This window comes from Falco biarmicus, chromosome Z (genome assembly GCF_023638135.1).
Source record: "Falco biarmicus isolate bFalBia1 chromosome Z, bFalBia1.pri, whole genome shotgun sequence".
Taxonomy (NCBI): Eukaryota; Metazoa; Chordata; class Aves; order Falconiformes; family Falconidae; genus Falco; species Falco biarmicus.
Window position 1 is genome coordinate 68,741,575 of NC_079311.1, and position 288,358 is coordinate 69,029,932.

Consider the following 288,358-nt stretch of genomic DNA (forward strand, 5'->3'; position numbering starts at 1 on the left):
TTTTACATTGGACCATGAACAGCATTTATCTGCATGCTAGCAAGAGTGACTTCTCTTGCGTTCTGTAAGATATGAATGGACTACCCTGAAACTACTTTAAAAAGACTCTTGTCATAGTATGACAACTCTACGCCAACAGTTTGATGTTGTTGCTCACTGAAAACAGAATAAAAAAGAAGCTTCAGTCAAAGATGTGTTTTGCCAGAAGCTATGCAGCAGTTACTTTAAACCAGTGAATCAAGAAACAAAATTTGCAAGAGTATTACTTCCTTCTCCTGCCTGTAGTGTTGTTGATGCTCGTTTAGTAACATATTAATCCCAGAGTATCCTTCAAACACAACTCATATGCTAAAAGAGTGAAAAGGAGATTTTTCTTATTAATTTTTGCATGGCATTTATCTGGGTAGCTTCTAAACTCCTGAAGTACAGCAAGTATTGTCTGCATCCACATGTTCACTTTGGAAACAAAGGAAGGTTTTACCTTTATTTCCCCCTTCTTGTTATCCAGAGCTGAGCACTGCATACATCACATGAATAAAACATTCCTTCCCTCATTTCTTATGTGCTGCTTAGAAGTTATCCAATACAGGAATCCAATAATTTGATTTATTTATACAGCATTTCCATAGCAGCTGAATTACAGTACTTACTGTTACTGTGGAGTGGTTCTTTATCTACTGGTCCTCTCTTTAAAAGCATTTTCTATTTTAAAAAATATGCTAAGAACTTCAAACTCCATTAAGAATTTTAATTTTTCTTTCCATGGATTTATGAGTTTACAGTTTAGAGAGAGTTTGTACTTTACACATGTCAGCATCTTGATGCAGTCGTAAATACAACTTTGAAGCACTCCAGCATTTTGGAAAAAGGAAAAACAATAATAGAGCCATGCTACCCGGTTCCACAGTAGCAGTGGGTCTCCACCACAGGTCATTCTGGAGGTCTATTAACTAAGCATAGGATTATGTCATAACTAGTTATCATGATTTTAATTTAAGGGCTTTTTATTCCCCTGCTAACAGGTTTATAATATGATTTATCTTCATAGTTGAGATGAACCATTACAGTTCCACATGTGAGCAACAGCTGTCAAACTGTACTGGGGTACTTCAACTCTGTCATTTATCTCACCCACGTTGCAACAAGGCCTGTGAATCTGTTTGAAAAAGCCTTCAGAAATAGCTGGATTTGGAAAGAAGCTTTAATGTGGATGCTGAGTAACCACCATGTAAAACAGACTCATTTACCACTCATTATCACCTTGACACAAAAATCCAGCAGGGTAACATGGTGAACAGAGAGAGATGAAAATTCTACTTAAATAGTTGATCATGCTGGGAAAGCATGCGAATGCCAGTTTACGTCATTCCCAAACATCTGCAGGTTTAAAGCGTGCATACCCTTATCAAAAAAAAAGGGGGTGGAGAGGGGAAAAATCTCCAACACATCAGTTTCATCTAACTCTGAATGCTTATCCCCATGTTCAAAATCAAAGTCTTTATCCATTGGAAAGTACATTTAGCTATAAATGTGAAGTGAGGCCTCATCCCTCCTCATCTTTGCTGTCTACACAGCAGTGATGTAGTGTAAGCTAGTTACCCAGACTGCCCGCCTGCCTGCAGTCCCTAGGAGAGGTACCTCCAGGGACCAATGCCACCTGTTTTGGAATGTGAACCATAACAGACCACTGACAGAGCCCAGGCAACTCACAAACCAGATGCCCCAACCAGTCACACCACGGTTTCTGAGATCTCTCTTGATTGCCCTCAGACTTCTTGTCGTTTGGACTTCATCATTGCCCACTTGGAAGCCCAGTAATGGGCAGCAATCAGAGGGCCGTACCAGACAAGGGAATATTCTAGTAACATCCCTTACCTGGTCCAAGGGAGGCAGCAGGCTTCCCCGTGGGTTGGGTCTGGCTGGTGTGTCAGCCTCTCTGTTCCTCTCAGCACAGAGGGATTCACTACATGTTGTTGTTTCCAAAAGAAAGGTCACAAACAGTCTGAGTGTTCCCAAAACATATGTAGTGCCTGAGCACGCTTCTACTTGCACCTGAGCCACAGAAGGCCCTGGAAATTGGAGAGGCTGTCAGGTGCTTTGCTGCTTGTGCTCAGGGCCAGTGGTACCACGCACCTGTGTAACGGCGGATAACACTGCTGCGAGACATGTCAGAAACTGCCCACACCACACGCCTCTTTGCTCAGGGGCTGCATTTAAGCTAAGGCATGTCCCCTCAGTCCTTGCCTGGGCTGTCCCCTGGTGTGCATTGGTCTGAACAGAGCCTGACTGAACATGTGAGTCAGTGACCTGACCTTGGACATCCGCCATCACTTGCCCAGCAGTCTGGGCTCTCAGATGCTCCCAGACAGGTCCTGCTCGCTGTGTTTGGGTACTGGGGGACTGGGCCCTGCCTGGTGAGGCTCTGCCAGATGAATTGCTGGGGGTGGTCCCTGTCCCTTCTGGAGCGAGCAGCCCTTGGTGCTCCCTGATGGTAGCCTTGGGAGCGATTGGGACTCTGCTTGTCCTCTCAAGGAAAGGACAGAGGGAAAGTTGATTTAAGGAGCTGACTGTGTATGAAATACATTAGCATTTTATTTCAGGTCAGGTATAATGAAGCAATCTGCCAGTCATCCTGCCTGCTGTCTGCATTACAGAGCAACCTTTGAGGGGAAAAACTGAATTGTTCTCAGGGCAGAGGGTGCTAAGCAATAAGTGCTGAGTGTCTATGGGACAGTCTAGAGTGTGCTCACTATGTTGCTTACTATGTAATGTGCCTTTTTATATGGCAGGGGATACACGCACCTAAAACATTTTAATAAACATGAAATTGTTTAATACCCCAGCAATGGATATGTAAACTACATCTATAAAATTAGTTTGGTAGAAGCCAAAAGTTGCAAGCATATTTCTGACATTTTTATTTATAAGTAAATCTACACAAATAACAGCTGTTGCAGAATTATACATGTTAGGAGTCCAGAAGGAAACTTTGGAAGAAATCTCACTGCAGAAGTCTTCTCAGGTTTTCTGCCATGTTAGAAAATGTAATATTCATCCTCCAGCAAATGATCACAAGTTGTCAGGAACTTAGCAGTACTCTGTGGCATATGTAAATTGAGCTGAATGGCACCACTGACATTCTCAATGGACACACAAATCATCATTTTCAGTGGTACTAATTTGTAACCTTATTGGCAGCATTAGAAGACTGGAGACATTACGTGTTGGGTAATGTTTACTAAAAGGCAAAAGCCTTAACCCGACCCTGGCATACAAAATATGAATAAAAAAATTAATTTCAGCCACAAGGAATTAACTCCGTTATTGTCTAGAGGTAATCATCCTAGATTTTCTGAATGACTCCTTGGCTGTGGGACCTGGATGAGGTGTATTTCAGCATCTGCTTTTACTTTTCTAGAAAGGTGCAAAGAGAATTCTACATCTGTCAAATTATGCTTCCCATTTGTATTTATCCTTCTAGTGATACATAGCTATCATGCACATGCGATATTTAAAGGATTTTTCCTTTTGGAGCATTTCCAATCTGTTCATTAAATTTTGGTTCAAATATTTTAGTGAGGTTTTGAGGATGTAATTACTTTTCTAACAAAGCAGGAAAGATGTTTTGCTGTGAATCACACAGGAATCTCAAGGAAGTAAGTACTCAAAATAATAATCTAGTCATTTAGCTATTAATGAGAAACACATGCAACAAGCAAACAGACACTAAAGTAGTAAATTAGCCCAAAAGTTCACGCTATTTTTTTTTAAAGCATTGGGAAATTATATTTGAGACACAATAAATTTTCAGGACTTGGTACAATTTTCTAAATTCACAGAAAAATGAAGATTCTTTTACAAGTCAGCTAAGAAGTAGGAGCCTAATTCAGCTGCTATGAAATAAAAGCAAAGGCTTACTATTAAGAAATAGAATTGTGCTCTCAAGAATCAGTATAGAAATATAATGACATTACTTTGGAAATTGTCTAGCAGCTGTTTTCAATATCCTTGTTTTTTCCATATTTTTTTGTGATATTGCAAACAGCTGCTTTTCTAGTACACAGTATGTCTGTCGTCTATCAAATGATTTCATTTCAGCATAAACAAAGAACAGTTTGGCCTCAAAAATAGGACATAGCAGTCAATAGGAGAGGATTCGGGGGAGCTATTCTCTGAAAAGAAGGATTCATTATTTCTAGTTCATCTGCTTGTAAATCTCTTTCTTGCAGTACCTGTGTTTTGTGTTCACATTTGGAATGACGTATTCCCCATTGAAATTTGTAGTTGCAGATTGTTGAAATTATATGTTACATACAAGGTGGGGCTTTCAGCTGAGGTGTGAGTGAATTAGCTGTCTTTAATTGTGACTGACAGTTACTTGCAAAGGTCTCACCAAAGGGCAGCGCTGATTAAGGAAAGGGCTTACTGGCCGTAAGTGCTCTGTACTGTTGGAGTGCCCTGAGCTTCACTGCCCCATTGATATCCAACTCTGACTCTATCATTTCCCTTGCCAGCCCTCTTTTGCAGGGATGAGTTCTAACAGTCTCCCTATTAGCAGCATGCTAAGATGGTCAGTCTAGTAAATAAGTGTATCACTGCCAGTGACAGAGTTTCTAAAAAGTAATGTGAGCCATAGCATTGATTGGGAAGCTAGGGTATGACACTTCGGTTGATTTATAAGCTAGCTGCTACCACTCAGAAATTTTAAACTATAAAAGGTTCATGAGAAAGTAATTTTAAGAAAAAGTTGATAAAGATGTCAGCTTAGTGTGCAACACTGAAAAGCAAATAAAATGTTAGGAATAATTGGGGAAGGAATAGAAAATAGAGTAGAGAGCACCATTAGGGTGCCATATAAATCTCCATAGTGCAAACAGCACCTGTGATTTGGTGGTTCTGTCTCAAGATTACAGCAGAACTGGAAAAAAGAAGAGAGACAGGCAAAAAGGATGATTGAAGACAATCTTCTGTAAATGAAATGACTAAACAAAATAGGTCTTCACGGCCTAGATTGGGAAGGGGAAGGAAGATGTCATGAGAAGTCTATAAAATAATGACTGGCAAAAGAGGAGGCGAATTAATCTTGACTCAGCAGGGACACTGCATAGACAGTCATCTCGTGTCGCAACCATTGTCTCAGTGCTTGACTGGAGACTTTGAACAAGAATCCCAATGAGTGGTCATCTAAGTGTAGAAAATCAACATGTCAGCAAAGGAAAGGAAATACGGTACAAAAGATGGTTAGTATTGGGGTTCTAAACTGCCTGCAGGCTGTATTTCTAAGGCATGCTATAAATGATTTACACCTTTCTCCAATTTGTGCCTCAGCAGAAAAGAATCCCATCAGTCTTAACACCTTTCCTCTTTATTAGTATGATGTATTTCAGGGAAAGGTTATTTCCAACTACAAGTTAATGCATTTCTTAACAGATGTATGCTATTTGATACTACTTCCACTTTTTAGCATTTCAATATCTATCAGTCTCAAACTAAAAAATATTCTAATTCTTTAAAAACATTATCATCAAATGCAATGTGAACACTGATTTAAAACTCAAAAATTAAAACAACAAGTTACTTCAAGTGATTTGTGTTCATTTGCATGACTCATGGTTTCATGTTGTTTCATTTAAATTGTTGTGACAGTCAGCTCTGTAGCTACACTGAAATAGAGAGGAGGATCTAATAAGGATAAAATAAATATTTGTATGTCATTACCAGTGCAAGAGCAGAGTGATGACAATCACTTGCAGCTGTTTCCTCTGTATTCACCTCCGCTCCACCCCCCCCGCAAAAAAAACCCACAAACAAAAAAAAAAAAAAGTAGAAAAGAATTGTATTTTAAATTTACTTATTTTAACTTGTTCCATTAAGGGATAACGACAGGGACAATTACACTGGAGGATGAGAGAAGAATATCTAGCTTTGTGTCAAGGCAGAATAAAAATGGGGAGATGTACTTGGAGAAATAAAAGTTACTTCAAAGATAAAGAAATGCTGAAGATCCAAATACCTTCCTCTACCAAAGTAAGAGAATCTATAGTTTTAGAAACTAAAAAAAACTTAAATTTTACAATGATTTTACATAATTAAGAATCCAAATAAGTGACAAAATATAGTACTAAGGGTAAATTAATTAATCCCATATTTAAATGTATTAATGCCAGCTGCACGTCTCTACTCTGATTTAGAATTACAGATTTAAAAACCAACTTATAGAAATTTTAAACCCTAAACCTTTAAATCTAGATTCCAAAAATAAATCTTAAGATTTATCAGATGTCCTCATTTCGAAATTCACCTCTAAGTCATATTTGCAACTTTGGATTTTGTAGTATTTCACCAACTTACACTAATCTTTGGGTCCTCATTAGGACCATGTTCAACAACTTTCACAGTGGCGTGCTAGAGATAAAGACCAAGCTTGCTTTTTCAGAAGATAATGTGCTCCCAACAGACTGGCCCATGATGATGGAGGAGAGAACCATAGGAACTATGGACTGTCAAAGACCTCACCATTTCCAGCTCTGACTGCAAGATGTGTTTCCGCACTCGGGCTTTATATCAGATAGACTGACATACACATCAGTCAGACTGATATATCTATTTGTGCATATCAACAGTACATAAAAATACAGAAGACTTTCTAACTGCATGTGCTTCCCTCTCAGGGGACAAAAAATGAAAGAAACAGAATGTAAGAGATGGTAATCAATTTGCTTAATGCATTACTTGAGGGCATTCAAGTGATAAGAATAGCAAGACTGGATGAAGCCTATATTAGCAGAGTAGGATATCAAAGCAAATAATTGGTAGAGGTGTTACCGTCCTACTAACACTTTCTCATTAATAAATTAATTAATATTCATTTCTGTGAAATTACCATTCTATGCTTAAGCAGTAAAAATGTCTGTTGGTTTGTTTTCCCTTAAGTTAATTTGGATTTTTTTTGTGAGTTATTTCACTAACAGGATTTGCTTGCATCAATGAAGTTCTGGACAGCTGTTACGTAAACAATTAAACACATGCATCAGTTCTAAGGTTCAATGCTCTATACTTTAATTTGCTTATTATTGTAGCCTACCTTAATAGTTTTTATGATTTGAGAATGGTTTTATCCTCAAGTTATGAAATGCTGACTTGTCAGGTGCTATTATTTGCTATTTATTAATGATGTGTTAGGAATACTATTGTCATGCATAATACTTTCGAAGCGCAGAAGGCTGACTAGGCTTTCCCTCTGGAAATTTGGATAAGCAAGTTCAGAAATTGTAAAAGTCTGGGTGGTAGACAGGGAGGAAGTATTACAACAGAAATATACAATCACAATTCACAATATTCTGTTGTATTTGATGAATAACCATTAAATTAAAGGAGACATTTACATATGTAATTTACATATCTCACATGCAGCTTTAGTACAGAGAAAGGTGATAGAAGGTGAGCATACCTACATTCACCCTCTGGTGTTTTCAGGACTGCAGCATGGGCCTGAAAAAATCAGAACACACTATTTTATGCTTATTTATGTAATGTTGTACTTCTTATTTTTAGCCTTTTGAACATCAGGCAGAGACGCACCATGAAATATTTAGTGTAAGTATTGTGAAGAAAATGGTCAGAACAAGCAGGAATAACTTCTTTTTATTATTAAGTTATTTTTATTAATTATTGTTATTATTAAGTAGTCTTGCAGTTCATTTCACCTGAAGAACTAAGCTGTTATCTTACTGTAATAATGGTACCAAACTGAGGTTGTCTGTGGCAGTTCTAAATTGTATCTCTTAATCTGAAATGGTTTTGTAGCCTCCTGGACAAAAAAAAGGACAAAAATAAATTAAAAAAGCAGTGGGGCCCAAACCTTAACCCAAAGCCACATTGAACCTTGTCGGGCAATAACTTTCTCAAACCAAAGGTGGAAAATAAAGGGACATTAAGAAGGAAGTATGGCATCTGAAGTATTGCACAACAGAAGTAATTTGTCACTGTATCTCAAAGAATCATTTCAACTAAGCTAAATCCGGCCTGTTTAGTATTCAGGAAGTTGACAGCAAAAGCAAAGTGGAATTTTGTTTATCCACAGTAACAATAGATGCATTATTCCTATGCTAAAATAATCAGCTATGTGAGACAGGCTTGTTTATGCAATATTATATGCTATCACTAGGAATTTACTTGATGCTGGGAAATCTTTCTGGGTATCTAGCAATTGCATTTCAATATTACTGAACATCTAAGTTTCAACAGCATATTCACATTGAACATGGGCATTTCTGTTTATTTATAAATCACTACAACTGTTGCTTGCTGCATCTGGATACGCAGTTTCCACTGTGGCAACGTAAATGGCAAACACACCTTGGTAAACATCTCAATCCTACCCATGACTCTGAATACCTTCCTATAATTTATGAGAAACCTAGAAGAGACGGACCTTCAAGTACCTTCCAGCAATTACAAGAGCCATGATCTTGTAATGATCCCAGACTCATTCAGGCATTGAAATCCCAGTGATTTCAGCAGAGGTTGAAAAGCATGCAAATATCTAAGCCAGGCTGCAAAATGTTAGTGTTTAATTTTCAGGCAATCTTCATTAACCAAATGGCAGTAGAGAAGTTGCCTTTAGTTAGTTGCCTTTCTGGTCTTTTTTAACAGACAGAAATGTTGAATTTGTACTGAAATATCTTGTTATAAAGAAGAATTCCCACCCCCATATCTTTGTCTGGTCTATTACAGCAAACATAAAACCAGTGTTTTTTTAATATTATCAAGTTCAAATAATTTGTTAGCCTTTGTTTTCAAGTATAGCTTAAAGTCAATGCTCATAAGTGGGACAATTCCCATCCCTAACCACTGGGAGGTAGCAGATGTACTTTGCATTCATTATTTAGAGCTCTAGAATTGTGCTTCGTACATCACCCAATATATGACCCTGGTATCCATGCTGCCTAAGAATGTTTCTGTTTTCTTTGGGTTTACCTAGATGTGTTGAAAAAGGTCGATTAGATGCAGTACAATTAAAAAAGACCCTCAGATATTACATATATAAAACCTTAGATATGGTAGCCAACATTTCTGCAAGAAAGCTTTGAACATGTACTACTGAAAATGTTAGCAAATAAAATGCTTTTTGAAATTTGCAACATCTGTTGGGAAAATAATTCAATGGTTTGGATTCCACATAGGCTTATCTCTACAATATGGTAGATGTTCTCTTTTCTTTCTCTTGTTTTGTATGAATATCACTTCAGATCACAGAGAATTTTTTAGGCACTAGAGATCTTGCCATTTTACTTAATGAAATGTACACAAACAATAATAGAAAAAAAATCACCAAATCAAACTCTATCCTGTTAAAATATTTTTCTTTCTATTTAAGTTTTCTAGAGAATAAAAACCTCAATACTGCTGTAACATTAAATAATCAGTGTTTACTGGGTGACTAAACACCTTAATCAGAGAAATTCATCTAAACATATCACAAGAAAGGCCTACTGTAAACATTTAAACACTTCTTTGTTCTGCAAATATCATGAGAATAGCTCTTTCTTTCATATTGTTTATTAAAATGTTAAAAAGCCCACTTGCACACATGAATTATGGATGAGAATGGAAAAAATGTATCATACTAAAAATGTAGCTGGATTTTGTTATCCTTTGAATAAGGTCATGTGAGCAACTTCACTGACTTAATTTACTCTGTTCAGTAAGGAAGGCAAGATGGACGAGATTCTAAAACTAGACAGTAATTTAGGGTTACACCCTGAGCTGGTGATGCCCAAGACTTGAATTACATAATAATGTATGGGAGTAAGGGGAAATTACAAATAAGAATGTGCAATTCTCTTTCAACATGCAAATTTTTATCAACTTATAACAGCAACATAGCCTGTCTTCGTATTTCCCCTTTACCTTAAGAAAACCTGTAATTATTTTCCCTAATCAATGTATTTATTAAATAAATCTACAGTTAATAATATGGCATATGTTACTATCCCTAACTTGTCCACAATACATATTGCTTCCTATTCAAAACAAGTCTGGAAAACAGCTGAGTAAAGTGAAAGATCACAGAAAAATTTTAGGACATTCCTTCCCACTCTGTTTAATATATATTCTTTAATATCAAACTGAGTTTAAAACAAACTGGAGTTTTCTTCAAAAAAATACTTTGACATTGTTTTCCTCCTTCTACCAAGGCTTTGGTGTGCTTCATGTTGCGCTTTGAGATACTACACACTGTCAGTGGTTTAAGTATTATCATTATTATGAAACTATGTTTTTATTGTATGCAATTTTGCCTATCTACAAACTAATGATTTTAAGTTAAAATCTCCTTCATTTATGCTCATATTCAGTAATAAAGACTGCAAAAAAAGCCAAATACCTAGTCTGCATTTTAGACTAGTTTAATTTGATTTCTGATACTACTGCTTACAAATTTTATGTTTTATTATTGCTCAAAAAGGTATAAAATTATTGTTCAACATAAACAAATGTTTTTAGAACAATATTACTTTTATCAGCTAGATGCTTATGCACAATTTATTTAAATTTATCTAAAATGTTTTAGTGATGAGCTAGAACTAGAATTACAGAATAATTTCAGAACTTCCTGAGTTCACAGAGAAATAAAACATAATATAGATCCAAATTAGTTTATGGATTTAATCTTCCAAATTCCATTTTCAATTCTAGGTGAAACTGGGACACAAATAAACGAAAAATCTTTAAGAGCTTTAGCTTAGAAGCTTGGTCATTATTTTTAGTCTCATAATTCTAGTTTAATCAGATTAAAAATTCAAAGTCTTGCTGTTTAATGGATTCCAGCATTGGGTAATGATCTGGAAAATCTTTCTACTTCTGTAATTTGGCTCTCCCTTACCTATTATTTTCCCTTGATGTTCTATTTTAAAGTTTTGAACCTAAGTAAAACCTCAAAGATGTGCACTATTCCTGGTGAAAATCAGTCCTGCTATTATATCAGCCAAAACACACAGCTATGCAATACAGTAAACCCCTTTATTTATTTTAATAATATTTCTAAATTTTTACCTATTTATTTATTTATTTTAGGGCTGTGGAAATGTCAATGGGAACACTGCTCAATACTGTCAAATTCTAAAAGTCCAGAAATGTCAAATAATTTTTTTTAGAATTTACTCCAAATCAAGAGCTTCAACAGACTATATTCATTCTTGAAAAACAACAAATTTTCATCAACCTTTTTTTTTTTCTAAGTATGGCTGCATTGGAATGTTTATAACAAAATGAGATCTGAGTCAAATTATTTTTTCAGTGTGATGAGGTTTGTAACCCCTTAAGCTCTGCTACCTGCCTGGAAAGTAGGATAGCAACATGTATTTAAAAATAAATAAATAAATTTTTTAAAAATTATTTAAGATGGATCAAGCCACAAAGAAGGAATCTGGAGTCAGTGATTAGGACTGTCATTCCTAAGAGAGAAAAAAAAAATGTTGTGTTTTATTATCATTCACAGAATTACCGCTTTGTTTCATTCATTGACCTTCTAGTATTATACTTCCAAGAAAACCTGGCCAATTTTCCGTTGAAGTGAAGGTAAAGGGTGGAAGCTCAAGCCTCTCTTTTTTCATTTAGTCTCCATATTGTCAACTGTTTTATTACTAGCTTGCCTGTTGATTTTTGCAACTCAATTAATTTCATATCTAGGAAATCCAAAAAGCCTTCATGACATCAGTGCCAGATCTGCACAGAAATCACTTCATCGTTGAAGATCTCATCACTTGGAGTTGCCTTCAGTGAGGTTCTTCTAAGGATAAAATCGTAATTAGGGGAATGATAGAGGAAAAGACTATTTGATTTGGGAAAAAGTAAGTCTTACTTTTTCTAGTGAAGGGCTATGATGGTGAATTTAGCCCCTTCTGCAAAGGAATTTGTGGTGGAATGCATATGACATTGCAATTTTACTATGTTTCAAAAACATTTTTAGTAATTATGTGATCAATATTAAAAACCTCGTGCCATAAGGAGAGGGCATGTTGTACCGGAAAATAGTATGTCTATAAATAACTTTTTTTCTGTACTTAGATTTTATAAGGGTGCTGACATTCACTTCCTCTCAATGTTATGATTTGCTTAAGATTTAGAAAGTAGTTATGGCAAAAAGGCTTTGAAAACAAACATCAGCATTATTTCTTATTAGTATAAACTTCAAATAGGAAATACTAGCAAGAGACAGCAAAGCAAGTAATTGAATAATTACTGTTAAATGGTGGACTTTTCTTACAGAGTTCTAGTGCTGAATTTGATTGGTAATGTATTTTTGTTTGGATCTATGAGACACCAAAACCATTCACTCTGATCGACTGATTTTTCAAATGGTATGTTACATTATTTAGCCTAATATGCAGTATTTGAAAGAATTTTTGTCTTGGCTGTTTATAGAATGTGACACACTAATTTGAAATATTTGCTAGCAGTTGATAAAACAGACTTGAAGATGTAACAAATACCAGGTAGTGTTTTATTTATTTCAGAAACTCAGTGCCAACTGGCACATCAACTTTCATTTATACTGAAGAAAATGCTTTGCAAAAGAGGCCCAGGAAAAACTGAATGATTTATTCAGTCTATGAGAGTGTCAGTCCTTTTCAGAGTTCCTTCTTAAGCCAAAGTCCTCAGCTACATCCATTTTTATTAGCATGAGAAAGAGAAAGTTTGTGGAACATACAAAAAGTACTTTAAGGCTATGAACTCCGTACCATGAGCCATTTACTGTTCCTGTAGCAATGATGCATATTCTGCTATCACCAATGTGAGGACAAGACACAAACAGAGCTGTGATTGGAGGTTTACCAAATAGGACAGAAGAAATATTTTAGGAGCATTTCTTCATCTTTTGGCATAGTCTTACTTGAGTAGGAGTGAAAGTTATACTCTTTTTTGTTATAGCAGGAAACTTCCATGTGGCAACCCTAAAATGAAGACCTATCAATGTTATCATTACCCCTAACTCAAAAAATTCAGTGACATTTAAATTATTTCCCCGGGGCAGGGAGTTGGGGAGGGGAAAGCTTTGAATCTTATTAGTAAAGACTGAAACTCAAAGACTAATATTTCTGTAGATAACTTTTGGCAATACTGTTCTGCCTAGATAGAATTCAATCTGCATCCAAGAGTATTAGCTCAGATTTTCATCCTCATAGTTTATCTATAGAATTTAGCACATAGAATTTACTATCTGTTTGAATTTGATTCTCTACTTTGTAAAATTTAAGATGCATGCCTCAGAGACACAATGAAAATGTGTATCAGAATTAGATTATCCTGCCACTTGTATAGAAATGAGGCCATTAATTCCATTGATTTCAGTACAGTAATTTCTAATACATATATTTACATTTAAGACAAAAAATTTCAGTTTTTATATTACAGTTAGTGAAGGAGAAACCTCTGTATTTGCACTTTAAATATTTAGCACAATCATAAAATTACACTTTACAGTACATAATTGTATGCAACTTTCAGATTAGCCAGTGGGATGTTGTGATTATCTGAGAAAGTGAAATTTTTAAATCTGAACACTGAATTGATTATTTGATTGTTATCAGCAGCTTTGGCAGCTTATTAGCTGCCTTTGATAAGGTTACATGAGACAGGATATGTAAGTGACATAGGTAACTCCAATCAGCAAAGGGAATATGCAATTCTGATTTTCAAATATTTCTATCAGTCCTCTTAAAAGACGGGTGGAATTTTCATTTATGTTAAAGTGCAACTTAGCACAGTTCAAAGAAAAGTTTGGAGCGAATATAAAATTAGAAGACTGAAGAGATGTCCATACAATGGGCATCAGGGTCTACAAAGATGGTCACTATGATGAAAAGGCAAAGGACTGTATGTTGATCTGAATTAACACTGAGATGCTGATCTGAAATAACACTGAGATGTTGATCTGAAATAACACTGAAATTAAACTCAGAAAACTATAGCTCGCTTATACTGGAAATTAGTTCTACAGAGAGTGGGATGTTTTTCCACTCATCATCCTACCTCTGAGTCTTCAGAAAAAACAGTCTGAGGAACTGGGATGACTTGATGAATCTTCTGAACAATCGGAAAGGACTGACAGGTATTGGATAACCTGCTTAGATTTCACCATGTCCTGATGTGTCTCTGATTTACTGAAAAAGAGTTCCTGAAAAAAAGTTTTGGTTTGGTTTTCCTTCCTTTCTTGAACAAAAATTCTTAAACTGTCACCTTTTTGTATAATCTTTCTAAGATTAGTTCTGTGGGTAAAAACATGCCAAAGTGTCTGTACTCAGAAGCCTAACCCAAACCCAAGATATATCTGGATAGATGCAATACTAGAAGATTAATATTTGGATCTCAGTTTCCCAAGTTATTGAGGTGTATATTGAAACCCAAGGAAGTGGATGCTCTCCATGAAATCAACAAGATACATAAGCTTTATCATTTTGCTCAATTTGCTTAATCATTTGTAAATTACTATAGGTAGGCAAAATTAAGTACGTGATAGTCACCTAAAATTTTCAGGGAACTGCTTACCGGTGCACATAGATTATGCTTTAATTATTTATTAGGTTGTAAAAATATATTTTGAAATAACATGGCTAAAAAGGGCTTTATTGCTTATTTCTAAAAGTTACTGAAATAATCCTGCAAGCTCTGCAGTGTTACATGTTCCTGCTAGACGTCAGTATAATATCCTTAAAAGTATGACCACAGTGACCTCCCTCTGAGGTTTGAATTGATTATCCTGTATAAGCAAGATAAATAATCTTGTGCAGTATGAGATTTTTTTTTTTATTTTTGCCATAGAATGCTTTATTTGATTTATGACTGAAAGCGAGGTGACCTGCAGGGCTGCATTCTCTTTCAGAGTTTTGCAAGCCCCCCCTCCCCCCTACTTCTTATCTCAATGACCACAGATCAAGGCATCATATGTTAAAAGCTGAAGAACGTTTACAGTGTAAAAAGCACTACTAAACAGGTCAGTGGTCAAACAGTTGATTTGATGCCCATCTCACCTCACAAAGGTGATTTACTTTCTCATGTGTTTGTCCTGTTGGACCCTCAGCATCAGGGAACCACACAGATTTGCTTAGGAAATATTAGCACATGTGGCATGCATGTAGGATTTAGACACGGCCTGTCCTACAGAACTGAAACTAGTGGAATCTCGCTTAAACAACAGAGATATATATGAATGGCTATGATAATTCTTAAAGATGGTTGAAAGTGTTGCCAGGTTGTTTTCCTTCATAAGATGACAGCCAGACCAGCTCTAACTTTTACAGTCAACCAGTTTCCAGTGATAACTGGATCCCACAGGTAATACAGTCCAGTATCAGCACTCAGTGCTTACACAACAGAGCCTGCATGACTTCTGTATTAATAACATTCATCCTTAAGGATCATCAGTAGTCCATTTATCCATATATCCAAGTTAAAATAATGAATTTCTACTGTTTTCTGAGATACTAGCTATTCACTCAGCATTTCTATATATGTAGTCTCAAACCAGTATCATATTTCAAAATAAAAGCAGCATAGATGATTCACTGTAAGCACAAGTATCCAAATCTCTTCATGCACATGTTTAAAGTCCTACTATTTTAAAGACAGCATTATATAAAATCCTTTAGTATGATTAACAGTAGAAGTTCTGACCTGTTAGATTGCTTCTCTAGATTAAAATTCAGGCTGTGTATTTAACATCTGAACTCTAAAAGTCAGAAGAGAATTTTAATTAATGTTTTTTCCCTGTGATAGATTTTCTCCACAGCCCTATGGGTATTGCTAGAATCCCACCATTGCTATTTGTATTTTCTCTTACAGTCTCCTTCTAAAAGTGTATGTTCCATGTTTTTCCTCCTCCTGTTTCCATCTAGTAGGCAAAGATATTCCATGACTCAAACAGCATTAGCAACTGAATAAGCCTTTGAGTGTACTGAGAAAAATGGAGGGATGGCAACAGCCACATTTCACAACAGTAGAAAAAGTGCTTGTGTAGCATTCGCTGGCATAGCTGAGCATATGCTCTCCATGGTTCCTTAGTCATCTGCTTGGAGTGGGCAGCAGTGCTGAGGAAAAGACAATCTGTCTCTCTTTTAATGAAAAAGTATCTCAATAAAGTAGAGTTGATTCGTATAGGGGTAAACTGTTCAGTGACTAAGAAACATGAAAAAAAGGCATGATCACTGTAAAAAAAATATTACCTATTCTGCTTGAGCAGCTCAGATATTTATAGTATATGAAACCCAAATACAGTAAAGCTTGTAGTACTTGAATACCTGAAGACAGAATGCAAGAAATATACGATATTTTAAAATAAATACATCTGGAAAATTTAGCAAGTTATAACTTATTTAATTTCCTTTTAAGTATAATAACATCTCCTTTTAAAATACGCCTGTGTTTCAGTGCAAGGATGCACAAAACAGCTTTAAAAAAGATAGCAGAAGCAATGAATAGGTCTAAAAGTGTTAGCACGTAAGCTAATCAGCTCTCATTTCTCACCTGAATATGTTGACTCACATAGGACTCCATGCTGCTGCTACCAGATTGCTTCATATAAACAAGCTCAACTGTGCAGATAGCTTGACTATCTCTGTACTTTTCTGTTGGCTGCAGGGCAGGCATACTCCTTATATAGAATTGAAACGGCAGGTGGCTGAGCAAATAAAAGTGAAGGTCCAATTCAGCAGTGTTACCATGTTCTTTCTTACTTTTTCTCTCACCACAAACTTGCTGCAGACATTTTATTAGACAACAATTGTGACAAGGTAATCACACTGTAGACAGAGCTAATACCTCCTTTTACTAAGATCGTCCAACAGTGAAATCCATTTGAATCACTGAAAAAAAGGGGGCAGAAATTTTGCCAGTGCACAAACTCACAGATTCTAAATTTTGTATTTTTCCTGTGCCAGGAATTTGCCTTAGGCTGAATTTTAGCAGATGGACAAAACAGCTCAGATATTTTTTTCCAAAAAGGGTTAGACAAAACAAAGTATATTTCTCTTATATCCAGTTGTGGTAACCCTTTTTTCAGAATTTCCAGAATATCCAAGTTTTTAAGAAAAATCACACATTTGCTGAAGTGTCTCTTGTACAGGTAATAGGCCCTGGTCTTTTTTCCAAATAGGATTCAGGTTTTTCCAGTTGGAGTCCAGAGTCAGGAATGGAACCCACTGAAGCTACTGTTCTCCTGTTGCCAGCAAATATATATTAAATCCATCAGCAGAATGTGTCTCCTCCCTGTCTAGCACCAGCTCCACAGATGACAGCAAGCTGGGTAGGAGTGTTCATCTGCTCGTGGACAGGAAGGCTCTGCAGGGGGTCTGGGCAGGCTGGAGCGATGGGCCCAGGCCAGTTGTGTGAGGTTCAACCAGGCTCAGTGCCGGGTCCTGCCCGTGGGTCACACCAGCCCCCGCAGCGCTGCGGGCTGGGGGCAGGGGGCTGGGAAGTGCCTGGGGGGAAAGGGCCTGGGGGGGCTGGTCGGCGGCCAGCTGGGCATGAGCCCCCCGTGTGCCCAGGTGGCCAAGGAGGCCAGCAGCATCCTGGCTGGTGCTGGGAACAGCGTGGCCAGCAGGGCCAGGGCAGTGCTGTCCCGCTGCACTGGGCACTGGCGAGGCCGCCCCTCGACTCCTGTGTTCAGCCTCGGGCCCTCACTGCAAGAAAGACATTGAGGTGGTGGGGCGTGTCCAGAGAAGGGCAGTGCAGCTGGTGAAGGGTCCAGAGCACAAGTCTTATGAGGAGCGGCTGAGGGAACGGGGGTTGTTTAGCCTGGAGAAAAGGAGGCTGAGGGGAGAAAGACCTTATTGCTCTCCACAGCTACCTGAAAGGACGCAGCAGTGAGGCGAGTGTCTGTCTCTTCTCCCAAGGAACAAGAGAAAGGACGAGAGGAAACGGCCTCAGGTTGTGTCAGGGGAGGTTTAGACTGGGGATTAGGTCATGGAAAGTCTTGTCAGGCAGTGGAACAGGCTGCCCAGGGAAATGGTGGAGTCACCATCCCCGGAGGTATTTAAAACATGTGTAGATGTGGCACTTAGGGACATGGTTTAGTGATGGACTTGGCCGTGTTGGTTTAACAGTTGGACTTGATGATCTTAAAGGTCTTTTCCAACCTAAATGATTCTATTATTCTATGATTCTAACTCTATGTAGGAGTTACCTGCCCTCTCTCAGCTGGAGAGGTTTGGTGATGGACCCAGAGTTACAGATGAACATAACTGTGAAGTATTTGACTGGGGTAAAAAAACCCCCAAAACTAAGGAATACATACTAATGCAAAAGAGCTTGCATTGCCAATTGTGATCTTTCAAAATGAGGGAGCGCCTAAAGTAATGTCTCTCATCCTCCTGTGTTTTTGTTAGGGGGATGTTTGCCACAGTTTTCAAAGTACAAAGGAGTACAGAGTACCCAAGTCCATCATTCTCAAAGAAATCCTCGCTGACTAATTTTTAGTAGTAAATTTATATTGTTTTAAGATGTTAACTTGCGTACTTGGATCACAGGCAATTTTTGAATTGTATATATATGAATAAACTCATGTCTACACTAAACACACCTCTCACAATGTGCAACATACAAAGCCTAGATAAAATCCTAGATTTTGCTTATAATGATGACATTTTAAAGAATTCAGACTGCTTACTATGATTTTCAGAAGCCATAGTTCTTGCAAACTGCATGATGCTCTACGAGGCTTCTCTCATGCAAGCATAGATAAGCATATCAATGATACATGGATTTAAAAAAATTGATTTAGCTTATAATACTTATAAGAATGAAACTGTGAATGTAAAATATAAATCACAATAAAGTTTTCACTGCAGTGTTTCAATGCATAGAAGGGATCCATCAAAAAGGTCTAATAATTTTTGGATGAAGACAGACAGACATGTGTGGCACTTCTGGGACTTTCTTATTCACGTTAAAAAGAAAGTGCTCAGATACAGTAGTACTGAACAGCAGCAGTGAAGTAAAAGCATGGTTAGTGAATAGCCAATATGAATGAAGATATAGATTACAAATCTATCCAGGTTGCTCAAAATATAGAATCCAAGAATAAAATCTACAAAGATACTAAGAGAACTTCAACAGGAAGGTGAATGTTCACACTAGTAACATTCAGAGAATGTACTACTAGATCACCTACAAGATGATAAAAAGTGCAAGGATTCTCATTTGATTAGAAATATTCAACGTCATTAGGTTTTGAATCATACTAGAGTAAAAGCCTTGCTCTTTTGTGGACACAAAATGAGAAGAGCACAAGAAGAGTCTATTACAGTCCCTGCCCAGGGAAGCTATACTTTTTAAAGACAAGAGAAAAGGTGAACCAAAAAACCAAACCCAAGTTTAGGACAGAACAGCTCATCAGCAAAATCATTCATATCCTTTGCAGCTTGCCACCTCATGTATAAAGACAGCTACTAAAGCATTTCAGAAGCAAGTTTTCGATACAGAGCTTTCCAGACCTTTTTTCTATTGCTACCACTACCTAGTTTCAGGTTGTATTACAGTCTTCTACTTATCAGATATGACTTTCCAGCTTGCAATATTATACTCTGAAATTTGACGTGTTTCTTACAAAAGGAATTTAGATAACATTGTATCATCAAAGATTACATCATCTACCATCTGTGGTACATTACTGTCAGAGAAGGCTGTTGTGCTTTTGAATGCCATTGCAAACAAGAAAGATAGGAGAACTCTCTCTCTATTAATAAAGTGCCAGAAACCTGTTTCCTGTGTTTGTGGTTGCTGCACATGGCATGTATTTTCTCACAAGCTTTGAAAGTTTTTGAGGCTATTCTTCACCTTCAATTTATGCTCCTTCTATGTCGAGTAGTATCTTGTCGCAACTACTTTGAAAGATCACATCTTGCATAGACTGCTATCCCAATTTCTCTGAAGACATTTTCATTATTTGTATCCGTTCTACAATATCTTGTTTCCCCTGATGCTTAACTTTAGCTGATAGATCTGAAAAAGTTCTTTTCAGTTTCTAAGTAAGATCCACAGTTTTGCAGCTAAGGTTTGAAGGCAAATACACATCCTTTCCTATCTTCCCCTTTTCTGTCTGCTACTTCATCTGATTTTCAAATCAAGATTGCTCATTGTTGAAGATGTGCCCTCTCCTTTCCCTAGAAATCAACACAGCCCACCTGTCCTGTTTTCAGCTGGGATAGAGTTGATTTTCTTCTTAGTAGCTGCTGCAGTGCTGTGTTTTGTATTTGGTGTGAGAACCATATTGATAAGGTGCAGATGTTTTTAGTTGTTGCTGGGTAGTTTTGTACTAAGTCAACGACTTTTTATTTTCTCGGGCCCTGCCAGTGAGAGGGCTGAAGGGGCACAAGAAACTGGGAGGGGACACAGCCAGGACAGCTGATCTGAACTAGCTGGAGGGTTATTCCATACCATGGGGTATCATGCTGAGTATACGTAAGCTGGAGTAAGCTGGAGGAAGAAGAAGGAGGGGGGGGCGGCATTTGGCATTATAGCTTTTTTGTTCCCAAATAACTGCTACGCGTGACAGAGCCCTGCTTTCCTGGAGATGGCTGAACATCAGCCTGCCTATGGGAAGCAGCGAATGAATTCCTTGTTTTGCTTGCTTACACACGCAGCTTTTGCTTTACTTTACTGTCTTTATCTCACCCTATGAATTTTCCCGTTTACTCTTCCAATCCTCTCCCCCATCCCCCTGTGGGGGGACTGAGTGAGCAGCAGTATGGTGCTTGGTTGCCAGCCAGGCTTAAACAATGTCACCACCAAAAAAAAAAAATAAATTATATTACAATGTCCTCTGAGTTTTGCTAAAATAAATTAAATACTGTAGAAAGATTGCCTATGTAGTGTTTTTGTTTTTCCCCTGCTTAACCTCTGAGTCCAGTTCTTCTATCACTCACACAGATGAACAAAGACACTTGTACATGCACAGTGTTCTCCACTGTTCTGTGCATCAAATAAACACATTTTCATATTTCCATGTATGCACAGGCACAAACATGAATGGTTGTCTGGCAATTCCATCCTTAAGTGTTTGTGTCTCCCTAACTTCTGTGCAAAGCAGTCTTTAGCAGTAATTTTTACTGGACTGAAAGTCACTTGGGAGAATACAGTAATTAAAAAAAAATTAATTCTAAAATTAAAGAATAACTATATAGACAAGGCTAGAGGAAATAAATATTGAAAGTGCCTTCATTTACTGAAGCTTTATGAATACTTATCTTTACTGTTGAGGTTACCTACTGCATATATCCTTTCATAGAACTTACGTTTCCCACTTACTTTCCCTTGAAAATGGCAAACTATTCATACCTTTTTCTGATATTCTGATATTTCACTTAGAGGGAATGTTTGTAATACTCTTACCCTTAATTTTCCACAGTTGCCACCACTAGTTCAGCAATAGTTTGGTTTCAAGTACATTGATAATTATTGCTAGCATTAAACTTTTAATTCCTCTGAACTGGCTTGGATGTTATAGTGGTTAAGAGTCTCCTCACACTTCATGTTCCTAAGCCTTTCACTGTGACAGCCCTGAGGAAGCAACTAACTTAGATCATTTGGTTCATAATGTTTGGGTTTTCTATCAAGTCTTACTTTTTCAGAAGATCTGAACCTGCTACAGACACACATAGCCCCTTATAGTTCTGTCTTGCGTGTAAGAGTCACACAGGCATGGAATTCACATCCAATAGTTCATTTACAGAGCAGCACAGAGGCTGCCCATGTTCCCTCTTCACATTTACTGTCTATACAGCCATCTGTTACCAACTGTCGTAGTTCCACTTTTGTCAACTTCCCGTCAGCTATCAAATCATCTTAGAGTGCATTATCTAAGGTCATACCTGTTTTCTCCCAGCACTGGCCTAGGGAAAGAAAAGAGCAACTACTTCTTATTTTTTGTTCTTGCTGCTAATGTTTAGATTCTTATTTTATTCATGTTTCTCTTTAATGAATGGGCACTATGCCTGTAACAGGCAAGTCTCCATTATGGTAGTTAACATTTACTCATATATTGATACCATAGCTGGAAAGCGGAAAAATCATCTTAGAAGTGGAACTTCTTTACATTCACTAACTCATCTGCTTTCCAAGTAGGAGAAGTCAGAGTATGGGAATCTGCTTTCAAACATAAACAGCCAGTGTGTTTAGCAGCAGTACTTACCTCCAAGTACTCATGGCAATTCAGGATGTTAATTTTTTCAGCTCTGCTCATTGTACTGTTTGCTTCTACCAGTTGCAATAGCTTATTCCCCTCCCCAGAGGCACAGATGCCTTTAGCTGCAAGGAAGTTGTTGCTGTGAACTGGGGAATAGAAAGTCTGACAGCAAAAACTGGGACAACCCTTCTGGAGTTTTGTGTTCAATGTCACCATTTATACTGCATCTCTGAGGCAGTGCAATCAACAGGGAATAGTGCTGTGTGTTCTTCTAATCACACATGCTAGTAATGAAATGCATCTACCACCAGCACAACTAGTTTGGAGTGATAACGAAGTACCACTGAAAAATGCTTACATAAATATCTCAAAGAAAACAAGTGAGATTCAGGTCTGGATTAGTGCTGGGACCATCTCTGGACTCTTCTGGACTCCTTTTTAGTTGCTGGTAAAACTGAAGTTTTAAATCAACGTTGAAAAGATTTATGCATTCATACTGTTTTCCCCAAAGTACTCATTAAAAATCAAACACTTTTCCACATTTTGACTGTGAAAAATAATTCTGTAAAGTTGTAAAAAGCAGTGTAGGTTTAAGGAATTGTTTTGAAAGTCTTCAGTTTTGCAGTTTTTTTGCCATTGTTGGATTAATAGCTGAAATTCCTTGATTTTAGTAACTTGAAGATCTACCTACAACTTAGAAACAACTGGAGGAGGCCTTCTTTTTTATAAGCACTTAGCAACCATCAGCTTTAAAGATTACTCCTTTAAGAAATATTCCAAGAATCTTTTTAAAAGCAGTATATTTAATTTACTGAATATTACACTGAAGACAGGTATTAGTCCTGCAAGACATTGCTCTATTATGAGGAAATGGATACAAGATAAAACTTATGCATATTGCTTGCCTCTAATGTCTACATGCATTAAAATATGATGGTGAAGTGATGGATCTTAAGTACTTCAACTAAGTCAATCAACACACAAGAGTAGCTTGCAGGATTAAAGTTGACAACTATTAAAACCTGAACTAATGAACCTAAAATTCAACAAGATGGCACTTTCTAGCTATCCCTAAAAGCACCCTACAAGTTCTGATAATCTGAGCAAAGTTAGGTTAAGAACATGAGCAAGATTGTTGATTTCTGGAAAATCAGGACTATGGAAATAAAATAATTTAAAAGGTAGTGTAGCATCTGGCATAATACATGCATATCACAGCCATATTTGGAATTTTCTGTGCTTCAATTTCATCCTGGGACAAAGGCAACAATAAAACCTTCCTGTTCCACCTTTCAGTTGTTGTTCTGAAGCACCATACTCAGATACTGTAGTAGGGCTCCCAGTATTCAGTACCAGGCCAGAGCTCAACAAGTTTTTCCAAGAGGTAAAAGATGGCTATGGCATGTCAAAAATAAACAAACAAACATATATTTCTGTAGAGTGAGTATCACTGAGTAGACAGTTTAGCAGATCTCAGTGCATTGTAATTATCCTTAGCTACCAGCACTTCATTATGACCCAGCAGATTATCCATAGGAAGACTATGCTTCTGTTCACACATACCATGGTGGGTTCCTATCTGTACACATGAGCATGTCTTGCACCCTAGGTCATGCCTCAGAGCCATTTCCTGTTCTCAGTAGTGTTTATCCTAGTTTTTGTTCTACAGAACATATACCACTGTCTAGGATTTCTTCTATATCATGCTTTTAACTCTCTCTCCAAGAAATATATTCCCCACAAAACATGTTTCTGGAAAACATCACATCATTGCTTTTGAGAACAAGCAACAGGGAAGAAGGTGCTTTTCAGTTTGCAGCAGATTTAGCTATCAATTACCTGCTCAGGCAAATTTAGGACTTAAACCTTCCACAGACTGAGCACATATGCTTTTGTTGATCTTCACAGAAATCACCAAGATTATATTTACATCAGTGTTCACTGTGGATATTCAAACTGTACAACATAGTAAAAATCACATAAATACACAGACAGTTACCACCTAACATTTAAATTTGAAGGTGGACTTGCTTTGTGATAGTTTTCTTCAAGGGATATTAATGATTGTAAAAGCAAGATCCTTCTCTCTTCATAAACACTATGCAATATTAATATAAATTTATCAGCAAATATTTGTTACCAGTAAATATATATGACTGAATAATCATGGAAAGTAATGTAAGTAGGGTGAGACCAAATCAAAATTATTTTATTGTAACTTCAAGTGACCAGGCACAGAAAACAGGACACATTATGAATTTGGATTAATCCTCAATTTAACTTGCACAGATAGGCCTATAATTATAAATATTATACTCATTCTTTGCTAATTGTCCGTAGCATTTGGCTTGATGGTGATCTTCTGTTGAGATGTAATCTTCAAAAACCTCACAAGGCATGAAAAAAACCGTTGAGAGACAAAAACTTTGTTCTGCAGCCAGGCACATCTTACTGGGTCATCTCATAGAAGTCCTGTTACTTCACTATGCCCCAGTTTCTTCACTGAACAAACTACATATTGCTTAAATATATAGACTGTTGGTTTTGTGGTGGCTTTTTTGTTGTTGGGTTTTTTGTTTGCGTTTTTTTTTTTTTCTTTTCTACAGCTGAGCTGTTCTGGATATGTTCAGGTTCTATCAAAAGGAGAAAATACGAGAAAATAAAGAGAAATGGGACTGTATTTACCAGCGGCATAAAAATCTACTATGTTTGGCAGAATAGAAGCAATTTAATTTTGAGGTATACATTAGTATTACAGTTATAGAGTCATATAAAGCACTGGAATTAATGATGTTATAATAGTTTGATGGAGTCCAGTAACTAATGAAAATAATTCAATACAAACAAATAAAAAAGACTACTAAATTCTTAGTAGTCATCCATTATCCTAGGACACAGCAAACAGAATCACAAGAAAATATTTTCTTTTCTCCTTGTTCTACTAACACTGATTTCTTGGAAATTTCCTTTATCCATTTTACTTTTTCCAGTGTCTCTGCTGACATAGTCATAAAATCCAAATTAAACTAGACAGGAAATAAGCTATAAATTTACCAAGACCGCATCTGTGACCTTTCTATCCTATGTAGCTCTGGTGCGGTCTGCAGAACTATTCACACACATCACGCCCCATTACTTTTCCTTTTGTTGAAACCAGAACTCTTTTGTCTAAACTAACATGTTGGTCTGGGCCTTAGGAGAGTTCAATTTCCTGGCAGAAAACAACCTAAGTTATTCTGACCTGGAGAGGAATACATTCTCCCACACAAAAACTACAGATCATGAAAATCCTTTCTCATCCTTACAGTCTCAGGATCACTATTAAAAATGGCAAGATGCTGAGATGTTAAGGCCATTTAGGCTGTGCAAATACTTAAGACAAACAGTGCTCACACATGCACAAATAAGTATACCCTTCTACACAAAACAAAAATTACAAATGTCTAATATTTCATCACAGGAAGCACAAAATATCAATTTTACAAGGAGATTTGTACCTGTGTAGTTTATACATACACTGTGTTTGAAAATCATGCTGAGTATGTATTACATATAATGCAGGTTATTTTCTCTCATTAACAAGCTCTCTTATATCGTATTACATTTTGATGTAATAAACCAGTTTTGGATCTATATAATGCCACCAAAGGAAATTGAATATTTCTAGATTTTTGCACTTGAGAAAAAGGGGGAAGCTAGGCAGGGCTAGTCATTCTGGTAGTTCTGTAGTCCATGCTAAGTGATAAGGATAGATAAACATTGGCAAATGAGATGTTAAATACAAGCAAAAGCAGTTTAATAAAATAAGAAATAGGATGTTCTTGTGTGCCCACACTTCTAATCATCCAGAAATGAAGAATCGTTACCATTAATACAATGTTTCACTGGTTCTCCGATTAAACAGTGTACATAAGAATCTGCTTACTGCAGTTGTAAATGTCTCCATTTCACTGTTCTGATTTACTCCATTACAAGCCTATTTTCTCCTGTACATAACTAGTTGTTTAGCTTATGCTGGACGGCACCATTCAGGTCAAGGGCTGCATGGAAAAGTCCTCTGAATTAAGGAGTGAAGAGGCAGGAAAATTGCTTGCCCTCAGAAAGGAAAGTTAAGGTTGCAACGTATACACAACTGAAGTGTGAAAACTGTGAGTTCCACTGATGCTGATGTGGTAAACTGTGTGAGTACATGGAACAGCACAGCATGACAGCCTTTTCATCCCTTGCCTTCGTGGGTTTCTGTCAAATATGATGCGAGCTAATTCTTTTACAAAGCTGCAAAACAATAATAATTTCTTACTTTTTAATTATTATTTGGTGACAGACATTGGCTGAGGGAAGGAGGAGGACATCATCTGGGGATAAACCAGTAATAGGGTTTTGTCTGTCAGCAGCTGTGTATGAGCTGTGCAGCTGGGCACACACTCTTCATTGGTTTAGGATAAAATCATACAGAAAAGTATCACTCCAGATGGGGAAGGTTTATGTATGTCAGCCCTCAACCAATCACACTGTGAGCATATTCCTTCCTATGCCGGTCACGGCCCAGCCTCCAGCAATCCATCCCAGTGCATCTACACTTAGCATCCTCTTCCACACTAATAGCATGTTAATGCTAACATCTTCCACACTTAACATACTAACGTCATCCGAACCTTGTGTGTTTGATTGCAATAGGCATAGAAGTTCTATTAGGGCTGGAATTGCTGAAAAATGCCCTCAGATACAGCTTCGAAACAGAGCTTCTCAATGCACCTGATCTGCACTGTGCAAACTGTGCTGTGCAGATTTGCGCATCTGTTTCTCATCAGTTTTTTTTTAAGCATCTGTTTTGTAAAGGACAAAGTGGGTAACAATGAAGTGACAAATACCATTGAAAATACTGAAGCCAAGCTGGGGAGACCTTACTAATTCTTTCTTACTATATTTTAAATGCGCAAAATGAAAACTGTGTTGAGAGTGTGTGAGAAACAAACCTATGTCAAGCCAAATGGACCTATGCATATGTGCTGTAATGTGCTTTTATGCTTTTGCAGGTATGCATAATACTACAGGTTCTGTGATATAATCTGCAGGTATTGATTCTCCATCATTCTGTAACCCAACCAACTCACCCCCTTTAGGGGAAACATCAGCATCCTTCAGTTTTCAGAGCAGAGACTGAGGCCCTTCTCCTTGCTCATGGCTTGTAAACAGCTGCTTACCATTGGCAGAACTGCTCTCTCAGATCCTATCTCACCCCACACCTCCCCAAACACTATATACAATTGTTAGGGCAATGGGTGTACAGATACCCCAAGGCAATACATATCCTATTTCCTTTGACTGTATTTATGAGTATCGGGAGCTAGAAATACCTCCTGCTTCCTTTCTGTCCAACTGCCTTTTCTCTGTCTCGTGGAGGCTTCTTACCTATAAATGATGCACTTCAGTGCCAGGTGGAGCGAGCTGCAGACCCCTGTTAACACACAAACAAAAACAAAACTACCTCTTGGCATATGTGAAAAGCTTGTCTCTGCACTTGGGCACACCTGCCATTTTATGCCTTACAGTGGGACAGGCGGGCGCCTGTGGTGGCACAGCCCTCTACTGGGAATTGCGCCCCGGCATGCTACAGCTGCACGCGCACGGCAGCCCATGTCATGCGCCTCAGCCCGTGTTTTCGGTCAGCATAAGGTGCAGGAACGAGGAAACAGCTGCTCAGAGACAGTGAGGTGCCATCTAACCGGAGTGAACTGTTTTGTGTGTGAAAATGAATGTCACTGAATCACAGAATGGTTTGGGTTGGAAGGGACCTTCCAAGATCATCTTGTCCACTGCCCCTTCCACAAAACTCATCCCTGAAAAGCCAAAACCCAGCCTTTCCTCCTTGCTCAACACCCTCCTCCTTCCTTGCTGTCACACTTGCCCCGTGCCAGCAAAGCGCAGGTTCTGACCTCATTTTCAGCAGTATGAACCCCAAACGCCTCTACTACCCCCAGTGCCATCACTTGGCTCCACCACCTGGCAGACCCCCGCCTCCCGCCGTCTGGATTCCAGTCAGCCTCCTCCCCGAGGAGCACCACAGAGGTTCCCAGGTGACAGGCAGGCCTGCGGGCCCTCTCCACAGCTTCCTCCGCAGCCACCATTTCCCGCTCCGGGTGTGGAGCCACCCTACCCACCCCACGCCTCGCCCGTCGCTTCGCCAAGGGGTCACGCGAACCCACTCGTGTTACAGTATTTTTGTGGAAAGCGCCGGCAGGGCGGCTGGGGAGCCCCTCTTCTCCTCTTCGCACCGCGGCGGCCGCCTCAGGCCGCCCCGCGCAACACCCGCCACCGCCATGTGGCGGCCGGGCCGGGCTCCCCGCCTCCCCGCCCCCGGGGCACCGCACTCGCGCCCACGCGTCGAGCCGCAGTCGGGCCCACGCGCGTCTCCGCCCCGAGGGCAGCCGAGCCCACCCCCCGCTCCTCCCCTCCCTCCCTCCCTCCCTCCCCTCGGCCCGGGCGCTCAGCCCCTCAAGGACTCCGGGGCTCTCAATGTCAGGCGGGCGGCGCGGCCGCCGGCAGGGGGCGGGCGAGGGGAAGCGGCGCCAGCCCTGCGCGGAGCGCGGCTCAGAGTCGGCAGCGCTGGCTGTGCCGGGCGGCGCGGCGGCGCGGAGCTGAGCCCAGCCCTGCCCAGCCCAGCCCAGCCCAGCCCTGCCCAGCCCCGCCCCGGGCGGCCGAGCCCAGCCGCGCCGCTGAAGGGCACCGGCGGCGGCGGCGGCGGCGAGGCTTCCCCGCGCTCTCCCGCGGCTGGGGCGCGCCCGCCCCGCAGCATGGAGGCTGGGAAGCGCAGCTCCTCTGCCGGCAGCCGGGACGATGGCAGCGCTAACTCCTTCCCAGCCAAGCCGGCGGCTCCGGTGGAGAAAGCCCAGAGCAGCCCCGGCGGCGGGGGCAGCGGTGGCGGCGTGAAGGAGCATGGCAACTCGGTGTGCTTCAAAGTGGACGGTGGCGGGGGCGAGGAGCCCGTGGTGGGCTTCGAGGATGCCGAGGGGCCCCGGCGGCAGTACGGCTTCATGCAGCGGCAGTTCACCTCCATGCTGCAGCCGGGGGTCAACAAATTCTCCCTCCGCATGTTCGGCAGCCAGAAGGCGGTGGAGAAGGAGCAGGAAAGGGTTAAAACTGCGGGGTTCTGGATCATCCACCCCTACAGCGACTTCAGGTGAGCGCGGGGCTCCCGCCGCCGCTCGGGGGTGGCTCCGCCGCGGGGGGCAGGGTGGCGCTCCCGCCGCCTCGCACCTCGCCCGGCGCCAACTTCGGCGGGCTGCGGCCCCGGGCCGGCGGACGCGCTCCGCGGAGATGCGGGTCTCCCCCGGCGGGCGCGCACGGGCGCGCCCCTTCCCTCCCGCGGGCAGCCTCACCGCCCCGCTCGGCCCCTAAAGCTCAGCCTCCGCGTCCCCCGCCCGGGCGGCGGGGAGGGGGCTGGAAAGCCGGCGCGGGGCGGCTGCTCTGCCTGTGTCTGCCGTCCGTGCGCCGCCGCTGGTGCGGCCGCGGGGCTCGGCCCGGCCCGGCGCTCTCCAGCGTGCTGCACCCGGGCGGGCCCCGCAGGCCCCGCGTCGGCCGGGCGCTGCCGACGCGGGGCCTGCGGGGCCGTCCCGGGCTGGCCGCTCCGCTGGGGCCGCCGTACTGGCCGCGGGCGGGATGCGCCTCCGGAGCGGGGCACGGCACGGCATGGCACGGCACGGCACAGCGCCGGGGTGGGAGAGCGCGGCGGGGCGCCGGCAGCGGCAGCAGCACAAATAGAACCCGGGGGTCCGCGCTGGGCGCACGCCGGCCCCTGCCTCAGCACCCGGCGTAAGCACTTGTTCAAGGGGTGGCGAGAAGGGAGCACGTCGCGGTCCGAGCTGCAGCAAAATAACTTTACCCAGGCTAACGCCGTGTGGCGAACGGTTTTCCTAGGTAGACGGGGAAATGTGATGTTAAATTAGTGTTGCTTACACAGTAAGTTGAATGTATGCCGAACTGGAATATTCCTATAAAACCCGGTGCAAATGCATTGCCAGGAAGAGATACTTCTCTTTAAAATTACATTTTAAGTGCAGGATTATTTCATTGTATTCTCATGCCAGCTGGCTGTATTCCTTTGTAAATTTAACGCTGTCTATGATATTTGCCAAAGAACTATCGGTGTCATTAAGCGTATTTAATCAATGCCTTGAATTGAACAGCCTGCATCTATACAGTAAATGGATTGCACCTGAGACCATGTTTAAAAAAGGAAAATCCAGAACGTTCAATAGTTACATGATCTCCTAAGGAAAAGTAGGTTACATAGAACATACTTCCAGTGGGAACAAGAGGAGATACTTCCTATGTCCAAGTTTCTGTGGGACTACTCAGAGTGAGGTGTTACGCAGTGAGCTGTGCTAGTACCTTGCAGCTGAGCCCAAGAGCGGTACAGCTACAGGAGTGGTGGAACAGGGCAGCACTCAGTTAGGACTCAAAATCAGGCTTCCAATCCCTGCTTTTTTCCTGGCTCCCTGGAGGGAATAAGCTGCACTGATTCTTTTCCTGGAGTACCTTTTCCCCCTCACATGCCAGCTGAGCTGCACTAGCAGGTGCATTAAGGGGGGAAAGAGCCAAGAGTCCACGCACTGCCTCTCTGCCAGCTGGAGAGGGATGTAGCAGGTCACATGTGGTGCTGTGGTACCCTGCATAGGGGGCTCTGATAGTCTCTTACTTACCCGTGTGTGTGCATGAGTAACTTTATTCACGTGAGGATTCCATTAAAATGAATGAGATTATTCTTGCAAGTAAATTCCCTTGTTTTGTTGTAAGCTTGGAGTAAACAACACTGCATCCTTTTCGGACCAGTTGCCTGATTATTCTTAAATTAACTGTATTTTTCTGGGGCTTTTATTATGTTTTTATTTTATTGGAATGGAGGTGTTTGTTTTCTAAATAAAGTCCATAGCCTTTCATTAGTTTTGGGATGATGTGGCCTGATCTGGATGCAATTTTTTAGCCAGTAGGACTGTTTGGGTGAGCAATATGGGATGTTTGTGTTGTTTCTCCTGAAATAATTGTGACTGTGTAATGGTACTACTCTTCTTGGGTGGCGGTGTTCACGTAAATGGGTGAAGAAGTTGTACTATATAGTAAATTCATCTTCCTATATGGGAATCATAACAATGCTAGTAAGTGCCTCCTAGCAGTGTCTCTGTTCCAGAATAAATGTGTTTGTAAGGATGGAGTTGTTTTGATTTTTTTTTGCATGTGATTTTATAACAATGTAGCGCTTATACATAGACAAGCCTTAAAGCATCCAAAGATACAGGGGTATTCTAATTTCACTGTGTTAATGTTGATACCACCAAGGGAAAGAATTAAATTTTTTACCAAAATAGCAAGAAAAAGATAAAAGGCTGAATATTTTGCAGTATCCAAGTGGGAAGTTTTAGAGTAAATTTATAAATGTAGCTATTATTAATATAAAGATGGACATTACAGTAATTTTTAAAAGTATTTAGAAGAATATTGGGTTAATCATGTAAAACATGGGAAATTTCTAGTACATGTTCCTGTGGACTGTGATTTATTTTTGTTTTTCTAGCTCTGGATGCTTGTATGCATTTGCTGAGATACTTTGATACATTTGATTACATTTCTTGACCACATTCTCATGATTTTCATACAACATTGTATGTTTATCTATAGTGAACAATATTTTGCTGTGTTGTTTTGGGGGTGGGCAGTGTTCCTGTGGCCTTCTGCCCCCCTATTTTGATATGAACAGAGTGTGGAAGCTTTGTCTGTAAACTCAGTGGTCTCTGAATCTGTTACTTGCATCCTTGTGGGCCTTGGTCTCTAGTTTTATGGCTTGCTGTCTTGCCTGTGTTTCAGGGAAAAACTGACTTTTCGTCAGGCGTATACACCCTTGGAGAATTAAATTCAATGAGTATTACATAATTTTTCCACAAGGGGACCATTTTGTTCGTGGTTGTCTTTTCCCAGTCTTCTGAGGTTAATTTCTAATTTGGAAGTTATGTAAACTGAGCACCTAATGCACGTCAAAGCCAGCACAAGACCTCTGTTTATCTCTTTGCAGCTATGATTACTGCATCTCTAAACTTGGATGATGATTCTGTGTAGCTGCATGACTCACAGAAGTGAATTTATCGTGAGTGTTTTGGTTAGAGTTTATTGAAGTCCAGCATGATTTCTGTGAAATACTGAGCACCTCTGGCTGTCCCTGCTCATGTATGGAAGAATGAGCCTGCAGGAGAGCATCACCAGTCTGGCCCCATGGCTTTGCAGCTGCCAGATGAGAGCAGCATGAAGCCAATGGGAGATGAGAGCAACTGCACATGGTTCGGCTGCTGCCATACGTGTTTCGCTCATTTCATAGGAGAGCTGTGGTGGACATGGGCTTTGGGTGACTTACATGTTATGGCCTTCTGCTGTTAGTGGAAATGTACGTGGGTGATTTTTCAGGCAACTAATCACTCAGTGCCCTTTGGCATGTCAAGAGTTTCTTTAATGCTCAGAGGTCTTGCTTGCACGTGCCCAGGCCGTTGGTCTGGCCCTGTAGCATCTCCCCCTCTCCCTGTCTATGGGCACACAGAGAAACTCACACTGTTGTGGAAATCTTGGTTTTACCACATCAGCTAGGGCATCAGTAGTCAGCAATCTAAAAAGAAAACAGCTACTACCTCCAGAGTCACACAGAGAGGCATCTTTTGACCACAAATAGCAATGTATGAGAAAGAGTGAGCAGGAATAATACACGTATAAGTAAATGTAACCTTCGCACTCTAATGGTTACATTTCTCAGTTTGATATTTGGGAGCAGTCTTTGACTGGAAGTGGGGGACAAAAATTTGAATTGGCTTCAAGATGAAGTGAAGTAAGACTGATGTGGAGTTGTCTGACAGAGTACTGGGTAAGGAGGAGCAGTGCAGGCAGTGCTGAAGGTCTTTTTCCTGTGTAGATGATACAAAGTATGAACTGCTTTGCAACAATAGCAAAAACTATTGACATTTTATGTCCAGAGTATCTCTCTGGGTAATCTCAACTATTCAAGGAACATAAAGCCTTATTTTAGTGATAACGGAAAAGGAAAAGCAGAGTTAATTCTAAAACTTGAACAGAAATTTCAGAGCATAGTAAATAGTAAAGGTATACCAGATTTTTTTTTAACATGTGGCATTCCGGTTTCAAAGCCTTTTTGTATACATATTTGAGGGTTATCATGTAAACATATGCAGCCTGTCTAAATCTTCATAAATCATAGAAAGCTCTATTGATGCTACTGTGTATATAGGTTTTGATGCATTTTATTCAGTATGAAAGATGATAACATTTGCTTGTATACATCTGGGAACTTAAGCCACAATATTTTTGTGTCTGTTGCTATTAAAACAACATTTGTTATTTCGTGCAGTTTCATGGAACTCATCCATGTTGTTGTGCACACGTGCAGCTTAATTTTTCGATCAGGTATGTGCGAAACTTTAAGTCATAATTGCAACATGTTAGTGTGCCTCATGTTTTTTATTATACTTCCCTCCATTTTGAACCTTTATTTGCCTTATTAATCAATTTTCTTTTTAATTTGCACCTATTCTTCGGACCTATCTTTGACCACCAGCAGTCACCCCAGCACAGTAGACTGTGCACGTTATATGTGCAGCTCACATAGATATTTCTAAAATTTGTGCATGCATTGGTTTGAAACCTGTTTGTCTTTGGGACTGGTCTTTACATGTTCTACCTATCATTTATATTGTAGGAAGCTTAGGTTGAGTACTTTGTCCCTGTTTTTTGTCACATGTCTGTAATGTCTCAGTGGAAGCTAATGAGATTTACCTTTTTGTTAGCTGTTACATACTTAGGTTAATATAGAGCAGTAGAGTTGGAAAGTATTGCTATATGCGATGAAGACAAAATGTGTTATAGCATACTTAGTAGTATCAGATTCAAATGAGTGTGGGTTTCAGTGGATACATTATGTCACTGATAGGGTAGGAGTATGAAATGTCTGTAGTTTTGGATTCTAAAGGTAGTAATTTCAGTCTTGTTGCTCAGGATTTGTCATAAGGTTCTCTTACAGTATTGAGATTTTTGAATTACTTCCTGATAAACTGATAATCAGGGATTTATAATTATACCTCATACAATCCTTGCACAAACAGATTCTTTTTTCCCTCTGCTTTTTTTAAAAGAATATTTATATTTTTGTGAGAAGGATAGTTTTAGCTAGGACTAGCTTTCATGTACGGTTTTCAAATACTGTTGTGGCAATGATAATTTTTATTTCTATTAAAGAAAAACTTTGTACAGTTAAACTGTTCCTATTTCTTGAACATTCACTCTTTGTATGTGACCAAGCATAGAGAAACATTTGGTATTAAAAAGACAATTAGTATTGCTTGGCTTTTTATTTGCTGCATTCCCACAATTTTTGCACTTCTGTAGATGCCCCAAAGGATAAAATGACAAATTTTTAACGTTACTCTAAATTATGCATTTATAATGTCTGAAAATTCTTTTGGACAGTAAGTTGTATATTAAGCTTTATCATAGTTCCCCGGGTAAAATGCAACTCCCATAAACGTAAGCTGAAGAGAAATAACGATAATGCTCCTCAAATGCATAAATGGATGCCACAAGGAGGAAAGAAATTACATAGAAGTAATAGGGTGAAATTTAAGCAACAAATATCTAAATTAAACTTTTAGGAAGCAGGACCAAAAATAAGCCACAAAATATTCTATTGAAAGTGCTTTGATGTGGAATATGAGGCAGGAATGCATTAGGTTGTTTTTCATCTTCAGTTCCTAGTATTTTTAATATTGAATAATGTCTCATCATTGCCTGTCACTGATTGATTTGCTATGAAATCTAGTTGATTAAAGCTTGCTACTGGCATTTCTTTTTATACCAGTTGTAAGCATGCATGAGTTAAAATGGATATGTGAAGGTGTACATTGTGCTTTTGGGCTCTTGAGGGCATGTGCTCTTGTCCTCCTTGAGGTTTACTTCAAGAACCACAAAAGCAATTGAGCCAAGTCCACCTGAGGTTAGTGCAGCAGCCACTCACCTTCCGGACTTCTAGAACCTGTGCGAAGGATTATGCTTTTGTTTGTTCAAGGAAAGCAGTTCATTTTATTGACAAGACATCCTTCTGTCTTTACATAATGTAGAATATTAATGGATAGTTTGAGCTCACGTATATTTTGAAAATTTCCCAGTTTTCATTATGTCCATTCTAGTCCTGCCATAACAGTCTATTCATTGCATTTTCTTTCACACTTAATGACGTTACATACTTGGACATGGAATACAGTTTTCAGCAGAGAAAGAGCTCAGTAAGGGTAACTGAAATGATTTTCAGTTCTCTGAGGTACATTTCATTTAACTTGGGATGTTTTGAAGATCGCTGGCAGCATGTGTGAAGAAGTACACAAGTACATTATTTTTTTTTTCCCCACAAGATGCTTAATTTTAGAATATTCACCTTCTTCATAATCTAAATAAAGACAAATACGTTCATCACAACTTTGAGATGTTTAAAGAAAAAGCAAAAAAAACCCAGACCAAAATGTTACAGAATTTCTGTGAGTATTCCAAAAGATGATGTTTTAGAAAAGCTGTATGTGGGTCTTTTAAATGTTGACCTGGGATGCTCAATATCATGAGGCTTCCTCTTCAGTTTTCTGATTTTTTTGTTTTGACTGCAGTGAGAAAAAAGCACTTGATTAATATTATCTACATATATACTTACCAAAACTCATAAGATCAGCATCATGCTTAGGCCCATTGGGAAAAGTTCTGATTCTGTTATTCCCATTGATTATTTTTAGCAAGACTACACATTTTTGAATGTTTACTGGCAATTTATTTGCTAGCTCATCAAAATAACCAGTGCTTGTAATTGAGTCCATAAAAGATTTTTCTTGATATTAGGTTTCTTGTGCTTGAGTATATGGATGGAACTGTGAATTGAAATACTATGTAAAAGCATGTAATAGTAAATAAAGGTCTAGATTTAGGATTTGGTTTGGGGGTTCTGGTGGCTACAAAGCTAAATAAAAAATGTGTAATGTTTGTTAAGTTGCTTAGGCTTTTTTATGGTTATATAATCAAGTTAAAATTTAAGTGGCTTAGTTTCTGATCACTCAGCCTGGAGTAGCAGAAATACGGACATATGAAATCAGAGGTCACTGAAAAAGTATGAATCTTTGCTTCTGCATTTCTGCCCACCTGTCTAAGTTCAGTGACATTGTGACATTTAATTAATCTTTGTCAGCTTTTTTGATAGGCTCGGTTTGAAGGTACTAGAAAGCAAAATTCTGTTTTTAGAAGGGTAGAATATGAAAATTAATAGAGAAATTTACTTCAATTGGTTGTAAATAGGAAGTATCCATTCTCACCTCTGTCTTCACTCAGCAGCATGCCGGAGAACTGTCTTCTATGTCAAAATACAATTTTTGAGAGAGAGGAAACTTTTAACCTACTTTGCAATGTTTAATTTTTAACCTGACAGTACAGTTCTTGTTAATTGCTTGAAAGTCCTTTAGCTGTCTATTCCCTGATTCTTTCCCAGAGGCATGATTTAATTTTAAAAATCATAGTGTATTCAGCTCTAATTATTGGAGGGCTCGTTCTAGACACATAGCAAGGTATGTTAATGACCAAAAACTGTATCAGCTCGAGTCAATGTCAGTACTACCTCAAGGACACTGTCATTTAGCTTTCATAAAATCTCTGCTAATATCTTTTAATCTGGTGATAGTCAGATTCAGGGAAACTGCATGATATTTTGCAATAATCTTATTGCCTTGGGTTGCAGTGTGACTGGAGTAAGTCTGGAGTAAACTTGTGTTCGGAAAATGTTCATTTGATTACAAAGGAAATGCAGTCTTTTTCCAATATATATATATATATATATATATATATATATATATATATATATATAAACCCAGAGAAGCCCCTTTTTTATTTATGCCAGTGAAGTTTCCAGAAGCGAATTTGCATCATGTAGCTAAGAATAGGATTTTGTTCCTATTTTATTAACTTCTGTGTTTTTTATGAGGATATCTTATCTACTGAAGCATGTTATTTACAAATAATTTGATAAACTACTGGAATTTAGCATGCTGCTGATATTAATAAGTTTTCTACCCCTAAATATGTCATATTTATTAAAAATTCTTATTAAGATATTTTATTTTCAACTGGAAAAGCACAGGTTGCTTTATGCTCACAGTCAAAGCTAGGTTTGGTTTGTTTTTTTTTATTTTATAAATGATGTTATTTAAAATATAATAAGATAATAATATAAAAGAAATGTAAAATAAATAATAAAACCATAAAAATGTTTTGACTGTAGGGTTTTTTTTTTTAGGTAGTGTTACTCTTTGTCATCCAATTCTCAGTCTGAAATTCAATGAAGCTTACACTTGTGCTAAAGCTCCAGTATATAGAGACCCACAGAAATAAAATGTGCCCTCATGATATCAAATCTTCCAATTCTATAAGTAGCGTAGTTTGGTTGCCTCCAGTTTTTTTCTTTCCTGTCAGCAAACTATGGAAGTATTGATGTTTCCTTGGTGGGTCCTGTTGTATCTTACAATAACTTACCAGATCCTCCCAGAAGCACCTCTGTGGCATGACTGCATGATGCAGACAGTGTGGTTCTGATCTGATCTGACATTATGTAAATCTGTAGATTGCAGTAAATTTAGGGTGATATATCATAGGATCCTAATGATGATTATTCTAACTTGCTCTAGGTCAAAGCTATGGAAAATGTACAGAATTCTATTAAGCTACACAGAGTAAGATCTATACAACTCTACCCGGGAGATGGGATAAATGTATGGCTGGAAAATGATGGGAATGCAGTCAAGTTTTCATGTGACAACGGAGAGGTTTTCCAGCAGGCTTTTGACTGGATTCCATCTATCTGTTAATTCCAGGAGGACTTATGATTTGTGTCTGGTAGAGAAATTACTGTAAAACTACTAGTAGATAATATTACCCCCAAAAACATTTTATTACTGTTGAACAGTGCACACTTGCAAGGCTCTGGGTTCCCCAAACACATCTTTAGGCTACAATTTTCTTGGGGTGGCTGCACATGGACTTGTTTCCACTTGATTTCTCAGTGAAGGTAAGAGCCAAGCTTGTCTGTCGCTCTGGTTCACCTTGTCTTTAGTGGCAGACAAGCTCAGTACTAACACAGAGATTTCCTTTTCCAACTGGGGATTAGTCTGTTAGACACAAACTTGGAAACAAAACATAAGTAGTAAAATAAATCAAGCGTATACCTCAAGCTTCAGTTAATAATTGGGTACCTTGCTTTTGTCCCTCAGTTTACCAAGTTGAAATACTTCAGAGATGTTCTGTTTTTCAAAGCTGTGTGTCCAACGTTCATGGAAACTGTTATCTAGGTGACTCCCTAAATACTGAAACCTTTTTCTGTCTTTTATTTATAGCATTTCTTATGGTCTAATTTTCTGATAGTGAAATCCTGCTATAGGCAACTTGTAGTTCTCCTTTGAAAGTTACTAAAAGCATGGTGATGTAGTCCCCAACAGATTTATTTTTTTTTTAAACTTCCTTTTCCCTCACGCTGTTTTTCTTTCTCTCTCCTACATCTCTTCCTGAAAATATAATGGTTTACTTTGTATAAATGGAAATGATGAACGGATTTTTTTTCTTTTAATTTCTTAGCTCTGCTACATAGTTTTCCATTGTTACTGAGTCTCTTAGCTAGGGGATACTGAGATTTTTGTTCAAAACAGCGAGAAATTAGCCTAGTTAGTCTTCATAGTGTCTTGGAGTTTGTTAATAAAACCCTCTTAATAATTTTAAAAAAATGTAGTTGTATGCCCATTTTCTATTTCCCATGACTTGGGCAGGTTGGCAGCTTTCTGTTGACAATTGCAACCTGATGCAACTGAACATGCTGTTACCATAGACTTAGTAACAGGATACTTTGCCCAAATTGTCCCCTCAGCCCATTTATTGCCAGCTTGGGAATTCTAGTGTTGCATACATCTAGTACATTAAAAATAAAATGATAAGAAACACACTTCTGTAATGCAAAGGGAGTGTGGTATCAAAAGTAAGCACTGTCAGATGTTAGGCAATCTAACAGAGCATTTTAAAATGGGTCAAAATAAAAGACGTCTGAAGTCTGATGGGTTATTAAGCAATAGACATGGTGTGTGTGGGAGAAATGAGCTATCAGTAACCTAGTTTAGGTGCTCCCATGACCAAAATTGACTTTTAATTACATGCATTCTGTCAGTAAATATCTGAAATACATGTTTTTACTAACTTAAAGGTGTTTCTTTGAAATTTTGAACAGAATATTAAATACAGTGATATACTGCTGGGTGTTGAAATGTTGAGTAGGACTTGTACATGTTCTTATTGTTTATTTATTGAAGTAGTGAATTTATTGTGGTGGCTGATCTCTCTGAAATGGAAGAAAAAGTCTTTAAAACAATTTCAAGGTTTTTGATGTTGAAAATTAAATGCTAATAAATGTATTATTTCATATGCATATTACTTAGCTAGATGTGAACTAAATACAACACAAATGATGACTGAATCCAATTAAATGTGTTTGGTTTTAGTTTGCTATTTAAAGATATTAGTTATGAGTTTAAAATATCTTGCTTCGCTTTAAACTGTCCTGTGTTCTTGTTTCCTAAAGGTAGATTTTCCTGTATGCTGAGCTCTGTTATTCACATGTGTGCTAGAGATGATTCTTTTGAAGACAGATCTCAGGAATAGTCCTTCAGTATTACGCAACCTGTCAGTGTTATTCATTTCCACCCCCTCCCCCCCTCCTCATTCCCCAGGACTGTTATGAACATTGCTTGATGTGACCATGGTTGTTTCTATGATTCCTAACCTGCATCCAGCTTTTACATTCTCTACAGCCTAGACCAAATATATCCTTCTGTGGAAGGGATGGGAGAGCTGCAGTGAACTTCCACTCCTACACTTGTTCCTCACAGTGCGATAAGAATTCAGACTTGCTTCGGGGAAGAAGAGCTAGCTTTATAGCCCAGGAAGGCAGGTACCATGAATCTGCATAAAATGGTAGCAGATGTTTCTGCTGGGGCTACTGGCTTGTAATTCCGTGAAGTGTCAGTGAATAGCAGCTCATCTTAACATTGAATGTACATACTGCTTTTATGCCATTGGCAAAATGAGCAAATGGAATATGATATTTAACTTGGCTTCATGTTTCCAGTACAAACTTTTCCATTTCTGGAATGGGTTTGAAAATGTCAGTTTTACCCAGTGTTCTGCACAGAGTGTGCAAGTCTATTGGATGTTAGATGAAGATCCGAGATGAAGTCAGGAGCCTATCTATCTTTGGATTTCAGAACAAGTTAGGGACCTAGATACTTGTAAGCATCTGGACTCTGTGCCTGAACATCTTTCAGAATTCTGGCTATAAGGAGCCATAAATGGTAAAACTTAAATTTTGAAAAAAATGTTACCCGTGTGTGCTGTGCATTTGCAAAATAAGTATATCAGAATAATTTGAATATGCTTCACGTTCCATTTCTGTCATACTATATATTTTGATTTGTAGTTTACACATCAATCTCTTTCCTAAGATTATAATGAAAAGTTCTATAATCATTTTTCACCCTCAATTTCTTGCTGTTCTCTACCTATGAATTATTACCATCTATTTGGCTGTTCTAATTATTACACATCGTTAGCTTAAACATGTTTGAATAGTTCATAACTCATAGTCCTCCAAAAATGAAACAAATATTTGGCTAAATTAATTTTTTTCTTTCTGAAGATTATTGGCTTGTGGCTAAAAGCTCTTCTGAGATCTCCAAAGTAAAATGTTTTCATTTGCTGAAAACCAGAAACCTCTTTGTTATATTTAGACAACTTCATTTTGAGTGAATTTGGATGGAAGGCAAAGATGGGTATCTGATGTTTTATTCACCATGGTAAGGGGAAGCTTTTTTGTTTTGCTGTATCAAAGCAAAAGTCATCTATCTGTCTGTATGGGAGTAAATGGCTTTCTTGTAACTTTTGCTGTTGTTTATAGTTCAGGTCATAGGTCCCTGATCAAAATTTTTTTGAGTGCTTATTTTAGAGCTGCTTATCAGTGGCTATTATAGGCGACTTTACTTGCAAGCAAACACTTCCCTCTGTCACCCTTAACCTGTACAGTGTGGCTAATCTCGAGAGCAGCACAGGGGCTGTGCTGTCGCTAAGGAATATGGACTACTTCATTTGAATGCCCAAAGATCAGAGAATTTTTGTACCAAGAGACTTCAAAGTCAACTGTGACAACCAGAACACTCTACCAAAATATAAAGTGAAGTAGATTATTAAATAATTCCCTTTTATATTTTTTCTGATAAATTTTTATAAGTAAAGCATGTAACAAAGCCTGTGGTTAAGTTGGAATAAATTTTCAGATCTTAGTGTCTTTATTTTTTTTTTCAGGCTGAAAAGTGACATGTTTTTCTGAAACTTAAAATGACTTCCTTTCTTCCCCTTCACTGCACGCGCCCCCCCCCAAAAAAAAAAACAAAAAAACCCAACAAAAAAACAACCAACCAAAAAACCAACTGTGGAGAAAAAAAAAGTTAATGTAATCTACATATTTCGCATAACTCCTCTGCTTTAGATGGTCCTGTCTCAATGCAGATAGAATAGAATTTAAAATTGATCTGTAATGGTAAGAAATAATCTTCCAGTGGCTCAACGACCATTGCATATGACTACATTAAACCAAATTAAGAAATGAATTTCAAGCCCATAATCTGTTACAATTAATAAATACTTACAACACATAGTTTGTAAACTGAATACATACTGGTTTTAGAAATGGATCTTGACCATCTATTTTAATGTTGTATATATGTGTGACAAAATGTAATGGAACCTCATTTTTTAATTACACCCAGGCTATGGATATGACCTGTGGTACTGCTTCTGGCAGAGGTGTACTGGAAGGAGAAAAGATCTCATTGCATGTAAGGGCAATTTCTTGGAGTGCTTGATATTGCAGGTTATCTCCTGTTTTTGAGATCAAAAACCCATTTAATAAAGAAGTATACATAGGTTGTTTTGTGGTGGTGGTTTTTTTTTTCTTTTCTTTTTTTGTAAGGCATTTGATTGTTTACTTTTTTAAGAATAATCAAAACCATTTCACTGAAAAAAACTTGTTTCCTTATATTGAATTAATTTGCAGAAGGGCCATTCAGCAATCACATTCCATTACACTGACCAACTTTCATTAAAAAAAAAAGGCAGATTTTACATCCCCAGAAAATTGTTTTGTATTCCAAACCACCATGCTTCGCTGAGCTGCTCATGACGGCAGTACATGAGGTTTTGCTCCGGCCTGCTTGTGCGGGGCTTGCTGGAGCATTAAAGGGTAAATAGCATAAAAAGACAGTGAGAGGAGCAGAGGTGAAACTAACAAGATCATGGTTCCTTGGGCCAGTAACTAGAACATCTTTTAACATCATATACTGTCTTTCTTGTTTGCTTTGTTTGCTTTTCTGGGTTTTCCTTTTTGTTTTAAACAAGTGAATATCAGGTCTAGCTGATCACTGCTCTGTCTGGTGGCATAATTAGCTGATTTGTTTTGGCAGTGCAGGCAGAGTGCTATGCTGTTAGAAGGATGGTAAGACTGGAATGTGCAGTATGTAAATTGGGAAATTTTAAAGAAATGTTTAAATTACTTTGCATCTGCTTAAGTACTCTGGAAGTCAAATGGCTAGCAGAGAGATTTGGATAGAAGTTGAATAATGAAAAAAATGTAGATTTCTGAATGTAGTTGGTGGAGCAAGAAACCCACAAGAGCTGCGTTTTATTTCTGGTAGGGACAGGTGTTTTAGTTTATGAAGTATAAAATTATGTTTTGAAAGATAATGGTAAAACTGAATATTGAACTTCCTAGCTAAGCATTCTTTTTCCTACCAGCTCATTAGTGCAGAGCTTCTAAGGTCTATCACTCTGTAAAAAGGGGCTTATATTAACTACACATTGGGAAAGGTATAAGCAAGCTTGTGGAAGGTTACTTCTTTCATTTCTTACAATATTTTGTGTTGTGTGCATTTTGTTTTCAACGATATTGATATTTTAGGTAAATTGAGATGATGAATTCAGTTAATAAAATTAACTTCATTGAATAACAATTCAAAACAATTCAATAACCATGATAATACACTGAAAATTGTGTATATTTGAATGCATACTTGAATGTCTTCTGTATCTCCTCGCCAGTCAAACTGGTTCAGCCCTTATGTTGAAAGTGCAGAGTAATTTCCACCCTCTGCTGGAGAGGATTGGAATCTGTACATTTACTTTGTATAGCACCTCTGGCATGGATACTTTCAATAACAGTATCGCCTCTCAGAATTGTGCTTTCACAGAGCAAAACAGTGAGGATGTCTCTCCACACTAATGGTTGCCTTCTGTGGGAAGAAGGTTTTTGTTCCTGGTTTAGTTTACATTTGTTTAGAGAAAGAGAACATGTCAGCAGGGCACCTCGCTTCAGGAAACGCAGTATGGCTTGGAAGTGATGAATCTTCCTGAGACGTATGAGATCCTGGTCTCAGCTGCCCACAGATAGATGGGGGAAACCGAATGGATTTTCCTAGGTGTTGGTGAGAGCTCTGGGTGTAGCTGTTTTGCAAAAGGGGTTTGTGTGTTACATGACCCTAACTACTTGTCATGTTGCTCAGTTGTGAATTTGATCTTCCTTTTTTTTTTGCTTTTCTAAAAAGTGCCTGAAATACATTTTAATCCTTTTACATCAAAGTATAAGTAAAAATGAAGACAATTATAATTTTGATTTGAAAACCTATTCCTCCTATTCCTCAGTTTCTCATTTTACTTTTGGAACAAACACAAGTTAATAATATATTTTTAAAATGCATATGTATTTTAATTACCTTGTGAAGCAAATGATTTATTGCAACAAGTGATTTTCATAGATTAAAATAAAACTACTTACTGATTCTTAAAAAGGTACTTATATTTACTTTAAAGCATTGAAATATCAGTACTTATTTTTATTTTTGAAGAAAAATTGGTTTTGGAGCTAAAGATCAGCCATAAACAGTTGTAAAAAGGAATATTAATTCAGCTTGATATATTTATGCTATCTTGATTACTTGTTCTTGCATTAGAATTTCATACATCTGTGTAGATATGAGGTGTATAAATATTCAGTCATGTGTATTTGTTTTCATGATGGTGTAGGAGTACAAAGTCTGCATGTATAATCAATCAACCGGTTTCATACCTACCTATAGTTCTTCTATGCTTTTTCACATCTCTGATTTTTTGCTTAATGAATTTGAAGACTAATCTCCTTTTTTTCTAATTTTAACATAGTGCCTAGTCTTGCCTTCAGTGAACTTTTTCAAGAAATGATCCACCAGTTCCTCATAAATGGAAATTTGTGTTTGAAGCTGCTTGTCTGAATGTACCGTGTGTACAGTTATATGCATAAAGTCAGTTTTACCTTTATCAGAATGAAATCAGTAGCAGTAGTATGTATGTCAAATACCATAAATGTTGGTGTCTTACATGAACCAAGTTGATGGTCCTGGTTTTGTTTTGTTGAATTTTTTTTTTTGTCAGAGGTATTCACCTCAAAAATTAATTGTCCTAACTCAGTGGTCACGGGCTGGTCTCCTCCCAAAATCTCATGACGGAGGTGTATCAATAGCTACTGAGTAATGTCTTCCCCATCATCGCCTTCTCTGAAGATAAGTAGAGAAAATAGACTTTTTCACATTAGCAGAAATGTAAAAGATTACACATAATTGAGAGATTTATTTGGTTAAAAAGGAATCTGTTAAAGAAGACTATTAGGTGATACTGTCAGGCTTTCTTGGTTCTGTGTGGCGGTATGGGTTGTTACCTTCCTTTTCACATGATGATTTGTAAAGAGGCATGGTTTAGTGTTGGACTTGGCAGTCCTGGGTTAATGGTTGGACTTGAACTTAAAGGTCTTTTCCAACCTAAATGATTCTATGGTTCTATGATTTTAAGAATTACAGAAGGCTTTTCCCAATTTAAGCCTCTGAATTTTTACTTAGGATGGAGGCATCCTAAATGTCACATCTCTAAATGACACTTTTAAAATTACTGTCACTAAAAAATTTCTAATCAATGCAAGTGTTCCAACATGAAATATGAGATTATTTTGCAGCTGAAATATTTTTAGATCTGTCTCTAAGCTTTTTTCACACCTGTAAAGTGGTCATTTCTAATTTGAGAATGTGAACATGTATTTTACAGTGATTCTCTATAGAAATTTGCTGACACTTAAAAGAACCAGTATTTGGCAATTTGCATTTGGTTTCAGGGTTCATAATATGAAAGTGAATCAAGTCAGTTGGAGTCCCTACACAAAATGTTGCCTGGTACCAAAAGGCTATGGTCTAACTGTTTGAACAAGGAGGGTAAATCTGAGGAAGATTTGGTACTGTGACATGTGTTGATGCAGAAGCAATCTTGATGATCTGAAATACATTTGTTTTGATCAGTGTACAGGTTAGCACAGACAGATTCAACTTTTTCCAGGAGAAAACTAATTTGTGAGTCCTGACTCTTAATCAGCACTTTTTCCTAGCTGGAAGCTATCTGGACAGGAGCACTACTGTGCTTTTTCATTGAGGAATGGGGCCGAATAAAGGAGAAACTGGGTAAAGACGGGGGAGTGCAAAAGCAGTATCAGTGCTCCACTGACAGTGGTGCACTGTTCCTGCCCAAGGTTAAGTGGAAGTCAGGCTTTAATTCTTTCCACTGTAGTCTAATAAATTTATCTGGAGGAAAACCAACTGCAAATATCAGATGCATTCAAGCACTTTGTGATAGGGGTTTATTGGCTAAAACCAAAAAGACTCATTATTAAATAATATCGCCATATTACATAAATTTCTCTTTGTCCTCTCCCTCTCTTTTCCATATACAATGAGGGTGACATTGGTCCTGTACCTTTATTCCTCAGAAATCTGAAACTTATTTGTCAATGCATGTAAAATACTATAAAAAATGTAGACAGAGGCTATTGCATGCATACCAAGAATTAAAAATGTTTTGATGAAATGTCCACTGCTTAAATAGTAGTTGGATTTACTGAAAATATACATATATATTAGTATTTTGTCAATTAATTAATTTTATAGTCACTTTCCATGATCAGTAGTGTGATTTTCTTTTCTAGTAATTGAGTGTTTGAAGCATTCCAGCTTAAAACCTAACCAAATGCTGTAACCAAAGCCTTTTGAAAGTAGTTTTGCTGTTTATTGGCTTCACTGGGCTCTGCTCAGGTCCCCTGAGAGCTGCATTTATCTAATCATCTGCCTTGTGCATAGAATCACAACTGAGCAACAAATTGCAAATCTCCATTGCTAAGTGTGTTTAGTTGTCAGATAAAACTCATGAAATCTGCTTGAAATTGTGCAAGTTTGTAATTTTTAGATATGTTCTGTGGCTATATAAAAGACTCAATATTGCTGAATTTTGTGAATCTCTCTTTGAATTCCTTTTCTGCTACCCGATAGGAAGCTGCATCAGTATCTAAAAAATAACAGCAGGGCACATAAATTGTATGTCTAAGTATAAATGGCTAAACTTGAAGAACCTCACTATTTGTTTGAAATCAAATGAAGATTTCTGGTGGTCTTAAAAATTCATTAATATTTTATTTTTTTAAAAGCTTTTAGTCTGAATCAGAATGAAACCATTAACACAGAAAATCCACAGGTGCGGCACTGCTCATAATTCAGGCAGGGAAAATGAGTTTTCAGAACATCAGGCTCTGCCTCATCCCACAGACCAGTCTTAGGCAGGTAGAGAAAACCTTTCTGCTGCTTCAGCAGGTTACCTAGCTAAATCAATGAAAGTTCTTCAAGCTTAGTATGTTTTAAATTGAAAAAGAATAGCAAATATTGATGAAATATTCACCTGAGAAAGTGTCACAGGCTTCTACTTAATATTTCTGCCCTTCAATCTTAGTGCTTGAGGTGTAGGAGATGCTATTAGTACTCTACTATAGCATGTGTGAAAGGGACTCCATTTCAGCCTTGCAAGATTCCTCACTTTGTATTTACTTAACATAAGCTAAAATTTTTCAGAGTGGAAATAGAGGACAATAAAGAATATAATTTTTTTTTTCAATTTCAATTTCAAAAAAGAAATATAAAAGAAATAAATTTCAGGAGAATAGTTTATCTTTTAAAAACAAAGCAAAAATCCCAAACCAACCTTTTGTCTTCCTTTGCAAAATTAAGTACATTCAGATGAGGAGTGTTTTATCCATACAGGACAACAAAATTGCAGAAGAAAGGTGACAGCATCCTGGCTTGTATCCAAAACAGTGTGGCCAGCAGGACTAGGGAAGCGATTGTCGCCCTGCACTGGGCGCTGGTGAGGCCGCACCTCGACTCCTGTGTTCAGCCTCGGGCCCTCACTGCAAGAAAGACATTGAGGTGCTGGAGCGTGTCCAGAGAAGGGCAGTGCAGCTGGTGAAGGGTCCAGAGCACAAGTCTTATGAGGAGCGGCTGAGGGAACGGGGGTTCTTTTGCCTGGAGAAAAGGAGGCTCAGGGGGCACATTATTGCTTACAACTGTCTGACAGGAGGTTGTAGGCAAGTGGCGGTAGGTCTCTTCTCCCAGAAAACTGGCAACAGGACAATTGGAAATGGCCTCAAGTTACACCAGGGGAGGTTTAGATTGGATATTAGGAAACATTTTTTCACGGAAAGGCTTGTCAAGCAGTGGAACAGGCTGCCCAGGGAAGTAGTGGAGTCACTGTCCCTGGAGGTGTATAAAAACCAAATAGATGTGGTACTTACGGACAGGGTTTAGTGGTGGACTTGGCAGTCCTGGGTTAATGGTTGGACTTGATAATCTCAAAGGTCTTTTCCAACCTAAATGATTTTATGATTCTATGATCATAACCTGTTCGCTAGTGCAAGACTAGCCAATGTAAAGAAGTGCCATATCACTAGTCATTTTAATGCATTTGTATTTATGTAATCACAGATAGGTTACAGTAAATTCTAAGTTTGGAAATTTTAAAATAAGAAAATTGCTGCTGAGCCAAAATAACAGAAGAACTCCACAAGAGGTTTGCAATATTTAAACAGAATCTGTTCCATGGAGGATGTTGAATGCAATATTTCTTGTTAAAATATAAGAAATTTCATATCTAATTTTATGTGTTTTTTCCCAGAAGTAGCATGTTTTCCTCTAGGTGTGTGTATGTGTAAAAGACACACAGATGGGCAGTATGAAAATCGATAGCTGGGCAGAAGGGGATATCCTCACTTTCAGGTTGTGGGGAAAAAAAAAAGGTGATGATTTTTCAGAAAATATTCAAGCACAGTCACCTGTGCAATCATGAAAAGAATTTGGGTTCCCTCAAGAAAACTCTTCCTTTTTTATTCTCCTGTCCGTTCCAACACATCCTAGTAATTAATTATCTGCAAGTTGCAGATGTTTTCAGGCATTTCTGCCATTGCTTTCTGTTACTAAAAGAATAATATAGTTGCAGAGCAAGAGAAAGATGGCATGTCCTATGAGAATCGAATTCTGATGGATAATACCATGTTTATTGCTTGTTACAGTACATAAAGTTTTAAATTACTGTTACTTCTACTAAGATTGTTTTTTTTCTGTATAGGACATTGATTTTTCTGCTAGGTGAACTGATGATCCACAAAAGCAAAAGAAACAAATCTGTGTTTGAAGGTGAGATGAAAAAAAGTTGGTGCTCATTTCACTGAGCATCTGCTAGTCAATCAAAATATTTAACTAAAGAGGAGGCAAGTTTTCCATGGAAAGCTTGTGAAAATTTTTTACAGTTCTTCATTCTCTGAATGTGTAGAGTGAAATCATGTCTCATATGGATCAGGTTTAGTTTGAATGTTATTTTACAAGCAATTTGAATGAGTTTCTTTTTTAAAGACTTTCCACTTTATATGTGGTTAAGTATTTGTGACTGAATTTTATGAAGTTTTACTGATACATTTTGCTTTTTTTTAATTAGATAATCACACTTTTATGATTTTTCTGGCAACTTGGAAAACTTAATCTTAAACCAAGCTCTGTCTGCTCCGTAGCATCTGACTGCTCAATGCTCAGTGCCTTAGAGATGCTGTTCAGTCTGCTGTATGGTTTGTGAGACCACTGTCAACTTCTACTGGGTCAGTTTGGGTGTATCATAAGGACAATCATATATAAGACTGGACCGATTTGAGACTTGAATCAATGGACAGCAATGAGGAAATAATAAATCAAGAAAATCCGAATGACTTTCTACACCGTTGTATATACAGCAAATTAACTAATTTAGAGCTGAAATTTCCTTCTTCAAGACTCAGGTTTTTTCTGGGTGGATATATAAAGTGGAAAATAGAATGCCTGTTAGAATTCATAGTGCCTTACATTATTAAGCTTAGTACAAACATTGAGTAATTAATACTAAGTAGTTCTTTATCTCTGCTTGGGTAGGCACTCATTTTGAACAGACTATTCATCCTATCCAGGTTAGCCTGTGGCAATAAATAAACCAGCAAAGCTTCAGCACCATGTTCCAGAGCTGTAAAAAACAGCGTGTTATTACCATAAGTTTTGAAAGTATAGTAGATAAGTTATGAGTTATATAGATAAGTTGTATCACTGAAAGAGGGCTATGAATCCAGTTAGTTTTATTTAGGAATATAAAAGTAATAATCAGAATGATTTTTTTTTTATTTCTTTATAAAATATTTCTTTTCAATTTAGAAAAATATGCCTTAAACCTGTTTTTTAATATTTTTTTTAGTACTTGAAGACTTTTTTCACCTAGAGATATTAAACCTCTGAGTGATTTAGAAGCATTTCAAAAGTTTCAGGAGTAGTTCAGTGCAGCGCAGTGCTGACCTCTGTACCTTTAGTTAATGGCAACTAGTAGTAGCTGTACTGAGTTAGCTTCAGGGGAACAGTAAGCTCTACAGATGTTTGCTATGGGGCTAAGGTCAGTTTTTGTTTCTTATTACGAGCTCTGAAAGATCTCATTAGCCCCAGGCTCTTATTTCTTTTCCTTTATTCTCAAAAATTGTGTCATAGGCCTATCTCTTTCTTGCCTTTTGTCAACATTTTATAATACCTTACCTAGATCTGGAACTCTGAGATTGTAAGTTTTAAATTTATAACCATCATCGCTGTTGGGGAGAGTAGCACAAAAAAAAAAAAAGAAAAAAAAAAGAAAAGCTAGAAATACTCTGAAATAAAGGGCTAGCTCTGTGTCTCAATAGCAGGTCCTTGCACCGTCTTGTGAAGCTTTTCAGCTCACTCTTGGTTACATGAATAGTAGGATGTTCTGAACCAGTAGGCAAGGAACGCATTGTATTACTTTCTCTGCAGAGGTCACGGAAGGGCAATACAGGGAGTTGCATCTAGTTTTTCTCACCTGAAAGAAAAATATCGTGTAACATGGCCAACATATTGGCATTTGCAAACATTTTCCTAAAATAAATGTTTGATTAATTTCTAAATTAAAAATAGATCATAATTATAGGAGTTTTTCTTACTAACTGATCAGCTTACTATGTTGTGGGCTAAAATCAAAATACAAAACTGGTACAATCTCATAGTCATTTGCGTTCAATCTTATTTTATTGCTGAAGCCCTAATACTACCACTTTTACTGACATTCAACATTAGGAACTCCAGTGTGTTTTGCATAATCACAGTACGTAACAATCTTTTAAACCGCAGATTACTGTGGGATAAAAACACATGTTTCTGTATTACATTTTATGTTGGCTGGGTGGCTGGTTGTGTGACTTTGGTTAGCCTTCGTTGCATAACTGCTCCCTGTGCTGGTGAAATGAAAAGGTCAATCTGAAATCCAGCAATGCTTTGCTTAGGAGTGAGCCACAGATGCAAGTATGCCTCTCAGGGTTACGGGTTACTTTCTAGGTTTTTTCCACTCATTTTCAGGATTCCTTGGAGACATTTATTTTCCCAGAACAGTTTTGTGAAATATTTTGGTTGATGGCGCTGTAGAAGTGTTTGTGGTAATTGTACCTGTAGATCATAGTAGCAGTGATATATGAATCACTGTTCCTTCTGTATGGGATTTGTAGATTATTGAAAAGAATAGCACAGCAAGACACCAATTACATGAAATTTAAAAGATAAGAGAAATCAGGAAATTTTTTCTAGATATGGTACAGAAATGGTGAAACCCATCATGTGCTGAGCAAAAATACATACAGCCTGGATAAATCTGTATATTTATAGCACTTGGTATTCACATTTATTGTAAGATTGAAAATGTGTAAGACAAATCATATTGTAGTACACAGGGAATTACTTGTAAAGTCTATTTCATGTAATTTCTGAGTACCAGTTAAAGGTGCTTTGCCATGTAATCTCTCAAATTATAGTCAAACCTCATCTCTGCAGGTTTATCTTGGAATAAAGAATTTAAAAGGGGAATTCTCGTGCCATTCAATCCTATGCTATTCTTTCTTTAGTGTGTTTTAGTTACAGTTAATTATTTATATTCTCAGTTCAGCAATTTGTAGTCTCAGAAGTATTTTCATGGATAAACCTGAAACAAAGGGAATTCATAAACCTGGATCATTTGGCGAATACAAGAAGCAATCTCTGAAATCTATTGTAATCCATATGCTCTATGCAAGTCTAGCAAAAACTGAACTTGTGGTTCTGAAATGTTTTGTGGTCAGTTAAACTATTGTTATTGTTGATGGCCATGTACCTTTACCAAGATGAAGGTGTTTGTTACTTGCCAGGAGGCCGGTGCTAGTATGGTGGAAGTGGCCTGGAGGTCAGTGCTGGAGTGATGTACTGGTGGCACATCCATCATGTGTCCACCGTGCAGGGCCCCACTGCAATGGAGGGCTGGAGCAGGGAGAGAGTTGTGGAGCTATTGCTGTTTCTAGTCTTCAAGGCAGTCTAAAGAGTCTGTGGGGGAACTGTTTGTGACTCGTTTCTGTGCCTCTCTAAATCAAGTGTAGTTGAACAGATCATGTTCTCAAGCAGAACTAGAGGTCAGGTGTTGGATTCAGGCTTTCTCAAATTCAGTTTCTGTTCTTCTATTGACCAAGAATAACTTGCTTTGATGATTTAACATTTAGGTGTTATCATAGTTTTCTTAAAATCTGCAAGGTATATACTCCCATCTCCTGGAAATCTTCCATCAGGATAGATGTATAGTCTATGTAACAGGTGGATTTACTCACCATTTCTGTAATTGATACTAAAGTTATGAGTCTGTCTCTCTACCATCTGTATCAAGCACTCTTAGCAGCATTCTAACAGTGTTAGAGAGGAGCCTTTAGATACTTCCAGAGCAAAATGGTGAAACGCAATACTCATTTTATACTATGCAAGTTGCAGCTATTATTGTCCAGACTTCTTAGCTAGCTCTGAAGGAAGATAGACTAAGAGGTTGTAAAAATGCATGAAAGTTCAATTCAGGTTGTAAAAGTGGGTGAAGGTTTTGGTGTTACCTAGCTTTTGTTTCTATTGGTTGCTTTAGTACTTTTTTTTCTGTTCCTGTAATTTTATTCCAGCACTGTAATGGTATGAGTACCTTTGCAAAGAGGTACTTATATTTGATATGTTATCTGTTTAGTTATTTGGGTTTTCATTTAGGTATAAGCCTTAAAAAATACCGCATTGCTAAAGCACTCCTGACTGGCACCAGACACCCCTTTTCATTATCTAAACTCACTAACAGGTTTTGACAGGAGTCTGAGTAAGTATACTCAGTGCTGCACACGCACACCTTTCAGGTATGCCATGGAGTGATAAGCCATAGTACTGTCTTTATCCTAGATATGCATTCTTGAGAAGGAAGGTACATAATAAAATGTATTAATTACCTTGTCTGCTCTACTGACCATGAATATATTGAATGACTTAAAGCAATGAGAGTTTTTGTAGCATTAACAAAATGTTTTCAGTATCTTGAGGTGAAGTTGATGGCATGATAGAGGCCATTTTTCTAAGTGTGTTTTACCACATACATCAACCATTTTGTTTCTTCCTTTCTTTTTAGGTTTTACTGGGACTTAATCATGCTCATAATGATGGTTGGAAATCTTGTCATTATACCAGTTGGAATCACATTCTTCACAGAGCAAACAACAACACCATGGATTATTTTCAATGTGGCATCAGACACTGTTTTTCTATTGGACTTGATCATGAATTTTAGAACGGGGACTGTAAATGAAGACAGCTCTGAAATAATACTGGACCCTAAAATCATTAAGATGAATTACTTAAAAAGCTGGTTTGTAGTTGACTTCATCTCGTCAATACCAGTGGATTATATCTTTCTCATTGTAGAAAAAGGAATGGATTCAGAGGTTTACAAGACAGCAAGAGCACTTCGTATTGTGAGATTTACAAAAATCCTCAGCCTGTTACGTTTATTACGCCTTTCAAGACTGATTAGATACATACACCAGTGGGAAGAGGTAAGATTTACGTGGTTATAACATAATTGGCTGAGAACTTATTCCTACAAAGAGCTAGACAGGTCTCTCTGAAGAGCTACACAAGAACCAGAAAGCAATAAAGAGTTTTTACTCACTAATTAGTATAATTAGATACAGGTGGTAGTAGAAGAGACTTTTTTTTTTTTTTTTTTTTTTAGGAAAAAAAAAAAGGCACAAAATAACCATCTTCTCTCTACTAACAACAAAGACCAGAAATTTGTTTGGGGCTATCAGTACAATAAGCATGGATGGGCTCCTGTTGAGAATATTAGAAATTTTAGCAACAACCTAAATCTACATATCACTTTAGTGACTAGCACTTAAATTTATGAAGTTAATACTCTTGTCATCACAAAGAACTTGAAATACATGTTCATATTTTTCTATTTCAGGAGAAATTGAAACTCTTTGTAATTCAGTAGATTTCTTAGAATGCTCATTGTTTGAAGACTGTATGTGGGCTGAATATATCAAATACTGATCTTTATAAAAAATGGGTAGTTCAAATTTTGAGTCATTTCCATCTAAACTGTCAACTCCACTATTTCCAGACGTCAATTTGGCATGATGGCATTTCCAGGAAATTACAGCTTTCCATAGTTTGGCATGCTCATGGTTAGGAAGTGTTTAATACTTTGGCACGTAGCACCATGATTCAGTCATTTCATTTCTTGCCTGTCCCCATTCCTGTAGTTCTAAATATGATAATGTATTTTAAAAGGAGATACTAAAAATGTGAGAAAAATAATTGCTGCTTTCTAAACCTTTCTTGCAGCAAGTATAATGATAATTATTTTGTAAAACATTTTTGTAGAAGCACTATTAAAATAGATTTGCATATATTTATTTAGCTATTTTAATAAAGATTTATTTAACTAAATGAATATTAAAGGATGATTTGGTACCATTTCTTATGCTTTTTCTGCTGGTTATCTCCAGTATTATATGCACTTTCTGGTTTAACAGAAACCTAAATGCAAAGCCATCTCACAAGTAAAGTCAGGTTGTATTTAAAAGTGGCATGATGTTGCATGATAGTAAGTATCAAAAGTCTAATAAATTTATAGTTGTTTCTCAAAAAAGCTCCTGAAATAGGACATTAATTTTATTATTGTATGTTGTAGATTGTACTTCTATTTACCTCCCTCTAATGCAGTGTAACTATGTTTTTGACACAGAAATAGAGCACTGTGATTTTATATGCAATTTAACTAAGGCAAATGATTAAGCTATTTTGCAGTTCTACCATAAAGCTGTGCTTTTGTCTCCTCTGTGTTTTATAGAGACAACCTTCTGAAATGTGTTCAATGACATTATTTTCTGGCAGCCTGAGTTAATAGCTTGCCACTATAAAGGCCTACTAAGCAGAGAAATTAATACCTTTTTGCCCCCCTGCCCTTTCCATCTGTTGTCAAAGATAAATCAGGTATTCTAAATCAGAAACAGTTGAGTAGTCCACTAAATGGGACTAGAAGTGACCTGAGGATGTGGTCCAAACCAGCAATAGCTGGTGTTTGGTCCATTTAATTTTTAGCTAATGGCTGGCTGATTGCAACTTCACCATTGATTCCACTAGTAACATTTGTGAAATATTTTTTGTATAATACTTTATTTGACAAGTATTGGAAAATAAATGGAATCTATGTGTTTGATAACACATTGTAGTGCTCCCTGCATGTTCTTGGTAAGGTGAAAGTGGGTCTGAAGGTGGGTTTTTTTTGTTGTTGGGATTTTTTAGCCTGCCATAAAGCAGCAAGAAGTTCATTGGCAGCTTTTTAAAGATTTCTGATGACTGTGAGAACATGCAGGAACAGTGATAAATATGTAGACTAAATCAGGTTCTGATAAGTCCCAAAATGAAATATTTGCAAGAAAAAAAATGTTCTTTTTTATTTGTTTAGAATTTTACAGATTTGAGAAATGAAGGTGGTCATGGATTTTTTTATTTGGCTTGTGTTATCACAGTAGTTGATTACCACTTTGGATGTAGCTTGTGAAACTGTGCTACAACAGTGATCCAACACTACTTTGGAGAAATTGTGTGTTATAGCACTGTAATGTTTTAAACAAACAAACAAACCCCCCCCCAACTGGGTAAGGTTTAACTTTGCTGAACTAGGAAACAATAGTGGGATGACCCCATAGGGGTAGTCAGTGAGACCTTTGCTGCTGATACTAATCTTTTCTGTATTGTGTGTGTTTGTACATGGACAGCAGGGAGTAACTGTTAAATAATTTTTACGACACAGAACTGGAGCCTGTTTATGTGTGCTTAAAATAATTTAATAATTTTTGCCTATTGGCTGACATGTTGGTTTTAAATGTGGTGCTGACAAATCTGAAATACTGTGTATCTGAGTCTAGAATAATGAGCACTATGTCAAACATATTGATAGGACAGACAGAAAATTCATTCTTCATAACCTGTTAAGAGGATACTTCATGGAAAACTGATTGATGAACAAACCAGGTTGTATAATACTGTTGTTACCCCATTGCAGTATTTATACGTCCTTTAACAGAAAAGACAGGTTGAAATTGTTTGAGCTTTTCCTTTTTTCCTATCACATACCTGGATTGCAGTTGCTCAGTATCCTGAACTTTAAGATGAGTAGGCAAAAATTTAAAATATTTTTGTATCATACTGGTGAAACACGGTTCTTTATTTCCACAACATTTAAATAATTTACATCAAGATCAAGCTGCTAACAGCCACAAAGAGTAATACAGAGTGAAATAAATACATGCATTGCAGACACTTTCTGCTTAACTGGTATGGCAGAACAGTGCTATAGCCTGTGGTGCAATATAGATGAAATTTGGTTGATAATTTCATATATCAGTCTGATATTAATAGCTTATCCAAATGAATGACACAGTGGAAATGGGAGGAAACAAAGGGGCAGGAGTTAATCTACTGAATTTTCAAATTTACACTTTTGTAAAACTGCTTTTTATTTATAATATCAAATATTACAGTCATTTACAAATCAGATGTTGACAAATAGTTTTTTTATTTAAATTGATGATTGTAGAAATTATACTTTCAGGGTAATTTCTGACAGTGGGTTTGTTTTGGATTTTATTTTAATTTTTTTTAGCTTAGGTTCCTAAAAATACCAAACAGGACATACTGGACCTAACTTATTTGCTTAAGCTTATTTTATGGGACTGCCTAAGCTGCTGACCCCTGAATGTTTTACATAGGTTTGCGTGCAACTAGTAAGTAACTAATAAGTTATTCTTAGTTAAATGGGCTCATAGATAACTACAATTAAAATTGAAAGATATGAACAATTAGGGAAAGATACATTGTTATGTGTCAAATGATATGCCACTTTGCTTTACATTTTTCTCTGATATAAATTTACTGATTCTTTCAAATAACAGTATTTTTCAAAAGCTGCTTAAAAACCAGACTAATAACTTTGCTTACAGCTGTTCTAATCACAAGAAAGGACCTAGTAGATGTATAAGGAAACAGAAGTGGTACTTCTGAAACTGTACCCTAAGTCTTACTTGTTCTGAGATGCCTGAATATGTGGAATTAGAACCAATTTATAAAGTGACTGAATGCTTATTGCAAGTTGTGCAATAAAGGCTATGTTTGCAAAAAATCATCTAGTAAAATATGTGCTAATTTTGAATTGTAGCCATGTCTTATTTTGGTTTGACTTGTACTGAAATGTAGTTTTCAACTTGCCAAGCCTTTTCAAGGTTCAGGCACCTACGTAAGTGTTGATACCCATTCTAGCAGTTGCTAAAGCTCAGGCATTTAATGAAACATATTTCTGAGCATACCACACAGACATTCTACTTTTTACTGTGTCATTTCTAACAATCACAGTAATGCCGATCGATAAAAGCTCATAAATACAAGCTTGCTTGAAAGCTAAGTCTTACTGAAGTGCTGAAAAATTAAAGTGTCTAAGCTTTGCCAAATCATGTCCTGCATTAGCAAGTTCATGTTGCTTTCACGCTACCAACCCTAATTATCACAGATCGCCACTAGGTGTCCTCTCCTTGTGCTGCTTGCTGCCAACAGTACAGGAATACATACTATGTCTATGTGATGTTGAGTCATTGTTGTTGACTAAATAAAAAAGTTGTAAAAGAGCATGTGTTATCCAGACAACAGAAGACAACTCTTACATCAGTAGCCTGCTGTTTCTATGGTAAGCATAGAGGTGACTTTTGTCCCCTACAGAAAACCAAACCACTTTTTCTTTCCTCTACAGCCAGGTGAGAAGTTGTCTCCTTTTGATCACTGAATGGGGAATTGTGTGAGAAGGGGGAGATGATGAGTTAGGTGGGTACTTGGTAGTGTTGGATGAAAACACATATCCATACTGATTGGATTAATAATTTTATTTTATTTTAACAGGACTATGTCTACAAGGCATAGGGTTTTCCAGTTAATGAGGGTGTTACATGGTTTAACTTACTTTTTAATTAATGGTCTCATGGAAATGGGAGGTGGCTTAATATTTTTTTCTTTCTTATCATCCAGTTTTAATTCCTGTCCTCCAAGGAGATAATTTCAAATATATTTTCTCGGCCCTATAAAGTTGTATCCATTAGTGAGGTACTGCAAATGACCATATCAGTACAGGTTGCATGGCAATTTTGAAGTAAATTAGCTTTAACTAGGACACACTTTTTTATTGCCTATTACAGATACATCAATCAAATACGAGTTGTCGAGCTCATAGAGAGTGAGTGGAGGAAATTTGTTAAATAACTTTGGGGGAAAGAAGATGTAGGAGAGTGTACCTTCTGTTACTGCCACAGAATCTTTGAATGCTGCAACAAAACCTCTGTATTGATGTCTTTTACCTTTCTACCATTAAGAAGATGGAGGCAGAAAAAATCCCGATTTCCTGCCAGTTTTTATGGGAGGGAAAAAGAAAAGCAAGTTTTGCATTCTTTTGGAAAGTCATGCTTGGGAAATGCCTTGTATGTATAAATTAGTGAACTTGTGTCCTCCCATATAAAGCCTGTGCCTGCGGTCGGGTTGTGGATCAACGAAAAATATCAAAAGACCAAGCTGTTTGTCTCTTCCATGCCCGCCCCCCCACCCCCCACCCCCCACCCCCAATGTTCCCTAACAGGACTAAGTAAATACGCAAACAGTGATGAATTATTCATTGTTGTTTAGTGTGCAGATACTTGTTGGCATATGTACATCTTACACAGCTGACTTCCATTTTGTGCTGGGCTGTATCTCAGATACCTGTGAGTATCTGTGGCTTCCTCCTTGTTCTGCAGTCTCCCCTACCAGATGAAGCTGTTGTCAGGTGTGCTTGACATTTGCTGACCAGCTCCACCTCTTATGTAATCTAAAGGGAAAAACCCCCATGCTGTCTGCTTGCGGTTTGAATTACAGAAGTTAAGAGTGCTCTTTGCTCAACATAGCTATAGCAGGACTCTAGTTTCAGCAAAGCAGAGAGATGCTCAGCCCAGTTCCCCAGAGATGTGTTCCTTTTGCACCTGGGAGTTGTGCTGGCTGTCAGTTCTTTACTGGGTAGGACTCGGAGTGCTGGTATTCCTCCCTAATTCAGTTGGGATGTTGGCTAACGGATAGTATGTCTCTATGACAGCAGTTGAGTGCAATGTACTTTATCTGCAGGCTCTGATCCTGTAGAGCTAGGACCCAAAGTGTAGAGACGGTTTCTTTGGTACTGTTGAGGCTGTCAGTATTCTGTCTTGATAGTGTAGTTCTAGTTTATTAATATAATTTGCTTACATGGCTAGAACTGAAACAATAGATAAAGTACCTAAATAATACCTAAATTCCAAAATAAAGCATTATAGAATATGAAAGAACATGTGAATCAAAACGTTTTTATAATAGCAAAAATCAGTCTCATAATATATAGATAGGTAAACTGCAGTGCTGTTAATTTTTTCTTCTCTGTCAGGTAACTTACAAGCCTATTGTCTGTGTTTTGCTAAACAGAGAACCTGACACAATCTTTACCAAACTGTAGTGTTCCAAATGAGGAATTATAATTTATCTAATTTCACGTAAACCTTCTTCTTTAGATGGAACCATCCATGTTTTAACATTAGATGGGTAAATTGTGCTTGCTTGTGCCAGTGCTTTTTCATTTATTTCAATGCAAATGATTTATTTGAGAAAGGTATCTTTCATTGCAGCTAAAGCATACATCCATGAAATATCACTGACATAGATAATGGAGCATACCCTCAAGTTTTTAATCTTCGTTCTTTTAAATTCTGTACAACAGTAGGAAAATGCACATAACTGATAGAAACAATTAGAAGACATTATGATCCATGGTCTCCTAATAAGAGAATACTAACTGCTGAAAAAGAACAGCACATTTGTAGAGCAGGCAGTTATTAAGTAGAAGCAAGACATTCTTATTATTAAAAAAAAAAGCAAGTATTCAGTTTTCTAATTTCCCACTTTATGGGCTGCATGTAATCACTTTCACAGAAAGAATAATCCATCCACCTACAGAGTAAATAGGAAGTGTTACAAGTGTAAAGTTTCTTGCTTCATCTTTTTACCCCCTTTTTAAGACTGTTTAAACTGAGCTGCCTTTCTTGTGTGCCTACACCAAGAGAGTGATTGTGTAGCAATGATTTTTTCCCTGGGAGATAAACCACATAAAACATACCTTGAGATAAATTTTCCTGAACTCAAATGTTGGAAGATAATGTTTTATTCTTCATAGGAGTTTAATCTGGCTTCTGTATAATGGGCCTGTTGCTGGGGGTCTTGGCAGTAGACCCAAGAAAAGGTGGGTTCATCCCTGCAGTTGCATGCCTAGGTGATGCCAGTCAGTCAGTTTTGAAAATGATCAGAACGGCTTCAGCCTGACTTCAACACTGAAATGTAACACAGTTTCATTAGAAGATTTTTTAAAAAGTTTTATTTGCTGTTCATTATTTTTTGAGCTATTCTGGAGATAATTCATTGCTTTGCACTTGCTAGAGCTTGCACGCATTACTTCTGGCTGCAGATTTGGAAAAAAGCCTCTTGTTCTTCCATCCTAAGCTTTTAACACAAGCAGAAAGCCTGCTTAGCTTTCACAGGGTAATAGCCTGATGGATACACCCCATGCAGGCAAGCGGTGAGGGTGGTGATGTTCAGTCCCCTTGTTAGCCAGAGCTGCTGCCTGATCAGCTCAGCATGTCACCCTGCTCCCTCCCTGGGGCTGCAGAGCCATCAGAGAACGTGGTGACAGCCAAAGAGCTGTTTGAGCAGCCCCTGGTTTGGATTGTGGTTCACCATTTGGGCACTGCGGTACTGCACAGTCCTTCCCATGGTGAGCACACGTGTTACGAGCTGTCTTTGGTTCTTGCAGTGATGAAACAGGGAAGCTGTGAATAGGATTTGGATTTTCACTTTTTCCCCAATGTATTTTAACAGGAATGACAAACTTAGGGTTTGTTCTTTACAGGCTAAACAATCCATTCTGGTATCTCAGCATTTTCAGCTTTGTATTAATAGCGACCAGTTCAGAATGGCTGTTTACACTTCCAAATTACTCAGCAAGAGTAATATAGCCAAAAGGTATTCTCAGCTTGTCACTAATGCCTTGTAAGATCCTTCCCCTCTGTGTTTGTTTTCATAATACTGATGGATCTTTGTGTGTAAAGAAATAATTAGAATAAATACCTTAGATTTGTGCACAGATTTTAATTTGTCTTGGTATTCTTTTTGTGTAGCTGCTAGGGTAAGCAATCTTTAGCGATTGTTAGGTTTACATTCTTGCCATTTTATGATGTCTCAAGTAGACTTCTAAAATAAATTTTTAGAAGACAGATTTGAAGGTGGTTTGCCAGCCTACATGGTAAAATATGCCCAGTTATCAGTTGAAATGGAAGACTTATAATTCATTGTAATAATATTAAACACATTGTTAATTAATTAATTTATTTATTAAAGAAAGCAGCAAGATTTTCTTAACCGGCGTCATTACTAATTGAGAGCTGAGGAGCAAGTTACACAGGAAAAATAAATCAGAAAATTGTATGAGTAGAAGCTAGGTATGAACGTTTTTAACCTTTTCTTAACATTTGGCTACAATGGACATTTAGTTTTTTTAATTAAGTAATCAGGTATTAAAGGGTGGAAAGATGATTAATTAGATTTCAAGTTGAGGTAATTCTGTTCTACTTTAAAGAGAAAGTTGTCAGTTGCTCTGAACAGCTTTTTAAATAAATAAAAAAAAAACCCCAAAAATGCCAGCACTCTATTCTCTCATTCTTTTATTTGGAGACCAGTGTAATGGTTAATTTTATAGGATTTTGTGGGAGAGTATTGCCTTGGTTGTGTCAGAAAGGTCAGAGAGGTAGAAAAGGGAGATATCTGAAGAACTTGTGCTGAGCTGTGCTAGGTAGACCATCTGTGTATTGTTTGTTGCCTTTATTCATTCTCTCAGTCTGCCATGTTCCTTAGCTTACCTGGGCATTTCATTGAACAAGACCAGGACTGAAATGATACAGAATTCACTGCATGTCAAAGGGTTGAGGATCATGTTCTGATTTTGATAAAATTTGACTACCTTCTAATACAATAAAATACCTGGGACACTGCTTGTTTAAGTAGGTTTCTGTTATGGCTCCCATTGAAGACAATGGAATAGTGGTTTAATAGTTAATTAGGAACAAGGTTGTGCTTTGTAAGGATAAAATGGTCTGAATTAACCACTTAGGGAAAAAGATGCAATTGTATATACCTTTTTAGAGAGGGCTGAGGAACTGAGATGCAGTGTGGAAATGGCTTTTTCAGCTGCAATTTATATTTAATGAGTTATTTCTAACCTGAATGTAATTTATTTTATTATTATATGAGTTTATTCCAAATAACCATGACATTATCCCACATGTGTAATGTGTGATTTAAATATAGTTGTGACCTGGAAAGAACAGGAAAATAACCTAATTCAGAGACTGTCAGAGCTGTGCTCCTTGACTCCAAGCAGAAATGAAGGCTGTGATTGAACTATTAGGCTCTCCTCGCCGTACTGCACTGGAACATGCTTTTATTTCTCACTATTTTCACCTCTCTCAACAAAGACTTTGCTATAGCCTTTCCATGTGTCTAGGCTCACAGTATTTTCCTTTTAGTTACTTACCATCTTCTTAAAACTGCTCTTTTTTCCCATCCTCTCTGCTTCCAGAACCAATAGCAATAAGCTTAACCATTTATCCGCTTACCTTGTTAGGGTGCCTTGTAGTTGCACCACCTTTCCAGTAAATGTTGCCATTTATTGATCTGGCAGGAACTGCTGCCATTCAATGTATTTGTTGTCATGGTTTTGTTGACAAAATGCTATGCAACATTGGAGATCTGCTTTGCATCCAAGTGGGCATTCGTAGGTGAGGAGCTGTGACAGTAGAGACCTCTATAGGACATGTATATTCTCCCAAAATATGCATGGGAGAAGCCACCTGTAAGAAAACAAAGTGGCTGCATGGCTTTTTATGATGTAACTGCCATAATCTTTGTCAGAGCCATGCACCTTGTAAAGCTGGGCTGCCTGTAGAGGAGAGGAAAGAAGTGATTGACATAAAAAAAAAAAAAAAGTGAGAAAATAATGCTAATTCAAAGAAATATACACGCACATATTTATGCGAATATATCTCCAAGTGTGAAGGTTCCTAACAACATCTCTATACCACTGAATAGAAACCAAAGGAAATGGTCCTATATACAATTTTTATCTCTCCAGATTAATTCTCCTTGCATCATATGCTCAGTTTACCTTAAGTGACTGGCAATATTCAAAGGCTCATGACAAACTATCTTTTATCTCCACTAAAAACTGTAAGTTTTGCTGCTGAGTTGATGCTTCTGTTCATACTTTTAAGATAATGGCATACAAGATTTACGGCCAAAACCTGAACCTAGAGAATGAAATTGCTGTGTGTAACTTAAAATGAACCTGTTTTTTAAGAGTACCTTCCTGTGGGATTTCCAAAGCACATGATTGAAAAAGATGTGGTAGTTCTCTTCAGGATGATCAATTCATCCCTCAACCAAAGACATGAATTACGTCTTCATCTGTCACAAAAATGACTGGGCATCCCACAGGAGAACTGTGTTCCAGCTGGGAAGATTTAATGTCAGATAAGTTTTAACAAGGAAATGAAAAAAAAAACCCAAAAAAAACCAACCCAACAACCAACTAAAATGTAATTTTAGTAGGCAAGGCGTAATTCTGGAACTGCCGCATTGTTTTAATCTCCAAGAAGCTTTAAGATATTAAATCCAAACAAGTTACTTGCCTTTTTCTCGCAGAGATTTTCTGATGAACTAGGTGAAACACTGTTTTTTCTTCAGCATCATTCATATGAACCTCTTTTTTCCCATCACTTATTTAGTTTGCCATGGCAAAACCAACCTTACCATAAATGTGTTTTTCTCTTTGTCCTTTTTATTATGTGACAATTTTGGTAACAATACACAGCTTAGTTCTATGTGGATTTTTATTTATATTTTTGTTAAAGTTTGCATATCACAAATATTTATGTTTATTGATCTTCTAAAAATAATTTTAAAAAAAATCAGTCTGTTTATTGGGACTCTTAATTGGCATAGTAACTGCCAGGCATTGGAAATGAGTGTCAATTGTATAGAACTGCTGTCAACACTGTAACATTTTTGTCAAAGCAAATCCATAAAGGTAGCTTATGTTAAAAAAATTATAAAACAAATACCAGTAGAACTTTACATGCTATCATCTTTTTCATTTAACCTACTTACTGTTATTCCCATGAAAGCTAGAGAAAATAAAATTAATCAACACCAAAATTTTTACGTATACTGTTTATCTGGTTTTTGACATCATTGATTGACTCACTAGCTATTGTCAACTCTTGCTTAACAGTTAAGTTAGTTTATATTTGAGGTAGAAGCACTTTTTTTTTTTTTTTTTTTTTTTTTTTTACCTCAGTAGGGTGTTTAGAAGTGGTAGCATCTGACAGCAGCTATGCTGGATGCTGTCCTTGTGACACAGCAATTCCTATGGTGTCTGCTTCAGCCAATTACTAGTACTCTTTAGAATCAAAAAGTAATTTTGACAACTGGATTTTGCCTTTGGGAAACTCCTTCTCCTCCTTTTTAGATGTATATAGAGCCTTTGTGTAAAGTGAACATGTTCTGTAAACTAGCTGAAGACATGATTCTTCACCTACATCATAATTTTAAAACCACATGTGTCTGTGTTGAACAACTTAAAGCTAAGAATTGAAAATCATTACATTACACTAGCATAAATTTTGGGCATTATTTGTTATAGAATTAGGTGAACTTGTCTATTTGTTTGACACCTCAGCTATTTTAAGATGCTTCATCTAGGGAATCAGTTAATTTCTTGTATCTTTGAACAAACAATGAAAAAAAATTCGTCAGTTAAATCTTTGGTTTATGAATTGTGCACTGAAATGCAAAAGGAAGAGTGTAAATTTAAATTATTTAGTTCTTTGTTAGTTATGAGTACAGAATATTGTTTCTTCCCTCATTTAAACAATTTTGAAATTTAGTCTCACATGAATCATGACCATGCTCCCATGGGTTTCCTTCTACCTTCTTTAAAAGTTTTTCTCTGAGGTGAAGAATATAATGATGCTCTTTAGAAGCAATGACTACCTCATTCAGGATTACAAAATTTAGCCCAATAGGGGACTGCCATCTGAGCAGGGCAAAATAATTCCCCACCAATAAAAAACTGTATGTTTTTGCTAGGTCAGGAAAGAGGTATAGCTTGGGCTATTTAAAGCTTGGATTTAAGGATTATTATACATGCTTGAGGAGTCTCATTTTCCTTTAGTTCTCTTTTTTTTTTTTTTATTTTTTGACAGTAAGGTTTTTGGAGCAGCAGTGCACCTCTAGCTCTATGTTCTAGTGCTAAATATACTAAAAAATTGTGATACTATGTTAATTATTAAGCATAATAAACCTATGGAAGAGGAGAGGAGGGAAAAAAAAATCTGGCAATAGAAGGGGCAAGCAACCTCATGCCCATATATTACCAAATAATTACTTTTTTCTTTATAACTGGTGCTTCTTCTTAGCTGTGGCTGTCTAGAAAATCAGTATCAAAAAATTTGTCTGTGATATTTTCCTTGACTTCCATCTTTTATTTAAGCTATGTGAAAATTATACAAGCCGTATGGCTGTTGGTAACACAGTCCGGTTTGAATCGCACCCACTACTCTGAAGTCCAGTTTGTGGCTGGAAGCTGAAAACTCAGTTTGTTTCTCTCCTCACTGTGTTCTTGTCATTGCAAATACTCATCAGAATCACTCCAATGAAAAAGAAACAAGACTGGTGGCACCTCACAAGAAAATGTTTCTCTGAATTCATAAGAGAGAAGGTATATTTGTTATAACTTTTACTTAATCTGCTAATTAGTGCTTTTATTAATTTTTTGTGTTTATATAATATAATAATATTTTCATATTTGTTATTATGGAAGAAATGGCTGATCTTCACTGAAAACTTAACTATGGTCAGTTTAGAACACTGAGGGAACTTACACTGGAAATTATGGTATCTGGTATTTTCTGTCAAGACTTGTTGAAGACTCACTAGACTTAAGCTACCCATAGTTTTGTTTTTATTCCACTTTCCTTAACAGCCATCATCCTTTAATCTGTCTTTATGTTTTGGGACTCCAGTTTTGACTGGCATCACCAGGTTTGCAGTTATATAATGATCATGTAATAATTGAATTCGTTAGTAAATCAGAAAGGAAAATTCTTGTTGGTTGTCAAGTGAGGTCAATTGCTCTGTTCTAATTCTTGGGTGTCTATGAATCTTTCTTTGTCTGGGATGCTTCAGACAGCTTGGGGAAGGTATAGAAGCAGGTTTCTAGCTACCTAGAGGACTTAAGTAGGGTCAGATACACACAGACCCTGTTGGGGTAGGCAGCAGCGGAGCTGGACTGTTGTGATCGCTATAGTTGGGACTGAAGTGTTGCAAATGCAGTATTTGCACGATTCCCCCCCTCTCTTTGCATGCATGTAATATTTTGCATGTTCAGTATTCCAGTTGGCTGGCAGAGTAGGTAGATACTATTTTGGGGCCTGATGTTCTTTTCACTGAATGGTTAATGCTTGGAAATCTGATTTAGGAATACAGAGATATAAATCTGTTAAATATTTCATAGTATTTTCAAATTTCTGATGTTTTACACGGATAGTTTATCAAACTAGTTTATTTTTAAGTTGACCTACAAATGTACTCGAGTGACTTCCAGCTGTTTTTTCACACTGAGAAATACGCCCCCAGACATTTGTCCTCCAACATCTTTTCAGTCCCCCACCTCTTTCTTTATGTCATGTAAGTATCTAAGTAAGACAGAAAGCAGGTGCTCTGTGCTTGGTGCTCACAGGCAGTGGCAGTGGCAGTGGCAGGTCAGAGCTTGTTACTGAATTTGTAGCTCTGAGTCCCTGGTCTGTTTCCATAGCTGAAGATGCAAAACATGAGAGGTTTTAGTGCCAGTTTTTTCTTAGAGGAGTGCAAATAAGCATACCAAGAAGACATATGCTTCAGTTTCTTTTCTTGCAGTTGGAAACAAAAGAGAGAAAACCAGTTTTCTAAACTTGTCATATTTGCTGGGTTAAACAGAGTATTTTTGTAAGCCATCCCAGATGATAGCTACAGAATATTCTCTGTTAAAATATACAGGTTTATTCTCTGTTAAAAATTTTGCCCTGTAGTAGCAGTGCTTTATTTTATAAAAGGAAACAAACCCATATTGTCTGTCCACAAATGTTTTGAAGAAAGGAAGCAGGAGATCAGGAATTGCTTCCCTGCTTGGTCTGAAAGGGTTTCAGGCAGGCTTGGCATGGGACAATGTCTGCACTGGTACACTGCCCTACCTGACCTGACACGATTCCTTGTGCTGGACTGAGTGCCTAATGGAGCACGTGGCTGTGAGAGCACTCATACCAACAGGCAGCAGGGGTATATGCAGGTTTTGTGGAATGACTGTCTCACAACACACACACAGAAAGGGCAACGTCTCAGCCCTGACATTTCCCATCGACTAGCTGTCAGCAGATCTGTGCTCCTTGTTATGACTCTTAGCAGCACCATCAGAAGTGTCCATCTCTCTCAAAAAATTGGGCAGTGAGCCCAGACACACATTAAGCATTGGAGAGCAAACACTTCAAAATAGAGGTCGTCTTAGCCTTGGTTATTAGCACTACTCTCAAGCTCCTACCCAGTGACAGCATCAAGAATTTACATGTGTACAGAAGAAATAAGATGTATGACTGGAGAGAATGAAAAGGTGAAGCTTGTTTAATTTTACCATGTAATGTTTTGAATACAGTGATCCAGTCTGTTCATCAACTGAATTTAGTGGAACTGGTGAACACTGGAGAATTTTCCATTTTACTGTGTAGAAACTGGAGCGTCCTCAAGACTTACCTTGCTGACCTGTCTCATTCGTTTGCAAGAGGGAAAATAGACTCTAGGTCAGGAGTTAGAGAGAACTTTGCACTAGATCTGAAGGGAAACCAAAATGATTCTATGACTCTATCATGTCTGCTGAAAAGCTCTTTTAAATGTGGAACATAAAAAAAAGAGGAAAAAATCTAATGTTTGTTAGATCACCATCCCTGGAAGTGTTTAAAAAATGTATAGATGTGGTACTTAGAGGCATGGTTTAGTATTGGTCTTGGCTGTCCTGGGTTAACGGTTGGACTTGATGAGCTTAAATGTCTTCTCCAAACCTAAATGATGTTATGATCCTATGATTTTTGAATTTTTCTTTTTAAATTGCTCTTCAGTTTAAGATTAAAGCCTGTAATTGGCATAGTCTCTTTCAGTTCTCAAGACCGCCAGAACTATGCAGGGATATTGCTAGCATTCAGTTACTTTAGATGATGTTCTCAGATTATTTCTAAAGTATCAGGCAAAGAGTGATTAAATAAGATTCTACCTTTTCACAATGTGTTCCATGGCAGATCAAGTATTTGTACTTGAAAAACAGAGTTATGTATTCTGTGTTATGCACTTTGAAAGAATTATCATAGGTTTCTTGGCTGTGGGGAGAAGAGTTCATCAGCTCACTCATGTTAGTTGATGAACACTACTATGTAGGTAGAATAAAATCAATTATAATAACTCTTAAATGGGTAGAGACATTCCAAAATTATTTGGCCCAATCAATTTTCTGCTTACTGTGTCTATTTTAGAAAAAAGATTTTTTTTCTCCTAGTGAAAAACATTTTAATAAGCCTTTTATTCTTAAGGGCTCAGTGTGAAGTTTTATGACAATACAAAAAAGCATGTCTCTGTAGGAGCTTGGTGACTTAATCTACCTCCTGGTTGAAAGTGTGATGAGAGAAACTGTTGGTAATTGAAAAATGATAAAAAGTGGTCTAACATTGACATAGATCTGCTGCCCTGATAACTATTCAGTATAAGATGAAACAGTAAGCCACAATGGCTCAGAAAAATGGAGTATTATATTAAAAAGGCTTAAGGTAAAAATCTGCATACCTTCAGAGCAATGCCTGACATGGTGTCTTTTATTTTATACCGTTATTCAGTATATATTTCTACCCTAAATAACAGCTTAGTAATACATAGTAGTGTTTTTGCTAGCATGTAAAAATATTGTACTCTGCCTTTTTTCATCACGCTAAGTGCACCAGCAACAGTAAAGGCTGCTCTTCTATCTGTTGGGATAGTTTCTTTCACTCTTTACAGTTTCTTTCAGTTTCAAATGCAGTTTCTATTGCATTGTGATTTTGCACTTCTGTGACCTTGGGTGATTTTGCCTGTACCATACACTGTCAGCAACTTTTAAGGTTTTTCTTTTCCCAAAGATGACATCTGTTAAGGCTTCCTGATTTGCCACATCTTTCCTTCATTCCTTGAAGGAGTAAAGTATGAATTATCTTGAAGTTATCTTCCAAATCTGAGATTCCTAAAATCAGTATGCAACTGAAGGTTCCCCTTCCTTCACAGTTGCTTGTTTACTATGGTGTCCTTGTCATATAAAAGGCATTGTAAGGTACAAGGTTATATCGTCTTGTCTTAGCCAATTCCTAGACAGTCAGCACTTTTAAAATTGGGAACCAGTGGAGTCTGGAATTCTTGTGGAATGCAAATTGGCTTATAACCTTGACATAGTTGACAACAATCCATAATGATATTTAATATATACTAATGCTTACTTTTAATTGTTGTCAGTGATTTCCCTGGTGCTATAGCACCATCCTTCAACCAATTATTGCAAATTCACTTTGTTCTATGTCTTTTAGGTATGCCATCGATAAGAGGTTGTGAGACTCAGCAGTTGCCAAAAAGGATCACTAAAATGTTCTTTGTAGTGCAAATTAACTATCACAGATCCTTGATCCATCAGTATTCACACAGCTGTATACTTTTATGATGTTTATTCCTGTAAGATCAATGGGGTTAAACAATCTCTATACCTAACAGGGAGCAGGTCTTTAATAACTTCAATAGGCTTCTGGAAACAAGCCCTTTTTGACGCTTTGCTGGTCTTTCTCCCTTGTGCCCATGCGAAGCCCCGTGTTAAATGTACCCTGCATCTACTATGTATTTAAAGCTGCTGCAGTTCTTAGGCAAGTATATTTATACCCTGTTGCATTTGAGTGTAGGTGATAGGGAACTGCTCTATGCCTTGCAGATCACTTATTCCTTTCTATTATTTCTGTGAGCACTGTCTAATGCCAGTCAATTCAATATTGTTTCTTATTTCCCAAGCTATGCAGAACTGATTTCATTGATTGTTTTTTTTTCCTCCAGAACTAGTATGTACCATTAATTATCTTATTTTAGTATGGTTTCTTATTATTTGTTAAAGACCTTTGAAAGAAATGCAACTTTATTGATGTTGTGAAATATTCAGTTCTGCTGGGGAGCATTGTTGTTCTACAGTTTGCATTTTGGAGCATTTGACAGACAGCTTTTCAGGGCTTAAACTCTGAAGACACTTTGAAGGCTTGAATTTGAATATAGCATAGTCTAAAGAGAAGGTAGGCTTCATGTGCTTTTAATAACCTGTATCTCTGAGGAACATATCACCTGCCATGTACTATTTAAAAAAGAGCTGTTTGAGAGTTTTCCAGCAAAAGTAAAGTTTTGTTGAGTCTGAGTTCTTTTTTTCTTCATAATGTCTTAAATCCAGTGATTCTCTATGCTCAAGACACAATTATGAGAGAATCCCGTGAATAATGCATGGGGCGGGAGAGGATACTGGAAAAATCCCAGGGGGTCTATCTGCTGTAACAACTCCTACTAAAGTGGCTGAACTCCAGGACTTCCTTGAAGATGCTTCATGATAGGAATTTTTATTTTCAATTCCATGAGTGATACAAAAATAATGAAAAATGCAATTGTGTTGGGTAGCTGTAAGGCCAGTGAGCTTCTGATTCTTGGAAAGTATAGTTAAATTAATAATATTTTTAGTTTGTTATGAATGACATATTCCAAGTATATAACTTGGAATTATGTAACAAGTATATAGTTTAGGCCTGGACGTTATTTTGTCTACCTTTTTTATATCCTTTGGGAGAAGGCAGTAGCGAGGTTACTGTAATCAATGAAAGGAAAATTCCAATGTTAGACTATTATATATTCCTTATCCATTAGTAAGGATTTTCTTTTCTTGTTTTGCTATTTTTACATACTGCAGAAAATTCCAGTAACAGCAGTAGCAATGTCTGACCTGGTGTTGTAACATACCCAAGTGGTATGCCAGTCTTGACTTAATTTTGGTAGTGATGAGTTAAGGCTCTAGGGTAATTAGAGCTGCCATTTTCTGCAAATATGAGCTTTCAACAGAGGATGGCAATTCAAGTTTGCCAAAAAAAAAAAAAAAAAAGAAAGTGTGATGCTACTGATGACAGCTCTTTAGCGAGGATAAAACCTTAGATCTAAATATTTTTCATCCAAGCAGGAAGAGGGAAGAGAGAGAGAGAAGCCCAAAAGAATAATGTTCAGTAAATGAGATAAGTCATTTATAGTGCAGGAGAATCAGATAAAGTCCCTGCCTGGCTATGCTTCTGTACTCCCTAGTGAGTGGTCCCAATTATCAGATCACTATCTACTCCCTTTTTGATCTGTTACTACTTAGGAAATAACTCATCTATTCCTTATCTCAGATAAGCACTCTGGCCTCCAGCCTGAGCAGTGAGAAATGCCTTCCTGTTTGTTTTTTTTTACATTGTAAAAATGTCTTGGACCTGTTACAGCGCACATAGAAATGACTGTGTTTTGTTTGAAGTTGTAGAGGCTTCTGAGATGAGGAGATCCTTTCTTGCTCATTCCCAAAGATAAGCAGATGTTATGTCTGCATCTTATTCCAAAATTTCAGTATCAGATTGAAACTAGTATGTTTAATAATTTTTCTGCAGTAGTGTTTCCATCTTATTTACATCGACAATTAACTTTTCTCCATTTTCCTTCCTAAGCCTTGCCAGTTGTCACGTTACTGTAGAGTGTTTATAACCACCTGTGACAGGAGGGGTAGATGCAGTTGCTTTTAAAGTGTCAGTGATGGCAGCTCATGAAAAGATAATGTTAGCAGTGCTAAAAACCAGCTGCTCATTGCTGAGAAAATGGTCGGTGCCAATGCACTGTAATAATTCTGTTCCTCTCTATTAGTGAATTCTGTAAAGTTACCAGGCTTTTTGGTATATGTTGTAATGGAACGTTTGCTTATTTTAACCCTTCATATCTAAACAAATTGATGTCCAGATAAATTTAGTCATTGTATTTTCAGTAATGTTCTCAGTCCCGTTAAGCTTGATACTGTTTGATTGCTGGTAAAAAAAAAAAGAAATAGAGTATAAGTATATTTGTAACTTTGAACAAAGTCAGGAAAGAGTCCATCTGCTTTCTTAAGCCTTCAGCTAGAAAAAAAGAATAGACTTGCTTGAACTGCTGTTACTGGGAAATATGTCTTTTGTCATAAAAATAACAGGACACAGAACCACTACCTTTACAGCAGCTCAGCAGCTTTGACTGTTCTGTTTCACTTTATCTCCCCACTGCTCAACTTCCCATTTATTGCCTTCCTCCCTACTTCCCCCCCGACCCGCAGCCCCGAATAGGAGGAAATGTTATTTTGCTATCTCAGTGCTCATTTGTATAATTTATGAGCTCAAAGGTAATGTTGTTAACTTGGAAAAAAAATAGTGGAATTTTTTTTGTCTTTATTTATCTACAGGTAAGAGGCTTACACATATGTTGTGTGTGTGTGTTCATGTAGAACTAGAGTGCAATTTAACCATAAGGAAAGACAATATAGGAACAATTTAATTATGACTCTTTAATATTGATTGATTTCCCAATGTGGATTTGTGATTATTTTTTAGTTCAGTACACTCTGAATGAAGTTACTTACTTCCACTTTTCAAAGCCATGTTTGGTTTTTTTATTTAGAGGGTAATGATAAAGAAACATCAGTGAATGTAGGACCACAATTTTTTATTTCAGGATGTGACTTTAAGAGAGAGCAGCTACAGTTGCATGACGATCTCTTGTTCAGCAATTCTGTTTTGTGAAGGAGTTTATGATTTTGACATCTTTCCTTCACTAAAGAACAAAATATGGTATTGTCAAGTTTACTAATAGGAAAAATCAAGAATATTCTTCACTTAAGCTAGAATATTTTAGCTTGACAAAATCAAAACATTTGATTTCACCTTTATTTTTCATTAGCGTCATTACATATACAGTTGTTACAATTTTAGTTTTAATTGAGAGACAGGGTATTTCAACATGGTCAACTCCTTAACTTCCTCCTTGATTCTTCTCCTGAAAACATTGGAAGAAATGGTATTTTCTTATTTCCAAAGAAATGTGTTTCCCAGTATGAAATAGTTTTAAATTTTTTTATCAGATCTACTACTGAGTCACATAAACCTATAACGGATTTTTATTCAGACTAATATTGGTGACCATGTGTCTGCTGAAATACAACTCATTTTCAGGAACATATAAAACCATTACACTGCCTGGAACACTTTTGATGCTTGACTGGATTTACTTTTCAATTACAGCATACATTATTTAATACTTTTCTCATCTTAAGGTCCATATAACTTCTCTTTGCAACAGTAAAAAGCTAATAATACAGAAAGAACAAAAATTACCATGGAAATTATATTTAGGGAGAAATCGTAATACCTGGTATTTTGCCATTAACTGGGCCAAAGAGTTTGTTCAGAAGAGGATTGAAAACCATCCTAAAAGCTGTGTGTTCAAATGCCTGCATTGACCTTGACCCAGATGTGGCTGGGTAAATAATATAAAACACAGAGGCCAGAGTAGTGTAGGATTCTGCCATTCAATACAGTCTGTACCGTGGTGGTTCAGGCATCCATGGGTCAGAGGCAGCTCTTTCAGCCTGAAAACGGGTCCCGTTCTATCATCATGAAGCAGTCAATTTACTAAACTTTGATATAAAAGCTAATCATGTTGTTATAAAAACTAGTTCCACTAATAGTCCCTTATTAATTTGGTGAGATGCCAACTCTTGATGGTTTGTATTAAGCTTCTTTGAGAAGATCTACCAATGTGGCTTTCAAAGAATTAGAAGAAATAGATAGCTTTTATTTAAGATACTCAAACTGTTTCGTGTTGAAAGTCAGCATTAAGCTGTATGTAGTATCGCAAAACCTTACATATCTTGACATTCTATTATCACCTTCAAAGAACCTAAAGAAATAGGCAGCAGCTTCAGGGGGACTATCCGTCATAGATTTATACAGCAGTTTAGGTTTTATATGATGTCCATAACCACATTGAATTTTACTTCATGTAAAGTGACAACAACCCTGCCATCACATGACTGTGTGGTATTTCTGAAGCATGCTAGATCGTGTTCTCTGCCCTGTTGTTCATTTTGACTTGATTGCAAATAATACTGAAAATGGTGTAAAGTTGGAAAATTATATGTTTAGTTAAGGTTAAATGATGGACTTACTATCTCACCGTGCTTTAAATTCAGTCAGTTTCTACTTCCCTGTATTCTGTTTGGCATTACATATTATAATTTAGGTATTCTTTTAGATCGTCCTTTAAATTGCATTTAATTGCATTTGCATACACATAATCTGCATGGAACAGGAGGTCACACTATTGTGTGAGCAGTGTGGTTGCATTGGAAAAACATACATTGCTTGGAAAAAAAAAAACCCTCAGGAAACAAATAGTACTTCAGAGATGTACATACATAACCAGAGGATTCCACAGGATCCTGTCCTGGGTCTATCCAGGTCAGGTAAATGCTGTAGGTGGAGGTAATCCTACCTGCAGACAGTGTGACCTCTTGGAATGCTTCCAGCCCATGCTTCCAGGGGCATAACGAAAATGGTGACCTCAGCCTGTGCTTTCATGTTCTCTCTTATTCTCTTTTTGCTGTTAATATGAGATCGGTTTTGAATCATCGTGCTTTTACTGTTTTGTATTTTATTGTTTCATTATTATAGCAGGAATAAGTATTTTATGTTGTTATGCCATGCTGTTTTTTCCCCCCATTTTTCTTTCTTTACTCCCTCATTCATGTTCACTGGGATGTCCATTGCAGTGGAAGGTAGAAGCTACCGTTGGCTCACCTTTTGGCTACATTTTGCACAAGTTCCACTAATGTGACATCTCTCTTTGCTGTGAGGCTTTGGGACGGGGTGGAAGCATATGAACTTTGGCTTACAACAGACAAGAGGCAGTGAGAGAGGGTAAGCCTATTTGACTGCATCTGTAAAGAGTTTTTCCAAAATGTACCAGTTACTGGCTGTAAGATATATTTTTTTAGTAGTTCAATATTTATTTAACATTGTGTTCCTTATTAAGCTGCTAAACTAATCTTGAAATGCAGTATTAAAAATTGATATTTTCTAATTATTAAAGTGGAAGCTGATCATGAAGATAGCAACATGAAAGCTTTGGGGGAAAATGTCCTGATTTCTCCACAGTAAGCAATTTGGTATTGTTAGTTATTTAACGTATAAGGCCAATTTTTCTCTCATCCATTACTCAAGTTGGGAGTTTCATCATTCATCAGTTTTCCAATAAATGACATAAAATCTGGTGTTTTGATCTTGTGGAGGAGCAAGTGAAATGGTGAGGAATAAACTGAACATACTCATCAGTATTTTCATAGAAGTAGCTAAAAAAGTTACATTAGCTCATTAAGAGACATTGGAGAGAATAGTATATAATTTTCGTAATGTCTGATTCAAATTGTTAAACAAATTCTAAGCCCCCAAATGGTGATATTCTAGTCTAATAATGGATTTAAATACAGTATCACAAGACTGCAAGATGAAAAAAAGCTAATATCACAAGCAGTACAGTTAAACTGCAAGAGCAGGGAACAAAGCCTTGCTTCAGTTCAGTATTATAACAGATAATGCAATTATGCCCTTGTCTCAGCTAAGTAGGACAATGACATTCGCATCTTATACAATCCATTGACAAGTTGTTAAGAAATCTTGCATCAAATGGTGTTCTATATTTGTTCATTAATTGCACTATAGTGCTACCTGAAATACTGTATTTGATGTTCTAAGTCACATTGTTTCAGATGCAGCAGGAGTCTGCCCAAGGTTGTTAGCTTCTAGAGAGGCAGATGGAGGGTATCCTATTGGCCTATTTAGGTCACTGTAAAGGAGTTTTTCAATACATCCAAATGCTTCCTCTAAGATACTTATGATATTTCTATTTATATACAGTATTGCAAGCTAGACTGAATGTATTGGGTCTAATAAAAATTACTAATTACAAGCAAAACTAAATAAACCAAGTATAATTATAAAGCAGTACAGAACAATTAACAGAAAACATATCCCGGTGTGCCAGCAGCTGAAATATATGCTTCCTGGTAATTTTACTTGTAGAGTCATTGGAATGGCACAGATAAGGCTTACTGCCTCAGTGGAAATAGAGAAATTATGTACTAATGGCATGCACATATTTAATAAGGAATAAGAAACACAAGGTCAGGTTCCGGCAACAGCTATGAAGGAACAGTGCCAGTCATTTACTCTGTGTCAGCTATTTTTTTCCACTAATATTCTGCTCCACCAGCATGTCACAAAATTGTAGACTTGTTTTTCTAGGCTAACAACAAAAGAAACATAAGGAGAATGACTACAACTGTTCACTTATTTTCAAGCCAGGAACTATTGAGGTTTTCTTAGGAGAGAGGGGGGTATCATTCTGTAGGCAAAAGAATTTTGTTAGATCGGTCTTTCTAACACATACGTATTCTATGGCACACTGGAATTTACAAAATTGAGCTGCTTTTATTTTTGTAACTATTCAGATAATATAGGCTCAATTTGGAATGCATAAATGCATAAATTTTATCTCAGATTTTTGCTGAACTCTCCCATTCTTTTTAGTGTGTGTGCTGACTTTGCTTTTATTAATATTTCAGATCACATGGGAACTTATACTATTGATGTTTCTTTTATACTTATTACTTGCAAAGTTTATGAACAAAATACTTGACTCTAAAATGTACACTATTTTGTTCTGAGAAAGAAATTTTTATGATTTTGAAAGCAGCCATAGTTAATTTCCTAAGCAATGCCGAGTTTATAATTAAAAAAGAAAAGGAATATGCTTATATGTCTCATAGAAAAAAGCTGTGCAAGATGTAGAATGAGGCTTGTGGGGTGTCCATCTGCTTTCTTCTGCCTGAGACAAGCCAGAACTCGTCTTCCAGCCATACCTGTGGCTTTCACAGTACCTTAGTAGCAGCAGTGTAGGCTTCCAGGTTACAGACCTATAAATTCCTTTTCATCCCTACCGTTGTGTTGTTATATCATAGTCTGTTGCTACCTCAGATACATTTTATTAAAAACTCTTTTGTCATAGGGAATAATTTATCAGTTCATTATTGCTTTATTGCTACGTTTACTTGCTCCTCAAGTAAATGTAGCCAATTTTAGAAATGCTAATTTTCTCATCTATAAATGATTCCAGAAGTGCTAGTTTCCTTATTTAATGCCTGACTGTGCTTAGTTACACTACAGTGCAAATTTGGAATTACAGAAAATCACATCTAGTAGACAAGATAGGACCTGCTGCTATTTGAAGAACAGTCTTGTTACAGTGTAAGCATATCTGCTTAATGATTGTGACACAGAGATTAGTCAATTTTTCCTCTAGATTAATATTAAGCAGTCAGAACTAATTTCCCCTGTTCAGTATTTATGTGGCATTTTTCCAGATTTATTGAGTAGAAACTGTTTGCTGGATTATTTCTGAAAGCAATTATTCATCTGCTGGAATGGAAAGTGAATCTGGTCTTCAAATTTCAGCTGATTTTGACTGAACAAATGGGTCACGTGCTCTTGTGTTCCCTGGCCAGAAGAAAAATCAGTCATATTTCTGGTACAAGTATTCCCAGCTATAAATAACAATTCTGTTTTCTGGTGTTCTCTAGTACGAGTATAAAATGCCCTGCTTTGGCAAATCAATACAGGAATGTAAAGAGATGGCTGTGAATAGAAGTGAAATGTATTTGATGGAAAAGCAATGTTAATGTTCCCTGAAATTATTCGTTAATATTCACCTACTTATAGACATAATGTTATTCCTACAGCCATTCATTTGTACTTTTTAATCCCTTTGACACCACGTTGATGTAGTCACTTCACTATCCTTTTCAGAACCACTTCAGTTTTTGAAATCATGAATAAAAAACCCTTAAAAACTGCTTCCAATATTCCTACTCTGATGCCTCCTTCCCAAGGCATTCTTTTAGGAGGATACTTAGAGGGATGCTATGCTCTTGCTGAAGCATCATACCCTGAAAGCATGCAGGCTGTGGTGCTGAGAAGGATATTGCAAGGATGTCATGAGGCAGTTGGGGAAAAAAAAAAAGTGCATCAAAGACTACTGGCACTACTGGTGGGTGCCCAGATTTTAAGGAACAGGGTAATTCCTGTCTTTTGTCCTTTTTTGACTCCATTTCCCTGAAAGTTTTTCTTTTATTTCTAATTAGCTTATGCAAGTGGAAACCCAAGTTCTCGGCTCTTCTAAACTTTGTGTTTTATTGCTGACTTACCATTCTGGCTCACCTTTGATCCAGCAAGTCTAGTTTGGCTATTTATCCTGCCTTATCTAAGTTTTGGATCTTGCATTCTATGGAGCAGAGACTGTTTTCTTGTGCTGTCTGTAAAAAAACAGCATAGCTGTGTACTGGTTTTCAGCTCAGATTTGCAGGGACTACCTCAATGTAATTAATAACTGCTATTAAAAACTTGATCTGCATTCCAATAGCTCACTCACTGAGATACCACTGTAACCTCCAAGGTTAATAATTGTTATTATTTTTTTTCCTGTACCTCTTAGCGCTTAGAGATTCAAGCCAAGATCAAAGCTGTATGGACACATGGGATAAAACTCATCTGATGAAATGTGGATGGCTACTGAGAAACCTTCAGCCTTCTACAAAATTATCATAGTAAAATGATTGAGAATTTGCCATTTGACCCTTTTCATACTGTTCATCTACAGGTCTTTTTTTTTTGTTTGTTTGTTTTAAAGTGTAACTGCTGTCTGGTTTTCACAAGATCATTTGCTTTAATTTAGTTATTTCTGTAAGAAAACTAATGCAGTTGCTATTTGAAATGGAAATGTGAGTAGTGTAATCACTGAATTTTCAAGGTAAAGATACTCTGTTTCAAAGCAATTTTTCATTGAGATACTATTTTTTTATTAGTAATGCAGTGTTTTGTTTAGCAAGTCTGACTTCTGATTATGAATAATAGCAGACAACAGATGTTAGAAAGTAACTCTTGCTGAGTGCTGGGTACTCTGTCTCCAATTTAGGCAAAAATACCAGTTAGAGATGCAAGAAAACGGTAGGTTATGCCACAGCACGGTAATCTTTATTTTGGTCTCTATTTCTTTCTCAGTAACTTCCAATGTATGAATTAAATTTTTGACCTGAACAGAGCATTAAGCTGTCTTTTTAAGGAGACTATCATCACCCAAGACCTTGCTCCTGATATAATAGTTAGCTCAGTGCTTCTCATCTTGGATACTTGGATATGAAGTTAAGGTTTGGTTTTTTTTTTTTAACTCTGTGTGTGTGTGACTTTATGGTGAAATAGAAAATTTTATGTCATATTACTGCTCATTTCTATAATGTCTTTCTGCAGTTCTTCTCAACTGGTCCTTTCCCTCATTACTCTAACTAATTATTATCAGCAAGCATTCCTAACCCCTTTCCCAGGCTGTTCATGAGTATGGGGATGAGCTCAATCCCAGCAGAGGCAGTGGCCCTTCTTGGGGACTGAGCATTTCTCACTAGAAGGGGTTGGTGGGGTGGGCAGCCCCCTCCTGACTCAGGACTGTATTTAAAATTAAGTACATGTATTAGTTCCATTCATCTTCAAGGCACTGAAGCAAAAGCTGGGCATGCATGTTAAGTATTGGGTTACTTAGGTTTGAGTTTGATCATGCAAAAACTTGTGTATTGTTGACTATATAGCACTTTGCAGAACAGAGCTAAATGTTAAAAGCATGGTGTAAATCGTCATCTTGGTTTTCATACCAGTATGCTTTTTTCCTATTGAAAGACGTTAAACACATAAACTGCAGAAATAATCTGCACTAGAATTTAGCAAGTACATATTGCTTTGCATAAGCAGATCTTCAGTGTTGCTTAATTTTGATCTTATCTGTTCAGTGCACATTTAGATTTAGCCAATAGCAGTTAGATTAAGTCCTTGTTTATCTTTTAACATTGCCTCAGGATTTATGAAGAACATAATACTGTAGTTACATATGTCTTAATGTTTTAGGAGACAAACCATTAATGGCATACTTACAAATGTGCACTTTAAACCATAACCAGTATTTTTACAGGCCAAGTAAAGAGATTTGTTTAATCTGCCCTATTTTTAAAGTGATATTGCCATGTGACATGGGGTATTAGTGTTAAGAGAACTAGATAAACACATTAGAGTAATTAACCTTCCTGGAAAGAGGGAGCTTCTGAAACTTAAACATACTGTTCTGAAAAATAGTCACTGTTGAATTATCAACATCTGCTGGGTAAAGACTAATGATCTCATTATCATTTCTTTTAAGAATGTTGGACTGATTTCATTTGGAGGCAAGTGAATTGAAATAAAATGAAATCAAGGAATCTGCGTCAGTCTGTTTACACCAGGACTGAATTTGGAACATTTTTTCCTGTACTTTTTATTGGCTTCCATGATGAAACAATAAGGTGCATATACCTAAGCATCAGAATTCAGTCTCAAAACAATTAGCAAAAGGAGAACATTGTGCAGTTGTTTAAGTTGTGATATTGCACATGTGACATTTCTGCTTTGTTATTTAACATAATAGTATAGCTCTGTACAGCTTTTCTGACTCAAAAATACCATGACATATATTGACGTTTTCAAATGGCTTCCTGGTCAAAACTTTTTCAACATCATCATACTGACAAACTAGCTGAAGTCTTGTTTTAGTATGTTGACATACAACTGCAAAATATTTAAAATTACTTGCTTTTCTTTACCCATTTACTCTATCCCTTCATTCATTTCCCCTTTTTCTAAGACTGAAAATACTTAAAGCTCTCTTGCTGCTTTTATAATTGTTCCAGTGTCACCTTTCCCCAAAGCAAATGATTTGAAGCAATGTTCTAGATGCACATCAAAAGAATAATTATTCTTCTGCATACAAATGTGTTTTATTTGGAATGTGGCTCTGTAACAAGTATTTCAATAACTAGACTGAAGCATTTTCCTGTGATTTTTTGACCCTACTGTATTTTAATGCAGAGGTACTAGTCAGAGAGAGGTTAAAGTATGCTCAGCAAACTCTCCAGTTCCTTAGAAAGTTGCTTAGTGGCTGCAGAGATTTTCCAGCTTTAGCGTCTCATTAATGTGCATCTACATGAAGGCTAAGTGAACTTCTGAGGAAAACTGAAGTTGAAACTTGCTAATGTGACCACACTGCTGCTTGTCTGAGTGTGAGTGCCACTCTTCTGTTGAAACAGTGCCTGCAAAACCGAGCTGAGTGGGAAATAACCCAGTGAAAAGTAAAAGAAGAGCTCAGCATGAGGTTGCATATGATGGAATGATAGGCATTTTTTCAAAAGAAAAAAATATATTAAATTCATGTTTATTAATTCAGTTTTGGAGGGTTGTTTGGTGATTTTTTTAAGATGAAGAATAATATGACATTCTAAGCTTGAGGAGCTGCTGTAGATTTTATAGAGGTGAAATATAATTTTGATATATTTGAAATATAATATTGATAAGCTAAAAGAACTTTTAATAAGCTGTCAGCACAGCAAGGCAGCTAGGTACTTTTTGAAATGCATGAATATTAATTGCTAAAATTGCTAATACTTGGTGTGATATTCTGGGGGTTTTTGGTCTTGGAAGCACCTGATAAAACGTGTCATCATGAAACTGAAAGTCACCCAGGGTATACACAGTCTCTTTCCTTACCTCAGATTTAAGTGGAAAATAGACTCAAAAGGAATAGATAAATAAAAAATGGTAACTCTTCCTTCCTAAATCATATGGCTAGAGACTTTTTTCATATTTTATTTTTCATATGCAAATATATTGAAAAAGATGAATGAAGATTTTAATCATCCTTACTCTGAATCTGTCAAATGAATGCCTTCATTTGCAAATGACTTCAAGAATTTAATTCAAATGGAAATGATGCAAGAATTTAATTGAAATTATTTCAGTTTTGGCTACATGACTTAAAATACAGTAATAACAAACATGAGAAAGATCCTACATATGAGCTCATATGTTTCTCAGCAATGTGCTAAGGATGTCACAGTTAAACTTAAAGCACATTCCAGGTGGTGATTACAGCTGATTCCTTTTTGGCAATGAGTTGATATTAGACTCAGGCTTGACAGGAAAATATTTAAGGCTTTTGACCTTACATGTAGTAGACTCTGTTCTGTCTACATTACCATGGAGAAATGAAATGCAAAAAGTAAACATTACTTCAGGCATATTTGGAAGTCATTTTGCCATCCTTTGGCTCAAAAATATTTCTAGAACTTTTTATCTGAGTAAAGGGAGGATGTGACTGGAGTGTTCCTTGGGCATGGGCAAGAGGAAGGCTTTTCTACTTCTAGTTCAAACTTAAAATTAAGACAAATTTTGTCCCCAGTCCAATTCAAGGAGTCACTGTAAATGTATGGCAAACCATTCCTCTCTAGCTGTCTGGCAGTTTGCCTCTGAACATGATCTTGGAGACACACAGCAAGCTCCAGAGGGTCATTTGCCTGCTGGGTCTCATAACAGCTGGTACATTCTGAATAGTTAACATGCAAGTGTTTTACAAATGTAAAAGTAAAGAATGCCAGGAATAAAGGATGTACTCCCTCGAAGTGTTCATTGCACCAAACAAACCTGGAAAGCTATAAGCCCTCAGCCATTCTGCTGAGTCTCTTGCTGGTCAGGTTTTTCTCCCAACTCACAGCTGAGGACCTCCACTGGCAGTCATAGCTTCAAGAAGAGTGTTCTCTACAAAGGGGGTTAATTGAGCACAAATGTTTGCTCTGTTTTACTCTTGGCTCTTGCTTTGTCAGCTTGTAAGAGTAAATATTTGCTCTTCCCATTTATTGAACTTTGCTTCACTTCTTTCCAAAAATACCTTCCTTTTCAGTTGGGTCTGTTCATAAGCTATGGTTTCACCTCTAATCTTTTTAGTTGCCAGTGTTGATACAGTTCTTATCTTTCAACTGCTGAATCTGTTAATTTTGAAATGTGGTGCTTCTCTGTTGGCAGAGTCTTTATGCATTTTGAGATGTACTTAAATGTCTCCCTCAGCTGTTCAGTCTTGCCATTTACAAGACACAGGTTAGTGCAATGGTATCTAATTTTTCTCTGGTATTGCTAGGAAAAGTTGATGCTGGGCACTGCCTGCCTGGGTAGCAGTTCTGCAGAAATGACCTTGAGGGACTGCAAGCTGCCCAGGAGCCACCCTGGGGGTGGCAGTAGTGAAAGCCAGCAGCATCTGGCACTCTAGGAGCAGGGGCACAACTAGAACATGGAGGGAAGCAGTCCTTCTCCTCTCTTTGACAGCTGTAAAAATGAATCTGGGGTGCTGCATCCAGTTTTAGGCTCCCCAGTCCCAGACAGACATTGACATAGCTGGAGCAACGGCAGAGGATGGCCGTCAAGGTGCTTGAGGATCTGGAACACAAGATGTAAAAGAAGCAGTTGACAAGACCAGGGCTTATTTAAGCATTTGAGGGAACTTATTACTGTATACAACTGCCTGACTTTAGGTGGTCTTTGGTAGGATGGAGCTAGACCTTTCTCAGAGGTGCCAAATAAGAGGAGATTTAGTGGACACATATTATGATAACAAACTTGGATTGAGTCATTTAGGTTGGAAGAGACCCTTAAGATCATCAAGTCCAGCCACAAACCATAAACATTGCTTTAAGTGCAGGATTACATAAACCTTACAGATTCCTCCATGGAGGAAAAAGACATTGCTTTCAAAGGTACAAAACAGATGCTTACACAAAGCATGATATCCTGACATTAAAACAAAGAAGGATATCTAGGTGCTTTGATCTCCTGTATCTGATTCCCAAGGTAACAAAATATTAATATTTACACTGTAGAGAGACTCATAGCAAGAAGATCCACAACAGAATGGAGGTACTTCTCAGAGGTGACATGCTTGATGTATCTGATTTATTACCATAAGACTGGTGAAATACCGGAACAGGGGCCCAGGGAACTTGTGACATCTCCATCCCTGGAGGCATTCAGAAATTCACTGGACATGGACCTGAGCAACTTGATGGAAGGTGACCTTCTTTGAGCAACGACTTGGACCAAATGGCTTCTAAAGATACCTTCCAACTGGTGTGATTTTAGTTGTTTTATTTTTCTGTTTTATTTTTCTATTTTATTTTTCATTTATATGCCATTAATACATTCCCACAGTTTCACTTATTTACTCTCTTAATATCCAGTTAAATCTGTCGCGGCAAGGTATTTGCTTATGCATCTTTGTCCCATTTAAAAGAAAAAAATGTTTTGTGCTGTCAGGCTGATAGCAATTTATCTTCACTAATGCAACAGGAGACATTATAGCAGATGATGTAATTTGGACTTCTTGTCCCTGCTTGCAAATTCACCAAGCAATATTATTTATTCTGTTTCTTGCCTCTTTTCCTGTGAAGATAAGCATCATGTTTTCATACTGCATTGGTTGCCACAACTGTGTTGTTTTGTGTAGGTTTCCATTCTGGATTCCAGAGGACTTTCTCTTATATTTTTGGATTCTTTAAAATACCTATTTATGTCAGAACACTGCCCACACATCATAAATCTCTTCTCCCCCACTCCTTCAAAAACATGCTGGACTTCTTCAGGAATTAACCATTCATAAACTCCTTTATGTTCACATTCTTTTTTTGCATTCTCTTTTAAAGAAGTATATAGATCACATTTCATTTTTAAGCTGAGTGCAGCGTATCTGAAATGTCTCCTGTACAGCTTTGTATTGGTCTTTTCTTCCTGAGTTAACTTAAAAAGCATTATCATACTCAGAAATGGCTTCTGAGAAATACGTTTAAGCATGTGTTACCTTCTTCTGGTATCTGTCGTGGTTAGCTGTACTTTTAAAGAAAAATTATTTAAATAATTCGCTGAAGTCAGTATTGAAGATGGATGCAGCTCGAAATGGCTAACTCACATCACAGTATCTACTTGCGTGTAGGTTTCTTGAGCTGTGTGGACTCAATTATTTGTCATCACACAACAGATACAAGAAGGGCAATACTAGGGTAATTAAACATTTCCTCAATATGCAGAAACATGAGACAATGAAGAACAGTATAGTAAAAGTAAAGTATACTTAAATATAACTGTAAAAGAAAGATGATGAAAACTTATTTTGGTTTGCAAGCTTCAGTTCAAAACCGATCTTTCATATGCCAATTGAGTAGCCTGATACTGGGCTGTTAATATTCCAGCCTCAGCTACTCTCTCTGGTTTTATTTTCCATTCCATGTTCATTTTGGTTTCTTTTTTTTTTCTACACAGGGTATAATTTTTCTTTCAATATTAAATGAAAGTATTTTTTCAAATCTTAATATATTTCATTAAATCTAATATTCTTGGTCATTGTTTCTGGCCAGACCAGACCTTTACTAGTCCCATTGTATTCCTTGTATTCAAAAATGAATCACTTTAACAATAATACATTTTCTTCAGGCTTCCTATTTCTGAGAGGATCATACAAGGTCTGAGTTCATGTACAGGTTCATGTCCAGTGAATAATAAACTTTTTTTTGCATGCTTTTCCCACTTCTTGTAGAGATTTCATTGTAGAAACGTTGAGTTCAGTAGTCTGACATAGCTTACAAATTTTAGTTCTGTTAAGTTCAGTTCTGTTACGTTATGGAGTAGTGTCCATTCATAGAAATGATAGTTGTGACATTGTTGATGTTATTTCACAGTAGGCTACAAAACCTTCTCAAAATACATCAAGTCAATAAACATCCATTGGGAAACAAAAGGTCTTTAGCACCTGGGTGCATTTTCTCTTTCCAGACTTCATGCTTCTATTTGAAGGTGTTAACATCATGACAGAAAGGAAGCTTGAAACTTGGATGAAAGTTATTAATATGCAGTAAAGTGAATTAAAGATAAGATTTTTTCCCCCTTTCAATGATAAAAAATTTATATATGTCAGATTCATGTTGCGATAAAGGATATACAACTATAAATAACTAGTAACTTGAGACGAGAACATGTGTAGCAAAGAAAAGAGTGTATGGTAGATGATATGTCACTTTTGCACATTTCCAGTGTTTGGATACCTTCATTATGTTTCATTTTAAGTTGTGGCAAAAGAGAACCATTGTAAAGTGATACCTAAGATATTTCCACAACAGTAATTTAGCACTGGTATGAACTCCCTGAATTCAACCTTTCATACAAGTGGGACTTTGTTACTGTAGTGATGCCACAGCATTGTTTTTGACTAAAAGCAGAACTGGTTAGACTGCATTATATTACCTATTCATATTTTATGACCACTGAGCAATGTATTTCTTGAATTTCAGCTGCCACAAATCTTGATATTTGATGTGACAAGTTCTTTATAAAGGTTGGTGGCACAAAAAAAGAAACCAGTCTGTGTTTTTCTTTGCTTTTTAATTTGTGCTCATTCAGTGCATTTTGAACTGATGCTTTTCTAAAATAATTCCATATTGCATGTTTGTTGTTAATTTCCACTGTTGAAATAGATGTGCAGTTTTCACCCATATTAACAGTTTTTCTGCCCTTTGTCTCATTCCCTGTTCTATATTTCTCCACTGTGTTACCTTACTCAAGTCATAGCAGTTAAGAATTACCTTGCATTCATCGAGTACGTCTAAGTGCCCACCCACTCCATGTCCTTTCTATAGCAAGATACTGTAAGGGACCCTTATGCCATCAATGCCTTCAATGCCTCATTTGATCAGCCTGTGGCTCTGCATTTCTTAAGTATGGTGACACAGGGCTTCAGCAAAGTAACAATCTGCTGAATTTAGGTTTTCTACAGCAAAATACAGACCTGTTAAAGCTATTTCATTACACTCTAAACAGTGTTTGTTCTTTAAGGCCATTTTCCACCACTTTAACTAAACAAGATAGAATTTTAACTTAATTATGATAACAAATATAAAATACTGGGTCCAGATGTAAACTGGAGAATATAAGAATGGAAAATAAACTGCAGTCAAGATAATATTGTTCTAATAATGGATTGATACAAATACTATGATTTAAAAAAAATGTTTTTGAGTGTTATTTCATTGCAGTTCTTCACAGTGTAATGTTTTGAGTGCATATAAGCATTATTTGTTTCAGAGACACTATGTTTACTTTCTCTCTGTTAATGTTCAGCTGCATTCTTTCATGATTTTTATTTTTTATTTTATTTCACCATTTCAGAGTTTTAGTTTCTTTAGAAAAACAGCCATTGCACGTTTTTCTAAAATGGATTCCCTTTTTGTCAGTTATCATATAAAAAGTTCATGAAGTCTTCTGACACTACTTTGACCATTTTAAATTAAATATATTTAAATATATTTCAAAATCTGAAATAACACTTTAAGTTGACAGTGGAGGGAAACATCTAAGCACTGGAGTTTTGAGATGGGACTGCAATTATAGAATCAGCTTTTCATACTGTAATAGATGACTGCATATAGTAGAATCACTAAAATCAATTCAGTATTTTCCTCCCTAATAAGAAGGTTTCCTGAGTCTGAAAAGCTCTGTCTGTGTCATAAAAACCACATAAATATATAGAACAAATGTGCTGGGAAATGGAGGATGATGATGGTCTCAGTGTTCATGAAGAATAATTACTTGACAGTTATTCTTTCAGTTTTGATGCTATGAGAAAAGACAATGTGTTAGCCTACCTGAGCTAAGCTTGGAGAATAATTTTAGGGCTTTTCTATGTTGCTGCCACAAGTAACTGACTTAAAAAACAGGTGAGCAGAATGTTGTATTTGCTTCTGGAAAGAAGAACAACTGCCTTCTCAACATGTGAACTTTAGCTTTGAGTATCAGGATGAGATAGCACTTCTCGTAAAATCCATGCTGTTGTTAAACAAGAGTGCCCAGCCTTACTTAGGTACAGGCATTGTATGTTTGGTGGAGGACCAGTGCCAAACGAAGTATCAAATAGAAATATCTGCCTTCAGCAGGATTTTTCAGACCTATAAAATTCCTCTTCCCTCATCTGCTGTTCTAGGAAAGAAAGAGCAGAGGGAATGGCAAGGCAATCCGCAAGTAGTTCCCTTGCCTCTTATGAGTAGTTACTTCAGAGATTTCTAATTCAGGATGCCTTTCTCCCCATTACTTCCCTCTGCATTTGAGGGGTAGCAGAGACAGGAAGTCATCCACGAAGAGCCAGCTTGTACAGCTTAGAAATTAATTTATATGAGCTCAAAATTTCCCTTTGAATTTTCAGGGGTGTTCCCAGATGGGCTCTCATATTGTCATAACAGTCATGGATCTATATGTCCTTTCAGATTTTATTAAGCTTGAAGAAAACATCAATGAATTAGGGGCATTTTTTGTCCTTCATGACTCTTGTAACTTGCATTTCACTTTTCTACACACCATTTTTACACATTCAGCTTTCTTCAATGTAAAATGTTGCTTAAGGGAAGGAGGGGTGCTGTGCATGTGAACTAATGCCTGAAGCTCCTGGCTGTGTTATGATACTGCCATTAAGATGCCAAAGCATAGTTTCACAATCTTAGTAATGCCTAATCACCATTTAAATTTCAAATACTTATCTTAAAATATTAATCTATGTATTGGTGCATTTAAAAAAATGTAATTAATTAAAGATTTGCATAAATAAAGGGTAGATTTAAATTATATATTAGGAAAAAATTCTATGCAGTGAAGGTGGTGAGACACTGGCACAGGCTGCCCAGAGCAGCTGTGGATGCCCCATCCCTGGCAGTGTTCAAGGCCAGGCTGGATGGGGCTTTGAGCAACCTGGGCTGGTGGAAGGTGTCCCTAGGGGCCCATGGCAGGGGGTTGGAAGTAGATGATCTTTAAGGTCCCTGCCAACCCAAACCGTGCTATGATTCCATGATTCAGACTTACTGCTGATGAACTTCACTAGACTATGTTCTTTACCTGAACTCTCAAAACAAAATAACCAAAGTAATTTATTCAAGAAAGAAGAGAAAATAGCACACATACAGTATAAAGAATATTAAGCATTTTTCTTATTTTTATTATGATTTTATGACTTCTAAATTTGCATTTCAAGTAAAATTGTGTGTAAAATACCTCTTAACTGCAGTGCACATTGAAGTTAACAAAAGCTGGATGGTTGATTTTAATGGACCCAGAAGCAAACTGTATTGTTGAGTGAAGGTTAGTCAGAGCAGAAGATTATTGGTTAGTCTGACAGTAGGGCACCTGCTGCTTTGTTTGTACTTAAACATTTTCTGTCTAGATCAGTTACAGAATAAACAAATTTGAATAAATTAGACTAATTGGGGTATGGAATAATCCCTCCTTGGTATGTGAAACCACAGAGAAGACATAAGACATGAATCAAATTAGTGGACTGAATGGCATATTCTGATGAAAAATAGATGTAAATTAGAAAGCAAGCTATATTTCCATACAGCAACAATTAGCAGACAATGTGTGTCCAAAATCTGTGTACTGTAAATAGTAAGTGCCTGTATTGTGAATGTAAAATGTTAAAAGAAATTGTATTTTTGTTAATACTGTATTTTAACAATGAATGCTGTTGGTTTGAAATTTCCTAATGAATGTAGTAAAAGGATTTTAGTATTCTTCCAGAGTTCAGGATGGAAGCTGTTTCCTTCAAAATAAGAATAGGACTCACTATGTTCTTTTAATCTGAGGCCAGAGGAGACTGCAGTGCCAGTATTTTTGAGCAATCGCCTGGTGGTTGGAGATCTCACCTGGGATCAAGAAGATGTAACTTGAGGTCTGAAGAGATTAATGTTTATGGGTATCACTTCTCCAAACAGTATTCTCATGACCTATTGATGACTTGGGCATGAAGTATGGAGGAGGTATCAATTCTGCCTAATGCTACATTTGATTTATTTTTTGTTAGGTGGTTAGCTTTTGCAATTCAAATCTGAAAATAATGATCATCACAATTTCTGTGCCTGTCGCTCTCTGCTGGATAGTACAGGAAAACTGTAAGTTTTAATTACAAAAAATTTGTTAAGTTGTCTGAGACTGCATCTGGATTTTTATATCATCCTCATTACCAAAGTATTTAAGAGCTGTGTCTTCATATACATAGATGGGGCTGATTTGGGTTGGTCTTTTTCCTCCCCAAGAATCAATTAATCCCTTCCATCACTATTTCTCTTTTAAATAAAGTAATTCAAGTTAATTAACTTTTCATTTTGTGAACACTTATATTAGGAGTGAGCGTATGTCAAAATGCTATGAAGAAGTTCTCCATCCTCTGAGTATCACTCTTGCAGTTGGAGCTGATCCAGAATTGCAAAGCACTAAAATTTCAATTTTCTTGCTGCTTGTACACTGTTTTCCAGCCATGAGTAACAGCAACATATTGTGCTATTGAAATCCTCAGCGGTGCTGCAAAATTTATCCTTTGATTGCTCAGTTCTTTGGTTAGGCAGTATAAAAAGGTACGTATTTAGGATATTTGAGTACTTAAAAACTTCTAGATGCAGTATATAAACGATTTGAAATGAAGGGTAAAAGTGATAAGCAAAATGGTTCTGAACTAGGGATAGGAAAAGTTATTAGGAAATAATTAGCAAACAGTAGAATAACTGTTAAAGTGCCTTTTTATCTCTGCCTTGGTATTTCCACAGGATCTAACATTTGTGCTAATTGGCAGATCAAATATCTTTGTAAAGTAGAGATGATTCTGGTCGGGATAATACCTTTTACCAGCTTCCGTTCCCATATTGCCCCCAGATACCTCAAAGCCCATTGGTAATTACTTACTTTTTTCCGGTGTACAGTATTATTTTAAGCTCTTCTTATAAAAAGCTTTAAAAAGCATCCTCTTTTGAAAATACATCATAAATAAGATGGGATTGAAAGAGTAGCTGATCCTTGCTGATCCGATACAGATGCTGAAATACGTGAAAGTAGAGCTGACTTAAAACACTATTTGTTATAAAATGTGAACTAATTTGTTAGTTGCATCCTTGCTAGGCTGCCCTCTGTAATCTTTCTTCCATTTTTATCTTCTGCTCTGCACTGTTAGAGCTTCCTTGGCACAAATATTCACAGGAGCTGCTAAAAATAGTAATTTGTCATTGGTATTAATTTTTCTGAAGTTGATCTTGTTGCAAGATAGATGTTTTTTTGCTATTCAGCATCTGAACTGCCACCCTTGTCTGCACAGAGACAGCTTCTCCCTAGCAACCTGGAAAACCTTGTCCTCAGTCATTCTTTCTGGTACTGTTCCCTCTGACTGGTGCAACAGACTTCGATCATATAAAGGAGCACACAACTTCAGTTTCTTTGATCAGCAAGCACAGCTGTGCTCTTAAATGCATATCAGCCATATGCCAATGCCTGGTTCTTTGTAGTTTGAATGCTACTTTTTCCACTAGTAGAGCCTTCTTTTAAATAGAAGCATCCTGTAGTTATGTCTTCATTTTTTTCAGCTGTCAAGGGAAAAATATAAAAACTTAAAAATTCCGCAACTACAAAATGTCCTTGAATACTGGGAATGCTTCCCCCCACCTGAACTTGAGGTCTGGTTACTGTTTTGTAGAAGTCCATTAAAAAAACCCCACAACCGTCCTCTGATTTGTGAAAACTTTATGTGCTAGGTGATCTGATAGGGTTGACCTCATCAGTGACAATTTTTAAATGTGTTGAGAAATTATTTTTTTTCATATATTCATATTTACAATGGTGATACAAGAGCTTTTTTTTAATATAATGTCATTTCTCAATAATTTGACAGAGTATGCATATGCATGTGCATGGCACAGAAGAGGTGAAACCCCTTCACCTAATTACTTGCCTAACAGAGTTTTCTTTTATTTTCGGTCAGTTTTTCTAGCTGGATTGTAACATGCTGTTTAAAATAGAAATCACTAAATATATTTTGGTTTTAGAAACTAATGTCTTAAAAACAAAGGTAATTTTCCTCCTTTCTGCCATTGCATAAAAAATCATTTCAAAATGAGAAGAAAATATTCAAGGTTATTACTTTTTAACCTGTACTGCTTATCTAAATGCAATAGAATGGAGGTAAGATTGCAATAGAACATAACTCCTTTAGACTTGTTGCAGTCAGTTAATGTATTTGTTTTTATATACTGCCTTGCAATGAAGATTAAACTTGAAGATGACTACTATTGCATATAACATTAAAGTGTCAATCACTGCATCTGAGAGAGTGAAAGCAGGAGCAGACAGAATAAATGACTTGCTGAACCCAAAACAGAAAATGGTCTCAGAAAGTCCCCACTGGTCTCTCAGTTACAACAGAATACTTGTTCAAAATCACAAGAATTAGGATAGTTATGGTATTGTATGTATACATTGGACAAAGTATTATACATAATTGTATTGAAATGTAGTTCTACTGGAAGACTGAGGAGAGCAGTTTGCAGATGAAAAGATACAAATCCCCCTGCAGCTTTCAGCTCTTTGAAGAAATTCTACAGTTCTTCCATATTCTTAAAACAAAAATAAGTTGTTGGGTTTTTTGGGGGTTTAGATTTTTTATTTTAATAGTATGATGGAAAGGGTTCAAATGACTGCTTTGTAATTCAAAACTCTTTCAACGCCAAAGATGCAAATCTGGAAGACATAACTGAAGATATTTTAGCAAGCAGTCTAGCATAAACCAGAGATCATTCAAAAGTGTCAGTGGAAATGAACAGTATTGCAGCAGTGATAGTATTTCATAATTAGTTGAGATGAAAGAAAATGTAATATAACTTGGATTGGAAATTGAACTGATATAAGCTTTAATGAAATTTAGCTTTGTATGAGAATCCTGATCGGAAAAAATGCAACACATCCCCAGCCTGCATTTAGACTGACCCTCAGGTATTGCTGGAAAATGAGACTTCACAACTAGGACAGAGTCTGATACTACATAAGCTAATTTTGTGATAGGATCACCCCTAAAAGAAGGAAGTTTTTACTATGCATTATATCTTACTTGATGTGGTCACTCCATCTGCACAGGGAACACCACTATCTAATATTCAGCTGCCTTTTGATATGCTATTTCCATCCCTTGTAATGTCAGTAGTGTCTTCAAGGGACAAACTGGACTGCTTTTTGATCAATATCTGGGCCAGGCAGGAAAGCATACTGACAGAAAAATTACTCAGGGCCATATTGTAGGAGGTATTTAACAGTTTCTTTTACGTAGGAGAAAAAACAAAAGTAGTTATAAAGGTAGTTTTAAAAGTCCTCTAGTCCTCCCAAACCCATACAAGTTTCTCCATTGTCCTTTGATTTTTCAAGACAGCCTAATAGCAGCTTTAAGTGAACCTTCCATCTGTCCCAAGTTTATTCAACACCAGATCATCCTTTATTTCTTCTCTTGTGTTTCTTGCCTTAGATTAAATAACATGTCCCGTGTGTCTCATTTTAAAAGCAGGCTGGCTTTTGTGCCCTTAGTACTTTTCAGGATTTTGAGAATGCACATCAGTTTTCCTTATTCTTTGTGCAGCGTACCATACATATACTGATTTTATGAGAACAAAAAAAGATCAATCGATTTTGATTCATTTTGAGATGGTCACTCAGTCTTGCAGACTGTCGTTTTATGACACATACAAAGCATATCACTGTAATCTGATAATAAATTTTTGGGTTTTCTTTTAATTTAAAATATTTATTTGTCTTTGTGTAAATTGCGGTGATTGTTTTAGATTTGGGCTTTTTTTGTCCAGTAGTTCTGGATTTAGGCATACGCATGCACATAAAGTAAAAATAACATTTTCTAGTAACAACTGTTTGTTTGAAACTCATTCTGTTTAAAAAGCTCTACTTTATAAAGGCTTCATAGTGGGATTAATGAATTCCTAACCATTTCTTACCCTGTGCTGACAGAATATCATCAGGTACCTGAAGTTCAAGCTGTGTGAATCACTTGGCTTATTTGTTGTTTTTTTTTTTTTAGTGTGAGATATTTACATCCTAAACCGAAGAATGCCACTGTTTTCCTCCTCACTTGAATGCCCTTGTTACACTTCTCACCTCAGTTTTAAATCTGTGTTCTTGTGGTGAAATTCTGGTCCTGCTGGACTCAGTAGGTTTTCTGCTAATGGCTTTGATAGAGCCATGATAGAGCGTGTTTTCTCCTGGACCAGTATTCCATCCCCTCTCAAGCCCCTGAAGCTATAAAGTGACCTAGCGTTAATTACTTTTACATTCCCTTACACAATGTCAACATAAATCCAGTTTCTAAGCATGCAACTGTATAAAGATTTTTATAACTAATTATTAGTTGAAAAAAACAATTCTCAACTGACATATGCATTTTCATTTTAAGGAATATTTATGGAAATATCTTCAACAGTCAGTGCTTGCATCAAATGCTAGTTTGACATCAAACACTGTAGTCTAGCAATTCTGTTAATGATCTTTAAAAATATATTTACACTCCTTCCTAATGCCAAGTATTTGTTTGGATTTACTTTATGATAGCTGTCAAAATTAGTTAATACAAAGAAATTTTGACAGGGGAATAAGTTGCATAGTTACAACTGCCAGGTCTAAGGCCCATTGATCCTGTCAGACTGGGACAGGTACCACTTGAGTATGCATTTGTCTTCTTTCAGGTCCATGCTTTTCATTTCTAATAGAGAAAATAAGAGCGGCAGCTTAGTGCTGAAGGTAAGAAATTGTCCCAAACTCTTCCACAAATGAAACGTATGTCTCCTAGTGGATTTAATGGAGCTTAACATGCAAACAAACTTAACAATTTAGCACTGACAACTAAACATGAAGAATAAAATCACAGCTCTACAGATGTTGCTAGCAACTTTGCTAATGATTTCAGTGAGGTCAGAATATAATTCAAGATTGAAAATGCAAGTGAAATAAGCACCATTTGACAACAGATTTGCAGAGTGAAAACGTGCTTAGGCAAGAGTAAGGAAAGTTTATAGCCTATATTCCTCAGAAGCTCAAAGATAAGAAGTCAGCATACAAAAAATGCTGAAGTATCTAAAATATTTTCAGACTGAGAAACGGTGTCATCACCTTACATATCTGCTCATTTTTTTCGTGCATGAATCATCTATAGTCACTAACTTTCTCTTCTAGAGTACTGTCTCTACTAGACAGTAGAAAAGTGTAGGAGCCATCTTGTGATTCATATCAGAAGAGGAAAAGCAAAACCAGCACTTTGTCCTGCTCTGCATTAGAAGAGCAGTGGCATGGTGTCATGCAGTTCTTGTCATTCTCATTCTTTCATGGTTTGCTTATCCAAAGATGAATTATGCAAGAATTAGAAATTATGCATGCCTTGAAGAAAGAAAATGGAATAATCCTTGTTAGTCAGCTTCAAATCCTTACTTTAGACTCCCTAAAAACATGAAGATTTGGAACAACAGGAGTTAAGGTGGATTTTTTTCACCCAGCTGACCAATTTAAATCAAGTCTGAAGTTAGCATTCAAGTTTCTCAAGCTTTGAGATTGTCATAGCTAGAATTTGTTCTGAGTGCAGTGTATATGTGGCAATAAGCTATTGGTTTCATGATTTACAGGAAGGTAGCTGAGGAGCATTTCCAAAATGTAATTGATATGGAATTAATAACGTTTAAAGAGGATTTGTAGGTGTCAATAATTACTAGTGTGCCATTGTCATGACTTGAGTATAGTGGTGAAGATAAAATGATTCAGTATTTCAATGATAAAAAATGTTCCACGACAGAATTATACATAATTTCAATTATTGTTGGAATGCATTCCAATACAGATTCAAAATCTTTTAGAAAATGCTGTAGCTGTGCTGATGAGCTATCATGATAGGTATCTTTTGGCTGAGAATTTAGGGGAAGGGGTTTGTGTTTGTTTTCTTGTTTGTTTATTTTTGTTTGCTTATTTGTTTGGGTTTTTTTAAGTTGCATATTGTTTAATATGTATATCCCCAGCTATTGAATTCTGATTTCTTGTATGCTGTCTTTATCCAGCCTCAAACAAACAATTTTTCAGTGGTTTAAACTTTTTTGTGTTTTTCAAATACAAATACCTCGAGACTAGGAATTTTCTCACCACTTTACTCTGGACTGAACCACACTGGTTAAATCTCCAAAAATGTACCACTCCTTTTTTTGAAAGGTAGAATCTCCAAAAATGTACCACTCCTTGGTTTGAAACATTGTACAAAAATGTAGAATGTTTCAAACCAAAAGTTTAAAACATGCAAAGTACTCTGCATCACTCCAAGAGTAAATTTGGGTAACTTTGAAACAAACGTAGTATAGTACAGAGAAGTTAGCCAAATGGGACTGTCACTGACAGAAGTTGAAAAGTGAGATTGAAACAAGTTTGTGCCAAAACTGAATGTACAAAATGGTTATTAAAAAGAAGTATTAAAAGGGGTAGTAAGAGCAACATAAGATCACATCTCTGGGCTCTGTTCTATGTTAATATCTTGAGTTTTTGAGATTGTGAACTTGCGTATCAATGACAACTTTTCCAGTGTTTTGTATTACTGTTGATAAATTTTGTCATCATAACAGCAGTGCATAACCATGCCAGTCTAAGAGATATGCCACTGGTTGACAAATAGTGGGGAAGACTGTCTAACACTACTGACTTTGCAGTCTACAAATTAAAAATGAAAAATAGAGGAGAGAGACTAAAATGTTTCTGTACACTAAGCAGCATCTTAAATGTTGCTGAAAGCACTACTCATAAAATAAAAATTCAGACAATTGGCTGTTAACTAGATTTTGTCGCCTAAAGGATATGTGGCCTGACTGTGCTGCTCCTTGCCAATGTGAGATACCGTAGGCAACTTCTGTAGGAAGGGATAAAGCACAGAGAAGAAAAGAAGTGAAGATTATAATTTTAGCCCAGTGTCTGTACAACAGCGAGTAACAGAAGAGATGCAGTCAGTAAAACTGAAAAAAAAAACCCAAACCTTTTTGCTGACACAGGGGCCAAATGTCAGGTTCTATCTCTGGCTAAGCTGTGTGCTGATCTATACATTGTAGTAAAGCTTTTATCAACTTGGGATTCTAGGTCAGCCCAAGTCTCCTGGAGAAACTGACCAACACAGATAATAAAACCATGAAAGATTAAAGGAGGATGGAAGTTTTAAACTTTAATTTCAGTCCAAAGCATCTGTTCACTGCAAGAGGATCTGACTACTTAAGAAGTCTGTAGTTTCTTTTTTTATGCTACAGAACAGGACAAACAATTACTTCTGTGTGTGTAATGCCAGCATAATTATATAAACATCTTTTTTTCTCTGCTTTGTTCACAGAAAGACAGGCAGTAAGTCAAGGTCAGTTTAGAAAGCAAATCACTGTTCCTTCAATGCAGGCCTATGTATTTGAAACCACTATTTTTTCTGTACATATTGGTAACAATATGGCTAAATATATATATATATATATATATGAATATGTATTTTGCTGAATAATATGGAAATGCAGAGGAATTTGTCAGTACATGCTGATGAATAAATCCCTCCTAAAATCAGACTCTGAAGTGGTAAATAATGGAACTGTGCTTTATATATCTTGTGTATATAGAGAAATATGTTTGTTTACAAATACTTGGACCAGCTTAGCTACTTTAATGATGATGCCAAGAAAGTAGATGGGTTTTCTATACCTGTGCTTTGTCCTTTCTGCTGACAGTTGTAGACTGTTAAAATGCAAATCAATAAGAACAATGCTATGGAGAGCTGTTAGCATTGAATTCTGGTCTCAAAATATAAAGATTGCACATCATAGTTATGAACAGAGGCATGTGACAAGATGGATGCTTTCTGCTTCTGCTTCTGTCTGGGTAGCATAAGAGCAGTGAAAAAAAACACCTTGATCCTCTGTTCCTTTCCTGAAGAGCATGGTGTTTGTGGGGTGAGAATACAGATTTCCTCCCATACCGCTAAATAACTTCTGCCTTGAGACTGGAGAAGGGAAATCCTGTGGGCAGCATTCCTCTTCTGAAATCTGTCATGAATCCAAATAATGCAGCATGGGTTGTGATTTGGAGACCCCTGTTTATGGTAATGTTGCAAGTGGTCTCTAAATATATAGCTCTGTTGTGAAACATGAGGCCGTGTTCATTATTCTTACTAGAGCTAATAGACATCTGCAGAGACACAAATGAGCTTGATGAGTGAGGGCTCAAGGAAAAAGGAAAGTTCTGTGAAAAATTTAAGAGCCGATACAGAGAGGAATCGGTAACTGAGTCATAACCTAATGGACTTTTAGGGCAATGCCTGAAGTGATGGGCCATCTTCTTGGTAAACTGTAGTAATGCCTACAGCTTTAGGATCCATGGAAGACAAATTTGAGAGGGCTGAGTAATTGTAACTGCAAGTATTTTGTGCACTTTGGAAAGACTGGAACAGGGGAGAATTTGCTGATTTTTTTTGGCTGCTTGAAAAACTAACAGTGTTCAATGGAGCACTTGGTACAAAGTACTTTCTGATGCTTTCTGATGCTCAGGACATAGCCGTATGTGGAAGTAAAGTGGAAAGATAATTTACTGATGCAGACTATTTTTATTACTGGTTTGATGTCATGTATAGTAGTCTGTTCTTTTGCAGACATAAAATAAAAATAGAGTATTCCTTTTCCATTTCTTTGAAGTAGACTTAAAGAGACAATAATATTCCATTTTAGAAGAAGTCCTTATTAATTTCTGCTTCTGCTTAGCACTGTTATACATTCTTCATGGAGGGAAAGTAAGAAATAAAGTAAGCAACACCATATTTGAAGTGTGCAGCACAGAAGAATGTAGGACAATAAAGACTGGTAACATAGCTAAATTTATAAACTGGTGAACAGAAGTAAAATATATATTTAAAAAATTACTGCAGATAAACTGGCCCTAAAGCACACAGGACAGCTGGCTACCTTAATGTGAGCAAAGCAGCATTCTGATTTTAGAAACAGCAACAAAATTTTACAGCTGGTTACCTTGCCTGAAACGGAGAATATTTGGGGCAGTAATAACTGGTCTATATTTCACTTTTTCTGTCTTATATACTTGTCATGGGGGGCTTAGTTTACAAATCCATCTATATCCCATGAAAATACCTCATGGAAGCCAGAATGACTGCACGGCTTAACATACAGAAGTATTGCCAGGAGTTCAAAATTCAGAAGTTATGTCCCTCAGAGATCATGATATTGTACTGGAGAAAAAATGGTTCTGTTTAGATTTTGAGCCTCTGGGACCAGTCTTTTCCAAGGTTTTCCTGATCCCTATAGAAATTTAGACACTAAAAATAAGACACTTCCAGGATTTGCGGTTAGGATATGAGGTTTAAAAGGTCAGGAACCAGTCAACTCAAAATGACTTTGTGACTCATTGCAATGCGAAGGTTCCTCAGGAGAAGGTCTGCAGAATCAGGCCCTAAACAAGCTTTATAAGCTTCACGAGTCTTCTCTTGTTTTACAATGCATCTTCATCTACTGAAGAGCAGTAAACTGATGAAGTAGCATGTTAGCATTAATAATATAATCAAATTTAAACTTTATTTGAAAAAAAAAATCATCCTTTTCTTAAAACAAAGCCTATTGTGCTGGAGATCTAGGGTTTGTGAAGCCCAGGATACTCATATACAATCTGTTATAGCTGTTGAATCTAGCTTAAGAGTATTCCTTTAAGTATCTCATAGGGAACACCAGCCATCCACAGCTGCAGCATTGTGTTGCCTGCAAGGTAAAGTAGCAGATCTCAGACAGAAGAGAGGTATTGTGCCACAGCTGGATATAATGGGGGTGTCAGGTTTAATAATTTGACTTTTCAGGCTGAGAATGTGATAGATTTGTGGAGGTTATTTATAGAATCCAGTGTCACTGATGCAGAGTTGGGAGAGTTGCAAACATATTTTCCTCAGCAAGCAAGTTTTCTTTTGCATAGGAAGACTGCTAAGACTGTGAGCCTCAAGAAAGACAAACTACATTTAGGAAAAATGTCAAAGAAAGGGAATTAAACTCATAATGAGTGTCTTCTTATTTGATTTGGTAATTGGTTTTCCCTTCTAGCAACGTCACCTGCTTTATGTTTAAATGCTGTCCTTTTAATAGTGTCAAATTTGGGAAAAAGCTTGGGGAAAAGATAAATTTAGCAAGTCTCCACATTAAATATTGGCTGCTTTATGATTTGTTTTCCATTTGAAATCTGAAAGACAAACATCTGTTCACAAGCTTTTCAGAGAAAGCCTGAAGAGACTTTTGTTACAGCTTAAATCTGTAGTAGCCAGCTTTCCTAATCGTCTTTGAGTTACTGAATGGTACCAAAAGAAAATATAATTGTCAATAGTGTATATTATGGGAGAGAAATATGTCATCAGAGAAACAGGACTGTTCTTTAGCAATCAGACCTAATGTTTCCTCATTTTGAGAATACAAATAATATTAATATTCTTTTAACGAAGAAGAGTTAGGAGGCCTAGTTACACTTTTAAGGAAGGAGGTTTTAGTTTCTTGTTCTAATGGAAAAAAAAACAACAGTGGTTTCTGAAGCCTTGTAGGAAAGACATACTTCACTACTGCCTGTTCTGGATGGTTGAGGGTACAAAGCCTTAAACCTGAACACCCTGATGAAACAATTTCAACACCGAAGTCTAGAACTTGATTTTTACAGGCAATTGCAATTCCAGTTTACGTACCAAGCATTATTGTTAAACTGAGTAGGTAGGGTTGAGTTATTTTTCAGAACTGTGGTTCTGATAGCCGTTTATAAACTCAGAGGAAAAGCAGCTTGACTTTGTGTTCTCAGCCAAATTTTCATTTGGATTTATCAGACCCACCTCATGTGGGTTGGTGTTGGCTGGACTGAAGTTCCACATCCTCTTAGGCTTCAAACTGTTAAATTTTTTTTGGTTGGATTTTTGTTTCTAAAGATCTGCCTTACACTACTCTCTTCAAGATACCAAATTAAAATCTATCAGAAAATAAATTTCTTCTATCTCAGTCTTAGCAATAGAAAAGGAAGGCTCCATGCACAGGTGAGTGCTGTGGAGATTCATACTGCAGTAACTAAATAATCCAAATAGAGCATGTTACTCCAGAGTAAATAGAATATATTAGTCTGTAATTAGTCAATGATGTTAATCTGTAATCACTATACAGGTTGCCCAGAGAGGCAATGACATCTCGTCATTGAAGATATTAAAAACCCGACTGGACACAGTCCTGAGCAACCTGCTGTAGGTGACCCTACTTCAAGCCAGGGGTTGAACTAGGTGATCTCCAGAAGTGCCATCCCACCTCAGTGATTCTCTGATTAATACATAACCCAAGAAAAGCTTCTCAGAAGTCAGAATAACTGTCTCAGACCACAAAGTCCTGTGTAAAAAAAAACAGGCCAAACCCAATACTGGACATTGTTTTGAACAGTGAATTATGGAAGCTGAAAAACAGTCACTGTGCAGATTGCAGTGGTTATCATTTAGCTGTATTTTCCATATTCAAATGAGATGATCAGAATTTAGGCCTGTATGAGAATAGTCTTCAAAAACAATCAGTCACTCTACTGAGCAGAACTATGTGTTTAAGTTAGGCTCTTAAGAAAACACCAAAAACCTGTTGAAGGACATCCTCTTGAATGCCTAGAAAACCATGGATCCACATTTATTCATATCTGGATTGGTCAGAAACTATCCAGGTCAAAAGGAGATATGAAATCAGTGATACATGTATATTTCTAATAGGTATGTAAATGAAAGGAAAACGAGAAGGCATTGAATAAATATGTCAAGGCAGGTAGCTGACAACTGATAAGAAGGGCTAAAGAAACCAAGGGTTATAGAGTTAAATGTATTGAAAACACACTGAAAAAACCAATATAACTCAGAAAATTATCAGGCTATTCCAAGAAACTGCTCATTGTCCAGTGCATGTTGATTAGCAACATGAATAAAAATGTAAAACTTTTACTTAATAAAACTTGATCTTGAAACAATACTGATCAGTCATTTTAATCCAGCAGTAAGAAACACACGGACAAAGAGCACAGGCTACACCTCTGCATTATGGAAGAGCTCTTTCTCAAAAGTTGTAGCTGACAGTGTAGATCAGAGAATATGCTTTGTTAGAAAATCTAGTTTGAAGTGCCTGCCTTGACCTCTTTTACCTGAATTTACCCCTTTGGTTGCATGAGTGTGGGCGTTTGTCAGGTCACTGTGTAAAGCAGATCAGGGAGAAGATCTAAGCTCAAAACCAAAATAGACTTTTTATTATTCTTTCTAAACCAATCTTTTCCCCAATTCATTTTATGGCAATGCCTACCAGTTCTCTTGAAAAAAAAACCAAAAACAACAGCAACATCTGAGTTCTTTAAAAAGAACACCACTTACTGTGAACAGTAAGTACAACCCAGGACAGGAAAGTATGGGAAGACTCCTTGAGCTGTTGGGAAGTCTTTGGTTGATAGTGTTTTTACTTAAATAAAAAGTGAATAAAAAAGTACATGGGTCTCTAGTATGTCTTTCTGCCATATTTTTTTCTGACCCTGGGCAGAAAACAGCTGAGTCAAAAGGAGATATGAAATCAGTGATACATGTATATTAATGATAAGAAATGTCAAGTCAAATAGCTGGGAACTGATAAGAAGGTCTAAAGAAATCAAGTTAGATATTGTAGATGGGTATTTTTGTGATATCAACCTTATTTGTAGATAGTTGAATCATCTGTAATTTTTGTCTTATCCCATTATTTATGAACCACATTTATTTCAGGACTCTAGGATCAGTTTCTCATTTTATTATTATTATTTTGCCTCACATTTGGGAGTTTAGTACAGTGTGATCATGAGTTTCTTTGTGTATATGTATACAATAACACAGAAATTATTTATAAGTAGAACAATCACAATGGAAGCAATTTGTGTGAGTCAAAAGTACAAGCAAACCTCAGAACAGAAACATGATGCCACAGCCGTTTTCTAGTAGTATGTGAAACTGCTGCCAATTAGTCTAACAAGGGAATATTTGTAATTATCAGTATGGAAAAATTATGAATGAAATTTACACAAGTTATACATTGTGCACAAAAAGGGAAAAAGCACAACTGCCCCCCCCCCCCCCGCCCCCCCCCCCCCCCGTCTGTTAATGCACTTTTTTTCCTGGCATAATGGAAGGCTATATATGTTTTGTATTCTTCTGGAGAGATTTCTGTATGTGCGTGGACACTTAGTTCTGCTTGAGTGCAAGTCAGCAAGCTGTCTCAGCAGTTTGTATTTCAGTCTAGCCTCAAAGTGGAACCAGGCTACAGCTTCCCCACACTCTTGCTGTTTAAATTTTTTACACTTCAGCTTTTTGTGCTTACATAAAGCATGTCCTGCATCTCAGTAATACTTCTTTCCTTACAGCAGGGGGAAAGTATCCCTGGCACACTTGAACTCAGAATAAGAAATCAGAGTGTTTCAAGGAGCAGTAGGATCTGAGGTTGCAGAAGGTCCCTTGCCCTTTATGGAGCTGACCATTACAGCATGAATCCAGTGAACAGGAGCAGATTTATTTGCTGCCACAGATGCCTGGTTTTCTCCCCCATTCATTCATTCACAATGCAGTTGCATCCAACTTTTAACCATTCCTTTAATGTGTCTTTGAGGTATAATACTTTTCTGAGTTCTTAATGCAAACCGCCAAATCAGGGTTACAAGGTCACAACACAGCTTTTTTCTGCTGCTGTCACCTAAGTGACATTCATCCCAAAACACCTCCATACAAGAGCAGCAGTGTCCATGCTAGTTACCAGCTTAAAACAAAATGGCTTCACTCCTGAACCTTTTCCTTTTTCTTAGTTTACAAGTCTTGTTTATTGCAAAGGCATTGAGTGAGCTTGTGATAGGGAAAACAAATGTTACAACAAACTTGCTTCAACATATAAATATATACTGTGAAAAAAAGAAGGCCCCACAATATTCATGACTTATGGTCAGGGAGAAAGAAACAATTTTGGTACCAGCATCTCCCTGAAGGAGGGAGAGGAGTGATGAGGGATACTCATCAAAGCTCCTGAAGAGCAAAGGCATATGCAGAGTGCTGCAGTGCCCCTGTTGCTGTGGTTTAGGAGTGGTTCTTTAGGAACTAAAGGGAGTTGGTAATTTCTGTGCTGAGAAAGTTTGCATGTACAAACTTAAACATGAAAGTTCTTGCTGTGAGCTCCTCGCTGGGCAGCTATTTTCATACCTGTCTTACCTATCCTGATTGCAAGGCTATCAGATAGCACAGAGCCATGCTAGAATTAGATTTGCTGAGAACAGTGACACAGAGGTGCCTGAGCTAGCTTTTCCCCTGCATTCCATCAAGTATCCCATGTCCCCTAGGCAGCCACCTCCCTCAGTCAAAAGCTGTGGTAGAGTTGACTTGGCTTGATGGGTTTCATGCCTGCAGTCCTTGGGAGCAGCCTGGCAAACTATTATCTGGACTTCCCCACTCCCCGCCACCCCCACCCCGCCTCTCCCTACCCTTAAGTCCTTAAGTGGCTGTGCTCCTTGAAGTTGTGCAGCTTTTATGTAACTTAACAAATAATCCTTACAGGAATGTATGGTATGAGATTGGGTGCAGCATCCCACCAACCTGTGTTACTTCCAAATGCAAACGTCTGTATTTGCATAACACAGCTCAGCACTGTATGAATTCACTGGCTTGAGTCAATGCTACTGTGGAAATCTTTGCCATTGTGCATTTATTAAGGTCTGTAAACTGGTACCCTTTAAGAAACAGAAACTTTAAGGAGAGCAGTTTGCATCACAGTATATAATCTTTGTGGTTTCTAAAGAAAAACTTGTCATTTTCTGTGAAACAATGATGTTCTTCCTCTGTCCCATGCACATAAAATTTTTGTGTGGTCTCTTAATTCCCAACGATTACGATGCTTAAAAATGAATTTCATGCCTCTTGTCCATGCAACTTATACTTTTATTTTTTTTCTTGAAACTGTCTAGTTTTGTTGAATAAAGGGGCAAATTCCTTGCAGTTCAGCAAAGTGCATTTGCAACCTGCTGTTATTAAACAGCTAAAGCTGAATCATGATGGGGACTTTGTTGTCCTGGTCCCTGTCACTCTTCTCTTATTTTGCAGCTACAAAGAACATGTTGTTACATAACTAATAAAATTTTTAGTGTCACAGCAGGCAGCTAGTGAAATGCAACTGAGAACTGGGTTATTTTAGTTAGGAAGAACATGAATATATGAGATTATTCAGATCCGCTTTATTTACAAATAGAAAAATTCCATATTTTAAAGAGCTCTGGAGAAGTTTTTCTTGGCAGCAAAAGTCTCACCAGCTCCCTTTGGGCAATAGGTGTCACATGTCACAGCTCAGGTGTCTCTGTTTAAACTCATGCTGCTATGAGTTCATTTGCAGATTACAATCTTTATCTAAAAACTCTGTAGCAGAACTTTTGGCTATTGCTTTTAAACACAAGTGCTCAAAGTGGTTCTGGTATATTCACAAGCCCGTGCCTAAATAGAAATGGCCTGATTTGCAGAGGTGTGATCAGTTCTAGGTCCTATTGAAATCAATGGGAACTGATGAGTGCTCAATTCTTTTGAAAACCAGGCCATTTATATATAGTTGCCTAAATATGGCACCCAATTTTGAAGAGCTTGGCTTTAAGATCATATACCATCTTCCTGCTTTTGATATCTGGGTCCCTGCTGCAAGAAAGGGTAAGAACGGTAATGAAGAAACAACTGTAATGAAGAGACTTGCCAGAGCACCCAGGAATATTCCCGTGTAGTTGATACCCTGTGACTATAAAAATATTTTTTTAAAATCACTAAAAGCAAGTTTCCACTGGGGTAAAATTTCCTCTCATATATTTCTTCTGTTTTGTATTGAGAAGACAAAGCAAAGTGAATGGCTACTTCTGAGCATAATTTATGTTTATTATGTTTGTAAGAAAATAAATCTTAGATGGAAGATACAGACACAAAAAAAAACCCTGATGCCAGAACAATCCCTCTGTACAGATCTATTTTTTTATCTTTCTTATTTCCAAACTAAAAAAAAATGGTGAAATGCATTGGTGTACAAACACTCACTTGCTGACCCACCCACTTCCCATAATGTCATAAAAGCAACTTTTATTAAAAGCAACTATTTTATTTAAAAATAGTTCAATTTTCCACCATTTTTTACAGAATGTATAACATTCTTACATTTTTCACTTAATATGCTGCAAAAGAGAAAAGAATTATGATCTGTTATCACAACTAAAGCTTTGCCAGATAATATGGTTGGAGGCTTTAGTAATGGTCACAGAATTCTGAGGAACTAATTTCTGCCATGCCATTAGCATCCTCCCAAGGAAAGCATTCAGAGCCTTCAGGATAGATTTTACTCATGGTTACACAACTGGATGAAGGCGTGTATAACTGATTCAAGAAACTGAGTACAAGCATAAGCATTAGAAACAATTATTTTTCATGTTGTGGTCATAAGATTACAAAAAGAAACCAACTGTGTGTTGTGTTTTTTTCTTTTTTCTTCAGTTTTATGAGCTCCCAGAAGCTTCATTTCTGAGCTTTTCAGGCCAATCATGAGAGTGACTGACTTGTATTTTTCAGGTTGTAGATTGGGAAATGGTAGTATTTATCAACCACTTTTCCTCTGGCTTTGTTCCATGTGGATCCTCCTACATGTAATAAGGTGTAACCTCTGAATGTCTTTTGGGGCGAGGACTTCGCCTTTATGGATTTGCTAGGATCTAATAATGTTTAAGCTGACTTGTGGCCTTCCACTTGGATAAGGAAGAGAAACACGAGAGAAAAGGTGAATGCTTTTCTCTTTCCAGCTAGCTGTTTTCCTGAAAGTTGTAGAAAAGGGGTGTACTAAAGCCTGCCCTTTTGTTCCCTCCTGCTGGATTTCGTTTAAAAGTGCAGTGACAAAGGGGCACTATGAGATTCACAGAAAAAAATGCTTCTTTTTTTTCCTTTAAGAGACCAAGCTAAAGTGTAATTTGATTATCACACAGTTCTAGAGTTGATGTTTTGAGAAAAAATGTTACAAGTGGATGAAGTTTTGAACAAGGACAGAGAATGTTCCTTCAAAGGCAGAAGTAATTTTTCTTTGCCCCTTTTTGGCCTGAAGCCAATTTTGAAACTGAATAGCAAATTCTTTCTGGGTAGAATCAGTACTACTTATTTAAAGCTGACCCTATCTGTAGGTGAGGTTACTATGGGCTTAATTGTAACTTGTTGGATCATTTAATTATTGCCTCTGAAGTGCACTCAGATTTGAAACAAAACTTCTTCTCAATTTAAGCAGCCCTTTGCAGTAGGGTCTAAAAGACAACAATGAGGATCACCATGGTTTAAGATGACAAATATGTTGTCAGCAGTTGTGTCATGTTCAATAATGTAAATGCATTTTAACTATGGCATCTCTTCTTTGACTGGTATGTATTTATGAATTATATGTATTAATAAAGTAAATGAAATTCTATAGTTTAGAAGTAGAGACATGGTTTGTTGTCCTTCAGTATACTTAGGGGACTGGGAATATTCAGACACTATTTTAGGTATTTTTAATGGGTTGCATGTTTTAATGGGTAAAATACAGAATACTTTCTGGAGAAAGTAAAGCCAAAAGGGATACTTAATTTAAATTATGAATAATGAAAAAATTAGGCAATAAATTTCACATAACCTACCTAGACTGTATTCAAAGACCTCAGCATCTCTGAAGACTTTGTTATTCCCACTACCTGAGGCCCCTTCCTGTAAGGTGATGTGTCGTTATGCAATAAACGGAGTAGGTATCTAAACTGGTGTGAGACATATATTCCCGTCCTCCTCCCCAGATCTTGTTCGGAGCAAATGCTCCCTTGCTTATCCAGAGCAGTAAGTAACCTTGTCCCTTCTGTGACAAGAGGTGCTGATCTCGGTACAGACCCACTAAGCAGATCTGGGTGGGTGGCAGGATATTGCTGCTTAAGCTCCACTTGGAGGGAGCAGCCTGGGGGATGCTACCTCGGGAAGGTGACAGCAGGCAGCCTGGAAAATGGAGCAATTGCCTTTGGAGAGGCCAGGTGGAGCTTAGAAATGCAATTGATTCAAGAACTGTCAGCCGCACCGCTTCCATAATAAGATCCTTTGGTTGGTGATTTTACTTATCTGTTCGGATTTATCTTTTATGCACTAAGGTCAAGCAGGAGACCCACTGGCATAACAAAAACTGGAATCGGGATAGAGACATCGGTACTTTAATCTCACTTATCTGCTGTGATACACCTTGGGATGTTAGTCATGTAAAAGCAAAGTTAAAGTACTGGCATCCCAAATCCTTTTTTTGTGTGGTTAACTGAAAGGGGAGTATCTGCACAGTTGAGAGGCCTTAGCAGTGTAGATTAATCTTAGGACATGGGTAACCATTTTTAGATTTAGAGATATTTAATGGGGATTTATTGTCATTCCATAAAATCCTTCCAGACCACACAGATACTTTGTTCCTCTGGCTTTCAGAAAATCTGTTCTCTGTTCTTAGCCTTCCTAAGCCTCTTTATTGCTGCTGTTGTCTTCAGCTGTGATAGTGGCCTCCAAACGCAATTAGTTTCTGTGTCACATTGTCAGCTTTACACATTTATGGTATGTATTACCTGGAGAATAAGTTTCTTTGCACAGATAATATTGTTCTTTTAGGAATTACAAAAATACATAATGACAGAACTGCGTGTCCAAAAGGTTGTCACCTTCCCAGCTGCATCAGCTTGTATCATCATATATTCTTGCACAGCTACAGCAACAGACAAAATAAGCTCAATTGGACTAGTGCCGAATACTGTTTTGAGAGTCTGTATTTCTGTCAGTGGTGTTTCTTAGAAGATGCCAAATCTGGTAGCCCAAAAAAGTCAAGGCTATTGCAGCTCCATATGCCCAGGTCCAGCCAGTAGCAAGACTGAATATGTATTCCCAGTAGGTTACACATGCACACAGTAGATATACAGATACATACACATACAGCCAGCCAAACAGGCAAAACCATTGTATTCACGCAAACAGCCCATTCCCATCTCTTACAAAACATACATTGCAAAAGTATACACATACACAATGTGGATCCCACCAGCAGCTGGGCTCAGACACTCAGTATGCCCAGTAGCTGCCCCTGGGTCCTTGGTCTCCCCACTCACTGACACCTAGACATGCAAACCCTGGGTCCCACAGCCCTACACACCCACACACAGACAAAACACATGCATGCACCCACAATGGTTCCCTCCAAGAACTGGGTTTAGAAACTCAGTCTGCCCAGTAGCTGCCCTTGGATTTCTGTCTTCTGGTTACCTTGTACACAAACACACATACACAGGCATACGTTTGCCCAGTACCTGATCCACCTTAGCACTAGCCAAAACCCAGACCTCATATGCTGTCCAGGCTTGGACCCCTGGCACCTCCAGGACCCAACTCACAGACCCTTTGGTCTCCCCAGTATCCAGCCTAGACTTACAGCCCCATTCTTAAGGGTCTTTTCCAACCTGAATGATTCTATGATTTGACGATACTTGGCTCCCTGGCCTCTTATCCTGCTTACCAGCTGTTCCACCTTGGTGTTTGCTAGCAATTTTACACTGACTTACACACTCATGTGCTATACATACATGCTAGTTCTCCTATTGCCAGTACCGTGTACCTGTGCTCCCACTCCAGTTCCTGGCAGTTAGACCTGCATGCAGACACAGGCACGCGTCTCTGAAGGCACAAAATGTTAGACGTGTAGTTTAAAGAAATTAGTAGCTAGTTAGCTATAGTGGAAGATTTATTCTTTCATAACACTGCCACTGCTCTCTAAAAAATTATTTGGCATTCCCAACGGTAGTGGGAGAATCTTTACCTGCTTTCTGTGTTGGTCTGTTGGGAAGAGAAGACACTGGGAAATTGCAAGAGTGAAGCGGCTTTCCTTACCCTGTTCACTTACCCTAATAGTCACTAAGCTGTGAGGATGCTGCTTCCTTTCTCTCACTTTACTCTCACAGTTAAGTTTTCTACAAATACTCAAATCCAAATGAAATGTGCCTGCATGTGTCCTCATTGTCACTGTGTCCTCTGCAGCTTTCCCAAGGATGGCAATGAATGGGGTGTCAAGAGGAATCCTCTTATCCTCTGCTCTGATGACTGAACAGAGGAAGCAGGAGGTTGTGTTATTGAACTGAAAAATGCCAAATAGCCACATGGAAAAAAACCACCTTGGAACACTCAATTAATGATAATGTAAATATATTCAAAACTGGATTTTAGTAAATAATACTTAAGATGAATGATTGCAATATTATTCATATGGTTGTTCCTGAGAAATTGGACTCCATTAGTTAATACCTTAACATCAGGCATGAATAACTTACAGTCAAGTTTTAGTCTTTTTTCTTCAGTCAAGAAAAATTATCTCTCTATCACAGAAAGATGATAGTGATGTAACCATTTCAGTACCTTGAGCTGACTGTGAGTTCAGAATAATGAGACATCATAAAAAGTGTCATTTTCAAGTTCTGGAGGAGATTTAGAGAACAGCAGAACATAAAATGTCAGGCAATGGTTGTTCAAGTGAAATTAATGGTATATTGGTTTTGAATGCCATATAAACATTAGCAAAATTTAGTATATTTTACAAATCTTTTAAAAATCTAGATTCCATTTTCCTGCAGTCTTAATTGCTGTAGATTGGAAGGCATCTTCTCCTATCCTAGAATGAGCTTTACCCTGTAACTACAACTTCTAATGTGAAAAATATAAAAAGTCTAAGAAGTATCAGCAGATGTGAAGGCATGTTTTATTCCAATCCCTTCTCAAATCAGTTTGCTGTGCTGTCAGACATGAATTTGCTTAAAAGCCATTAAGCTATTTTATAGCACCACAGTTAGGAAAGGTAAGAAATAGGTCTAAAGGTCATTTTGTGCTTTTCCCTGCCTGAAAACCATTTGCTAGTGTCTCGCAGTTGTAGTACATTGTGTGGGAAGACACAGGCATGCACACCCTCCGTTATGAGCTCTGCAGTCTTTCAGGGTGTGTGTTGTGCTCCTGTAGCTGAGCATACACTGTGAGCAGGAGTGACCTAACATTTCCTGTAGGTCTCTCTGCTGCCTCCCCCAGCTTGCTCTTCTCTCCTCCCCTTGGTTTTGTTTGCTCGCAAGAGAGCAGTGAACAGCACTACTGCCTGCATGAGTTGGCTGAGGATAATTTGAAGGATTCTCTTGCTGTTGCCTATTTCCTTGCATGATAAGAAAAGTCCTATATTTGTCTCTGTTCTCCGCTCTAAAGATATTATTTGTCCTGTCAGAGGGTAAACCTTCTGGATCAGGAATTTATTCTGATTAGTGTACCACCGTGGGGTTCTGTGAGAATACATATTTCAATAGCATCATGTTTCAGTGAAACAGGCTGCTGATATCTTTTTTTTTCCATATTACCAAAGGGAAATTGAGGGGTGAATGAAGTATGTGACAACCAACTTAGTAAGGTAATTTAGAGTCTTATTGCATTCTGTGTAAAACTGATACGTTTCCAAGTGCAAACTAAAAGTCTGTTTGAAAGATTTATGCTGGGGTCACAGTTGAGAAATACCCTTTTCTTTTTAGCTATGTGTCTTGCAGCTGGGTTTTGAATTGCTTGGAGTCTGCTAATCGGCTTTACTGGTAGACCTGCTGAGAAAGCATTGCAGTCATCCAGGCGAAGCACAGGAAACGTACGGATTAGATTTCTGAGTAATTTTTGGACATAGGCAGTATGAATCAGTGAGGAACGTTTCATAAGCATTGACAGGCCAATTTAACAGTGGCAGTAATGAGCTCAAAACCAAAAGAAGTAAATTATTTTTCCTTTCCCATTTATTCTGAGATTTGTACTTTGTTAATTTTCTTAGACCTTGATAGGAGGATGGATTCGATACCATCTTCCACTATATAAATTCTATATGCATTTAGCTGTTTTGTACTTTCATGTGAAAACCTGCCAAAGTCTGCACAGGGTAAGTTCATCTCTGCATGTTCACGTAAGTGTGTGCAAGACTGGTCCATTAAAACCCTCAGGTGACCTTTGTGTCCAAGTTCAAGTGTCAAAGCTGTGTTAAATACTTTATTTGAACTATAACTGATGCTAATGCATTTGCCCCGGCTTTGAAAATGAAACCAAGAATTGCAGTTCACTGCGTATTTCAGATGTGCAAGGGTCTTCTGCACAGTAGCATGGAGGTGAAGTGCTGGTGTGCAGTCCTCTCCATCTGCTCATGGATGAACCGGTGGTGGGAAAAGGGGAGCTGGCTTCAGGAGCCTGGGACTGTGCAAAAGGATGGGAATCTTTGTACCTTGCCAAGAGTGTACGAAGTCCTTATTCTGTGTTGTGGCTGGTCAAGGACAGCCTGGATCTCTAGATGAGATGTAGAAAAGCAACATTTGGCTGAAACTTGGTGCTAGAGCTGTCATCTTGGACAGACATTCCTAAAATTGTTAAAGCTGGCTTCATGAAATAGCAAAATAGGCCTTTAGTCACATATGAAACATCAAGGGTCTTGTTCTGCCGTTATGTCTCAGCAGATTACTAGGTACCTCCAAAGCAGTGAATCCAGATCTGGGATGCTGGCTGGTGCTCAGGCAGGACAACTCGCTCACTAACTCTCATGTGCTCTGCAGGAAGAACTCAGAAAACCTGTGTTTATTTCTGTCCTCCAATACTCCCTTTCCCAATCAGAAAGTGGACTGATATTGCTAAATACCCCTAACTACTACCAAAAATCCTTCAAAATCTTATTTGGAGGGTCTTATTTTGACTCCTCACATGTTTTAACCCATCCTGTCTTACTGTACTGATGTTTACTGATGTTTTTACTAGGCTCCCCACAGTTATTTATAGGCATTTGTTGTTTAGTTCCTGATGATTTATAAGATTCATGTGCTAATTTGCATTTCCTTCTGTTAGTTCTCAGTTTGGTCTGAGTATGGATCCACTTGAGAGAGATAAGTGTTCATATATAAGAAAGCCCACAAAGCATATAGCAAGGGTTGGGTGGTTTGTTTTTCCTTGCTTTCTGTTTTTATGCAGAAAGAGAAATTCCAGTTTGAATTTCTGGTGTGAACAGTGCCATATGGTCTTACTAAACATATCAGTGCATAAAATGTCTCAAATAATAGTAAAAATAATAGTCAAAAGGGAAGGAGAGGTGGCTAAAAGCACCCCTTCAGAAACCATTATTCCGCATGCATGTTGCCTGTACAGAGCAGAAGGGGCAAACAGTCTACTACCACACTACCACTACCACAGAACATGGGATTTAACTGGGACCATTGTATAACTTTCTGGGAAAACAAAAATTTGACAGGTTGGGAATGTGGTGGAGATAGACTAGCCTAGATGGTCTAGTAAGGGAAAACACCCAACAACCTCTAAACACTTTTTGTAAGAACAAGAGAGTCAGTAAGGAGTGTATCAGAGGTACTTGTTTTGTATTTTTAGGCCTTTCTGTTACTCAGAGGGTCAGCTCAACAGACTTTTAGTTATTGAGCATAATTTCAGGTGTAGTTTTTCCTTTATCACTTAGACTATTTTTAATTGTCCATAACTGTTCTCTTTCCATGCAGGGCAAAAGTAGCCTAAGACAATGCAGTAGGGAGGGGTTATTTCCAAACAGACGATTAAACCATTCCACTAGAAAATTACATTAGACTGGAATGAATTGCAGCTATGGAAATGCTATTACTTTGGTGAGTTATATGCAACGACCCTTACAGAAGGGTGTAATAAGGTTTGCAAAATCTAGATGCAGAAGTACCAACTTCAGGGAAAAGAAATAATGTAATTGAGGAGGCTCTTGGGTCTGGTAGATGATTTGAAGCAGGGTGTCCTCCACTAGAATGTAACAGAGTGAGCTAAAATCAGAATGGATCTATGTTTTGACAGGTGACAAGATAACTTTCCAGTGATGCCAACCCAACTACACAAAGCTAAAATGACTGACAGACCCCTATTTGGTTGGCTTTGGGTTTTTTCCTGTTGAGTCAAGACAACTGCTAATATGTTTAGAATAAACTACTTGCTAAGTGCTTTCCTGGATTGGGACCAGGGAATGCACCCAGCATTTTTCAGGATTCATCTCCCATATAGCCTATGAAAAACCCGATATAGCCAGGGACTATCAGTTGAGTAGACCCCCCCCCCCCCTTTTTTTTTTTAACCTTTTAAAAACTGTCATAATTAATAGAATTTTATTGTGCTAATGTTGTATGATCTGAATGCTTAATAAGACAATATGAAGATTCCACAGTCCACATTTGCACTGACATCGGTTCTTTAAGAAATAAATCCTCTCTGTTGTGCTTATGTTTCTAGTTCTTGTAGATTTCTAAGGGAAATGTGGAACAACTTTTTTTGAAAAATCCTTTACAATACAGTGTTTCTGAACAGTGCTTTCTAAATAATCTATACAATTTCACAGATTCTTCAAACCTCGCAGACGTTCTGGTAACATCTTTGAATTACTCGAGTGTGGAGATGAGTGGGTGTACTCGATAGAGAGGAGGAAACCATGAAAATAACCATGCTATGTGAAACAGAGATCGTGTGTTAAATTTGTCTGGCTTTGGGTTTTTTTGTGGTTTTTTTTTGTTTGTTTTAATTTGTACTGAATAGGCTCTCTCACTTCTGCACTTAAGTGTGGGGTTTTTTTTAGGCTATATCCAGTAAAACTGAATGCTTACTATGACACGATGATCCGATATGATGGAAAAATCAGGCAGACTGAAAGTCGATGATAAATTAATTCAGAATATAAAACTAGACTTTCTGGCTCCTGTGGTATCTATGAAAGTGACAGAGTATTTCATAGGGGCAGTGCCAGATTGGACCAGCAGTGGCACTGCTCTGTTTGGTGTCTGACGTAAGAGGCAGGGTCAAGAGACACCAATAACTGCATTGTTATTAATTAATACATTAAAATGGTGGACAGACCTGTTTGCTTGTTTGTTTGTTTCTTTTTTCCCCCACTGATTCAAGACACCTGGTTATGTGCTTAAAATGTTACTTGCTAAGTGCTCTACTGGGTTAGGCAGAAAAAGCTCACGCTGCAAATGCCTATTTTGTTACTGAACAAGTTAATTTACAAAGTTCTGGCTTGGTGGAGAGCTAGGGTACTGTTGTGGACTGGGTATTCACGGAAGGTGGCGAGGCATTTCCATTGCTAAGGCAGACCAAGTTAAGAGTTTTCATGAGTGTGGTCAGTTTGGTCATTCTGACTTTTCTGTGAAAAACAATAGCAAGGATTAGTCTTGTGCATATATTATATTTGCTGTAGAATTTTCTGTACAAAATCTGCTTGAAAAGATGAAGCAATCCTTATCTGTAATAAGTATGGTACATTCAAGGCTCCTTTTGCTAGTAGTGCATTTTTGATCAATTAAGTATGTCTGAAACTGGTCTATAGTAGGTTAATCCACTTTTCTATCTACAGTCTTTCCAGAATAATAACAGTATATCCCTCATTAAAAAAAGCTAACAAGCAAGGGGAAAACCAAAATATTCCAAGAAATAAAAACTGAAGTGAGTAAGTAGATGCTGTGCCTGACTTCCCCTTCAGCTTCACGCCACTGCTGAGGAATCCTCCCATCTGGTCCATCTTTTGATGCACTGGAGGAAATAAAATGCAAACTCAGGCATGTGAAATGGAATTTCACACATCCAATATAGCCAGTTAATGTGATTCTTAGTTTTCCACTGTTTTGGTAAGGTTGGAGTTTTGTGGCAGGAGAAGAAGGGTTTTTTTCCCCAATTATTTATTTCCTTCTACTATACAGATTACTTATTTTGTAATTTTCTGTGAGAGCCAGTTAATTTAGAGATACTGGCTGAAAGAGAGAAAAAACTTAGTTTCACAGTGTTTCTGAAATTAGCATATGCTCTACTGTCAGGGTAGCAAACCTAAATCACATAGACCTCCTTAAATACATATTTTTATTCCTAGGAATGCAGTTATGAAAAAAACCCACCATAATTCAGAATATTTGAGCTGTCAAAAATTCAAATTCATAAGTTTATGAATACCCCTAGATGGCACTACATGCTTTATTTGTTCAAAAATAAACAAATACTATATATGTAAATAAAAACAATATCATAACATCTAATGATGGTCTCTAAAATGTCAGTTATATAATAGATTCCATATTTTCTCTAATAAAGGTGTCTAACGAGTTTTTTTATAACATTCTTGTGTGAGGATTGTCTGATATTATACCAGAGTTTTTTTTGAATTTTGTTGTGAAAAATTTATACAAGGAAGTACTTGAATACAATTTTTCTTTTAAAAAGTATAAATATTTCACTAAAGTATGTTTGCATTTTTTATTTAGATTGTAACATGTTTTAAAACTTCCCTAGTAAAGCCATGCCAACAGTGAGAGAAGGGACAAACAGGAGTGGACTGGGTCTGAGTGGTTGACTTGTTTGTTAACAGTAAAGGCTTTTACAATAAAATTTAGGTATAATGAATCAAAACCATTATGAAGAAATAATGGGGTTTCTCCTACATCAGGTGACAGCCATGTTTCTTAAGATAGTGAGTTAACACATTCAGCAGAATTTAAAGAGTAGACTTTTTAAAGGTAGGTAACAGGCGTTACGTAAGACAAGGTTAATCATACTATATTGAAATTAATAGGAAACTGGCAAACCAATAGACTATTAACCTAGAAGAAATTATCCTAGTTTGGGTTTTATTTGCTTATATATTTCTTTCCATGTGTGGATTAATCCTTCCTGGTGACCAGTTAGGTTTGCAGTATGTTATTATGTTCTTCTTTTTCACCTGTTGATTACTTTTATTGAGGAACTACCCTAGAATACAAAATCTGGGCAAGACTACCCCATAGGTTTGTGTGGGGATAGATGACCTCCACGAGCCTGCATCAGCTTTTCACGCAGTGCAAACACAGGGCAGTGCAGCACCAGGGCATCTCTGTGTGAGTACCCAGGCTGGCTCATCATTCACATCCTTGCTTCATGGGGTCTAGGTGCCAAAAGAGTCTGTCAAGAGAGCAGAGGAGCTACGTTTTTTGTTTCCTACCCTCTCCATCCCCCCAAACCAGGGAAAAATGCCCTTGCACATTTGTGCAGCACTCTCTCAGGTTTCTTTCTGGAAGGAACAAAGATCTTGCTGGCCCTTAGAGAGGGCAGTAAACCCAACTATTGCAGTAACATAACAGAGAAAAACCTCTGTAAGGGTTTTTAGGTGCTAAAACAAGAATGTGAGTCTTCCCAGGTGTCTTTTAAATTCAGTGGAACAAAAAGATTCTTGCAGAGGGCAGTATCCATCACGCAGGTTTCCTGCTCCAGCAGGAGGATTTTTCCATTGAGGGTGCCCAGCTGACTCATTTAGTGAGAAAGGCAGAAGTCTTAGGGCTGGTCTGTGTTTGTGCTATTAGAGAAGAAACAGGTGAGAGAAGTCTTCTCTGGTTCTTTTTGTTGGCTTTTTATACAGAAGCGTCTGCCATATGAATTACTGTTACTGTTGTGCTCCAGTTGGTATGCTATATATCCAGGTATAAGTCTATGTATATTTATGTGTAGGCATTTCAGTGTGATCACAAGTATCAACAGTGTTAATAAGCTTCAGTTTCAAAAGGTAAAGGATGACAGCTGAGCTGCTAGTGATATCCAAGAGGAATCTGTGATAGCATTTCTTAGTAGTCATTGCTAGTGGTGACACCTGGACCATTGCTGGAGTAGCACTGGGGAAGGTGGCTTCAGTCCTGTTGGCTTGGGCATAATTGTTTCTGCGACATCTGGTGGTGCAGAAGAACTGAAGTAAGCAAAGATGAAAACCACAAAAATCTTTAACTGTGTTCTAAAATGGTTAATAATCGTCAGAAGACACTTCTACTATTAATGCAGTGTTTCAAAATGGTGTTTGTGGCACCTTTGTCACACCAAATGCTGTAATGGAAAAATAAGGCTGAAAGCTGAAGTGATGGGGGTTGGGGGGAGGCACCCAAAAGCCTACTGGATTAAAATGAAATAGGCTATGTGTTGGACAAGAGCAAAATATTCAGACATCCTGGGTGTTCATTTTATGCATTAATCTGCAAGGTTATTTTTCTGAATCCTTAATTAGCCAGGTCTAGGTGATGTTGCAAGTTGCTTAGTAGGGAATTTTTTGTACTTTTTTTAAAGTTGGTGTTCAATAAGTAAGAATAAAATTAACAGGAATAGCAAGGAAACCTTGTAATGGGGTTGTGCATGCTCTTTATGCTGGTTTTCAGTGCTTGGTGATTTGGGCTGTTGTTTAACTGTATTTCTATACACAAATTTAACAGACAGTGATGTCCTTTTCCTCTCAGTTTCCTACTAAATAGTGTTCAAGTTCACAGCACATATAAAAGTGTATCCATGTATTTTCTCTTAGGTCATCAGGCAAAGATAGAAGAGTAGTAAATAGCCACATGACAGTAGTTTTCAGTTGGTTAGATAGATCCAATCTCCATGTGAATCCTGTGTAAACTACAAAAGATGCAAAATCTACTAATTTGTCTCTAGCTCTCTTTTCAGAAAAGGGTATGTTCATCATCATGATTAATTTTACTGCTACAGATAAATGCCAGAACATGAAATACAGACTGGCATAATGTTGCTGTTTGCTGGTAGCAGAGACATGTATGTTCTCAATGCCAGGAGTACAGACACACAAATAAAACTTGAACTAACATTTATTTTGATGTATAAGATATGTAAGGAACTGTTAATGGATCCTTTTGCTGTTTCAGACATAAAACCAAAGTGTGCAATAAACCAGGGAATAATATTTGAAATTAACTAAATTCCATATGAACCAAGGCTTTCCTGTTTCTGCTATCTTTACCACACAGTTATCTCTCCCTCTTGGCTGTCTGTTGGATTCAGGCCTCCCAAATCTTTTCTCTTCTTACAGCTGGGACACAGTAACTGCCACTGAATTTAATTCAGCCACAAAAGGACAGGGAAAATTAAGTGAAATTCTCAAACCAGAGAAGGCAATACCAAACTCCTACTTCTGCAAGACAAGGATTTCCCTAGGATACCTGTAGGTATCCTCCAAAGGAGCTCTGTATATTCTCTAAGTAAAGAGCTTTATGAAAGTAAAGAAGAAACGGGCCAGGTGGAAAAGAATTGTGTGTTGAGAGTGGTGTTTGGTGCTGTGTTTATAACCAGAAACAGTGCATTTGGTGGTGAAACACTGTTGAGGAGTGTGTGCCTAAGGTTAGAAGACGGGGTTTGACTGCATAAGAGCTCCAGGCACATATCAAAACCCCGGTGATACTTACACATACAACAGTGTCATATGTCATCTGTACATATATTTATGTATGCATAAATATACACACGCTTACACAGATGTTATCACATATATGTTAGTACATTATATCCAGCATCACAAAACAAATTGTTCATGCTTTTTCCATTTTAACAGTTGTACTTGAATGAAGAGGAAAGATCTAACAGTACACTAATAGAATAATGTTCTGCTTGTTGCTGAAAGGGAAATACTGAGAAAGCAGATAATTGTTTTATAATTGTGCTCCTTCAGAAAGGAAGAATCAGTAATTACTGAAGTGCAAAGGGAAGACAAATCAATTGAGAGGAAAACTGAAAAGTTTGAAAGGAAGATGTTGGAGATACCTGACTGTGATTTAAAGACGATTTAGTCTGTGATTACGAAATCTTTTCCATTTTTAAAAAATAATGATAAACTTGATTAGTTGTTTTGTTTTCACTTTCAGAGCTAACATTCACTTCATTGTTGCCATGATGCAATGAACTTGGTTCTTGAAAAAAAGAGCGTAATTAATTATTTTAGATTTTTATTTTAGATTATTTAGATTTTTAAAATATAAATAATATTTATCACTGTTTCTCCTCATGTAAAGACACTGAGCATCCTTACTTCATAATCTTAGGGGAGTAAAGGGAATGAGCATTGCATGTGGAAAACTGTATGTGGGAAATATATGTGACCTCCTTGTGCTGGGTGCACAAGAAAGGGTGTAGCAACCCCAGAGGCATCCTCTGTCTGCTGTGCAGACGCTCTTTGTCCAGACAGCTGGTAGGGAGCCAGGGACGAGCTGTGGTGTCTGTGTCTGCTGCTTCTCAACAATAAGCCATCCTGCAGTTAGTATTGTAAAGACGCATAAGTGCACAGAGTAAGTGTGGTCTTGTGCAGAAAGCACAGTCTGAATATGTATCACGAGGCATGTTGAAACAGTAAGACAACCGCTTTATTTATTTTTAATGTGTTTATTCCAGAAATAGAAGTCAGATGGTTGCCGGTCAAACTGTAAAGGATTTCGCAGAATGATCGTGCTTGTGGGTTGTGTTTGTTTTTTTTTTTCTCTTCTTCTATTTAATGATGAAAATCATGGCATTTTAATGTCTGGAAAACATGTGGGTGACCCAGGAATTACTATTATTTGTTCTGGCTATCAGACAGGGAAGAAAAAACTATATTTGGCAGGTTGATTTATAAAAAATGGCAGTTGTTTATTGCTGCTTCTGGGGCTGGGAATATTAGAGCACGTTCGAGGCAGATGGACGAGCCAAGTCACAGGGTCATTTGGGCAGGTGATAAATTGTCCAGAGTAATTTCAAAATTGTACTTCAGGGAATACTGCCTCGTAGAGAATTGAGTAAGTGCTGCTCCACATTCAGCAGTCTTTTAGAAAACTGCCCGCAGCCTGTTTTCATTGCTTACAGCTGGACTGCAGGGCAAGGACTGGGGCAGACAAATAGTTTTCACAGCTCTGTAAAACCATGGCTTCTCCTTCCTTCTCTCCTGCCCTTTTCCCTTCCTTGAGTGTTGCCACACACACACACACCCCGCCACACACACCCCACAGGCACACAACAGCTGGAACACATGCAGCTGGAAAAGTATTCAGAGATAAAACAGTATCTGGCTTGCAGGATGAGTTTGCCTGGGAGCTCCTTGTATTTTACGTTCATATTTTCACCACCTCATTAGAAATAAGAGGGCCCATCACCTTCCCCACAGAAATGTTTCAAGACACCTCAGCTCTGTGTAAAGGGCTCAGTTTACCTGCCCCAATCATGACACGCGGGCAAAGCTGTCAAATGGAAAAAATGACAAAACCCTAATGTCCTGGCACTGTTACCATAGTAGACGACGTCATAAGAGGTTAGTGGGGAAGGGCCAGCCTGCAGTCCCAATGGTGGTGGTCCAGTGCTCCTCCCAGCACTCACCACCTTTGTTGTTCAGGAACGCGCTTCAGCATGGATCTTGCTGACCATGTATGAGACACTGTCACTCAGTGCTCCTGGTGGTACCACCTGAACACTGTGCAGTCTTACTGAGCCCATTTCACACATACTGAGTTGTTTTTTGCATATACTGGTTACAATTGACCTCCTCTCTCCTGCCACCTCTGCATTTTTTATCGTTCTCTTCCTGAGTTATTAGCTCTACCATGTGCAGACCAGGTCTTCTGAGACACCTGAAGCACCTAGTGCTTGGCTGTTGCTGCCAAAGCATACTGTAAAATTAATCTCAAGTTTTGTGGGTCACCTAAATCACAGTAATATTGGCTTGGATTTGGAAATATTGTCTCAGTGCGGTAGTTGAAATGTTAGTCTTTTGATGGCCACCATTGGATACAAACACTCTGAGAAAGGATGGATAGAGTTACTTGCTCTAAATTGGAGAACCTTTTCTGGATGTTTTTTGGATGTAATGTTCATCTTCTCTGTGGGAGTGTATGAAAAAAAGAAGGAAATCAAAAGAAAATACTGCACAGGCACACGGTATAGACAAATTAGAACATTTGGAATGGATGGACTGAAAATGTACTGCAGGGATGCTCTGGGGAGCAAGAATAAGAGAAAGCACAGAAACCAGAGGGAAATTCTGGTCTACTTACTGAAAGTAAATCCTTGTCCTCCAGATGTTTGGTAACAGAAAAGCTTGCCTTTAAAAATGCAAGTGTGTCAAAATCTCAACACCAATTTGGTATTGCTTATAATACACAAAGAGAAAGTATGGATACTCTTTTTGTTAAAAAATTTACATGGTATTGCTTCGGCAAGAGCTGCAATAGGGAAACAGAGCCAGCCTTTGCAAAGTGCAACCTAGTGAGTATTTTGTACTTGGAAAATGGGGCAAAATATTCTGCAGCAAAGTTTAAACAATTTATAGCCAAAGGACAATTTGAAAACAAGGCATGTTGAGCATATCCACTAGAAAACAATAGAAAGCCACTGCTAAGACAGCCAAGGAAGTAAAGGGAGATAACACATATCTGTGTCTGGAAAGGCTGAGTCCTCGCATTACGCCCTCAACAGGAATAAATCTGACGTGGTGACTGCTGAGCTAGGGGCAGCCTTCCCAGGGAGACAGCGTGCTGTGACAGCAGAGGCACTGGGCAAGGCTGGCGTGGGGCAGCTTGCCCTGCAAATGGGCTGGGAGAAGAGCACGCAGGGCCGTTAAGCAGCGCAGAAAGCGGTGACAAAATGAACGTGCAGGAGGGTGCAAGGCGAGGGAAAGGGAGTCATGTTGGGGTGGCCAGGGTCTTGGTGCATATCCTGCAGTTCTCCTACTGGAGTCCCAGAAACAGTGCAAGAATGATAGAAAAGAAAGTCAAGAAATAGGGGGTGGGGGTATAGGAACCTTAATTTAGAGTAAAAAGAAATTACATGGTATTGTTATTTTTCAGTGGAGCCTTCTGACTAGACTTATCACTTCTTTGTGTAGTTCATGATTTGTTGTTGATTAGTTTTAGTAAATAATAATTTAGTAAATAATAATGTATGACATTTTTGTGCACGTTTCAAATTCATAGGCTGACATGTTGTGTCATTTATAAAGTAAACAGTCTTGTTGCATTATTCATATGGTGAACTACAGCTAGACATTGTGTTTATCGAGGTACTAAAAAAAAAATATTAAAAAATTACTAAATGTAAACTCTTCCTGGAGAGACTATGTAATAGTAAGTACCATGAGAGGTACAATGGTTTTACATATTAGGCTTGCTGTGTACTAACAGTTTTCTTTTTCAAAATACCTTTGATATTTTGTGTATTTTATTTTGTGATATTTTTTTAGGATTCACATTGCTTGCTCTGCTGCCCCTTTCAGCACTGTGGGAGTGATGTAATGTAGTGAATAAAATGCTAAAACAGAATTAACTATGTTAAAAAAACAGAATTAATTATTTAGATAATTTATTTAAAAAAAAAAAAAAGTGAAAAAATCAGTCCAGGCACAATATCCCCTTATCAGCATGTCATTGTTATAGCACTAAAACACAAAATCTAAGTTGATCATGCATTTATTCCGGAAAAATTTTACTCATCAGAAGCAAGTGTTATTTTAAATAATATTTTGGAAATAGGCAAAAATCAAAGAACCCAAATAGGACTGTAAAAGAATGCTTCTTCCTGTAGTTCCTCTTTTCTGATACAACTTGTATGTCTTTTCTGTAGGTTTTTTGTTTTCAATCTCTCACTTTTTCATAGGCTATCCTTATGAGAGCTTTTGAGTATTCAGAACTGTGTGCATGCATGAACTCGCTTTTCATAATAATGATAGCCATGTATTTACCAAATGTTGAACTTGGTTGCAAAAATAGAATAATTCAGCATATGAAATGTCTGCTCAAGACAGTTTTTTGTACTAAACCAAGTAAACACAATATTTTATAAAAGAGTGCTATGTGCAAATTTCCGTAATAATTTCTTTAAACTGGTAATATTTTTCAGACTACATGAAGTTTTTATCAGGCAACTGAATTTTTAATTTCTGCTCGCAATTTTGAGGCAAATTATTAAGACTATGATTCTGGTGTGTTCTTCCTACCTGGACAGGTATCAGTTCTTTTTTGGTATTTAACTTTTAAAACCCCAAAAAAGATCCCCTATGTAATTTTGAGTGACAGTAAGATTTTTAACTGTAAGCTTTGTTTGCACTTCTCAGAAAAAAGGTTTTCTATAGTGCAGTTCAATTAGCCTTGTAATTTTTAAAATAATATGTCCATATTGTGAAGCATTCACTTAGGCCTCAAATGATTGATAAGCAATTAGCACAATAATTTATTTACATATATACTTCTAGAAATTATTTGATTTTTATGTGTGTGTGTGATTATGATATATGAGTGATGTGATCATATTTGCTATACCAAGATTTTCAAAGGAATAAGTGGATTTTGTGCATTTTGGGCTTTAAGGATCCAGCTGATAAAGACTTCTGACTTTTGCATAGTACTATGCACTAATCAACCACCTTGACTTCTATTGATAGTCTTTTTTTTTTTTTTTTTTTTTTTTTTGATAAGGATTGGCCTATGAACTCTTCTTTTTGATTACTATAGAAAGCAAATTTAGATTCTAATATACTATGGAATTTTACATATTTTATTCACCACTTATTTAATCTTAACTCAAATATATAAGCATTAAAGTGTAACAATTGCCTCAAAACCCAGCATTTTGGGGCTTTTTAAAATGAAGTTATTACTTGCTATTAAAAGAAAGCCTTGTGAATCAATGTGGTCTCAGGACCACATTGATTCACATCTCCCAGTCCACAGGAAATTTAACATAGCAACTTTAATTTTAAATTCCTTGCCCATTATTTCCATGTTTGGAAGAATATCCTCAACAGCTTCAGTAAGACACCAACTTAAACTCCTCAGGTGAAATATTCCGCATTATTTCAGTGCTTTGCTATTAGATCATTATGTCACTGTATTATAATTAGGACTTATTATTATATATAATTCAAAATTATATTTTGAAATTCAAAATTATAATTATTTTGAAGTTCAGATATGTGGCAGCATGACTTTGGGGGAAGGCATCCTGTAAAAAGAACTGGTAATTGAATAATGTTAATGAACCATCCCCTTAAATCTCAAGCTGTTTGGGTTTTTCTTTTTTGGGGGGGGCGGGGCGGGGTTAGGATGATGTAAAAGAAAACTTTATTTTCCTTTTATTCACACACTTTCATTGACTTCCCAAGCCTGGTTCTGGCTGAGACAAGGGAAGCTCCTTGAAGTACTTGCAGCGTGTCATGACATACAGATTTAGTGAAAAGAAAAAACATAGAGAGTTGTTTTATAGAAACAATAGTTTCAGATACAATTTTTTTAAACACGCAAACTTTGAAGTTTCTGTGTACATCTAATCTTCTGGTGCTTTTCCTACTATCAGAAAGTATCTGATTTCATTTCATATTCAGAGTTAGGAAGTTAAAACACAACTACCTTTTAAAAAAATAAACAACAACGAATGATGCTTAGGAAAATACTGAGGTTGAAAGAGGTTGGTTACCTGTGTGCCATTTTTACAATGTTGTTTATAAAAATATGTTGTTCTGGGAAATGCCGTGTCTTTCTATGTATTTATAAATACTGCCTGCAGTGTATTCACTTTGTGTTTATCCATTTTTATTGAATCTTACTGTTGGATTTGGGAGTATGGGAATCTGAATTGTGTCCTGCTGGTTTTGATGGCAGGTTCAGGCAGGGCAGTGCCCTGTTCCTCTCTTTAAAATGTGTGGCTCAGAGGAAAAGACCTAGCCTGCTGGGGGTAGACTGTAATTATCTCCAGAGTTGTGCTTTAAAAATGGAAATCAGAAGGGTTCACAGGGTTTGTGAGACCTGAGTGATCAATAATGTCGTAAACCAATTTTATTAGTCATGGCACTTTTTCTGAAAACTTTGGTAATTCCTAAGGTTCTCCCTAAATTGTCTCAGCATTTTTGGCACAATTTATAGTAGATTGCTTTATAAACACATATATGGTATTTATCATTTTATTTCACATTCATTAAGGATGAAAACTGCTTGTGTAAGTAATTACAACTGGGGAACATAGGCTTCAGAAGCTGATACTGATCCCTAAAGCTGCTATTAGGTACCTGACTTAGAAACATATAGAATGACAGAACCATAGAATCATCTAGATTGAAAAAGGCCTTTGAGATCATCAAATCCAGCTGTTAACTTCATGCCCTTATATTTTATATGTTGTAGTCAGTGATAATTTTTTAGGATTCACATTGCTTGCCCTGCTGCCCCTTTCAGCACTGTGGGAATCCCTGCCTTGGCCTTTCTGTGGGCAGATGAGTGATGATGAATAACTTGTTTTTTTTCTCTTGTTGCTGCCAAAGTACATCAGCACATGAATATGAGAAACTCTTGCTCAGCTAGTAAAAAAAATAATAAAATCATAAATAATATTTCAGGCCATTTAGGTACTAACTGTATCTCCAAGCTGCCTCCTTTGTAGGATATAAAAAAAAATATAAATTATAATAAATGAAATGCTCTCTCTAGCTCAGCTCCGTTCACAGAGGTCTCCAGCTTGAGTTCAGTGATGCTATCACTTGAGATACTTGGCCCGTCAAGAAGCTTGAGCTGAAGGTCAGGTGATGTTGCTTGAAATAATGCTGAAAAAGGAACAGAGCTATACTTCCGGATGACAAAACTCTCAATCTCTGTGCTTATGTGTGTAGTTCAAGTATTTTTTGCCATATGATCACTCTCAGTTTAGTACTATGACTTGAGAAGAGCTTCAACTAAATTTTGTCCCAGAGGCAGGCTGTTAATATTGCATGTTTGTGTCTTTCTGATAGCTGTGAACTGGGTTTTGTTTGTTTATTTTTACTTTGCTTCAGTTAATGGACATAAATTCTTTCTGTCATCAATATAAGTGATGAATGAGAGAGAACTCCACTCTGTAAAAACACAGCAAAAATTAGCACTGTATCTTTTATTTCAGGATCCTGAGTTTTGTCATTCCTGGCCTGTTTTCTTCATTGTAGAACTAAAGTGACTGTTCCTCTCTATTTGGATGTAAAGACAGGTCACACACATATAACAGGATAATAAACCCACACGTTTTAGCAGTGAAGTCATGCCCTCTGTCTGAGAGGTAATATAATAGTATGGCATTGGCCAATTCACAGTAGAAAATATATATTGCAGAATTTGTATTTATAAATAGATTTTGCTTCCTGGTTATATGTGACCTTTCCAAGACTTGCCTAAGTCTTTCTTCAGCAAAGCAGTTTTATTAATGCTTTCAGGTTTAACCTGGATATGGCACACTGTCACATTTATATGTTGTTGTGCTGTACTTTTTGCTCCCTGTACAGAAACTGGCTTCCATTTGTACATGCCTTGAATTGGAATAAATGGAACTTCTGTTATAAAATCCAATGTCAGATTGGCTCCATCTAGAAAATAACAATTTTTAAAGGTCACATAAAATAGGCTTTTTTCCAGATATGTTTGATTAAAAATAGTTTGTTCTGTTTATTAAATCACTGGTGTTTTCCCTTCAGGGTGAACTAAAGCAGAAGCAGATCTTTGTGTTTGTCATCAGCTTAAGGTCACAAATAAATATAGATTAAATAGTGTTGTATATATTTTCTACTACTGAATTATCAATTATGAATTATATGTCATAAAATTAGGCACACACACATCAGGAGTCACTGAGTATGAAATGTTACTCTGAGGGCATGGCCAGGCATTTCAATCAGTGCATGTTTACATCTGCTTACACAAATGTGTTTCCAGTGTGGAATGTAGCAACCTGCAACTCCCAAAGAAACTGGCTTTGATAGGAGTTGGATCAGACCCGTAGTATGCCAAGTGGTATTTACAAAGAACGTCTTTTGAAATCAATTGGTGGAATATGAAATGGCTAAATAAAAAGTGATGATTGCCTTTCATTGTTTAAAGCGGATTGAGAGATGGATACTTAAAAAGAGGCGTTGTACTCTCCCTTGTATTCTTTTATTTCCTGGTGAGCTTTGTTACAACCAGTAGCTTAGAAGTGATCATTTAGCTCAGGTAGGAAAATTTGGATCCTGTGGTTTATAATCTCAGTCTAGTTGGTGCTCTGAGGGATAAACCTAATAATACTGGACTAACCCAGAGATCAAACCAAAAACCCCATCATTTTTCTAACTCTTATTTTGCCCTGCAGTCTATCCTGAGGTTCCAGCACTGCCCTTGGTACATACAGCTTTCAGCATTCTTTCCAGAGCCTCCATGCATGTGTGCAGCTCTTTCTGGCTCTCTGCTGTGGCTATTTAATATTCCAGGCTCCACACAGCTCACTTAATATGACTGTCATTTCCTATTGCTCAAGGCATGATGTAAATCCTAATTTGAAGATTAAATCCAAGCTAGCCTTTAGTATTTCTGAGGGGTGGAAGAGGTGTCTGGATGAACTCAGTATTGTGAGATTTGAATAAATTTTCTAGGAAGTCCTAAGACTTACTTTGTCTTTCTTTCTTTTTTTTAATCAGAATTCGGATAATTTAAATGCATCAATTTTGATAATAAACTGAACCTAAAAATCAAACTGAACTAAAAACCACACTAAAAATATTACATGCCAATTATCAGAAGGCAGAAGAGGTAACCTGTGCGTTCCATGACAGCAGTTCAACATATTTTGTGTTCCTTTAGTTAAACTAAATGTGTACCATTAACTTAATATGACAGCCCTTAAACACTTTTAAGCAAGTGGGTTGATAAGACTCAGTTTTTCTGTCTCAGGCTCAGAAATCAGAGTTAGGAGGACCAATTCAAAGTATATGTTCCACTGTAAATGTGAGGAAGGAATAGTCTGCTTCCTGTTTCACATGTGGGAATAAAAAGTCATCAATAAAGTGTGAATAAAAACTGAAATAAAACATGTGAACTCTGGATTTCTTGAACAATTTCTCACTCCTCTGTGACCAATGTTTTGCCAAAATATTAGAACTGTTAGTCTGTGGTTATGTTTCAGCCACTGTCAGAGGCATTGCCAACTCTAGGCAAACGTTTAAGGTTTCCAGGGTATTGAGAAAAAATACGATAATAATATGGGAAGAAATGAGTTCTCAGAAGTTCATAAATTAAATTTATTATTAATCATGATTTTGTAGTTTAGGGAAACTATGAAAAATTACAGTATTATAGCAACCCCACCCCACCAAACATGATAATAATAAAAAGTATCATGCATAATTGGAATGAAACTAAGTAGTAAGCAAAAAGGAGAGCTATCTATTAAATCTTTCCTATTATGTGAAATAAAAATATGGAAAGAACTAGTTCTCAAGGGAACTTTAACTTTTTCTGAGTTGCAGTAATCTCATGTCACTCCAGTATTTTTTTGAAATGTGTTGTCGAAAATTTGCACCTAGTGCTGGTTAAGCTGAATATTTAGGTATGAAATTAGAAGTCTATATAATATAAAGTGGCCAGATTTTCAGAAGTGTTTTATAGCTGCAATTCCTGCTTATTTGAATGGCATTTGTGAGTGGTGAGTGTTCAATGATAATCAGGCTGTTTATATTTAACTACCTGAGTAATGGGGTTTAGGAGCCTAACTTTAGTTGCATGTGTTTGAGGGTTTTTTTGTTATGAATACTATCTTGATAGGACATCTATTCAAACAGAGAGATTTAACCACACATCTGTACTGCAAAATCAGGGTAAATCAATTTGTGGTCTTCCTAGATTTCTTTCTATCCCACTAGAGGACCAGCTGATGAGCCAGCCACCATCTGCTAAAATGAGTAGCATTAGCTTTCTGTCCTCTGGTTCCTCCCTAACAAACTACACTTCAAACATCTCCCAGGAGTTTTAATAAGGTTTATTTCATTAATACAGGAACTGTGCTTTGTGATTACAAAAAGAAAATGTTATAAAAATAGGACTTCTCTCACTACTCTTATTTAAATGAATCACAATCAGTTTCTGAATAAGATGAAATATTAAACATGCAATATATGACTTAAATCCACAAAATAGTGTGGCTATTATTGTTTTAAAAAACAACACATGCACCCCCATCCAAATGAAATTATGTCAATACATTACCATGACTCAATATTACTGTTCACTTACAATGCATGCTTTGGGTATTTAAATATTTTTTTTCAACCAAGCACACATTTCCATAAGACGTTACTTTTAGGAAAAAGTAACTCAGTTTTTCTCTGCTGGAGAGAGAATATGCAGAGATGTTTTAAAGGTTTTTTAAACATTTGCTTAAGATTTTTCTTATGAAGTTATTTTATTTAATACAGAGTGATCACATTTATTAGAACAGGCTACACAAATAGACTATATAAACAAAAGATGAGCAATAAAAATATATTATAGTTGAAATGCTGATAGAATATTCCCATGTTAAGCAATCCAGATAATATCCAGAGTATGTTCATGCATTTAATAATACTGACCCTGAACGCTAAGCTTCACAGGAGCTATTTCTAGAGTGAAAAGTTTCAGAAATGATGGAAGGTTCCAGTGTTGTATACAGACTGTTGCAGTAATTTCCTTTGCTGGATTTGGTTTCACATAAAATTTTTAGTATGTTATTGTTCTTGCAGCAAATGAACGTTTCTGCAGAGGTACACTACTAATGAAAAGGCTTTGAATAAAAACATACATTACACAGTCATGCCACTGTGGCAAGATAGAATAGTTCTTGCAGAGCCCAAACCCAGTGGCAGACCTCTTCAGTTCAGCAAGGCCCTTTAGTCTGAACTCATTGCTCCAGATATTTGGTTTGAATTTTAGTCCCCCTTTGTAATATCTCTTTCTGTGTCCTGGTTCTACTGGCTCATTTGGGAAGGCTTACTGAGCTATTGCAGTCTTATGGGGTAGGCAGGGAGTGATACATCCGTAAAAGCCAGGCAGAGCTTGGAAATCCTGAAGTAAATACCTTGGCAAATCTATCCACCTGCTTTTTCTTTTTCTTTCCCTCCCTCCCCTCTTTTTTTTTTTCCCCCAGTGCACATTACCCTACTGTACAACTTTAAAATGTTAAATTAAAATGTACCAGCACAAAAAAAATAAATCTTGGAAACTCTATATCAAGATACAAGCTTTGCAGACTATCTCTGCAGTGTGAACTGATGCCCAAAAGTGGGCTCCATGCAAGTGAAAAAACTGTAGATCATCATTTTTATGCAGCTGCGATCACAGGATAGATGCACAGTCTGTTGTGGTGCCTAAGCCTGTAATTACAGAGGCAAGATAAAGATTCAGGAGCCTTGGGTATGTGCAAGTGCTGCTTTTTGAACTCTGGCGGGTTTTAGAGAACCAGATCTTCCCCTGTTTATCACATACACCTAGGTGCATGATTTCAGAAACATTCCCTGTAGAAATGAAGACGTTTGTGCTCGGTTTGGCTCTGATGTTTGTGACCCATTTTTTAAAAAACACACAGGATCCAATACATGAATTATTCTTCACATCTGGTCTTATGGTAAAGCCTAATGGGAAGCTGGAGGCAGTATGAAAACAATGTGGGTGGGAACTTTGATTTTTGTCCAGCCATAGTGTAGAGGTATGATAACTTGCTTTTCTGGAGCAATAGAAGATTCCTGGGGAAGTTGTGATCTCTGTGTAAAATATGTGTTGTTTCTGTCTGACATGCTGCACTTTTTCAAACAAATATTCTGGGGCAAATCCTGCTTTCTCTGACAGAACTTCTGCAACTTTTCATGTGATCAGGAATATATCTGCACTTTGCAGTTGTGGTATAATAACCATGTAGAGAAGGTGTAATCTGAATAAGTGATAGTGTTCCAAAAGAGTAGTTGTCCTTACTATTTTTTCCAGTTCTTAAAAGTAAAATTATTTCAGTTCAGACATCTATTGTCTCAGTTCATATCATGCTGCTAAAACTGTAGCTATTGAAATAGCTGAGTGTAAATACATTTCTTAACAAGACAAATGTGTAATGGTAACACTTTTCTGTTTGTTTCCATTTACAGTATCTCCTAAATATCAATGTCATGTTTTCAATTTTGACAGGAGCTATATGATATTTGTATAAGACATGACATTTTGAATAATGTTACAAACATCTGTTTCCAATGTCTTCTCAAACTGGGATTTGGAATATATTCTCTTAAAATGCCCTAGACTGAAAAAAATTTTTGAACATGAAGTTAATGTCTAAGGCATGTTACCACTGTGCAGGCTTTGCATTTTGGAACTCAAAACATACACCATCATTTTCAAACAAGGATGAACTCCCACTAACAGAAAATGACGTTGAAAGGTACTATAACATGCTCTCTATATTTGCACTTGCACTCATCTACAGTATGGGTACTTAATCTTTGCTTTTAGTTTAGATGTTTAAACATTAGGATACAAACATTGTCTCTGTCATACGTGAATTCTTATATTTACAAATGCAAAATGTGATGTGCCAATATGCCTGTATACCTCTAGCAATCTGATGGTTTCAGCACTAAAGCCTCTGATTTCTATGTCTGTCTGTAAAATTAAATATTTTCTACTTAAAATTCCATGAAATACCAACTGGACATTCTTAATTTTCTAAATGGAACTCCTGCTGAGAGATAATTATGCATATTAGAACATAACATATTTGTCTTGAGTTCACGGAGTTGAGTAGTAACTAAAGGATATGCCTGTATTAGTAGTTTGGAAGTTCTTTAAAACCACTATAGGAGAAAAATGCTAAATACAGTGTTTTACCCCAGACTATTTGGAAGCTGACTGCTGCTGTCCATGCTACAAATTAGCCCACGACAAACCTGAAAATGTCTGTGCTGTTTCTAAGCATATCTGTATAATCTGCTGTAAGACACTTTTCAGATACAGTTTTGGGCCACTCACTTTAAGAGGGACGCAGAGGTGCTGGAGCGTGTCCAGAGAAGGGCAGTGCAGCTGGTGAAGGGTCTGGAGCACAACTCTTATGAGGAGCGGCTGAGGGAACCAGGGGTGTTTGGCCTGGAGAGGAGGAGGCTCAGGGGGATCTTACCGCTCTCTACAACTGCTGGACAAGAATTTGGGGGCAGGGCTCTTCTTCCACATAACAAGCAGCAGGACAAGAGGAAATGGCCTCAAGTTGTGCCAGGGGAGATTTAGATTAGATATTAGGAAAAATTTATTCACTGAAAGGGTTGTCAAACATTAGAAGAGGCTGCCCAGGGAGGTGGTGGAGTCAGCATCCCTGGAGGTGTTTAAAAAATGCATTGATGCAGTGCATAGGGACATGGGTTTAAGTATTGGACTTGGTGCTCCTGGCTTAACAGTTGGACTCGATGATCTCAAAGGTCATTTCCAACCTAAATGATTCCATGATTCTATGATTATTCGTCTAACAAAAGGGGAATATATTGAAATCCAAATGATTATATTAATTTGATATAACCTTAACTACTACATGTGTAGTAGCCACAGGATTCTCAGTATTTTAAGAAAACTGGTAATGATTAAGAGTGATGAACTACTTTTTTGTCATTTTGCTTGGTGAACTGGTACATGCAAATTGGATAGTGTAGCAGTCCAGAAATATGTAAATCTACTTATATTGCTTCTTCATGCAGATTTTTGTGCTTTTAAGGAGGTAAGAAATGCAAAGGTAAATCTTTTCTGAACAGGTCATTGAATTTGCATCTCCCACAGCTTTCTGAGTGTTTAGACACTAAGATCACAGACAAGTAAAGTTATCACTACCTTTATAAGCTTTTTTAATTTCTGAGAATTTCTTCAACTGAAAGGAGTTTTAGGCTTTAAGAAAACTTTTCAGTTGGTGAATTTGTATCCAAAATATGCTTTTTTTCAGTAGCTTATATAGCACTTATATATGCAGCAAAGTGTCAGGTGTGTCAGCACAGTCCAAATTAATGTGCCCAAATTAATGGTCCTTGCTGAGAAATCTCAGCTTTTTTAGAAGTTCAGGATGATACTTCTTCCCCTTTAAACTGCCGAATGAGAATTAAATTATTTGCATCTTGTACATCACCTGTAATTTGTTCCCACAGATTTTCCACATGACGTACGATCTGGCCAGTGCTGTGGTGAGAATCTTTAATCTGATTGGAATGATGCTGCTGCTGTGCCACTGGGATGGCTGTCTGCAGTTTTTAGTACCATTACTCCAGGATTTCCCACCAGATTGCTGGGTGTCCCTAAACGGTATGGTTGTAAGTATTGTTCATTTTTCATTGTGCTTTCTAAACATTATTTTTCTAAACAGTTAGCTTCAGAATTAAGAGTAAAAATACATGCAAATTAATACACTGCCCTGCAATTTATTCAAGGTTACTTTTATGTTTTGTTGGCCGGCTTGCTAATGACTTAGTTTGTTTTGTAGCCTCATCACTGATACAGTGATATTGACTCATTGGCAGTAAACGAGCCAGAAAATACTTTCAGTTTTAAGGTAACCCTGTCATTGGGCATCTGAAAACATGTGTCTCTCCAGTTTTTGCCATTTTAGTATCCATAAGACAGCACCTTTACTGCAGATTAGCATCTTGCTAAGTGCCACATATTTCTATTGTAGAAACATAACTATTTATTCCTTTAAGAACATGATAATACACATTACTGTGGAAGCTCATTGACTGAGGTTGTCAGTCATACAGACAAGTATTTGCAGTCATCAAGCAACAACTTTAATGACAAGCAGCATGTTTGCTGACACCTCATTGTGCAGCTTTCCTAAAAAAATAGTGACATCTCTTCAAAAATGGGATTGCTACAATAAAAAGTAGGTCACCAGGATGCTGACTGGCACATCTTTGCATTCTGCTGCATTCTGGGTTCTGCTTTGTAATATCTTCCATTTACATTTACAAAGGGTATTTTGCTACCACCATGTTAAAGATCTGAATGAAAACCATGCTAACAAGTGAAAGGAAACCTTGGATTACACTTAATTGAAGTATTTCACTTTTAAAGAGCACTGAACTAGGAAATTCTCTCTTTCATAAGAAGAGCTACATCTAATCTAGAAGGCTGTGAACATGCTCAGGGACACCCTTCTTTTCTTTCTGCCTGCCCACAGTGAGGTTTTCTTATGGAAACAGTACTTTATCCTTAATGGCCACATAGGCTTGGAAAGATCCTTTCCAAAAGTTGCACCATTTTTTTTTTTCTTTTTTTCTTTTTTCTAGCAACTGAATCTGTTACTGTTTAATCAAGACTGTAGGGAGATATCAAAACTGAGCAAGATTATGTTCACAGCATCGGCAGATAGGCAGTATTTTAGTCCTATGGCAAGAGAAAGGTTTGTGGACTGCCAGCCTGGAATCAGGAGGATATCTCAGGCTACTGCTGGGGGAAACAGCTAGATCATTTTCTGCCCCCATCCTGATGTTACAAGACATTTCCTGATTGCTTTTCAGGCTCTGAAATTGAATTCTAATTCTTTAGCACTGAATACAGACAGAGAAGCTGTCATGGAGTATCAGTCCTCTGAAATGATGGAAGGAATAGAAGCATGATGGTGATGATGGTTATATACTTTGCTGGTGTATTCAAAGTCTAACCAACAGCTGACTTTGGAATCTGTGGGGGCTTCATGTTCATGATATTGCAAGAGCTTTGGGAAGAGGGGTGCCTTACTCCCCTGGTATACTGTACCATGCAACAATTTAATCTACTCTGAATTTTAAAACATTTGTTACTGAAATGACTGTACCTAATACTAGGATTTGGACTCAAATGCTGTTGAGACAGAAGGTCAGATAAGAATCTTATTTCTTCTGCCTTTGAGTTCTTTGTCTGTGAACTGATAGTGATGGCCATAGCCAAAGGCCAGTATTGTCAGGAAGAGATCTTGCCCTAGCCCCAGCTCATGCACCTCTCCGTCAAAGTATTCCCTTCTACTCAGATTTTAGTTAGTGACTTTAGTAAATTAGTAGGTAAAGATAAGTCCTTGCACCTCCATACATTTGGAGTTTTGTTCAGATTTGAGTCAAATAATTCTGAAATACATCTACCCAAAGGCAAAATTGTCCCTCCTGAATTTCAGTCTTTTTTTGAGTAAGGGGTGTGTGTGTGTGTGCGTGTTGTATGAGCATTTCCCGTGTTGCGGATGGTGGCTCTAATGTACAAACCTCAAAATGACATTGTTACAAGGACTAACCTCAGGCTAATACACCAATTTTTCTCTGAAGCAGAATTTTAACACTTATTCATTGTGATCATTTGCTTGAAGACTTACTTAAGCCAATGTATGCTCAACGACAAAAAGTTAGTTTTCCAATATGCAAGGCAGTTGCAAGCCAAAGCATTTGCAGATAACCTGATGCTAAAGGAATTAGGATGCCATGAGGATGACATGCTGTCTCCTCAACTGACAGCCCAGCATACCCTTCCAGCCCATAGTTCCCTTCTGCCTTGTACATTAGTTGCGTCAGGTTGCAGAGTACAAGAACTTCTAAAAGCTTTCTAGTGAAAGCTGTTTCTTCTGTCAAGCTGATATGTGAAAGTAATCAAATTCCACAGGCATGATCATAATTTTAAATTATAAATACAGTTAAGAAAAGTAACAGCTTAAATTTAATGTCACAAAGGAATAGGATAATTAAACCAAGCTGCATTTTTGCTTACTGTCTCTCTAAACAATGCAACTGAATGCAATTAAAGCAAAACAAATTGGTTGGATCTTCATCTTTGAAAGGATGATTAAAATGTCATAGTGCATCATGAAGTAGACTATGAAATGAAATAGAAAGCCTTCTCTGTGGAAAGGAGTGAGAACACCACTGGTTAATACTGCACCAACCTACAGCCTAAGTAGTTCAACAGAAGTGTTCAGATGACATTTGGAGCCTATCTTCAATAATAATACTAATAATGATGATGAACCCATATTGTGTCTGTAATCTCAGACCGGCCTTCTTGACCGGTTCTGAACATTGGCCTTCATATTCCCATGAAATGAAAACCAGAGATGGCATCTTCCTTTAAGTTTTCTAAATGTGATCACACTTGCCCAGTATCTTTACTGCCATTTGATTGAACCAACTTTATTAATGCTGAGTTTCTGTTGACAGGCAAGATCTTGTGCTTTTCCAGAATATTGAGGCACTTCTCTTCAAAAATAAGAAAACCAGTAAATACAATATAAAAGTAAGCAGCAGTTTTTTCCCTGCTCACTTTTAGTCATGTTCCAACCAATCCATTACAAAGTTCAGTCAATTACTTCTGCAAGGGTATATGGCTCTCTGATGCCATTCCTAGGGTTGTTCTTTTTAACACTAGGATTCTGAGTTTCATTCCTCAAAAAAGTCTTTTATGAACAAGTTTCACAGACTTTCCTAATGAGTCTGCCTAATTACTCCTTGGCTCAGAAAGGCTGTTATCCACAGCTCCTTGATGATTTATCCTCAGCTTTCTGATCTATATTGCTTCAGACTGTGCTTCCATAATGACTCATAGACCAAACATCTTTATCATACCTCAGTGTTTGAGCCAATAGTTCTTATAAAAATTAGGAGCAAAACTTGCAGCTGAAACCAGGTTAGGCACAAGAACAGAAAAGCACAGTGCTCCTCTCCTACAGTCGGTCTGTGCAAACTGAGATTCTGCATTTTGCATTTGCTTTCACGTGCAGTGAATTACAAAAACACAGCATGTAAGTCCCAGCTGATGAACAGTTATAGCCAGGTCTTATATGGGACAGAGTTTTGAGTCAAGTAATGATGAGAGATGACATTTTTGCCACTGATGCCATATGGCCATCTAAGCACGACTGCCTGCAATGAAATACCCTTTGCAGTAGATGATTAGTTTTTGTCGTATTGGAAGTTTGCTCTAGCTTTTTGTATCACCTATGGCGAAGACTCAAAGGCATGTTAGTCCTTGAAGTAACAGTATCTGAGGCTCTCCAACCTATATTTTCCTGTCTATATTTGCAATAATTGATGTATGTTTAAAAAAACATATAGTCCTTTAAGGAGCATATATGCTTGGTATTTCCAGATTATTCTCATATAATGTTCCATTAGTGGGATCAAAATGTAGCAGAGGAGTACAGAATTTAACTAGAAGGGTGAGCGTTTTAGAAGTCAAAAGGGAATTTAAAGCTTTTGGAGAGGGCTTGCTTTGCTGGTATTTCTCATGGCAGTCAACCGACATTTGCTCAGCAAGAGCCCTTCAGGTACTCTGGTTTCTTTGTTTTGGCTTTTCCTTACTGCCCTTGTGGATGGATTGTTTGCAGTTCTTGGGGGATTTTATGGTTTGGATTTGGTGAAGTGGAATTTTGCATTATATTAACTCCCTGTCGTGTTGTATCGTTTCCTCAGTGGCAAAGGAAATCAGATGTTAGACTTCAGATCTTCATGTCTGGCAGCATCAGCATTGCTAGGAAAAGAATTTGGGAAGTTCTGCTGTAGAGCCTGAAAGTTCTCTCCTTGTAAAACAAATGACTTCAATGAATACCTGATATTTAGAAATTTAGAAATGCAGAAGATGGGAGGATTTTTAATGGTCTAAGAACTATGCTAACATATGTATAATATGCACAAAACCTATTTAGTAATATCACACAGAACTTTAATTCTCAACATTTCTTAGTAATGAACACCATTTTCAATTACACAATCACTTTTTTTTTTAATAAGATCTCTGCTTTACTTAAAGGAGCTCAAAGAATACATTTTAGTCATTTGATGTATCATTCAGCATTGGATTTTCTGCTTTTTGATAATGCTTCTGCTTAGCACCTTCTTCCCTAGAGCCGGCCATTAGGGATCATTTGCATTTAATCATTATGTGATAATCATCATTTAGAGCTTCACAAGTGTTTTTGAGTACCTTCTTATTATATTGCAAGATACCGTAGAGCCACATTTAAAGCATTAGATTCCTCTGACTTCATTTGCAGTGCTGAGCAATAAATGCTTACGGAAATCAAATCCCACAGTCTTAAATTGGGTGCTTAGAAAATATGGAACATACGGGAATCATCTGATTACTAGAGACACTGAGGATCTCATGAGGTATTCTACTACTGTAATGTATTTTACACTCATGTATTTATATTTACGTAAGTCTATGTAGTTATAGAATGCTTCTATGAACAGATAAAAGATTGAAATGAGCTGTCAGAGATGGACTATGATGAAAATCAGGGGAATTGCCCAACTAAGATGTGCTGTATTTACAACACAATTTGAAAATATGATCATACTAATAACAAGAATATGTAACTAACATCCTTAGGACTAAGGTACCCATATTTTGGGAATCTACAGCAAATAATAATATCCATTCTAGTGTGTGCAGCTGTTCTGAATTCAGTTATTGCTCTGTATTGCACAATTCACTGACCTGGTCACTGCGTCTGTCCATTTCTCCCTGCATCAAGATGATGAAGGAATGACCTGTTTCACTGGGTTGGGATCAAGTGTTAAGCCTAAAAGTATATTAGTTCAGGCGAATACATTAGTTCATGTGATTTGACACTGTAGGAAACTGTAGAGGAAATTTTTGTAGATGTGCAGTGCTAAATGACAAGGTAGTTTAATGCAGACTGAGGGCATGTGTTAACTGCAATACCGAAGTTTTATGCCAAGCTAGCAAGGAGCAGAGAAATGGGGTAGCTGAGGACACTGTTGATTTAACTTAGCTTGTCATGGTCAATGAAAAAGAAAACAAGTCAAGTTCTCATTTCTACAACAATTGCTGAGGCTTTAGGAAGACCCCATAGATTTTGGCTCACGCTTTTTTCTGTTCTCTGACAGGTTAGCAGGTCATCTGCTTTTGCAAGGATAAAAAAGGAAGTAACGATAACTTTGCCTTCCTACTTTCTTGTCTTTGATATAGTATTTTATATAATTTTGCTGATGTCTCCTGTACTTTTGAAATGTGTATTTCACAGTAGATTTCTAATGTTCCTAAGTAAAAACAGTTATTAGATTTCCTGTGCCTCATATTTTTTGAAAATGTCATTATTTATATTTTTTTCTGTGTATTGATTTCTGCCAACAGGAAACTGATTCTAAATACTAAGGAAGTTCCTCTGATCAAGCCCAGCATCTATACAGTGTGCTTTAAAAGTTATGTCCATCATGGCTGCTTGCTCTTGTCCTAGAAAGTGTATCCATTTGTTCCATACTATTTTCTTACTGTTTTTTTATGTTTTCTGGTTGAGATTGTATTTTTCTTTTTCAAGCCATGAAACACTGGTGCAAAGTAGTGGGTTTTGTCTTCTTTTTAAAAATCTGACATACAGCATAAACAGTTTTAGATCCTGTGAAAGGCAGACCTCACTGGTTACCTAACCTAGAATTATGACAAATGCATTCTTCTTCATGACTTACCACCATTGATGTGTTCCTGGGTTATGATTTTGAGCTCATTGTGCTAATACCATGAACTAATTGAGTATTAGAACCTTCAAAGCTGAAAAATAAAGGTGCAAAATCATTTACAGGGAGGTTTAAAACTTCAAAAAAGTTTAACATTAGTATAAATACATTATCCATGAATATCTGGATGACAACTGAGACAAAGGTGAAAACAACGTTTCAAAGAAGCTATTCCCAGTTGTAATCCCACAACTGCACCAACTCTGGAAATTGTTTAGTGTTATGAACTTAACTATTATCATAAGCCCTGCTGCCTTTACACTCACTAAAATACTTTAAACTCAGTGTTGTAGTATTGATACAATTATTTAATGCTGATGGTGATAGTTGTTTTAGCAGATATTGGTGCTCAGGTCTACAGAGAAAGGATCTAAATTAGGACACGTGTCTGTAAGTGTTGATTGTAGCGCTTTGTTACTGGTGTGATAATAGGTGGTAAAGAGGATGACTTCTGTAATGAATTAGTTGGCTGCCTTGCATGCTTCTGTCTCTTTCAGATAGAAAGCTGGTCTTCCTTATATGGGGTAAGAGTAATGAAACAATTAAAGGACGCATGCAAAAGCAAATTGATGTACTTAGTAAATACTAACATTGCCACACTTTTTCTTTGTTATCATAAGAGCTAGTAGGAAGTTACCAAAATGTGGATGCAAGGTGGGAATTGCCTGATTATCACCAAAATTTAATTTCCATGTTTCCCCCTCAAAAACCAACCCAACTCATAAATGCTTATACTGCAGTATTTTGAAAGGATTTCTGGGAATTGTACTAAGTATTTTTTGTAAGCCTTAAACTTGAAAGAATACAAGAAACTAAACATAATATGGTTAAGTCTAATGTCGTGTTTGATAGACATTCTGGGGAAAAATAATAGACATCACAAAGCATGCCTTCAAGCATTTCTTTAATTAAAAAATGTGAACTAAAGCACAAATGTAAGTTGGAACTGTCATATTTTAGAAGTTTGTATCCTTCATTTGCCTGAAAATGAATATTCAGGAGGAGCTGTAAGCACCTCATGGCCAAACGCAGCTTCTCTGTTGTAGAAGAGGGTGTTCCCTTTGTTCCGGGGGAGCTGGATCAGTCTACTTTGCTCTGCCTCTATAAATCTGACAGTAAGGTTTATCTGCATGTGTTGGTATTCCAGGTTGAACTGGGATATCAACCTGGAACAGTTATTCTGAAGCAGCTCTGCATGGGTGACCTTTTCTGCTGTGACTGGAATATCCAAAAACAGAACCCTTGGAAATTTTATGTGAGGACAGGTTTCCCAGAATGAATCCAGATGTAAATAGATCCAGAAGAATACCATTCATATACAGCTGTTCTTCAGCAAATCTTTCTCTTTATAATTGCAAACCTGTATTAATATGCACAGTCTAATTCATGTTGTGTTTGCTCTAAGACTATATAAAGTTGCTTTGCACAAACTGCATATTATTGCTAAGGGATCATTATCAGTTGTATCACAATCAGGTTTTCTCAAGAACACTGATTTTACTGCTTTTAGCTGAGGGGTTCTGACATATCAAATTTGATATTTATACACATGGCTATTCAGCACCTGACTCATCCCAAACCATGTCTGGAGAGAAGTCTCTGTTGCAGTGCAGTTAGATGTAAAAAATATCCACCTGAAATTGTGCATTTAGAATGCTTACATTTCACAGTAGAAAAAATCAAAGAAAGATACTTCGTTGTGAGCTATGTAATTCTGAACCGAGGCACTTTCATAGATACTCGAGATATTTTTGTTTCTACTGACCTGTGTCCACCAGACCTGCATCAGTAGTCTACAGGATCCATAATATGGATTCCCAAAATCCCATAGGGAGGCAAGAGGGTATTGCAACAGTGTTTTTAAATGTGGTTATTTATGAACTTCTCAATCCATGAAAATCTTAATAGTTCATATTTTCACTTTAATTCAGAGTGAGGCTAAAGCTAAACAAGAGTAAGTCCCTGTTGAACTGGAAGTCTTGGTTTGCATCAAGTTCTGGTTACCAAAATACAAGAAAAGCAGGAAATATTTGGCATTATCATTTTCTTTCATTAGTTTTATTCTACTGATTTTCCCTAATGTCTGAACTGGTTTTACATATAAGCCAGGGATATTCACAACATATTCAGATTTATGCTACATATATTTTCCCTGTTTTAAAAAACCAAGATAATTTTCTTTAACATTACTCCCTTCTCTTTTCTGCTGTCACTACTTTCTGCACATACACTCATTTAAGCAGACTCAAACTGAAATAATTCAAATAGAGGTATAAAACTTCCAGAAAATAATGTGATTTAATAGAAATGATGGAAAGGATGTAGGAGAAATAGAGTAATATTCCACAAATTTTACAATATCTAAAATGTGCAGCATCTTATTTAATATTATTATTCATGAGTAAACTTTGAAGAATATCTTCTAGATGGTCTGTATACCGATGCTTGCATATTACTTGTATGAGCAAGCAGTGAGCACTTTCTTGTATCAATTACTTTAAATATTAAATGCCTCTTAAATTTTGTTTTCTTTCTGCTATCTGTATTTCTGTGTCTGTTTCATTTACTGTTTAGAAGATTCTATTGATAATACAAGAAGAAAGGCCTGTGGTGAGACTCTGATCCATACATCACTGTTACTAATTTGTGGTGGGGTTTTGTTTTGTTTTGGTTTATTTTTTTTTTTTCCCCCGTGTGGGAAGAATCACAATCTTAGCAGAAAGAAACCTGCTATAAATCATTTACTAATCAATTTAATATACCTGTAAAAACAAAAATAGTTTTCCCTAAATGTCAAAAAAACATTATTGACATTACCTTAATATATTTTTTCCTCTTTGTTTTGAATGGCTGGGGTTCATGACAATCGCATATGAATAGGATTGGATCAGAGAGAGATGTACACTCTCAGGTCTAGTTCAATAACACAATTTTACCTGTATTTTGCACTACTGCTAATACAATGAGAGGTCTGCTTTGAAACAATCTCTTTGAAAATCACCAATTGGCATTTTGAATGAAACAAGAAAATAGTTCCCAGATGACTTGTACTTTTCCCAGTACATCTCATGTATCATTTTAGTCCTCCCAAGGTGGCTTAATCTGTAATAAAATATGATAATGTAGTTTCTTTTGGATTTCCATAAAATATTTTTGTCCTTTTCTGGTTTTTGGTTTTTTTTTTTTTTTTTCCGTCAACAGTTCATTAGAATGTAGTCACTGTATTTGAGCTTTTATGTTTGGAAGAGGATGGAGCTAGCTTGCATCTGAGGGTAGCCTAGCACTTTGGCAATAGTTCATATAATCAAAAAGCAGATTATCTGCATTGATACAGATAGGGAGGGATTTACATGACTTTTTGAACATCATTCTGCTTAGAAGTGATATTTTCAAGCAGAATCTACCTAGACTGTTAGTTCAGTTTTACAGAGAGTAACTAAACAGTGGTCAGGGATAAAGGTATAGCAACAATCATTTGTCACTCTTTGCAATAATATGCAATATTCCTACGCTAATCTCTAATGGTAAAAAAAACTTTGAAAATTATGGTAAATACCACTAGAAAAGTTATGCCAAACCTAAACTAAGTTAAATGTTGTTGAAACAACACTGACAGAAAAATATTTGAGGGAGTTTTCTATTTATTTTGAATAACTTTCAGATGTTCAGAAATAGTTTATGAAGCATAGAAAAAAACTTTGGTGGGAGCAAATACAAATTTAACTCAGGGTTTTTTTTTTAAATGCAAGAGCTCGACCTGGAAAGTTACACTGAAGGGCAGTGGGTAGGCATGCTGCGTTTCCAGTAGATGAGGGCAGATTTGGCTCTGGAATTTTTTGACCTATGTAGATGTCTCTTTATAAGCTGTCATAACCCATAACTCACCTAAAGGCTGCCTGTCCCTTACCTTCATCTCTGTATGTTAAATGCAAATACAATATAGAGTATCTAAAATGTGCCTTTACTTCCTTATTTTCTAACACTGTTTCTCATGGCTTTACTCTTGCAGCAAGACCTTCCTGCTGTTACATACTCTTGTGCCTAAACAGAGTATTATAAATATATATATAAATATAAATAAAAATTATTTTTATATTTATATATTATATGTAAAAATATTAAAAAATTATAAAACTCATGCATTATAAAAAACATGCTAAAATAAATGTGTTTATTTGTGAGTTGTATGAATATGCAAGGATGATGTTCCCTTAGGCTTCTGCAGTATCTTTACAAAGCAGCTGTTTATAGAAAGCATAACATATAAATGCTGACAGGAAGCGCAACCAAGAAATGCCACACGCCCTCAGAAATAATGGTATAACTGCACGGCTCCTAACCAAGTGTGTTTTGCAGGTCGATAAATGTATTAACTCTAAACCAGCTGAGGTGAATTGTGAAGGCAAAATACATGCACAAAAAAACCCCAAAACCAAGGCAGGGAAGAGAAAGAAGGAATGAGGTAGTTTACATAGAAATGTAACATCTGTAACATCTGGAGCAGATGTCTCTTTTTTCAAAAAACAGTATGAGCCAGTGCAGTCATCCATCTCAACATGATCTGAGGAAACATGAAGTTGGCATGTCTACAAATGAATAAAAGATAAAGGTTTTCTAGGGTTAACAAAACTTGTTGGTTTTATTGTTTTGCTTTTAAAATCATTCGGACTTGATATAAGAAAGTGCTCACTGCTTGGTTATACCAATAATATATAGATCTTTATACACAGACTATCCAGAAGATATTCTTCAAAATCTACTCATGAATAATAATTTTTAAGACAGAAAAAATAACTCTTAAATTATTCACTTACGGTGGTGACACTGAAGGCATAATCTGAGTTAACAACTATATATATATGGTATTAATTAAAAAATCACCTAAATGCCTAAATATAACCTGTGTTTCTAGCCAATAATGACTCTCAATTTCATTATGAAAAATATGTCATTTTTCTGTTTTGAAGAATGAAAGCTGCTTTGATATGTCCTCTGATGAATTTTTGCCCATTTTGTTCCTTTTCACAGGTTTGATTCTAAAAAATGCTTATATATATATAAATATAAACAAGAATTGTGGGATTTTGAATGAAAACATCAGAAGGACAAAATACCCATGAAATTAGATTTGATTCAAGACCACTTTAAACCTAATTTCAGTGGTGGGAACTTTGGTCTCTAACTTTTTGGTGGGAATTATGATAATTTTTTTGTTTGTAAGACAGCTAAAACTTATCTGTTCCTGTGTGCTTGGAGGATGCAAAACATGGTTGCAATAAAAATAAACGATTGTTGTTTATCACTATTCGTACTTACTTTATGCTTTACGTAATGCTGTGGGTGGCTATATTTATTCACATAATCAAATGCTGACATGGTACTAGTTTGCCTTGACTGGGTTTGATGACTTTGTTTCAATGGACCAGCTAATAGTAAAAAAAGACTATTCTTTTGATTGTACTTAACATATAATAGATATGCAGTGGATTATCAGATTTTTAAGATCAGTTTTGTCATTTAGCAAGTGTCCAGTAAATACGAAGCTTCCAGTTGAGGAAGATTTCCAACCATTTGCAAGATAGATAACAAGTTTTTGGGGTAACTATATGCTATTTTCATTAGAATCTGTGTCCTTTAAGATGCTTGCAATTTAGCATCCTTCTATTCAAATATATGCCCTGAATCCAAGAACTCTTACTGTCATTGCGTGCTCTCTGCTGTATAACATCATCCATATAAGTCAGTAATTATGAAGTTTGCATTCTAAGCATTTCTCTGTTCTCATTAGGTATCTTTTTCCGTGTCTCTGTTCTCCTACCTGTGGTTTATGATACCATCTCACTGTAGTATGCTTACATAAAAGCCACTGTAGTGGAACTCTATTTACCTAGCCAGCACCTAGTTCAGCACCTCTTACAGAGCCCCACTGACTTCTCTCAACCTTTGCAAGGGCAAACCCATTTCCTGATCTGAAGGTCAAATTCAATTGCGAGAGTAAACCCATGGCTCATAAAATAAAACTATAGCTTAAGAAAAGAGACTGTTCTTAGAAATTTGTTTTCTCCACTGCATTGGAGCAAGGAAGAAATGGGGAGGAGTGTCCATCCATGAAAACAGAGACACCATCAGCAGGGGACCTCAGGAAGCTAATGGGGGCAGCTGTAGCTAAATAGGATCCTGCTGCATCTGATGAAGAGAGAAACTCTCCCCTGGAGGTGATACACAGACCTGCACTAATCTTCCTTGTAGGGAGCCTAAGGAGACACACCAACTTACTTAGCCATCAAAATGAAGTACCTGAAGTCAGCTGATGTGAAATTTTATTATGCCTTCCTCCCTTATCGCCCATTCTTGCAAACAAAACCTAGGACAATTTGGACCACTGGTCATCGTAGACACTCATGCGCAAACAATACAAAATGCAATGTGCAGTTACTATTCCCATCCTCTCTTGTTCAGGATCGTGGTCTTCTTCCTGTTCCTCTCTCCCTCAGATGCCCATCCTAGACCTCCCATGACTGGCCTCTTCCCCAGGGTTTGTCCTCTTGTCTGGGCCATCTGCTTCAGGCTTACCTATTTCAGTAAGAGCATTTTCATCCTTGGTATCTAGAACCAGAAACCAGAATTCCTTTAAACTACTCAGCAGGTGGATGTTATAGTTGCTCTGCAGGATAATTTTGTGGATCAAAGCATGCAGTTTAATTTTTAATTGCAGCGAGAGGCTTTCTTATGTTTTATGTTGCAGCTATGAAGGTATCCCATATGTTTTCCAAGCATTTCTGTACAGTTAAATGGTATTATCATTGCTGTGTCGATGGAATTTGTGTCTCATAAATACTTACTGTGAAGCTGTGAGAAGGCAAGGTGGTTCAAGAAAAGTTAGACCCATGAAAAGTAGATAATTTGTGACTTAATCCTTTTCTGTATTCACTGATCTGTGGGGACAAAGTATATAACAATGAAGCCTATTTATGACTTGGTCACAGCTGTTTCCAAATTTCTTTATCCAAAGTATGATTTCCCATCTCTTCTTTAGATAATACAAATCTGAGCGGAGGTAGATAGTTTAGAACAAGGAATGAATATCTTTGAACTGCTTTTTCTCTAGTAAGCAAAAAATAATCTATTTTAAAAGTACACGTGACAGTAAGAGAGGTTATATCCCACATGATCACTAATCAGGTAAAAATAATGCAATAAAACAGTCTATATGGAAGACTGAAAATGAAATGTGAATTATGTGTCAATGGCTTTAGTGCATGTCACTTTCAGGTGAGGAATACAAGAGATTTTTTGGACTGATAGGAAAGTGGGTAGAGAAAAGAGAAGAATAAACTAAAGACAAATTGAGTGTACGGCCACATCCAGGTTAGTGTCTTGGCTGTTGGGAGTTCATTCAGGTGGGACCACAGAAGTGATGAAGTGGCTGTGTGAGGCCTGCCCCATTCTGTGTCTAGCCTTTTCCAAGGGTGGCGAAGAGCAGGTGCCCAGGGCAGATCAAACCACAGCAAGCATGGAGTAAGGTTTGCTTTAGCATATCTTATAAACTTTCAGAAATTTGCAGCTGAGGGACTTCTGGATCCAGAGCTGGTATCCATGTGCTTAATAACCATCGCTGTGTGTTTCTTCCGGTAGTTTGTCCAATCACTTTTTGAGTGCATGTGAATTTTGCTATTGGGCCAGAGGCATGGGCACGGTGTCACAGTGTTGTAACTTTGCTGTACTGTCATGGTCTCGAGCTGGCCTTGCAGGCTGTCCTTGGCGCTGCACCCCATGCTGGGGTGACTTTACCAGAGAGGGCCCAGAGTGACTGAGTGGGCATGGGCTGCTGGTTGTACAGGGTTGTCCCTGTGTTTAGAGCTGGGACTGGGACCTGGGTGCTCCTCGCCTCTTAGCTGAATGCTACAGGGTCGCTTGGGTGGTCTGCCAGCTCCCTCAAGGGTGCTCAAAGAGAAAAGCCCCATGTTCCCCTTCTTTCCCCTCAAAACATGAACTTGGTACCCCAAAAGTTAGGGCATTCTTCTATGATTTAGGTTAATGTTCCTCTGGTAGAGGAAGGAAATGATTATTTATTTTTTCTTAATGCCTAGACATCATTTTGTGGGCAGCATTTAGGCTGCTGAATCTTTTTTTTTCTTAATGTTATTTTATTACCTTGAAAGTCTTGCAGATTCTGGTAAGTACCTGCAGTTTTAGGGCATCTGGATTTAAGAAAAAGTCATCAGCAAAATTCAGATGAGTTATCAGAAAAAGAAAAGCCTCTGACCTAGATCCAGCCTACTTGCTTTGACACAGAGGTTTGTTCTGTTTGTACAGCCAGAACAGAATTTCACCTGCAAAACTTTTTTTTTTACCTGCTGTCACTGCCTAATAAAATAATGCACAACTTTTTGTAGGGTATAGTATTTGGTGAAGGACTGGGATTTACCAAAAAAACAGACCAGCCTCCTGAGGGCTTAAGTATTTAGTAAGTTAATTTCTTGAAGAACTGTAAACAAACCAGATGTAGCCTGAAGTCTCAAAGGCATCAGGTTAGGAATTAGATCAAAAAACTTGCCTTCATTACCAGCTAAGTGAAGAATGCTTAACACCAGCACTGAACCTCTGCCTTTAAAACTACACTACTTGAAGAGAAAATAAAACACAGTAAAAATAATATCTTTAGACTAATAAGAAATATATTTGAATTTGCCTGTGTAGCACTAAGCATCACCTTACTAGGATGCTCTTTTTTAAAGCACTGGAACTCCTGAATCCTAGTCCCAATTCTTACAATTATTATCTGTGTGAAAGTAGCATTGTTTCCCCTTTATTCATTTTAAAGCAGATTAAAACATACTCAGACCCTATGTACACGCATTTGTCTTCATGAGTGGATTATATTAAAATGCTATAATCTACTGTGATCCATAATTTATTTTGTTTTTCCTAAGTACATGTTGAAACAAATACTTAAAAAAATATTTTGGTAGAGTATGTAAGTATATAGAACAAGGATGAAAATATGTCTTGGAAAATCAGGCTTTGAACGTTTTGAGATGTTCTTAGTGAGAAACTATTGCGATACTATGATTTAGTGCATGTCTATGTACCTTTCAAGTTATGTATTGTTTCCCTAGCCTTTTCCTAATAATAGCCTTTTCTGCCACTTGCTAAGTTAGTTTTTCCCCTTCTGTTTTTTTATATAGCTTCAAAATCACTTTGATTCAAAGAGAATGTTGATAGCACTCAGAAAGCTAAACGTCCAGTGCCAAAACCATATACTTTCCATTTGTCATTTTATGTGGGATTTTATGTCAGATGCTTCATGTAATTTGCTGTCTAGACTGAATTGTTCACAGAATAGAGAGATGCAGTTCCTTCTGTTGAGTTCCCTTTTCTAAATTGGTTGCAAATATTGTCTATGATGGTGGAGATTTGTCATAACAGTTTGCAGTAAAGCAGTACGCTCTGGAGTCAAGAATCAGGTTTATGTCACTTCACTCCTTCAGCCACCTCCCAGAACTGTGCTATATTAAGCCCATATTATCATCTGCCTGTTCTTGACTATCGGATAGCTACTGTTGAAAATTCAAAGCTTTTCTTAGTGATTGCATTATAAAAGCATTTCATAAATGGTTTGTTTCAATGCTTGAGGCTTGTTACACTGTTTTGCATCATACCCAGCTCATTTCACCAACTGAAAAGAGAAGAAAAAAGATAGGGTATCTTTAATGCACTCTGATTTTTTACCTCTCCTGAGCAGTGCTATTTCATGACCTTCAGTTTTTCATTAAAAATGCTTTCTTGCAGGGTTTATGTAATTTTTTATTACACAGGGCATTGTTTTAATTTTTTTTTTCTTCTTTTGTAAGAAAGTGGTTTTCTCTGGAATGCATTGTTTGTCCAGTGAAATTACGTTTACTAAAAACCTGTAGATGAACTTGTTGTACACAGTTATTGTGACCACACGATACTTATTGTGATTACAACGTGCTTTCCCTTTGGCAGGCAATGTGTATCTGTTCCAGTCAGTCCCTTGTAAACAATGGTACTTAAGTTTATTTTAGGATCAAAAACCAGTGTGATTTGAACTTCATGAAACTGTGTGTGCTGTGAGAGAGGAGAACAAAAAGCTGAATGTCTTCATCAGACTTATATTATTTGATAAATTTCAGTAAAAGGATCTCAAAGAACAAAGTTCAGTAAGGAATGGCATGGTAACATCTGCACTTTCAGTGATATAATTTTTTTAAAAAATATTTTTATATATATATTTCTATAATGAAATTGATTTCAAAGAAGAGAAGAAATGCTCTCCAGTGGTAGTAGTTGTTACTAAAGATGATGCCACCTATTAAGTTTAAAAACAGATGTATAAAAAAATAGTCACAACTCGGTGCAATATTTGGTAAGAAACACATTTTTTTTTCTAGTTCTGAGAGACATACCAATTAGAAATGTCATTAATACACAGGTATAGACTTTTCTTAGCATGCCTTTCTCATTTCTTAAATAGTATTTTAAATAATTCTTAAATTTAAGAAGTCTTTAAGAAACTATTGGAAATAATGGCTTGCAATTATATGCAAATAACTCATAGTATGGCTATATAAGACACAAATGCAGTTTAATTGAATTCCATTGGAAAAGACTGTATTTTTTACAGTACCTTTGGCCAGCAGTGGTCATGTCCTCCAGATTTTAGCCAGATGTTTCCTTGGGGCCACTACTGCATTACAGTATGTGCTGCCATGCGAGCAAGGATGCTTCTTTGTGCTTTCTTCAGCCTTTGAAGCCCCATCCTGAACTTTACATTTTTTTAATGCAATAACTTCCTGTGACAATGCTAAAACCAGAGGGCTTACTTATGGACTGTCTAGCTTCCTCCATGCTCATAAATTAAAGGTGCCCACTTTTAATGGGCACCTAGTTAGGAGTAAGATGGGAGCTGCCTACTGTATCCATAGTATTAATCTTGTCTGGGTTTCAGCACAGGACAAGCTCATGCCAGCTGCCTAGAAGTAATGGTTCCTCACCCACACCTGCTCCAAAGCAGACCTGCTATTACTTGGGAGAGTGCTACGCAGCCAGTGCCACACCAGGGGCGTTTGTAACAGTATACCCATGTGAACCAAGTTCCAGAACTTGGGAAGGCTTTCTGATACTTTTTAATTTGCTAGGATAGACACAAACCATCTATATCCTGTCAAGGTTTGCATCCATCTTACCTCCTTCAGATATTGACAACTTTCAGAAGAACCCATAGGCAGTGGTGAGCATGAATGCATGTGTGTGAGTGATTACAAGGCAAGCTGTTTGGGGTAGGGACAGGCTACTTTCCCACTCTTTTCTTTGAAATGGAGAATCATGAGAGTGAGTTGAAGATCCTTGTAGAAATCATCTCAATTCCTAAGTCAAGCTCTGTGATTGTAAAGCATGCCCTTATAAACGGAGAGGACCATTTATGTGACACATACAGCGACTGATGTGAAAGGAAAAAGGAACTGAGTCAAAAATGTGGAAACCACTACTGTCTGTGCAATGGTCTGCTTGTTAGAGATTTCTAAATCAATTTATATCTCAATGCAAGGATATGGCTGAGGGAAGATAAGCTGTGCCTGAGGAAATGAGTGGAATATGGGGGTGGAATTGATTTGTCTGATGACTACAAAAACTCCTGGTGAAAACCTCCATAGATTCCATAGTAAATCCATAGTTCAATAGAAACCCTTTCTTAATCCACTGAGAAAAATAATTTGCCTTTTATTGTGGTCTCTTAGAAGGTGCCCTGTGACTTTTCTTTGATTTATTTCTTATGAGCTGAAAAGCTAATATTACAAAAAGATATTTGTAGCAGGTTTGTGAAATGATGAGACCATCCTGTGGTGTAGTTAGAGGCTTGGAAAGAGACTTCTAAAAATCAGAAGTGCTTTGTGATTAATGTATTCTTTAGAATAACTACTAAGTTAATGTATATACTTACAGAACTAACTGCAAGTGATCAGTGTATCATTCCTTCCACAAATGTGAGGATTTCCTAATGTCATCAAGATGGATTATGTAATCAATCCTTGGATAAACAGCTTCAGTATTTCTCACAATTACAGTCTTTAATAGTGTTTCCAAATTCATTTAAAATGTTTTAAACCGATTACTGCTAATCTGGAAACATTGGTCAACCCACTGTCAAATAAGAAATTAAATGCCCTTTTTTACTGATTGGTAGGAGATTTTTGCAGCTCATATTGGTTTGTGTTTTTAAGTTTTTTAAAAATCTATATATTAAAAACAGGATATGACTGTTTAGTGAAAAATTCAAAATGTATTTATAGAAGTATTAATATTTTAAAATTGTGTTAAAAGAAAAGCTGACTATGTAAACACAGGATTCTTTACTTCATAGAATAAGGCTTTTTATCTCAGGGATATTATCTGTGAATGTGTTATATAAAAATCTTTTTATGATGCAAGTGCAATAAAGCTTCACATTAAAGAAAAATCTCTGTAGGCTACTAGCAGGACAATGGCCACTCCTCACTTGTACAGTGAAGAGCAGCACGTCGTAATGGAGTTGTGGAAATTTTCTATCTGTCACATTGAAACAAAGTTAGAGTTGCTTCTGTCAAACCTTAGGTTATACAACACAAGTAGAAAAATCACTAAATAATAATAATTATTATTCTTTTATATAGCAACATTGGTAGTAGCATATATGATTTAAAGGATTTGACATTAGAACCAATGTTATTTCTAAGGTGTTTATATATGGGATATATCATTGGACAAAACCAGTAACTGTACTGAAATTTGTACCCTTCATAATGGTATTTGCTCAGTATCATCTTACAAAAAATCCCCATAGAAACTGAAAAGACCAATGTTTGCAACTGATGGTATGAAACCTGGTTGATTATTAAGGAGAAGAAACAAATCAAAAAGCATTGGCAAGTATTTTCAGCAACAAAATTCTCAGGCAAATCCAATTTGAATTAAAATGTTTTGTCAGGCTTCTTCACCAGGTCTTTTTCTCATTCTGCTAAACCCTTTCTACCCATCTGAGGTCCTGCTGCTCAGGACCATCCCTTCACAAATGTCTGAAATGTGTCTAGCCTGTAACAGGGTCTGCCACAAGCTATGTGGTAGTATCTTATGCAATTTGTGTAACAAAAAGGCCATTTGAGATGGCCTTGACCTCCAGTTTGGATTCAGATGCAGTTCTGACTGAGGTGTTGAATCCTACTTTGGCTTACATATAAATGTAGATACGTGGTTAAACATACATTTGTTTACTTTGTTGTACATTTTGAGTTATTTCTTTATTGTCATTACAGCTCACTTATTCCATCATGGTACTACTTCTCAAGCAGTATTTAATTTATTTTTCACTCACCCTATTACATACTTAGTAGAAAGACCTCCCTGTATCTTTCTTCTTGCTTCTCCTCACTTCCATTTTCTTGTTCTTTCTTATAGACAATGGTATTTTACTTAACACTGTAATTCACAGACTTGGAAATTATCTCAGTCAGGAAATAAAATCAACCAGCATTTGGATTGACTCAAAGACTTTGATGTAAAAATACCATTTTACTGAAAGAATTTTAATTGAGATTCATCACACCAAGGCTATGATAAAAAAAAAATAATCCATAGGCAATATATTTTTCTTTAATATTTTTAATAGTTGTGCTAAAAAATACAGTTTAGGAGTAAGATCCATGGTATGGAGCCCTGCAAGAACTGATGTTTTGATATTGCAATCCCTTGAATACTGTGGCTTTAATAGTGCTACTTGTAGCTGTAAAAAACAGATATATTTTTTAAGCAAGCGATTTACTGTTTGCCTAATACAGCCTATATAAAGCTGCAACTGCTAAAGAATTTAGTGTGGGTTTCTAAAAATTCCCTTATAAATTATTTCTACCCAAAGGAGATTGATACTAGTTGGAAGGAATGTCTTTCAAAACTGATTGCTGTAAGTTGCTTTCCTGAGAGACAGGGAACTTGCATTAAAATAACTGCACTGACCCAATCATCGAGGAGTTTCTGTACTGGGGCTGAGTATTTGAATTCTGAACCAGAGATTTTTCAGGGAAACTTCTTTAGTTCTTTCAGTTTTTGAGTTATTTTAAAGCCCCAAAACAAAAGGAAGTGTATTTCCTCATTACAACAGTGAAACCAACCTAATTCCCAGCAGTCTAATTATCTTTTTAAGTAAAAACATTGAAAACTTGTTCCTTAGCAGTATTTACAACACAAAATTTTCACTTGTGAAGACAGAAACAGCGCACAAATCTGAAAAGCTTTAACTTATAAAATGAAACAAGTTTAAATATAGAGGAAAAATCAATGTCTAAATTATTATATTAATGAATAAATAGTAACTTTGTCATCTGCAATCCAAGAATTGGATGAATTACCAGTTACTTTAGCTAATAAGGGTTCTGGAAAAAGCATTTTAATAGATGAAAAGCACAAGAGTAGTTAGTAACCTTGGTATTTAAATGGCAACAAAGCAAGCCTGAAGCTATTTGAGAAAAAAGAGCATTTGAGCAATCCTTATATGGGTGGAAAAGAGACAAAAATATTGATATTTCATATGTAAATTTTATATATAAATGCTACTGCTGGTTTCAAGATTTGTTTATGTTAACGTTTATTATTTTTGATCCTGTTTATTAGACACTATACTGGATAGCTGCCTAATCTTACTAATGTCATCCCAGTTCTGTCTTCATTCCCTCATTTCTGAAATTGTTCTCAGTTCTTTGTGGTAAATACTGTGTTTTCCCATGTATGCTGTGTGCCTCCAAGCACAATTTGTTTTCCTGTTCTGGTCTCATTCCTTTGGCAAGGAAAATAGAAAAATCTGACAAGGAGTCCCAGAGCTTGTTGGAATGTCTTAAAATGTCTGCTTTTCTCTGGGAACAGCCCCTTTGACTGTCACTATGTAAAGCTAAAGGGAGGATGCTGACACCACCTTTGCAATTCTAAAAGCTTGTTAGTGAGCTGTCCGGTCCTTCTAATCTCCTAGAGAGAATGTGAAGGGATAGCTACAAGTTAGAAATGCAGGACCATGGTATTCACCTTTTCTTTTGAGCTGTGTTTCATAGACCGTGGCCATAACAGACTTTTGAGTTGAGATGCTTCTGGTATGAACCATATATTACAAGAAAAAAACAGGATAAGCAGACATTAAAAAGAACACTCTTCCCCCCTGTCCTTAGAAAGTGAAACAGCTGATAAAATGAAATGTGGTTGTGTATCACTATGGACAATGCTGAAAAGAAAGAAATCAGGCCATAGAAGTATGTTCATGCCTGTTAAAATATTACTTTCTTGCTCTTGATAAGTCTGCTTGGTCAGCTCTTTCTAATCCATCTGCCATGGACTGTGAAATAAAATTGACCTTTAGTCTCCTTGTAATTAGGTTAACACTCACGTTTAAGAATACAATCATGTATTAAAAATAGTCAATTTTATTTCATCTCACTGTGCTAAGTATTATCTGGCAGAATCTCCGATGCTTTATCTAACAATCAATTTAGAAGGAATATCTCCTTATGCACAGAGTTACCAGAGTGCTCTGTCAGAGCCAGTAATGATCCCATTACACAGGTACGAATACATTTTTTCCCTTCAGTTGCTTGCTGGCTCAGTCACTTGTCTTTTTTCTTGCAGAACGATTCCTGGGGAAAGCAGTACTCATACGCACTCTTCAAAGCCATGAGCCATATGCTCTGCATTGGTTATGGAGCCCGCGCCCCCGTCAGCATGTCTGACCTCTGGATAACCATGTTGAGTATGATTGTGGGGGCAACTTGTTATGCGATGTTTGTTGGTCATGCCACTGCCCTCATTCAGTCTCTGGATTCATCACGGCGACAATATCAAGAGAAGGTAACTCATTTTAATGTAACTCCTTAACTTTTAAAACAGATCTTTTAACCGTGCAAAAGGCTGTATGAGCTTACATGATATAAGCTAGCAGCATCTGAATCATGCTCCATGAGCTCAACGTATTCCTGCATGAACCCACTTTCCTTAAGGAGCTGATGGTTCTTCATGTCACATGCATTGAATGAAATCTTGGTTGTGAAATATACTTTAAACTCTTCTATGAAAACTTCATCCCCTCATTCAGACCGTGCTTTGTACCCCTGTGCTACATTCTGTAGGTACTTGATCTAGGTAGCTTCAACAAGGGCCTTGATCTCAGTAGCCTAGGCATGTCTGTACAATTTCCCATCATTCCTTTGGATTGCAGTTTAGAGATAACCTGAAACGTGTCAAAAGAATGGCCTTTAAATGAGGACCAGACTAAATCAATTAGTTTGGGTTGTTTTTGGGTTTTTTGTTTGTTTTTTTTTTTTTTTTTCTTAACTACCTCAGAGAAGTGCTCAGAAGAAGTCTTTGTTTGCTTTATAATGGAACTGTTTACATGCTGATCCATGACTTGTTAGGTCCTTTCAAAGGACAAAAAGAATGGTGACCAAAGGGTAGAAGAAAAGAGTTTTGTGGAAGAAAGAGTCCTTTATAAAACGAAAGAAAAAGGTTGTTGGATCCCTTGTAGGTATTATTTGAATTAAAAAGAAATACATGTGTACAGGGTGATAACTTTCTGGAATGAGTGCTAATTAACACTGTCAGTTGTGTAATACAAGTTGGAGGCAATTTTGGGTGAAGCCACAAAACCAAGAGATGAGGTTATGTATGGTGGCATAAGGAAAAAGGATCAGAATGAACACCAGCAAGGGACAGTAAGGATGTGCAGAGTTACTGAGGTGCTTAAAAGAAGCCAAAATAGGTTATTATAGTAAATGGGCAACCAGAGGGGACATGCCAGGAGACAGGTCGGCTGAGCAAAGTAGTGAAATCAGTTCATGTCAGCAAAACAGAAACAGCCAGAGCAACAGTATTTGGCATATGTCCATAAGAAAGTCCAGGAAGGCAAACTGGGCAGAAATCCTAGTATGAGGTAACACAAGCCCTGGGGGAGAAACCTGGCAGAGAGTAAGCAGAGGAGAGGATGACCCTGGCATCTACTGTAGATGAAGAGGACTGGCCTGAGTTTGTTGAGCAAGAAAAAAGTCCAGAAAACATTTGAGTAGGAAGGATTGGAGCTTTTCCTTTACAAGTAGACAATGAGGGAGGAAATGAGAGTGTGTGGGAGAAAAAGAGTTTACATTCAGTTTTGTTAAGCCTGAGTTGCAACAAGACCATGGGGTCAATATATCAGAGACAGGGAGCAGTAAGGGATGAGCTATAAATCCAATAACACAAAAATTAGCCAGTGGCTGACGCATTAATCTCACAGTTGTTTAAAACAGAAATTTGCAATCAAGAAAGCCCACACAGTGTTATCAAGAAACATAAGTGAGAATGAGAGGTTTAGAAGGAGAGGATGAGTGAGCATTAAAACCTCTAAAAATCTGAGCTCTGACAGTGACTATGTGAAACCCCCTAATCCATCTCTGTATAAAGTCATGGGGCTAATCCTGGTAGGTTGTGTAACCCAGACTAACTGGCTTGCTGGGTCCGTTCTGCCACCTGAAAGGGAAATAATTGTATCAAAATGGGACATTAGTAGGGAGCTGTGGGGCAGAAACATCTTTAACCATGGAGAAGGATACCCTAAAACTAGTGTAACTGCAGTTTCATTAGAGGTTAGGCTCAACATACACAGGTGTATGAAATCAGCAGAAAAGTCACCATCCACCTGAATCATCTTAATCATTATCCTCAAACCTTGCTGGCTGCAGCATATTAGAATGTTTTGAGCATCAGAAATATAATACATGTGTAAAGATATTAATATATTTTAAACTGTGTTGAGTAAAGCCAGTTTCATGGTGATTTTGGTGTAAAGTAATACCCAGCAGCAGTCAAGTGGTATTGCATTTCTCATGTTTTCACATAACAGCAAAGTGTTGGGGTTTTTTTTTGTTTCTTTGTTTGTTTTCCCCTCTGTTTTTTATGCACACACTTTATTAAACATTAGCATAGAAATGTCTGGCATTTTTCAGTTCCTGCAGTGCTCAACATTTTCATTCTTCTTTTTGGTTTTGGTTCTTATCTGTTTCCCGACATCAGAGACAATCAGGAATGAAAGAAATAAGCTAGAAATTGCATGTTTCTATGCTTTAGAAAAATGTTTCTCTTTTTCTGGCAGCCATTTGTGTGCCCGTTATTATGAACTAGAGCTAAAGTATGTCTTAATTAAATATTTTTTTTCTTCTGGTTTCTGAGACCCCGAAATCTTATGTATATCATTAGCTATAAAAACTGTACTGAATTTTTTGTATAGTCTTGCTCATTGCTTTATCATAGTTTAATCATATAATTTGAAATAAGTATTTGATTATAGCCTAATAATTATAAGCCATTCTATATAATGCTAATGAATACTGTATATTTTTCATTACTTGCAAATTAGATAAATGGATATTTCAAAGACTAGTTTGTGCTACACATTTTGTCAGCATATTTTCTAGATTATTGCAGATAAAAATAGCTTATATTTCACTTAACTGAGACTTGAGAAAAAGGCAAATTGAATCTCAAACCACAGGTTTCAGCGTTTTAATGTATATACTGCAATATCTATTTTTGCCTAGTGCATTGCTTTTTGTTTGTTCTCCTGGAATTAAAAAAAATTGAAAAATCAGGAGATTGTGACTTGTTTTGATTTGTTGGGCTTAAATGCTAGGCTCAACTACATTTTTAGTCTTATATATATAGGATTATGCATTTTTTGGCTCTGTTGTTTTCTTTGTAAGAGTACAGAAAATAGTGTAATTAACATGAATTGCTAGGCAACATAGAATGATAATGGACATGAAGAAAGTGGTTGTTTTTTGGTTCTCCTCTGATTAGCACCATGCAAAAATCTTATCCCTCTTTTACTTTCAACTGGTTTTTTTTCCTGCTGTAGTTACAACGGTATTTCATGCATATATCTGTGGAATGCAACTAATGGAAAGAGTTCTGGTCCTTCTTACATTGAAAGCAGCTAGAAATGACATATTTGCTGAAGTCACAGTATCTTCCTCATTCAGATCCTCCCAAAGCTCAGTATATACAAAACTGGAACAGGCATAATTCAAAATGGAGGAAATAAACACAGGAAGACAAGAGAGAGCTTTCATTAAGCCAAATATGTCAAACACTATCTAAGTGCACCAGCTAAAAGTTTGACCTGTGCAAAGCATTGCATGCTGAGAGAAATCAAAGTATGGTAAGAAAGCAAATATTGCCTCGTGTGTTTACTGTTACGGGCCAAAGACATAACTTATCAGAGGAAATTAACAGCAATTATAAGATATAAAATGTAGAAGGTAGACAATAAAATCACATATCAAGAAATGGTACAGAAAAAGGACATATTGCTACATTCTGGTCACTTTGAGGAAGTTCAGATGTTTTTCTGCTGCAGTGACTGAATTGTTCTCAGAGAAATAATAGCTCTCAGATTGAATACATACAGATTGAACATACATATATCAGATCTTGGTAGCAAAGACTGAAGGGCCAATACCTGAAAAAGGAGAAAGATGTGTCCAAGCCAGGTAAACTCGATCAATATTCCCTTTTCAGTAAAAAAACTTGACAGACACTCCCCCTTACGAAAGGACAGAAAAAATCAACAGATCAATAGCATCTTGGCACTCTCCTTCCCATCTTTGGTATAAGTCAAAGATGAATAAAGTAGTAAATTAAAGTAATATTTTAAGTAATAACGCCTTCGACATTTTCTAATATTTAGGAAGTCACGACATTGCAAAGACATTTGCTTTTGCAAAGGCAATATTTATTTGAAAGAACCAGAAATGTGTATGCAGAACTTGTTAACAAACTAGTGTGAAACAAAGCAGCCAAATGAACAGTCACTTGACAAGGAGGTAAAGACCATTAGTTAAATATTTATTCCTTTATATGCTGGCAGTTTGTAATAGGAAGATGTTCACCTAATGCTGTGGATGTCATTGATTCATCTCAATTGAAGACAGGTTAGTATTTTTTCTGTTCCCATCTGTTGTGGGCATAAAATATCCAGAAACAAAGTCACAACAAGCTAATAGAGGCAAGATTTGTAGCAGCATACAGATTGTCTCATAGCATAAAGATTTTTGAATCGGTTTGTTAAAATGACACCTATTAGATACGTCTTCATTATGTTATCATTTGGATACTTTGCTTTTTCTCTGTTGGTAAGCAACTCAACCAACTACACAAGGTTTCAAAAATAGAAAAAAATATCAAAGTGATTTTACCCATCGCAAGTAGTAGAGAGTCATAAAATATATTTAATTCAACCTCTGCATTTTTCTTAAGAAGAATAGGAGAGAGCTCTCCTAAGTTTTCCTAGGTTTCAAGCACTTCATGGTTAAACTGAAGGTGGATACAAAGTTATCGGCATGCTTGTTAGTACTGCTTTGATGCCTAGGGGACTTTTCTGGAAAGTAGTAAATATTTGTAAGTATCTCATCAGTATTTAGGGATTTGCATATTTCTGCAGGATTCTAGGAAATAGCTATTCTGGTCATGATGCAAATGTGTAGGAAAGGAAGCGGCAAACTCAGGACCACATCACTGTTTAACTAGGCTTGTGCCAGCTTTTGGTATTTTTTGTATTAAACTAAATATAAATATCCATATACATGTAAATATAAACACAATTTTTTGTCAGCTAGCCCTTGCTGGAATACAGTCAGATGAAAGAAAATGAAACATTTTCCATTGACTACATATTACATGTAACATTCACAAGAATCTTTGAAAATCTTATTTGTTCTGGCTTTTATTCTTAAACTGGACAGATATTAAAAATACAAATTGCAGAACTTGTATTTTACACACCCAGCTGAACTTGCAATACTGGAATAGCATGTAATTTCTGGATCTGGTCTGATCTGAGCAGCAAAGTTTCTCATGAAATGCTGATTTCTAAATTCAGTAGCTTTTCATGGTGTTCACATTTTTTTTTTTAAATGGATCTCCTGCTTTTCTGATGCTGCTAGTGGGTGTTGAAAAGCCTGAAGACAGAGTAACACAAAGCTTTTCTGTGACTGATCTCAACTCCTTCTCTTTACTTAATAGTCCACTTTCATTTATACGGCATAATTTTAGCAATAGGTCATGTCATGTTCAGATTGCTGGAGAAGGTGAGCCACTTGGCAGATAAATCTTTTCTTTTCTGTGCAGTTGTGCTACCTTATACATGACACACCAAAGGAATGACTTCTTTTGGAGAATGAGGGATGGTTTGCCTTATTCTGTAGCTATATCCACTTGCAAGGGAAAAAGAAAAGGAAAATAAAGCAAAATCTTGTCACTGACTATCAGCCTGTAGTTTTGCAAGATTTTATAAAAATTTCATCAGCCTGCAGAGGTATATATCCTATTTAGCTTTGCCACAGCTCAGTATTTCAAATAATAAAAAAAAAATTGAAGTGTATTACAAATGATCAGGTATAAGAGCTGCTAAAAGTTTTGTATGGTCTTGGACCTTCAAGACTGGGTATTGACTGTGCCAAAAGCATTATAGTCATTGTAGCATTGCAAAGTAGAAAATTCATTATTCTCTAAATATTTAGGCATAACTGAAAGTCTTTGCCCTTAGACGGTATCTGTAGATTGTTTTTGGTAGGTTTAATTCTTGGTTTTGTGATTTTATTTGGAAGTCCAGAGTGTCTTATAGTTTCTCTGTAAATCTGTAAGGCTTGGCTTTCGGATTATTTCTGAATCATCATTTTATGCTGTTTTGGCAAATATCAGGTGACAAGCTGCTAAATGGGTAGATGTGCTATTCCTGTCTTCTGTAAGCCACATTGATCTTTGTAGAAAGCACCGAAATTTCTTAGAATAGTGCAAGTTATTAAAAGATATTTGGTATAGCAGAATTATAAAACATTCTGAAACAGAAAAAGCACATGGCTGCACTTAGAAAAAAACTTTCCAATACTCTGTTTAAAAGGGTGCATACTGTGATTTAGAAGAAAATGCACATCAAAGAACTTGTAGATGTATTAATTCTGTTGTGTGCATTTAAAAAAAATATTTTGATGTGTAATTAAGACTATCATGAACTCAACCCTCTGACATATAAATTAGTATGTAAATACAGCCACAAGAACCAGTATGGTTTGCACAGACAGATTTATCCATTGAACAAGAAAATAATTTTTTGTCAGGTTAGGGCCTTTACTGGCATTACTTGCTTTCTCTTTATGTAGGGTCATCTTTATCAGTTTGAATTTATTATAATTACCTGATTTTTTGCTGCACATAATTGTGATGTTTAATTTGACCTTCATCTTCCCAAGTTTTGAAATGGGAAAGAACAGATGCTACTGCAACAAGTAAATACAGTTACTGTTCCCCCTCTCCTCTTAATCAAAAATCAGAAGTTATTCACTTTTAATAATACAGCAATAAAAAAATAAACATGTTTCTTTTCAAGTGAAACTGAATAGTACACTTGGGTTTAGGGTAAGACTTTAGGAGAGGAATATGAATCAGTCAGAACATTCTCACTTGACTGCTGTCCTCTTTTGTCCTGCTACTTCGTTACTGTACTGCAGCTTCTCATTATGGTCAGTCTTACTGGGGTACTTGGGCTCGTTATTTTTGCCTTGCATTTCTAAAAAGGCAATTGGTTTCTCCCAGTAGCAGGTACTGTGCAAGACAGCTGCTATCCACCCAGCTGCATCATACCTGTGCCAAACTGTAATAGACTCCCACTGCTTCTAAAATGACAGATACTTTGATTTATTGCTGTGTTGTGGGTAATTTACTTACAAAATGTGCTGCTGTCTTGCATTATGGATTAGGTTTCTAACAGTTTTCTATATGAAATTGTAGAGCAAGCTCATTACAATTTCAGCCATGTTCATGATGTCTTTTTAAAATTAGCTGTGAAGGCATGAAGTTATACCAAAGCCAATTTTTTTCACACAATCTGCTGTCTTTTCACATAATTATCAAAGGGTTACACGTTAAATAGATATTTAAAAAAAAAAAAAAGGGAAACAACAAATAATTAATTTTTGTTTTTCAAAGTCTTTGTTCAAATAGAACACAAGTTACTTTTTAGCAAGAGAAAACTCTTGTTTAAAGAGAGTTAAACAAGAAAAAATCTTGTTTAACAAGAGAAAACTGTGTGATTCACACCCCATAGATATAACTGGTAGTAATTATCCCAGCTACACTAGAATGACTATGCTTGTGTCCTGTATGTGTAGAAGGAAATGGCACTCAATATTATCTAATATAATATTGTAAGTGAGAAAGTAATCAATGCTGTGCAAATTCTTTTTTTTCCTTTGCCTTGTTAGGGAGGAAGGGAAGAAAGAAGGATTAATTATTTTTATCTTGACTTTTAAATAATAATTATCTCCTGACCTCACCCTGTTTCTTGAAGCGTGAGTAATTAAAGCATGTCTGCTTTGAAAACATAATAATTTCAATAGCTAAGACATGCAATATTTATAAATGCTTTGGAATGCAGAGGATAAGAGTAGAACTGAAACCTTTTCTCTGGAAAGAATGTTTTAAACAGTCCTTCGTATTCTATTGTATGCTAAATTAACGGTTTTGTACAAGTGGTTACTAACCTCACAAATATATTGTAACACTAATTCAAGAAAACTCTGGTAAAGACTCAGTAATGAATATAGAAGTAAAATATTTTAATCTCCACGTGTTTTTATAAAATGCACTAGATTTGCCTTTTCCAGAAGATTTCTGCAATAAACTCAAAAAAATATTCAAAACCTTTAGAACATGTTTCTAAACACTAAATATTTGCTAAAAGTATAATGAAAGCAGATCTTTTCATGAAAATGCACAATGCTATAGCTTCACATTGTACAGTTTGAGTTTAGGGAAATGTCATTTTCATATGATCTCCTTCCAGAAAAATTATTTGCTCATCAGTTGTCTTTTATTATGGGTAGTGCTTGATGCCTCTTTATATTCAGGCAGAGCTGGCCGAACATATTTTTTCACTGCAGAATGTAATGTAAACGTAAAAATAATTTTATGAAGTTTTTAAGAAAACACTGAGCGATTTTAAAAAGATAAGTGAAGGCAAGTCTTTGGATGTTTATTATTAGACATTTGATAGGAGCTGATAACCAGAGTTTAATGGAGTTAATGAGTTAATTCCCCTGATTAAGACACCTGCCTATATTTGTTTATTATTTTTTTTTTTGGCATAGGACTTTCTGTTTTCCCTGACATTGCTGAGAAGGTAAGCAAGTGAAAGGAGCAGGCAATCACCTGGCAGAAGAGTTTAGATCTCTTTGTTGCTGCTTCACTGCTGCACAGCCTCAGAAGTTTTTCAGTCCTTGTTTGGGCAGCATCAGGCAGCATCAGAGGATGGACATGGCCTCACCTCAGCCAGGAACACCATCAGAGGCAGCTCAAAAGGCTAACATAAGAGAAAATTGAGATGGAGACCCCCAAAAGATGACTGATCAGGGTAACAGAGGTAGTGGAAAGGCATCTGTGACTTTTTCCTATGCAGTGCCTATGAGGAAAAAAGCAGCTGGAAGTAGCAGGAGCCAAAGGATATGTGAAGTTTGAAGCAGGGAGGCATGAAGGAGAGGAAAGAACTGGGGCTGCATCAGGTGGAGAGACTGTTGTCTTATTTTATAGAAGAACTGGGATCGGCATAAGACCTCATAATGAGGGATTTGTTGATGGCCCTTGAATTAATCTGCTGAGAAGAGCCTGCCATTGCACAGTACATGACCTTGTCTGGAAGAAATTTGGAAGCGATTTATCATGCCCTCTGATTTTGGGGCAAAGGGATACAGTCGAGCCTTTTATTTCCACATGCATTTCCCCCACTTACTTGGAGCATGAGTAGCTTTTGTAAGTGGACAGTGCAAATAAAGTAACAGAAGAGACTCAAAGTGAAAATAATCAGTGGTAATAATTACCTGGACACAATCTCACATCACCTGGTCAGCTGGTTGCATGACTTTGGGTTTCATGGGCAGAGACCAGATCAGTTAATAATCCCTGCTCTATCAGGTGCACCTGCAAGTCAAACAGTATTTAGTGTTCAAACAGTTTCTCTATTAAAAAATACTGAAAGGAAGTAAATGAACTACTATAGAAAGGGGAAAAGAGATTAAAAATGCTAGTGGACTATATTGGGCCATTGATTTTAAAGCAAAACTGTAAAAATCAGTGAGTGACTAAAAAGCAATGGCACGATAAAACCACTGGTATATGTAACTCAGTAAATTAAAACATAAGTCTTTGCTGCTGAAAGATTGTGTTTTAAATTCCTGTTTGCAAAATATTTTAGAAGCTGGCTCTTACTCTGTAAGAGTGCGTGATTTGGGGAAGGTAGCAAACAAGAACGTAACCTTGCCAAACAGTGCCAACCCCAGAAATTATTTGGGACTGCTATAAAACTTAACTCTCTTGTTTTTACCTCAGCTTTATTTTCTTTCACAGCTTCTCAGTCTACCAGTCTTCCCCCCTATCCCTATGCCTGTGTCCAAGGCAGTATCTGCGTCTGACAGAGAATATTTGTTCTCTTTTTCCTCAAAACCCTTCTCAGAAACCATCTGTTTTGTTGGATTTAGAGAAGACCATCTAAACCTTCCACCACTCTTGCCATGGCAGGAAAAGAAAGCTTTCATTTTCTGAAGGATGCTGTGCCACTTATGCCAATGAAGTGAGAGCTTCCTGAGGGAGGGTGCAGCAGTGTAATTACATAGAACAATGTGACAAAGCAGGGAAAAGGAGAAAAAAGTGGATAATGAAAGCATTGTACTGTGGCATATCCATTAATATTAGGTGTATGCCCCATTGCATATGACATTTAAATCTGCAGTACAGTTGTGAACAGAGTAAGGAACAATCCCGTGGCAGGCAAAGAAAATGAGCTGTCTCTTATCTGCAGTGGCTGAAGACAGTTCCTCAGTGGGTTGGCCTGGGTTTCTATGTCATACCAGGGCTAAAGGCACAGAATTGCTCAAAACAGAGTTTAACTTCATAACTTACATAGCATGTAACTTATACTTTCCCTGGGTGGCAGAGAGGGCTTCTGTGTTGACTATCAGTTTGAGAAAATGACAGTATCAGATGTGAAAACCAGAAGGAAATGCCACCTTATACTTGACACGGCTGTTGCTTTAGCCCTTAAGATCATTAGGTTACCACAGGCAGCATTTATAGCAAGGTTATTACATAATACTGAAGCTTTAACTGAAGCATTTGGCATCATAATGCTCATGTGCTAGATTTGATTACGACTACTCAAAATGGTATTTCGCTATCTATGCAGCTTTAAAATATATTTGTTGTGAAGAAATTAAAAATTCTTCTAGCTCTGTTTTCACAGTCAGTTGAGAAACAAAATACAAACAAAAAGCATTTCCTTGCCTTAGCAGCTTGTTATCTGTGTTTTTCACATAGCCTGTGTTGCTTTCTCTATAGGGCATGCACTACTGTCTTCTTGGGAAGGTTGCCATACAGTTTCATGGTCATTGCACAAAATTTGCCTTTTGATGTCTCTAGGAGACTGAAAAGGGCCCTGGTGAACTTTTATGTATTTATTGCATGCTTATTAAAAAAAAAAAAAAAAAAAAGCCCTTCTCAAAACAAAACAAAATCTCTTTTAAACAAAACTGAACACTTTGCATTGCCCACCTGGAAAGACCCTTCTCAACAGGGCTGCACAGGTGTCAGGTTGGCTTCACCAGGGGTCCTGCACTGAAGCCTTTCAATGGGATGCCACTGTCAGTGCCTGTAATGATGTTTGCAGTACTAGTTCAGAATAAAAGTGGACTTAGATTATCAGTTGCACATGTGAAACAATAGCTGTTGGAGTCTATCAAACCCACAGCCAGTGGTACTAGTGCAAATTGCTTCTCTTGCAGTGGAAACAAAGGCTCTTTATTGTCCTCTAAAACGAAGGTAAATTTTGCTAAGATTTCAGATGCTGAGCAGATTGCTCCTAAAAATACTTAAGATGGGAAGAAATAGATATGTATTTTGTACATCTGATTTCTCTTAAGTCAAAGGAAGTATAAGTAAGCCTTAGGTCTCTCATTTAGGATTGTTTGTAGAATTTTTTATTTGCTTGCCTTTTACTACTTTCATATTTTTTCATAACCTTTTTTAGATGTTTTGTCTGCTTCTCCAAAGCTCTCTCTGTTTTCTATATTTCTCCTTCTCATTATGGAAGAAGGAAACAAAGAAAGTAAGGGCATTATTTGACAGAACTTCCATTATTACTGTAGCATTTAAAGCTTTATGACTTCACCTTTAGATGAACCTGGCTATATTGAATAAAACACTTTCCCTGAGTGTTTCTGCAGAAGTGATCAGCAAGGAAATACAGTATCATCATTTGCTTGAGAGTTAAATCTCCATAGAGATGTGGGAAGTAATCCACTATTACTAACATCTTTTTGTCTGTCTTATTGGAGAATAATAAATAAGACTTACCCTTTATGTAAGATTTGGTGCATTTGGATGATTGAATGGTTGATGAATTAAACTATTCCTTCACAACCAGTAATATCACAAAAATTGTTAGTCTGTTTTAAGAAAGTCAGAAATTGTCTTAAAATTTGTTCTTTGCAGAATGTGCTTCATTAGCTTTTCTATCCTTGACAGGCTCTCTAGCTCTCTTATTCCTCATTTTTATTGTAATTAAAGGATTAACTTCAAGTCTTGTTAAAACTTAGTAATTTTTTTCTGTACCTAGTAAGTTCCACAATTCTGGAATAGAAGAGGATAGATCCTGTCACTCAAAGGTATTCCTCCAAAACCATCAGGTCTATAATGCTTTTCAAGGTAGTACAAAAGGCTGGTTGGAGTATTCTTTACTGCCATGGCTGTCATTTATCAGAGAAGCCTCCAGCTGCCATAAATTCAGTTCCCTGAGGATGTCTCTGAAGTGTTTACACTTCAAGACTAGGTAAAGATTAGGTAAGGAGAAGATAAGAAGATTACAGATATTTTCTAAGAATGAATGAAACACAGCACCTGGGAACATGAAGAAGAAGAGCAGTTTGTGGCAGAAGGTTGAGACTCGTGAATATTGTGTGATGTTGTGTGTTAACCTCAGTGATTCAGGTGAAGCTGCAGATTTAACAGTCTGACAAACAATTATACATTATCTAAAAAATAAATTATAATATCTAGATCTCCTTGAGATCATCATGCAGTAACAAGGTGTATGCTCAAATAAAATATGAAAGAAGGTTTCAGACTGTATATGTTAAACAAGAAATCATAAAGTAATAATAGTATTTATGAGGTTAACTGCTCAAAGCAGAGGTTTTCTGGTCTCCTCTAAGCTTCCATGGTTCTTTAAAAAAGTCTTTGTACTGCAGCTGTCTGACACTGACTCAGGTGTTTTCACATGAAATGCCTGCAAGGAGGCTGATTAATTGACTTTTATTCCCCACGATGGCATCTGCGTGGGATGAGACTTTGTCAGTGTTTCACACCACCTTGCTTCTGTGTAAGAGGTTATTCTTTATTGGAAAAACAAGGTGAAATGTGATCATCTGCATTGCTGTTTCTACCCCTATGAAGAATAAGAGAACTTTCTGTCTTGATACATGCTTATTAGGCAAAGCAAAAAAAGACGCTGAGATATGCCCAGCCTAGAAGAACCATTTCTTCATCATTAGGACACTGCTGTGAAATGAGGGCAGGCCAGTTCTCTGATCAGAGGTCAAGAAAAGTAATACATCCTATAACTGAGCAACTGGACCATCTTTGTTTACTGAAGAAACTCTGTCTCTCCCTGTAGTTTTGGACAGACCTTCCTATGCACAATAAACTTAATTACATGCAAGTCCATTTAAAAGGAAATTATTTTTGATGAATTGGCATTTTCCACTAGTTAATACAAAAAGAACTGTTTTTTGAACTCAAGACAGATTTTTGGTCTTATTAGGTCTTATTAGAGCCAGACTTTCCAGGATCAGCAGTTGTATTGTGCCAGTGTTTCTGTCTTGCTTGTGCTGATGCTGCTAGTAGCGTAGCTGTTGGCACAACACCAAGCTGATGTAACAACTATGCTGCTAATAACATTACTTATTTTCATTACAGCTATTAAGCAATAGATACAAAGTTACATGAATTCAACCTAATTATACCTTTTTCTATATTCCTTTTCTAAATATTGTTTCTAAATTGTTACTTCAAATTGCTTCTTGAAATAACTGGATTTCCTGTGGGTGAGACGCTAACAACTAAGCATACCCATTTAGCTAAAGGCATTGTAGCACATACCAAAATTAGCATTATGCTGTGTTTCTGTATTGCAGGATCAATGGGGAGAGGTGAAGCTCGTGCCACAGCAAACCACTGCTTCTGATAGGCACTCCCAAAATGCATCTCTCAAAAATATTCATTCAAATGAAAACAAGGAATTGACAATTGTCACCCTGTGTTCAGAGTCAGTATCAAATGTAGCTGCAGCATGTATTCAATGCCTAGGGACAATCGTCCCTGCCACAGGGCCTTGAGCTGTGCAGACTGCTGCTCCTGCTCAGAAATGAACTGAAGAAGTGTCTGAGCACAGATGAGCTGATCTTCCTCACTCTCCGCTTCCCCCAGAGTGCATGTGGGGGAATAACTCCTTCTGCCTCCTTTCTCTTCACTCCAGGCACTTCTTTTAATGTATATTCTCTTTTACTGGCACAGGTAAATTGAAAGGAAAAAAATGGAATCCAAAGCATTCAAACGATAAGGAAAATTGTACAAAATGATTGGATAGGTACTAAATTTCACCTTGAAACTGGAAACTTTAAGAAGACCATTACAGCATATCTGATATTTTTAAATAAACTGTCATCTATACAGTATTTTTCTCATTAAGAGAAAAAAATCAACCTGCCATAGACTCAATACAGTTTCACCTATAGTAGCATGAAGATACACTTTTCAAGCCTTGGGGCTTTGATAGTCATTTAATTAAATCAGATTTCTGTCATAACCTCTATGAAGAGAAGAACTGAGCATGGTTTTCATGATCGTTCTCTCTCCTTCCCCTTTTAACACAATAAAAAGTAAATTTGTGCAAGATGAATAACAGACTAAGAAAACAAATCCTATTCAGAAAATTCACTATAACTTAATTAATTTCTTAATTACACTAATTGAAAAGAACAATAATGTGGCAATTGAAAGGAAATGTTTAATTACTGCATGTAAGTAAAATGACAGCTTAAAGCATTCTTGCATGCAACAATACTCTTTGGGGGGTAATTAGTGAAAAATAGATAAACAGATGATAGCTTTTAGGCTAAACAAATCACTTCAAGTCCATCTGATGATGAAGACCTATAAAAGTGAACATATTATAACATTCAGCATGAACCTTACTTTTTACTTTGATCTGTGTTTGATTATAGACTTTTTTTCTTTCTGTGAAAATACCTGTATGCTAAGCAGAGTAGCAGTGTAGAAAGCAGATTGTAGAAATGTCTCTGGATTCATAGTGTATTCAGCCATTCAGTGACTGTGGGATGAACAGGTGAGCTTATTACTTTGCCACTACTGAAATAAGATAGCCAGATGGTTGATTGCAAGTTCACTGTTTGGTGTCTATTTGGAATACAATCAGATCTCTGGTCATTTCAGAACCACCTGTGCTTACTCAGTTTTGGTATATACAGCTATGGATAATCATCCTATGAGTAAATGTTAACGTTAGTGCTAACTTCAAGTTTGACCAAATACTCGGTTAAAGACTGTCCTTCGGTGCCTCAACAGTCATATCAAAAGTTCAGCTGGCTCATGAAATAACCTGCCGACGTAGGCCAGAGGACTGCACATAAAAGAGAGGTGTTTTTTGGAATGGAAGTTGTTCCTTTCTTCAGTGTGGTTGAGGGAATACATAAAAGAGGGTGACAGGGATTTGAGTCTTGTCCCCATTTGAAAGATGGAAGTATTTCAACATGCAAAACCTTTCTTTTCCTAATAGTCCCAGTTAAGGCTAGGATGAGAAGGATTTTAAAAGGATGAACTGTACAAATACCAGATGTACAGTAACTCTTACAAGGGATACAGCAATGTTTCTTGATCCCTGGCTGAATTCCCAGTGAAGAACGAGAGTCGCCTTTGGCCAAGTGCATGGAAACCAGCTGCATCCCTCTACTGAGTATAAAGCAGGAGCCTAGAGAGATTATTTTTAATATTAGGACAGAATCAGTGAGTCCACTCTTACATAGAAGAAAAAGCTGTTTTCATATGGAAGAGAACAAGCACTGCAAATAGCAGTGGCAGCTACTGAAGATAATCCTTTTAAATGTTCAGTGAAACTGAATAGAACTTGAGCTTAAACACATTAGGAATATTTATCCCGAATTCTTTATAGCTTGGGAGGGTGGTTTTGACCTTTCTTTCCTTTCTGTCCTTCAGTAATCTAAGAACCATTCAGGTGTTTAGCCAAGGGTAGTAGGCAAGAGCTTAGGCCTGTGCTGTCTTTGCATAATATGAGGGCTTTGCATTAATGAGGAATCCTTGTTAGGGAGGTAGGGTTGCCTTCCTGTGGAAGACAGCTGGCCAGCGATCATGTTCTCCTCTGTATTCTGGCAGCTGGTAGCTGCAGCTCCAGGCTAGAGGTATCAGCATGGCTCATACAGAGCAGCAAACCCAGTATATTATTGTTGGGTTCTCTAACTGTGAATCAAGGCAAAGAAACAGTTGGTGAATGGATTTTATGACTGACAACGACTGCAGAGAAGAGATAATAACTTGGGAGACCTTTTATCACCCAGCTGACAGATTCATTCTGTAGCACCATTTGTAGTCTGAGATGGGAAAGATATGTGTAACAGCATCCTGCAAATCGATGTGCCCTGTCCAGACTCTCACAGTCAAACAATGGCTGGGCCAAAAATAGGGGTTCCCCATCTATTGTGAGCAGAAATTCTGGTTTTACCTCATTTAAACCACTGTGTGTCAGGAGTAATGCTTGCAGCTGGTGACATGTTAAGGAGTTAAAGAAGAGAAAAATACCAGGTTCTCAGAATAAATGTGACAAGAGAAAATTGAATCGAAAATCTGTTAAATAGCCATTAATAAATATAAGCTATACAATTCTTCTCATTCCTTTCCCATTAATCTGTAACTTAATGTCTTTTATTATTATTTTAACAAATAACCCACTGACAAAGTTAGGCTGGAAGTTCTTGCCAAGGGAAAAAAGTATAGCCTGCTGTTGCTTTCTGTGTCTCATGTTATTAAAATTCTTCCTGGGAGGATCAAGCCTCAGGGATTTTTTTCAGGCATGATTTTTATTTATACAGATTAGATTATTCATTCCACAAGCAGAAGAAATATAATGTTGTGTTTAGACATACAACCATTCAGCTCAGCTAGTGAGTTAGAACTATGGGATACTGGCTTAAGAGATAATTTTAAAAACTTGTAAAGAATCTATTATCCAATTTCTCAAGTGATTGAGTGAAAAAAGCTGAATAATTTATTTCCTATGAGAGAAAAATAGATATCACAAAAAAGGAGTAAATGTGCCATACAAAATTACACATTCTTTTTTTGGGGGGTGGACACAACATGCCATTTGTACATACCATTTTCATAGCATTGCATAATAGATTATATGGAATTTAATTGAAACAGCTAGTAAAGTGTTTTAGAAAAGTGGCTTCTTTAAAATACACAATGTTTTCATTCAAAATAGTATCTTTAAATGGAAGTTAGGAATTTTCATTATGTGGTCTTTGCACAGAATTTTGCAAATCTTATCTCTTTAACTTCAACAGTTTATTTTGCTGAAAGAGTATTTTTAAAAAGTGATGTTATTCTTTTTTCATAAGAAGAAAAACTGTTCCCCTTTATATTCTTTCAGCACTTATTCATTGCACATGGGGTTACCCTGCAGATGCTGCAGAATGGAATCTGAACAAATGAAATATATTGCTTAAAAATGAAATGCCTGTGAATTTTTGCTCAGATGAAACTTCAGTTTGCATTTTTTAAATTCCTTTGTCAATGTAATATGAGTTACAAGTGAACATTCTGTTGAATACCACATTTAAGCATAGTAGACATTACAGATATTTCGTGAATTGTAAACCAGAATGTTATTTTGATATGTTTCATTTTTAACTAGGAATTGAAGTTTCTGGCATATTTAATAATTTGTGTAATTCCATTATTATCGGTTTTCCAAGTCCACTTATGCATTTGAGTAATTTTGAGAAAGAGGCAATAAAACCACTCAGGTAGTTAATATGGCAAAGCCCCTCCCCAGCTGCGATTCTTTCCAAATGCATGCTCATTGTTCAGTTCTGTCTGTGTCCATACAGCTCTCATTATCTCCAGAGCTATGTGTTAGTGCTGCTTGAGCGGGATGTGGATATTTTTAATACAAAACACACTTTCCACAAAGCAAAATTTTCCACCAAAGCCATTAACCTTTCCACAATCCAAGAAAATTATATCCATTTTCCACAAAAAAACCCCCACCCAAACAACCAAAATGCATAATTTTGCTTTAGCTTAAAATATTTTACATTTTGTTTTGGATAACTTCTGTATTAAACTGTGTTTGCTTTAAAAAAAAAATTGCAAATGCCACCCCTCCTGTTCTTTATCTTGTGATCTCTGTTGAATCTTCCCTCTTTTCCTGAAAGGTGGTCTGCCTGGTACCACCTGTGGAGAGGTGAGGTGCCTAAAATTCCATGAATAAGAAAATTCATGTCAGACTGAGACAACGTTAAGTGTTCAGAAGGTTTGAAACGTTTCCCTCTCCCCTCACCATCCCCACCCTCACCCTCTCCACCCCGCTCTCACCACAAACCACTTCAGAAGGTTTTTCACCCTTTTCTTCACTGGAAAGAAAAAAAAATAATCTGTAAACAGTAAATAAAATCATGTTCCCAGCAAGGTAAAGGACAAGAGAAGAGGCAAAGCTACTTGATTCCTTCAGCTCATTTGAAGGCTTTACAGCACAATAGCACAGAGAAAAGGGATTTTGAAATCAATGCTGCCTGCTTATATTTTGTGGAAAGTGCAGGAATTACATTTGAACTTTGGATGTGTAAAACCACTGAACTTTCACAGGGATTAGAAAATACTGGAAAATTGTTTTGTTACGTTGTAAACTGTGTGTTTATAGAAACATTCTACTAAGAAAAAGGTATTTGAGTAATATGAAAATATTTGGGATGTGCCTTTTTATTCAACACTTACTTGAAAACCTAAGATGAGCTGGTTTTTGAAATGTCATATGCTCTTCCAGGTAAGATAACTGACAGTCACCTCAATCATGGGTCTAGTCAATATTAAAAAGTTAGACAGAGGAGAAATTTTCTAATTATATTGCCTTATTAGAATTTTATACGTCAGACAGTTCTGTTACTTTATAGTGCATTTTTCCAGTTGGTATTCTATGATGTGTTGGCATACTAACTACTTTCCCTTACCTTGATTCAACGAGAGCATCATGTATTGCCCTTCCAATGCAGAGTTCCCATCTACTTTTTTCCATAAGGAATCTGAAACACAATTATAAAATCCTTACCTGGCATTTGATAACTAAGAGTTGTCAGTGCCTCCCTGTAGCATTCATTTTCTTATTCTGATAACCAAAGTTTTTAAATTTCTTCATTACTTAGAAAGGCTTCACCTTGATCAGATTGCTTCCTCTCACCTTTCTGCTCCTTCTCAGTGAGTTAAATGTCCTACAAATTATAATACTGCTCAGATTCTTCTTTTATACATGGCAGGCAAGCATTTTCAAACCATTTTAAGAATACTGAGGAGTTTATTGTATCTAAATTCTGGGACACAATTTACAGAAGAATTTTACAAATGATCTCTGTTTTCTTTTTACGTTTGTCATTAGTATATAGGATATTTTTTTTTTTGACACACCTCATTGAAAAGTTTGTATTTGTGAGGCTGTGCTCTTGACTGGATATAAACATCCAGTAAAGTGCTCTTTCCTCTTTTTTTTTTTTTTTGGTTTTTTTTCCCGAGCCTATCTATATGTGATTCATTTTATATTAATATCTTATACAGTATTTAAAAAATAACATAAAATACTTTATTAATGTACTTTAAGGGTCAGGATTACATTTGTGATAAAACAAAAGAGAACCTGAACATAAAAATATTTGCTATTTATTATAGGTTTTTGGGAGGAAATTTCCTAGAAGTGAGGCTCTACTGCCAAGGACAAAATCATTGTCCAAAGTGCAAAAGGCATATCATTTGAAATGGATTTTCAAAAGAAGGTTCAGGGACCAGGGTTCTTTGAAAAACTAGTCAGTTATTGAAGTTCTTGAGTGTTGGTAATTTGGAAAAATCTGACTGGCATTTTTTGCTGAAAGGTGTTCAGGTAATTTGGGTGTGACCAGGTTCAGGTACTGTATGTTAATGTCATTGGTTTCGTGTTTTTTAACTGATATTATTAATGTATTTCATATGTTTGCATGTTTTATTGGGTCAAGGATTAAATGTTGACCTGTAAAGATTATTAGGACTATCAGAAATTTTTAAGTTAAAAGGGGCAACTTACTAGTTATGAAACACTATAAGGAAAGGACCTGGTAGGCTCAACACATGTACCAAAATATCTTGTTCACTGTTCAGGTTTCCATATAGCTGGTTTCGTTGGGATATTGCCTGTATTGGGATACTTTAAAATAAGTTCCCTGATTCAGATACAAATCATTATGAGAAAGACCTGACTCCTCTCCTTTGCCTTTTGCCATACTTATTTTTTAAAGGATGACTGCAGTTTTCCTAACCAACTCTACTAAGGACCTCATATGATCCATGTCATACTACTCACGTTTTGCTGGAGGGGCACAGTAGGAAAATTTTGCTACATATAAGGAGCCCATGAATAAGATTATGGTTGAAACAATAGGAAAAAGTCATTACTTGATGGTGCTTTGCAGTAAAAATCTGTGAAATATTACTTTGAAATTCACTTAGCTCTTGCCTATTTCAGCAATTTTGTTTATTTGTGTAGCATTTACAGGCATTTTCATATCAGTAATGAATATAACACACTAGGATAGAAATTACTGACATTATGGTAATGCCATATATAAATCACATTAGTATACATACTCATTTTAGGATAAACAATTCAATATTTACCTTAAAAAAGAGGTGAGGAATTGTCAGCAGCACAGTATTTCTTCCATTCAGGGAGATTCTGAAAAGGCCAGGAACACACAGCTGTAACAGGTTTGAAAAACAGCATCAGCATTCAAAAATACTGTTTACTTCTATGAAAACATAACACAACTTATGATGATTTTGAGAGACAGAAAAATTAAAGTGGAAAAATAAAATAATCTTTGTACAGGCCAAAACCAGTGTAGATTATATAGAAGCACAGTGGGACACAAAAATAGCTATTTGTATGGATAATAAAAGCATTTAAAATACCATCAAGTAGGATCAGAAGGCTTGTGATGCCCATATTTCAGAGTATAAGCCAGCTGATCCAGGAAAAGATGACAATCTTTTTAATTATTTGCAGTCAGTTACATCATTATGCATTAAGAAGTTTTTTTTTTAAGCAGTCTGAAACCATTTGATTACCAGAAAACATATTGAGGTTAATTGGTACGTATTTAGGGTTTTATGGAAACAAACTCATACTTGGGAGTAATAACATTAGACAAAACAATGATGTTCTCATTTTAAAAAGTTTATCTTAGCTTTCCTTTGTCTTGCTGTGTCTTCATCCAGTGCAGGCTTTGCTGAATAGCCTGTATTCCTCTTATTTCTCTCCTCAGAACCCTGGAATTTGATTTAGTTTGCTGTTGCCTTTAGAGGCTTCTGACATTCCTTTAGATGTGCACGCATGGAGTCCTTTATTAAGTAGTCCTCCCTGGAAAATCAAGTGCTCCTTGGTGTCATTCAGAAGCAAGGATGGAAAGGCAATTTGAAACCAAAAAAGAAAGTTTTAATACAGTAATTTATATTTTGAATGTAGTCTGATGCTACTCATGTGGCATAAGAAAGCTAAAAAAAAAAAAAGAAAAGTCAGGTTTGAGGGAACTTGCTATCTCTGAAAGTTATTTCACACAGATGTAAGAAAAGCACCAGAGGAGCTTTTGTGAATGTGGAATTAAGACATCTCTTTTCTGAATAAGCAATACAAAAGACAAACAAACCAAACAAAACCACATAAAACCTCTAAAGCAAACCAAAATTTTCAGTCTAGAATGGAAAAGACACAGGATACAGTGTGGCGAGAACAGTCATTAGAAATAAATTATTCCACTCACATACGAAAATGCAGGTTCAAGTGTCAGGTCTGATGAATAACTTAGGATCAGTTACAGCTCTTTTAAATATTGTTAAAATACAGTTTTGAGAAAACTTCACTGACAGTTTGATCAACTTCATATGTAAAATGACACTTAGAAAAATCAGAGGAAGAAGCCATTCAATTTTCATATTTATTCAAGGGATTCACAGTGCTAATGAGAATCTTTAAACCTTTTTGACATGTAATCTTTTCCCAGAAAATATTTCAGTTCTTTTTATTAGCCTTCTTTTTTATGAGTAAAGAAAACAAAACCAACCAACAACCAATAACAAAAATCAGTATGGTTATTTAAAAGTGAAAAATTTATCAGTTTCCAGCCTTTATTGATATCTGTGGTACCCACAGAGAAAATATTCTTTACGTGACATGAAGAATACTTCATATTCTTCACTGGCATGTGACACACCACAGTGACAACTAATCTGGGAAACCCTCAAAATTCCCAGTAACACATAGCAGGTTGAAAAATGAAGTCACTTTTCTGAGAAACAAAAAACCCAATTATTACTTTGACTGAGTTAGTGAAACACATTAGTTGGTGAAACAATAATAAGAAGTTTTGAGGAAGTACTTCACATGAATGTTCTGACAGAATGTCAAGAAGGGAGCAGTAACATAAATGATACAGAATATGAGTCAAAATCACACTGAGAAAGGTTAGGAGAAGCTTTGTTACAGGGTATATTAACGGGATAGCGACCACTCACAGAGTCAGATATTATGAAATGGAAAGAGACCTTGACAACATTTCAGATGGTTAAATATTTCTGGGAATTGTGGGAGACTTTAACTTCCTTGCTGAATTTTTTTACAAAATGTTGCTGATATGCAGCTGTCCCTATTATTCTATGTGTTATTAATTTGGAAACATTTTGAGACAAACCAGTAATAAGCACTACATTCCTACTAGTTTTATTTTTTCTGTTTCCCTAAAATTTCTTATGTGTAAGCATAAACCCTGGTAGATAAGAGAACTCACTTGTGTGGGAGAAAGCACCTAGTAATAGCACTAATGAAAGGGAGCAGTGTAAACTGCTGGCAAAGCAAATTGCTTTTAGCATGAATACACTTCTTCATGGTCATTCTGGTATACAAGTGCTTTGCAGCTCACTAGCATTATCTATCTCAATGAATGTAGTATATTTTTTATTACCAAGGATTACTCCATATTTGTGTTGCTCAGGCATATTTGTATGCAAGTAAGATCGAGCAAAGTGGTGCAGCCCCTACGCTAGGGAGCATAGTAAAGTCTTTTCCCTGCCTATGTGTGCTATGACACACACCTGCTACACATCTTTACATGAAGCCACAGCAGTGAAGGGCTGGACACAGACATGAAGAGGACATTGCACAGTGCAGCATCTTCTCCTTGGCTTTGCTGCAGGGAAGCTGAAGCACTGCACAGCAGCTGGGACTATGTGACCACCTTGGTGAGATATATAGAGCACTGGGTAGTCTCGCGTCCCTTCCCTCTAAGTAAATGGGTGCCTAGATTAGCTGTAACTGATTAGTAGGCTAATTTTAGAAGCAACACTTTGTTTATGCTAGAGCATATCTGTCTTCTGGTGACCTAGAACTCTGATTCAATCCTACAATATATGGATAAATTTCTCCATATCAGAAACAAATGATGAGCATGCAAATATAAATCTTACTTCTGAAGGATGGGAGTGAAGAGGTCTTGCTTTGGAGATGCAAAATATCTATACAAAGGTTAAATCACGCCTACATATTCATGGTACATTTTTGAATAGTCCTGTGCAAAATTACCTCATATTTGTGGAATGTGTATTGTACATGTGGTCTCATCTAATATTTTGCCACTTTGCAAAGCAGAACCTAATTTCAATTCCAGAGGATGGAGCAGTCTTCAATTATATAAGTTAAAGAATATGTGCTGCATTTTGTAGGGAGTGTAATGTGTATTATAAATTCATTTAATTGCTTTACAGAAATTCTGATCCTAATTAAGACTTCATTGGCTTTTTCGTGGAAAAGAGTTAAAAGTGCCTAATTAAGCATGAAAAAATTAATGAAAAAAATTTAAATTAAGATGTTGTACATATGTAAACCAAATTTCTGCCAAGTTTTAACTCACCTATAAGCCTGGGATGAGTTTTATCCTCTGTGTCTTAGTGCCTTATCCTTGCCTTAGAGACAAGGATGGAGGGTCTGAGGGGCAAAAGTCTTGCTCAGGCACTAGTTGTCCATTTGCAGTTTGGGCATCTTCTCCATTTTGTGGGTCTCAGATATATCATGCAGTGTAGTACAGTAGAACTCCGAGTATGTTAGTTCTAGACTTTCTTTTCTGAAAACCCTACCCAAAAAGGCTTCTGAAGAAGAGAAGCAAACAAAGCAGAAGACATGACAGAGGATTAGTAGAAACAAGGAAACCAAATGCACATGGTAAATGAAGTGAGGTCCTCTGAGTCTCCTGGGTCATGGAATTTCTCTTCTCCCACTTTCTATTTCCTGATACCATACCTATTTTCCCAGTTCACTTCTCTCTTTTCATCATTGCTCCTGAGGAATTCTTTCTAGTTCATTATCTCCACAGCTTTTACCTTTGTTCTTCAACTACTTTGTAAGCATACACAACATTAATGTTACATATTGATACAACATATCCAGTTTCTGAAATTTCAGACCTTAAACTCTCTGTGGATGTAGCACTAGAGACATAGAGAAACACTGTGTACAGTTTCCCTGTCTGTTGCATGGAATGAGCTAAAAATGGTGTTGGTGTACTTTCGCAACTTATGTATAGCTGGGAATTTAGGGAACACATGACATGTGTGAAGGTTTGGCTTCTAAAACTTATATATTCATGTGGATATCAGCATGCATCACGACTAAAGGCAGTTTCTGCAATTGGTAGTTGTGATGTCACGTAAGTAATACTAAATTAATATTTCTGTGAAGGTTCTCTGACATAAATAAAATGCGATCTTTATAACATATGTAAAGCTTAATTTGCTACGTGAATGAATTTTCATTTTGCTGGTGCCTTCTTTAGGTAGTAAAAAAGTGGGTTTTTTCTGATTCTTCCTTTAATTGTCTTGACAGTACAAACAAGTGGAACAGTACATGTCATTCCACAAGTTACCTGCTGAAATGCGCCAGAAAATCCATGATTACTATGAGCACCGCTACCAAGGCAAGATCTTTGATGAAGAAAACATTTTGAATGAGCTCAACGATCCCCTCAGGGAGGTAAGATTAAAGCATTTGAGGAGTTTTTCATGCTATGGAAATTTTTCATGCCTTTGCTGTTTCTGTGTTGAAATGCTCTTTCTGATTCTATTCTGTAACATTTCATCTCATTTGACCTTGTCAATGAATGACCAGGATAATGAATTTAATATTAGTTTGACACAAAGACATAAGCAGATTTACATCTAGTCTGAACCAGTCTGTCAGAATCATGGCCACACAAGGATGTCAAAGAGTAAAATCCTGTTCTTAATTGTTGAGTGAAACTCATGGGTTTCTGCAATTCTTTAAAATAGAGAGGGGCTGTACTAGAATGGTCCTGGGTGAAAGGTTTTTTCTGCTCTCCCTGACTGCTGACCATGCACCCGTGCTGATGAAACCACTGGAAGTCACCAGTGAAGAGAGAGTTGCTGTTTTTCACTGTGTGAAGTAGCATCCTTGGTTAGGGTGGTCTCTACTGGAGATGAGGAAGCTGGAGTATGATACACAAGCCACTACAAAATCTCTTTTCTTAAAACTCCAGTCTGTATTCCCATTTCAGGGGGTTTATAATATTGTGTTGTGCTGTGCTGTGCTGTGCTGTGTTGTGTTGTTATGTAACGCTATGTTACATTTGTTGTGTGGAAACAGCTGGAATATTCTTTGGCAAGGTGCTTGTGTGGGGGGAAAGCAGCATTCATCTTGCTGTAACAGAAATAGCTGCTTAATGGGAATATAAATCTGACTGTCTTTTGTTGGGTAGTGCTCATGTCTGACCTACTCAAGGATGTTTGTGTTACCAGTTGGCTGATACCCTCTACTGAAAGGAGGAAAAAAAACTCAGAGAATAACGAAGTTGAAAAATTCAGGGAGAAGAAAGCATAAACAGGGAAAAGAGAAAAGAAGCAAGAAAAAGCGAGAATAAAGGAGGAGCAATCTGATATGTGATGAAACCTGTACATTTTTTCAGTGATAGCAAGTAATGCTTTTTAGTATCTTCTGCCATGGGGTGAGAGGTGCTGAATGTATATTTGCATGTGTATATATATATATAAAAATAACGTATACATATTACCAAACAGAGCGCAGGATGACACCTGTAGTTTTAGAAATATACATGAAGGTTGTTTGGATTTTTTTTTTAATAAGTTCTGTGGCATAAGAAGAGGATAGGTCTGTGATGGATTGTCTGTACCATTGAATATTTCTCTTTGTTATGAAGGGGAAACATGGCAATCCATTGCCAAGATCAATCAAGTTCTATAGTTAAAATAGTTATAAGAAACTAACTGCCCTGCCTGTTCATGGGCTCTGAGGGCAGCTGGCACAGTTTTGCCACATCCATGTTATGAAACTCCAGTAGTGGCCTCCCTCCTCACAAAGTGCCGACTGGGAATGGTGAATGCTGCCCAAAATTGCTGGGTCATTGCTAGATGGTTCAAGTCAAAATCAGGCCAAACCGTGATTGTTCTAAAAAATTAACACTATAGATGACAGAATTCCAGTGCCTGGGCCCATTAGATTCCCTAAGACAGATGTAGCCTGAGTCCTTTTGTTATATTGTGAATTTCTAAGTGTTTTGGAGGGCAAAGGGAGATCTCTGGCTTTTGCACTGCCTGTGCCAGTTTACCCTTTGGCTTCCCTTGGTAGCTTTTGAAATGTTAGGATGAGAATGTACTGTAAAAATCTATCATGTAAGACAGGAAAATATGGGAATTATCCCTAGAGTACAGTGACAGTCAAAACATGAATCTTGGCCAGTATGGAACCTTTTTTTTGTTAAAAGAACAGAAGCATGTACAGATGCATCAATCACTGACATCAGAAACAGTTTCATCTGTTTCCACTTTTACGGAAAGTTTTTCTCCATAAATCAAGTCTAATACACTTCCATTGCAAAATCTTCTTTTATTAACAAACAGTTTGCTGTTATGGCACTCTAATTACCTGTCTTTTCCTCCCTTCATTCCTCCCTGCCTTAGTCCTGTCACCTTACCTTCCTTTTTTCTTATCGCCTAAGAGCAGCATGGAAAATTTGGTCAAGCATAAAACCCAAAAAGCACTTCTGAGGAGAGATGAAGTATGGAAACTTTCAAAAATTAATGAGCCACTAAAAACATGGAGTAAGAATAGAATTTCACAGAAAAGGTGGCTTCTGTTTTTGCTGTGGTCGTGCTGCACTTAGGATGTCTTCTTTGTTCCCTGTATTATATACGAAAAATACATTTACTCATCTACAATCAGGTTGCACACTGCTCTGATGACAACATAGTAGTTGTTCAGAAGAAGATAAAAAAAAATAAAGAAAAAAAAAATAAGTAAGAACTGGACAATGGCAATGCCAGAAGACTTTTGCCAATGAATCTGTCCAAATTGTGGCAGCAGCTTACGCACAGTGCTTTAAAAACACCACTTTTTTACTTGCTGAAATTAACAGTTTGAAATTCTGTTTTAGCTACCAATTCAGTATGTGCAGTTTGGTAGTGCAGGTAGAGGTTTTTTGATGTTACTAATGAATAATAAAGTAGAGCCTTTTAAAGGCAGAACACAATTGTTCACATATTGGACAGGATATACCATCTTCTGTACCAGTATCTGCACAAGGCTATAATGTTGAGGTGACAACACAGGTAGTGTAGCTGCATCATTCAAGAATAAGTATTTACTGCATTTCTTAAGTTTTTAATGAATCCTGCATTTTGTGGTACTTTGAGTTTAGCATTGGGTAAGAATTAAACATTCAGTCTCCACAGGGTATACTTACCTTGATCAAAGTATCTTCTGGTTAAGACTTTGCACGGAAATCATTATTTCCTCACAGTAAGTAGAACAAAAGAAACCACACAAACTACTGCATAATTATAACATGGATATTATAAAATGTTATAAAAAAGGTTGCAGTGTCTTCTAGTTCTCCTTGTTCTCAACCGTTCAAGTTTATTGTATGGACTGAAATTTTCCATGGCTAGGCTCTCTTTACTGATTATGACCCTTTTTTGGCCCATGTTGGAAAAAAAGTTGTCTCACTCTTTTTTAGCAGAGAAGTAATTATGCATGCTATAAATACGATCATTCAATCATTAAAAATACCTAAAGGACATAGAATTAGCAGTAAAAATCTGGTGTAAAATTAATTCTTATGTGATCAATACTCCTAATAAAGCTGTATATGCTTATAGTAGAGGTAAAAGATCTTCTGGTAAAAAAGGATGGATGTTCATTTTACTGAGCTTCTGAAAATTATGTATGAAACATTCATACTTGATTGTATGATGAAAATAAGGAAAAGCTAAGAAAAGGTCTGGTGCACATGTGTGAGTGGCTAACATTGGGTAACAGCAACAGAGTCATGTTTATTGTGGGGAATTAACTACAGCTTCATAAAATACGAAGAAAAGAATACTGAACATTTTCAAATTTTACAAGGCTTTCTTTAGGTGCTTCATAGCTGTGTTAAGCTGGTAGTTGACCTGTATCATTCAAGGGTAAACTTGCATTAATGAAGAGATTCCCTTCAATGACTGGGAACTAAGGTAGACACTTATTAGAAAATGGGACTTAAAAACTTTATCTTCTCCCCAGTTAAATTGGTTGCACAGTTTGGGTATATTAGTCCCATGGTAATGTAGTTAATTGGATATCCTCAGCTCTACGCACTCAAACGGTAATAACTATGCATTGCCATATGCGGTGTGCTGCACCCTGCTCTTAAGGGAAGGTGCTCTCTGATGAAAATAAAGAATTAAAGGTTTCTTTTCATTAAATTCAGAAATTTCACTCTTACTTGAAAGCATATCCCCTTTTTCACAGTTACATTTCTCTGATAATAACTGTCCAGCCTTGTTGAGAATCAGTTAGTCAGAGGTCTTCTAGCAGTTAAAATTTCAGTAGATATAGAAGATTTTAAATTGCTTCTGCCAGGCCATGCAAGGTTGGATTTGTCAAACCTATCTGTAGCTCCATACAAGCTCTGCAAAAAGTCTGAGCTAATCGTCAGGCTTTCTCTGCACATACCTCTCCCCATACACTCTAGTGGTAAAAATCTAGCTGACTAGCTTAGAAAACAGGCTACATCTTCAAATAGCAGTTGATGTATGAAATAAATGCTACCTTTAATAATATTTGCAATTAACTACCTACCTACCTCATTTCTTGAGGTAGTAATTAGCAATTGGTAGCAATTAGCATGTTTGCCTTATATAAATATCATCTCTGGTTCTTCAGCAGACATAGATACTTGTGAAGTTTCTAAGGTTCCTATCTTTTAACTTGGAGTTCTTGTCACCTACATCCTTGAACATCATTTGGCATCAGAAAGCCCCTAATCCTAAAAGTTGTCTTTATGGCTGTCATGACATGAAATGGTGATGGTACAGACAACAAGAAAGAAAAAAAAAAAAAAAGCAACAGCTCAAAAAAACCCACAACTGAGGGAAAGCTATTCCAGAAGGACACCTGAACTTCAAAAGTTTAAAGACATACATAAGCAGTTTCATCTAAGAAAAGAGTGTAAGAAATGTTTAAGTGACTCAGCTCTGGTATTTGTCTAAGCTACCAGCTTCGCCAGCAGTGGCTGTAGGTGGAAGCCTACCTATAAGAACAGGGCAAGTATGGTATTTCCCTTAATGACCTTCCTAGACTACCAATATTCTAGTTCAAGGGATTCTCTGAGACTGATATGACTTGTATACTGGGTAATCTTTAATACATATCTCTTCCAATTACTTATTTACACTCCTCTTGAATCCATGTACTCTGCACCCACACCATCCCTTGGCAAGGAGCACAGACTTGTACCCTGTTGCATGAGAAACAACCTCGGTTTGGGATTGAACCTAGCTCCCACTCTTTTTTTGGGTTTGGTGGCCATTAATTCTTGTAGAAAAAGTGATAGTACAGTCAGTCCTACCCACCCTTTGCATGCCAGTTATGATTTTTTAGACTTATATGATATCTGTAAACTGTATTTTTTTGAAGGTAAAGAGACCTATTCTACTTCTTCCTTGCATGGAAGATAGCTCATCCCCATGGTAATCCTTTTCGCCATTCTCAATTTTTCCCTTCTCTACTATAGAGATGAGAGCACCAGTTCTGCAGCCAGCATACTGATGTTATAATAATGTGAATAATTCCTTTCCTAATAATTTCTAATATTAATTTGCTTTTTTAATCACTGTCAATTACTGAGTTTTAAAATCATAACTGTAGGAGCTAATTCTTAAGAGGTAATGGATACATTATTATATGTTTTTGTCTAGGTGTATCAGTTAACATTGCTTTCCTTTCATAATTTTCAATCAGCCTGTAATAAGCTGCTTTTAGTTTCTTTTTAACAAGCTTCTTCATCTTTACATGGTGCTATTTCCAAAATTGAACATAACTGTGTGAAGTGCTTGGCAAGGACAGCAAATGTAAGTAAGTTATGGTACCTATTACAGCCTAATGAGTCAGGTGTAAGATTCTGGAAAAGATCCTGCACACTGCTCAGTGTAACATCCAGGGTGGCATTTTGTGAGAGTTCTTGTAAGAAAGGTACTCTCCAAGCTTCCATGGATTTATAATTGATAATAGTAATTGTAACTATGTCAAAACAGGACTAAAAGCAGATTAATTTGATACATATAGAAAATTAATTATATTTTTAGAGAAAGTATTTGGTCTTTTCAAAATCAATTTTCAAATCATCGATTTGGTAACGTCACCATTTTTCCCCCCAGTTGTTAACCTGCTCTTTTTCTCCATTAAAATTTACTTACTTTTGTAATTTCTTCCCTTCTATTTATCTTCATAAATCACAAAACATTATATTCTCATTTAGACTGTAATATAATCCTATGCACAAAGGATGATACATCTCCAGAGTTAATTGTATGAGCCCAAAATATGGTGTGATTAGATCATAGTATGCTTCAGTCCTCTTTGATAGTGTAGTCATTATGTTTTTTGGATTCAGGCCACCAAATATTAAAATAATGGTAGAAAATCAAATGAGCTTATTAAAAAAATAAAGTATCAGAGTCAATATTTAATTATTGGAGATTCCAAATATTTTGCTTCCATAGCAACTTATATCTGTAGCTCATAGACAGAGAGGTAATTTTTCCATCATAAACCACTGTATTTTTATTAATTTTTATATGCAGTGAACCTTGGTATGAAGCTTAAAGAAGAAAACTAGGAAAAATGTGGCAGAGTTATAAATGTAGTCATACTGGAACTCATTTAAGTATGTCATTATACAGCTGTATGGAGAGAGTGAATACCTCTTTAGTGCATTAGTTTTTTCAGATAGACACAGATTTGATGTAACTTTAGTTCATACTTTGGAGTACTGAAGTCATAAATGAATTATGCAGCATGTTGGTGTTGCAGAATAAATCCTTATATACCACAGCATTATTTATTTGACAAATGCTGAAAAACAGAAGTATTTGTATTTTTCAGTGATCTGTGTAGGATGTGCCTAAATCTAAGCATACAAGGCTTAAAAAAAAAACAACCCTGAAAACCTCTTAGAAAGGATTATAGTTAAGTTTTTAAGATTAAAAATAGTAACCAATACTACATGTTGGAAATGAACAATCACCAGGTGATTGGATTATTATGTTTCAAGATGTTTTTCTTTGGCTGGTATGACATGGTAACAAGCTGTGTGCATCCTCAGATCCGTTTTCTGGGGACCTAAGACAATGTAGGTTGATTTCCTGAACTGTGGGGAGTGTGTTGCTCCTGGATGTATGCATATACACAAGTGTACATGCTGCCGCTGAGGCACAGCTTTTGAATTGTCAACAACTTTTGTTGCTGTTACACATATTCAAGAAACTTTGATCGCAGTCCCTTCTGTTTCACATGCTTTGTTAGCAAATCCATCCTCAGCTGAGACATGCTTTGGCAAGTCCAAGTTCTAACAGCTTTCAATATTACAGATAATAATACACCAACAGTTCTCAGTAGTTACGGTTTCGAAGTTTTGTTACTGCACCTACGAGATTCCTTTGTCATAATTGTTCAATAAATATTTCAGGCATGACAGTTCTTTCATGAGCTCTTCAAATATACTCATCCAAATCAAATTCCCATATCTTCCTGCAGAAGTTGTCTTTCACAGAAAGATAAGTTGTTTGAGAAAAGTACCAGACTATTTAGATGGAAACTAGATGCTGTGAGAGATGTCAAATTCCCTTACAGAAAAGTAAATCCACTCTGTGCCTGCTACCGCAGGAACTGCAGTTCCAGTCTGAACTGCTATTCAGGCATCTGAAGAGCAGAATCAGAAAGGTTTATGAGGGCCAGGTCCAGTGCACTGAGAGAACAGCAGCCAATGCAATGAATGCTTTCCCGCAGAGGAAAATTTCACACCATTGCCTTATTCAGTCCAAGATCATGCTTCCAAGTGTCTTTCATGTCTCAGTTCTTAATGAACTGAAGAATTTGTTCAGCTAGTTGAAACCCAGGTGGTGCTAGGGGCAGTGGATGGAAAGAGTCAAGCACTTTTTTTCTTTTTTCCTTTATGCAGTTTCTGCTGAAAGCCAGGAAAGGTTATTACATATTAGACAATGCTTACCACAGCATGTTCATTCCTACTAGGTCTGAATATGTTATTGCAATTATAGATGGCATTGCTGATTTTAAGGAGGTTAAAAATAATAAAGTATTTCAGATGACTTATTAGTTAGTTCCCCTTCTGTAAACCTGTTCTTTTGACACTGTGCTTACTTTGGCTTGGTTAGTGTCCTCTCTAGTAGGATTTGGAAAGTTTTGGGTTATTTAGCTAAAACCAAATGATCTTTTGCCCTAATCCCTGAATTGTGACTGCAAATCCATTATGTTAAAATAGCAGTTCACACATGTTCCTTTGAACCCTTTAAAGAATAATTCAAGATAAATGAAAAAAATAAATAAATGAAAATTTATGATGCAGGATTGGAAATTGCATGACTCATTTTATTCAAAATTAGGAGATTCAGGTCATGGCTACAGGAAAGAAATCTGGTACCTACCAAAGTTCTCCGTTTTCCCCCTCATGGGCTTCTGCAGTAAAAAGTCATGGCACTTGAAGAAGAGAAGTGTGGGAAAGGGAAGGAGGAAAGCAGAAGACAGGATACAGCCCTGATCCTAGTAGAAAACGTGGTACAAACAAGACAGGGATGCACAGTATGGGCATGCCCATGTCCCTTTCATGTAAATTTCATTCTTAGAGCTGGTGAAAGGGAACATCTTTTCCTTCAGTTTTCACTGTTGAATTTAAAGTCTAGATCCAGAAGCCAGCTAAGGTCTTTTGAAGCATATTTTTCTGGAATCTTAAAACTGCTGTGGGAGTCATGTGATACAAAAGTTTCTGTGTTGAGTGGGCAGCATTTAAACATGCCAGTGTCCATGAAAGTCAACACAAATAATATATTAGATTTGTGACCCACAACCACCAAGACGAGATAAATATCCCATGACCTGCCTGATGCAGAAGCAAATGCATGTGCCTATTTTTATGCACTGTTGCCTGTTATGATTATGGTAGTAACAGCATACAGAAGGGTACAGAGAATTTCCAACACAAAAATTAAGGCAACTCCAGCCTTTTAAAAGGATGTGATCTCAAAGCCAAAGACAAGGAGACAGGCTGGACTGATGGGCCAAGGCCAGTTGTATGAGGTTCAACAAGGAGAAATACCGAGTCCTGCCCGTGGGTCACACCAGCCCCCGCAGCGCTGCGGGCTGGGGGCAGGGGGCTGGGAACTGCCTGCGGGGAAAGGGCCTGGGGGGGCTGGTTGGTGGCTGTCTGAGCGTGAGCCAGCAGTGTGCCCAGGTGGCCAAGAAGGTCAACAGCACCCTGGCTTGTACCAGGAACAGCATGGCCAGCAGGGCCAGGGCAGTGCTGGTCCCCTGCACTGGACACTGGTGAGGCCGCCCCTCGAATCCTTTGTTTGGGTTGGGCCCCTCACTGAAAGGGGGACATTGAGGTGCTGGAGCATGTCCAGAGACGGGCAACAAAGGTGGTGAAAGGTCTGGAGCACAAGTCTTCTGATGAGCAGCTCCGGGAACTGGGGTGTTTGGAGAAGAGGAGACTCAGGGGGAATCTTCTTCCTCTCTACAGCTACGTGACAGGAGGTTTTAGGCAGGTGGGGTTTGGTCTTTTCTCCAAGGTAGCTAGAAACAGGACAAGAGGAAACGGTCTCAAGTTACACCAGAGGTGGTTTAGATTGGATATTAGGAAAAATTTTATCCCTGAAAGTGTGGTCAAGCATTGAAACAGGCTGCCCAGGGAGGTGTTGGAATCAGCATCCCTGGAGTTGTATAAAAAACACATAGATGTGGCACTTAGGGACATGGTTTAGTGATGAACTTGGCAATCCTGTGTTAACGGTTGGACTTAATCTCAAAGGTCTTTTCCAGCCTTTCTATGACTCTATGAGAACAAAAACAACAAAGCACAAAATCTGTTATGAATGCCCATTTATGAACTCAATTTCCAGTTGTTACACTGGTGATTTAAGAAGGTAAATATTGTTAAAGCTGTTGGAGATATCACAGTTAAGCTCTGCACATCATGGCAATGCTATATCATTGTTTTGCTTTTTCCCTACTGCCACTTCTACAAAAAAATTGTACATAATTTTGAAAACTGCACAAAATTCTGTCTAATCTGTAGTTTTAGACTGCTGTTACCTAGCAAACACAGTAAGGAAATACTTACAATCTTTTCCCCAAAAATTGTCTTGCAGGTAAGCCAAAGGTGAAATACTGTTTTTCTAAAGTCTTAGTACCTGAAAAATAAGAGCTGTGCTCCTTAGTTGCAAAATAATCTTTTGAAAGTGTAATCTCTTTTGATGAAGAGTCTGTATGTAAGAGATTAAATGGAAAGGAGAACTGAAAAAAAAAAATAATTGAGACTATTTATAAATGGACAGATAATGAAATTTAGCATAGATGCAGATGCAGGTGGTGTTGAATTACACTTGTTTAATTTAAAGGTAACTGTTTAACACTGAAGGAACTTAGTGTCTGATATTTTTAGTGCTTAACAAAAAGTCTTCCTCCCCTTGGGCCTAAATTACTGCCATACAAGATTGTTAGACATGAGTGGATTTAAAAGCTGGTGCAAAATGTGGAGTTTGACACTGTGGGTACAGGTGCAGACTTCCTGGTAGTGCCTGGGATGAGTTCAAGGCAATGGTTTTTATCTGTTCTTTCCATCTCTTTCATGATACCTTACACAGTCCCACTCAGTGGTAGCACTGGATCCTAACTAAGCCAGCCTTGGTAGGAATTGAGCACTGACTGGCAAGGAGTTCCCCTAAGAGGATTTTAATCTCCCAGCTTGATCTGTGGAGTCTTTGTTTGTTAATTTCCTTCTGAATAAATGAATTTTTCTTTCCCTTCATTTGTGAAAAGTGAAAACTCTGTAGCTGGTTAAGAGAATACTAACAATGTGCCCTAAAGCACATACAGCTGTAAGTTTTATGGTGCCTTACTAGAAGGCTAAATATTTTTGTGGATAAAATAAATACCTGTGTGCTTATATATATTTTAAAGAAAAGCCACATTCTTTGTAATTAACAGTTTTCATTTTAGCCTGGATTACAGTCATTAGTTAACTGTGCAACTGAAAACTATATTTTATCTCTGTGATTTCATAAAAGTCACTTACATGTATTAAAAATAAGTTTATTTCATACTGAGGCATTTTTTCTTCTACTAAATTGAAAATCAGGAAATGAAGATGGGTCTGTGTCTTTTAAAAATGTAAGAAAGTAATAGAACTACTGAGAATAATTTGGAAAAATATACCTCATGAAAACATTATGCTATGGGAGTCATAACAGGTTATCTGGGAAATACAGTGGCTAGTACAGACATCCACGGTCCCCAAGACAAAAATCTAGCCAATCATTGTACCACTTATTGCCACACATTGTATAAGCACTTATGTATTAATGAGTATAAGAGATCTTGTAATCATCCACATTACACCAAGTGTAGAAAGTCTCCCATCAGTTGAGGTTGAAAATTAAACAGTTCATGCTTTTTAGCATCTGGCACAAAATAGATTTACTACTGAGAGGAAGACAGATGCTGTCAATGTTATATGTGGGCAGCGTAATATATAACGTACCTTGAAAGGAAATAAGAGGCAATGACATATGTAGAGAAGCAGAACTGGAGGTGTCTGTAGCTTGCTCTGTCATTCTCTTAACACCATATATATTCTTCATAATGTTGATACAGCAATGGGACAAACTTAGAATGTGAGAAAAAGGTTAATACCCTGCCTGAGACATTATTTGAAGTTCATGACTGGCCTGTTTTTAGGCCCCCATGTGAGATGTTCACTGGAAATAGATACAGATCATGTGTCCTTGCAAAATATAGAACATGAGGACATTTCATTTCCAAAGAATATAATTGGGACTGGGAGCAGAATCTTCTTACCTCTCACCTTTTTGCTTGTAGATTATAACTTCACAAGCACATGCTCTTAATGGGACACATTAATTAGTTAAACTTTGATTTTTTTACATTATGTATACAAATATGTACATTTGGGAATGTATAGATATGTCCATGTAAACATGTCAATATATGTGTGGGAGAGCATATATATGCATATATACACATGCTTTCAGGCATACACATGCAACGACATGTATCCAGGATATACGTGTGAGAATACTCTGTTGATATCTTTGCACAATACTAAGTACATGCATTCCATTATGTACTCCAGTATGGACTTTATGTTTCTCACTGTATATCTCAACACATACTTCCTATGCCACCAGTCTATGTTTACAATATATTACCTTAAAATTAACTATAATGAGAAGGGTTTTAAGGGCTCTCCTATGATATAAAATCAATATAGATATATTTATTTGTAAACGTAGAGATTAAGATAATTTGAAAATATTTTTGAATAAATTATAGGAACATATTTCTTACGGAAAAGAATCTCAGTCTGTATTTAATTCCAGAAGGGATTAATAGAATTATACTTAAATCCTATTAATGGCTAAATAAATTTAAAACTTTGGGCAAGCAGATGAACTGAAATTGTTGTGAAAAGGAATATTTAACTGATGTAAGCAACGTGGCACTGCCTATGCACCTGCATCCTGTGGCTGCCAGGTCTCATGCACAGATGCTAATGGCAGTTCCTGTGTGCCTTGTGTCATCAGGTCCCCTTGCTTTTAGTGCATATCTGTTCCTGGAGGGAAAGCATAAGCACAAATATTTAAGGCCTTACTTAGTGACTGAATGCATTGGGCAAGCACAGCATAATTACTAAATGTAGATGATGGAAGGCTACAGGTATCTTCCCTGGCCTCTTATGTATTATTTACACAGCCATTTCCACTCCATGCTCCCTAGAACAAAAGATTTTCAGAAAGTACAGATGCTGTGGGTGGCCTATGCATCCTTGATCTGTCAAGCGTTGAGCATGATCTAGTTCCTAGTTGTTATGTGACTCTTTGTTACTCTGATACCATGCCATTGTTAAGTGTGTCTGCCTACTGGATATTTAAAGAGCCTGATACATTTACTCTAGCTGTTATTGCTAATCCATGTTCACTAGTCTATACCTGCCAGTTTGCCAGTTTGCCTTCTCTTCATCCTCCACATGATCTGCTGTCGGGGCTGTTCTTGCTGTCACCATGCCTACTTGCACTAATCAGAATTTCTTCCAGTCTACACCTCCATGCCATTTATGCATGTCTTTCCCCTGCAGCTACCAATATTAGCCAAAATGGCATTCTCAAGTAAATGCTATTTTCAGGGCTGTCTGGCTGTTGCTCTACAAAGTTATTTCCAGAGACCTCATCTTTGTTTTCACCACCAGATGATATCTGTTCTGGAGCCAGCTCTCCATTTCTCATCCTTAAAACTGAACATTATCCTCATGTTTCACTGTAAAACTGGGCTCTAGAATCAGCACTTTCAGTATTTTTCTACTTCTGCATGCTTGCACTCTGGCACAGCGGCCTGAATGTGGGTCACAAGCTCCCTGCACTCATGTTGCAAGTAGCTACTCACAACATAACATCATTGAGCCCTTGCACCTGATCCCACTGCAGCACCCTTTTCAGTAGCCTCCTTTAGAAGGCAAATTCAAATGCTCTCATAATTAGCTTGTCCCAGTTCACACAGTAAAGCAGTGACACAGGCTGATTCAGAATTAGAAAGGGATTGTGCATCCTCCTTATCTTTCCTTTTATATACTTCTGCTATATATAGATGTGTAGATCTATAGCTGACATTGTAAATATTTTAGTACATACATACAGAGGCATTTAGGGTCCTGTTGCACATTCTTCTAAGAAATCTAGTCATTGTTATAAGAAATAAAACTTGTAATTGTTTACAAAAACTCTTTTTCTCCACTCTAAGATGCATATTATACATAGTGCAGCATTGTTTAGATTTTGTGTGTTAGGTAGTTAGGAATTTACTGTTTCTCCCATACCATAATATAGAGTAGGCCTTCATTGAATAGTTACAAGTCAAATTAGATGCAAACTAAAATGTACTTAAAAACTGTAAATATAATTTCAGTGTGGATATTTCAAGCTTAGCTAACTGGGATTTATCCAGTATAATCAGTAAGATTTAATTTAAGCTACTTAATAATTTTATAGAGAGAGGCTTTGAACCAGGCTTGTAATTCATAGTAGGAAGTAAGTGTTGACCTAGCAGTTAACAAGATAAAAGTATTTCTGATACAGAGCTCTTGGAGAGCTTTAAAATAACTCTGAACAAATCACCACTGATTTGTAAATAGCTGTTTTCCTGGTTGTTGTGACTGTGTCAGCTAAACGTACACACAGGGTGTAGGTAAAGCACATTCTCTTGAGAACTACCTCCTCACTGACTCAGTTGTTTTGGCCATTTGGGTTGAAGCCCACAGGGAACGGGAGTGGGAAGGAGGCAACAAAGAGGGTGGGGTGGGATGGCAGAAGAAATTTATTGCCTGTTGCAGAGCTCACAATAAAATCTCCATGGAACCATTCCTAGCTTGAGTTTCTGATCTTGATCAAACTACAAGTCAGAAGTAAGTCAACACAAAAATTTTTATCCAAGCCTTAGCTTATTTCTCTTAAGGTGTGTTTGGGTTTTTTCCCCCCCTGCCAGCTAGTTCTTTGCTTCAGTACATTTTTTAACCCCCAGACATCCCCCTACTAGCTTCAAACACAGATTTTTTCCTCTCTGCTTTCATCCACATGATATTCTTTTCATGGCCTTCCCTTTCTTCAGTGAGAGAAACTATTGTTCAGGCATCACATGCTGTTCTGCATTCTGGCTGACATATTTTACTCAAAAAAGGACCCAAATCAATAAATTTTACCTAATAAGTCACACAAATGTAAGTATAACTCAGGCTGCCTTTGTGAAACTCCACTGTCTCTTCCTTTTTTTCTTTCTGTCATGCACAAGTACTCTTCCTTGCAATCAGGTGAATTAAGCACTGTTCTGAGAACAGGAGCACTCATTTCAGCACCGCCCTGAAACAAAAACATTTTTTTTTCTGGCAGTGAGATGCAATCTCACTGACTTTGGTGAATGTAAGAAACACACTTCATTCAGAAAAGCTGTAAGTAGCATTTGAGCTTTTTTTATTTTTAATAATATAGTAGAAAAAAATAGTAGCTGCCACACAGATCACATACAAGGTCAACCACAGACTGATTGGTGTTAGCAAGTGGTATCACCAGTGTTTCAGTACAAATGCACAAGAATGAATACAGTTTCCAGAATCATCAGATTACCAGATAAAAGAGGTGACTGGAAGCTCCAAAGACAGTGGAAAAGCAATGCTACAGTACATACTAACCTGTGAGCAAGCAGACTAGGCAGTTTTGTAATTATTAGCAAAAACCAACTTTTTTTCTGTTTCTTAATCACTACTTTAGAAAAACATGAATTGTGCTTCATTTATTTGTGTAACAAACCTGATGACAAATTCATGCCATGCTTCCATGTATTAGCAAAAGGTTAAGGTATGGATACCAGTAGGATTTTATAAACTTCACATGTCCCAGGATTCACCTTTCTGCCACAATTTGACAATACATGTGTTAAATCTGTAGTCTTATTGGCATAATGGGATAACTTCAATATTTAAAATGTCTTTCTAAATGAAGATTTCAGCCTTAAGTGTCTCCTACCCAAGATATTTTAGTAAATACTACAGTATTAGTGAATGTAACACACAAACAGATGCACACACACAAATGGGAATGAAGATATTTGGTTATTCAGGGACAGAAAATTGAAACAGTGATTCTTAAATACATTTTCAAATTGCAGGTTTTTTATTCAGTTCATGGAAGTGAACAGTCGCTACAGCAGTTGCTGTTTTGTGCAGCACTAATTCCATATCACCTTCTATAATAAACTTGGTGTGTTTTCTAAAAGCATTCAGGAATATTGTTCAGCAGCGCTGTTCAGAAGGTAAAACCTGCAGGAAGTGGAGATTCGTCAACTGGCCCAAACTTTATGTACTTATCTGGATTATTAGGACTTCTCAGGATTTTGAAATTATAGTGTGTATCTCACAATCAGAGACTGCCTAAAAACATTGCCTGTATCACTGTTCTCATTTCGATGCCTCTCATCCTCTTCCCAGCTGGAAACGAAACTTAAGAGGCGCAGAATATTCAGAACATTAAAGAAGATAAAAGCTAAATTCCTTTTTAAAATTGCCCAGTTAAGGAATGAATGGACAGTTGAGTGAATGAAAGGGTGGATAGTTAATGTCTTTTTTCTTTCTTTTCTGTATTCTTTTGCTCTTTTATAATCTTCTAAATATAATGGAACATCCAGAGAAGAGAAGAGAAGAGAAGCATGAGATGCACAGAACTGCTCTCCCTTAAGCTCCATTAAATCAATTAACAAGCTGGGAAAAAGATGGATCTCCTTCATCAGACTGACTTTATTGGAAGTTTGGTTGAACCATCTATCCTCAAAAGGATTATCCTGTCTGCATTTGAATTTAATGCAATAATAATTCTGAAGCATAAAAAATGCATATAAGGAGTTGAATAGAAAATTCTAATCAAGTAGAGAATGATAGAAAAGTATGCAGAAGGCCAGCCAACACTTAATCAATGAAGCCAAGAAAATATAATTGGTCAAATCTATATCCCTTTAGCTTTCAAATGCATAAAAGATTTCTTTCTCTTAGGACACAGCAATATTAGCTACCATAAGCTCTCTTTAAGGCTGACTTGCCTTGAACTGAGTTGAACAGAGCTAGGCAGGAAAATAAAAATAAAACCCAAACCTGCTTCAACTCAGTCCTGATAGAATCCAACCAGGGGATTTCATCCATCATTTGGCTGGAAAACTTTTTTACGCCTGCCTTCCTTTTGCTTGCTTAAGCTTATCTCGTAGCTGGTTGGAAAAATTTGTGCATCTGGGCAACCTGGTATGCTGGAAGTCTTGGGGACCAGAGGGTTTTGAAAATGTAAATACACAGGCTGGCCACTGGTTTTCAAGGCAACTGACAGCATGTAGATTATCTTTGCCTTAGAGATCAGAGGTTTTTTCACGTTCTGTGCTTTGTCTGTAGTCAAACACATAAGCTACCTCAGACAGAGCATTCTTGGGCTTTAAAATACATAGCTGAAGGGGCTAGGCAGTGAGGTTTTGTAAAACACACACATATGCAATATCTAGCTATGTTAAGAGAATGGCAAAATATCAGAGTCCTGAAGAAAAGAAGAATTGTTTCTCAATGCAGCTCTAGACAGAAATGATGGTGTCCAAGAATTACCCTGTTTGTAAATAAAACTTAAACAGAGTGTCTATGCTAAATTTGATCAATGCAATTGAAATATGGGAAGTCATAGACAACCCATTCAAGTAGAAAAATGTGCATAATTGTTATTACTTACATGAAAACCTCTGAGCAGTTTTGTTGTTTGGTTGTTTTTTTTTTTTTTTTAGGCATACACACTGTATAGATGATTAAACAGATTGTGTCAAAGCAATTTGAACAATTTCAGGTGCACCAGAAATGAAGAATAATGCATCCTGTTGCCACATGTAGATTTTCTGGCTTTTAACAAGTTGTGAGCTAATGATGTAGTCATTCTCTCAGTAGGGTACTAATCCTAGTCCTCCTGATTGCCTGCTGTCATAAAACCTGTGAGAACTTAATATCAGTGAGATGTCTCCTTTCTGCCAAAGTTGACTGTAATTGACCAGTTGGTTAAAAAATTACAGGAAATCATGAACACATACATAATATTCTCCTTAAAACCTGGTTTAAATATATTTAGACTGCTCATACAGCCCCAAGTCCCTAAATATGATGCTTTTCCCTACAGTTCTGTCTTAATCACTTGCTCCGTACTTCTTCTATGAGTTATTTCTAAGAGGAAAAATAGCTTTCTCAATAAAGAGCTTTATTCCTTTCAGTGGCCAGGAAATTAAGGCTGATTAAGTTTCTCATCCTTGAAAGCAGAGTGTAAAGGAGGGACACTCATTTAAAAACAATGTGCAATGTGCAAAGTGATGCACTAGATTTTTACAGTAGAAAGTAGAAGTGATCTAATGAAACTAAGCTGCTTTTTGATGTAGTCATAAACAGACTTGGGTGGCCTACATGTAAGAAGGACATAGTCTGCAGGTGGAAGTAATACCTTTTATTAGCTCAGTCAGTTTAGTGAGAAAAAGAAAAGAACCTTTCAGGCATACAGATATTTCAAGAATTTTGTCTGCTTTTTTTTGTAGCACCAGCTTTTTTCCTATCAGTCTAATAGCACTGCTTCTATCTAAAAATCTCCTTGAGAAAAGGTCCTGAAAACTCTTACAGATGCCATCAGAGAAGTTGGCCACCACCATGCCCTGGGCACAGCTAGGACAGCCTTGCAGCTGCCTCTGTAATTGTGACATCTTGAGATGCATTGGAGCAGTCATCCAGAAATATTGAACCTCCGCAAAATGATAATATCTGATGCTTTAACATCAGTTTGAAAAAAAGCCAGGAACGCCAAGACGAGTAATAAAACCAGTACACTATAAATGACCATAAGCCAGTGTAATTACCTAACCAATCTCATATAAAGCAGACCATTGCACCTCTGACTTAGTACTTGTGTAACAGAGACCAATATTTGAACTAGATCAGTGCTTGCTCTGTATAGGTCTGAATCACTCTTGCTTTTAACCATTTCAGCTATACAATAGACTCCTATAGAATCCTTTCCTCAGGCTTCACTGGTATTCTCTTCATTTAGAGGTGAGACAAAATAATTATTATTTCATTTAATTAAGATATCATATTGGGCAGCATAATCTGGCTCCAGTCTGGCTCTAAAGAATTAACTCTTTTTTATCTGCAAAAAATGTCAACTTTTAATTTGGCAGTTTGTTTGTTACCTTTCTTTTTAAAAATGGAACTATTTCCTCTAGAGCTTTCTGAGTTACATAAAACAGGTTCATAATGTTTACTGTTTCTTTCTCTCCAAGATGATATTTGAAGTAATATACAAGAATGAAATTTCAGCACTGCCTGTGATAAAGACTTAGGGAAATGTGGTTTACTTGCTCTGAATGATCTCATGTTTATATAAAAGAACACTTTAAAGAAAAAGCACTTAAAAATGACACATTTCTTTCTCCCTCATTAATTTTCAACCTTTTAACGTCTTAAATAAGAAAGGTTTGTACTTTATCATAAACTTTCACAGAAAATAATCAGCAAAATTAATCCATTATTAGGATATAATGGCTGAAATTTCCACAGCAGTGTGGTTTTGTAGCTATGTTGGTACCTTCAGTAGGCAACTTAGGCTGAGCAGGTAATGTGCGTTTACACAGGTATATCCAGATATAGATTACATATTGATGTAGAAAGGTGGGCAGAAGATGGAGCTGTAAGAGGACATGAGGTTCCAAGGGTGAAAATCCTGTGACAAGGGTATGGTTTCTTGGGATTCCCAAGAGAATGTGAATTCCTTTCTTGTTGGGCTGGACTGGCTCTGCACAGAGGGGTCATGCAGGTCCGAGTTCTCCCTTCTGTCTATAACATGCTGTCCTATGATGCTATTAAGATACATTACTGATCACTTCTCTGTTTTTTATCTAGCTTCCCTTTTGTTTACTTCATCAGCTCTACTTCTCAGCTTTCACTTGAGACACCTTTTCTCCAGGTTTTGTGCTCCTGTGCTCTCACTTTTTCAGGAACTTCAGTTTCTCAATCTGTTTTTTAAAGTCAATCTTCCTGCCTTTTCCCCCTCTCTTCTAGGTCTTTGTGTTCCTTCTTTTTGTGTTCCTTTCCTCCCATTCTCTCTTTCTTAATAGTATTCCACCTAAGTCTGTTTTACTTTCTTCCTCATCATGACTGGAGTTGAACTTTCCACTCTCACAGCCTTTTTTGTGCTTCCCCACCAGCTTCTATATAATTTCCAGTCAATTTTTGCTTTCTTTACTAATTTTCCTTCTCTGCCTCCTAGGCATGCAAGACAAGCTATTCACTTTCAGAAATGGAAAACAAGCAGCTAGTCTAGTGAAAAGTCCCTGAGCAAGGCAAGACAAGTAACAGTTATTGCCATCTTTCCCACATTAGCCGAGACCACAGTAAAGTGGTTTCATACAGGATGCAGTCTGGAACTGCTCACATAGTGTCACCGTACTATGAGCACGGTGAGCAGAGAGTAACTTTCCCTTGGGAGGCAGGTGGAGGCTGAAACTTTACTGAGAAATGGAGTGTTTAGACAAGAAGAAAACAGACTTTTCCTCATCCTTCAGAAAGACAGTCAACTGGAATGTCTTTATGATATTTATTCCTTCATACAAAATATACTTGAAGGGGTACCCTGGGATTACTCCTCTTGATTTAATGACTCAGCAGCATTCACTGATCTTGAGTCCCAATGACACCTACCAGGTAGTTCACACCTTGCAGTGATATTGCTTGAGATAATTTTTGGCTTCAGGCAAACAGCACACATCTTGCATCATTTTTTTAATGTGCTTTTTACAAGCAAGACTAGTTTGTGGGTTTTTTTTAAAGCTCTGATTCTGATGTCATGTGTGTAGATAGTATCATCCCATAGTGTCACACTGGTAGCATCCATGTCTTTGCCTGCACTGGGTGGGAGTCATAGCAGTCAGCAGACTGCTCGTCCTTTCTGTAAGTAGGAATTTCCTAGTCATTACAAATCTTGGTGCTCTTTTCCTCACATCTTTTTTGGTTCCATTCCTGCCATGCATTCCTGTACCTTTCCAGTTTCATACAACCATTAAGAAGTCTGCTCTTGATCTCAGATCTGTCTCTTCCTGTGTTAATCTGGCCCATTCATGCTTAGCCATGTAGTCCATACATAATGCAGTGTTTGAGGCATACCAAAACACTCATAAGAAGAGGAAGTTATGGCAATCAGAGAGGGTGAGGCAGTGCAGTGAAAAGTGCTGTGCTGAAAGAGGATTGTTGTTCTGCTTCCATTACTTAAAACAGTTCTCAGATAAGTTGTTCTTGGTGGAATCATATCCCCACTGAATTCAACTGAGTTCAGTGATTGACTTCAAAGATGTAGCATCTTACTATTCATTCATTCTTATCTTTAACCCAATAATTCTGGTATTAAATCTTCATTAAATTATAATTATATAAAATTATATATATATATTGGTATCTCATTGGCCCTTTCCAAAGGGTAAAAAGGCTTATATAGTGTTTTTATAAGTATATAGATGTGATGCTATTGAGACCAGGATTAAAGAGAATCACTGTACTGCCCTTTGTTAAGAATCAGTGTTCATTATTGCTTAGGGACATTATTCTATTTTCACCTGGCCATTCTATAATGACACTTTCCTGCAATATTGTCAGAAGGTATCATAAGTCCATCCTAGGAGTAACACTAGAAGTAATTTTGACCTGTTTTTTCTTTCTTTATTGGAAAATAAGATATTGCTGGAGAGGTTTCATCTTCCCAGGTGCCTGGTGAGACATTTTGTTTCACATTATTTTTCCAAGTTCTACTGTCTTTGTTTTGAAAGAGTATAATTTCTTGGGGAAGGGCAGTTGTTTCTTTGCTCTTTGACCTTGCCCATGTTTCTTAATTGCCTCCATAGCCAATGGCTTCTCTTAAAAGGGAAATTCCCTCCTCCTTCACAGAAGCAAGGAGACTGATTTGAAGAACTCACTATGATTTTGTTTTTTATACCATGGAATTAGCTGAACTTCCCCATCATGTCTGCAAGCAGAATACATGGTGAGGGTGGGAGAAGGAAGGAATTTGTCTGAACTGTGGACAAGTATATCTGAGCTTGCTACTCAGAGAACTGGATGCATGGGATATATGAGATGTATGAGACAGCAGATGCATGGGAGGTTGAAAAAGCATCTTCCAGCGGGAAGACCCTTGAATGGGCCTTAGTCAAGGGGGTGAGAGCACTGGTAGGTGGGATGTCTCCTTTACATCGATCACAAAGCCTTGGATTAGTGTAAGAAATGCTAGGGATACTCCACTGACAAATTATATTTAGTTTTACAAAGCAGTTAGGTGACTGCTGATTGTATTTTTCTTTTTATTTGCTCTTTGTGCATTTATATACAGATGATTATATATGCTCTTCGTGTCATGTTCAGGTTGGTAACTCAATAGATATTTACTATCTGCCTGAGCCCCTCTCCATGTGTAATACTATTTAGTCTCAGCTCTTTAATACACTGTTAAAACTGTATGACAACTGACCATGTTAATTTTCCTAAAACAAGGTAAGGTTTGCAAGATTGAGCTTGAAACTCTTTCAGAATTCCTTCTTTTTTTTTTTATTTAAAGCAAGTAGGACATTTATAGTTATTTGGTACTAATACTTTCATGTAGATGTGCTAATGATTGGCTTTGTAAATAGAAATATTCTTGGTGGGACACACCCTTAAGTCTGTAGCAGTCTTAGGAAAATAGCAGTGATTTCTGTATATAAGGGTCTACTATATATGCATTTATTTGAAGGGCAGGAATTTATGCCTCTGTTTTTATAAAATGAATTAAATTCTGGGAAGGAAATTTTCTTGTTGGTTTCAGCTAGCCCTGCAGCTAACTGTGATGTACATTTATATTACCACTGGAGATGCTCTGGTCAAAAAGTTGTTACTGGTGTAACACAGTGCTTGTTTACTTTATCACTTAATACAGTTGCTGCAACAGCTAATCTTGTTGTCAGGAAGTGTAATTCCTATTTAATTTTTTTTCTTTCTGTCATATTTTCCCCCTTAAAATCCTAGGGAAATAACAAATAATGTGTGAAAAATTGCCAGAATAGGACATCCTTTCATGTCAGAAATACAAATCAGATGGCACTGTTGTTTCAATCACTTCACTAGAAACAGAGGAAAATGTAATTAAAAGATTAATCACAGACAGAAACACAAAAAAAGTCCAATATGAGCATAAAGATCTTCGTGAAGAAAGTAGAAAGTCTTTTTTCCAATGCCTGTCATATTGTATATTTGCTGACCATTCTTACCATTATGTTTCCTTCCCATTTAGGAGATTGTCAACTTCAACTGTCGGAAGCTGGTTGCTACAATGCCTCTTTTTGCTAATGCAGACCCAAATTTTGTGACTGCCATGCTAAGCAAATTGCGATTTGAGGTGTTCCAGCCTGGAGATTATATTATCCGAGAAGGGGCTGTGGGTAAAAAGATGTATTTCATTCAGCATGGTGTTGCTGGTGTCATCACCAAATCCAACAAGGAGCTGAAGCTGACAGATGGCTCTTACTTTGGAGGTGAGTAGGAAAAATGAATGATAACATGGAGTGAATGCACTAGAACAAAGTATGTTCAGGTATCAGACACATAGAGGCATCAGACTAAGTCTACTGAGAGTCTAGACAGTTCCAACTGCAGTGAAGAATGCATAAAATCTTTCTGAGTGAGACATTCAGCGTCTGCTTACTATTCTGATGATAGCTATTAAAGATGCAGAATGACCTTCCTGGATTTTGAAGTTATTTTGAATTAAAGGCACTGCTATTTAACAGAGGATGTTTAAATAAAAATATAACAATTTACATAGTCATTTTATACTTCTTTAAAGGTGAAATAAACAGGATTCATGTTCTTTGAAAAGGGATACAATTTTTGAGTTATAAATGTAAAGTAGTTCTCAAAAGGTAAAAATCACTGTAAGAATTACAAAATTAGGCAATGGATGAAAGACCATTATTTATATAGGATATTTTGGTATTCATGAATATTTCAATCTCTTGTTAGTGCTTTTTCACTGAATTTTAGCAGAAAACATGTTTATCCTTCCAGTATATACTATGAGAAACTGACTCCCTATCTGACTAGATACCTCTCTAAGAGATGTACATTAATAAAAACCAGACATTAATTTTGATCCAACTTAAATTCATCCAGTAATCCTAATGAAATATAGGTTTCCATTTAGATGCAGGCATCTGCATATTTATGTTTGGGTGAAAGCCGTCTCTTTGTTTTGCATATAATAATTGATCGGTATGAAAACGTTGTTCCTTGTGACTGTAAATTGTCTCTGTGCAATAGAATCAGTGTCTGCTTCTGTGAGTAGTAGCAAGGCTGGTTTCCAGAAGCTGACTGAACATTTGTGTGTACCACTGCTGTCCGTGACAGTTACAGTTAGTTGGTCATTGTATTCATATTCTGTTGAATCCCATGAATCATCCCAGAACTGGGTCAAAAGCCTTTCAGAAAACGTTCAATTGAAAGCCTAATCAGTGCCGTTTAGCTGGTATACAGAAGTGGGAAACTCAGAAAAGTGAATCGGTCTCACTGTTTGGTCTGGGCTATAGAGTAATTTAACTAATCCCATTGTGGAATACTACACCAAAGTAACTCCTACTAATCTGGTCAGCAGACCTTGTCGCTCTGCAGTAGCCTCTGCAAGGTGATTTGTACCAGTATTTGTAGAAACACTTCAGTAAAGAGGTCTTGTGCTTATCCCATGGGCTTAAAACCATAGATGCTGAAGACAGGAGATTAAGAAGAAAGAAAAGATAAATGCTGAGGCTGAAGAAACAGAGCAACCTTGGTCTTGGTCTTCTCTATGCTTAGCAATGCCCCAGTTTATGAAAATGAGTTTGCAAGAGTCTGCGTGCAGAATCTGACCATAATACTCCTCTGAACCAGCAGAGGATCAGAGGAGATTGTGCATGAAAGTATTTTACATAACTGTCAGCCTGTTGCAGTGCAAATGACTACTTAGCTCATCCTGTGTCTCCACTACCCTTCTTAGTGGGAATGCAGAGAAAAAATAAGCTATTTGCAATAACCAGACACCACAAGAACTTATTACACTGCATACCAAAGCAGTTTTGCTCATCCAAACTGCAGCTGGGATGAGACAAGGTGTGCAAAAGTGGGGACAAATGCATCCAAGGCCTGACAGCTGCTGGGGATGTGGCCTGGGAGAGGAGAGGAGAGGAGGGGAGGGGAGGGGAGGGGAGGGGAGGGGAGGGGAGGGGAGGGGAGGGGAGAGGAGGGGAGAGGAGAGGAGAGGAGAGGAGAGGAGAGGAGAGGAGAGGAGAGGAGAGGAGAGGAGAGGAGAGGAGAGGAGAGGAGAGGAGAGGAGAGGAGAGAGAGGAGAGGGGAGGGGAGGGGAGGGGAGGGGAGGGGAGGGGAGGGGAGGGGAGGGGAGGAGAGAGGGAGAGGGAGAGGGAGAGGGAGAGGGAGAGGGGAGAAAGGACAAGTGCACAGGGAGAGGGAACCTGAGAAACGAAGTGCCCTAAGATACAAAGTGGTGTGATTGAGATCTGTTTTAACAAAATACAATTTAACATTGTGAATTCCCAGAAGTGGGTTTCAGACCCTGGAGAAGAAAGACTTATTTTAGCGCAGCTGAGAAGAGAGTAAACAAGCTGCACATCAGGTAACTGTGAATTGAAAGGTTTGGTTTGTCAAAGGAGAAAAAAAAATATTTAATATTCTCATCTGTCTGGAGAGACACTTTTTCCCTGAAATGTGTATCAGGATCTGAGTAAAGCTTCCTGACCAAAGCAGACACAAGAAATGTTGCACAGTGATAAACTAACAAGCTGGAATAATAAAGCTGTGTTCAAATCCTAAAACCAATGGTTAAACCCCCCTCTGTTTTTCCTAATGGAAACATGGAAAATCTGAGATGGAGACACTATTTCAGAAGCTGTAATTTATAACTTTAAGTGTGTAGCTCCCAGGTCTGACACAGTAAATCAGTATCAACACCATGCTTTCACAAGCAGGGGAAGGACACACAAGTGGGAGGGGTGTGCCACACCTAATCAGATCCTTTTTTAATTGTTTAATGTTTTATGAGTTGGAAGTTCCGAGTCCCAGCTCAGAGAGCCTAACTGTTGGATGTCAGGTATGTCCCTGATATGAGTTTCCCAGGGTCTCTGGCTCTGGTGAGATTTGGGAGGAGTCCCTGGAAAGGCAGGCTCACCTCCAGAATTCATGGAGGGTTTCACAAACATCCTGCCTTAGAGTTGGAAAATGTTTATCAAACTTAAAATATGTAAAATATTTGGTTATTGACAACATTTTATTAGTAGAAAACTTAGGACACTGTGGAGCTGTTGGGGTACTGGAGGTTAATGTGAAACCCAAGATTTAAGAAGAACAAAACCAGAGTCACCAGCAGTTGGGAGAGTCTTGAATGAAGACTGTTGGGAGAGTGAGAGCTTGGAAAACCAAAAGTTGTAGTAATAAAAAGAGGAAATATCTGAAGGTTTGAAGACTGAGATGCTGTTGGGCATTTAAATTCTCTTATCTGATTTTGTTCTTAATTAAAAAACAGGCTTACCTGTGGATCTGAGTGTTGTAAGTCTCACATTAAACTACATAAACCTTGCAATTGCTTGCAAATACTTTTCGAAAAGAATGTGCCTGGATGGATAGCCATTAATAGAATAGATTAGTCAGACTCACACGTCACCTCTGCTTCATGTTCTGTGTTGATTTTTGAAGGAGGTGCAGAGTGGTGAATTTAGAGAGCTCTCCATAGGTCTGGGCTTGATTACGGTTTCCCTCTTTCCTCATCTGTGCTCACTGGTTTCTCCTTTCTGAAGGGAAGGAATGAGTACAGAACAGTAACCACAGATGTCTTGTGGCTTGTTCATTGGTACTGCTGTGGGAAGAGCATCCTATCCCTTAACCTTCATGTATGCTCATAAACCTAATCTTGAATTTACTGTGCAGGAGCATTACTTAGCCCAGCAGTGTGTAGAATGCTAATTTTCATCCCAATAAGTTTTTTTTCAGACTGCTGATTGAAGAATGTTATCATCCTACATATTTATTCCAAATGCTAGTAGGAGTTTGAAAATAATTTCTGGTACTATCCTTTTCGCTAGGCCATGTACCCCCTACCCTAGCCCACACACCCCCTTCAACTTGGAATACATAAAATGTGTAAGGGAGTGCGTGAAAAATGCTGTCTAGTCAACATTCCCTCAGATCTGCAGTCAATATGCCAAAACCCAGCATCCCCTAATTATCAGATGATAAATATGTTCAGAAAAAAAGTGTGATTTGAGGTTAAATTCTTTCAAACCTTTCAGTAATGACCACAGAGGAAATGTTTTAATGATAGTGCCATAAATTATGTCTTGAACAGATGTGGACTAGGGAAGCATGGTTTCATAAAGATTCAGGACAATCCCTTTTCCTTTGCTTATTACTGGTATTTAAAGAAAGCAGTTAACCTTTTGTTGCCTTACCTTAGAATACCTGTCCTCACAAGATGTGCTTCTGTGACTTTTTATAAAAGGGACAGGAAGTGGGCAATGAAGAATACATGAAGCTAATTTTCACTATATTGTGCAGTTATGTGGTCATTTCTACATCAGTGAAATGATGTAAGCCACAGATACTAGTGGAGAATTTCAGGATTTTAATACTCTATACATGCTTTAATTGGATTCTCCAGAGCAGTATCTTGCTGGTTTTGAGGAAATACAGAAATACTCATTTTTCCTAAACACCTATGGAATTTTTTATGTCTTCCTTCACTTGTTCCCTCTGTTTTCTAAAACGTCTCCCAGTTCCCTATTATTAGGAATGGGATTGCTGCTACTTTCAGCAAAGCAGTAAATGTGTCTTTTCTGTTTACAAATAAAAGAGAGACTTTTCCCACTGAGACTGCACAGTTTTCATATAAGAGGAAACAAAGTTGCTTTTGATGGAAATTACAACCTTCTCCCCCTAGCTGCTTCTGTAGGGAGACTAAAATGTGAATGAAGACAGTCAGGAGAGAATGGATGGTCAGGGCTAGGTTAACACGTAGGACAAAACCATAGGGGAGAGCAGAAGAATATGGGGAGCATGATGGAGGCTGACAGAAAGAGGACTGTGTGGGTAGGAGTCAGGTTGTGAGTGGTGCAAAGAAATACAAGACAGAGGAACTGCAAGTGTAAGGGAATGTCACAGGCATGGGATTGATGGGAAAGGGAAGTAAATGCAAGGGGCAAAAGAACATCTGAAGAAGCCTTCAGAAGATGGAAAGGAGTGAGAAGGTACTTAAACCTATCCCTTTTGAACAGCACCAAGGAAAACCTGACTACATGTGTGTTTGCCGCTAAGGTGAACTGCAAGCTTGAGATGAACACACTTCAATTCAGCCTTCTTGGGATGGAGAATAAGAATCAGGAGGCAGGTGAAAAATGTAAGCAATTGTATTTTGAGGATGTTAAGGAGGCTAAGTTATTTATTTTTTTTCATCTTGTTCATGATTTTGAGTATCTGCAGTTTACGATACTGAAAATGTAAAGTCTTTGTTAAGTACACAGCAGTGGAGAATGAAAGCTCTGCAGCTCTATTGTCTGTCTCAGTGAATATTTCACTTTCTTTTCTTTAATATGTTGCTATACTGCCAGTAGTAAATGGTAGGGAGGAAATTGCCACGTTTCAATTGTACAAAATCTGGAGTACCAGGTGATTGTATTAGAAATTACTCAAAGGCTTCTTGTGATAGGAGGAGTTACTGAACAGATTGTGTATTAATTCTTTACTAGACACATAAAATTGGTAAAATGCAAAGATTTTGAAGGCTTTACAGCTGAAGCACAAGCATGTATTTTGCTTATAGAGAGGCATAGTTCATCATTTACTGAGGCTTTAGAGAGCAGAAATAACATGTCTAATGAGCCTAATACTAATCCAATTTATATTATACCAATATATATTCAGGTAAACTGGTATAACACCACTGCTATGAGAGAATTCTGATTTTTGCTGGGGTGAATGTCATCAGAATCACTCCATAATAATATTATATATGTTGATTCAATATGTCTCATGATTAATTACAACACAAACATGCAGGACTGTAATAAATTAAAGAGAAGTTTGATTTAGTAAAAGACTTCTTTTCCAACAAGTTCCTCCTTCTTACTCAGTTGGCTGCAGGTCTGGTTCTAAGGGCTCCTTTTTATCCTCATCACAATAAGCTCTGCAATTTCTCCTTCCATTCTGGAAAGGCTTTTTCCTCCCTGATGCCTTGTGATGCTCCAGTTCCTCACATACCCCTAATCCCAGCCCCAGTCTGCTGGCATTCACATGCGCTTCAGGACGGATTGCAAGCTCCTGCTTGGCGAATGAAGGAGAAAAGCAGCTTTTTGCCATTTTATAACTTGCCTCAGATAGTTACCCCTACAAACATAAAAGTTAAAGCTGTCCCAAAGCTACTGCAGAGCATGTTAATGAGTGGGAGTGGTTCCATGATCTCCTGTTCCCCTCCAGCTGCCAGCCCTGTGGAGTCAGAGGGCATCTAGTCCTGATCCAGCAAAGCACGTGCTGAACTGTGTTTGTGCTTAACTGGTGCGTTAGAGAGTGAGGTTGACGTGCCTACAAAGAGAAAAAGAAAGGAATAAATCCAGCACTACCCAACCAATATTACTAAACTTACTAAAATAAGGGTTTCTGGGAATATCCTCAGGAATATGCAGTTTCATGTGCACTGTGGTCTCATCCTACTCGTGCTATAGTCTCTGGCAAAATTCCTCTCCATCTAAAAGGGCATAGGATAAGACTTATCTCTGTGCTATCTTTTCCTTTCTCCATCTGTTTTCCCACCTGTGTTTACACAGGCTTTCCTTCACTCAGCAACCTAGACGTATGTTCCATGAAATTTAACCCCTTTTTTCTGTTTTGAACAGATACTGTGTTAAAGCTGAAGGAATCTGATACTGCTAGGGAAACCCAAACTGAGTGATTAGGAAGTGTAGGTATATTTTTATGGATTAGGTCTGGGGCCCCAGTGGACATTTCATTGTGTTTGCAGTTGGAGAGAATTTCCTGGTTCCAGTAGGTAAGTGTGTAATAATTCATGGTACTTAATCTGTGATGTGTCCACTGCAGTTCCCCCTATCTATAGTTTTTTTCTCTTTTTTTCCCCTGTTGAGAATCCCAACAGTATCATGCCCCTCAGTCATTTAATATACCAATTTGTAGACTAATTAAAACTCAAATTGCTTAAAAATAATTTTTCTATGAGCTTCAGGTATGTTGAACATAAAGAAGGGCATGTGATTTTTTAAGTCTTTTTATGATGCATATGTGAGAGTTGTAGTGTGTAAATATGAATATGAAAATGTAATGGTCTACATCTCGCTTTGTACTAAGAGACAACTACTTGGTTTATTTTACTTATTCAAAGGCAGATATCACTGTGCTGCATACCTTAATTCATCTGGCAAAATCATATATAAATCAGATTCTCATCCCCATCTTCCTAGAATATATCTTAGAGACATATTATGGCATCTTTTCTTTCTTTGGTTTATTTTTTATAACATATAGTTCATGGAATACTTTAGATTTTTAAATTATTTATTTCACTTAAATTATTTAATACTGTTTTAACAGTTATGCTTCCACACTTGAAATTCTAATAAATTGTGTCTTTTGCTTCAGCCTGTAGAAGGCCAATTAGACAGAACTTCTTTGACCTACCTATTATTTATGGAGCTTTTCCCCCTTTCAGAACACCGACTGTCAGTATATTTTAGACCAGTGCAGTGGAAAATAATACCATGGGAAATGTTGAGTCACTTTAGATTATATTTTGCCACTTTTTTTTTTTTTTCTGGGTACATTCTATGTACTGCCTTTTGATAAACTACTTTTAAAGATTTGCAGTGTAACACTAATTATAAATAGAGAAAATGCTGTTAAAGTGCCTGACTGCTCAGTGCTTTACAGCTGGACAATATGATACGACACACAGTTTTGCATTTTGCAAAAATACTGCAAATGGCTACTCCTTATTCAAGGTAGTGGTGAATTAAGTCTCTCAGATTCATACTCCAATTCACAAACTAATTACAAGTAGCCTCCCTGAAATGTGATTATTCACATTCTTAATGGCAAGTACACAATTAAATGCTTTAAGGGAGCAGATCTCTATACCAACTCATTTGTAAAATACTTTTTAGGTGAACAGTATTTTCAAAGAACATTTTTGTAAAAGTATTGTCTGCAAGAGGTCCTAAAAATGAAATGTCTTTTGACACAGACTAGTATGCCATTTTGAGGATACATTTCCCATTATACAGCATCATTTCTTGTTCTGCATTGTGTTGTTTGTTTGACAATATTTGATACAGAAAACACTATGCAATAAAGAGCTCTTGCTATTCAGACAATATTATTTTTAAAATTAGTCTAAGAGAATTTTTAAGAAGGTAAAATGCAAAATAACTTACTCTGTGATGCTAAAAGGTAGAAGTGGGTTTAGTTTCAGGAATTTTATTAATTAGCAAATGTAAATATACATTTAATAATATTAATAATTATAATGTTAATGATAATTCTCAATAACCAAATAAAATAGTCTTCAAACTAAATTAGAATTCTAATTCTGTGAATTCATGAACAGTATAAATTTTTAATTTAGGCTTTATACATGAAATAACTAGACATAGACACAAGAAAAACATCATGTCAGCAGAGCTTGGAAATCTGAGGTGGCCCACAAAGATAAACCAGAAGGTGATTTTGCCAGTACCTTCAATTTTACACAGTAGAATTTAAACTAAATATTTGAGTTTAGATTAAATATTTAATTTAAATATTTAATTCAGAACTGTCAGTTTCTGATCATTTGTTTAATAATTTAATGGAAAAGAAATGAAGTGCAATATTTTTACAGTACACTTAAATTTAAGTTGGATAGTTTAATTTGTAACTGTTATTGTTTGCCAAAGTCAAGATGACAAGACCTTAACACTGAATACATAAGGAACTAAGTGGCTTTTTTCAACAGGGAATGGGCATCCATCTGAACAAAAGAAGGCATAAATGAATTACACAAAATCATTTTTAGCCTTTAACACAACCAGTATGAAAGCTAAATCTGTACTTAGGCATATTATCTTAAAATTTTAATTTAATTGTTATTTATTTTAAGAAAATAAAATTTGTATCAGTCAAATTATGATATTTTACAAGATAATAAATAGATATCTTAGTCTCCCTGGTACAAAGAACACTTCATTAAAGTAGAATAAAAAAGTATGGATGCTCTGATATAAATAGCTTTGAACATAAAATAAGCACTTGCCTTTCTATTTTAATGATCCTAAGCATCTGTGTAGCAAACAGAACTTCCTCAGAAGAATTTGAGTTAACAATAGAAAATAGGCATAACGTAAGAAATTTTACTGGCTTATGTTTGCTGTAGTCATGAAAACTTGGCCACAGCTATTTTCAGTATCTTCAGATGGGGGGTGGGGGGGGAAAGACAGGTCAAGCTGGAACATAAAATATCTTTGGTCGGATAACATGCCACTTTTTAAAAAGGCCATTGTATCCTAACCATGTATATTTGGCTGTCTTTGTAAAAGTAATTATGACTAACAACCTTTCTGAAAAAAAATAAAAAATGCTGTCAACTTATATTAAGCACATAACATTGAAATATGCATAACAGTGTATCGGCAATAACTTTACAGAAAATATGAGTTAAACTGTGACAATGAGGACTTAAAAACATACATTTATGTATCTGTCAAAACTTACAATAGTCATTAAGGAATGGCTAAAATGGAGTAGCCATTGCATCCAAACATGCCTTGAAAATCAATATATGCCTGAAAATATTTTTTTCTATATCAGCATTTACTTGTATCATAGTAGATAATCTTTTAATGGCTCTGACAAGTTGTTTTAATGAATTTCACATGGAGATCATGAGGCCTGTTCTGAGTGTCTCGAAACATCCAAATCTGTAGCATGCTATCACACTGCTTTTCTCCAAGCTGCTGTGGAGTAGTATATCAAGCTTTATTCAAGGAAATGGACTGAGAAGAGTTGTTTCAAGCAGCAGGTTTCTCATGGGTAGGTGGCATAAAAAACAAATTTGGGGCAAAAGTAAAGGAAGGAGCATACTTTCACACTTCTTGACAAACCCAAAATAAATAGGAAACATTTTTTAAAATAAGTATTCCTCTATAAATCCTGTCAAAATTTGGGTCAGTGAAAGTTAGGCAATTATTTTCAAAATAATATTTTTTCACCCAGGAAATTTGTGTTATCTCCAATGAAATAAATGTACCTTTCTACTAATTAGAAATACTGCTAGGAAAAAAAATTAGTATAGAAGCTCTTTAATTAGACCACTTGTACCAAGCATCTGATGTTTATATACAAAGGTTAAGCAAATGAAAGCTTGGGAGGGAGAGCTTTAGGGAAGAGATTAATGGAAAGGAATATAGCAAAAGAACTAATCATCTTTCACCTGTGTTTTAGATCAGGAAAATGTTTATCAAATGCCTGTCATGGATACCTGTCTCCAGCTGCTTCTAACATCTATTTTGAAGGTGCCTTCTTGTCTTGGAGTGGCTTTGGAGACAAACCTTTTTCCAAATGTCAGGACTGTGTCCCAGGGATAACATTCTGGATGAAAAGGACTAGTAGAATACTGTTTGTGGAGGGTGCTAATATCCCTTATCACCTACTTCTTTTTCCTACTAAGCATTTTGTGCCTCAAGAAGACTAAAACCCCTGTTATTTCTATTGGCTATTACACCATAGCATCATGTTATCCTCAAACATAGAAGCAAATATTGTTTTCAGTCCCCTTTACATTCTCTTAATCTCTTCAGATATATGACATGATACTTAAGTGACATCTTCATGAGAGAGAAATTGTCTCAGCCGTTAATAGTGCTGGCAAGCAGGGACAGATGTTTGCAAACAATAACGGTGCTCCTAACTTGCAATGCGGGAACAATTCTACAAGTCCATAAGCATAATTTTGTGGCTATGAAGGCACGGACTCCAGCTGTGGTTCAACCAGAGACACCTTATTGTACAGAGAAGCTCATATCTATATCTCTGAGCCTGGACACAAATTCCAGCTGTACGTACGACCAGGCTCAGGGCAGAAACCATTCATGCAGTTACATAACTATATATCACTACAAGCATGCAAACACCTTTTGACTACTAGATAACCATGTTTATCTTTCTTACTTTCCTTTACAATACCCAGTTGTTCTCTTATCTCCTGTCAGATCAGACATTCTCCATCTTCCTCTCATACACCTCTCTTCAAACATTCTCTATCCTCTTCTCTCCTATCTCCCATCAATAATGGTCAGACATTCTCCATCCTCCTCTCATACATCTCTCTTCAGACATTCTTTACCCTCCTCTCCCACATAATTCCACAAGTCCATAAGTCTCTAGCTTACTGAGTGACATTTTTGCATTTTTAATTTCTATATTAATACAGCTGTAATTCAGCTTTTTCTAATCTTTTTTTCTGTTTAAAACATTGACAATTTCAACCTTGTTGGTTAGGGCACATTTTCTTTTTCTTTTATTTGTTCTGTTAAATTAAACAAAATAAAATAAATTAAACCATGAATATGCTGAACGCTCCTGTGTCAGGATCTTCAGAGCCAGCACTTTCAAATGACTACAAACAGGCAATAAAAATGTGAAAAAACCTAACTTGTTTTTTTGATGTTTTGTTTTGTTTTTGGTTTTGTTTTGTTTTTTTTTTTTAACCAAGATGACTATGTAAAGGCAACAGCTATCACAGATAGATAAATTTAAGTTAGGTTTAGGTAAATAGTTTAAAAAGTGACAGGAGACTGAAACTGAGGCATTAAGGAAATTGTTTTGGACACTTAATTGTTATTTGTCATTTTCAGTCCCTCTTCAAAATAGTAACTACTCAACAGTGTATCCAGGCCTCCTTGATGAACCCTCTCTCCAATTGCTAAGCTCAGATATCTGAAAGCAACTTTACAGACAATTTTTGGCATTTTTTAAAGTGAAGAGATCACACAGTGTCTGCTACTGCTCACTCTGACAAACTAAAACTATCCTGTCTGCAATTCCATGTTTAGTGTAGATAGTGGTAAAAGGTGTAGATTTTGCACAGCTTTCTTTTGGAAACTCCAGATTATGAACCTGGCTGTAAAAGGCAGTAATGGTCTTAATTTTCCTTCCTCTTGAAGTTCTCTACTTTGCTGCAGGAATGTTCCTGTTGAACAGTGACTATATTTTAAGGTTTCTTAAATATAGGACTGAATTTAGAACTAAATGTTACCTGAGCCTTTTCATTTCCATCCACGCTGTAGATCTGGATTCATGGCATATTACTTCCTTTCATTTTTTCCTCCACAGACATGACTAAAGTGAATGTAAGTACTGTTTTGCAAAATAATTGCAAAATAAAATCTCCATGGCTATGTGACAATGTGACAAAGCATTTAATTTTTTTTTTATTCTTTTTTTAGAAAATAGATTACTGAAACTCATTTAATTTGTGTAAGCTACATTCTGACTAATCATAAGACTTGGTGCTAATCATTTTAATATCTATAACAAAAAAGGAGCATATCCTTGAGTTTTCCATTTTGTGCACTAGTGATAACATAGAAGATAATAAGAATACATTAAAAAGTTACAAAAAATAGATAGAGGTATTTGATGCTTTCCAGATTTTAATAAAGAAAAAGGATACAGAAATGCAGAAGTATGTGTTAAAGCAATCACATTTTTATCATGTGAAACAGCTTCTCCCTGTTTTCCTATCAGAGATGGTTAAATTAACATGGAGCTGGGAAATTGCTCCATTTCTGAAAGAATGGGATGTCTAGAAGCTTGCTGGCTCTTTTTTTTTTCTTTTTTTTTTTTTCTCATTGCTTGAAGTTTATATAGTCCTTTCCTTAAGAAAAAAACATCTCTCATATTACCTGTGTCTGTAAAACTGGGAGCAGAGTGCCCCAAACTGAAGGTCCCTTCCTGTGACTGACACACCAAGGAAGTGCCCATTAGCTAGTTTCTGGTCAGTGGAGAAGTAGCTTGAAGGAAATCAAGAACTATTGATCTTTGCACTATGCCAAAGAGTTTCTGTTTATGAAGAGTTGCATTAGAAAAGAAGAATAACTTCAACCTGGTCGTTCTGGGAAACTTGTTTTGAGGACTTACGAGACGGGTTGATGGAAAGAGCTTTTGTACATCCAAGTTCTGTCTATAACAGTTTAGTAAGTCATTTTTCTCTGTAAAATAAACAATCTTCTAATCAACTGTCCCATTCTCATAAAACATTCCCAAATACATTCTCAAATACATCAGACTGACTCACCCAAGCCTTCAAATTGCTTTGATTTTTCAATTTGTTTTCTGCTGCTGAAAGTAACCAGATGGTCTACTAAGCTGCTTGCCCATTTGCACAGCAATGTATATGCCTGCTATGAGATTAAACAAGTTTCCTGCTGAGGAACTGAAGCAATAGTCAGCTATCCTCAGCTGGAAGGACACTTCGTTAGATCCTATAATGTTAAATCTCACAGATGATGAGAAACATGTTACAGCTTTGGAAGGGGACAGAGCAGTACTGCTGTAGTTCAGAAATGCATAAACCTTGATAATTATTTTTTACTTGATTTTAATACGGAGAGCACTATATGGTTATAATACTAGTTAACTCACTTATTCATTACTACAAAAAAATAATTTTCAGTTGGAAACAAAACTGTGGCCTTACAAAAGGCCTACTAATCCTAGTTCTTCAAAGGTCATCCTGTGGGTTGTGTCATTCACCTTAACTCATTCAGGTTTTCCTCAAATCAGCCTTCCTTAGTGGTGTCTTTCAGGTATGTAGAATCTCCTAATGAAATAATAAAATATGATCTACATGTCCCTTGTTTTACAAGACACAGATACAGGCAAGTTTCATTCCAAATTCATGGTGTTCCAAAAACTGAACCTGATGCTCTTGCTGAATACTGCCATAGAATCAGAATATTTTAGGTTGGAAAAGACCTTTGAGATCATTGAGTCCAACTGTTAACCTAACACTGCCAAGTCTACTGCTAAACCATGTCCCATGTATGTGTGCAACTGACATTTTGTTGATCAGTTTAAAACACCATAACTTTCAGAACAAGCGTAGCTTTAAATGTTTATTATTGTGCTTTTTTAGTCAATGTCTTGACAGCAAAAAGCATTGTATTTGAGCCCTTTCCTGTGTTCTTTTGAGAGCTGCATGGTTCTGTGGGAAAGATCTGATGGTAACAGAACACATATTGTGATTTTTACAGACAAATTAACTACATTTTTCTTAAATATGGACTGTAAGAACAAATCAATATTTTTAGCATTTTTTAGTGCTTTCAAAGAGTCATTTGTCATTAGTGCGGTGATTGACATTTGTTTCAGAATGTTCTAAGGAACATTTGTCCAAAAAGTTTAAAAAATTAAAATAAAACTTGCCTTAAGAGTTGAATTACAGGTTTGTTGTGGGCTAACACATAATTATTAATTGGAATTGAAGACATTCTTTTGTTTGGAAAGGAAAAATAGAAGCATTTTATACTCTGAAAGTGTTAGCATGAAGGCAATGCACCATGCCAACTGCAGATGGGAATATTAGTGAGTAATATGCTGCTGCTGCTTTCTTTTGATGCTAACACAGAACTTTGTTTGCCTAAGCTGTTTGAAAATAGTCTCTGCCCTTTGTGTTTTACTGCAGAGTCCTGTGCTATTGTTTGTATTTCAGTCTGTTTAAATCAACTGAATGTCAAGGAAAGCACAATTGTTGAGGGCACCTGGTATACTTGATGCCAGTAAGACTAATTTTAAATATATCCTAGATATTTTGTTACTTTGCTCTCTTCATAAAATCTGTTGTTTATTTGGAAAAAAAAAAAAAAACCAAACAAAAAAAACCCCAAAAACCACCACCACCAAAAAAAGAGATTTGTTTAAAAGAATATAAGTTTTTTATGGGAACATATTTTGTCATACTGTGTTTTTCCTCTCTGGTCCAAGTACATGAGATTTCATATATTATGTCTTAACTGTGCTTGGGAGTTTGTTCCAAACAAATAGCTATTAGGTGAAATGAACTTAAATGCAGAACACATACAATTAACGAGTGCATTAGCCTTGTGGCCAGAGTGCAAATGATGCTATTGATACATATAACAAAGCAATATAGATGATTTATCAGTGACTATAATACAACTCTAACCACTCAAGAAACATTCCTGAAAATGCATTACATGACAGGCTCCATGGTGGATCAGTTTCTAGGCATTAAGACATTTGTCATATCTTTTCTGGCCCATCCTGTATTATCTTATATAACTTGAGGACTGTTATGGTTATTGACAGCTATCCAAACAGATGTTCTTCAGCCAGAAGTTGTGGACTGACAGAGTTTTCAGAATCAAATGTATAATGTTCAGTGATCTTTCAATTCCCTTTACTTGACAAGAATAGTAGAAGATGAAAGAAGGGTAAAAATCATTATATTTATGGCAGCAATGTCTGTGAATTCCGTATTCCCATTTTCTGTGATAAAATCTAACATCTCTTATGGTTTCTTCCCATCATTCTTGTTGAAGTGATCTCAGATACATTGGTCTAGGTTAATAATGATGAAAACAGTACTTTCTCTGGTTTTTTTACACTCTTCAGAATGTTTGGGATCCATAATCAATGTTTGTTTTGTTTTGAGCATGTGATATTTTTTTTTAAATTCAAGTACTTTTATTTGTTGACTGTAGCTGAAGACACCTCCTTATATCTGTAGTATTGTTTGCAGCAATTTTAAGTGAAGAAAGATGAAAATCAAGAGGTATCCATTAGTCACACAGTTTGCCCAGCTGGTTAAGTTATCTCTAAATTCAACTGTGTGTTGTAAAACTTTACTCTATGTGAGACCTAAATAATATCTTAGGAAATGGAGCAGGCATTCACTGCATTTAACTGCTCCCTTTGGGCAAAATGTCCTTCTCACTCTTGTAACTAAAATGCAGTGGGTTCAATCAAAGCAGAAGGGGTCAGGGTGAGCTGAGGAGTAGAAGAGGAAAGGACTGACTTCTTTTTGACCTGGCTGGCTCTTTACAGTAAACTGTCATTATGTCATGGGCATCAGGTTTTGTGAGGTACATTAAGTCAAGACTTTTACAATACCCAGTAGTTTCTATAAATTCTTCCCAAAGCTGTTGAGGTTTAAGTACATTTTGTGCTAGTACTGGTACCACATTAATTTACTTTGATTTATCCACTGTTATTTAAGCATCTTGCTCCTAAGACTTCAGGGTTAGGTGCCTTGTAGAAATTCTTCAACAAGAAGTATGAGGAAAAAAACCCATCAAGCTTCTTTACAGTCTAGATTAATAGAAAATATTTTTTCTTAAAGACATACAAAAAAACAAACAAACAAAAAAAACCTCCAAAAAACCAAAAAAAACCCAAAACCCCCTATGCTAGAATTTGATAGATCTGAATGAAGTAAAACCTGCAGAATTCTTTATTATTGTTAATGAAGCATATTTGGTTTTCCACACTTGAGAATGATAGTTTGATTGGGATTGAGACTGACCATTTGTGATAGACACACAAGTGGGGTAGGGGACAGTTTCCTAGCTAATATTTAAATATGAACAAATATGAACTCACTGATCTTGACTACTAGAACTAGGCAGGGAAACTCTCACCCTGCCTGAGCACAAGCATTGTTGGTATTTCTAAGTGTGTTCTTATTCCCCCAGCCTGAAAATGGGATCAACTGCTGAGACACATCTTTTTGTGACTGACTTTTTAATTTTTGCATTTTAATGAAAATAGATAAATATTGTACCCCATATGTTTTGTTGCTACAAGCTTTAGACATTGACTTTGGCTTTTATCCAGTAATGCTCTTCTTGTGGGTCTGGGAATCAACAGTTGCAAGTTTGGGGCTGTTTCTTGGAACTCTGCATATGGATTTGGTCTCCTCTGACAAAGTGATGAATTCCTGTTGGAGGCACTTGCAGACAAAGGCTACTAGACTAATCAAATTGAGTAAGCAGTGGTTAAAAGGGTTCTAGTTTTTAACGCAATGAGGAAAAAATAACTAGTATTTTTTCTACTAGTATCGTAAGTTTACTCTCCCAAAATACTTAGGACATAAAACCCAGGGAAACTGAAGGCATTTTCATGCTGGAAGCATTTTTTTCTTAGAACAGATTTATATTCAAATATCATAGTATCACGTATTAAATTAGTTTAGTAAATCTGTTGAATGCTTAAAGGAATCAGTCCTCTATGTCACCTGGATAATTTTAAAAAATCAGTAGAATCAGTTGGGTTAATTGAGTCAGCAAGCTGTGTTTGACAGCTTGATCATTTCTTATAACTTGAAGATATAATTTTTTTTATAAGGCTTGATAAAATCAGAGTTCAGACCGAACAGAGAAAACCTAGAATCAAGGCTCTTAAAAGACATTAGCTATTTTTTCAAAGTAGCAGAAATAAAATTAAACACACTCAGAATTGTCCCTACAAACTTGTGTGAACAGCCATAGAAAGATTGCTGCTGAGTACTAAATTATTCCTTGTTAGCACTGAGTCACTTCCTAGCTTTTAAGTCTCACATAGTTCACTAACCTTTTTTTCCTGTGTGTGCTGAATTTTTCTCTCTCCAGAGATTTGTCTTTTGACCAAGGGCCGTCGAACTGCCAGTGTACGAGCAGATACATACTGTCGCCTGTATTCCCTCTCAGTGGACAACTTCAATGAGGTTCTGGAAGAGTACCCCATGATGAGAAGGGCCTTTGAAACGGTGGCAATTGATAGACTTGACAGGATAGGTATTATTTTTTTTCCCATATTGGGAATTCTTAAAACCTTTCTACCTTTTCCTTGAGTTTCAGGATAAAATGCCCAGATTAAACCCTTATTAAAATTGTTTGTGTTACAGTACAGTGTTCTGTTGATCTGTGAATACGATGTGTCCAGACAAGGAATTCTGCAACCTCACTTTTAAATAATAAAAAACATTGAGTTTTAGAAAGCTCTCATACTCCTTTGAGGATTATTTTGTATGCTTTCATTATCATTAGTATTATTTATTAATACTATGGATTTCTTTTGCTGCCATCAGCACTTCATAGGGTTTATGCTCTTACATGAGCAGTAGATGACATTTTCTTACACAAATTGTTTACAGATGACATCTATAATGCTGGGAAGACCTGAAGCCTCTCAGCACTCACAAAACCTGTATTTGTTGAAGTGAATTAATCCTTTGCAGCAGGGCTCTCATTTTCCTCACAACATGGGAACTGCTAGTATTGATGGCTGCACAGTGGTATTACTCAGATCTGCTTGCAGCCAGAAAAGCAGGCCAGTGATATCAAAGTGAAAAACAGAAGGATATGGCAGACTATCAAAACAGGGTGTGCAAAGTCTTCTGTTGTGCATCCAGACATTCTGAACTTTGCTGATAGGGCATACTAAATAAAATATATGGTCTTTGGTGAGGAGAATTGCACTGTAATCATCATTATTGACACAAATTTTAAAATGCAGCTATGCATAAAAAATAATTTATCCTGTTTGGTGGTGTTTCCTCAACTTCATAAGAAAACTCTGGTATGAGGATTTCCCCACATCACTCTTTCTCGATACAGTTATGTCTGCAGTTTCCTCAAAGTGAATACAGGAAAAATTGCAGGGCAGTGTCGTTGTGCTGTCTATTCTAAGCTGAAGATATGATTTGAAGAAAGCATGTTTTCTTTAATACAGCAAAAATAAAGAACTGAAATACAGGTATATAAGTTTCTAATATTTTACAGACCTGTTTTAGTATTTTGCAGGTTGTAAGCACTGAGTGCATTGATTTATCACATCAACATTTTTCAAACTTACAATTTGTTTCTCAAGACTCCCTGGAAATGTAGTCTGACTCTAAGTAATATATGCTTAAATAATATTAGTGTTAAAGTCCAGTCTGCTCTTGGAGTAGCTATCCTGTCTGAAGTGCTGTGTTTTATCAAAAAAAGCAGCAACTGAGTGCAGTATGTTCCTGTGCATCTGATGACACAAACTAGTGTCTACATCTTGCAGACACTAAGAGCCATCAAGCAGACACCAGGACGCTGTGTACAGCAGTCTTTATTATGCAAGCAGGTGTCACATTACCCATGAGTTCATGTTGGCTCACAAACGTTTAAAATGATGATTTCTTGCAAGCTAGTTGTCACTAGTTACTAGTATCTAATAATTAGTTCCCAGGGATATGCTAAATGCTAGGTGTATGTATAACTTATGTCACAGTTTAGTGGAAAATAGGATAGTTTTGCAAGGAGAAAGACAGTATGCATGCAGAGACTGATGGCTTTTTCTACCCTGTTCTTCCGTGTATTACCATGGTTACATTTTCAAAATAATTGTAGTAATAGCAATACATTACACGTGAAGAGGCACGGAACAGCCAGGTGTCTTTTTTTTTTTTTTTTTTTCTCTTTTTTTTTTTTTTTGCCATTGGTGTTATGAAAGCCCACTGTGCTGGTGCAGTGGGAGGGGCAGCCTGGGTGTGCGTGGAGGTCAGCCATCGAAGCTGCCTGCCAGCATGAGTCACTGTGGCGGTGCCTGGCCTGGCACAGCCTACTGCAGTGGGCTTGCCACCAAGACGTAGCCCTCACTCAGCCTGGTGTTTGCTGAGGTTTTTACGATCTATAGTCCATGGTGATGGGTGTTCAAATGCAAAGTCAGAGTGGGTGTCCGCCCCTGCATGTCAGACTCGCTAACTCTTCTGCCTCTCTGTGAAGGGAAGAAGAACTCGATCCTCCTGCAGAAGTTCCAGAAGGACCTCAACACGGGGGTTTTCAACAACCAGGAGAATGAGATTTTGAAGCAGATTGTGAAGCACGACAGGGAGATGGTGCAGACCATCGCCCCAGTAAGCTTGCAGCAGATGCCCGCCCTGAACTCCAGCACCTCTGCCTCATCGTCATCACGCATCAGGACACAGTCCCCTCCTGTGTACACCACCAGCAGCCTGTCCCACGGAAACCTGCACTCCCCCTCGCCCAGCACGCAGACGCCCCAGCAGGCTGTCATCCTCTCGCCCTGCTCCTACACCACCGCCATCTGCAGCCCGCCTGTACAGAGCCCTCTGGCTGGCCGAACTTTCCAGTACGCCTCACCGACTGCCTCACAGCTCTCCCTCATGCAGCAGCAGCCGCAGGCACCCCAGCAGCCCCCCGGGGCTGCGCAGAAGAACGAGGTCCACAAGAGCACCCAGGCCCTCCACAACACCAACCTGACCCGAGAGGTGCGGCCCCTCTCTGCCTCACAGCCTTCCCTGCCCCACGAGATCTCCACACTGATCGCCAGGCCTCACCCCACTGTGGGGGAGTCCCTCGCCTCCCTCCCACAGCCCACCCCTGCCCCAGGCGTGCCGCCGGCTAGCCGGGCCACTGTCCCCCAGAGGGTCTCGCTCTTCCGACAAATGTCCTCGGGAGCCATCCCCCCAAACCGGGGTGCTGCGCCACCCCCAGCCCCCCTGCAAAGGGATTCTTCCACAGTCTTAAGCACAGAGCCTGAGGGAGACAAACCGCGGTTCGCGTCAAACTTATGATCCCTGGTAACTGTGAGCAACAGACTTGTAACGAACCGAGCACCGCCCCCAGAACTGTTTTAGCCTGTTTCCTAATGTACCCCAGCAGTCTACTATTAGAAAACACTCTAGACAGCTTTGCCCTACATAAAGAATGTAAAATTTATATATATATATATATATATATATATATATATATAAAGGAATTAAAAAACTTGTTTGAATTCATGTCTTCCTTTCTCACAACCATTAAAGTCTAAATTCAGCTGTAATATTACTTATTTTTAACGTGTTGACTTAAAAATCAGTCTAACAGTTTTATCTGTTTATAAGGTTTGCTATTTTGATGGGGAAATTGTCAACACAATAACAAACTTCAAACAAGTACATTAAAAAAAACCAAACAGTCTAACACATAGCACTGATCTAGTGATATTCTGAAACTTTTTTCTATTTCATTTACTGCATACACGTTAAATTCTCGTGAAGAAATCAGTTGTTATTTCCCATTGCATTTCATATGTTCGCACTTTGCGTTGGGAATTAGATTGGAAAAGAAATAAATTGAAACACCTGCAGCCAAATGGCTGGCACTAGTACTCCTCTGGATAAGGTTGTAACCTCATGGTATGTCAGCCCTTCTGTCGTTTCAGAAATCTGGGTGGACTTTGATCTTTACATTGCTAAAGACTTTTACAAAGACTATAAATATTGCCATTGTAAATAACTTTTTAGACCCAAACAAAAATAGCTGCTGTGTGGTGTACCATTGCAAGATCTTTGTTTAGGAATTTAGGTTCCGCTCTTCACTTCAAAATTTACAGTTTTAAAATTTGTTAAAGCTAAGTGCAACACAACTGTTAAATTGTAATGCAATGGCTTAAAACCTACAATGTTACTTTTACATGCAATGTTTTATGCAAAATTGTACGCTTGATCCTGCAAACCGCTTGTACTTCACCAATACCATCACTTTTCTTCTCCTTGCCCTCAATAGCATCTGAGAGTATTCCATGCATGCTTTGGGGAAAAAAAAAAAAAAGAAAAAAAAGACAAAAAGACAATAAAAATAGTTTCAGTCAGTAGGAAAAGGCTTTATGGTATCTTAGAAAATAATAACCATTCATTAATTGTGTCTACCTTAAAATTCCTATAATGCTGACTTTGAATCTCTGGTTTAAGTCTAGAAGTGAGGTTTTTCATTTAAAGGATTATTTGTAAACCACAGCTTGATTTAGGCTTTCAGGTGCTTTCTGTGTCTTCACTGTAGTTTTGTAGTTGACTGTGGTGTTAATTTACAAAAATAAATATAATATAGCATCAAGTCTGTCTGGAAATGCACGATTTGCTCTGTGTATATTGTAATTAAATGGTTAGTATATCCTAAGGCATGTAGTGTCAAACATAGCCCATAGGTACGAGGTTTATTATTTTTATGTCTTCAAAACAGAAAGGAAATGGTGACAGAAAGCAGGGTTAAAGCATACTGTTTTGTGAATGTTTTGTTTTGTTTGCTCAAACCTTCACATTATCTTATTCACCAAAAAAAAAAAATGTTCTTTCATAATCATTTGTGCCTGATTTGTCACATTAAATAGAGATGGAAATTAAATGTGTCATAATTTAACTCATTGAAAAATCAGCATTATGGATATGATACAAGCATATATTCTGTTCCTTAAAACCTAGCTGACTCACGTTAAGGAAGTGAGTGCAAAGAAGTTCTTTTCCCATTAATGCTGAGTTTAAATGATGCATAGAAAATTTAAATAACATCACAAACTACATAATGCAGTGAATCCAGATGTACTTGAGAGCCAAGTAAATATTCTAAAGCTAACAGAGCTTGAACCCATGCTGCCTGTTATGCCATTTACTAAAGTGGTACATCAAATAAAAATTTTTAAAAATATTCCAGTTTTTGCTGACTCCCACTCACCGGTAAAAATCAATGTAATTAAACCATTAACATGCTGCTGCCATTAATTTAAGTGGCCCAGAGTAATATATGGGGATGTAATTGTTCAAAAGTGTTTGCATTATGGATACGCTGCAAGACCATTTATTTATCAGTACAATAGCCCTTACATTATTTTAATACTAACAAATTCTGTCAGTTAATTAAGATCATATACTGATCTTTCAAACTGCTTAAGGTTTACATTTAATAGGAGAAATGGGGTTAGTAGCAAAATATTTTTATATATATTTTTATTTTATTTTAAACACTATGAAGAAATATTAATTCACGTGGTCTTTCAGTGAAACCATAAATAATTTTTAATGACTTTGTAATAGAGTGGACAATATCTAGGATTTGTATGTTAATTAAAAAATATGGTACAGGGTATAAAATTATATACGTATATATATATGTATGTATGAATGTATATATACTTAGATTAAGAAACAAATGACTCACATTCCTGTAATATAAAGGTCCATTGCTAGTTTCAGAACTGACCTATTTTCTCTGTACATAAGTAAGCCCATAAATATGAAATCTCGCATCTGTACAGGACGAAATGTATTAATGAAAAAGGTTGGATCTTACTGCTGCTGGGAAGACTATAGATCTGATTCTTACAATAACTGTATGATCAGGGATGAGTTAGATTTTTTCTTTTGTCTTTGCTCAAAGCCATAAATAAATATATATAAAAGATTATTAATAAATTGAAGAAAATATATAAAAAATAAAACCATGATTTTTTTTTGTTTCAATATCTTTAAGCAAGTTTTGCGTTAACATGAAAGAACTGTTTCATTTTCTCTTTTCTTTGTTCTGAGCCCAGAATTGGTATGCACTAAGCATGGGAAGGTGGGGAAAAAACTGCCTGAGTAATTAAGTGAACTGTAGGAAAAAGAGGGCTTAGAAATTCAAGGGTACTAACTGATTTACTCAAGCAATTGCTAAACTGTATTTCTTCTGTAGATTAGAGGAATTAATTGTCCTAAAAACATTTTCCCCACAAAACTCTCATTTAAGCCATTACCTCTAACCTGTAATATTTCTTGAGTACAAATATTTGAAACTGAAGTATACTTATATATAAAATTTTAAGTATCCTGGGAGAGAATCCCAAGCAGTTGTTAGTGTAACTTAAGGAAACTGTATTCTATCGTATTTTCACTTTCTCTTTACTTTATGTGCCAATCCTAGATGACGTACCTCTGAATTTGTGTATAATAGATGAGATTTCAAGGGAACATTCATTTGGATGTAGTTTTCATTAATTGCACTTTAGCTTGTTGTAAATGAAAAAGCATAGTCCATTCAAACTAATAACCAATAGCACTTTTTTTTTATTAACTTCAGTAGCATCACTATAATCCTAGATTGATAAACTGATTTTAAGCAAGCATGAGTAGTTGTATTTACAAATTGTACCCTGAAGTGTATTGTGAATTCTTTTCCGCGTTATTAAATATTTTTTAACTTTTTTTTTTGCATTACTAAGATATAGATCCAGTCCAATTCTAGTCAATGAAATGATTTTTAAAACGACCAGCATTGCACTAGAAAATTTTTGTTTAACAGGAAAATTTAGTTCTGTCTACATTCAACCACTGCAGAGACTATACTCTGCTGCTTGGTCCAGTCTTATTATTTCATAGATGTTTGTGTACAGAACCAAAAGAAAAAAAGGGTCATTTTTAAGCAATATATCACTATATATGTTACTGATATGTACCTACACACCAATGTATATCTTTTTGAAATCTGCCAGTTTCTAATACCTATATCTACCTCATCTTACTTCCTATCTTACCTTAATTTTAATTTAAAAAGTGGCAGCAGAACTGGAACCAAAGTAAATTTTATTTTAAACAGCAAACTTTAATGTCTTGATGCATGTCTTTAGTAGTTAAGGTTAATATTTTGTATATTCAAAATTTACTCATGAGTTCTTACACTGACTTCAGTATTTCTAACCATATGAGTACTTTACTACTCTATAGGTGACATTGTTTAGTGAAGAAAAATGTTTGTTTGGTTGGTTTTTTAAAATAAGATATTCAATTCTTAAACAAACCTGCAATTCAACTGCTCTGGGAATATGCAACAATGTTAGTAATTTCTGCTGTTCCCAAGTGCTTTGTTCACACAAAAGAAGTCATAAGATAGGAACAGAAAAGTGGTTCTTTAGAAATCATGGCTTTGAGCTACAAACACTATATGGTGTAAGAATTGGGTGTGTAAATGTATTTGTTTAGTGGATTTGGCCTTTTGCCCTCTGTTTTGTTTTTTTGGGGGGGTTTTGGGGTTTGTTGTTTGGTTGGGGTTTTTTTTCAGGGAAGAATAAGAGCATTAAAGTTGTCCTAGAACATACCCTCTGAGACATACATTGTGAATCTTGAATCTACACATTTTTACCAAGTCAGTACCCGGTGCTTCTTTGCATATTTAGCAATATGAATCACCTTCTAGATTGGTGTAGTGGGTCATACAGGCAGATGGTGTAATTACTGCTCCGTAGTTACCTTCCCCTCACCTCTGTGAAGATACGCAATATCTTAACATGCAATATCTTAACTTTTGGTAGCACTGAATTTTTCAGGTCAAGATATGGAAACAACAGAAAGAGAAAGTCAATGATAGCAGACAAGCAGAATATCCCACTAAATTAATTGATTTTAAATATACTTGTGTAACTTCCACATATATTTTAAAATACTGGTACATGTATGTGCACACAGTTGAAAAAGATATATTTGTGAGAATGAAAACCACATTTACCAACTCCTTTATATTATTTAAGATGTACATCATGGCTCAGGTGATCCTTGGCCTATGAACTGACAGACTCAAGCACATATTTGAATTGAAACTAAACTTTGCCCCATCCTTGAAACTGTTCCGGTTGCTTGCAGAATAGACCATATTTTTCACCACTTTCCAGTTTTACATATCAGATTCGCAGTATGATTCCGTGCATGCTCTGCTTTAAACACAGCACACAGTGCTGAGTTAGTTCTTGCAGAAAGGTCATTTACAAATTTAGATCGAGTAGAACCGCAGAACAAAAAAGAAGATACCAAATGTTGTGTCTACAACCAGTCCAAACTAGCCTGTGCATGAAAGGGAAGCAGGTAGTTGAATCATTTCTCTGGCACATGAGCAGGCATCTGCAGGGATTCTGATACTGAACCATGGGTCTTAACACATGAAGGGTCCAACCTGAAAATGCATCTCCAATGTCAGCTACTCCTGGACTCCAGTTACTGAAAGGTTTACAGGCAACAGTTCCTACAGCATTAGCAAAGCATCTTATCTGTCTTCTATTTAATGACTACTCTACTCTTTATAGGTTCTCTATTGCACTTGACATCACAAAATCTGAAAGGTGGTACACTGAGTGACCAGTGCTCATGGGTTTATTTATACCTTTCCTTCAGGGAGCAAGATGTGTGCAGTCTCTGTTCTGTTTTGTCACTGCAGTGTAGAGGTTTTAAATGGAGAGATCTGGTTGAAAAGAAAGAAAAGTTCTTGTACCAGAGAGTAATAACTGCAGATGTAAGTCTTCACTGTGGACAGTTAGGCACTTTGGGTTCTAGACCAGGTCTTTTTGAATCAGATTTTTTATTTTTCTGCAAAGTCAACATAAAAAATTGCTTCACTGTGCTTGCTACACCACAGGTGTAGTCTACATTTTTGAGGAGATGCCTGCAGTGTTTTACATTAATTAGTTTTTTCTGTGTTGGAGGATTTACATCCAGTTATACTGGTTCCTCTAGTCCAGCCAAGAGGCAGTGTTAGCAATAACTGATGCCAGGTCATTGTCCACTGCAGCAGGAAATCTGGGTAAGGAGAGAAGATTGAAAACAATATTAGAAGTGATTTACAAAGAACCGTAAGTATTCTTAAATATGACCTGGACAGATCAATTCACATCTGAATGTTCTGTGATAAAGTAGATTATATTGTCATTGCAAACTTTGCTTTTATTCTAATCTGCCAATCAATACACTATGATTTATCTTCATTCTGTGCTGTCATCTTGGCAACAGAAGTGTGTACCAATATTTGGAGGCAGTGCTCTATCTCAGCTTAATTTCTGTTCAGTTGATACTTGCATGTGGATATAAAAATAAATATTAAGAAATACCTTTTGTGAAAAAAAAAATTATAAACTGAAGTGCATTGTGTGCATTTTACCAACTGGTATTATGCTAATGCCTCCCTCAGAAGAGCTCAAGTAATTTTATACTGTTCAACTCTTTGATTTTATATCACAGATAAAGTGGGCAGAAATATTGAATGCTGTGTGAATTCAAGAGAATCGTTTGGAGGTCTCCTTTCGTTTCTCTACTAGCAAGAAGTTGTTCATTAGACCCACCAAACAAATGAGATTCTAGATGGGACAGCTCAAGGCTTTTGCTTTTGTCCATGTTTGCTTTCCAAGAAAAGAAGATATGGACGCAATTCAGAAATCCTAGTCAAAATCTTGCCTGAACTAATGCACTTAGAGAAAGAAACTTCCTTTGTAGAGCATATGATAATCTTACGTCAGCTGGCAGACATCATCAGAAAACAAGCTTTTAAATGGTGGAATTCTTCACCACTGTGTACGTGACTGAAGACGGTATGTGTCCCTAAACACTGTGTAATCTGCTGTGTGCATTAGATCAAAGATAACCTCTGAGCCAGAAAGTGAGAAACTGTGTCTTTGAGCTTTCAATCTCCTGTTTTATTTGTACACATTTAAATCTCCCAGAATAACAAATCCAAATAGAAAAAAAAACCAAAAAACAACCAACCAAACAACTATTTGTGACTTTACAAGTCCCTCAGGTTTTGATCCTCTATAGGTAAGTATTAAAGCTGAGTTTCTGGTTTCTATGAGAGCCGAATTAATTTGAATGAAATAAGACATCTCTCGGATTTGGTATCTGAAAAAAATGAACACTTTGTAGGCTTTATTTTCTTGCTTGAGTCTGTGATGATCAAGTGTTCTGTGAAAGAGAAGACATGGTTTTAACTGGCCTTTTGCCATTTATATTATAGCTTACTGAGAAAAAGTGAGCTGGCATTGCTAATAGCTGGCAAAACCTGACGTATCTGGGACAAACTTCCATGGTGTAGGCAGTGCTATTACAGAAGATAGCACTGAGCGTAGAGCACCATATGTCATGGCCCCAGTTACTCTGGCTATTTCAAGTCCACGATTGTCAATGAGGTCACGTATTGTTTATTGCTGTACTCTTCTGGGTCACTTTTTGCTCTCTTATCATGTCTATAATAGTCCCGTGCAAGAGAGAGATACTGAATATCTGGAACATGCAGAAATTTTTCTCTCTTTGAGAACAGCTTTTTTGTAATTTGAGCTGTGACAGGTGATAAAAATACATTGTGTTGAGTTATGAGTGTTCTCTGGGTGTTTTTCTTTTTTTCTCAGATGTTTGAAGGCACTTCTCAGTAGTAATGGAATACGGTGGTGTCATTGCCTAAAAGCAGAGAAAAGAGCAAAAGTAACAACGAGTAGAGGCAAGGCTAAGAGAAGTGCCAGAGGCAGACAGGAAAAAATAATTTCCTTGAAATAAGGCATTTGTATTAGGATTTCCTGAAGGACATGAGAGGGAGAGGAGAGGAAAGATGACAACATGTCATGTCCTATTTAAGGCTGCCAAGCAGATCTGTCATGAGGATAGCAATCAAGTTGGGAGATAAATCTATCTATCTTGTTTCTGTCACAAATACAGGACTTCTTACAGATTATTTATTTCATTTATTTTGCAAACTGGAAGCCAATAGATCCACTTTATTGATTGCTTCTGTTAATATCAGAACTGGGACTGATAGAAGAGTTTAAGAGAAAGCATCTGGAAAATCACGAAACTGGTAGGTATTCTGGGCAGTTTTTGTCACTGATACCGTGCACCCTTTTAGCACTTTTTGTATATTGAAAAATGCTGTAGCAATTTTTTTTGTCTTGTTGTAATAGCATTGCACTGTCTAACAGTTACTTTTATGAACACTGGGAAGTATGCACAAGATTCATCAACATTGATAATTAAACTTCATAATAGGCTGAAGCAAACTTACTATGAGGCAGTCCAAATAACTTAGATGAAAACCACAAAAATTACTACTGATTAGGACTTGTTGAAGGCTACAACACAGCATAACTAGCATATAAGATTTCCAAAGATGTTTCTTCCAAAGATTCGTTCTAACTTAGACCAGATCTTACCCTCCCACACATTCCCCTATTGTCCTTATTTGTTGTGGCTTATCTCCCATTTCTTTTTTTTTTTTTTTTTTTTTTTTTTTTAATATCCTGTAAGTCATTTGTTCACTCCTAGAAGCCATAACATCACTGCACTGGTGGTGAAAGGCAACACATCATGACAGTACCCCACAAAACTATGATAAAACTGTCTTTGGCAGCCAGAGACTATAATCAGAAAAGGTTACCTGTTTGCTTCATGTCCTGCAAATACTAAACAGAGGCATGCATTATTTTTAAATCCACCTAGAAGAAAGTATCCAGAATATGACTCAATTCTGTTTGATTATAAAGTTTTATTTTAACACTAGAATTGGGGGAAGGCAAGCTCGTTGTAGATGGTAACAGCAAGTCTAGGATAAATAAATATACTACTTGGTGACTATAATTACCAGCCTACAATAAATGAGCATTGGGAGGGAAAGAGGTGTGAGTCATTTAACCATTAACACCTAAGAACACTCATAAAAATTGCATTTTATGATGGAACATGTTATCCCAATACACATCATGTGAATTGGTTAAAAGTTTATTGGTACTAGGACTTTGAAGACAGGGCCTTAAGCAATCACCTGTGATCTCCAGCCATTGCTATGTGGGTGCAGTACCATTCTCAGTGGTTGGTGGGACAGTTTTTCAGCCAACAGAAGAATGCTGGGAGTCAAAACTACTGATTTCAAACTCTAGGTGCAGATAAATGTTTTAGCCATCTTAAACTGTTAACCAGTTAAGAAAATATTAAATATAATACTTTAGACATTTTATTTTAGATAATTTTTTCAGCAAATATGATCTAGAACCATTTAGATTATATCATAAACTAAGATTAAAATTCTGTTTAGGCATGGGCGCTAGTGAATAGCGTTAAGGGCCAGAGTTAAGAAATCTCACACTCTACCAAGTACTATGAACAAAAATTCTTCAGTTCTTCTCCCACAGTCTCACTGCAGTACCAACCCTTCAGCTTTGGTACATCTGTTCTGCACAGGATTATTGATCTAGTAGTTCATCTACCAGACTTTTTTCTAGTCTTCCAAAGTCCAGCTTGAATTTTCACTCTCTTCTCCAGGAGAAGTACAAACATTTACAGAGATTATGTTCCTTTTAAGGCTGTTTAAATGGTGTGTATACCCATTGCATGGGTTGTGAGGCTGGTGCACAGTTCTGCTGGCAGTAACTAGCAACATCCCTCTGGGATCACTGTTCAGGCCAATATTGTTTAATGGCTTCCTTAACACCGATGGTAGGACAAAGTGCACTCTCAGCAAGCTTGCCAACACCCTCGATTGACAGAGGAGGATGGGGCAGGTGGGAGCAATTAATATGCTGGAAGAAACGGGCTGACATTGATCTCATGTAGGTCAAAAAAAGCAAGTGCAAAGTCTTGCATCGGGCGTGGAAAAACCCTATTCAGTATTAGAAGCTGGGGAATGGCTGTAATGAGAGGAACCAACTTTGCAGAAAAGCTGGGGCACCTGGGGGTCCTGTGGAATACAAGATGAATTTAAGCCAAGGTTGCACTGTGGCAGCAAAGGTGGCAATTGGCAAGCTGGGCTGCATTAGCAAGGCATCATCCAGCAGGCTGAGGGAAACGATCTTTCCCTTCAATTCAACACTTGTAGGACTGGGTCAGGAGTATTGTATCCAGCCTTGGGCTTGCTAATGCAAGAAAAGCATTGACCAGCTGGAGCAAGCCCAGCAAAGGATCAGCAAGATACCCAGGGGACTGGAGCAAGTGAGGCACAAGGAAAGGCTGAGTAACCTGGGCTTGTTTAGCCTTAAGATGAAGGGGAGGAGGGGCTTGGGGAGGTTTTATTGCTGTCTGTGAATACCTGTCCATTTGGAGGATACAGATAAGGTAAAGTCAGACTCTTCTTGCTGGTGCACAGCAATAGGTTGAAAGGTGATGAACATAAGTTGGAACATAGGAATTTCCAGTTAGATAGAAAGGAAAAATGTTTTTTACTGGTAGCATAGACAAACACTGGAACAGGAGCTGAGTGATGCTTTAGGATCTCCGTCCTTGGAGGTATTCAAGACTCAGTTGAGCATGGCCTTTAGCAACCTGATCTAATTAGACCTCTTATGAGCAGGGTGTTATACTGAATAGACCCCAGAGATCACTTCCAACCTAAATTATTCTATGATTGTATTATTGCAATGTCACCATCTGTGCCCACCACTCCTGCCCCCTTGGCACAAAAGATAAAGAAAAGGATGCAAAGCAGTGGAGAAAAGGAAAAGGCAATAAAATACCTCAGGTAATACAGTGTCCTTCCTGCTGGAAAATGCTTAAGTAAAATTGCCAGTTCTTTCCTCAGGCACTATTATTTCTGCATGCACTCAAGCCTCTTCTGTTCTCCCAGTTGACAAGTATCTTTACTATCTCTCACACTTAACACTTTGGTGCCAGCAGGCTGAAACACTCCCTTCTGTCTGCTGCTATAAACCAGAACAAAAACTGTCAGCAGACTTGTGGTTATACAGCCAAAACTCAGTCTTCATTTATGGCAACAGTGCAACAGGCAAAATTAAAGCTGATAGAAGCATCTTTCTTATGCTTCTGCATGGATTATCACCCAACCTCCTCATCTGTAATACAGAAACAAGGGTGCGCATGTTTGTAACAGATTTGCTAATTAGTTAGAATTAATTGACTTTATTTGATTTTATAAAATCATTTTTAATAGAAATATAGAGGGATAAGAAATATATTTTAATGAAACTTGTAGTTGCACAGTAAAAGCTGCTATGAAATCCTTTGTACAGTCCTGTACCAAGGCCAGAAGAATAGGCTAGAATCATTGTTTAAAACTTCGGTAAAAAATGTGGGGTTTTTACAGATTTCTTTGTATTTGACTAGTCTTCTGTATGTAGAAAGTGTATTGAAGTGTGAGAATATAGAATTAATGTGAACTGGGGAGAGTCGACTGAAACAACTTGTAGTTACCTGCCAAGAAACTGTGAACTTTAGTAAAAGGTAATTCTGGCAAGGGGTATCGCGGCCACCGACTCATGTACCACCTACCCGAATAATACCCCAGACCCATTTCTAGACTTTTCCAACCTTTACTGCACAGAATTGGATATGGGAGGAGGGTATGTTAATGATTTTTGAGAAATATTATGATTATGCATGAATATTTAATGAATATGTGTGAGCAAGTCCTATATAAGGTGCATGATTTTGAAACTTGGTGTGTGTTGATTGTGAGAGGACTCACTCACGCACCCGACCGTTAATAAAGAAGTGTCTGCTTTATCTACATCACATTGGTGTTGATAAGTTCTTCATTCCGAGATTTTGGTGACATGTTCACTCTGTTGACGGGAAATAACTATTTTGTTCAACTACAAATCAAATGGATTTTATGTGTGTGCAATGATTGTTCATGGACCAGTAATACTTAAAAATTAAAGTTAAGAAGGAGAGCTAATCCCAATCCCTGTAAATGCTGTTATATGAGGAGAGAAGTCTTCAGCTGGTTGTGTTTTTCTTCTTCTGGACATGCCTGGATTGGGTTACAGCCTCTTCATTTAGGCAGTGACTTCAATTAGGTTTCAAAAAGCTGGCTATTTGTTTCATTTCTGAGGATAAAAGGTGCCTTCTGTTTGAAATCTGAGCAGCAGACAGGCCTCTCTGGCTTTACTGGCTGGGTGGAATTGTAAAGGTTTCTACAGGCCAAAGTAGTCTTAGTAATTAAGATTGTTTTCTCATTTCAGAGGACAGACTTAAGGCATTTTGAAACATTTCCTTACAGTCCTCAGAGCCTGCAGCCAGAAGCATGTGATAGTTAAGAGTATCTGAGCTAGCTAAGAAGAATCCCAGAAAGCAACTGCTGCCCACTGCAGTTGCAGATTGCTCTTGGTAGTATCTTATTTAATTAGGAGATTAAATATTAACATGAAGCAGTGGTATACTTCATACTGCTGCAAGTTTGTTATCTATCTCGGGTTTGGTGGTAGACTTTCTACATCAAAGGAGGCTTTAATCACTTTTAGGTACATGCCACAAAATTCAAGGCTGTATACTCTGTTACTGAGCATATAACCATGGTAACTATATGACCATTTTAACGCTAGCCTCCAGCAAACCTAGATAGGCAGTTGAGGTGCTCCATTACTATTCAGAGTCAGCTCTGAGTCATTTCACCATATCTAAAGATTTCTACAAGGAGCTAGTATTACAAGAAACTTCTGATACTTTCCTTTTGGCTCGCGTACCCTACTCAGAAATATGGATTCAAATGTATCGTCTTTCTGAGGATGATGCATAAGCCAAAAGGAACACAGCAGAAGTTTCTGATCCCAAGGGAAGCCTTCTGGCCACGTTTTTGGAAGAGAGAAATACAACTTTTGCTTTGAACAAATGTGATTTACAGCCATTGAGGCACATAAAATGTAAAGACTTAAACAGCTGAGTTTTTATAGTCACACTTTTAGAGTGGAACCACTTTTCCCAGAATGATGATTTTCCCCGGTTAGTTACATCTTGGACCATGTGGAACCGATATTTAACACAGGACATAAAAAATTGCAAAGTGCTGCACTACACTATCTGGCCCCAGGTAGGAATTCTTCATTTCATATAATCTACAGTGGACAGCTTCCTTTATTCCGAGCAATAAAAATCTAAGAAAATCTGAAAATTAAAACACTAACAGATATATGTCTGCCACTTGCCACTGTCTTATTTAAGATATCTTTTTCCTTGCTGCCTTGGCCAGTCATTCTTACATTAATTTCTTTCTCCATTTTATAAGTTAGTAATAATGTCCTCTTTTATTGCTTTTAATTGCTTTATTTTTTTGTAAACCTGTGCTTTTGGCTATTAAGTTCTCTTTTTCATAACAGTTAATTATGATTTACTTTATTTAAGGATAGACTTTACATCTGTAAAGATATTTTGCAAGCCCTTGTAATTAATTGAATTGTAAAGTCCATCTGACAATTTTGTTCATTGCCATCAGATTTACTGATTCTGCTTAGCCTTAAATACATTGCCAGGGCACTGATGCTGAAACAGACATCTTAATAGCTCTGCTGGCCCATGTGCAGACAGTCAAAGCCTGCACCCAAGTTCAAGAAAAGCCAATTGCATTAACTGATGATGTGCAGGAAACAATTTGTCCTGCAGTGTGAGAGCTGCCTTGCAACATTTGTTTCCCTATTTTCTATCACATGCAATGTGATGAAGGAAAGTCCTGTGTATTATACTGATGTAGAGACGAAGACTGTTGACTGAAATATAAATGTGGTTCCCCAGAGAAGTGCTTTAAGTGGGAAAGATGCAGTTTCAGTCTATAGAGTCTGCAAAGTGTTTATCCTATCAATGAAATGAGCAACTCTCCTAACAGTAAAGTTTTGCTGATGAAGTTTTTGTCCAGGAGGGATCCTGCAGCTTAGGGACTCCATGCAGCTATGTCAGCAGAGTCCTGTAGTGCAAGCTCAAGAAATAAATGTTATATGCAACTTCAATGACTTCATTTGAATTCACAGTCAACTATCTTAACTAACTTTTCAGCAGAAAATATTTCCTGAGCTAATCTGTGATCTGAAGGTTTGCATAGTCTGTTTCTAAAAAAGAGTCAAGCTTTATTTTTTTCTTTGGCCTGGAAATCTTTGTTGTAATGTTTGTATAGAGCTTTGTAAAGAAAGGAAAATAATGATATATAATAAAATACAGTGGTTTTGATAATAGTTGTTTCCATTCTAGGTAAAATAGAAGTCAAGTAATGAATTAATTGCATATCAGTGACAGAATAGTTCAGTGTTGAAGTCTTGTTACAGGAGCATGTATGGGCACTGCCTTTAGTGATATGGCAGACAGAATTTAGATTTGGCATTTCTAAAACTAAAAAGGACTGAGATAAAATGAAACTCTTGAATTATTTTCAGTCCTTAGTAATTACTTTTCTTTGTAAAATAAACAATAGAATGAAGTTGATTAAGAACACTGTATGACTAAAACACATATATTCTGATATAATTTCCAGTTTGCCTCACCCAAGAAAACTCCAGGAAATGGTAGAAATTTTCTTTTATTCAAATTAAAGTCACTTCTTTTTCACAACATATGTAACTGCTGCTTTAGGGAGATTATAACAGTGCCAAAGCCATGCACCGTGCACTGTGGTTTCTATAAGAAATTTCTTTACATTGAGAAAGTATTTTGTTAGCTAATTAGACTAAAATTAATCAGGGCTCTTTTCAGGGATATACAGTCAGCTGTCTTGAAATACAATTTAAAAAAAATGCATAGCACAGTGAAGTGTAAGGTATGCATTACACAGCCGTAGAAATTTGAGGGGAAGAGCGCTGATGAGATACTTGCATTTTTTACATACTAAGAAGGAGTTGAAAGGGATCTTCCTTACCCATCAGATCTATTTTTTGCTGGATCTCTTTACAAATTAGGGGAATTTTTTCTTTAATTCATCCTGTTGAAAGGACATTGTACAGCATCACATATCTGATGATCAAAACCCCACTCGTTTGCATTTTGTAAATGTCCTCTTTGACCTCCAGTTAACATTTAGTATTTTCCTAACTTGTAAACATAAGAAAGCTATTAACAATTTCTAACCAGTTCTCAGGATAATCTGTGAGACAAGTAATTGCCGTTATCCTCAGTTTATAGATGGGGAACAGAATAACAGGTCTAGAAATTACTGCCAGTCAGGAGTCGAACCGTATCTTTGCTTTCAGAAGAGCCTCAAGTTCACTCTGCCTCAGACAGTACATGCAGCTTTTACTGTAATTCTTTCTAAACCCTATCACATACCTTCCCAGGACTCAGGCTGTTATGCAAAACAAAGTCTAGTCTAAGTGGTGTAAATTCTGAATATTGTTCTACCTATTGTGAGGGTGATATAATAAGCCCCAGAGATGCAAAATAAGAATAAATTTGGAGTCTCTCACAAAGAATTAATTCAAGGAGCAAATAAAAGACTTTGTGAACCACTTGAATTTGAAGTTATCAGGCTCCAATATAACTCACTACAAGGAAGAATAACTCACTGAATGTGCGTGCATTATGAACACCAGTGAAGAAATAAATTTCTAGTGCCTGTTGGAGCTCATCTGCTTAAACACAGCCAGAATTATCTTCATGGATGTGGCTGCACACCCCTAATCAAACTGAGGTTCATGTAACTAGACAGTTAATATTAGAAAATTCAGTCTGATGTCAGCTGGGTACAACTCATGCCCTGTATTTCATTGAGCAATGCTAACTGGAAGGAATATGTTTTAATGTTTCTCTCAGAATACATGGGCCTCCTTGAAACAGTAAAACAAACTCCTTGGGCCCAGGTGCCCCTCAAGATTTAGGTACTGGACTCCAGTTCAAATCAGCTTGAGGCAAAAAGCATAGAGACATAGACAAAAAGAACTAGGACGCAGTATTTTATTTTCTATGAAATTAGCTTGGCTGCTTGAAACCCCAGGGCCCTTTTACGGGAATATCTTGTTAACCAGAGAATATATAAACAATATTTGAGATCTAGCAACATGAAAGGAAGGTGCATGAGCAAAGCACAGGGAAAACATCTCCTTGCCTATCAGCTGCTTGTGTTGCTTCACACCAGTGCTCTGCTGTGTCATCTGTTCGTTGTGTGCATCTGCCATAGTTTTAGCTACATACCAAGCATGCAGACAAAAGAATCACTCAAAGTTTTAAACTGGTATGTCAAAAGTATTACTAGCATTCAGACATATGTTGGTTCCCTTCGGAATCTTGGTTTTACAGTTCCCATTTTAGGTGACACTCTGCAAGACTTTTTGGCAGAGCAAGGTAAAAAGTATTATTTCAACAAGAGAATAAGTAGCTGCTCAGAAAATTGTTAAGTAATTGCTCAAAAAAAACCCCAAAACAACACACCAAAACCCAAAAAACTTCCATTCTCAGACAAAACCTTTTCCTGTCTTGAATCTTCCTATAGAATTAGTGTCAACTGAATATGCCTTGGTTTTATACCTAAATGGATCCCTTTTTGATTCAAACAATCTAAAAGGGTGTGAAACATATAGTTAATGGAAGTTCTTAGAAAATTTTTATACAACAACAACGCCCAGTGGTGTTTTTTGTCATTGTCTTATTATGAGACAATGTAACCAGGCCTCACTAGATTCCTGTGACTCTTCTGATATTTCATACTTTTTTTTAACAACCCCAAAGATATATTAATGAACATATTGGTATGTCATCTTTACTAAAAGAAAAACAATCTAAATGTTACTGCTCTATAGCCAAACTGAAAATATGATCAGGATACGAGGTAAACAAATAAAAGGAATGTGTTACAGGCAGAATCTTACTATTATTTAGCTCCGATGCATGAGTTTTAAAAGCCTAAGTTTGGCACTGTCACTCTTATTTGAATGTAATAAAGGCAAAGCCTGACAGAGACTCCAGTGCCCAGTCATTCCCTGGCTGCACTGCAACCCATGCAAGCATGGATGGAGAGCCAAAAGCCATTTTGGCTTTCACCTTGCCACCTGGCTACTTCCTTCGGGGCTGCAGCCTCTCCCCAGCACAGCACATCCTGAGAATTATTGCCAGTGGGCTATTTTGCAGTACTCGAGAGTGCTAGTGCTAGCTATTCGTTATACACCATCTATGGTCAGATAAAAGGTTGGCTGTATTTTTATACTATCTGGGACTCTTTATTCAACCAGTTGCTACTTTGGCACTAATTTACTTAAATGTGAATTGCTGCAGTGTAAGAAAATGCAACATTATTGATAGATGACAGAGAAATTCCTTAATTGCTTACTGTAGCAGATCTGCAGCTAATAAGGATGTAAGTATCTATCATATTTTAAATTCAAATAATTTTAGTAGTCTAAGGAAGAAAAATTTGTGAAAAGTAAAAATGCCTTTTAAAGATTTAAAGATTCAATACATTGATATGATTTGTATTTACTTTTCAATGAGGTAAATTTGATCTTTATTACCACTGGATAAATAATAGGAGATTTTAATAGAAACCTGGTTTACAGAATTGTTGTATACACATTGCACACATTATGAAATGATGAAAGTTTATAAACTATGATTTATTACTTTGACAATATTTTCTTGACTATTTTTAAGAAAAAATCAATAACTTACAAAGCAATATTAAATACATATTGATAGCTGTGTTCTAAGTTATTCACGTGAGGTAGGCCAGGCCTCCAAACACTGTGCTCTGTTTTAATATGGGTCTTATCATGTGTTGACTAAACTGACAAAGGTAACTCTCCACTAATTCGCTGAATGTTAATCTGAGCCTACAAAAAGCGAGATGTGTTTCTTTGCAGTACAGAAAGAAAAAGCATTTACACAACCTGCAATTCATAAGCTTTGGAGAAAAGACCAAAATTATGCATTCATACATATACACACATATAGGTACACATATATATACAATTACCCACTCTTTACCTATTTTTCTAGATCCACATTTCTCTGGTACCCCTCAGAAATTACTTCTCATTCCTAAAGATAAATGAAGTAAAGATGTTAAGGACAAAGAGATTTGTTCCCTCATAGGTTGGTCAGACTAATTTTTTACTGCATCTCTGGAAGGGTACAAGCATTTCTGTCTCTGCTGTCTGTCATTTAGGCTGTTGCCTACATTAGTATTTTGGTTCATAGCAGTCGTGGTTTTCAAGCAAATCCCCTCATCATCCCCCATGTTAGTTCTGGTTGCAGAAGGGATCAGTTGCCTTTGCAAACTGAGTTCTGGGACTCAGCACCAGCTGTTTTAACCTATGGATCTGCTCATACGATAGCAAATTACTTGGTGTAGATACAACCTTTGGGGTGAAAAAGGATTGGGTGGCCTCTTTAGCCTTTTCAGTCTTTTATCCTGTTACATATTACATTTAGTCATACTAGGATGAATGTTCCTGTTCTTTGGTCTTGAAATTAAATAGTTCTAGACTGTCTAATAAATGTTTAGGATACTACCTAAAAGTACAAAGGCTTGAAAGAGTAAGTCAGTCAGAGAACAACAGATCATAGAAATCAACATTTGTGTTGAAAGACTCTGTTTGTCCCCACCAACCAGCTGCATGGATGTGTATAAAGAAGGTCTATATAGTAGAGGACCTCATAAAAGGCTAGAGTTTTACCATTTTGCTCTATTAATTTAATATTTTGCCCTTCCCTGAACATGAGATACAGCATCCTCCAATAGTGGGACTAATCCTGCTTTACATCTTCATCAACAACCTGGATGATGAGGCAGATTTCACCCTCAGCAAGCTTGCAGATACCAGATTGGAAGGAGTGGCTGATATACAAGTTGAATGTGCCACTATTCAAAGGGCTTGTACCAGGTTAGAGATATGGACCAACAGGAAACTCATGAAGTTCAACAAGAGGATATGCAAAATGGTGCACCTAGAAGGAATAACCCTTGGCCTGAATAAATTCTGGGGGCTAACTAGCTAGAAAGCAGCTTTGCAGAGAAGGGTCTGGGAGTCCTGGTAGACAGTTCCGTGGCTATGATCAACAGGCCTTTGTGGCAAAGAAGGCCAATAACATCCTGGGCTGCATTAGGACTGTTGCCAGCAGGTCAAGTGAGGTGATCCATCCCCTCTACTGGTGAAACAAATCTGGAGTACTGGGTCTTGTGCTGGGTTCTTAGTATAAGAAGCATGTAGACACAGAGTCCAGGAAAGAGCCACTAAGGTGACTGAGGGCTTGGCATATCAGGGGTACCAGGAAAAACTGCGAGAGCTTAGATTGTTTATCCTGCGGAAGGGAAAGCTCAGGATAAATCATCAATTTGTAAATGCCTGGTGATGGGAGGAAGTAAAGAAGAAGCCACACCCTTCTCAGTGGTGCCCAGTGACAGGACACAAGAGGTGATAAACACAAATTGAAGGAATTTATTTTGTTGTGACAGATCATACAGTGGATCTGGTTGCCCAGAGAGGGGTGCGGACTTTCCATCCTTGGAGATATTCAAAACCTGACTGGCCACAGCTCTGAGCTATCTGCCATAGATGAGCCTGCTCTGAGCAAGGAAGTTGGACTAGGAGATCTCCAGAGATGCCATCCAACCTCAGCTAATCTGCCAGTCTGTGATCTTGGTGCAGAAAAGGTACTTCAGGCTTACTTTCCTGGCTCTGGAGTTGCGATGCCATCCTTTTATGCTCAAGGGGGCTGATACTTTAATGACTATTTCATCTCAAGCAGACATATTAAATTTGTCTTCACTTTCAGATGCCACTTTAGTATTGCAACCATGGAAGAAACAATATTTCTGTCCGTACCTCACTAAATGGGTATTTTTTATCCATTTTTAATTGCAAAATGTCCCAGTAACAGCCATTTTCTGACTCACAGCATCACTTTTTAGTTACAAGCTGCGAAACATTTTTACCTTTGGACTACATCTCTGTGTGTTTACATTCTCCCTGTGATCTGTTGAGACTTAAAAATGCTTTTCTGCTTATCCATTTCTGAGGAGCTGAAGGGGAGTGCTGGGAGAGCTGCCCTGGGTTTGGGCAGCTGCCAAGGTGGAAGGAGACCTGAGAGATGCTGTTCCTACAGAGACAGAATAGACTGTGGCCATCTGAAAAGCAACTGGTTGTGTTGGGGTAGTGCCTTAATACTGGAGCGCAGGCTGCTACAGAGTTCAGACCCTTTTGATGCCTTTTTGTAGAGTGTAATACATTTTTCTTGATGGATTTTAAAGGTGCAGTGTAGGAAATAGGTTATAGGACTGTACTGACAACTTGAGAGCCTGCAAGGTGCTCCACCATTCCTTGAAAGACAGACCGGCACCTGAGGGAGCCAAACCCAGACACAGCTTCCAGCCACCATTCCCCCTTAACATTTGGAGACACTGAGTGACTGTGGCTTGGTAGAGGGCTCCTAAAATTAATTTACATTATTATCAGAAATTTCTAGGATAAAGATGGTTAACACATGATTTTTCTTCAGAAATACCCCCATTTTAGGAAATGACCCAAGATCAGACTGTTTCTCTTGTCTGTTCCTGTGCCTCAGGCAGTGCCATACTCTTCATTTTTCTAGCAATGTTCAGGTCTCAGTTGGAAGCTGTTCTCAAGGGCACATTTGAAAAGCAGAACACCATTCCCAGAAGTGCAGCTAATGGAAATCTTGTGGTAAAGGAGTCAGTAAACCGCATGTTGCCATTGCAGATGCAAATTAGTCACTGTTTTACGGACCCAGTCTGCCCTCAGGCTCTGTCACACACATAGCAGTGCAAGCCTGTGGTGGAGGACCACCTCAATAACATTAATGCAATATAGGTATGGCCACAGCTACAGGTCATTGCAGTGGGGTCAGGGTGCAAATTTGCAGTGTCAGCAGCTTGTGCTTACTTAATCTCACCCTTTGGTGAAGTCAAAGGAATGTCCTCTTCTGTGAAAAATAGATTATCTCTCAACATCAAGTAGAAATGAGCCCAAAGACATTGCTGAGACAGAACCAGTTCACATCTAGTGTGCACTGATGACAACATTTGCATGTTTCTTTCCCATATTGCTGCTTGCACTGCAGAGGCACACAGCCTAGAGTCCTGCTTGTTTCCATCATCTGGTCCATTCGTATGTGTGCATGTGGACATGATGCACCAGTTCAACCAAAGAAGCACTTTCTAATTTTGGTTACGTACAGCTTCACATGAAAATACTCTGTGATAGCTTAAACCAAGTCTTTGCCATTAGCATGCCTCAGTAACGTTTGGAGTCCCAGGAAAGTGTCTGAAAAGGAATTGGAGGCAGTCATATCAGTGTTTCTGTTTCTGTAATTCATATCTGAATACATATATGGTGCTGCTACAAAGTAATTACTACTGAATCAAATTTAATCGTATATGACTGTCATATTAATGAGTAGATATGGAACTGGTACCTGTTAGCAGCATTTTCTAAAAAGCCCAGCATACGAGCTCTGAATTAATGAAGAAAGAAAAAAAAAAGTAATCAAGTGCATCAAAAACAGAGGTGTCTGTTAAAAAAAAAAAAAAAAAAAAAAAAAAAAAACAAAACCCAAGGAAAGAAAAAATGTCATTCTTGGGTAGCTAAGTAAATTTCTTTGAAAATCCAGCCAGGAACACTGAAATCTGACCGTTACTGTAAAGTGGGCTTTATGATCTTACTCCAGTATGGTGAATTTATGTATTTAGGATAAAACAATAAAGTATATATGTCTACACTGGGATTCTCATTGAGACTGTGGTGACTTTGACACATATTGGTTTGTATAATGTATTACTCAGACCTCATTTTTTTTACAGTAGAGTTTCATTTTTCACTGCAGTAACAATGGCTGTTTGATATCATTGTTTTTCAATATCAATGTGTTTTATGAGAAAAAAAAATGCTGTTGTGAGCAGTATTGATTTAATGGAGGAATGTTGATTGAAGGACAAGAAACAATCCAATGTGTTGGAAGTAGGTAGACCTGTGAGACCCACTGAGAGTTTTTTGTGCAAAAATGAATTGCTAATGAATATTGTAAAACAAAATGTAGTTTCTTCAAAGTTGGTGAAATTATAAACCAACCAATAAAATAGAACAGCCATTTTTAATACTAAATTGGAAAACTGTAGCAGGCAACAGGCAAGGGACTGCTTTCAGGACAGTACTGGACAGAGGCAGCAGGAAGGTAGAGTTACCAGCATTCCTGGCAGCGGAGATGCTGCTTCCCTTGGGCTTGATTCACAGTCAAAGGCAAATTGCCACTGGTTTCAACAGATTGTGCATCCGGTCCCCTTTCAACAAGCTATTGGTTTTTTTTTTAGTTCACCATATGGATCTTAATAACCAGATCACTACTAATAAAGCTCATAAATTATACCAGGAGTTCAACCATGAAATTAGATGCAACCAGCTAAATCAAAAGTAGAACAACAACTAACAAACTATTGGTAAATGTAAATTCTGGATATTCTTGTGATACCTTCATGCACTGCCAAGAGCACAGGATCTTCATTTTTTTTTATTACAAGCCTCTTGTGTGGTAAGCAATTAAACAGCACCAGCAATTCCTTTACTCCAGCTGTCATTTTGATGACATGAATGCTTGGGCAACTGACATCTAATTTCAGTGTCATCCTACTGTAAATAGTGGAGCTTTTGTGCTTGTTTGGTGATATATAGTCATCTCTAGGCATATATACAAATCGTATGAGTCTCACCCCTTTAAAACTAATTTGGTTTCAGCAAGACAGAATGTGGGAAAAAATAGCTTGTGAGAAATTTGAAATGATTTTTCAGTGTTTCTTTTTGGGGAAGTAATAACAGCTTAAAGTTCTGAGTGTCAGAGTGAGAATAATAAACCTAATTCCCAGCATTGAGACTTTTTATTTACTGCCTTTTTTTCCCCATTTCACCCAGCTTGATCAAGGAAAACAGATTGGGCAGCTTTGTCATGTGCAAATGTGAAACTACAGGTATAAGTAAAAATTTTCTTCATTAATTTCTAATGTCCCGTCAAGGTTGCCTATTAATTTTGCATGAGGAACTGCTGAAAATTCCATTGCCTTTCTTCCTTACTCAGCCATTAACATTCTGTATGTCAGTTAGAAATACAGGTTTTGAAAAAATGTTTGATTTCTGTCGCTTGTGATTGTTACACACAGCTACAACTTTGTAGTCTTTTCTGATCTCCAGATAGTTTCCTACTTAAAAGATTCTGATGTTTTTGGAATTATCCCCTACCAGCAGTCTAGAAGTCATATTTAAAACCCCAAATAAATAAAAATTTAAGTAAAGAAAAGCTATTTTCGGTAGCTGAATTAGTCAAATTCAGATTCTGTGTCCCTATTAGAAGTATTTAATGAACATTTTTTAATATCTGTTATCCTTATATACCTTGCCTTGGACAGGCTGAGAAAATGTGATATTCATTGGCATTCATTTCATCAGCAATGTAAATCACTGTAGATGACATGTTTTGTCAGTGTTGCTCAAAAAGTGATGCTAATTAGCTGAGAAAGAAGCAAGCACTGTAGACTACCAAATTTTCAGGCTGTCCTTCATAGTATTCACCTTGATGGAGCCCCATGGTACAATACATGTGACAAGTTAGGTGCCTGCAAAGAGGGTTGTGACTGAGCAGTGGAAGGCCTGACCCAGAAACAAAATTTCAAGGAGAAAAGTGAGGCAGGAGTGCCAAAGCTCTCCTCAGAGGAAGCGATGCTGAACCACATCTTTCTAGGCCAAAGAGAAGCATTTTCCTCCATCCAGGATTCAGAGTAGAGAACACTCATCTAGTCCCTAAACAAAGCCAGTCCTTCATTTCTGGCTGAAAGCTGGTGATTTTTTCCAGATAAATTAATAAAAAAATCATCTCAGATATAAAGGATTGCAACTCAAATACCCGCTCTCTAACTGGGCAATGATGTGACAGAGATGGCCTGGGCACCTCCATCACCAGGGTATTGCATGGAGAGATCTTCTTGAACTTCCAGTTGAAACTGGTCCAGTATATCTCACAGCCTGCTGGATAAGATGTTTTCCAACGAGGTACACCAAGAAGGTGTACTGTCTGGATTAAAATTTCTGTTCAAAGCAAGTGCAGAGCTTTCTGGCATGCCGGGTGCACAAACACACTTCAAACCTCTCAGGGCTTTAGTATGAATTAGATGCATAGCCTAGCTGTTCAGTCACAATTCATATTAGGTGCAGGCTTTCCTATCACCAGGAACTCATTCATTCATGGAGGAAGTATGTAGGCGAAGAAGAGTCTAGAAAAGGTTCAAAAGCTGATGGGCTCATGGTTTAATAGCAGGGCTTCTGGGAATACCCCCAGTTTCTGTGTGTGGGACCTGTGCACTTATGGTCTCCCAGGGAATCCAACTGCATCTTATTCAGTCACACAGTTCAGAAGTCAGAATTAATTTTAGCACATTCTTTTTCTTCTGCATAAATCATTACCAGTTCATTACATTTTATCCCTGTACTCTTTGTATGGCCTCTAATCATCCATTGTCCATCTACATGTGCAGCATTATCTCTTAGTGGGTGCCAAACTCTTCAATAATGCTTCTTTCTTAGTTTTCCACTTCACATGTCCCATTTTCTGTGGGAAAAATGCATTTTAATGTCCCAATGATGCAAATACTTGATCCAAAGTGCCAGTTGTCAAAAACTAGGCAATTTTTCTGATTTGAAGGCTTTAATTAAGTCCATTGTAGGTAAATTATTACTTCATTAAGCATTCAAGGATGTTGTTCTCCTTGGCTATGTAACTTACATGCTTGAATAAGACCTGCACTCTTATTATCTGAGCCAACTATTGCTGGCTGCTTTTGATTCAAGACAATTTACAGATTTCAGTGGTGGAAAAGCTAAATCCTCACTGTCTGGGTTTTCTTCTGTTTTCTACTAGTTCCTGATAATTTGCTGCTTGTTTATGATTTGCTGGATTTTTACATCACTGCCTTTTTTTTTTTTTTTGGTCAAGTTTTGTGTGTTCTGCATTAATGGACTTTGCATGGAAAATTTTCCAGATTTTAATAGCATTAAATATCCAGTGTTACAGGTTGACTGCTGTATGTTATCACATTATTGATATTTTGTACCCCTGAAACTATAAAAGCATGTATATATTTCAAATTCATATAAAGAAAAATAGCTTGTCTCTCTTTAGTTGTTATTTTGTCAAACACTAGTAGATGAAAGTGTTTCTTCCAATTATGCTTGCTTAACTATTGCTCAAATTAAGGTAAACCCTAGGAGAGACAAAGGAGCATAACTTTAATTACTTGCCTTGACTGGTTTGGTCGTTTCTTTTCACCATAATCCAACATATATAAAGCATGCTTTTCAATCTTCTGACAGATGCTAAGCCATTAAAAGCCATAAGCTGAATCAGTGAACTGATTCTTTATATTAAGGAATGCTGAAGTTTGTTAAAATAAAAGCATACCTACAGAGCAGTGCTTCCTGCAAGACCCTTCACACAGCAAGATTTCTAGCTGAAACATAGGCAATGCCCATTACTGAAATAGATTTGGAGGCTTGCTCCAGATGAGCATCTAGGAATATGCTGCATTCCCAAGCAGTGAGACACATTTCACTCATAATGTGTCCCAACATACAGTTCAGTTAGGCTTATTAGCTTGGGCTTCATAACAGTGGTGAAACACCTGAGGTTGGAGCAAGGGCGGCCTTCCTTGCTGGAGGCAGCTTTGGGGGTGTGAGGAGATGACTGCGATGCTACATAAAATAGTCCAGCACCCAGAGGATCTGAACGAATGACTTTCCTGTGGGCAGGCATAGATAGCAGCACATGGGGAGGCAGAAGCACCCATGCTGCCTTGGCATCCTGGGCTGGCCAGGATCCAGAATGCAGTGGAAGAATGTCCCCTGTACTGACAGTGTATATGACTTGGGGCTGGGAAATCTGTGTGTTAGCCAGTGGTGGTCGTTTGCACAGTGCAACTAACAAGTGTATGGCCATCTCATGAGCTTGCAGTGCTCTGTTTATCAGCCTCCACTTCCCAGGGTTTTTGGGGACTGTAGTGCATGGGCTGTGCTAAGTGTCAGTAACAAGACCTTACATTCTTTACGGACATGCTCTGTTGAAGACAAAATAGTGATCTGACACACTTTGTTTATCTTGTTCCCTTATGCATGCAAACAGTATATATTTATCTTTCAGGGACATTTTCTAAGTTTGGAGTATAACTTAGCGCTTACACAATGCTTAATGGTGTTGATTCTTAAAAACTTGTTCTAATCTTACCCTTCCTGCATAAACATATATCAACTTTTTACTTTCAGGTATCTGAAGCTATTTTTCTTCAGATTTTTTCTACCATCTTGATAGAACAATTCGTTCAGTAAGAGAAAGAACATATTGTTGTATATATACACAAGTCCTTTGAATAAAACGGCACATTCTCACTGATACTATTTATGACTCATTTTATCCAGTTCTTCCTGGATAAAAACATCTACTCTATAAAAACTGCTTTTCATGACATAACCACAGAAAATGGGCATATATTCTTTCTAATGTGTATGTATAAAGCTTTGCAAGATTTTCTTGAAATGTCTATTTCCTCATCTTATAAAGTCTTCAATCATTATATCAGAGAAAAAAAATAACAAATTTAGTTGGAAAGTATTTACCAGAAAACAAAAGTAACCAACAAAGTCACCCTTTTTTTTTTTTTAATGAAGTTTCCTTCAAATTTCCTTGATCTTTCCTTAATTCTTTCTCCAGAATTTTTCGTAATTTACTACCAGCAGAATTGATGTGACCAAGGGTAGCTTACATAGCTTGAACTCTCTAGCAGTTGATGTCTGTTCTAAGTTCACATGAACTTAAGACACTTCTGTAGGTCCTAACACAGTTTTAAGTTGACTGAAGAAGTGACTACATGGAAAGTCAAGGAGCTACACGTCTGTATTTCCTTTCCTCAGATGTAATCTTAGGAATATAATTCCTTTGTTTACACAATTTTAATTAAGTGAAAACTACACCTACCTGAAGCAGGACAGCATCCAATTACTTTTAATTGAGGGAGTTGTCCTTGGGACATTAATAAAGTTATCCTTATTTTCTTATACAGTAACACCCTAGTCATGTCATTAACCTGTTCACAATTAATGATGACAACAAGACTAATTGGAATAGTGAAAACAAATGTCACTCCTACCCACAAAAAGGGCAAAAAGGAGGATCCAGGGAACTACAGGCCCCTCGGTCTCACCTTGGTACCTGCAGGGGTGATGTAGCACCATAATCTGGAAACTGTTGCCAAACACATGACGGACAACAAAGTTACCAGAAGTAATTAACAGAGATTAATGAAGGGGAAATCATGTGTGAACAACCTGATAAGCTACAATGATTTCATCATTTGACTTTTTCATCAACTGACTGACTTTGTAGATATGAGGAGAACAGTAGATATTGTCTATCTAGATTCCCAGAGTACCATCACAGGCTGAACACAGAGATTTTTCACTGTTTTATAACATCAGGCTAACAGTAGGTTCAAGTACATTTATAAAACCAAGTTACAGTTCATTAGAGTCAGATGAAGATTAAGAATAGAATTTGGATGTTTATTTTGAAGACAAAAAAGACTCTTAGTTTTTAATTCCATTGCTGAACGCATGATGGTTCATATACAGTCTCCAAAAAACAAAAGAATCAGTAGTTTCCAGAAAAGTTACAAGTCAAGAAAACACCACAACTTATTTTTTTAACTTTATTTCAATATATTCACCAGGATTTAGTTATCCAGTGACAGTTGTCTCAGTAAAAATTGCACATCTGTCATAGCAGATAAGAGGCTCAAGATACAATTGTACCTTAAAACATAATTTCACCATAAAAAGTGAAATGCCTGAAAATGATCTGAAAAGTTCATCTTTCGTTACTTGGATTAATGATTAGTGGTAGAGGTAATGTGCAGTATTACATATAGTTAACTCATTCTTCTGAAAGAAATTAAGAAAGAGCAGAAAATGGGGAAACTATGCCTACGGTTCAGCTTTTGAGAATCTGTGCCATTAGTAAGTTTTTTTCTTCTCAGGACTGTTCTTTAATAAGCATGAACTATGTATTTCAAAGGTTCTGCATTTTTTGGTGTATTATTTACAAACAACTGTAGGCTACTGCAATCTATCAGTTTCTGACAGAACCATCATAAGACAGGTTTTATTCAATGTGCAAGATCTGGCTTTTTTTTGTTCATGAACAAACTCCTTGTCTGTAAACCAAATCATGTACAAAGCAGTTAAAATAACCAAAAGATTTTATTTCTTCTGCAGGAATGTTCTGCCTGTTGAAATATCTACCCCTTTTTAGGAATACACATAATAAAAAGAAAGCTCTTGTCTTAACAGAGTCTAAAAATATAATTTATTTTTAGTTATTACATGGTTTTAGTGATATTTTGCCTATGTCAGTTTAGCTGTTGAATTCAGTTAACAGATTCCAAACCTTAAAGACATTTTAAACCCCCTATTTTTATACTTTAATTATACAAAATTTAATTTCCTATATCTGTCCCGATATTTCTAATTATTTCCAAGTTCTCTATTTCAAAATATACATCTTTTTATAATGATGTTTTTGGCTTCAAGTTGCATCTTCACTTAACTGAGTGTAGTTTACTTCTGTACCTGTTCCAGTGAGGTAGGTTTTAGCATTTGTGCATATCCCTTGATTTAATAACACAGAACGGGAAAAACTGCTCATTGCAGTAGAATTTGTATTTTCTGTGTTTGGTGTGCTGCCACTGCAAAGCACAGGCACCCTGTAGTGCAGGGCAATGCAGACTGAAACTGGCGTCTACAGCACTGCGCAGTGGGTGCGGTGTGCCAGTGCCCAGGACCTGCTGTCTCCAGGCACACACAAGTCTCAAAGAAAGCACAATACTAGACAGATCCTGAGCACATTGATACAGGAGGGATTTTACATGGAAGCACGACCAATGTATGCACACAAATCTTGCTCACTATGTAAATCAATGTGGGGGGAGGCTAATGGGATCATGACTGTTTCCCTGTTTGTCTACTGTGTTGACTAAATTTGTGTGTTTTCCCCTATTTGCTCTATTAGTCTGCTTCTTACTGTGAAGCTAATCTTCACCTTGCCGTGGGGAGAGGCAAGAAGCCTGATGAACCCCTCATCGGGAATGTGTTTACAACTGTTCAGCAGTAGTGGAAGCCATTTGGTGGCACTGTTATTATAAGTCTTAATGACCTTCTCTCCCCTCTGTTGTTTTTATTACATCTCTTCCTTCCAACAGCTTCAAGAAGCTTTAGGAATTTATCATATAAGAGAATTAGGATGAACATGAGCCAAGCATGTTGCGGGGGAAGAGGAGGGGCGGGGAAGGGAAAGTTACCACAGGCTGCTATAACTAGTAAAGATTCCTTCTATTTTTTAATAACCAGGGAGTTTGTGAGAGAATGATGTCTAAAAGCCTGTGCAAATCATAAATCTGTTCTTTGTGTCTTTTTGGTTGCATGTTCCTAAATACATTTTAGTCTTAAAAACTATCTGTGATGAAAAACATGAACAGTTCAGCTGATCCTCAGCAGCACTGAAGGCGTTCCTGTAACATCTGATTTAGCCACACTCAGGTTTTTGTGCTTGAAATATAAACAAATGTAATAAGTTAATAACTTGATGTTCTCATCCAGGAATCACTCAGAAACATGAACAATTTCAGTGCAAGTCGTTAAAGAGATTAGGGCTAAAACGAAATTTTTTACATATCAGATGACCTGGCTCAAGAAAGCAGATGAACTAAAATAGTAACAGTATTGAGGACTAGGTTTGGCTTAGTAATTACTTCTATCTTTCTATAAGAATTTACAAGACATGCATCCTCCCCTATGTCCTCCAGTGATAGGCATTAATAAAAAAGCTCCAGAGAACATGTGGCAGCTTTCACAACACAATCCAACCCTTAAATCAGCCACCCAAATAGTCTTTTCCTGAGCATCTGGTTCATCCATGAGATTAACAAAAATTGTTTGAACAAGTGACCCCATGGAATTTTATTAAAACAACTCCAATTTTGAGCCTTTGCATTTTTCAGCCCTGCAGCCTGGAAAGTATTGAAAATGTCTGTATATTTACAAAAAAAAAAAAAAAAAAGGATAAAAAAGTTATAGGGTACTTAATAATTTTTTAATCCAGCTTCTGCATGCACCTGCCTTTGATATTGTCCTTAGAGTCAGCAGAAAAAACTGCAACACTGCAAATATATTTTAGCACATAGAACGACACATCTGGGACAGCACACACCAGCATAAAGTATCAAATGCTGTGAGACTCCCAAACAGCAGTACTGCAGAACTAGAAATAGGCTAAGATGATTAGCAGCAGAATTCCCCTAAAATAGTTACATAGGTAGGGAAACATTATTTTTTTGCTTGCTGAGCACTTATTTGTTAGTTTATTATGCTTTTTAAAGTATATTCATTAATCTTTCAGTAGCATTTCTGGGAATGAGTTGTGGTATATTGTCTCTAAAATGAAGATTGTACTTATTAGGAAATATAAAAACAAAATTTTGTGGGGTTTTTTTTTTTTAATTTCTAAGTCTAAATAATTTCTCTTAAATTCTGCTGTGTGCTTTGGCCTTTTATGTATGAACCTGTGCTGGTCACATACACCCTAGAGGGAATGCTCAGTCATTAGGTGGTGCAACGTGGCATTGAAAAACATCAAGCCTTCTTACTAGAGGTTGTAGTACATATTTAATCCATGCATAATCCCACTAGCATTAGCACTATTTCTAATTAATTGAAATTAAATGCACAGATGTAAGAAAAGATTCATACTGCTTAAACACATGGTAACACAAATACATTCGTAGACTGAGTAAGCATACAGATTAGTGATTACCTTCAATTTTAGAAGGTCACAGTACAATGTGCCCTCCTCCTCTGTCAATGTCCAAAGTATCTTGCAGGAAGGAGGCAGTATGGGTGTGTTTCACTTCCCTGAAGTGCCATGCAGGGAATATGGGTCCCCTAGCTGGTGTGTTCTGCTTTGAAGTAAAACCCTCTTACACAGAGACAAGAGATGACCAGCTGTACAGTTGCTTTTCTGGGAGAGTGCTCAGTGTAACCATTGAGACTATAGCAGCAGTAACAGCAGCAAGTTTGTTTATCCTGCAGTCATTTCAGAGTCCTAAAAGTATAATTGTATGTTTTTGCCTCACCTTATTCTCTGGTAACTACAGTGGGACCATTCTGCCCTCTGAGTAGGGAACCTGCATGCTTGACCCCCACTCAATTTCATAGAATCATAGAATCATTTAGTTTGGAAAAGACCATTTCCAGAAATATTTTTGGCAGGCTGCTAATAACATATTATATACAAGCAAAGGCACCCAGCACTCAAATCTCATAAAATAAGAAATGGTATAATTAGAGGTTTATAAAAGTAAATAACTCCTCTACCCATATCTCTATCCTCATACCATACCTCTATCCATGACCAGTTCTGTAAATTCTCAAGAAAGATTAGCTAGTTGTGCTCCAATGTGCTTGGGGTATTCCATGTACTTGGTATTTTGAAAGTGGGCTGTTCCACCTGGTCTGGCACTTACTAGCCTTGACCTCAGTTAGATGGACTAATCTATTCACCGGGTTAATCTCGGCACTGAAAATACAAAAGCAAACAAGAAATCCCTTGCAGAGAAGTTCAGCTAATTCCTCATTGTTGTGAAGGGGCACAAGCACTGAAGTGGATAGTTTGAATTGAATGAACTACATCACTCTCACTGACTGGGACTACAAACACATGGTACATATAATGGCTCATCCCCACACTACGTCTAGACCGCAAAACAGATTATCCATTGAAGCATGTTAGCTCATGCATTTCACGAAATACATTTTTTATGAAGGAATTTATACTGTGTTTAACACAGCCTGTGCAGCCTGTATAATAAGCTACTTTCTGAGAGATCCCTCTTTTACTTGTTGAAGTAGTGCCTTGCCTGTAGTGTCTTGCTCAGAATTTCATTCTCTCTTACTCAGCTAGAACTTAATTGGTACACTTACTGTGGTCCTACATTGAGGGAAGCCTACAAACAAGTTTATAAAGCAACAAATGGAGGAGCTACAATAAAGATTGGTAATGGAAAAGCCCACTAGCTTTAGATGGTTAAAGCAGTGAAGAAAATTTTATTTCTGTTTCATTTGCCTATACTGAAAAATTATAAATTGTGTCAATTATACTAGAGCAAACAAACATTTTGAACTTTCACAAATCTGTTCTGTGTAGCAATATGCTCTTTAAGGTTATGCTACTGGCATCCCTCCAAACACATTTGTAGTAACTGTAGGCAGAAAAGCCAAATTCATTACATTTTGTTTGAGCAGAGGTCATTGCAACATTGGTGTTATGTATTCTGGAAGTCTTTTAAGCTCTTTGAATACTAAATGGAGTTTCAGTGAACTAGAACCACATGCTGAATCTTATTACTATTCAATCTGTATTGCTCCTAGCTTTTACATATCTAGCAGGGTCAAATGTACATGCTGAATGTGAACACAATTGTTTCTTTAAATTATTTTCCAAATTAAACTTCCATTTCTATTTTTCACACCTAAAGCAGAAATATTCTTGCAAACATTCCATACTGTTTGTACTGAACATGGAAATTATGTACTGTAGCATGAATGCTGTACTTCGTTAAATGTCCTCTTTACCACCACAATCTCCAGGGCTGAACAGAGAGCACAGACTGTAGCTTTCTGACTGGCGAAAGAGGGTTACTCATTGTTGAAAAGAGTGTGAAATAACTTGCTGCTTCTTCTAGAAACAGTGATTCTTCAAGCTCTCATTCAGATTTTGGTCTGCTGTAGACACTCAATTACAAAAGAACTGACTGTGTTGATTTTATCTACTTCTGAAGCAATCTACTCATACTTCCATGCTAGTGCCTCGTGCAGTATCATAATAACTTAGAGCAGGATAATGTCTCATTGATTTCAGTTCTGGAGAGAGTAGCAAAAATCTTTTTTGAGCAATTGTAGTGGAATTTGTAATGCTGTGGATTCAAAACCTGTGTTGAATTTTGCCTTTGTCATTTTAATGAGTTCATTTTTTTATTTATTTGGAGATATTTAGCCACAATCAGTCTTTGAGCTAAACTGAGAAGCTCAGCTTCAAATACAGCTTAATTCACCACACCTTATTAATTCATTTATGTAATTTATCACTTCTTTCTCCTTTTTGCTAATACCTCTGAAACATACCTGAGCAAAGGCAGCATCTGTTTTCTTCTGAGTGCTCATTCTTTCTAGGGGAGCTAGGGATGAAAAATATACATGAAAGGAACATTTTAATGGGGTTTATTTAAACAAAAATATCACTCCTGTCCAGTTTCTGGCATTTTCTCCAGTTTCTTGGTGCACAGTAGTAGTTAGAAAAGTGTGGGCAAAATGCTGCCATCATGTGGCTTTGTATTTATGGTCTCATATTTTTTTTCATTTGCCTCAGTGAGTTTTAGACATCTTTTCCCTCCTTCTCTCTCCTGCCTCCATCTCATTCTTTGGAGCAATAGCTCCCAATGTGAGTAAGTGTTGTTACAAGTTAAGTCAGCAATCTCATCACCTTCTTGAAAGATGTGACAGTCATTGCATACTAAATAAAGGAATAAATTGCCCTGTATCTAGCCACTGAAGAAATTATGAATATGCAGACATCAAAAACCAGACTATGCAAATGTAAGGAATGCCCAAGCCTTCATTCTGAGCCTAAGAGCTCTGATAAAAAAATAATAATAGTAGTACAAAGAGTAAGGGATTGATTTGCGCACCATTGTATGTCTGGTTGCCTGAAGGGAGAAGTGGCAAATCACCACAGAAAAAAAATCACAAAAAGGCATCCAAGAAAACACAAAGCAATGGAATAGAAACGTATCTCTGGAAGAAGGCAGAGGCAGAGTTTTGTCTGAGTGCTAGCTGGAAGGCCTCTTGGATCATTTAACAAAGCAATGCCTTCCCACAGCTCAGCCCCTGCCATTTTCTAAGAGCTGCAGGGCTGGTAAAACAGCACTGGAAAGAATTGCAGGTTTCTTGGTCTGTTTCCCTACTCCAAGTCAAAATCAGCTGCTCCTAAAGCAGTCCTCAAAGAGGTTTATTTTAACACCATCTTAAAAACATCTGGAGATGGCATTTCCCCATCCTCTGTCTGCCAAGCAGTCAATTTCCAATGCTTTAGTACCTAATTCTCCCTGCTCTTTTGTAATTTCCAACCTGAACTTCCCTTGGCGTATTTCAAAAATACTGCTCTATTTCCAAGAAATGTAGAATATTTATTCCTTTAGTTTCTTTTTCACCTTTGTTTGATCACTTCTTCTCTTCCCAAACTACTCCAGCATCTTCCATCTTGTCTTGTATGTCATGTTCTATAAACTTTTTCACTCTTCAAGAATTATACTCCCTTCTCAGGCAGGGTGTTGCGTATAGTCAGTGTAAATAGACAGTTTTGTGTTAATATCTGATGCCCACATCAATATTTACTTATAGCATATCTGAAAGACAAATATTGCTATTCTATTTGCCCTTGAGCCAATCTTTTCCTTTAGCCAATATTTTTTGGAGGCTATAGTTTGTAGTGAATTTAGTACAGTCAGATGCAGAAATTTATGATATAAAAGACTGAGTAGACATTCATGACACAAAATACCTTCTAATTTCCAATGCAATTCAATATACAGATCAGAGAGCTTTCTTATATTGGGAGATCTGGAGGAACTGAAAACTATCAGTAATGTATTGAATTTCCAGTACGGTTATACAATAGCTAACGCGTTATCTAGTTCAGAGAAATTTTGATATCACTTAATCGTTTGGCTGTTTTTTAATTTTTGTAAAAGCTCAACATTAGGTTTTTTATATGATTCTTAGTGTAAGACTCCCTTGTGATTGTCTGTGGGTTGACCCTGGGAAAACCCTGATTAGAAAAAGAAAGAAAAAAATAAGGTCCTCTTCTGTATTTTCCTCAAAATCTTAAGCATAATCAGGAATATAATCTGTTAAACTATCTTTGTGCAGGTATAGAATCATGCAAATATTACTGCAAAGTCAGCTGTGGTGTGATTTTGTTATCAGCTATTCCACATTACTGGGCTATGTTCAGTCTCTTCCTTCTTTGTCAAATGGAAGGTCTTGTCCTACTCAATAGATGAGAACTAGGGTACCTTGTACTTACGAAGCTGCGTGTGTGTATGTGCTTAACCAGGTGCTGCATGGATTTAATGCTGTACCTTTGCCAGTAATTTATAATTCTGTAGTGCATTTGCATTCAGTACTTGATTCATCATCCTTTTGAGTAAATGGATGTATCTCATTGTGTCCTGGCTTTGACCTTGAGCGCACTAGATTTATACATCCTTGTGATTCTCTCAAGCCAGCCTGGATGATAGCCAGGCAGTTCCAAAACTATATACATGTTTTCCTTTAGAGCCTTAAATGTAATCACTGATTAAACTTTTCAGTTTTCTACTTAGATTTTATCATAATAAATTGATATGTATGAGACTGTTTTGGAAGGCTGTAGAATTTCTGTCACTGGAGGATTTTAAGGACAAGCTAGAGGAACATCTGTCAGGACTGGTTAGGTATAGTTGATGTAACCTGGAGGTAAAACAGGTGACCTTCTCAGTTCATTTTTCCCCTTTTTTCTTTGATTTTATAATTGGCCACTGAGAATACATTTGGAAAGCCAGTGACTTTTATTCCTCAGTATAAACTCTTCTTTCTAAACTAAAATAAAATGCCATTGTTCATTTGTTTGTTTTTCTTCATGGGTAATTTGGAGTGTCAGGATATTTTGTTCCAGCAGTTTTCAACTACAAATTTTACCGGGTATATTTTTGGCACAGGCAACCTTTGCCAAGGTGTCTTCCAGTCGTCATATAATATGAGCAGAGCTAGTTTCTACATAATAATCCTTTGCAAAACACCAAAGAAAGAGGGCATTTCCTTTGCTTCTACCTTTTCCAGCAAGGTCTCTTCTACATTACTAAGCAGAATAAAAAAAAGCAATTAAAGCAAACTGAACTCTAGCTCAACACAGGCTTAATACCAAAGCAGAAAGTACATGCAAATAACCTGAAGTAAAAATTACTGCTGCCTTCAATGCACCAAAGAGAGTTTATTTTTATATGCAAAAAAAGAAGATAATTTATTCGTGTATACAAACCTGAATTGCTGTGTGCACAGCAGCTTTAGGGTTATCTGAGATCAAAGTAACACATAATTTAAGGGGATTTCACCATTTTTGTCTCAAACTTAGGTTTTTCTGAAAGAACATATAGAAAAAAGAAGAAGACTGCCCCTTGGTAAGGATTTCAGGACTGGAAAATGTGCATTAAGTGTATGCCTGGGATATTGTGAAGGACCTTTTAATGTAACAACAGGCTATAGCTTGTTATACTCACACCATGACAACATTAAGGAATATTTAGTGGGTTTCTTCCCAGATAAGACTCAAACACTCTGATCAGAACCTATATCTTGAAAATATCTTGAACTACCATTTATAAAGTAATTCTTATATAAGGATCAGGCATCTTGTTACAACAAATTAAGTTAATGTGACTATAGCTGAGGATTTTAGGGCAAGTTTTGCTTTTTGTGATGAGTCCCTAATTTATTTGCCTGCAATTTTCCCTTTATATGAGCACATTGAAACCACCAATTGCTTAGAGTGTCTTGAAGTCAAACTTTTCTAGTAAATTTATACTATAAGAAAGACCACTTTTTAAATGGAGAAAGCTGGGTATTCCTGCTGAAAAGCTTTATATCAAAACAAATCTCTGCCTGCTGTCTGTTCCTTTTCTCTTGATGCTAGGTCAGTACCTCTCCGTGGGTTCCTTGATCGCCTGACACTGCACAGTTCTCTCCGGATCAGTAGGGGAAAGTGGGATTTGGAATGTTTTGTGTTCTGTTTTGGTTTGGTTTGTTTGGTTTGGTTTAGTTTGGCTTGGTTTGGTTTGGTTTGGTTTGGTTTGGTTTGGTTTGGTTTGGTTTGGTTTGGTTTGGTTTGGTTTTGTTTGGTTTTGTTTGGTTTGGTTTGGTTTGGTTTGGTGGGTGTTCCACCACCCCCACCCCCCCCCCCACCCCCCCATAAGTTTGCAAGTATACCTGTTACTGCAGCTGAGTCAGGGTCAAGTTCGGCTCAGCTTTTCCCAGCACCAAACCCCTTCCTACAGGTTTTTACACTCCTGCCTGGCATGCAATCCCCAGTAGCAGTTGAATAGGCAGTCTTGTGCCCCACTAATACTAATAACTAATGAAACAGAAGTGATACATCAGCTTGTTATATTGTTTTGGGTTTTGTTTGTTTTTTTTTCCACCCAGGCAGTGTCATTTATATTCCCATTTATGTGGCTTCTCATATTGCAAACATCCCAGGTTCTTAAAGGTTAACAAATAAGTATTTTCAGTGTCTGCTTTGTGATTCAATGCACTTCTAGTTTAAAAAACCACATACATTCAAATCACAAAAATCTTTTTAAAGGGTCATTTTCTTGTCATATGTCCTGGTTTCAGCTGGGGTAGAGTTAATTTTCTTCTAGTAGCTGGTGAAGTGCTGTGTTTTGGCTTTGGTGTGAGAACCATGCTGATAGCATATTGATGGTTTTAGTTGTTTCTAAGTAGTGTGTTTACACTAAGGACTTTTCTGCTTCTCATGCTTTGCCAGAAAGAAGACCAGAGGGGCAGAAGAAGCTGGGAGGGGACACAGCCAGGACAGCTGACACAGCTGGCCAAAGGGGTATTCTATACTGTATGACATCATGCTCAGTATATAAAATGGAGGAATTGGTATGAAACTGAGGGGCCATTGCTGCTAGCGGACTGGCTGGGCATTGGTCAGCAGCTGGTGAGCATTTGCATTTTGCATCACTTGGGGGTTCTGTGTTTTGTTTTTCATTTTTGCTTGAGTTTTCTTTCTCTTTTTGTTGTCTCCCTTTTCATTATTATTATTAGCTGTTATTATTATTGTTAATTAATATTATAATTAGTATGTTGCTATTATTACTAGTAGTAGTAGCAGCAGCATATTTTACTTTATTTCAGTTATTAAACTGTTCCTATCTCAACCCATGAGTTTTAACTTTTTTCTGATTATCCTCCCCATCCCACATTGAGGGAGAAGGGTGTGAGCAAGTGGCTGCATGATACTTGGTTGCTGACTGGGATTAAACCACAACATGTAGGAATTATTATTTCCCATGACATGATTATGATAAAGTGTAAGAAATGTTTCAGGCTCCATATAAAGGACGACATCAAGTATCAAGTATGGAATTAGAAATCAGAAGACAACCTCAACACTGGAAGTTTTCATGTGTCCTGTTCTTAACAGATCAAGTCATCATTCATTCCAGTGTTATCCAAATAAATACATTTTAAAATCTTGCAGAATTTCATAGAAGTTTATCTTACTTCATGTAGTCTACTTCATGACAATTATAAATGTAACTCCTGACGGCTCAACAAACTTTTATTTAACAGAACTAAGAAATCACTCTTAACCAAGAAAAATAAGCATCTCCAGAGTCTCATTAAAGTAGGTGCCTAAAATAGATAGGATGAATCACTGCCTGGACATGAGTGTTTTTCTCTGTTGATAAGGGAGGGAACTTAAACCAATTGCATCGTTTAGGCATCTTTATATCTTTCATATTTCATGTTAGTTGAGATGAATCCTGTTCTAGATATTCCCATCAAACAAAGATAAAATTTCAGGTTTGATTTTTCTGGGTGGAATGTTACTGTAAGTCTTTATGTAAGGATGTCTGAGATCGAGGGCTGAAAGACTGCACCAAAGCTGATACTTTCAGTATAAACACAAAGCAAAAAATATACACAAATCAATTTTTTTTTTTGTTTTGTTTTCAGAGCCATGTTTTTCCAATAGAAAGAAAACTGTGTGAAAGTGTACAGTGTGGAACAAAGGAGAGAAAGCACTGGCAGACATTCAAAATTGATACATTTCCTATCCAGCTTGCCTTTATTCATTTCATGTATGAGGCTTCTGTGAGTTGAAGGAGACATCATAAAAAGCCTGATAAACAAATAAAACCACCTTTGAACAAAATATGAGGTAATCCCGGAGACAATAATCTGATGCCACAGGACACAGTAAGAGAGACTTGAAGCTTGTGGCTTCAAGTTTTGGGCAGCGAAAATTACCGCTTGCAAAAAATACCCTAGGATTCTGGGATCACATCTTAATAACTTGTCTATTTTGGTTGCTGGGATTTTTTTATCATTCATAGGTCAAGCACTCAGAGTTCAGCCCAGTGTGCTTGCTATTGATCTCAGAAAAATCTGGCCAATTAGCCAGAAACTTTGTGAAAGCATATTTTAATACATTTTTCAACATTAGCATTAATGCCCCTGGGTAGGAAGACAGATATGAGAACCACCAGAGGCAAGGGTAGATCAAGGTCAGCATTTATAACTTCTGTAATGAATTCTGGACCTTGTACCCAGAAATCTTTAACCAAGGGGCAATCATAAATTAAGGGAGTTAAAACTGACCATAACTTTTGTCTCACAAAAAGGATCTTTATAGCTTGATTCATCTTTAGGGAACACAGAGACTGTTACATAACAACAGACTAAAATGTTAAAAGAAAGTTTCCCCAAACCAATTTCCCTATAGTCGAGCAATCTGATAGCTTTGATTCCAATCATCAGTCTAAAACTCCCCTTATAAACTGCTATAATTTATGGGCCTTTGAGCAGTTATATGAATACAGAACTTTGACAAAACTACATGAATCAAGTCTTGCATTTCCTTCTTACTCTGGGAAAAAGAAACCAACCAACCAACAAACCAACCATTCTACATGTATGCTTCTTGAAGGAGTACCAGAAGAATGTGAAAACTGAGGAGAGTTTCTGACCAAGGGAATACTTTACTCCAAGATTTGAGGCAGAACATTCAGAAAGATCCAGCTTTTGCCTTTGACAAAGTAATTAAATCTGGCAAGCAAGGGAATTTGCTTCATCCAGTCTGATGTTTATAGGGACAGATATTGTTTCTTCAGTTTGGACATGAGAGAGAATATAAAATGAGAAAGAAAAGAGACCTGGGGGAGAAAGTTGTGTGCTGTTCAAACTCAAAATTGACAAAACCAGTACAAGGACTTGTTCACGCTGTAGCGTAAAATGCAAGACAAAATGATGCCCAGAAGGACTACTGCACAATGGTTTATTTACCACAGTACTTGCTAAAACAGTCCCACTATATTCAAATGGAAAACTAGACTTTGGGCACTGGCATAAATAATTTTCATGTGTTTGCATACAGAAGGTCAATATTTGCTAACCAAGAAACACCTATTCTCACACCTAAAACAGCTTTAACCAAGAAAGAAAACCCTCCAATGAATTTAATGCTTATTTGTTTCAGATGCTATGATATGATTTGCAGATTGTGTACAAACCTGGGAAAGATTTGTTTGATCTTGAAGCACTTTCTGGAGCCACTGACAAAGTGAGACAAAGCTAATGGTTTGCTTGTGTGGTGGGGAAAAGATTACGTTTGCTCTCAGTTTTTTCTCTGAATGCTGGATAGGGCAGGCAGAGAGCAAGAAGTCCCCCAGGACACAGCTCAACATTTGGTCAAAGGCTAGGGGAGTTCCCAGCCAGAGAGAGAGCAGTGGCATAACCAAGTGACAGACAAGATGGAAAGGAGAAATCTCAAGGGGTCCATTGGGAACTGTACTGATTTTTCTAAACTACCAGTTGAAGGTAGGGAGCCATCCTTGCAACAAATCCTTTAATTTTGATCTATTTAACCCTGACCTTTTCTGTTTAAGGACTTAGTCTACAGTGAGTTCTGAAAAAATCTCTAGATTTATTGATTCAAAAGTTTTGGGAGGTTTGGGGTGTATTCCATTAGGAAAAATTATGAAGGCAGGTCTGTCTGCACAGAATCCCATCACAGCATGCCAATCAGTTTAAAATGAAAAAACTAAACCTGGATAGCAGATTGTGATCACCCAAGCTGCTATTAAGAACAAAACATAGCAAAAATTAAGAGTATTTGGACACTGTAATCATAGCCTTTACTGTCACTTTGAGACAGGCCTACCTGGGATTTTACATCTGCACATCTGTGCAGTGCTTTCTAAAGTGTGAAAAGGAGACGTTTAATGAACTCACACCAAGATTATTTGGGGGCAGAAAAATATGAAAGATTGTGAAAATGGCTTATGCAGGTCCTAAATATGCTGGGATGTTAAGAAATCCTCAGAAAACCTAACCCTACTACAAAATCAGTGATGAGTTCATGCACAAGACTAGGTCAATTGGAATAAAATAAAGTATTTGTTCAAGACCTTTATATAATTTCCCTGATTTTCATTGACTAGGTAGTACTCAATATCTTATTGTTGCTATTATACCTAGTTTCATAAGGTAACCCTTTAATTTTTACATTGGACAGCAAACCATACGCATGACTTTAAGCTGCTCATAGTAAGGCTGGATGTAAACACGTATTGCAAGTCCCAGCTATGCGAAGTAATCCAAAAGCCTGGTGGGAAACAATAATGTAGCCCCTGCTACTGTGTCAGAGTGTGGCCCTGTATCCTGACTTTCTTGTCTTCTCTTTTCTGTCAGAAATTTATAAGACGACTTGCTAGCACCGCTTCTACCTAATAGGAGGTCCACTGAGGTCCTGAGACTGATAGAAAACCAACAAATCTTCTAATTTATTGCCTGGAGCTTCCTAAAAGAAGGCACTGTACATCTGTGATAGGAAAGAATGGCATAACCCGCTGAGATGACAAAAGCCAAAGTCTTTCCACATAGAGACAAGTGGAAAAAAGGGCAATATCTTCTCTTAGTGCAATAATAGATGAAGAACAGGGAAAGGCTCAAGTTGTCTGTTTTGCTTGCCAAGGTTGAAGTCAGAAGCAGCTCCACAGCTTGAAACAGCTGAGCCTCAGGTAATGCCATCAGCAGAGCTGATGGCCCAACTGCTCCTGGACAGATGATGTGCCAACTGCCTCAGAAAGCCTTGCTGCACTGTGGGACAGTATAGGTTCTTAATAAGTAGTCCCACCTCTTGTACTTCAGAAGTTATCAATGGGTATCCAACTGTAAATTCTGTACTTTGCTAAGTATGTTTTTAGTTCTGCTAAGCTGGGAAAACCTGATAAAGGAAACGGCATCTTTGAGAAGTTCTTGTATGAGCTATTTGGCACTGAGGTCATGAACAGCACAGAACTCAAGTCCTCATTTTTTTTAAGAACATCTTAAAGACATTCTTGTATTTTTATATCAGATATATCTCTTATCTTTTATATAACCTCTTTAAGTAGCACTGTGGGATCATAGACTCCATCCAGAGCTGACGATGTAAATTCCTGATGAGTGCATTGAAACCCTAGTTGTGTCAGCACAGGTGTACTTGTGAAATAATTAGGCAGGATGCAGCAGTTTTCAGACTGAACAGAGCCAGGGAAAGGGTTCAGGCTCTGGCCGCCAGTTATCCATTTTGCTTAATAGTCTTGGTGAGGTGAACAGGTCAGAGACTGTTTTCATTAGTCAGTGCAGACAAGGTGAACAGGTCAGGGACTGTTCTCATTAGTCAATGAGGACAAGGCTACTCCATACAGGGATGCACAAGGTGTGCCAGGATGCTCAGTCTTAGACTGGCCACCTTCCCTGGTGAGATTATCTACCTTGTGTCTATTATGACTGTGCAGCCATGAGATCACTGCTAAAAAACTGATAAACTGTTCTGAAAAGGTCTGTAGCTCTCCAAAGGGATTGTTTATGCTGGCTGCTGGCTGGTTCCACCATTTACCAGCCAGGATCTTCCTTCTTCCCACAGACCCCCAGCAACTAATGAATTTAGACTCATCCTGCACTCTTTTATCCGCGTTTATTCACCCCATAAATCTCACTGTCTCATCAGATTTATGCTATCATACTTGTTACTTGTCAATGATGACCGCTCCTAGCTTGCATACAGTAACTGTCAGACATTTAAACAATTCTCTTAATGAGACTTTTGCTTTGAGGCCAGGGTAGTAACAGATTGGAAGCACAAGCTTTGCCAAAACAAACTCTAAAGCTACATTATTACACAGTGATAGAATTACTATTCAGCCATTAACTGGCTGGGTCTCATGGACAGAAAGATAAAAACCCATTTAAACATTAAAATGTTGGAATGAAGCTTTAATGACTGAGGAGGAAGCAAAATCCTATACCTGCTCAAATCACGGTGATGAGAAATATCTGAAACCACAGGGTTATTCAGACATCAAATAGGTGATGGTTTTCCAGCTGTGTTTTCATTTGTTGTGTATCAATAAGGATGCTTGATAATTATCCTTATTCATGAGGTTAAGGGGCAATCATCTGGAAACAGCACTTTTTTCCTTGGATTGTTTACCAGATTTTAAGTTATTAGAATCTAGCGTAGGGTTACCTGTTTCCTCCAATTTCCTGCTGCTCAGGTGCCATCTACTAGGTAGCAAAGTATATGATTAGTACTAGAAAGTGCTTGAATGACTTCTGGTAATTGGAATTTCAGAAAACCTTGCCAGTTCATTTAGCAATATTAGGGAGTCATCTGAGTCATTGGTCTCTTGACAGTCAGCTGACATTTTTGGGACGGTGAAGTCACTAGATGATTTTTCATGTTTTTTTTTTTCCATACAGTGGTAAGGATATTCTATTTGAAATGCTTTAGGTACTTACCATTTCATGCTTTTATGACTGTTAATGCATACAGCAGCCCCATAAACCCTGTGGAAGGCTTGAAAATAATAGTTTTCTACCTTACGTATCTTTTCTAGAGTTTATGCACATGTGAGTTAAACATGTACACATGTAAGTAGCCTTTATACAAACACAGTTATCAAGATGTATAACCTTTTCTTCAAGGTTGCTATTAAAATAAGCACAACTCCATCCTTATGTGGCCTAAGTGACCTCACTCAGGGAATTAGGTTGTTCCCTGTTAGTATGTCCTGATCTCCATTCTGTTATGCTCTGTTACAGCTCATGCCTTGCCATGAGTGGTGATAGCTCAGAGTCCCTGGCTTACTCCCACAATCCTGACATCATGTACCCCCTCTAGCCACTATGTCCCTTGACTGTTCAGTGAGATATTCAGGCCCATGGCAGTGCTTTCCCCTCGTTCTGACAGAGAACCTATCTGCACTAAGAGTATGTTTACACATCCAAATAGCGGTGCAATTGTGGTGAGAATGAGGTGTATTTAGCCTTTGTAGAATGGGTATCATGTAGTTTCAGTGTGGCACAGCCTGTGGGGACCATGGGTACACAGCCCTATGCCAAATTTAGGTTTAGAACCTTGCTGCAGTTTTCTTATACTGGGATCATTATGTCATCTAACAAGATTAAAATTGGAATCATTATTTTAAGTTAATTTAAAATGCCATAGTCTCACCTTCATTTTGTGGCCTACAAAAGGGGAAAAAAAGAAGTCTTTGTGCTATTCATTCATAGCTAAAGTTCATTCAAATAACTATTTCCAGTAATTCTGATTCCCTTTTAGCTTTATCAAAAGTGTAATGGCAATTTAAAAAGAAAAGATATTTGAAAAGGGAAAGCTTTCAACATTTATCTTAGTCTCCACATTGTGCTGCTATGGTCTGAGTGCATTTCTATACTTTTTATTTCCAAGCACTTAGGCCAACCTTCCTGTGGATCGGAGCTTAGAATTGTCACGCTGCTAAGTGTTTCAGCAATACAGAAGCCACATGAATTCTAAAGAAACCTCAAGTTTGATGCATTATCTATTTTCTGATCATATTGTTTGTATGATGTGTTGTTGCGCATATACTGTATATGCAGTGTGCATGTCAAAAATACATCAAAGTCAATTATTACACAAAAATCATAGCATTTTTGTAATACCATAGAAACATGGTAGATATATATATAGAGAGATATATATATGTAAAAAACACACTAAGGATGGATAATTTAATTTTTATTATTCCCTGTCAATGAAAGCATCACCCTAAATTTCCTGTGATCTAAAAAATGACTACAGATGGTATAGCTGTTTATTTTTTCAATAAAGCCAATTATGTTTAAAGGTAATTGACTAGTTGCACCTAAATTCTGTTTTAACATTATTCCATGACTTATTTCAGCTGGTTAGCATAACAAGACCATCTTGGCCAGTATAATATGTAGGTCTATTACAGCTTATAAACAAAACCATTTCTCCTTTAGAAGTGTATTTTTTTCTTATTTGTCAGAGAGTTGTTAAATGGTCACTTACAACTGCATCTGGCAGCATGAGGGAGAAGATATTAAGATTATCTGGTCTCTTTCTTACAAGAGATTTGCTTTCTTCATGCCCCCTGGTCAGTAGTTTACTCTCCTAGGACAGCTGGAACAATACTGGAAAGTATGGCACTGCTGGCAGAAAGCAAACTATAATAAACAGAATGTATAAAAATGGAGGGGTTTGTTTGATTTTTGCTCAGAAAATTACCCTATATACTTCAGCACTTGCCTGAAGCGTCTGGCCTCTGCTCTGTTCAGCTAAATAAGTGATTGGTGAGGCAGCTCCCAGTTCTCTGATTCTAAATATCTACACTTGCCTCAGTGGAAATTAAAGCAACCTAGGTCTGCTCTGAACTGATAATTAACTTAACTTTGGTCCCATAGGAGCCATCTGAGTGGGCCTAAAGCACAATGGCTCCTTACTGGCAGGAGTCTGTGAGGGAAAAGACATGGGAGAGAGCTATATAAGTTACAAGTGATTTCCTGGGATTTGAGGAATACCTTAAAAGGGCATTTCTGGTTTACCAGGGCTGCATGGTTACTATAGTAGTGTGTCAGGAACACTAATGTTAGGTTACTTGCTTAGTTAAAAATCTGACTGCTCTCTATTGTAGTCTTCCTAATTTTTCAGTCTTCTAGTCATTGAATTGCTCCTCTGGATGTAACAGGTGAGCAATTGGATGAAGAAAGCAATTTAAAAGTAAAAGGATATTTTCACAGTAAGTTTGAAAAAAATTTGAAAAATTAGCATTATATATATAAATGAAATAAAAATACACTGCAAAGGTGCCAATAGCAGATTAGGAAAAAAAGTGATGCACCCTTAAGGAATAAAATCTTCTTTGTGCTTTAGGTATGTATCATAAACTGATCCTAGAAGAGTAGTTGAGTCATCCTGAAAATCTGGTCCTTTTTGTAGGTAGTTTTCATCATTTGGTTTTACTCAGTAATGTCTACTTTTCTAAGTCCCTTAGGTAACAGTTACAGCACTTCAAGAAGCTGAATGGTAATCTTAGATACTAAGTTTGCTATTAATTATGTGTGGTAATGCTTGAAGCTTTCATGGCACTGATGTCAGAAGAATCACAACAATGCTAAACTTTTCTAACAAGAAATCAGTTATGTTTTATGTGACTAGAAGCAGCTGTCCCCTGGTCCCCTCTGCCTAGCTTCCAAGCAACATCAACTTGCTGAGGGTACAGCATCTTACCCAAAGTATCTTCACCAGCTTTTCCCACTTCTATCATTGTGCTCCAAGTAATGACATGAGACAAGTTTGGGGCTCCTTGTTTAAAGAGGTAGAGTGAGATAAAAATGCTCTCCATCCTCCAGAACCCCTGCTTGGGATGGGTACTGGCAGAACCTTCCCAGATGTTACATTTAGATATAGGAGACATACTGTAAGAAGGCAGCAGTTCCTTATGCAGTGGAAATGTGACTGATTGATGCTCCAAAGATGCCACAAAAGTTTGCAGACACTCACCTTTGTGTTATGCTCTTTGTAAGCCACCTATACAAAGCAGCACAAGGGCACTCTCACAGGGTGACTTACTTGGCAACTAGAAACTGTCTGCTTAGTTCCACCAGCTTGCCCATCCTCATTACAAAGACTTTAATGAAAAGCATATCGTGCTTTTGTTCCCCACAAGCATTTAAATCATTATATCCCTGGAACCGCAAGTCCTTGTGTCCTTGGATCAAGTCTTCAACCAGCTGATGCTGCAAATGCATGATGAGATATTCTCAGAACAAAGAATACTTACTGTTTCCAGAACAGTTTTTCAAGACACATCCTTTCATGAAGACACTGAAGTCCAAACCATTAATATTAAGCTCTTATCCAGGCTTAGCCCTTGTATTTCTTACCCCATGTAATATTATCCATGTAATATGAAAGTGAACCAGGCCTCTGGAAAGCTCAGGGTGAGAGCTGGGAATCCCCATTCCTTCAGAAGCTTAAGTTATCAAAAATCAAATCTGAAGGAAAAAGTAAAGGGAACATCTGCCTCTTTGAGCCAGGATGTTACTTCTGCTGCATGAGCTTTGTCAGTGGACAAAGTGCTAAATATTTGGGCCCGCAAAGGATGTGCATGTGTATTCCTCTTGCTGGAATTTATGTCTATAACATAATGTGTTTTGATCACATCCTTCTAATATGTGACTTATGCAAGAGGACTATTTTGAGTGTGGTTCAGTATTTAATAACAGTACTGCTTAAGCTAAGTGATGAATGTTCATGGTTACTTTGCATCTGGATCAGCTCCTCAGTCTTGTTTACTCTATAACTGCACAAATGTTCATGCAACGCATCACACAGAGACAGAAAATTGGTCAGAGAAGCAGAGGAAAGGTGCCCCACTTAACACCTGTACTGCTACCAGGGAACTGTTTGAGATATTGGCTTTGGGGTTTTGACAAGAAACACTTCTCTGTGCTTGCACTTCCTTTTCCAGTGCTCACTGATAGAAATATAGAATGTAGCTATACTCTATACATATAGGAATCCAACATAACAGGCTAGGTGGCAGAGGCATTTAGATTCCAAAGTCACATTCATAGCTTAGGTTGTCTGAATTCAAACAGAATATTAAAGTAAAATTAATGTAAATGCCTAGCCATATCTCCAGATATCTGATGTATGTCACTGATTTTCTCTTCTTGTATCAGCAAAATGTTAATTTTAGTTATCATTTTTATCACCCTGAGTAGTGACCTCATTGATAGTTCTCATTTGACTATTTACATTTAAATTAGATCCTGATATATCGAAATTACATTGTGAGGGCTAGTACCAGCTGTTGAGTCAGTAGCAAAGCCGCAACAACAGACAAGCTTTCTAGTCTTTAAACCTTCTTTATGTCAGAAACAGAAGTATTAAGGTGCAATCTTAAGAGAAAAATTTTACTTAGAATTTAATTTCATTATATTCATTGACTCTTTTAGAATTTAAGCAGAACTTGGCTTATGAACCTAAAGGTGAGTCCCAGCAAACTTAAGTGAAAGCATGGCCTTGTGGTATGACAATGAGTAACTGCCTGTGAGGAACATGAGGAAGGGTTGCACAGCAAAAGCAACCTGTGGCACCCCTAAAAACTACAGTATGTGACAATACAACTATACACTGTCTTACATATATGAAAAGGCATTGTATAGACATTTGATGTAGGACTCCAGAAGGACTGACAATCTTCAGGGGCCTGGGTTAGAGCCACTTAAATCTACTTTTAGCATTTTAATCCTAACTAAACAAAAGGCAGATTAAGATGTAGAGCAAGAGTATTTAAAACATTTCATAAAGATATCTCATAAAGCATTTCATATTATAAATGCCTTTTCTGAAAAATTCTATCTCAAGAAAACTGTTTGGATTTGAATGTGGCTGGTAACTTCTTTGTGAGCAATGAAGCAAGAATGCTTAATGTCTTTGTCAGGTACCTGAAAAAAAGGCATTCCATGAGCTTTATTGCTCATGATGGAAAAACTAGATCAGCTAAATATCCATCTTATCAGACACATGCACAGTGAAGCACCGAGATCTTTAAATGAAGTTTTCATTAGATGATGTGTCCAAAAGTATGGTGCTTTTAAGTCCAGAATCCATGCTGTCTTGGTACACTACAGTAGATGTACTAATTAGCAGCCATCACACAGTTGAACAAGCACAGTTCTTTCAGATTAGGAGGGAAACAAAGTCCATCTCGCTTCTGTTCACCACCCTGTCTCAGGCAAAATCTTTCCCTGCCTGGAACTACTCCCCAAGTACAGACAGGGTACATGAGCATAAACACTCAAGAGTATATTGTGTCCCAAATAAATAGAAACTTAAATCTTCAAAGTCATCACTTTTCTAGCACCAAATTTACCATGTTCAGTTAGCCTTCCCAGAAGAGAAATGGGATACATTATGTGATTGTTCTGTGAAATATAAAATGGGATCTTTTATTGATAAATCTGACCTTTCCAACATGTGTTAGCAAACTGGAAGTGCTTGGGTGGGCACTCGTTAAGTGTAGGGTAAGTATATGGAATTTGTCAGAAAAAGTAAGATGCAGCCTATAAATTGCGTTGGTTTTTTCTCTCCCTTGCAACCTTTAAGAGAAAAAATGGCAAGCTTTCAGAAAGTGCTGACAGCTACTGAAAGGAAAGATCTTTCTGGATGTGGCATGATGCACAAAAGCATATGACAGGAATAAAGGATCTCTGTTTTCAACGTGAGTGGAAAGGTACTGGGACTTAAAAGTCAAATCCTTCCCTGGAGCACATCAACCAAAGTCCAATGTCTTCAGCACAGCTACAGTAATTAATTTCAGTATTTAATGTTAATCTTACTATTTGACAAATACAAAGCACAAAAGATTAAAAAAGAAATACAAATCACACCCCTACACACCTCAGATTCTACTATGGGTCTAAGGTCATGTTTTTCATTGACATTACAGTAACTTTTTGCGTTTAAAAATTGCACAGTTCTGACTTAGACTAGTTTTCACTGTCCTACAGTAATCTAGCACTCTTTTTTTCACAACAGTTTTGTCTTTCACAGGGTTGAAAGAAGCAATGGCAAAGATGTGGATTTGTTACTTTCAGTGCCATTAATTAAATTAGTATTAATATTTAAAGCATTTTCATTTGTAATAGACTGCATTAAATATGTAGAAATAGTGATTGGATAGCAGTTAATCTCATGGTTGGTTTGAGTAACAAGGTGATGAAAAACATTATCCTAACAGTCTGTTCTGTTGGTATATGAGATATTGTGCAGAAATCAAAAGAAAACTTCAACTCTGTTGAAGCCAGGGGTCCAGTAAGAGAATGAAATCTGAGAGCAAAGGGTTACATATTTATCTTTGTATCAATGAGGGAGCACAGAAACATCACTAGCTCTCAGTTCAATCTCCAATTCAGACAGGAGCTGATCAGACTGCATGAAGCACAGGCAAGACCTGAATTTGACTTTTTATTGCTAAGGATACTTTCATAAGGTAGTGGTGGAGAACTCATTTCACGAATGATCTTTGTGACCCAGTCCACATCTCTCAAACATTTGTATCAGTCTCTCAGGAAGGTTCCTTCATTGCGCTGTCTCCTTTGAAATGATCTCTATTTCCTGAAATACAGGTCAATAGATGGGCTTTCTCTATCTAATTAAAAGTAAAGTCTTGGCTAGTTGAATGTTTTATTCTTTTCCTTTTTTTTATTTTATTTTTTTTTAATTCAAGTAGAAACTTTTCTCAAATGCCACATGGCACTGAAATTTTTCCCATCCAAATTTCACATCAGGGTCTTGAAAACTCTGGATAACCCAGGCAGATTTAAGACAAGGAAATTAAGTGAGATGAAGATTTGCCTGTCCATCTGACTTAATTTAAAATCATCCTAGCACCAGGAGCCAAAACATTATTTCCAGAAAGCTGAATACATGCCTGCATTATCTAAGGTTCCTTGCCCAGGAACAGGTTTTATTTGACATAAGAATCTCCACTTCTACACTAAAAACGAGCTTTGCACCTACCACTGTAAATGGTTCTAAACGTTCTGTGGTTCTAAACTGTTATGAACAAGATTTCTCCCTGGAGAAGTCAAAGGAAGAAGGAGACCTGGAAATCCTTCACAGTCAAAACCAATATGGGCCTTGGGTCTTGCTGTCTTGCTAAAAAGAAACTTTTCCCTGTGTTGCCTGGTGAGTAAAGTTAATCCCCATTCAGATCTGAAAAAAATGCACTTAGCTGATTGGCTGTATTCCCAGGCTCAGCATGTTAATCACAATTTGTCTTTCACACAGAAATATGGATATAAATAATTTTAACTGTTAATGGATTCGCTTCTGTTGGTTGTGGCCTTATTCTGGCAAACTTGTCAAGTTGAGTAAGAGTTTAAATACTTCAGTAAAAATACTGCTTGAAGTTGCCAGATATTTGGCTTTAAAAAGTCTGTTGTCTTAGAGAATTAATTGTCCATCAACTAACCAAACGAAAAAAATAGAGTAAGGCAACTAGATAGAGAAGAACTGGAATTTATGTACTGCTTTTCTTCTTTAAGACAGAAGTGAAAATGGGTTTTCTCTTGATCACCTTTCCTTCCAACTTAAGGAATGTACAAAACTTACAATGTGGAATGAAAAAAAGTAAGTTTCCCTTAAACAATACAACTATGACTTGGCCAAACCCAGAATGAAATCTTTAACATTACAGAGTACAAGGATCACATCTACAAAATACTTTCTTTGAGTCCCTCTGCTCTATTTAGTAAGAAGTCAGAGATATGTTGAGGTAGAAATGTTTCTTTACTCACAGTCTCCTTAAGAGGGAATTACTGATATTCAGTATTATTTTTTTTATTTTTTTTCTGATTTTGTTGGTTTAGTAGATAATACATACAAATATTAGTTTCATTGTGCCAGAAGACTGTGCTCATGTGTAAACTTACACAGTGACATACACTGAAAATGGGAAAATCAGTCAGAATGTTCATCAAGAGACCTTATGAACAGCATGTGAATGTTTTTTACTAAAAAAAAAAATAATAAAAAAAAAGAAAGCTAGGAATATGAAGTTGTTTGGAGAAAGGTAAACACACAAGCAGCAGGATGGAACATTTTCATCCCTCAACTGCTTCAAAAATCCGCGCCTGAGAGTTTTGCTTTGAAAACTCATCTCTTGGATATTAAGACAACTCCAGCCACAGTCCTAGCATTGTCTGTAAACTATGCACGTACAGCAGTCACAAAATTCAGGACTGGACTTTCAAAATAAAGATAGCAGCTTTACACCAGAAAATCATAGTAGATGAAGCCAAATTAGTGTACATCTCCTTTTGTACCAGAGACTGTATGCTTTTGAAACTGGTGTATGTCTCATTCAAAACATTTGAATTTGAGGTCTTAATTGTTTGATTTGTATTCTTTTAATTCGCTTGAGATGTCCAAATGTTCTTTTCCTTGAGATAAGACATGACCTTGTCATAAACACAATATAGTCAGGAATCTCAGCCCTGTGTATTTCGTAATACCTTTCACTTTTCAGGCTGTTATTCATGATATGGTCTTTGGGGGATGAGTCCTTCCATACATCATCTGCCTGACTCTTTAGTGGGTAAAGAGCATTGTCCATCATGGCCAAGTGGTTGGAGAAGGCTTCCAAGGCATGTTATGCCCTCTCCAGAGTAAAATAAGGTAACTACACAGAGCTTCCTGATGTTGAAGGTCTGTGCTATAATGAATCAAGTTCAGAGGCTGCAGGTCCACTAAGCTAGAGTTGTATGGGGATTGTCTTGATGTCAAGATGGAATCTGCCTGTCAGGCAGTCCTGTGAATATAGATCTCGGTCAGTAAATTGTGCGATATGTGGTGTATGTACTGTTTCCCACTATTTTTGTTCTCTCAGTTCAAGTGATCTGTGGTGAAAGCATGTACTCCTCTACACAGCCTTGCTTGTCACTGTCTCACAACTTCATGCAGCTACAAATCATGTCTAAATGTATGGTTCTATAAACATCAAAAAGTGTAAGAAGCTGAGGATGTGTATGTAAGTGTATTACCTATGTTCAGGAACAGTTTTGAAAGCATTTCCAAAAACTTCAGTACAGTCATCAAGCAGACATGAAGGTCATGTTGCTCTGAGACTGTGCAGTCAGGTAGTAAATAGGGAGAATTTTGTAAGCACTAGGGTGCCTAGTGATGCTATAAACTTTAAATGAAAAAGCTTGCATGAGCGGCCACCCAGAGACTCAATACAAGATAGACTATACAAGAAAGACTCAAAACAAGAGTTCTGTTTGAGACCTAAAATTTCTCTGTCTCAGAACATGTTCAGGAAGAAACTTAACTCTAGATCCTGGTCTTAGAAACCATATGCCTTTTCCCCCAGCACCCTTAACCACAAGTTAAATATCCACAAACTCCTGCAATCTCATAATTAGACAGTGCAATCAGATAGTATACATACTCAGGCTGCCACCAAAAGGTTATGGCTCTAAGTTCTGCAACTGGGTGATCACAGCCCTCATCTCAAACCCCGCTCAAGCCTTGACTGTACCTTGAAAACCACTAAAACTTAGAAGTCAGAATAAGACATTTAAAACTCCTGATTAAAGAATATCTAAAAACTTGCTTAACAACTATATAGAGTTGAAAATATCTGTGTGCACATGTGCATATATGGGTTCTTCCAATCAGTCCATGGATCATTCAGTAACTAAAAGAGGCTGTGTACAATTAGTGGCATAGAAAAATGCAGTATTTGCAAAAATGATTGTAAAAAAACTCAGATATTGTCTGAAAGTATGTGGTTTGTATGAGTTCACATGTTGATGGGAGGCTGTGGAGGACATAGTGAAAGCTGTATAAAAGCTTACATTCTCAGTATAAAGTTTTTCTAGATGGAGAATACTTCTAAAATGATCTTTCTCAGTGTATATGTGTTTGAAAAACAGAGCTTAGTTTTTTACAATTTTTTTCATGAGCTACCTGATGTGAACTAGATCTGTAAATAGATCCCAAATTAGGTAAGCCCCTGGCTTGCACAATAGAACAAAACTCCTACAGGCCTCTGAAGTGATGTGCTTAGAATCATCTGAGTATTGCCCCAGATTCTTCTGTGATTCTCTGAGAGTAAAAATCTTCATTTGTTTTTATTTGGCTTCAGTTTGTGATAATAACGTCTCTCCGTATTCACCCAAATCTCTGAAGACTATTTCAGCATGTTTATAAGGTTACACAAACTATATCTACTAACACCTGTTCCTGTACGAATTCATAAATACAGGACTAATCAGTGACCAGTTATGCAGAGCTATAAATGTCACCACTCCACACTTGCAGCATTCAGACTCCTAATGGGGGAGCTTGCAAAGATCAAGTCTTTTCATGCTCTAGACAACTAGGATTATACTGTGTGTTGCCAAGAATATTGAGCAGGCTGTTCCATTGTTGTGGTAAGATGCTGTCATTGATTTCTCAAGTCATTATTTGTGTTTCATGATTAAAAAATAAAATACTAATCAAATTGAAGCTGTTTCCTGGAGAAGTATCTTCCCACCCTTCTGTGATAAGGGAGTATGCTAAACTGCATTAATAGGGATTAAGATGTCAAAATTACTAGGCCCAGATAACCTGACGTTATGAGGTTTTACATTCTAGTAGCATTGAAAACAACACTGAGTTGATCTTTTTTTTTTTTCTTTTCTTTTTTTTTTTTTAAGTAGAGGAAATGCCAGAAGATTGGAACGATGTTTTGCCATAGGGCTAGTTAAGTGAAAATTATCATAGGCAACATAAATGACAAAGCTGGTAGGGGATTCATCTAATAAAAAAGTGAGGAATGTAATTAATGTCAATTAACATTATTTTTTTGACAAAGAAACAATTCTCTAAAGAGACAGGAGCTCAGGTTAATAAAGATAACTATGTAGATACAATATATTTAAGGCTGTATGTGATAATAGCACAACTTAAAATTCTGCACATTTAATGAAGAGCCAGTTAACCTGCAGATCTTAGAATGGAACTGTCAATAAAAACCAATAAACAAAGTGGAATATTTCAGATGCAGTTTGTCAGAGATAAGAAGTCTACGTGCTAGAAAATAGTTTTGTCATGGTTTAGAAAAAAAAAAAGCTAAAAATAGTTTAAATTCTGCCTTAGAAATACTGCATTAGAAAATGAAGTTACCTTCAAGAGGATAAAATAACCTTGTCAGTCTTACATAACTGCAGGTCTCAGGTAAGCTAAACTTGGTCCCAGCACAAAAAGAAAATTAGACACACACTTTTAAGAAAACAGATGAACAATCATTAAAGCAATGTGTGAAAATGAATAATTTTTCAACCAAAAGTAACTTATACTTTAAATAAATATACAAGTTAACTGGAATCAATACAGAAGTGTGTGAAATATTAATTGCCTGTGATTTACAGAAAGACAGGCTAATGGTTCTAATGGTACTTTTGGCTTCAAAATCCATAACTCTAGCCATCTATTTTGTGTGTATATCCAGAGGCAGCCTTTTTTTTTTTCCCCCCAAAGTTGTTTAACATATTTTGGTTTACATCTTCCATCCCCACCCCACCCCCACCCCCACCCCGCCCTCCACCTGGAAGTGAAGATCTTGGAAGACTTCTTGGAAGGCACAAAAGACTTTTTTTATTCATTTGCGAAATAAGGAGAGAGGGGACACCTCATTTTGCAGACTCAAGGTCATGAAGTGCAGGAAAAAGAAGAATATAATGCAATTAGTTTCATTCAGTGGGATGAGGACGTACATAATGTTAATTCTTTTATGCACAGAACTGAAATATTTACAATGTTTTCTAACTCCAGTTCAACTTTGCTATTGATTCCACTTCATATAATTTGTGTCTTTGTTTCCAGAAAAATTCAAAAGCTGTAACAACAAAAAGGAAAAAAAAAGGATGATCATTCATTGGAACAGCTGTTCTTTAGTTCTAGAAAAAGAAAACATGAATAAAGCTACTACAAAGTGTATTTTATTCTTATATCCTCTGATCTTTTGTGATCAGTTGCTGTATACTTGCCTGTGATAATGAATATTTACTGTAACTTTGCTGCTCACAGAAACTGCAAGGAAGTGTCAAGAAAGTTGAGAAATGTGGATATGCACACCTATCTGATGTTTCTTTTAGAAAACTTCATTTCAGTGTTTGTGCCCATAATAATACTCATGTTGGTGTCAAGCAATCTAGGATCAAATTCCTGAAGGGCTTATGCATGTAAATATCACAAAATAATTACAACCCTTTATGAAAATATTTTCTCAAAGCTTGCCAAGAAAATCTACATGTATATATTAGAACTTCTTCCAACACCTTTCCCTTACTCATTTAATTACCATTATTAATACATAAATTATTTAATAGTAGCAGAATTTATGTCCTCTATTAAGAGAAGTATTTATATATTTTAATATATGTATGCATCCATGTATATTATTATATGGATATATATTCAGTATATTTTAATTCCTTATTGTTTGTTGAATATTTAAGTTAATTAGGAAATATCCCAACAATAAAGTTGACAGAGAATCTATGAACAACATGTAGCCAGGTCTGAAAAAATGTTGTCAAAAAATATTCCACCCAACATTATGAAGTGTGCTAAACTCATTTAATGCACACTTAATAAGGATGATGCTAAGATCAACACTGGTCCTTCTGCAGCTCCCTGAAGCCATAACAAAAGAAGCAGAAACCTACTAGTTGGTTATAGTCTTATGTAGTGCAATTTGCCATAACCACTGGAATGGTAACCTTTTTTTACCTAGAAATGATTAAAAAAAAAATTACTAAAAGATCGGCATTATTTATTTCTCAAAAGAAGAAAATAACAATATTCCTATTTTCCATGTTTTTTATAGTTAGGCAAGATATGTGGGTGACAGGTGGTTTTACTTTTTAGGAATTTCCATTTCCTTTGTTATTGTATGCATGCCTTTCATTTACTATGAGTGTTAATTGTTTTTCTTTAGATCCTAGTAGCAGGAAATTGAAAACAGTCAGACTAGGGATTCTTTGGACTAGAATTTATTTCTTCCTCTCTGCATATGGTGTTTGCAGACTAGACTAGGACTGAAGGGTTCCAGAGCATCATTTTTTTCAGTTGGTTGGACATAGAAAGCTGAAAAATTAATGTAATTTCTTTGAGTTGTAACCCACTTAGATCACTGTGAGCCACAAATACAAATGTTTTGTCTCTATCATCACCCTCTGCAAGCAGCATATATTAACTGAGCTGGCAGAAGTTAATAGTAAGTAGTGAATAACCTAGAAAACAGATGACCATTGCTTTATGAGTTTCCATATGGTAAGGCTGACCCCAGTCTTCCTAGTGCCCACACCTCTTACCCTGAAACTTCTCAGTTTTAGCTATTGAAAATATATATGCTTAAGGAAGAAAAGAAAGCATGTTATCCTAAGATGCAGTCTCCCACTGTGGAGTCAGGAACCCCTGGATCACCATCACTTATGCCCATGCAACAGTTGTATTTTAGAGGCTATCATCCACTTGAAGGATGTAGAAGCACTCATGGAAAAATCAAAGTAGACAAAGCAGAATATTATGCACAGCAGCAAATGCAGGACTAATTTTGCCCAGACCTCAGCATTCAGCTGAGGTGAACACAATCTGTATAAATCACTTCTGTGAAAAGCTTTTCTTATCTGTCCCTCTCTAGCTGGAATTGTGGCTGTTTTACTGTCTAAAATATACTTTCCGTTCTTGGCAAGCTGTGATGGATTGCAATGTCCTTTTCTCCAGACATACAGTGATGATCAGTGAATAATGTTCTTCCTTTATAAAGCGGTCTCAAAAAAAAAATACTTCTCAAAATATGAGTATATTAGTTGCCATTTGAGTTCTGAAGCATCTGATAAATTTCTAGGTATTTTCTCCTAAGGACTCCTGCTACATATTCCATAAAATTTACAAGATTGTAATTGGTTGATCGTATGGAAACTTAGGACTAAAGTCCTCACTGTGACTGAAGGTTAGGCAAAAAGCAACAATGATGTTTCAGAAGGTAACAAAATTTAAGACAATGTAAAAGAATGTTATTACAATGGAATTTATTATAAATATCTGCTAAAATCTAATTTAAATCTAGAATTAAAAATATTTGAAATCTGAATTTGAAAAAATCTAAAAAAAAGAGCTAAATAAATTTACACTTTTCAAGGTCAGCCTGCAAGCTGGAACTGGAAACAGAAATGTTACTTACACTTAAAAATTGTGAAAATTGCATGGATAGCATAATGTAAAACTACACAAAATTGGTCTGGGACTATAAACTGATTAATCCAGTTTTTAATTAAGTTTGCAACCAATGTACTCGTCATAATAAACCCCAATAAAAAGGTTTCCACCTCCATCACCATTAGTGCTCCACCACTGTGCTCATCACACAGAGGTTTTGACCTATGCTCTTTGACATAAGCACTTCTACAGGTAACAAATTATTGCTGTAACTTAAAGAGAAATTTTGAAAATAAACCCTCCTTTTTAGTTTATTCCTTACTTCGCCCTTGGGATGTTTCTCATGTCAGAGACCAGGAAAGTAAGGCACTTCAGAAAGGAGCTACTGAGCAGGAAAAGACACCATGCTGAGAAACAGGAAACATGGAAGAAAGCGTGTGTTTTCAAATCCCTCATCTCAGTGGAGCTGAGATACTTGATCCAGAACTACTAGGAGGTGCCTCTGTCTGCCTGGGACTCCCAGCCTACTGCTGTGTGCTAAACCTGTAGCCTTGAACCATTCATTTGAAGAAAAGAGAAAATCTGCTTTATTTTAAAATCCTAATAAAGGAAACTGCCTGCTTTTCAACACTATAACCAAATGGATAGAGAAATTATCTGGAGAGGGAAAGACCTGTGTCAACCAGAGGGAGGCTAAACCCACAGCTTTGATCAGGTGGAAGTGTGCCTTGCAACTAACCAACTGACTCCTCTTTAAATTATGCTATCCTGAAGAAAGGATAATTTGAAATTCACAGGAAGAGAAAAGGAGAGCACAAGAAACCATTCAGTCTCTGCATCCTGATGGTTGGTGCATTCAGCTGGAAGACATGTGTTGAGTTTCTATAGAACATTATACTATATAGCAGAAAGGTCATAAAGCATATTAAAAAAAAAAAAAAGGAAGACTGTTTCAAAAGTAGCAGTTTTGTTTTTACAATGTTAAAAATTCTGTATGTAATTTTAGGTCTTAAAATTATGTATTTTAGGAGAAGGAGGGGTTAGATTACATTATGATTCAGAAAAAAATAATGTGATCTAATAGTTGAGGTGATACAATGAAAAGGTAAAGAAACAGCCTAGACAGTTACAGGTTTAGGTTCAGACCTTACCTTTTCACTACATTAGGGCACGAATCAGCATCAGCTGAACCTATTATTTTTGTATCAGCTATCAGTATAGAGTAAATCAAGTATCTGGAGAAAGGAAGCTATAAATCTTACCAGCTTGATCGGAAGTCACTTCTTGTACATCTGGTGGTTTTAGTAGGTTACAATTTCTGTGCATCAGACAAACTATACAAAATCCACCATTCATTGGTTTACATCAGTAAGCGGATGAGCAGTCTGTGTTTTCTTGCTACAAGCAGGTGTGATTCAAGAGCAGGAAGGAAATTTGAAGTGAAAACATGGTGGGGTGGGGGAAAGACATCTGTTACTTTTGAATTTTAAAACTTACTGACGTTTTATTTTTGGCTTCTACCTTTGAAGCCAGACAAGCTGCCCGGTGGTAGGACTATGAGCTTGGGTGGGGTTTTTTGCAGTATCTCGTAGAAGAGACAAAGGTATAGTCCTACCTCTACTGATGTTCATGTCATGACTTTCTTGTGCAGAAGGTGCAAGACTTGATCACAAAATCCAACAAGTGATGAGTATCTTCAGCAAATATTGAGATTTAATTGCTGAAAAAAAATTAAAATGCAGCTCAGGCAACCTTTTTTTTTTAAAAAAAGGTGCATAGGGTGGTCTTTGGAATAGTAATTCTCTGTGTCTTATGTATCATATATTAGTTGGATGTGTTTTCTTCACATTAAAAATGTAATAAATATAATCCTAAAGGTGTTTGCATCTAGCCAATCATCAGCTTGAGAGATGCAGTCCTCCAGAGGTAGGAGACTTTCTTCTGTAAACATGTAGCACCAGCCATGTACTTATGTACTTATGGAAGGTTGAGAAGGTTTGTTAGTAAAACTTTGCAGGATTTTGAAAATATAAATACATGATTAAATGTCCAGTGCTTTAGTTGGTTAAAAAAGCTATAGTCTCTTTTTCAAAAATACCTGTTGTCTCTGTTCTTCATAATTGATCAGTGTTGTTTTGTTTGCTGCAAGTGCATTGAGATAAGTAAGATGCAATAAACATGTAGGAAAACATGACAGACATGTTTAGATCCAATAGGTCACTGTTTGGGTCTATTTATATTTTTAATTGGGTGCATGACTTTGTCATACTCCTTATCCTTGCTATTATTTAATTTAGCCTTAAGCATTTTGTCTGAATGAAAAATGTTCATTTACAAATGGATTTCAGAGGACTCATGGGATTTGCATGTAAAAAAAGAAAGCCTCTTTTCTCTTACTAACAAGCATGACTAGACATTGGTAGAATGAGATTAATTAACATGTGTCCTCAAATTACCTGGTAATGCTTAGTAGATCTAATTATTTTTAAAACTGTGAAAACCCAAACTTCATAAAAATGACTAAGAAAACCTCTACAAACTACATTTTTAAAACCTACAAACCAAATTTTAAAAAAACACTCCTTTGCATTTGTTACTTCATCAGATGTCTGTTAATATTTAGACATAACTTTGCTATCATTTAAAATAAAACTTCTTTAAAATGCCTATTTCTGAGACCAGTATAAATAGATTATATATTGGAATTAAGTGATAGATAAGTCACTTAAAAATGTATTCATAAGATTCTGTTATGTAGTAATGCTGATATTCTCCCATTAAACTTGCTACTGTCTTCATTAGGTTCATGCATATATTTTTCTTTTATGTTATGCAAAATGGAAAAAATACATATCCTTTTGGCACTGCAAAACAAAAGAAAATAATATAAGAAGTATGCTTTCTGTATCTTAATGAAAACTCTTTTCTGTTTTCCTAGAGGTTACTCTTTTTTCATAGATTTTTGTACAGGTCATTTAAAAAAGGATATTTTTGAAAGATTAATAATTATTTATTAGTAAAGAATACCTAACTTAATCCTTTGCTGATATTTGCTTCATCTTCGTAGTTTTTGAAAGTTGCATTTTTTTCATCCATCTATGCTGTACACACATCATGAGTTTCCTGTAACCCATGTTTAACATCTCTGTGCAACCTTCCATAGATTTTACACCATACTGTGATATTTAGGCTGAGTGATGCTCTGGCTCTCATGTTCATAGCCACCCTTTTAGATTTTGTACAAATAGTGATGGTTCAAAGAGTTTAAAACGTTAAAAACTGCTCTTTAAATTTGGATCAATAACTTTATGGGAAAGAAATTGCTCCTCCATCTCAATTAACTTCCAATACAAGAGGTGTTCCTGAGAATTTTACTCAAATACTTTATGACAGCTCTAACAGAAAGATTCCCAGCTATAATCTCCCTTATAGGAATAATAGAAACACATTTATATCTTCTCGCTTTTGTTTGATTGTTCATCTGTCACGTAGATCTATTTAATCTATTTTATATGCAGCTGACAGCTCAAAAGAAAAAGAAAAGAGAGGAGGAACTCAAGTAACTTGAAGTTTCTGAGAGACAGAGGAAAGGACGGTGAAATGATATACAGTATCAGTGGCCAAATTGTTACCATTCTCATTCAGAATACATGAAGCAAAATCAAATCTCTCAGTATTTCAAAGGAACAAGGGCTAAGGTCAGGTGTTTAATGAGTGAGGTAGCTGGAAGCAGTACGGGCGGTGAGAGACACTAGAGGAGCTATTAAACACTAAGGTGATATACAGCCATGAAACTGGTAAATGCAATTCTGCAGCATTTTAGAAAAGGTGTCTTGTTCTGCTCTGCTCTGTGATTTTCACTTTTTGAAACCAGGAAACAAAAGCCTAAGATAGGATGTAACCATAAATACATCAGCACTGTTATTACTGGGGAGGATAAAGAGCTACTGAAGTTAAAAGGCAATACTGACACAATTACAAATTGTTATAAACTTGAACTGAATATGCCTACTCTGAGAATTAGTTTCTCCTAATAATCAGTGTAGTGGAACCACTCTTTACTGTAAGCGTTGGAAACACAAACCCTAGCTAGTTTTTACAAGGATCCGGAATAAATGTATTCCTTGAATTATAAATTACAACTGCCTACCATGAAAGAAGATTGGACTTGATGTTGCATCATTAAGTCTTAGTTCCAAGAGAAATAATGTAGATACTCACTGTCACCAGGTGAGTATCTCTGATTTTACTCTATTCTTTTCCAGCTAAATTCTAGAAGATGGTAAAGTCATGTCATTGTTATTAATTTTTCAGGTCAGTTCTTAAAACTTCCTGTAATCCGTCTGAGTGCCTGTTCTGTCACGAGTCAGCAGTGGGCTCTTGTGGTGACAGAGGCTATCTGCATATGGGGCTGCATTTACAAAAATGACATCACCAAGTAATGCACAAGGTGACACAGGGGGAGCTGGAGAAGGAACTTCATTGCAGCCTTCCATGATCTGGTGGGAAATTATGGAGAAAGCAGAGGCAGACTCATCTCAGGGGCACAGAGTGAAAGGGCAAGCAGCAGGCAGGGAGGTCACAAGCTACAGTGAAGATAACTCAGTTGCAATGGAAGAAACACTTTCACTGTGGGTTTCTTTAAGCCCTGCAACAGGTTTCCCAGGTTGATTCTAGAATATGCAAATCTACTTTTGAGATTTTCAGAGCTAGGCTTCTCTGATTCTGGAATTATCTCCACTTTGAGTAGGAGTTAGAGGTTCCTTTCAGAGTTATTAGCTCTTAGAATCACAGAATCATACTATCATACAATCATAGAACTGTTCAGGTTGGAAAAGACACAAGATCATTGAGTCCAACGGTTAATCTAGCCCTGCCAAGTCCACTACTACATCATGTCCCTAAGCACCACGCTTACACATTTTTGAAATACCTCTGGGGATGGTGACTCCACCATTTCCCTGGGCAGCCTGCTCCACTGCCTGACAAGCCTTCCCGTGAAGAAATGTTTCCTAATCCCCAGACTAAACCTCCCCTGGCACAACTTGAGGCGTTTCCTCTCATCCTGTCTCTTGTTCCTTGGGAGAAGAGACAGACACTCTCCTCACTGCTGCCTCCTTTCAGGTAGCTGTGGAGAGCAATAAGGTCTTTCTCCCCTCAGCCTCCTTTTCTCCAGGCTAAACAACCCCCGTTCCCTCAGCCGCTCCTCATAAGACTTGTGCTCTGGACCCTTCACCAGCTGCACTGCCCTTCTCTGGACACGCTCCAGCACCTCAATGTCTTTCTTGCAGTGAGGGCCCGAGGCTGAACACAGGAGTCGAGATGTGGCCTCACCAGCACCAAGTACAGGGGGACAATCGCTTCCCTAGTCCTGCTGGCCACGCTGTTTCTGATACAAGCCAGGATGCTGTTGGCCTTCTTGGCCACCTGGGCACACATCGTTGGCTCATGTTCAGCCAGCTGTTGACAAACATACACTTTTTTTTTCTGCCAGGCAGCTTTCCAGCCGCTCTTCCCCAAGCCGTAGTGTCGCATGCCATTGTTGTGGCCCAGGTGCAGGACCTGGCACTTCTCCTTGTTGAACCTCATACAACTGGCCTCTGCCCATCGCTCCAGCCTGCCCAGATCTCTGCAGAGTCTTTCTGCCCTCCAGCAGATCAGTTTGGTGTTGGCTGCAAACTTACTGAAGGGGCACTCAATCCCCTCGTACAGGTTGTCCATAAAAGTATTAAACAGAATTGGCCCCAGTACTGAGCCCTGGGGAACAACACTGGTGACCCCTCACCAGCTGGATGTAAGCCAATTCCCCACCACTTTTTGGACTTGGCCATCCATCCAGCTTTTTCACCCAGAGAAGAGTACACCCATGAGCAGCCAGTTTTTCCAGGAGAATGTTGTGGGAGATGGTGTCAAAGGCTTTACTAAAGTCCAGGTAGATAATATCCACAGCCTTTCCCTCATTCAATAAGCAGTTCACCTTGTCAGAAGGAGATCAGGTTTGTGAAGCAGAACCTGCCTTTTATAATCCCATGCTATCTGGGCCTGATCCCTTGGTTGTCTGCATGTATCACGTGATGGCACTCAGGATGATCTGGTCCATAATCTTCCCCGGCACCAAGGTTAGGCTGACAGGCCTGTAGTTCCCAGGATCGTCCTTCCTGTCCTTCCCGCCCTTCCTTTGGATGGGCATCACATTAGCTAACCTCCGGGTCTACTGGAACCTCCCTGGTCAGCCAGGACAGTTGATAAATGATGGAGTGGCTTGGTGAGTACTTCCACCTGCTCCCTCAGTATCCTCAGATGGATCCCATCTAGCCTCATAGACTTGTGTGTGTCTAAGTGGGCTAGTAGGTTGATAAAAATTTCTTCTTGGATTATAGGGACTTCATTCTGCTCCCCTTGTTGTCCAGCTCAGGGGCCTGTGTACGGCCTGTGTACCCTGAGAACAACTGTCTTACTATAAAAGACCAAAGCAAAGAAGGTTTTAAGTACCTCAGCCTTTTCCTCAACCTTTGTCATTATATCTCCCCCAACACCTGATGAAGGATGAAGATTCCCCTTAACTCTTTTTTTGTTGCTAATGTACTTATAGAAACATTTTTTTCATAGTCTTTTACTTCAGTAGCCAGATTAAGTTCTGGCTGGGCTTTGGCCCTTCTAGTTTTTTCCCTGTCTAATCTCATGACATCCTTGTAGTCCTCCTGAGTTGCCCAGCCCTTTCTTCCAAAGGTCATAAACTCTCTTTTTTCTCCTGAGTTCCAATCAAAGCTCTCTTCTCAGCCAGGCCAGTCTTCTTCCTCACCAGGTCAT

The 288,358-nt window shown here is 37.2% G+C and overlaps 1 protein-coding gene across 1 annotated transcript; it reads left to right on the plus strand.

Moving 5' to 3' along the window:
* Positions 1–28,841: 28,841 nt before the first annotated feature.
* On the plus strand, positions 28,842–223,982 carry HCN1 (hyperpolarization activated cyclic nucleotide gated potassium channel 1). The gene is made up of 8 exons (XM_056325802.1): positions 28,842–29,360; positions 53,246–53,669; positions 134,174–134,335; positions 156,179–156,397; positions 180,879–181,025; positions 203,507–203,747; positions 220,917–221,081; positions 223,044–223,982. The coding sequence occupies exons 1-8, from the start codon at positions 28,975–28,977 to the stop codon at positions 223,853–223,855; spliced, it is 2,556 nt and encodes an 851-aa protein (XP_056181777.1). The 5' UTR covers positions 28,842–28,974; the 3' UTR covers positions 223,856–223,982.
* The last annotated feature ends 64,376 nt before the right edge of the window (positions 223,983–288,358 follow it).

What these genes read in the sequence shown, in the direction of transcription:
- HCN1 (XM_056325802.1), top strand. Translation starts at nt 28,975, where the DNA reads ATGGAGGCTGGGAAGCGCAGCTCCTCTGCCGGCAGCCGGGACGATGGC. An exon ending in GGCGACAATATCAAGAGAAG is followed by an intron (nt 156,398 to 180,878) that starts GTAACTCATTTT and finishes TTGTCTTGACAG; the next exon opens with TACAAACAAGTGGAACAGTA. An exon ending in TCAACGATCCCCTCAGGGAG is followed by an intron (nt 181,026 to 203,506) that starts GTAAGATTAAAG and finishes CTTCCCATTTAG; the next exon opens with GAGATTGTCAACTTCAACTG.